The sequence below is a fragment of the Trichosurus vulpecula genome, chromosome 8, assembly GCF_011100635.1.
Source record: "Trichosurus vulpecula isolate mTriVul1 chromosome 8, mTriVul1.pri, whole genome shotgun sequence".
In the NCBI taxonomy this organism is placed as follows: domain Eukaryota; kingdom Metazoa; phylum Chordata; class Mammalia; order Diprotodontia; family Phalangeridae; genus Trichosurus; species Trichosurus vulpecula.
The window spans coordinates 78085081-78334850 of record NC_050580.1 but is presented as its reverse complement, the minus strand read 5'-3'; the positions used below and the strand labels follow the sequence as shown (position 1 = coordinate 78334850).

Here is a 249770-nt window from a genome sequence, read left to right as displayed (position 1 = left end):
AAGAGCCCCAAGTTCTCTTTAGTAACTGTTGTGTAAAATTTTAGACTTTTGAAATATGTCTTTTGTATTTATAAAAGTGTTTGGAGAATTTTCACTAGTGTTACTTAGCTTGAAGTGTTCCATTGGAATAAACCTTTCCTTTGCTAGGCCTGAAACCAAACAGGCAGAGAACCTCCGCTTTTGTATCATTGGTGAAGTGACAATGTTAACTCCTCAGTTATTTGGGGGAGGGGTTTGAAATGAATCTGACCGAAGGTTCCTCAAGTCCTATTACCTTATAACCATCCTCTCTAGAATCTGGTCCTTACCCTCTAGGGATAAGTACTTCTCAAAGTGTAGCTTTTAGGGCACTAGTGAGTGCCTTCCCTAAGGCACTGGCATCAAGAATCGATTGATAGGAAATCGTGGCTTCAGTTCTTCATTTCCATTACAGCTCTAAGATACTCACCCTGGATCAGTACAAAAGCATAGCCAGGTTTCTTCTTTAGTCAGCAGATCATGTCTCTGAGGACAAAGGGGATCCTAGAAATCCACACTGTTTTACCTTTGCCAAAGGAGCTTTTGTAATCTTGGAAGTTGAAGTGGCATTTTGGTTTTTGACACTTTTTAGTTCTTGACCCTGGAAAAATTATTTAGGGAGGTTAAGGGGTCAGAGAACAAGGTATCAACATAAATGTGTACTGCATGGAGCTCCAAAATCAATCCACCATTCCTCTTGAGGTCTTTTCAGGTTCCTCCCAATGTTGTCATTACTGAGGTCAATTCCTTGTGCTTTTTTTTTGTTGTTGTTTTGAAACTATATGTGTGAGTCTTAGTGACGGTTATCCAAGATATCCAAGGATTGTATTTCCAGAGGGTCCTTCCCATTTTCTGGTACTTTGTGCATAATCCTGGCCAATGTGAAAGCTCTCTCCTTTCACCTTTAGCAAAGAGCAGTGCTGAGAAATTTATTGCAAGCTGGTGCTCTTAAGGATTTGGTAATATCTCTTGGGTCTGGATTTCCGTTATGTTAGTGGGGATAGGAAAATACTGTGTCTTTAATGGATGACAATTAAATGTATGCTGTGAATTATTGGTCTGAAACATTGAAAAAAATTCATTAGACAATGTTTACATACCTCACCTGAAGAACCTTTGAAAGTGTAAATAAAAATAAAAATTATATTAAGTTGCTTTAAAACAATATGTATAGCTATAAATTTGGAGTTGGAGTTATTTTGACTTTGAATATGTACCAAGTCTCTTAAATATTGAAATTTTGTGGAATTTTTGTGCTTCTGTGTTTTACTTTCCTGTTAGGCCACATAAGAAATTGTGTTCTTGCTATTGGTAAAAGGGCCTTTGCTGAAATCCAAACTTTGAAGGATTTCCTTTTTTTTTTTTTTTTTTCCATGTTTGATTTTGGGGGAAGGGTGGTATGGGTGATTGGATTGGTGGGAAGAGCTTATCCATCATTGACATCTATCCTATGAGCTTTCTAAAGGCGCTTATTTTATTGAAGTTTATTAAACATCTCTTTGATATTAAAATGTGTTTGTGTAATCACTGAAAGGATAAAGAATTATCAGATCCAGAAAGGTTGTATGTACCTACCTAACTGCAATTCAAAGAAAGCACAGATTGTATATCTGAAGCAGGCAGAAGCTTGAGTTGGTGTCATTAAATTGTATTTGACTTAAACCAAAACATACATATGTGTGTGTGTGTATATACATACACACACACACATACATATGTTATATGTATATATCTTTCCTAGTATAATTTAGTAACTTTTGTCACTTCAGGCCTATCTTAAAAGGAAAAATCCAGTGCAGTTAATGGCTCCTTTTGGATTTATATGGAACATTTATATGGTCAGGTGCTGTTGCCTAATTCTGGGTCACTAGAAGTGACTGAAAGTCTTCTGGCAAGATCCCACTTAAGTAGTTCCCATAGAGTGAACATCCCATTGTCAGCCCTCCAGAGGACAAATGCCAAGATAGCTTTTGTGCATGACAATACTCTTTAGATGCTCTTCTCCTATGTTAACCTCAATCTCCTCCCATTCCATTGGGTATGTCTTGTAATGAAGAATAACTTAAAATCTTAGTCCTAGCAGCCCTTATTTTAAATTGATTCATATTTTCAGGAAAGACCCAGAGCAATAGTTCTTTCTTGCAGAATTAGGGGACAACAATTGTGCGGAGCAAGTGACAGAATCTACCCAAAAGAGGTTTATTTTGGGCTAGATTTCAGCGTATTGATTTCTGGATTGAAACTTCATGAAGTGGTCCAAAGATTTTTGTCCTAGCCCATGATTTAAAGCTTCCCTGATAAATCCAGCACTGAAAGGCAAGATCAGACCCCTTGACCTGACTTTGTGTTGGGGAGTCACCTTGAAAGTAGTGATTAATAAAGTCAACATTTCCCCCACGTTGATCGTTTGTAGTGGCGATCTAGGGAGGCACTGACTCAGATGAGTTGGTACTCTACTGACACAGACTAGAATTGAAAGATAGCACTATCTCTGAGTTGAACTGAGGGTTTTTGTAGATTACCTGAGACATGAAAATCTCTAGGGCCTCCAGAGAGAGATCACAGGATAAAAACCATAATTGTGGAAATCCATATCAGCACGAAGTGTGAGTTTTGGATTAGAGGAACCCAAAGGAGTTTACTATCTAATCTAAAATGTTTACTGCACCCCACCCCCCTCCCCCCAAAAAAACCTGAATCACTCAGAATCCTGCAGATCACTTCTTGCTAACAACCATGGGCCATCATAGCTACTCACTGTGGTATTCATTCCGTTAGATAGTCATTAACTTGTGTAGCATGCTCTTTTAAAGTGGTTTTGGAATCTGCTTGGTGGCCTAAGAATACTAATTCTAAAGTGCCAGTGACTGAAAAGATTTTCACTCAAGGTCTGCTGTAGAAGTGAAATGACTACCATTAAGAAATGTGTCATGTGAGCATTGTCATGAGCTGTAGACTCAAAGTCAACAGTGTACTTTGGGTTCGTAGGTCTTAATTGAGCTCACCCTTAGGTGTATTTTTACTGGTAAAGTCTGGTCCAAGCTAAATAAAGTCTTAGGCATTTAGCAGGCCTAACATTTATATGATTCTGTGTGGAGAGAAAAGACAAATACATTTTTAAGAATTAAGTTCTTTGGCCACCACTGGTCCAAAATATTATTGCATCTTAAAAGTGGTGTCACACAGAGGAATAGAGTGATTATTTTATATTCTAATAAAGAAGTTGTACTAACTGTGGAAAAGACCCTTGGAGCCTGATGACTATTATATGTACACCCACATGGAGAATATGTGAAATTAGAGAAATGAGGAGAGAACTGTTCCAAATCTCCACCTTAAGGCCCATCCTTTACATTCTTCAGAGGGCACAAGTGTGTGTGTTTCCTGGCTGTCTCCCATCTTAGGAGGAATTTTCCTCCCTCCTTGCCAGCTTGGGAAGCCAAATGATCGCTAAAGTCCAGTGCCATGCCTAATTCAAGGTGCATTTAGACAAGGACAGAAATCCAAGGTTGTCCTAGTTGAATGAGGAGCAGCCCAATGTGAGCAGGCAGTGGTGAAAAAGAGACCAGCAATCCATATCTCTGAATGAACAAGTGTCGTGTTCACATGGAAGGCAACATAGACAATGTCAGACATGTTCTAAAACAAAGAACCATGGCTGGCTCCCTCGTTGGCCTATCACCAGCTTTTTCCAAAATCCATACCAAGCCAAAGAAGCCCCCAAATAAATGTTCCTATTGCAGTGTTTCTGAAAACCAAACCACAACACTATTTTTACCCTTAACATATAAAAATACTATAACAAAATGAAATATAAATATATAGTAGGATTTGTAAGTATTCCGTATAAAGCGATTCCTTCAAGCTATAACAGGTCAAAAAAGGCAGAAAGTCCAGCCTTTTTCTATTTTCTACTGCTTTTCATGGCTAATTTTGTGACATTTTCCTCTTTAAATGGCCCTTGAACCTTCTCTTCCCTATTCCATAACAGTTTGGCTAAAAGCAGCTTGTTCATACGGTGGCCAGTGATAAAGCCAAAAGCAGTGAAAGTTCTCCAAGAAGTTGTCGAATGTTGACAGGGCTGACATCTTGAAGGGCTGGGCTCAGTCACTATAAGAAAACCCAAGATGAGGGTGGGATTCAATGTGTTGGCTAGGGAATGGGAGGGCAAGAAAATGGTCAGGAATGCAATGTAGGCCTGTTGACCACTCCCTGCCCTCATATCCAGAAGTTTCCACATCAGGGCCTGTTCTTTTGGAGAGTTCATAGTTGCTCTTAAGGAGTCCTAATGATAGTCTAGGCAGCTGGGTGAGAGGGAAACAATATTCTGGGAGAAACTAGAGAAGGAACAGAAATCATTGCCTTAGTCCTTAACTGTCCTGATGTGATGCCCTGGGTGTCCTACAGCATAGAGCTTACAGCTGATATGTTTTTTTTTTCCACCAGACTGTTTCAAGTGGCATGTGTTGGGGGTTTTTTAGGAAGTGAGGAAGGGGGTTACTTGAAGTTGAGTTTCCTTGGGGTTAATAGACCTAAGGTTTTTTTCCTCCACTTTTCATTCCCTTTTGGTTCAAAGGAGAAGTTTAGTAGGTGTTTGGTGTTGCTGTAATAGAGCACCTTGTTTTCAGTCCACTTCCATCAGCTTCCCAAGATGCTGCAGAATAAGGCAATGCCTTGAAAAGATTTTTTTTAAAATAGGAAACCCAGCTCCTGCTTGCTGGAAGTTAGGTGTGCCTGCCCATGAGGGAAAAGCAGTTTGACAGTGCGAGGCCATTGTCTCAAAAACCGGTTTCTCCTGGCAATGTGAGAATATCTCCTTGTGAGTAAATCTGCATTGTGTAGGGGCTAGAGATCCCCTGAACGCTTTTCTTTCCTAAGAGATAGCTCCAGGACCTTCTATGATAGGCATTGCAGAGCTGAGAGGCAAAGCCAGAGCCAATGGGGGTGGGAGGGGGGAACTTTGAAGTGTGGAAAAGGGAGGGGGAATATTAGCATCTGAGAGTTCAAGATTAGCTTTGGGACAGAACAATTTGCAAGCCACAGAAGCGCTGGGCCTTTCACCAGAAGACAGGTCCCCAGGTTTATATTCCTGCCTTCCCCATCAAGAGCTTCCTCTGAGGTTTTTAACCTTTTTTTATGTCATGGACTCCCCAAAATAATGTTTTCAAATGTGTAAAGTAAAATACATAGTATACAAAGGAAACCAGTTCCACTGAAATGCAGTTATCAAAATATTTTTTTTAAAACAGGTTCATGGGCCCCAAGTTAAGGACCCCTGTTCTAATGACAGACAACTAGACAGGATAGTCTGGCTAAAGGACACTGTGGCCTTTCCCCCCTTTGGCCCCTTTTGCCAGGCTGGTGTTTTAGAATAAAAGAATGAAGTTTCACGTTTATTTTAAATTTCATAATACTTAAATTCATAATTCAGTTCCATTTACAAGTGGAATTTTTATTTGTGGATGGTCAACAATTTGGTGAGTCTTGATTGTGGCCCCTCACACTCTTCACCTTCAGCTGCCTTCCTTTTAATACTCTGATGTCTGGTAATCACAGCCTAGTGGTCTATGATTGGAGCCACTGAGACCGTCTCTGCTGAAGCCTTCTCTGGCTCATTCAGCCCTCACTGAGCACCTCTCTCCTCCCAACCCCAACAGCCTTCAGAATCCATACCACACTGTTTTACAGTCAGACTAAAAGTTTAGTCCTATGTTCCTGAATGTAGGCTATTTAAAGTCAGGGATTATATCTTCTGCATCTCTGTATCCCTCCCATTCACTATGCCTAGCACAGTGCTTAATAAATACTTGCTGGTTAACATTTGGGTTTTTATTTTGGTAAATGTTTTCTAATTCAAGGGATTGTTTTTCCCCAACTTCCATCCTAAACTGTCCCTCATAGCTCATTGATCAAAGTCTCACTGAGTTCATCCTCAAAAGAGTTCATCTCTTGGACCCTCCCAGCCTACTTGGACTAGAGTCCACCAATACCAGCTGTGCCTTAACAGAGTGATCTATCTGTCCATAGGCCCCCTAACCCTAGGAACCTAGAAGGTTGTGACCAAAGCTGAAAAAGTATGATCCAAATACCGGGACCTCGTCAGAGAATTAGAATCTTAGATTTGAAAGGGCCCTTAGATAAACATCTTCAAAAGACTGATTGCACAGATGAGGAAATCTCTCTGAAATGACTTGCCCAAAGTCACGTATCAAGTTACCAAGAGAGCTAAGACTAGAAGCCAGGTCATCTGATTCCGAATCCAGTTTTCTTTCCATTATACTGTACTGGTCAGAATATTTGTAGTGAATGAGCTGCCCGGAATGCATCCCAGGAATGAACTTGGTTTGGCAAGATGAATTAAGCCCATACACAGAGCCTTATTCATACTTGTTACTCTGGTCTGTGACTCAGTGAGACTTTGGCTCCCACTAGCTGGGGAGGACAAGTTGGAGGGACACAAAAGGATGAAGGCAGTCATCTCCAGTCTGACCAAGGTCTTGACTTTTCTCTATGAGCCCATTTCCACAGCCAAAGTTAAGGCTTCTGCCTGCCTCCTCCCCCTTCTGCACAACTCAGAAATCATTTCCCACTCATGGGACTCAGTAAACTCTTGGATATTTACCCTTGCTCAGATAGATTTTCCTAGACCACTTTTTAAAGAGCGACTTGCTATCGCTGGTCTCATAGCTGTGGCCCCAAAGGACTGTCCCCTCCCACTCCAACATATTGCTCTCCCTTAGCATGTTCCCAGGCTCAATCCCCAACCCTATGAAAATAGGCTCCCCTCTAAGAGCTTAAGGAGGTGTCTGTTTTCCCTTCTAAGTGAAGAATACTGGGGAGTGAGCTGGGGGACAACAGGGCTGTTGTGCACACAAAACCTGCTTCATCAAAAGGATGAAGGTGTTGCTTTTACATGGGACACAAGGTAAGGGCAAGAACTAACAGGAAGTTGTTTCTCCCCAACCTCCCCTCCTCTGGCCCCCATCCCTGGACACAAATGGGTCTCCACAAGTTTCTAGGGCTATTCAATGCCATCTGCTTTTGTATTTATATTTTCTGGATGCTGAAGAGATGCTGAATTTTCAGAAGTCCTCTGTGCGGCTGCCTCTGTGCTCCAGTGGAGTTAAGGTTCCTAAGGTGGCCAGATCCCTACATGACCACCGTGCCTTTGCCAACCCCAGACCATGAAGAGAGCACTTTGAAATGCTCTCATGTAGTCAGTTCCCAGGGAGGGAGGCTGGATGAGCTATCCAAATCAGTGCCATTGTATAATTAAGTCTGTGAGCCCCCGAAGACATCCTCTCTGGCACAGGAATGGTGCATGAGCCTGGGGAAAACAGCCAGGAACCATGCTCCCAACTGGCTTTAGTTCTAGGATATGGCAGCCTACAGAGGTGGAGAGCACATCTGGGCTCCAGCGCCATACAGTGGATGCTGGGCCTCTGCCATGCCCAGGCCACAGGCAGAAAGAAAGAAAGAGTTGAGTACAGATGGGTAGGTTCAACCCAGGTTGAGTAGCCTGGGCATCTGGCAGGAGCGGATTTGGGCAAAGGATGTGCCCCTCCTCTAACCTCACTCACTCATTCATTCATTCATTCAACAAATATTTATTGAGCGCCTACTATGTGCAAGGCACTTCAAGCCGGCCCCAGGAAGAGGGCAAGCCAACAACACAGAGCAGCTCAGCTCAGCCCCAAAGCCCACAGCTGCCATTTTGTTCTGAGCTTCAAAAAGGGGGGAAAAATCTATCTACACACAGGCTCTGCCCATGGGCAGTTAACCTTGCCTTTCCTTCCCCCACTTTCCTTCCAATGGCCACGGTTCCTGCCACGTGGCTCTGCCGTCTCCAGACATCAGCACAGTTGCTTGTATTGCCACGGCTAGTCCAGTCCACCGTCCACACCTATCCTTACTGCACTGACCATCCACATCCTGGCATCTCTGTCTTTGCTGTGGTTGTTTCCCACCCCATCACAACCCTCCCTCCCTCCCCCATGTCCCGGCCCCTCCCTCCCCCACCATCAGCCCAGATTTGGGCCTTTCTGGTGCTACATGCAGCGGGCACAGCCACACTTGATGGCCTTTTCCACCTCCTCCACAAATGAGGAACCATCACTGCACTCAAAGGTGAATCTCCTCCGTTTCATCCGCAGCCCCGTGCAGCAGCCCTGCCCCAGGCAGGAGCCTCGACACTCGACCCAGGACAGCGGGCGGGTGGTCTGGCAGATGGCATAGCCCCTCTGGACCTGATGAAAATCCCGAACAGGGTCCCCCTGGCACTCGGACTCTGAGTGAGACACCAAGAGAAAGGCACAGGGTCACATGCCTTCTTTAGAGCCGTTTGTGGAGGTGGGAAGTAGATTAGTTTACAAGATGTCCTTGTAACCAGTTTCCCATGGCTTGTGGATTTTCCTTTCCCTAATTCCTTCCTCCCTCTAAAAGTCTTAGGATTCTTAGGATCATAGATTTTTGAACTGGAAATGACCTTAGAGTCATTTAGTCTAGCCTCCTGGCTTTATGGATGAAGAAACTGAGGTGTAGAGAGCGTAAGTGACCTATCCAGTCACATTCAAGAGGGAAGAGCTAGGAATCAAACCTAGGTCTTCTCTATCCAAATGCAATCCTCTTTCCACTGCACCACAGTGACTAGAAGGGACAGTGGAAGTCAGAGACAAGGGTTCCAATTGGAAGGGCCCTCAGAAGTTATCCAATCCAACCCTTTAATTTTCATACAAGAGGGAGCCAAAGGCCTGTAAGTTAAGTGATTTATCCAAGATCACACAAGCAGAGCTGAGAGATTAAAACCCAGGTCCTTTACTCCAAATCCAGCATTCATCTTATTGCCCTAATGCTATCTAAGCTACCCCCTTCACCTCCATTCCCCATCCCCACCCCACCCCCAATGCCTTATCTCAACAATAGCCGGGGGAAGGAACAGGATCCATGCTTTATAAACCTGGACTTCCCTTTGCTATACCCCACTTCCAGGCACAGGGAAGAGATGGGGGATAGGAAAAGGACTTTTTTTTTTTTTTTACCAGGAAGCTCTAGGCTGGGAGTATTCCCCGGAGAAGAGGAGACACCATGCAGACTTGGAGAGAGGCGCCATTCTTCTGGTTGCACTGAGGGTGAGTGGAGGAGCATTTCATTTCAGAAGGCCACAGCAGGGCTCTCACTCCTCACCAGATATGGGGCAGCCAGGAGGCATAGCCAGGTTGGGGAACCAGTAAAAATGCTGTGAGGCAATTCTCTCTTTGGAGAAATTTAGGGATTGGTCCCCAGAAAGGAGGGAAAAGAGAAGGGACCCTGGGCTTAGGAAAAAGGCAGAGTCTAGGCAATAAAGCAGTGAACTGAGGAGCAAGGGTTTTCAGGGAAAGGGTGCATTAGGATGGGGGCCCCTGACCTTGCTCACACAGCTCCCCAGCAAAGCCGCCATCGCACACACAGTGCGCGGCCCCCTCCGTAGAAATCTGGCAGTGCCCATGGAGACAATGAAGGTTCTCACAGGGATCGGGCGGCTCCCCTGGCTGGTTGCACAGAGCTCCTTTGTACCCATCCTGGCATTGGCAGCTATAAGACAAAGCATCCAGGGGTACGCAGGTCCCATGTCCACACCTAGAGACGACAGAGCAAAAGACCCTGCCCAAACTGGTAGAACGAAACTGAGGTAGAAGTTGTGTCTTCAGGAGGCAATCAATGTAGCTCACTGCCCCAGTTCCATCCACACCACATTCTCAGAGCTTTCCTACCTCACTCCTCATCCCAACAGTGGCTGAGTTTTGACAGCAGCCACTGGAACGAGAAGATCCATGTCTTTCAAAATCTGGACTGCCCTGTGCTATACCCCATTTCCAGGAAAAAGGACCTTTTTACTAGGAAGCTCTAGGCTTCTCTAAAGAAGACCCCATGCAGTTGGTCCCTCTTGCTGGGTCCCAGGGAGCTGAGGCTATGAGGGGCACGGGCACAGGTTCCCTCAGGGCTTGACAAGGATGGAGAAGGGACCTTTTTATCACAAGACTCTAGACTGGGAGTATTACCTGGAGAAGCAGGCCTTTGGGAACGTGTTTTTCTTCAGCATCTTCCCCATCCTGTGCCTGACTTATACCTTCCCTCTCTACCCCTTTTCTATTGCTCTCCTCCTGGGCTAGCCGATCAGCAGGCAGAGGCTGGCCCTCTTACCCAAGGAAGGGGAGAAGGTTCATGGGGACTCACTCACTTGTGCCCCTGGCAGGGGTTGCTGAGTTGCTGATCGCAGTGGGGACCTCCCCAGCCTGGTTCGCAGTGGCAGACAGGCCCTTGGGCAGCATTGGGCTGGCAGATGCCGTGGAGACAGTACAGCTTACGGCATGGCTCACAGCCGGGTACCACGCCCGGCTTCATCTGGGTCTTAGTGAAGTCTTGTAACTCATTGTTGATGTACAGGTTGCGTATGCAGCCATGGAAGCTGGTACCATTGAGGATCTGCCATAGCCGGAAGGCAGCTGAGTTCACATCGACAGGCATCCCTGCAGCCAGGAGCAGAGCTTGCCTGAGCTCTAGGAGAAACCCTGAAGTGGGCACTATCCGGGGCACATCCATTGGAGGGACTTTATCAGAGATAAGGAATCAAGTCTTCATCTCCTCCCATTCCACCAAAAGGTCTTATCTTGGCCACTTTTCTTCTGTTTCCCCATTTCTAACTAGTCCCTTGTCTACGCAGAACTTGTAGGTAGGTCCCCACACCCCTGTTAGGTGGAATGTGTAGGCCTCTCTTCCTAGCCTCCCTCAAGGCCAAGAAAGAGAAAGAAGGCTTAGGAGGATCTGGTCCCAGGGCCTAGCAGTCTTCTCACCCTAGGCTGAGAGATCCCCCTCTTTGATGATGCCAACTTTCACCTTCATAGACTCCCCACATATGCATCAGCAACTAAACACCCTTTCCTCTAGCCCACTCCTTTATGGCTTTTTGTTTATGCCAATATTGGAGTAAACTTGTTCTGGAGCCCCGAGGAAGAGAGAGAATAAGGGTGACATGGAAAGGGACCTTTGTGACCTGAGCCTCTGTCCCAGCCCCACATCGGCTGGTTCTAAACTCAGAACTGCAGTGCTGAGACAGAGTAGGCGGGAGCGAGGAGTACCATGGGCAGGCCTTAGCTAATGCCCAGTCTACAGGAACTTAGAGAGGCTAATCTTGGTCTTAAGTTACTCCACACTAGAAAGGCTTAGGTCATCGGCTTCTATGCAAGACCAGATCCCAACCTCCAAATCATTTTAGAACTGATCCATTCTCCTGGGAACCTCCAGACTAGGGAATGGGTAAGGCCATCATGGAGCCTGGGGACTTCCAGGGACCATAGTAACCACACCAAAGCTTTCTCTGACCCAAAATGAATAGAGGGGTCCTGCCATAGGGCCTGGAGAAGCCCTGCTCCCTTCTTGGGACCTCACCTCCCACATAGAGCGGGGCCTCACTGTTGAGGGTGTAGTGTTTGCCAAAGTTGTCCATGGTCATGGGGCTGCCACCATCAATGGAGAGATTCACCATCTGGTCAAAGGTGACAAGTTCGACTGTGTGGAACTGGCCATCATTGATGGTCTCGGTGCTAGAAGGAGACAAGGTAGCACCCCCCCGCTGTGGGTCAGGGGCTTCAGTCACAGACCATCTTTGCCACAGGAGAACATCAGCATCTGTTTCTCCAGAGATGTGGTGCTACTATGGAAGCAGCATAGATCATCATTCTCCTAAGGATCTCAAAGCACCTTATAGACAAATAGCCTCACAAGAAAAGAATTCAGTGGGGTTTCAAAGTAACTCAGTGACAGACTTCTCATCCACCCTCCTTAGGGCTCTCTTGGGAAGGAATAGCAAGGGTGTCCCTGTCTTGCAGAGGCTTCCTGAGCCTTCCCCTTGCCACACATGCTCTAGCCAGAGCCCTCACCAAGGTGAGGGACCCTCAGAGCCTCCTTTCTGAAGCAGACCCTGAACTGGAAGGTTGGAAACAAGCAGGGGCTCTGGCTCATGGGCCTCCACGGATTTACCTCCTCTACTAAGAATAGCAGTTCTAATTGTGGAGACCAAGTAGCAGATGCCCCACCCCAGCCCCAAAGGGTGAGCAGCTGGGGCAAAGGAGGAGCTACCTGTAGATGGCAGAGCTGGGGTAACTGCCTGGGTCATAGCTGACCCTCACATGCCCTTGGTACAGCTCTACGGCAATGTGGTCATTGTCCCCATTGTACAACAGGATTCCATTGTCTTCCGCTGTGGCGACCTGTGGGGTGGGGGGGAAGAAGCCTGTGCCAACTGCATGTGGGAAATAGGTAGGAGTGGGAACCCTCGGGTCTCTTGCCAAGCAGCACCCTCAGAAATACAAAGTTCTTAAGACCACTCCCTCCTAAGGTAAGGGCTTTCTTCTTCATGCATCACCCCAGCTCTCCTCCCCCATGCCCATGCCCCTCATCTCATTGTACCTGTAGTGTGATGTTGGCCCGGGGCCAGTTCTGCAAGTCAGTGAACTGTAGGTATGTGTCTCTGTCCACAAAGTTGACACTTAGAAGCTTCTCACACTCAGGGCCACCAAAGCCTGGCAGACACTGACATACAGGTCTGTTACCCAGATCCACACAGTTGGCACCATTCTGGCATTCGGCTCCCTCACAGGAGCTCAGTGGTATTAGGGGCTGGGAGGCCATCTCACATAGTTGCCCACTGGGACAAAAGAAGGGAAGAGCAAAACTAGTTCGGAAACAGTGACCCAATGTCTCAGGCACAAGGCCTATCCAGTTTCATCCTGTAGCTCTTCTCCCAGTATACGCTCATTACTAGTCACCTGAGCCCTGTCCCTATTTTCAATTAAATTCAATTAAGTATTTAGTAAATGTCCAGCCCTAGGGACCTACATAGCCCTTGTCCAGCAGAGCTCATTCTATTAACTGCCACATCTCTTGTGTCATTTGGAATTCCTAATTCTGTTGTTTGTTGGGTTTAAAAATTATTGTAAACTTAACAGATATTAACAGAAACAAACAAATATACATACCAACAGAGTTAACGATCTGACATTGAACCTTTAAGGAGTCAGAACTAAAAATTAAGGAACAAGAAAAGAAGAAAACATACTTGTAGACTAGGTTCCCACATCTTAAAAAGAGAAATTTATGAAGAACTTGAGAAGACCTTCCAAATTAAACCAATGGATATTTTAATACTTGGTGAAGTCAGTGCAAAAAACATGTTGGAAAATATGGCCCAGGAGCAAGAAACAAAAGAGGCCAAAGGCTTGTAGATTCTATAAAGGCCTTTTCCCTATATATCATAAATGTCTTTTCCCTAGAATAGAGTTAGGAGGTACATAGTAAGAACCAAATAACATTGCAAAAAGTGAAAATATTTCGATTTTAATAGACAGGAGGTTATTTCATTACCATTGTGAAAGGCATTTCCAAATCAGCGATTGGTGCTCAGTCAAACCAATGACTTGTTAAAGTAAAGATCAAAACCAATACAAATTAGAGGAACAATAAGAAGGTATGGTGTTCAGCTAAGGCAACTTTAACTGTCTAAGTTAACCAGTTTAACTACACTGCAAAGTGGAAAATTGATCAAAAGAACAGACATATAGACTATTACAATTTCCTAAGGAAGTTTAATGCAAATTAATCCCAAAAAGAAACCATCCTGGCCACAGATACGTGAGCAGAGAAAGAGTTATGGCAGCTAAGGGTGCAACGGGTTCAGAATATAAATTTGTTTGTAAAATCCAAAGAAGAAGGGCAGTGGAAGATAATGAGTAATTGTCACCTTATAAAACAGTAAAACAAAACAATTTCACAGAAAGCTTGGTGAGATTAAGTTAAATTATCTCAAGAGTACTTAAGGGGGAGGGCAGGGAGAGACAGAATAATGGAAAAGATTCCGCAAGATTTCTATGACAAATTCTTTACTCCGTCAATGACAGTGAAGCCATCACATTTGGCCTCAACAGCACAGGCCCAGAGTACTGCACAAGGAAGAAGAAATGGCCCTGAAGAAAATGAAGTTGGGAAGAGCAGCCAGACTGTCGAAAGGAGGTGTGTGCTTGAGCTGACGCAGTTTTGAGGGCAGTGAGGGACTGGTTTTCAAACTATCAGAAAGAGGAGAAGATACAAGGTGCTTGGGGAAAATCTGAGATTTTATTACTCTAAAAAGTCAACTGAGAACAAATGACTGACTACTTCTCCATATGTCTATTTTCCCAGCTCCTCAAAATCTAAAAAGGAATAATTTACACATGTAGTGAAGACATCCTCGTGAAAGGCATGAGAAGAGAGCAGGGAGGCTTTTGCAAATCATTCTACAGTAGAAACATCCTTCCCGTCAGAGCATTGACCGAAAGGTGCTGTAGACAAGATAGGATTCCATTGTATTTATCATCTGTTGACTCTTTAAAAAAGCATTTGATTTGGTAAAAAAAATTCCACTTTAAAATTTCTCTTATAGCAGATTGTCACCCATGTATATAATAGAATCATACAAAAGTCCTTAAAAGATGTAACAGAAGAGATAATTTTGTTCAGTTAATAACAAGTGAGGCATGAACAGTGAGACGTAGTTTTTCAAAGGTCATTTACAGCCACCATAAAGGAAAGTCCAAGGTTTTCTATAGTTGGTGAGGTCTTCCAGATGTTCCTGTTTGCAGGTCACATTGTGCTAATTGCCTCAATCCTCAGAACATTTCATATCCTCCTAAATTAGAGATATATACTCAAGAGTTCAGACTAAGTACCTATACAGGAAAAGCCAAGTGGATGAGGACTGCCTATTGTCTAAGAGTACAATACACAGTAGGATAGACAAATCATAGAAACTGTCTTTCAACAGATTTGTTTTGAACATAAATTATAACTAGATAATGAGATAGGCCTGGGCCCAAATGAAAAGGAGGAGGAGAGCCAGCTATATTGCATTTGGTAAAATATACGATGTTTTTAATAAGCAAGCTTCTCCCTGAAACAAAGATCTATCATAAACCTCAATGCCCTTCAGTAAATACTGTCAGACCACAAATCGTGAAATACTACAGTCTCCAAAGTTGCTGGTCACCCAAAAGGCAATGGAGAGGTGTGTGATAGGTGTGGATGGGCTATTACATGTACCAAGTAGTTACACGGGAGGAGTTACTTAAAGGATATCATCAAAGAGAGGCACGACCAAGAAAGAAAATGGGCCAGTCATGGAGTGAAGGAGAGCCATAACTAAAGGGTAGCCTATGTGCCTCCCTAGAGGAAGCATCTAGTATTTTGGGTGGGTCCCTTGTGGAGAATTACGAGAGCTTACAGAAATTAATGGGAGTAAGGCGTAGGGGGTAGTACCCACATTAATGAAATCACAGACACATCCAGGTAGTGTTGTCCAGGAGGCAGCTGAAGAGGCACTCAGAAGCGAGCTGCATATTTTGACTTGGGAGTCATCTGCATAAATGGTAATTGAATCCATGGGAGCAGATAACATTACCAAGGGACACAGTATAAAGAGAGAGGAGAAGATGGTCCAGAGTGGTACCTTGAGGGATACCCACAGTTATGAGACAGGACATAGATGATGCTAAAGCAAAAGAGATTGAAAAAGGAATGATCAGACAGAAGAACCAGAAGAGAGCCATGAAACCAGAACCAAAGGGAGGATAAAGAGGAATTGTCAGTCATGTCACACTTTGTAGAAATTCAAGGAAGATGACTGAGAAGAGGACATGGGAAGCCTAATGGGTACTCATTGATTGGGAGTGGCTGAAAAAAAACTGGCATCTGAATATGTAATGGAATAGCAATTCAGAAAAATGTGAGATTTGTACAAACTGATGCAGAACAAAATAAGTAAAACCAAAGAATGACATATACAGTGATTCCAAGGGTAATTACTGGGACAGACTATTGCACATACTGTCATATTAGATTTCTATCCTGGATATTTCAGCATAATTGTTTTTCTTTGTTGTAAGGATAGATTCACAAAGGGATGAGGAAGGATTTGGTGTAAAGACAAAAGACATCAATTGTTTTGTTGCTTAGTCATGCCCTACACTCCATGACTCCGTTTTGGGTTTTGTTGGCAAAGAAAATGGAGTGGTTTTGCCATTTCGTACACCAGCTTATTGTACAGATAAGGAAACTGAGGCGAATAGGGTTAAGTGACTTGCCAAGGGTCATACAGCTAGTAAGTGTCTGAGGCCTCATCTGAACTCAGGACCTGCTGACTCCATGGCCAGCACTCTACCCACTGTGCCACCTCACTGCCCTAATGACATCAATAAAAATTTCTTAATAAATTTTTTTAAGAAGAGAGTATTGGATTTAGAGGTTTAGAAATCATTGATAACCTTTGAGAAAACAGTTTCATTGGAGTGGTGGAATCAGAAACCAGATGGCAAAGTTGCTGAGGAGTTAGTGGGTATTGAGAAAGTAAAGACAGGAAATAGACAAGTCTTTCTAGGAGCTAGGCCGTGATGGGGAGAAGGAAAAAGACGATTAGCTTGAGGTGTATGACAGGGTCAAATAGAGATGGAGGAGAAATTAAGCATGTTAGTGGATGATGAGAAGGGAGACATTAAATAGGCAGAGATTAAAGATGAAAGTGGAGAGCTGGGGGAGAGGAACAGAATAACCATCAGTGGGATAAGCTCCCAAAAGAGAAGGGATGATAGTTTCCATTTAAAAAACACTTACAATCTTACAAAGCACTTTATAAACATTATCTCATTTGAGCTCACAAAAGCTCTGGCAGGTAAGTATTGTACTGTTCAAGAGACAAGGACAGTGTGCAGTTGAACTTGCTTGCTAAGAAGTCAAGGTGGGGATGGAGAAGAATGAAGCTAGTATAGGTGCGATAGCCTGGGAAAGAACTGAAGGGTAGAAATATGAGGTCATGGTGAGGACCTAGAACAGACTTTGGGGTTGTAAGGCTAGAGGGAGAGGTGGAATGACATTACATTTTGATCAGATAAGGGAATTTTAGAGTTCATATACTTAGAAATGATGTATTTGTAGATCAAGGATGTCACTGTCTTTGTGAATGGTGGAGGTGGGCTGGAGGAAAAAGTCATGTGAAATGAGTAAGCTGAAAAACTATTAGGTTAAAGTGTTTGAGGGAGTGACCATTATGTCTGTTGAAGTCCCCTAGTATGAGGGCAGACATTGAAGAGGAAAGACTAAATTCACTGAGAAAAGAAGGGGGGCAGGTGTCTGGATCTACCAGTTTTGACTGGGAGGTAGATACAGATTAAGTGAACCTCAAAGGAGGAGAGGTTACTGAGTAACAAGGGTAGAGGGAGGGCCTGGAGGTGGCAATGGGAGGCGAGAAGCATTCTTAAATCCTGCACCTTAACCCATGAGTTGGGGAGAATAAGTGAAAGTGTAGCCAGCACTGGAAAGGAAGGCCAAGGAGACTACCATCATGAGGGAGCCAGGTCTCAGTGAGAGACAAATATGTCTGGAAGGAGTAGCCAAGGAAAAGATTGAAGAGGAAAGCAGATGTTCTGGGCAGCACAGTGGGAAGGGTGGGTAGTTTGAGAATAGGACATGGTGCCTGGGATGGGGGTGGGAAGGTTTAAGGAGAATGGGAATAAGGGAGTGGGCAGTGGGGGATGGGGAGCAGAGGTCCTCCTCTGCTGACAGCTGAGGCTTCAGAGCTGAATGACTCCGGTCCTTTCCTCACACTGCTGCCCAACTGATATTCCTACATCCTTAATCTGGCCAGGTCACTGCTCAGTACCCTCCTGGGGCCCTCCGTTGCCCCTCAGATGAAATATGCACTCCTCTTTTTTGTTTACAGCCCTTCACCACCCGAGTCCAACTGATTTTTCTAGCCAGTCTCTTCCATCACTCTGCTTTACACACTCTACTATCCTTACAAACGGACTAACCCTGCTGTTCTTCACACACAATATTCCATCCCATCTCCATACCTTTCCAGAGGCTGTCCTCCATCCCCAGAATGTACTCTTAGCCCAGGTGAAGGTGAGCTCAACTTCTTCAGGTTTTTTTAATGAGTACAAAATGTTTCTTTTCATGCATCAAATACTAACCAAGGCAACAAGATACCCCATACGCACTCTGTCATGAACAAACAGTTGATTTTTCTCCCTTAACAATGAGCATGAGGAGAAGCCCTCACATGCATGGCCTCTCATCGCAGCAGACTGAGAGCCTCCGAGCAGAGAAGGCCTTGGTGCAATCCTTCCTCTGACATAGTGCCTGTGGGATCCTTACTGCTCTAATCCAGGTCCCACTGTGCACTGGGAAGAGATGCTCACTTCCAATTAAGTCACAGGCCAGTGGGGAAGAAAGGAGGGCAGGGTGTGGAACGTTGCTGCCTTGAAGAACGGAGGAATGCCTCTTCAAATTTCTCACAGGACTTTTGCTATTCCCGTCCTTGAACTTATCATCATTTCTTGAGTTTCATGCTACTTGTATACATGCAATTTCCCACTTGAAAATGGAAGTATTGTAAAAAAAAATGGTGAAACAGAACAGAACCTCCACCATTTCTAGAATGGACTATTTTGGAACAGGTCAAATCCCACCTTGGACAAGGAATTTAATCTCTGTGGGCCTCAGTTTCCTCATTTGTAAAGTGTAAAGCAAATTTGTAAAGTTGGACTAGCTCATCTCTAAAGTTCCAGCCAGCTCTCAATTTATAATCCTAAGGTCATCATCAACAGTGCAAATGCTCCATTGGGGATCCAATACCCCAGTACCCAACGTGTCATATGAGGAAGCAGAAAGGGGAAACTGAATCTGGAAGAACAAGAAAGCATAGAGAAGTCTGTGCTGAAGGGGATCATTTTAAAGGTACTCAGGCGTAAGTTTTCAAGATATTTCGAGGCAGAAAAGACTCCCAAAGAATAGAAAAAAAAACACAGACAATACTACTTTAAAAAAAAGCAACTGAGAAGACATTCGCAATTTGTCTATTTTCTCATCTCTATATGTTCTTTTTATAAGGCAGTTTGGGGTTAAGTGACTTGCCGTGGGTCACACAGCTAGTAAGTGTCAAGTATCCGAGGCCAGATTTGAACTCAGGTCCTCCTGACTCCAGGGCTTGGTGTTCTATCCACTGTGCCACCTAGCTGCCCCTTCTATATAGTCTTTTTGAGGTTAGTCTGTGCACACATCAAGGATATTTTTGATGGAAATGTGAGAAGAGCACAGGCAGATTTTAAAAAATAATTTTTTAGAGCATGACACAGCCACACAATCACAAGAAGATAAAAAATTCGAGCTCCTACTGTGTTCATTGCTTGTTGACTAACAAAAAGCATTTGAGACAGAGGAGCAAGACACAGACTAAAAGCTTTCATCAAGATGTCCTCCATAGGTTTGTTAAGGCCATACAAGATTTCTTGATGGATGTAAACAAAGGGAAAATGTTGACAGAAGAAGCATTTATTTAGTATCTACATCATGCCGGGCACTAGGCTAAGCACTTTACCAATATTATCCTATTTGACCCTCATAACAGCCCTGTGAGATTGGTGCTGGTCTGTTATTATCTCCGTCTTACAATTAAGGAAACTGAGGCAAACGGCGTTAAGTGACTTGCCCAGGGTCACACATATAGTAAGTATCTGAGGCTGGATTGGACCTCAAGTCTTCCTGACTTCAGGCCCAGCGTTCTCCTTACCGCACCTAATATCAAACACTATCAAACAATGAGATATGAAACAGGAACATGTATTCTCACCAAAAATTCCACTCATCTCACCCCTGAAATGAGGATGTTCTGTACAGATTCTAAATGGAAGAGAGATGGAAGGGACTGTGCCCCACCCATCCTTATCTCCAGTGCCTAGCACAGTGTCTCAGCCATAGCGAGCACTTACTCAAGTGAAGCGAATTACAGAACTGAAGAATTTCTCTAGTTCTCATGCTGTTGACTGGGAAGAAGCTGGAAACTCCCAGACAAAAAGATGCCAGAAAATCACTAGGCTTAGTGTGGTGCCTACGGTCTGAGTGCAGGTCTGACCTCTAGGTCCCTGAATCTTACCTGAATCCTTCTTCACAAAGGCAAGAGTAACCATTCACTTCATCTACACATCGGGCGCCATTCTGGCACTGATGGTCTGTGCACTCATTGTAGTTTATGCTGCAGTTGTCACCCACGTAGCCTGGAGTGCATTCACATCTAGGCAGAAGGGAAACTCCAGATTTACTCACTGCTCCAAAGCCAAGACCATCACCATCATCATCATCACTGGTGTTTGTATGGCACTTTAAGGTTTGCAAAGTGCTTCACAAATATTCTCTCATTTGATCCTTATGCTGTAAGGTAAGTGCTATCATTATCCCCCTTTTTATAGATGATGAAACTGAGGCTGAACTAGTATTTGAGACAGGATTTCAGCTTCATTTATGATTCAGTTCCATTTGGAGAGAGTTCTAGGATAGGAACTAGATCTGTGATTTCTTTGACACTGGTAAAGTAGGTCGGTACCTTCTCCACAACAGAATCATCTATGAAGCCCTCACTAGGTGTCAGGAAATGAGTTAAGTGCTAGAGATACAAAGAATCCCCCCCTCCCATCCCTCGGTCCCTGCCCTCAAGGAGGCAACATTTTAATGGAATGTTCTTATAGGCTTAGATAATTACCTGGAGCAGAGGTGTCAAAAACTACGGACAGAACCAGATTAAAAATATAATTGGGAAATATTTAATAATATAAATTAAAAGACAATAAAACAGTTAAGATTATATTTAAAGACTAAGTCATTATGCAGCCCATGGGGATCCTTACTTACAGTTTGCTATTTGAGTTTCACACCACTGGCCCAGGGCCCCAGAGGCTCGGTGGGCTTGCCCAGGGTCACACAATCAGTACTTGATGAAGGAACCAGAACTTAGGTCTTCCTGGCTCCAAGCCCATCTCTCTATCCAACATGTCATGCTGCCTCTTGTTAGGAACTTTTTTTTTCCTCAGCTAAAATCCCTAAAATTTCCACTCACTACTCCCAGTTCTTCCTCCTTGGGGCCTCCCCTTTCTACAAAATAACGAAGGCAAAAGTATTACTGAATCTGAATTGAAAGTTACCACAGTGACCATCTACTCCAACACATGCCTAAACAATAATCTCCTCTAAAAAACCCAATTAGTGGTCGTCAAGTTTGTGCTTGAAGAACTCCCTCCCTCCAGAGGCAGCCCAGCTGTTTTTATTTTTCGATGACTTTCACTGTCTAGGTATCATATCTAAATGTGTCTCTTTGTTCCTTCTTCCTTGTCTCTACCCTCTGGGGTCAAGCAGGGAAGGGGAGGGAATAAGCACTCATTAAGCGCCTACTCTGTGCCAAGCCCTATGCCAAATATTTTACAAATATCTCATTTGATCCTCACAACAACCCTGCGAGGTAGGCGGTATTATGATCCCCATTTTACAGTTGAGGAAACTGAGAGAGACAGAGATTAAGTGACTTACCTAGGGTCATGCAGCTACTAAGTGACTTGCAGCTGTATTTGAACTCAGATCTTCCTGACTCCAGGCTCTGTCTACCGAACTACCCAGCTGCCTCAACAGAAAAAGTATTATCTCCCTCTTTTATACAATAAACCTTCAAATAACTGAAGACAGCTATCACGGGCATCCTAACTCTTCTTCAGATTAAACATTCCTAGTTCCTTTGACCAGTCCTCATATTGCATAACTTCAAGGCCCTCTAACATCCTGGGTGCCATCCATCAGATGCTCTCCAGCTCCAAAAATGTGGTTTTATAAGCAAAAGCCATTTGCAGGTATATGGTAGAGGGAATTTTTTTTTCAGGCATGGGTTGGACTAGTTCACTGCTCAGGCCAACTCTAAAATTCTATGATTCTGTTAACTCTTGTCTGTTATCCTGATTAGCAACTGATGTAACATATGGACTTGGCAATAACACCAAGGCAGAACCAAGTAGCCTAGGAGAGGAGGGGGTACATTTAAGGCAAGGGAGGTGACCCATGGATTGGGAAACACTTACTTGGGCCCCTCAGGGGTACCAACACACTTGGCACCATGTTGACATGGGTTTAAGTCCAGAGAACAGAAGTCCACCAGCTGCTCACAGGCCCTTCCTACAGAGAAAGAGACAAGACAGGGTGCCAACTTTACTGTCCCTCTTAATCCAGGGCTTCCCTGGCCCAAGCTAGATCATAGGACTGTAGCTATAGAGCTGGAAAGGACCCCAGAAGTCTTCTAATCCAACCCCTTCATTTTATAGACAAGAGAACTCAGGCACAGAGGGGATATGTGACTTGCTGGAGGTCACAGCTTCAGACCCCATGCAGTCCTTACTACTGTTGGGTGGTAAGGAGAGGCTTTGAGAGCTGGTGAGCCAGGCCTATCCCACCCCCAGGCTAGAGTTAGTCAGTTGCTAAGATTTGATTATTTCCTATATTGTAGGTTAACGAGTGCGGGGGGCGGGGGGGGGGGGCTCAGAAGTTAATGGGGTCTGAACAAGGCCTCCTCTTTTATCTTTCCCCCTTAATGTTCACAGACCCAAACACACAATCTTCCTCTCCCATGAAGGTGGCACCTGTGTATTGAAAGGGGCATAAGCATGTGTAGTTGTTGACGCCATCCACACAGATGCCCCCATTCTCACAGGCGTGATCTCTGCAGTTGTCTGTGTTCACCCCACAGGTTGGCCCCTCAAACCCCACTGGGCAGGAACACCTGCAAGGGACAGGGAAAAGCAGGTCGGTTTCCAGGCAGCAAGAAGTCTCAGTTTCTGACTCACTTCCTGCTTCCTGCTCCTTTGGGCTTGCTGCAGTTCTCCCAGTCAGAGCCGAGAACGCCCTTCTGGATGCTAATTCCAATCCTGCCAGTGATGCACCAGAGCAAGATCTGCACTAGGAGTCAGGAGACCCCAGGCTTAGTCCCACTGGTACCACTAACTAACTGTGGGACTTTGGCCAAGTCATATTCCCTCTCCGGGCCTCATTGTTTTGATTGGACAAGATGATCTCAAGGTCCTCTCCAACTCTTAACAAGTCTATGTCTTTCCCACTTTCAGAGTCAGAGGTGTCCTCCTATGATGGGGGAAGGATCCCGGAATTGCTTCCTAACAGTCTTATCTCCTGTTCTTGGTCTAATGTTTCAGAACCCTGGACAGTACTAAAGCTCAGAAGCTACCAGACCATGCTCTGTGTACCCTGTGACACTGAAGTCAGGTGGCCTGGGGCTGGTTCGGGCTTCTGTCACTTCTGACCTGGGTGATTCTGGACAAGCTCCCTTCCCCTCTCTGGGCCTCAGTTTTCTTATCTATAAAATGAGGTGCCTGGACTAGATGCCCTCTTAAGTTTCCTTGCAGCTTGAAGATCTATGATGCATACTGCTAACAACCACCAAATGGAATTAAATGAGTTTGTGCGTGTGTGTGCGCGTGCGTGCGTGCGTGCGTGCGTGCGCGCGCGCGCGTGTGTGTGTGTGTGTGTGTGTGTGTGTGTATTCTTCCTAATTTCTTAGAGGACAGAGCTATGGTTCTTCTGTCTTTTCTGTCCACCCTCCCCCAGCACCCCTCCCTGCCCCCACACACATACACACTGCCTCTATTTACAGTATGAGTGAAGGAAAGAAGCCGTGGTGGTTTCTACTTCACCAAGAAATGCCACAGTGTCCAGAAGCCTACCAAACTATCTGGTTTCTCCAAGATCTTTCATTCTCCAAGGTCTGTCAACAAATGTTTATTCAGAATGTGTGAGTCTAAGGAAACTTAGAGTTCATCCACTCCAACACCCCTGTTTTGGAGATGAGAACACCAAAGCCCAGAAAAATGAATGACTTGGCCAACTCCACACAAGTCATCAGTGGCAGAGCCAAGAATTTGAACCTGGGTACTTTGACTTTAGGTCTAGTGATCTTTGATTGTACCACATTAAGTCTGATCAAATTCTTGTGGCTCTCACGGAGTTCATGCTTGAGATTAAACTCCGAGTCTGACCCCTGCACCAGGGCTAGTACTGCTCTGAGCCGACCTTGACTTTTTTTTGCATCTCGATCCAAAAACCGCTGTGAGCCTTAGGGAGGGAGCCCTTTTTACTGTGTCTGAGAGATGGGCAGGGGAAATGCGTTGATTGAGCTGCTCTGCCAAACCCCAAAGGAAAATCTATGCCTATTGTAAGGATGCTGGGTTTCCAAGGCGACGGGAAGAGAGGCCGTTTAGCATTTTATTTTTTACATCTGGTAATTTGGGTTTGAAGAGACAGGTTTGGCCATCTCTGCTTCTTGATTCAACATCATTTTCCAGAGAGCCCATTTGTTCTTTGCCTGCTGGGGATTTATTTTCAGAAACTAATTATGTTCCCCCAGAAAGGCCCACGGCCTTGGGACTCAGGGCTGGAGAGGGGGCAAGCACTGAGACGCCCCAGCTGGGCACATGGCATTTGGCTTCTACACACCTCCTGCTCCTGGTGATCAGGGATAACCATGATAGCAAGTTGTGTTCAAATCAAAGAGAAGATAATTTTTGGATTAGGATTTTAGAGTTTAAAGGGATCTTAGAAACCATCTAGTGTGACCTTTTACTTTCTCTGAGAAGGAAACTGAGATCCAGAAAAGGGAAATAATTTGGTCAAGGTCACACAGCTAGTTTATATCGTGGCCAGGATCAGAACTCAAACCTGCTGGGTCCCCAGGTCACTGCTCCTATTGGCTCCCCACCGCCAGCTCCAATGAGGATCTCACATCAGAGGCACGCCAGGCATTCATGGCCTGGACTTGGCCTACTCTCACCTGCTCACGGACAGCTCTTTAGATGCTGGGTTCTCTAGGGAACCTGATGCTCTTAACAAGCTTGGCTAGAGCCATCCTGCTCTGGAATACCACATTTTGGGTGCAGGGGCACCTGCCTCTCTCTCAATCATGCCATTCACTGCCAAGTATAGTGTCACACCAGCATGAGAATACATGTAGTAATAAACATATAAATGTTTGCCCTGAAGATGGTCTGTTCTCTGCTAGAATTCCCCAGCCCTCTCCCTATTTTTCCTCTTTTCCAAGTTTGTCTGCAAGTCCTAGTTAGCACCCCTTTTCAAAAACCCATCATAGGCAGACTAGATGCTCAGCTCCTCCATGGTCTTTTGGATCTAACCAGCTTTTGGATCATCTGTCCTTCCAGGAACCTGGCCTTACTTGGTCCAACCCCCATCAGAGAACTACCTTTCCTCCCCACAAGGCTAACCCGCTGCTATCTGCCTAGGATTGTCCTGGGGAGGAAGTGGATCCTCTGGGCACTCACGTGAACCCGGCTCCCTCTCCTGCTTGGGAGTGGCAGGTCCCGCCATTTTCACAGGGGCCACTGGAGCAACTGTTGAGTGACATTTCACAGTCTCTGCCCTGGGGAAGAGGAGGGGAAGGAGAAAGAGGAGGAGGAGGAGGAAGAGAAGGAGAAAGAAAAGGAGGAGGAGGAGAAGGAGGAGGAGGAGGAGGAGACAGTAAATCCAGGGAGACACAGGATCTGGAAAGACTAAAGAGACAGTTTGAGCGAAAGGTGGGGCCTGAAAAGGCTGCGGACCATGAAAATTTCCCCCACCCAATCCCCAGTCACCCTCCTAGTCCCAGTTCTGCAGTACAAACACTGGGATCACAAGAGATCTCTGCCACAGGCTACCTGGAGTAAGCAGTGACAGCCTGGTGGGGCCCTACGAGAGATAGACCAGATGCCCATCTCTGCCTACCTTGTAGCCACTGGGACAGGAACATCTATAGGAGTCCAGGGGGTCATTCTGGCAGGTTCCCTGGTTCAGACATGGGTTGGACAGACAGGGGTTACATTTGGCTTGCACGGCCAGGGAGGGAGGACCTATGAGAGAGACCAGGAAAGGAATTTGTAAGGTCCCTTGGAGGGTCCCAAGAATGAGAGTCACTTAGAATCATAGCTAATGTCTCAGATGGAGGAAAGAATTTTTGACCTACAGCACATATAAATAGTCTGCAAGCACTTTAGGGAAAAAAGACTTTCCCTTCTGCCATCTCTCTCTCTGGCTCACGCCTACCCAGTGACTTGCAAACTCATTCATCCTGAAAAAAATAATATATTCCAAATACAGATGTGTTCAGTAAGAATAGAGCCCTTCTTTGGTATCTTGACTGAAGCCAGGTGGTGCAGTGACCCTGAGCAAGTCACTTAACTCTGTTTGCTTCAGTTTCCTCACCTGTAAAATGAGCTGGACAAGGAAATGACAAACTATTCCAGTATCTTAGCCAAGAAAGCTCCAAATTAGGTCACAAAGAATCAGACACAACTGAAAACGACTGAACAACAACTGCAAAGACTAACATCTGGAGATGTGTTTCTGCAAGAGTGCCAGTTTTGGAAACAGTTACAACTCCAAAAGGGCATCCATCCCTCATAGAAATCCAGCCACCCAGGAAGGATACAAGCTGGAGGCCAACCTGTCTTTGGAGCAATGAAGGTGGTTGGGGAGGCCGACTGTCCTGAAGCTCTGTTCTGCTGTCCATTGATGAGCAGGCCAGCGGCTAGGAGAGTCATGGGACCACCATGAGCCACCTGAAGCCTCCCCTCCCCTCACACAGACTTTTCTTCTATCAGTAAGCTCCAGGGCTTGGCCTGCTGTCTCCCCGTTTGTTCGGTTTGTTGTTTTGTTTTGTTTTCACAACCATTACCCCTTTTCTGGACTTGGTCCATTACTACTCAAAGTTTCTGACTACAGTAGGAGGCTGTAGGCTACAGTAGCTGCCAGATCTCTGAAATAACATGCAGCCCTTCTTTAGATGTTATTTCTGAGAGATTTTCCTGCTAATATCTACAGGAAAAATATACAAGGGTTTTAAAACAAACCAGAGGGGTGAGAAACAGTTATTTAAGTCTTTGAAGCTAATGTCTGTCTATGTAAGAAGAGCTAGACCTTGCTCCTTATCAGCTCCACCATTACTCTGCCATTCTCTGAACCCCATTTCCCAGATCTTATCCCCAGAGTCAGCCCCACTGAATACTGTATAATTATAACCAAAGTGGGCCTGGAAAAAGAGATCTGAGAAAGCATCCGCCTCTCTTCTCTATGAAGGTGAGGCACATGAACAGAGAACATAGCATACACTGTTGTTATGTATTAGTTTTGCTCAACTGCTTTTCTTTATTTTTAAAAAATTATTGTTATAAGGAATATGCCATCGAGTGGAATTAAGGTAAAATTTGTAAAAATAAATAATACCAATAATTTATCATTCCCTTCTTACTTAGGGCCAGGTTCTAAAGGAACTCTCTCTCTTTGAGATAGAACCATCACCTGAAATCTCTCTCCTCCCTACCTTTTTTCTGATAGATGCAGCCATGGGATCCTCAGGCACTACTGATGGGCCTGGGACCGGAGGGACTATACACGCTAATGGTGAACACTTGGGAGCCATACGTGTTAATGTGCTGTGGGGACCACAGGCACTAATGGTGGGACCAGACTCATAATGGGCGAGCTAACTGAAATGCTTTGGGGATCACAGGGACTAAATGTGGTACCATGGGAACTGTAAGCGCTAACAGTCACAATAACAGCCAAGATTTACAAAGCACTTTACATTTTCTTATTTTACAACCACATAAGGAGACATAGATATTATAATTCTCATTTGGCAGTTGAGGAAACTGAGTCTGAGAGAGGTTTAGTGACTCCACCTGAGTCACACAGCTAGGATATATCTGTGGCAGAATTCCAAACCAATTCTTCCTGATCCAAGCTTAGTGTTCTCTCCACCACTTCTAGGATACTTAATGGTAGAACTGTTGGGACCCCAGAGAGATGATAGCTTCTAATGATGGAAATCTAGGGACCAAAAGGACCAAGAAAAAATGCCTCAAAGAAGTTCAGTTATATCCTAAAGACAACTACTTCAGACTGGCAGTCTCCACATTAAGCATCTCTTGCTTCTAGGTCTTCTTGGCTCATTTTCCACAGTCAGGGGGGTGATTTGCCTTTGTTCAAACCCCATACAAATCCTTCCATCTGTCCCAGGTAGTTCCTTGGACAGGGCAGTTGTCCTCATTATGGAACATGCTTGTGCCCAGCCCCATGCTCTGCTCCCGCCATAATGCCCTTCCCTTTCCTTTCTAACATACCTAGATCCTACCCATCCTTCACAGCCAAGTTTTTCTTACAACATTCTCCAGCCCCTTCCATGGTTCAAACGGCCTTAGACCACTAGGCAGGAGACCTGGGTGTTAGTCTAGCCACTGACTGACCTCGAGCAAATCATTCAACTTCAACACATGCATATTATTCACTACTGTGTGCAAACCACTCTGGCAAGGTGATATGAGGAGATAAAAAATTAAGAACTCCATCTGTGCCAGCTGCATCCAGGATAGGAAAGTCCCCTGAGTCAACCTGGGGGTCGCCTTTGGAGGCAACATGCAGGTACATATAGACAGATTTCCTGGAGACTAGACCGTTGCCCCAGCAATACAGAAAAGGACTAGAGAAACAGGGAAGCCTTGGGAGATCAGAAGTGGGTGCTAAAAGAGGATAAAGGAAAGAAGCTCACCTTGGCATTCAAACTTCTTGGCAGGAGTCGTGAGGAGCAGCTTTCCTTCCATATCAGGGGGTCCAGCACATCGGGCAATGCCAGGTTCCTTGTAACCTGTTTTGACCCAACTGGAGAGCCAGCGAAGGTGGCAGTTACAATAAAGTGGATTGGCTCCAATGGCCCTGGAACCAAGAGGGCAGAGAGATTGGCATTAGAATCCTAGAGCCCTAGAGTATCAGAACTGAGAAGAACACCCAAATCTGGAAGAAGAGGGACTAGAACTTAGGTGGTGTCTAGTCCATTCCCTTTTGTAGTTGGGTAATTATGGCTCCTGAGCAATTAACAGTAATTCATTCATTCAGCAAACTGAGCACCATCCACCTCTGCTACCACCTGACATGGGGCATTGTAAGGCTCGCAAAGAACTTTATAAATATATCTCCTGTCAACATCACAACAATCTCATCAAGTAGGAACTACAGGCATTATTATCACCATTTTATAGATGAAACAGTTAAATGACTTTTCCCATGGAACAAGCTTGCCACTATCTTCAATTTATGCTTGTTACTCTGAGTACCAGCCTCTAGGACTGAATGAAACAATTCTAATCCCTCTTCCCTGTGGCGCACCTTAAGATATTTAAAGATGCTTTTCTTCCCTCCAGAAAGTTAACATTTCTTCAAAGGACTATAAATTCACTCATTTGGGGGTCTTTTTGTTCTTAAGATGCTATGTAGGGAACAGAGGTCATATCTGAAGCCAGGTCTTCTCAACTTCAAGGCCAGCACTCAATGGGTCATATGCTGCTGCTTTTCTACATGCATGGCACTGTGTTCGGCACCATGGAGAAGACAAAGATTTACAAGATACAGCCCTTTCCCTTCATGCATGAGGTTACCACACTAGATACATAGCTACAAAATGGGACAGTAGTGGCCCTGGGAATCAGGAGCTATTTCTAAAGGTGCTTCAAGCTTGAGAGGTTTTTCAACTCCACTGCTAACAGCATCTGTAATCTACTGAGACTGCAGTCAAGGGAGTTAGTCTGTTCCTCTTCCATGAGAGAACCATGAGTCTATCCACCTTAGGAGGATGGGAAAATCCTCCAGTGTGCGATAGGAATGTAGATCTAAGAATCTGGAAGGTTTCAGTGAGTCAAGCCAAGCACCCACCACAGATCCCCTAGCCCTGATCAGCCAGCATAGTGTCAAGCCTTTGGTGTTCTAATCAAGCCGCTCTATGGAGAGAGCCTGCTAACAGTTACTGTCTTGCCCAGGGCACTAGATTGGGAATCAAGAGACCTGGGTTCTAATTCCAACTCCTCCATGAATTTGCTGTGGACTTTGGGCAAGGCGCTTAACATCTCTGGGCCTGAGTTTCCTCATCTGTAAAATGAAGGTAAATGTATGAAATGACATCCGAAGATGCTTCCAGCTCTAATAGTCTGTGTGTCTGTGTTCCCAAGGATATATTCTGTTACCAATCTAACCCTCACCTTGATAACCTGAAGAAACAGGCTTCAGTCAAGTCAGTCACTGGGAAAGGAATACCTTCTTTCAAGCGATCCACCCTAGGAGGGACTATCACTTCAATGTCTGATTTACTGAAGTTTTATTCAAAACTTTACCTCAGTTTATCCATATGCGAGGGGGTAAAAAGCCACCTGAAGGAAATCAGTTCAATTTGACAAGCACTTATTGAGAATTCACTATATGCAACACACATTGTAGGCATTAAAGGGCTTTGAGGGAGGTGAGAGAATACTCCTATCCTGTGAAGACCCCTAATGCCACTTTCTGCACTATAGACAGATGTCTGAGTTGGGAGAGACCTCAGAGATCTTCTAGTTCAACCTTCTTCTTTTATGGATGGATAAAGCTGAGGTCCAGAGACAGGAGGTAATTTTTCTTATGGCACATTTCTAGCAGCTAGCAGAGCTGGATAAGAACACAGTTCTCTTGACCACCAACGTGGTGGTCTCTCCACTCCACCAGATTGCCTCTCTTGAGGATTCTGAAACTAGAAAGATCAGAAGGTTCAAAGATTTTGACCTGAAAGGGTCACCTGCTCCCAAACTCTCATTTTATAGCAGAAGAAACTGAGATCTTCAGGGATTCATCCAAAGTCAGGGCTGGGATTCAAGGCCAGGTCTTCTGAGTCCAAACTCAACATGTTGCACCATGAAAAGATTGGTCCCTGGCCTGATTGTCAGTGGAATAGAAATGACTCAAGAGCTTCAAGAATGAGTTTGGGGGGAACAGTTGCTAAGAGGCCTATGATTCTGCTTTCAGTCCGAGATAAAAGTAAGGTAAGTAATCATAGTGAAGTCAGCTAACAGTATCCTTCTGTTCACCTCCCACCAACAATCGCTGCTGCTTCAAAGGGTCCTTTTGATGCTCCATGGAAACTTATCATTGGGGGTATGAAGGCAGCAGCTTTAGGCACTATGCCTCAGCCTCTCTCTGGGCCAGAAATACCTGAAAGCACCACATAAGATCTGGGAGACAAAAGATGTTTTATGCTGGTGTTTTATGACCTGGCTCATTATATTGTGGTTGTGGAGATAAGTCATCCAGCAAGGAAAAGGTAAATAATGGGGGGGGCAAGTCAGGGGTAAGGAAAGAAGTGGAGAGTGGAATGGGGGGTGGGGGAGGGAAATAGTAAGAGCCAACATTTATATAACTCTCTAAGGGTTGCAGAGCTTCTTTTACATTTGATTCTTTACAGGTGGGGAAACAGGCTGAAAGATTAAAGAGACAGGCCTACACAGCTGACTGGGGATCTGAGGCAGGATGTGAACTCGGGTCTTCCTGACTCCCAAATCTAATACTCTATCTACAGTGCCACCTGGCTGCCTAAAGGAAAGTGAGGAAGGAAGGAAGGAAGGAAGGAAGGAAGGAAGGAAGGAAGGAAGGAAGGAAGGAAGGAGGCAAAGGAAGAAAGGAAGGAAGGAAGGGAGGAAGGAAGGAGGCAAAGGAAGAAAGGAAAGAAGGAAGGAAGGAAGGGAGGGAGGAAGGGAGGAAGGAAGGAGGACAGCCTCCCAAATAAAACCTCCTGGCCACAAAGCAATATGGTTGCAGGGGTTATAGAATCTCCATGTTGGAAGTGACCTAAGAAACTAGCTAGTCCAAGCCATATTTGAACAGAACCCACTTCCACCACATGTCCGACAAGTGTCATCCAGCCTTCACTAGGGGACTTCCAGTGAGGGGGACTCCATTACCTCCTGAAGAGTCCATTTGACTTTTGGATAGCTCTAATTATTAGGAAATGTATCCTTTCTTTGAACCTATTTGCCTTTCTGTAATTTCTATTTCTGGGACCCTGCAGAACACGTTGAATCTCTTCTCCCTGCCATAGGCCTTCTGATACTTTAAGATACATATTATGTCCTCTCTCCTCTCCCCTGAAAAAAATCTCTAAGCTAAACAGTCCATTCTTTCAACCAAACTATCCATGGCATGATTTCCAGTCCTCCCATCATCTTGTTAAAGGCAGCCATGTACTTCTCTTGACATCTCGCTTATCTTGGTTTTAAACACCCAGTTAACCTCTGTTGTTCTTGCCTTCCTAGGCTATGTTCCTGAGTTGTTTTCTCTGTGGGTTTCTGTTCATGTTCCCTTGGAGGGGGTGTGACCCTGGGGAAGTCTGGGATGCTGGGCTATCTCTGAAGTACTGCATCCACACATTGAAGCTGCCCAAAGTGTTGACAAAGGGAGACAGAGAAGTGTTTGGCAATCATAAACCTGGGCCACAAGGTTGGCAGCATCTTTGCAATGGACAGCTGCTACTTTTGCAGGAGCGTGCCTGTGTCAGAGGTCGTGGGAGCTACTAAGCTCCCTGCTTCACTGAGGTGTGGGGAGGAAAGCTCTGAATAAATCTTAAGGTATTTTGTATGTGTAGATGCATGTGTACATGTGTGTATGTATGATGTGTATGGGTGTGCATGTGTGTTGTATGTGCATGTGTGTGCATGTGTTTGTGCATGTATGCATGCATGTGTACGTGTGTGCATGTATGTGTATGTGTGTAAGTTCTCCTTGTCAGTGGGCAATTACTAGGCCAAAATAATATTACAAAATGGAATATTTGTATTTAAGTCAGCACGGTCTGACCAGAACACTGGATCAGGCACAGGGAGTCCTAGACTCTACTTCCATCCAATGGCTGGCTTATGAGACCTTGTCAAAGTCATTTCCACTCAAGTTCTATCTTCCCTTTTGAAAAACCCAAAGGAGATCTAGTGGAAAGAGCTCCAAACTTGGAGTCAGGAAGACCTGAGTTCAGATCCTGCCCTCAGACACTTCCTAGCTGTGTGCCTCTGGGCAAGTCTCTTAACCTCTCTCAGTCTCAGTTTCCTCATCTGTGAAATAAAGATAACTCTTACCTCCAGGGGTTGTTCTGAGGTTCAAATGAGATAATGGAGGCAGCGCACTTTGCAAGCCATAAAGTGCTATATTTATGTCAGCTAGTTATTGTTAGATGTAATTATCTGTTTTCAGATATGACGTTCTTATTGCATGTTTTGTGAATAGCAAGAAGGGAAACAAAACGAAGAAAATAAATTTTATTCAATTCAGCAAGCATTTATTAAGCATCAGCTGTATGCAAGGTCCTTTGCATACATAGGGATCCAAAGACAGAAAACAGGGCAGACTCTTCCTTCAGAGAGATCATATTCTGCTGAGAGGAGAGAACAGTAAACACCATCCTGGGCACCTCACAATGGAACCAAGGTGATTTTAGGAACTCCGTGCAAGAATCTGGGTAGTTGCACACAGTGAGGGTAGTTGCACACAGTGTCCTAAAAGAAGCCTGTGTAGAATCAGGAGCCTGCGACTGCCCCACACCAAGTCCCTTCTCCTGCTGTCACTTCAGGCATTTTATTCTTGGGTCTCTCACTGACGCGCCCTTGTGACCATGCACACACCCACACACATCTTTCTAGGATGGGGCCTGATCAACGTGTATGCCTGACCCACTCCCCTTTCTAGTCACTCCCTCACCCTCCTGGCCTTCCCCACCTTCTATTACTTCCCACGTTCCTCACCCAGAGGAGGACTGAAGCATCTGCCTGCAGCAAATGCATTAGAACTTCCCACCACCAAGCGCTCTGAAAACTGAGCAGAGAGTGGGAAAGGAGCAAAACCGGATCATGCAAAGAGCCCTCGTCCAGAATCAGGGGACCAAGGCTTTGCTCCTCCATCACCAACTTGCTGAGTGGCCTTGAGTAGGGCAGTTTTCTGGTCTCAAGTTTCCTTGTGGAAGGAAATTAGACTAGCAGATCCCCAGGGTCTCTTTGAACTTCAAATAAAATTTCTTTCTACTTCTCTCCCTCTCTCTCTCTCTGTCTCTGCCTCTCTCTCTATCTCTCTGTCTCTGTCTCTGTCTCTCTCTCTCTCTGTCTCTCTCTGTGCATCTCTCCTTTCTCTCTGTCTCTCTCTCCCTCCTGGTCTTTGTCTCTTCTTTCTATCTCTCCTTTCTCTCTGTGTCTCTCTCCTTCCTGTCTCTTTTACACACTCACACACACACCCTCAGCCCACTGCTTTTTGTTATTTGGTTGCTTTTTGTCTTTAGATATAAGGGGCATTGCTTTATTCTCAAAGCTAGCTTAAGTACTGTGGAACATAACTGTTTTCTCTTTGACACATCCTTGTCCCTCCAAGACACAGAAATTTCTGTAAACCATGACCAGGATTGGGCAGAATTAGCCAAGAAGCTGATTGGTTATTCTGGGAACCTGCTCCAGAATGGGGTCTGAACAGATCTGTATGGTTCATATTTATCAATTTGCTCCTCCTAAACTGGCTCTGTCTCTGACCCATCTTCCTAACTCTCCCAAAGAAGGAGTTTGAATTTGCAGACAGAAGCTGTGGCCTCAAAAGGACGTCCTGTTTGTCTTTGTCTCTGTGTTTTTGTTTTTTTTTTTTTACATAATGCAAAATTGAATACTTAGCCTCTGAACTGGAAGCTGAGGACAGAAGCACAATGTCCTCGACTATTGTTTAATTTTTATGTCAGTTCCAAAAGGTCATAAACACAGACCCAATTCAAGAAGGACAGAGCAAGAAGTTCTCATGGCAACTAGAACTCGCCCCCTTTTACTTCCCAGAAGGACAGTGGGGGCGTCCGCGCTGAGCCAAAGAGCCTTTGGGAATCAGCGCCTGAGAGGGCAGGCTCCATTTTGTAGGCGGGAGAGTTAATTGTGGTGGTAAGCAAGTATGTGACCGGCTTGGAATCCCAGCCTGACATCAGGGGAGAATTCCTAATGACTGTGGAACCTGGGAGGCAGGGCACCCACTCAGGATCCAGAGACACCTTTGTCCTTAGAACCAGGAGGCTAGAGCTGCAGAAACTCAAATCCGGAATCTGAAGCTTCTCTCTGAGATGCTGCGGCCTGGCCCAGAAGAGGCAGAATTCTGAAAGACTGCTCAGTTGTATAGCTTCCCTTTGACACTGCCAGACCTGTCTAAATTGTACCTGCCGACCTTACACTTACCCTCTCTGGTCATGGCTTTCTCTATCTGTAAAATAGGGGTATATGTGAATGAATGTATATGTACATGTATGTATGTATACATACAACATACCTTCTCTATTCATGGCTTTATCTGTAAAATAGGTGTATGTGTGTGTGCATGTATGCATATATACACACACAATACACCTCACCCTCTCTAGCCATTGTTTTCTCTGTCTGTAAAATGGGAATTAAAGGGGTATGTGTATGTGTGTACATATATGTGTTTATATGTGTATGTATGTCTATGTTGTTCAGCCGTTTTTCAGTTGTGCCCAATTCTTCGTGACCCCATTCGGGGTTTTCTTGGCAGAGATGCTAAAGTGGTTTGCCGTTTCCTTCTCCAGCTCATTTTACAGATTTGGAAACTGAGGTAAACAGGGTTAAGTGACTTGCCCAGAGTCACACAGCTAGTAAGTGTCTGAGGCCTGATTTGAACTCAGGTAGATAAAATTTCCTGACTCCAGGCCTCTATCCACTGAGCCACCTAGCTGCCCTATATATACATATATATATATACACACACACACACCCATGCATGTGCATACACATGCATACATATGTGAGCATTATGCGTACATATACACATATACACATTATATTCTTATTTTACAGATAGAGCGAGCAATGACCACAGAGCACAAGTGTGGCAGGGGTAGAATGGCGGGATTTCCACTGTCTCTGGCTGTAGAACCAAGAAATTTCTATCTTCCTCGACATCCACTTCTTATTTCTTTCTCCGAACCTCACCTAACACATATCCTGCTCTGCTTTACAACATACTCCCTTGTAAATGCTCCCCGTCTCTCTTGGCCCATTAGATTATAAGCCATAAAAGTGCAGGCACTTTGGCTCCTTCTGCCTTTGGGTCCTATCTCATTCCTTGTACAACTTCGGTGCTTCACAAACGTCTGAATTAAGTTGAATGTATCCCAAACATCCTGGTTTCTCTTCATCACGTTTGTGAATTTATCTGAATTTTATTTGGGGGAAGGCGAGAAGCTATTTCTATTTTCAGCCTGTGACCCGCTGGCTCCTAAGTCCCATAAAGCTTATATGTCATGTGAAATAGGACTTCCTGCCTCATCAGAAAACATTCTCCGCTCAGTGTTCCAAAGGAGCCATTTCAAGCTGCCCGGCAGCACAAGAGGTCTGTGGGAAATTAGAGATGTAAAGGGACGTTGGTAATTAGCAGTGAGCCTGTCTGCCCCAGGTATCTCCACCGCTGACTCCTCACAGAGCACTACACCTTGGAATGAAGAAATGCCAGCTCCTTGAGGGCAGGACCGTTTCTTCCTCGCCTTTGTATCTTCCTCAGTGTTTAATGCACGCAATATGTACCTGCAGAATTGAACTGAATAACGTGGATAAGCAGGTAAGTGGCTGAATGGATAAAATGCTGGCTGTACTTGGAGTCAGCGAGACCAGAGTTCAAATCCTGTCTCAGACACTTACTCTGTGACCCTGGGCAAGCGTGCCTCAGTTTCCTCATCTGTAAAGCAAGGATAATAACAGCCCCTACCTCAGGGAGTTGTTGTGAAGATCAAATGAGACATCTTGAAAAACACCTTGCAAACCTTCAAACAGTGTAAATATGCCTATTATTATCATTTTATTTTTAAATTGTTCTTGCCCTTGTCCCAAAGCTCTGCTTACAAAACAAAAGGGACACCCAGGATAGGAAACATCTGCAGTGAGGTACTTACAGATGAGATAGGGAGGTCACGTCAGTGAAGATGCCCTCACGGAGAGTGGAGATGTCGTTGCCATGGAGAGACCTGAGGAGACAACAATCTACTATTGGTATCATTCCCAAGAAGAAAGGCACCACCCATTTGCAGAAACGCAGAAGCAGGCTGATGGTTACAAGGGGCTGGCTTCAAGTCTTCTGACAAGCGGGGACTTGCCGGTCTGTAGTCACAAGACTATCCTGTCTGGGGCTCTAAGGACCACGTCTGACCAGTTCATGGCTGTCCCGTTGTGGGCCATAGTGTCACGGACCAGGGGGATGGCTTAGAGAAGGGCCTCACTACTACTCATGTAGCTCCAACACTTAATAGCTGTGTGACTTTAGGCAAGTTACTTAGCGCCTCTGAGCCTCATTTTGGTTTTTGGTTTTTTTACCTATAAAACAGAGATGATACCGGCACTACCTGCCTCATAGGGATGTTGTTTTGACCATTTTTGGTTTTGTTTTTTAGGAAAATGCTTTGAAGAAAACTCTTTCTAAAATGTGATGTACTTAGAGTATTATTTTCCCCAGGGAAAGGAGGATATTAGATCCCAAAAGAAGGCATGTATCTGTGCCACTGAGGTTGGGGGGAGGAGGGATGCATAATCGAGTTTTCCTTAATAACCCACATCTGCATCCTATGTGCCTGTCAATGCAGACACCACCTTTCTGACCACATACAACTTGGTTGTTTTTGGCAAAGTGTTCTCATTTATCTCCACTGATTGAGCCTGGCAGCTGTGATTCGGACAGCTGTGCCAGGGCCATGGACAAGTTAAATGACTTGCTCAGAATAATAGAGCTTGTATGAGTTGGAAGCAGAACAATACAGATTTTCCTGACTCCAAGGCCAGTCCTCTAACCATGAACACCATGCTGGGCTGGAGGTCTAGGGGGAAGGGCTCATTTCTTCCCAGGGTATGGGTGGGAGGATCCATGTTTTTTCAGTGGGTGGACCATCCAGAGTAGCTTTTCATAGAGGAGAACAGAAGAGCCAAAAGGACTTACAGCAGCCGGAGAGAACGGAGTCCCTCAAAGGCCAGTGGTGGGATGCACTGGAGGGAATTATAGCTGAGAATCCTGTGAAGAGGGAAAGAAGGCACTTAGATACTAACAGAAGGGTCACACGTGGCACATTTAATCTCTCTGGATTCAAGGGATCAGCTTTTCTCATGTTTTCCTCCTCCTCCTTCTCCCTCCTCCTTCTCAAATAAAGCATCTACCTGTGAGTAGCATTATCTGAAGAGCTAAACACAGTAAAATTTAAATCTAAGGCAGACAGGGGAACAGATGTTATTAGTTAAGGGCATAGAGTTAAATGAATGAGCAAACAGTGGGTAAGTATTAAGCTAGATAGAGTATTTACACTGTATGCAAACAAAGGAGTCAGTGCCCTCTGACAGTTTACACACTGGTCGCTGCCAAGATCACCAGCAGGATGACTGCCAGCTATGGAGACAGCCTCCCAGAAAGTCAACGACTCTTTCCCATCTAAGTAAGTCATGACAACTGAGGAAGTACCAAGTTGCCCAAATACTAGAGATACTTAAAAATGGGGCCCAAGTAACTGAGTAACCCTTCAGGAAGACAAGTGTGGGTACTTTGCAGACCTAGAAGCCCTATGTAAATGCCAGGTGCTTTTTTTTTTTTTAAATCATATCAGTGTAGGTTGTGTGGGTGTGGGCGAGCTAAATGCTATCAGTCATGGGAGAAAACATCCATTTAGTTCTATCTTTGAACTTCAGGAGCATTCTGGGCTTAGGGAAAAAATACAGAGCAGATAGATGGGTTAGACAGGGATCTCCTGAAGGGAGGGGGCCGATGCTTTCCTGTTCAATTCCTCCTGCCTGCTGTCACCACCCTCCCGTTTGTCCCTGGTTTATCTCTCCAATTTCAGACAGATTTAAAGAGAAACAAATTAAGCTCAATCTGTTTTCTGGCTCTTAGCTGTAAGAAGGAGACGATGTGTTGAAGGAAAACTGTTTAATTCTTAACAGCTGAAGTTCTCCCAGCAGATTTTAGGTGCTGGCAACTTTGTTAATGGCTGTGCTCACTAGACTATAAGCTACTTGAGGAGAAGGGATGTATTTTATTCATCTTTCTATGTCTTTCTGCCAGTGCCAGGCATATAACCAGAGAGCCCATTGGCTCCAAAGTACTTACCAAGCCTGACTGCTCTGCTAATGAGCTGGATCATGTTCCTAGACACTATCTCTGAATAGATGGCTCTAGCGTAAAAAGGAAAATCACTTAGACTTTTTAAAAACAGGAAATACAAAGAAAAAGAAGAATGCATGGGTGGTTTGGAAACGGCCAACACAGACATCCCACTTTGGTTTCACTTTCCAGGCTCTGGGCTAGATATAGTCATGGAGAAGAGGACTCACATCTAGGACTGACCTGCCTTTTTGCTAACTGTTTGAAGAGAGACTGAGCCGGGGGAAACAAGTACAGACGACAGACAAGTGAATTGTCTAAAAACCTTCGTCAAATTTGCCCTGCCCAAGGGCTTCCAGCGGTACTCACAGGGTGGTGAGCTGGCTCATGTTGGTAAAGGAGGAATTACTCAAGGAGCCAATCTTATTGTTGCTCAAGTCCCTGGAAAACACAAATGTATTATTTGGAAAAGAGAAAGAAACCAGTTATTGCAAGTAGAGCCTGAAAGGATCCAGTCACACCTGGCCACCATCTTTCCTATCATGTGCCCAATGACACCGTATCACCTAAAGGGCCACCTCTTCCCTTCCCCCATCCTTGTCAGTGGTAAATGGGAGGAGACAAGGGATGGAGTGTTAGGTCATGACCTGGACACTGCTCGATCCAATGCCCCTTCTCTGGGCCTTGGTTTATGCATGAGGAATTGGGACTAGGGCTCAGGGGTGGGAAACCTGCGGCCTCAAGGCCACGTGTGGCCTTCTAGGTCCTTGAGTGTGGCCTTTCAACTGAGTTTTACAGAACAAATCCTTTTATTAAGGAGATTTGTTCTGTGAAGTTTGGATTCAGTCAAAGGGCTGTACTTGCGGACCTAGAGGGCCACATGTGGCCTTGAGGTTGCAGGTTCTCCACCCTTGGACTAGGTAAGCTCTAAGGTCTGTCCTAGTTTTAGAATTCAATGAATCTATGGCTGGTTGAAACACAGCAGAACCACACCGCCTTCAGAAATGCCCCATTAACATCTTAACCTTGGCTGTCAGACATTTCTTTTGTTCCTCAGCATGGAAGATAAATCACTAGAGTCTGGGTTAGGAAGACCTGTGTTCAAATCCCACTTCTGATGCTTTTTAGTTCTGTGACTGTGGATAAATCACCCAGCCTCCCTGAGGCTTGCTTTCCTCAGCTGTGAAACTCACAGAGAGTTCTTGTCAGGCTCCCATGAGATAATGTAGAAAGAGTGCTTTAAAAACTTTAGAGCACTTTATAAATACCAGTGATAATGGTAATAGTTAGCACTAATTATTGCTGTTTTTACTGCTAGCTAATAAAGTCTCTCCTTTCCCATCTTTCTTCATGTCTGTCTCTGTGTCTATCTTGCTCATTTGATTTCGCTCACAGTCTCTTCAGGATCAATTGAAACTGGGAGTGAATGGACAGCCACTAACTTGGACTAAATATTGGGTAAATAAACGTGCTGCTAGTTATTTGCACCATTATCACGTCCAACAAACATTTATTGAATGCTGACTATGTTATGGGCAAGGCACCATGGGATAAACATGAATGTGTGTACATATATACGTACATATGTGTGTACATATATATGCATGTACAATATATGCAGGCATAGCCACTTCTCCTAGTGAGCTTACTGTCTAGTTTTATTTTTTGTAATACATATTTTTTTTTGCTTTAAAGGAAATTTTGTTCTCTTCAAGTTCAATCTATTAATTAAGAGTAGTAACTTAAGGTCCTACATTTAACTTCAGAAACTCAATTGCACAAGTACAGGAAGGGGAAGGTCTGACCTGGTAATCATTCGTGAAGGGGGGAAAATGGGATTTTAGTTGACCACAAGTTCCAGTGAGCCAGTAATGTAATGTGATTGCTTAAAAAAAAAAGCAGCGCATTTCAACCTTAGGCTGCAGCAGTGCTTAAATTATAAGAAGTGATAGCAGACTCGTTCTACTCTGAGCAGGTCAGACGTGTCTGAGGTATATCGCATTCAGTTCTGGGGACATGAAGGAGCCGGGGAATGCACATACAAGGATGGCCAGGACCTGGGAATGATCACCTGAGTCAAAGGAGTTGTGGATATTTAGCCTGAAGAATCAATCCATCATTCAACGAGCATTTATTAAATACCCACAAGGCCTGTCATGAGGCAATATAGACCCGACTTTTTGCTCCCATTTGTTCCTAAAAATTTCTTCATAAGGTGGATCTTTCTAAGACTCATCTTATTTTCCCACAGGAACGATATCAGAATCAACTTTACTTGACATCTTGCGAGCAGCTAGCCGAGCCATTCCCACTTCATTGGAAAGCCATAAAAACAATTCCTGACCAAGGACGTCAAATAAAAGAAATCACAGCTGCGACCAACAATACATCATAAAAGTCACAACAACAATTATAAATCGCTTTAATAACCTCAAGTAGTAGCTCATGGAGCTAGCAGGACCCTCTGTAGGGATTTCCTCTAACTCCCCTCATTTTATAGAAGAGGAAACTAAAGCCCAAATGATTTGTTCAAAGTCACATAATAAGAGGCAGAGTCAGGACTCAACCACTTCAGATTCCTGGAGTCAGAGTTCAGTATTCTTTCCACCTTACCCTGTTACCACCACCTAAGAAAACAGGCAAAAACATTCTGTCCACCAGAGTTATCACACACATGGCCAGTGGGCTGTATGTACCCCATAGCACTCCCAGATGAAGATGCAGTCCCTATCGGATTTTAATGTGTTGACATAATGATTTAAAAAAATATATGTATATGTGTGTGTGGTTTTCCAAGTCAATCTGCAGCCCAGAAGGATCTTTCTGTATGGTTTGGTAGTCCTCATTTCTATCTTAGTTTGGCCCCACTAGGGTGCACATTGATTGTACCAAGGATCCCAGTTTGCTATAACGTGCATATGTAGGACATAAAACGTTTAACTCCCCCATTCATAAATTTGACCTAAAACTAAAATGCTAATTATTGTAACACATTGTAACTTCATGGTCAAACTAATAATAATCTGGGTAGTATTAGAAGTATCTGGGGGGATGACTTGGATAGCCTAGGTCATATAAAAAGGTTATCCAAGACATTTTAGATTTGTGACTTCAATAAATGTCTATTTTGTTGGTAAGAGCAGTGATAACATTCATGGTGTTTCCCCCACTAAGCAGCATCTTTAATAGCAAGGGCTGACCCAACATTGTGCCCTTTCATCTCATTCTACCTCTCAGTTTGGTTCAAAGCTACAAATGCAGCTGTTTAGTATCAGACCAAATAAGGGTCACCAGGAAAAGGGAAGGGCTGTTAAATCACTTTATTTGACATTCTGTTGGCAGCAACCAGAGCTCTTCACACTTCATTGGAAGCCCATAAAAACAATTTGGAAGAGCTCCTTTGAGATTATGCGGATGGTCCAGGTCTCTTTAAAAAAATCTTTCCAAGGAATTTTGAGCCTATCCTTTCTCTTTTCCTTTTGATGGCAAACAAAGGCATCCAAAACCAGTAGCAATAATGTTTTTTCAAGGCTCTTCAAAACATCTCTCACAGAATTACTGTAGTAAGCTTTGCTGTTTAGACAATGGTAACAAAACAACAACAAAAACTCCAAATAAAAGGATGGAGGAAGCAAGAATGGAGGCATAAGTGTTCATTAGGCATCAGGGCACAAAAGAAAGGTGACGTTCTATAAACTTGTTCTTTGTGGGACAGAACTAGGATCAGTGAGGAAACCAAGGTGAGCAGGGCTAAGTGACTTGGCCAGGGTCCAGAGCCAGTAAGTGTCTGAGGATGAATTCGAAGTCAGGTCTTCCTGACTTGAGGCTCATCACTCTATCCACAGTACCACATAGCTGCCCTTGGGAGTGCTAGGATCAGTGATGAAAGTTACAGGGAGGTAGTTTTCAACACAACAAAAGGAAGAACTTTAAAACAACTATAGGCATCCACCAATTAAATGCACAGTGTCCTGATGTGTTGCATTCCCATCCGTAGAAGTGCACCAGAAAAGGTTGGGTGGCCTTCTGTTCGGGATGCTGTGGAAAGGATTCCTATCCCCACTCAGAGGTTGGCCTAGGCAACCTCCAAGGTTCTTTGCAACTCCAAGATTCTATGGATCTATGGGATTATCCAAGCCCTTCTTGGAAAAAACAAATTCCATATATTTACAGAAGTAGCTAGGTGATGCAGTGGACAGAGAAATGGACTCAGGGTCAGGAAGACCTGAATTCACATCCCGCCTCAGTAGAGAGAATACTCACGATGATGAAATCACAAATCCTTAGAGCAAGACTTCTTAACCTTGTATGTGAAGGACCCCTGGACCTCTTCTCAGAATGACCTTTTGTTGCTAACATGTATGATCAAAGGAATGGCTAAATTTCAGATAGAGGTTGGAAGAAATAAAAATGTAGTTTTTCTTCCCCATCCAAGTTCATGGATTCCCTGAAATCTGTCCATTAACCCCTTGGGGGGTCTGTGACCTCAGGCTAAGAACCTCTACCTTAGGATATCTTCACTATGCTTCTGTCTTCATGGCTAATAATTTAGGAGTGTGTCCCCCACATTACCTTGTAAATAGCAGGTACCCAGTAAATTTTTATTGACAAGTAATGAGTAGTCAAGATTCCTGTACCACTGGACAATGCAAAGATCCTGGAGAGTAGGGTTTCCATCTGGTACAGTGCCTGGTCCCTAACACTTCATAAATTGCTTCTTAATTGAATATAAAATTTCATTCTGCTGCTACTGGGTAGTGTTTATGAAGGTAGGTCTCTTATGGTAAATGATCTGAGGTTGTGCCATGTAAATTGTCAAAGGAAAGAAGTAACAACTAGCTATGTGCCCTGGCTTTATCCCAAAGACCTTCTCTGGAGCCTGTCTCAGAGTGCTGGGAAGTAGTTATGGGGCAGTGTGGATCATGAGTCAGCAGTGTGGGTGGGGGGAGCATGAGAGGCAGCATTTGAAGAGTGACTGGGTCAATTTGTAGAGTGAAAGAACAGTAAGTAGTTTGAGAGAGGGTTGGCTCAGCCAGAGAGGGAGTCCCTGTTGTGGGAGGGTATGAGTGGTATGGAGTAGGAGAAGTGAGTCAGTGAGAGGTGCAGAGTGTAAAGGGAGGAACTCTGGGGAACAGAGGAGCCCACTGGGAGAAGGGGATGGAGTCTGGGTCCTATGCCTACCCCTTCCACGTCATCCCCCAATGCTACGGTGACAGACGTCATCAAGAAAAGCAATGGCAAGAGGCTGCTAGTCATACCACTTACCTAAGTCATGCATTTTCTGGACTTCCCCAAGCTATTTTTGGAGAGGAAAAAGTACCTGGGGTGGGCATAGTTTGACCCAAGGCACAGGGACATGTAACACAACCATGACATTAATAACCAAAAAAGAAATATCAAACCTTGACTAGACACAGACAGACCGCTAATAGGGGCTATGTAGAAAGTGTGCCAAGTATGGATTTGGTCAGTAGGCAGGGTCCGCTTTAAGAGAGTCTTGTTAAATTGTATTTAGAGTCCCCAATGCCTAGAACATCCTTCATTCCCTCCTTCATCTGCTGAATTGCCTGACCCAAAAGATGCCTCCTCCAAGAAGCCTTCTGTGATTCCTCAGTCAATGATGCCCTCTGAGCCTCAATTTCATGGCTTAGCACTATAGTACTTCATACGATATACGTAGTAAGGGTTTTTTTTTTTAATTGCCTTGTGTTTCATTTAACTGAATGTACCCCAGCCCTACCATGGGCTCAGGACTCCCTTGGCAGAATCTGGGATCTCCAAATTCCCTTTGGCACCATCCTTGCCTTTCCAGCTTGCTTTCAAGTGTCTCCTCTCCAAATGAGATTGGTGCTACCACTTCATTCATTCTGTTTGGGGACAGCAATGGGTACCAAGGAACCCTCCAGACACGCTCATGCCCTTTGTAACTTCCCTGCCTGCTCCTCAGTTACCTTCACCAGTGTGAAGGTAACTAAAATTTAAATGAACATGAGCAACCTACAGGTAGGCCTTACTAAGCTGAGGAGTGCCCAGGAATATTTATGGGCCAGCAGTTAAGGTTAGTTAGGGAAATGCATTTAGATTGGGGGTGTTGAGGGATGCAGTTCCTAGTATGGCCACAAGGTGGCAGAATGACTGCACTCACAGAGCTACTAAGAGGAAAAATACATGTGCCCAAAGATGGAAATCTGGATGAGGCTCCAGAGGATGCCCAGTGGATCCAAGACCATTGTGGACCCTCCCTTCAGGTTATGAGATCAGCCGTGTCTGTCTCTTGCCTGTGGTACATTAGACCATGTGAACCTTTCCTTTGCAGCATACTCACACAAGCTGCAGATATTTGAAGGTGGAGAGCTGAGCAGGGACCAGGGTAAACTGATTACCATCCAGGTAGCTGTAAGAGAAAACCAGAGGCATCTTACTGATTACTAGGCCTTTCCTCCCAGACCTCATTTCCACCAATGCCTCTGCCAAGAACAACTTCTTTTCAGGATACCCCAAATCATATCGCCCTCTTCATGGAAGGAGAATACCAAATTTCTTCCTCCGCTCCCTCTTAAAGAAAACCACATTTTTATAACATTTTAGAGTTCCAAAACAGCCTGCCTCATTAAATTTTAGTGCATATTACCCCATTTGACTCTTAGAACAACCCTTTGAGAAGACAGAGTAAGTATTATTGTGCCAACTCTGCAGATAAGCACACGAAGAGTCAGAGAAGGCAGATGCCACGCCTAAGATCACACAGGTATAAGTACTGGGATTGGGACTCAAAACCAGAGCTTCCAACTCCAAGTATAGTGCTCTTTCTACCACACCCAATTTCAGGAGGAAATCCTTTTTTGTTTTGTTTGTGATTAGGTAACATGATTACTTTTTTGGCAGCTACTATGCAATAATTTCTCAAAAAGCTTGGTGAGACCAAGGGCAGAGACACGTTCAATGAAAGGGGAAAAAACCTCCCTTTCTTGACCATTCCTCTGTCTCCTCACTAGCTCCTCTTTCTCTTCCTGTTACCTGAGGCATTCTCCAAGGCTCAGCTAAGATCCTCTGTTCAAGATCAGGGTCATAGATCTCAAGCTAGAAAGAACCTTAAGAACTCATCTGGTCCACCATGTTTATTTTACAGATAAGGAAATTCCATCAATATACTTTTTCCTTTGGTGACTTGATCCTGCCCTATGTCTTTAACTGCCATTGCTGATAGCCCCCAATGAAGCTCAATTCTATATCTGTAACTTTACATTTGCACCCCAGTTCCACATCTTCCAATACCCATTGGGCATGTGCACTTGCATGCTCTATCACCTTTAACTCAGCACATTCAAATCCTCCCCCGAATCAATATCTTCCCTAGTTCTGTTAGGGTCACTGCTTTTCTCCCAGACACCGAGGCTCCAAACTTCAGTCACCTTTACGTCTTGCCTCTGTTATTAGTCACCAAGTACTGTTGATTTGCTTTTCCTCATGTGTCCTAAACTTTCCATTCTTACTGATACGAACCTAGAAGGACAATATGGCATGGGGACGTGGAGGCAGTAAGACCCACATTCACATCCCGACTTGGACATGTGTTGGTTTTGTGACCTTGGGCAAATGATTTACTTTCTCAATGCTCTAAGCAACATTCCAGAATTCTCCATGCCAGCAAAACTACAGGCCCGCTCCCTATTCCCTACCTTCGTAGTCTACTGTCTCATCATCTCATACCTCAGAAATGGTAGCCTTCTAAAGGGTCCCCCTGCCTCCAGTTATTATTTAATTCAGCCTCTACTCTGCTGCCAGACTAACCTTTCTAAAACATTGCTTTCATTATATCAGACCACTATTTGAAACCTTTTAGTGTGCCCCACCTCCCATTGTCTATAAGATAAAGAGCTCGGGGTAGCATCCAAGCTCTTCTTCCTATGCTGGCTCCATACCACCTATCCCACATGACCTAAATCCCAACGCAAACTTTCCAATCCAGTGTGGTCATATTTCCTCATTGTCCCTTGAACATACTTTGAAGCTTCAACCCCAATGTTGCTACCTAGAGGGCCTTTTTCAAATTTTCCTCATGTATCCAAATTCTCCCCATCCTTCAAAGACCAGCTCAAGTTTTGCCTCCTTCATCAGTTCTTCCTTTCCCTCACTGGCCAGTCCATTCTCATCTCCCCTTCTCTGCCCCCCAATAACTCACATCCTCTGTAGCATTAATTTTGGCACTGATCATACCAGACTTACATTGTGACACTCTTAGGATCATAGATTGGGAGTCGTATGGAACCACCTCAAATTTCGAAGAGAACTCCAAGGGCATCTAGTGTAACCCAAGCCTAAAAATGGATCCCATCTACAACAAGCTTGCAAAGTGGTCCCCCAGGTCCCCACTGTGATCCAGTGATTATGGCTTTCTTGCTGTTCCTCAAATAAGATACTCCATTTCCCAACTCTGGGCATTTTTCACTGGTTGCCACCCCCCATACCCAGAACTCTCTCCTTCCACATCCCTGCCTCTTGGCTTTCCTGGCTTCCTTGAGTCCCAGCTAAAATCTCACCTCCTACAGGGAGCCTTTCCTCTTTAATCCTAGTGCCTTCCCTCTTGGTTATTTCCAATTTATCATGTATACAGCTTCACTATATGTAGTTCTTTTCATGTTCTCCCTCATTATTCTGTGAGCTCCTAGAGAGCTGGAACTGTCTTTTGGGTTACTTTGTGTCCCCAGCCCTTAGAACACTGTCTGACATGTAGTAGGTGCTTAATAAATGCTCACTGACTGCCTGACTAACTCCAAAGGCAGCCCATTCCATTTCTGGGCAGCTTTCATGGTCAGAAGCTTTTCAAGTCTCAATCTACCTCTTGGCCAATCCTACCCCTCCTACTTCACTCCTCTGGGGCCAGACAGAGCAAGTCTAATCCCTCTTCCATGAGACTGCTCTTAAAATTCCTAAGGCTTTTCTCTTCAAGGCACTAACATTTATATAGTGCTATGTACTGGGTACTTTGCTAAGCATTTCACAATTATTATCTCCTTTGGCAAAACTCCCCCTCATTTTCAAGACTACAAACTTGAGACTCAGATTAAACAGAGCCAGGATTTGAACCCAGTTTTTCCTAACTCTGGGTCCAGCATTCTATCTATTGTGTAATCACCGTGTGATGAAGACAAGTCATTCCTGCCTCTCATTGACCTACATGATTCTCTAATATTCTAAATTACAGCTAAGTTAAAAATCTCCATTGATGTAGGGAGTTCATGCACTGGGAGCTCCTCACACCAGTGAAAGTGATCTGAACAAATAACAACAATATTTGCCCTATCCACCTCACAGGGTTGCTTTAAGGAATGTGCTTTGTAAGAGGTAAGCTGATGTCTATGTCTATGTCTATGTCTGTCTATTTCTATATCTATGTCTATGTCTATGTCTATCTATGTCTATGTCTGTGCCTACATCTATGTCTAGATCTAGATAGATAGACATATACCTATCTGGATAGATATCTATATCTAACTAAATAGACGTAGATAAAGAGATATAGATATGTGAGATTTTTTAATATTAATGATAATAGGAAACCCCTCTTTCCCACTTCCCACCCCCAAAGACTCTGCATGGCCTTAGCTAAGTCAGAAGGAGCTGGAGAAACCCACTGATGGTTTCACTCACAGTTCAGTGACATTCTTGGGGATGCCCTTGGGAAGAGCCCGAAGGTGCTTGTTGCTGCAGCGGACAACAGTGTCAAGGCAGGTGCATTCCTGTGGGCACTGTGGTCGTGGGAGGCAGCCTCCTTCCTCCTGACCTGGGGAGTAAATCAATGAAAGGATGATCACTGAGTGGACCCATCGTTTTTGCCTTCAGCCTCCTGGAGTCAAGGTTCAGCTGAGTTCCTTGGGAACTGAAGTCACTGCATCCAGACGCTAACCTAATCTCCCAAAATTACCAACAGTAGTCCTTCCTTGATAGAACTTCTCGTAAATCAGATGTTTAGGTCTGAGGGTCACGTTTTAGTAAGGATCTTGATCAGATTCACCTAGTCTCTATCTCCCTCACTTGGCATTTACTTGCCTCCATTCACAAACATGACTCAGGCATCTGACACTTTAATGTTTCAACAGCCACTAATAACCCTCCCTTGACTTTCTACCATCTTGACCTGTGAACCCTCACCTGCGGATAACCCACCCACTCCCAGCCAAATTCCTGGGGCTACCAAGGGGTCCTGGAATAACACAAAATCAAACTAATCTCAGGAAATCATTCACTATGAATTTATGATGCATAACTTCAAGTGGACCTTTACTGGCTTACTATTTTTAACTATATCTCTAACTTCCTTAGTTTTTAACCTGGAGCCAATCTATGGATAAATTTAAGGTGGTTCATAAACTTGTATGGCAGAAAATTATATCTTTCTTTCCATATAATTTGTTTCCTTTGTAATCCTATACATTTTATTTTATGCATTTAAAACATTATTCTGGGAAGGGTTCCATAAGTTTTATCAGACTGTGAAAGCGGGCCAGGACACTGAAAGGCTCTAGAATCCCAGGTCTAGAGGCAGCCATGGCACAGTAGATAGAGCTACCCTGAGAGTCAGAAAGACCTGAGTTCTAGTTCTGATTCTGACAAAACTAGCTATGTGACCTGGGGCAAGCCAATTAACCTCTCAGTGCTCTAGGCCAGGGGTTTCAAATTTAAATAATTAGTGGGGCCACTGATCTGCCCATAATTATCCCTGCAGACCACATATTGATTTAGTTTTAAAATGTAATCTTATGTATGTTTGGTTATATTTATTGTTTATTTTAATAGCGAAATATTTTCCAATTACATTTTAATCTGGTTCAGCTGTACTGACTATTGTAGGCCCCTTGCAGGCAGGTTGACACCTCTGTTCTAGGTAACTCTTTAAGTATATAGTTGTTTGTCCTTCTGTTCTCAAAAGAGGACCATGACATCAGGAAGGTGATGCCACGACTTCACTTGGCACTCCATTCTGTACCTCTCTAATTCACTTACTATAATACATTATAGCATATGTTCTTTTTATATGTGTCTCGACCTTCTACAAAACGTTAATCTCCATGCAGATGAGAATACTTTTCTAACAAAACTTTATCATCTCCTCCAGTGTCTAGAATTACGTTCTGCACAGCATAGATACTTGGCAGAACTTAACTGAAGAGGCAGCGTGAGGAGAATGGAAGCTCCTTGAGATTACAGGCTGTTTTAACTTTTCCATTTTATCTCTGCCACTTGGCACAGTGCCTGACACACAGTAAGTGCTTAATAAATTGATGGATTGATTAGGTATGCTCAAAGGGACATGATCAGCAATGATGTTAAAAAAACACCTTGAAAAAAGAATGAGTTGAGGAGGTCTAGCCTATAGAAGAGAAGATTCAGTAAGGGAAAGGGATGGCTCATGATAGCTACCTTTAAATATTCACGGGTGTGGAAAAGGGATTGGTCTTATTATATATAGCCCTGGAGGGAGGAGTTCCTGGAATACAGATTTTTGTTCAGTATAAGGAAGGACTTCCCAACAATCAAAGCTGCAGTCTGCCTTAGGAGGCAATGGACCCCTAAATGTCACAGGATCGTATCATTTAGACCTGGAAGAGACCTTAGAAGGTCATCTAGCCCAACCCCCTGGTTTTACAGATGAGGAAACTGAGATCCAGAAAGATTAAATCACTCTCCCAGATCACACAGTTGGAAAATGGCACAACAAGGATTTTGACGAAGCTCTTCTACCTCTAAATTTGACCCTTTTTCCCTTGCTCCATGTTGCAAGCAGAGATCCGATGAATACGGGGAGCTCCGTTTATTGACATGATGCTTCACGAGGGAGGCTACACTAAATGACCCCCACAATTCCTTCCAGCTCTAGATTCTGCCTGAGTCTCCTTAACCTCCTCAGCCATAACCTCCTCCACCTCGGTGACCAAAGGATAGCCTTGGGTCTGAAGGACACAACAAGAATTTGATAGATTTCTCTGGCCTGGCTGAGCTGGAAGTCAGGTCAGGCACATAGCTGCAAATGGGCTGATTCATATTCCCAACAGGAGACTTAATGCAGCAATGAGAGAAGAAGATGAGGCATTGCATCTGTTATACTCCTGCACAACTCACCCTACATTACAGGGTCCAAACAACACTTGACTTTTGACTAGGGAAGGGCTAGGCAGACAGCAGGTGCTAAATATCAGCATCCACAGTTCAGTGTCCCCCTAAGGAGGCTGAAAGAGAAGGGTTTGCTATACACCCCAAATTAAAGTGATCCCTGAGCTACTAGAGAAGCAGGGAGTGCTCACCACCAGCCCTGAAGTTTCTGTACCATGCAATCAATGACTCTACAAGCATTGATTAAGCCCTTTCTATGTACCATAAGTGCTGGGGATATAAAGGGAAAAGCAATCCCTGCCCTCAAGGAATTTACATTTTAATAGGGGAGACATCAGGTATAAAAATGGCTCCATACAAGATATATAGAGTAGATACAGAGTAACCTTGGAAGGAAAGGCTCTAACACCTGGGATGGGGTGGGGAGGGGGTTGGGAGTGCAGGAAAGGTTTCCTGGTTAGGATTCAAGAGAGAACCAAGATTAGGTACACATGAATAAGTGTGAACATGAACCAGGAACTATCTCCTTCCTGGGAAGACGTCAGAGAAGAGATGTTCTTTCATGGAAAGACTGCCAAGTGAGGAGGGGTGAGGTGAGTACAGGGAAGGGGAGGGTGTGTCTCAGGTCTAGCCCTGCACGTCTGCAGCCTACAGCAGCCCTGTGAGGTACCAGCAGAGCTGGCCTCACCCAGAGCCCTCCGCTATCAGCAAAGTCAAGCTGCGCCTCTACAAGGGGTAAAGGTAAGAACACTCCCTCTTTCCTAGCCAGCTCCCGGGCAGAGCCCCGGCCAGGAGCCGCCTCCCCCAGGATGCCTGTGAGTTACCTTCCTCACACCTGAAGTCGGGGAAGGCCACGTCCTGGAGGGGGATCTGCCGTAAGAAGTCTGGGTTCTGGCACCGGGGGTTCCCTGTCACGATCTTCCTCTTGCGAAGCCAGTCCCCGAGCCAGGCCAGCTGGCAGTTACAGTTAAATGGATTAGACAGGAGATTTCTGAGAGAACAAGGAGATGGGAATGAAAATGGTAACAACGTAACAATAGTTAGCTTTTATGGTACATTTTAAGGTATGGGAAGCTCTTAATTATCTCATTCAATCATTACAACCCCATGAGGTTTTGTTGCTGTTCTGTCATGTCCAACCAGCCCTTCGTGATCCCTCCTTGGCAAAGATACTGGAATGTTTGCCATTTCCTTCTCCGGCTCATTTTACAGGTAAGGAAACTGAGGCAAACAGTTAAGTGACTTGCCCAGGGTCACACAGCTAGTAGTGAAATGATTTGAACCAGGAAGATGAATCTTCCTGACCCCAGGCCTGGTGCTCTGTGCACCATGGTGCCAACCTAGCAGCCCCCTTACGATATAGGTGCTATTTTAATACCGTTTTACAGGTGAGAACAAAGAGGCAGACAGGTGAAAAGTCACACAGCTACTAATTGTTTGAGGCAGAACTTGAACTCTGGTCTTCCTGACTCAGAGTCCAACACTCTAGTCTCTGTCCCATCTAACTTTACTCATGAGCTAAACACCACACAACTGCTACATAGGCCTGGGTATTGGACGCACTACTGTGCAGCCTATGCAAAGATACAGACCCACTAAAGTCTGTCCTTAGAGTAAGATGACCAACAATACCTCCAAACGCTCTGGCTCCCTTTGGACCCTATATACTTATTTCAATACCCCTGGTAAAAAAATCTTTCTTGGAATTCCTCTTTGGGAAATGCCTTTGGAATCAGCTTGTGGGCCACACATGAAAACCTGTCTCAAATGTGCCTTAGGTTCTGTAAATAGTTCCCAGAGAAGGGCTACAAATAGACTCTGGGCAAGGGTGGCTTAAGGGTACAGCCTCTTGAGTATCTGCTCTGAAGGGGACATCGCTCATTTGCAAGTGAAAGAACTAGTTTTAAAAAATAGTCACATCATGGAACAGTCACATCTCGTGTCCTAATCTAGGTACGTCTATAACATGTTTTGATTTATGACACGTGGACAGATCTTAGCAATAGGAATGGGGGTAAAGGGCGCTGGGTCTGCTCCCGGAGCAGCGAGCTCCTGCACCACCAGGACTGCTGCCTCCAAGAGCTCTTAGCTTACAGAGTGGAGAGAGACTGGAGGGTGTCAAAGGCTCCCGGAGAGATGGTGGTGATCTGGTTATCATAGAGTGAGAGGAGCCGGACATTGCGGAGGCCTGTGAAGCTGTCGTTGTGGATGCAGCTGATGCGATTGTTCCTCAGCATCCTGCAGAGACAAGAACGAAAGGGAGAGCAGGGCTCCTCCAGGCTAAGAAACACTTGTCTGCTTAACCTGCTTCCTTAATAAACCCTCCTCCTAGATTCACAGGTGCTAGAGGTAGAAGAGATCTTAGAAATCATTCTGGTCTGGGGGTCCAAAGGTGTTTGGGTCTAACCCTCTGGTGGTCTGGTGAAGCCTAGGGACCCCTTCCCATAATAATGCTTTTAAATATATAAGATAAATACATAAATAAAATACATTAAAAATAAATGAAATACAGAGAATTACAAAAGAAACCGATCATACCAAAAAGCAGTTTGTAGATAAGGAGACTGTAATCACACGTGATCTAGCAATGGGTCTAATAGCTATAGTCATTTTGAAGTCGTAATGAGTGTAAATGATACTTTGAGATAATGTAGGCAAGAGTAATGTGATAGGCAAACATCTGTGATTTCTGTTGGTGACAAGACCTAATGTCACTTCTGTTAAGCATAAGATCTGCAGCATGTTGTCTACATTCATAATTGAAGGCAATTCTTGGTTTCAGCTATAGTCATCTAAGTTTATGGCCCCCTCCTGAAATCTTTCCACAGACCCAGGTTAACAAGTTATGATTTAGTGCAAACTTCTCATTTAACAGAGGAGAAAGCTACAGTCCTGAGAGAAGTAACTTGGTCAAAGTCACAGATCCAGCAAGAGGCAAAGGAAGGTCTAGAATCCAGCTCTGGAACTCTGTTGCTTTTTAAAAATCAAAGTTCCTTTGAAATAAACAGAGGAGTGGGTGGAACAGTAGATAGAGCTCTGGCCCTGGAGTCTGACCTCAGCCACTTACTAGCTGTGTGACCCTGGACAAGTTACTTAACCCCAATTTCAAGAAAGGGAGGAAGGAAGGAAGGAAGGAAGAGGGACCCAGCTACCTTTATCCCCCCATGCCATCTCTCCTGCTTACTACCACAATCAAACAAAACAACTTCTCTATACTTACACATCCATGTTGCATACACACACACATATACATACATACACACATGATATTACTCCCTCTCCTATCTTCCCTTAACCTCTCAGTGCCCCTGGCAATTTTCTAACACTATAGATTACAGAGGAAGTGCTGATTTACAGTATTAGAGGGAGTTTTCCTACTGGGAATTCCCTACACCAGTGAAATCCAGGTCCAGACCAAATACATATCTGTGTATTATATGTGTGACCTACACGTCCTTAGGCATATATATATATGTATTCTGTACACACATGTATCTATATATATCTTAACTATCTACAATGGTTTTTCTGTACTCAAGCAGGTTGGTCCTTCAGTGTGTTGGTGTCCTGCTTACTTACTCTTAGGACATGAGGATGACTTAGATTACTCACGGACACAAGAAAGACCCTCCAAGTCCTCAGCTTGTGACAACAGTGACTTTGTGACCAACAGCCTGTTATAACGTAGGTAGTGATAAATATATCTATATATGTATGTACGTATGTATGTGCGTGTATACATATGTACGTATGTATGTGTGTGTATACATAGGTATATATGTATGTGTGTGTATAGATAGGTAGGCAGGTAGTAACAAGGCAACATTGATGAGAATCCCATTATCTGCTGGCAATCCCATCTTCCTACAAATCACCTGGTCTTCCTCACTCCTGTTCCCTTTTCATTTTAATGCGCATTGTCTAAATGCACAGATCTATTATTTTATGCATCCAGATCCATCAATCCTTCTCTCGCTCGCTGCCTCCTGCCAGGCACTTACAGGGTTCTCAGGCCATCCAGACCCCGGAACATGCCACTCCGGATGGATTCCAACTGGTTGACAGTCAGGTGCAACTCGCTCACTGACGCTGCCCCCTCAAAGGCACCATCTTCTATCTCTGCCACCTTGTTGTTGCTGAGGTTACTGGATCAGCAGGAGAGGAAGAGAAATGGGAACCACATGAGGGCTTTGAATCCAAGATTGTATATTCACGAAGGCTATTCTTTTCCTTCCTTTCTCCTTCAGATGTCTCAGATTTTGTTCCTGGACCCCAGAGAAACTCCCATCTAACCAAAACTTTCATCTAACTGATCTCCTGGTTAGCATCTACTCTCTAACAGAAAATTCTCCTGTCACCATGCTATTCCTGATGCCTGGAATTTCTCTTCAACCCCAAACTCCAAGTCAAACGCCACCTCATCTAGGATACCTTCCCTGATCCCCATAAGAGGAAGATGATCTTCTCCTTCCCTTATGCATTCATCAAGGTTATAATTTTTTGTGTATATATAATGTATTTTCCTACTAGACTATAAACCCCTTGAGGGCAGACTCTGCGTCTTATTCATTCTTGTCTCACCAAGCACAGAGCTCCGCACGTTCTAGGGCTTTGTAGAATATCTGTTGAATCAAGTTGTACTCACATTTTCTTCAGATGTGGAAGTTTTTTAAAAATCCCAGTGGCTTCTAAGATTGAAATCTCATTGTTGTTCAGCCGTCTGTGGTAGGCAAGGAAAAGAGGAACTGAATGGGAGAAGTTACAGTCACTTCCAAATGAAGGACCTATCAGATGACAGCATTATAGGGGCATCTGTGGGGAATTCCAGAAAGATATGTCACCACTTCAAAGAGAGTCCACTCATTAAGTCAGACTGTCTGAGCCTGTTAGAATATGATAGACCTAGACCTAAAACAGTGAAAATATTAAAAATACCTTTCAATACAAATAAATTACATATGTATTGATTTTTGTATATACTGATAAATACACATATGAATAGATTAAGGTCTAACTTTGGCTAATAGTTCTAAAGAGTATCCTGAAAAAGGAGATATTAGCAAATCCATTCACTTAGGTCATGTTTTTACTATTTTCAACTAAAATCTTTTTTTAGCTCAGTGTTTAACGAATATTTGTTATAGTAGGCAAATATTTGTTAATTTGGTTTAAACTGAGGTTTCAATTTACTATAGCAAAATCCATAATATGTTTGGATTTCCCCAAGCACACTCTTGGCAAATCAGAAGCTCCTACTTAAGGCAACAAACGAATATCTTTGAGAACAGAACTATAGACAGAATTTTAATTTTCTAATCACTGTTTCTCATTTGTCTAAGTTCAGTCTTCAGGCTCAAAAGAGCAAGCAGACACGTATCTCACACTACCTCCAAGAAAAATGGGGTAATTGGCATATATGAATATGTATTTACCCTTACAGTATTGCTTAGGTAGGAGGGAGGCATAATTATACGTTAATTGTAGAATGAGAAACTAGGGTATAAATATAGAACGCTGTCCAAAGTTGGTCAGCTAGTTGGCAGCAAAGGAGCATAACTGTCCAGACATCTCATGGAAGAGTAGAACCCAGCATCCCCTCAATGTTTATGGTGGATGGTCATCTGCCAGTTCAACCTTTCAATTGTCCTACTGGTTTTAGAAGCCCTTGGAAGGAGAGGTCCCAGGATAGGAGGAGGTTACCCTAATAGTCATAATACCTATGATATAGCAGCCATTGTGAAGGGGGTAATTAACTGCTTTGCCCATTAACAGCAGTCACTAAGATTGAACAGAACTAGGAAACTCTCTCTATGACAGCTGTAGAGAAATAAAGCTGGGAGGCAACCCCAGAAAGAACAAAAGGGGAGAGCAGAAAGGGGAGGGGGAGAGGCAGAGGGAAAGGGGAAGGAGAGAGGCGAAAGGGAGAGGGAAGGAGGAGACTCAGGTCAAGGTGGCAGAGGAGGTGCCCTCACAGCTCTGCGGTGGACTGTGGTATCCTCTCTGGGATCTTGGTAAGTTTCAGGTTGGAACATTCTACCACGTTGGATTCACAGCGGCATTTGTGAGGACACACGGCATCACTGTTGCACTCACTGTTCAACTGGTAATCCTCTGTGCCTGGCTCGAGGAAAGAGTCATGAGAAATCAGGAAGGGGTGCTCGGTACAGGACTACTGTGTTCATAAAAGAGCCTAAATCTAACCTGTCCCCACTTAGGCATGCAGAGACATCACGACCCTTGCCCAAGCCCTCCACCACACAGACCCTCCCAGGGCACACACAGGAATCTCTTTTCTTGTCCACACTCCTCAGAGGTCCCTTACCTGGAAGGAAGTACTGTTCTTTTGCTGTAGAGAAAAAAACACAACAAAACAAAGGACTGGCTGATTGTCTAGAGAACAGACTGTGAACCTGTACCTGCACCAATCTAACAACTCATATAGATAACCCAGGGACAGAATTTGAAGGTCTAAAGTCATGGCCCAAGAGTCCAGTAGATATCTCTAAGGTAGTTACAGAGAATGCTTCTCTATAAATTATAGAAAAGCTCTGATTTCCAAAGGCAAAAACCCACATTTGCCACCTATTATCTGTGTGACATTGAGCAAGATGCTGAATCTCTTTAGGCCTCAGTTCTCATCTGTAAAATGGGGGAGTTGGACCAGATGGCCTTCGAAGGTTCCCTTCAGTTCGAGATCCTCTGAAAATGAGGGCATCGGACAGGATCTCTAAGGTGCAGCCCCGACGTTCTGTGACTAATGCTGAAAGGTAGCATTGTATTTATATCCTGCATTCAGGCAAAGGAAAGGTCAGGAACTATTCTCACTGTACAGGTGGGAATATGACATAGTAATGAAGTATCTTAGATCCGAAAGGGATTTTGGAGGCCAGCCAATCCAAGTCTCCCATTTTACAGATGACAAAACAGGCCCAGAGAACCCAAGACCTGCCCAATGTCATGCAGTTAGGTGTCAGGAGGGCCAGCACCAGAACCCAGGTCCCTACTCTGTTTGGTTGTTGGCGCTTCCCACATGAGAACCAGGAATAGATTTCAAGTGTTGTGATTCTCAGTCCCAAAACTGAGTCCTACTGCCCCAAATCCACACTATACATATATTGGTTTAAGTTACAGAAAGCATTCCAACCAGTTGAAGGATTAGAGGAACTTTTTTTTTTTTTTTTTTTAGGATTAGAGGAACTTCTGATCTCACTGTCAATGGGTTCCCAGTTCTCAGGTCTCCCAGGAGATCAAAAAGTCATTCGAAGAACTCTGATGGGCAGTCTGGTGACGAGAGCACAGGGCTTGTTTCTATTAACTCTAGAGCCCTAAAACTTCCCGGAGAAAGAAGGAGACAGAAAGACCGTTACCCGAGCACCGGAATTTCTTGCTTTTTATCTGGCCAATGCGCTTGTTGGCCAGACGGCGGGGGCTGGCACAGCGGGCCCCACTAGTCTCGATTGGGTTAGTGCGTAAGAAGTCCGCCAGCCACTTCAGGTTACAGTCACAGATGAACGGATTTTGAGCCAGGTGTCTTTCCAAAGTGAAAACAAATAAAGAATAAAGAAAAAAAGAGAATAAAGAAAAAAAGCCTCCATCTAGGCTAGCCCCCTGCTCCAAATTTTTCCCCCACTCACCCCTTAAAGCCCAGTTAACCGTGAAGGTGAGGGAAGGGATTGGAAGAGAGGCAAAAACCTGGGCAGGGGGTGGTGCTGGCAGGAGGACATTGTTCAACCATAGGTACAGGGCAGGGGAACTGATGGGAGTGAAAGGGTAGTGAGTGGTCAAGAGGGCTGACAAGGCAGGGTTGGGGGTATTATGGGGAGTGGTGGGAAGAGATGAAGAGCTGACAGAGAGGGATGTGGGGATGTGGGTCAAGACCCAGGGGAAGGAGAGGAGTGGTGAGAGCTAATGTGGAAGGGGGTGGGATGTGAACTGGAAAGGAAGGGTAGGGGCATGTTATAAGGAGTGATGGGGAAATGTGAGGAGGATGCTGACTGGAAAGGGTGAGATGATACAGGTTCGGGGTAACGATCAGAAGGAAAGGGGCCACTGGATTGGGTTCCATAGGAAGAAGAGTGTAGGTTCAACCACCTAGAGGTGCCTTCAACCTCAGGACTTGTAGCTGCACCCCAAGGAATGCTGGGAGGTGAAGGGTTGGAGAGGAAGGAGCTAAGGAATGGTATGCTTGGTCAGCCTCTGGCAACACACTCCCTTCTCCCTGGTTTCTGTACATTTAAAATTCCAGGCAATTGCTTCTCTACCACTTGAGTCCCTGGGATCTTCGAGGAGGAGCCCAAAGGAACAGAGGCTTCAGCCCTACAATCAACCAAACTATTGTGATGGCCCTAATGGGAATCTCTGACCTAGAGATGATTTTCACAGAATTGCCAGCTTTTAAAAGGTCATCTTGTCCATCTTCCCAGCCTCAGGCAGGGCTATACCCAAAGCACAGGACAGACATATACAGTATCACTTTCTGTCATCCTCTTGTCTACGAGGCAGATGCTACAGATGCTCAACAGGAAATCCTTATTCTTTATGTTTCCCAGTAGTGGAAATGGGTTTGCCTTTCACCTGGCCTTTCACTTGGCTCTCGAGTGGCCAGTAGAACGTATTTCTAAAACAGCTCCCCGAGACTAAGAATTTGTGGTCAGTGATTAGGGAGCACACAGCTGTCCTCTGTGTAAATCTAACTGATCCTTCTGGGAATTAACCCCATGATAGCCGCAAGAGTTCCCTGCTTTATTAACTGATCGGATCTGAAGAATAATCTCTAATGTCACCTATTAACTTGCTCCAGTGCTAATTGCTCCTGAATGAAAATTCAAAGCAGCACTTTTTCCCCCCTACTGCCTAGTATACAAACTAATAATACAGTGACTCAAATTTACTTTGCAATTAAAGGTTTGCAAAAGCACTGTCCTCACAACAGCCCTGTGAGGTAGGCAGTTTAAGTATTATCATCTCCATTTTATGGATGAAGAAATTCAGCTTTAAAGAGGTTAAATGACTCACCCATGATCACATAGCTCCTAATCGCAGTTAGGCCTGACCCATCAGGGTGCACTCCTCTGGACTTTTCCATCATGCCCCAGAAACTTACCAATGCTGGAAGATCCCTTCAGACCTGGGACTTAGACCTCAGAAGCACCAGCTTCCCCTGGGGTCCTGCCCTCTGATTGGGGGGCTCCTCCCAGAATTCCACTTAACAGGGGTGACCAGGTCAGCCATTTCTTCATTCCCCGGCTGGCTGAGCTCCTCTGGACATCATGCAGAGGCACCTTCTCTCCCCACTTTTTGTTAGCTTTCCTTTATATGTTGTATTCCCTGTGCTTGGCATCTAGTGAATACTTTAATAAATGCTTGTTGACTGACTGACTGATTGACCCAGGGCTTCATACTCAAAGACCAGGGCTTTTGCCCCCATTCCGTGCTGCCTGTCCAACGTCCCAGGTCCTCTCATCAAGTTTATCAGGTCTTATACCACTAAGGCTGAAAGCCAAGTCTCAAGCACCCCAGATTTAGGTGAAGGTCTTTTAATACTGTCTGTGTTACTCAGATCCTCTCTTTATCATAGACTTAGAACTAGAACCAATCAGTCATCAATCATTCAAGAGTTTGCAAATTTAGAACCGGAGGGGGCCTGAAAGGTCTTCTAGTCAACCCCCTTATGTGACATCTAGGGAAACAGACCCAGAGGGGCTGAGTTACTTGTTAATGTGCACACAGTTAGGATGCTCAGAGCTGGATTTGAACCCAGCCCTCCAACAGCAAATCTAACACTCTTCTACTGTACCACAGCACCTCTCATTCAACATGTGAATTTTACAAATGAGGAAATTGAGTTCCTGAACAAAGATTTGACTGATAAAGACTGATTCGTCTTGGAGTTAATTAGGTCTACCCAACCTGGGTTTGCACCCAGGTCCTTGGACTTCCAATCTGGTATTCCTTTCCTTATTCTACATTGCTTCTTTTTAATCCAGTATAAGTTGTGTTTGTTTTTTTTTAATCCATTTTCAGCTGCTGACCTTTGGCAAGAAGATGTGTTTGCTGACTCTCTCCAAGGAAGATTTTATATCTATTTGAAAATCCATCAGATTGTAGGGGCTGCTAAGTGAACTCTCCCTAGCCTCCATTATGATACACCTGCTTATGCTTAAATGCACCCACCCCTGCATAGCCTACTTCCACCAATTTGGGTCTGCCTTAGGAGAAATCATTGCATATTTCTGCTGAAAACTGTTGTACTCTGTATTTTAAAATGTTCTGGGGTCAAAGGGAAGTATGTTCACTTTAAGTTTCTGGGATCTGTGGCAAAAGCAGGCTGTAAAATTTCTACTACTGTAATTAAAAAGAACGGTTAATGGATAACCTTAAATACTGCATGCAAATAACCATTTCATGCAAGACTTAGCTTCAAAGGGCAGAAAGTTCAGTACAAGAAAAGATTATGTGGAGACAACATTTCTTCTCTTGCTTTGAAAACCTTGTCTGATTCTCATGCTTCTTCCTGGATATGAAGTGATTTTGGCTTCTCCAAAGTTATATCTGCAGAGAGTTAGTTCTGACAGGTCCTACCCAGAGGCCTAATGACAGACCATGTATGTCTATTGATCAAGGACTAGCCGAGCTAAATTCAGACTCACTTGGCAGCAAATAGATAACTTTGATGATTTTTTTTGGCTATAGCAATTCTTGAAGGCCAAACACTAAGTTACTGAGGTGTTGGAATATTAATCAGTAGGGGGAGTGTCCATACTGATAAAATTCTGGATCCTTGGAATATTCTTTTCCATTCCTCATTATGGAAGGGAAAGGCAGGAAAGAGCTGATTAGAGTTAATGGAAAGCCAACCTCAGGTTTTGCCTGTATGGGCAGAAAGCTGTCCTAGATAGGAATGTTTCACTGGGGCCATTAAGGTTACCTTAAAAGAGAACTTCAGGCCATCAACAGAACAAAGTTAACTGAGTGTCTTTAAGCTAAGGGAAAGTCCATTTGAGTTGAATTTTCTTGGTCCTGAGAATCCAACAGATTTAAAATAACCAAGGGTTCTTAAAGAGAGCTAATAAAGAAGGTGCATTTGGGTGTTTGTATTTCTTTAAATCTAGTTCTAATCTGCATCTACTTCACATATTCAGTAATGAATAAAAATTAAAATTAATTAATTAATTAAATTAATAAAACAGTCATTAGATATAAGTGACAGCTAGAGAGATTCTTCCACAAAAGTTCTGTTCCAAGATAAAAAGGCTCTAGGTGTGATCCTGGTGAAAGCTTGTATTTGGGGACTGAGGACTAGCACAGCTAGGTATCGAGAAGCAAATCACCAGCAAACTGGCCACTAAGTAATCAATTCTTTTGCCACGATGAGCCATGAAACAAAGATAAAAGGCACAATGCACCCCTGCTTCTGCAGCGACCATGGCCAAGCAGCAAAAAGAGGCAGATGGACACAGAACAGTTTTTAAGGCATCTTCAAAAATTAAACTGCTGAGACTCTAAATGTGAAGTCTTTGTCCAGTGACCAACAACTGAACCATATCCCTACTGACATTCTTGGCATCAATTAAACTAAATACCATAAGGAAGTTACAGCAGAATGGAAAGGTAGCTTAAGGTTCTTCTCATGGTTAGCAACGCTAACCATGAACATAAGCAAACAAACAGATTACCATGAAGAGAACTGTAGCTTATGAACTAACATTTATTGCAAAGAATAAGTTGAAAAATTCCATAAAACACCTGAAAAATCCTCCAAACCAAGTCAACATATGTCTTGATACTCAGTGACCTCCTTGTGAAAATGGGGACCAGGCAAGATGATGAAAAATAATAAACAAAAGTGGGCAAAGGCTTGCAGATTACTCAGAAATCTCATACCTGTATATAATGAATACTTACTTTAAGAAGAGAGTATGAAGGACATGACAAACATAGCAAGAAATTAGTTAGACCTTAGTTGATAGGAAATGAATCATCTGTCTGTGTTAGACCATTAACTGGTTAGTGGAAAGGACAAAATCAACACCAAACTGGAAGAACAAAAATTAAAAAGAAAAAAGAAACTACATGCAATTGTAATACCTCCAATCGATTATTAACAAGTATTTATTAAGTGCCTTTTATGTGCTAGGGATACAAAAACAAAAAAATTAAACAATACCTGTCCTCAAGAAAACCTATAATCGGAGAAGACAGCATGTACATACATAAGTATATATGTTACGTAAAATGAATACGTAACAACAAGATAATTTTGAGGGGAGGGTACTAGTGGCTCAGGGAATCAAGAAAGGCCTCCTGTAGAAGGGAACATTTGAGCTGAGCTTTAAAGGATTCTATGGCGCAAAGGTGGGGAGGAAGTGCATTCCAGGCAGAGGGGACAGCCTCCAATCCAACCTGTTTAAACAAGCTATTGACAAAAACAATGGGAAATAAGAATAACATATATTTGTGTAATGCTTTAACATTTGCAAAGTGTTTTCTTCTGTGAAATGGATAAAAAGTAAAGACGTTGACTCTGATTATGATCATTTCTTAGACAAGTGTGACCAATGTAAGACAGCTGGCACAAAGATAAGGCCAAATGAGCCCAGAAACTGTCTCAGTCGGAAAGCCTTGATCCTCTCGCCACATAGAAAGACATGGCAGCCGAAGGTGACATGGGCTTGGAACACAAGTTCCTTTGTAAAATGTTTCAGAAAAGGATTGTAGATCACAAGCAGTATCAGCTCATAAAACAGCCACAAGCAACAGCAGGGAAAATGAGTTTGCATAAAGCTTAACATGAAACATGGCTGATAGGGAAATACGTTTTGTATGACCTCCAATGTATAATGGGAATTGTATTGTTTGCCTTCTCAATAGGTGGGGGAGGACCTAGAGGTAGGGAGAGAATTTGGAACTGAAAAACTTCAATTAACTCATTAAATTTTAAGTAGAAAATGAATAAATAAGTGAAGCCTTTTAAAAATAATAAAACTTAGCATGTGAACAAAGTCAGAATCATCCTAAAAGCATAATCTTCAATTGTGAGACATGGGAGAAACTAGCACGGGACCACCCAGCATGGTGTGCATCAAAGAAGGTGCTGTGCTCTATGAGTAAAGCAGAACTGCAACAGCTCAAAAGAAACATGAGATGCACAGATTTCGAGACATCTCCACTCCAAATGTTCATCTGAACTATTTTTGCCTGACCAAGCTCATCCTGGTCTGATCAGCCACAGTTGGACACACTGTACCTTGACCCCAACTTAGTGATGTCAATTTGGTCTTCTTTGAGAACAAAGGATAACAACCAGCCAAACAAACAAACAAACAAAAGCATCTAGATGAAACTGGAAGTAGGACCAAAAATTTATAAGAAATCGAACAAGTGCATCAGAATTTCTGTTGGGACCAATCGTCATCACTGATAATGGGAGAATCACCTTATTTGGACTCTGAATAGCCAAGTACCTACTGTGCTACATGAAAGATGAAATTTGACATGAAAACGGCATTTTAAAAGATGAAGTTGGGAAGAGCAGCTGGACCACATCAAACACATACAGAAGAAATCTGTACTGGAGGTGACAATTTTAAAAGCACTCAGAGACTGATTTTCAAAATATTTCAAAAGATGGAAAAGATCACAGACAGTATCATCACCCAAAAAATGACAAAGAAGACATCAGCCCACATGCCAACTTTTTTATCCTTATAAAAATTTTTATGAAAGCAACTAGGCACATATCAAGGATATATCCTTGATGAAAATATAAGAAAAGAAGCAGGATTTCACAGAAAGTTTTCTACAATCAACTACATTTTCATTAGTCACACAATTTACTGACTAGTATAGTGAATGTGAAGTATCACTGAGTTTATTTACCATTTGTTGATATCCTGAAAGCATTTGACTAATATGTGGGGGAGTGACTCCTTATGAGCATATGAAGTGTGCTCTACTTAACACAACCCCCATGGGAACCTGAGCATGTACAAGCAGCCATTTGTTGGCTGCTAAGCCAGAACCAAGAGTTCATTTGTTTAAAAAATGTATTGTTATCTTTTGTTGTTATTGCATTGCGTGAATTTCTCTCAGTATATCTCATCTCCTCCCTATCCCTCCCAAAGAGCTGTCTCATATAACAGAAGCAGGGGTACTGTCCAGTCAAGGGTTTACTCTTTCTTGCCTGGTTGTGTTTGCGTGAGAGAGATGTGCTTTAAACCTCTGGAAAGGGAGAGGTTCCAGGACCTCCCTACCCAGTGCCAACATATGGTGAAGGAAAATAAATCTCGAATTTTTTCCCATCTAAGATTACAGACCCCCTAAAATCTATCTATGGACGCAGGTGTCTATGAACCTCAGAAAAAAATCTCCGCTTTAAGTGGATCTGTTTCACAGAATCACAGAATTTCAGAGCTTCATGGAACTCCAGCGGTCAACTAGTCTAACCTATATCTCAGTAAGAAACCCCTCTACGGCATCCCCAGTAAGTCATCATTCAGCCTTTACTCCAAGACTGTCAGTCACAGCATCTTGTGCAGGTCTGACTCGACAAAGAAAAGATGAATGACGGAAACACAGCCCCAGAAAGACAAGGACTACATCATTTGTCATCTTTGCATTCCCATCAACTAGCAGAATTTCCTGTGCATAGTAGGTGTCTAAAGAAAATTTGCTGAACTGTCTATCACATTTCCCAATTAAGCAAGCCCCATAAAATCTATGCATTGCCCCAACACTAAATAGTATCACAGGAACTAGAAATGGAGGCACAGAATGGCAGGCACTGGGCAAACTCTTACTTAATTCTTCTCCAACTATACACCATCAATAACAAACCAATCAGACAGGTGGGCCATTCCCTCATGAAAAGGCAGAAATTGATCCTGCAACCAGGAAGCCACAAGGGATAGAAACTGAGCCTGAAACCAAGAAGCCACCCCTAATTCCTCCCGTCTCCATGCACTTTTCTGGTTTGGCACCCAATGGGGAAAGTAGGGGCCACTTACAGGGTCTGGATGGCTCGGAGAGAGGTGAAGGTCCCCTTGGCCAGGCTCTGGATCTTGTTGTCATATAGTGAGAGCAGGGATAGGTTCTGGAGATCTTGGAAGGCATCAGCTCGGATGCAGGTGATCTTGTTGGCATTGAGAAGGCTACAGAATGAAGAAGAGAAGTAGCAAGGAAGGCAAGAAATAAAGGCTACAATGTACTTGATTGGGTGTACAACTTGGAATAGTCTGGATTTTCATTGCCTACAAACAGGGTATCACAAACTTATTATCTCCTATGCACTGATTAGCCACTGAAGAACGTGTCTGCCTCTCAATTGTGAAGTATCCTATAATCATACATTGGAGCTTAAATCATAATGTAATTTGCAAGATACATGACCACAATGTATTGGTTCACCAAAACTTATCCTGATCCTATCAGTTGCTAGCGTGTCCTCCGCCTTCCAGAAATTGTTTTGTATTTATTTGTTTGTGTCCATAGTTCTTCTTTCATCCCCTTTTCCTCTCCCCAAGGGGATGCATGCTTCTTTAAGATGGGGTTGTTTCTTTTTTGTCTCTGTCTCCCTATGCTAGTTCCTAGCATAGAACCTGTCACACAGTAGACATTTAATAAATGAAAAAATAGATGGATGGATTGGAAAACACTGAAAATTGCTATACTCAAGCACTTGATGGGACTTCCCCACATTCCCAAAGTTCTATCTGGACAACTTGAACAGTTGAGGTAAGGAAGCTGGGTCAAGGACCTGCCTGAGCCCTGGGGAGCATCCATGACTGCATCCCCACACAGTCACCAGAATTTATCTAAGTCATAAGCTCCAAGGTAACATTATAAGATATGCATGTGTCAGAGCTATATAAAAAAGCCTGATTTCACAGTCTTCATTGCCCTGGCATCCATTGGTTAGCTCTGAGTCTGTTTTTCACCTGTTCCCGGTGATATCCTACCTCCATCTCCTTCTACGTAGAGCACTGAACTGTCTATGGGACTCCATGGTCTTGTCATCCTTTTGGGTTGACGATATGGTATGATAAAGCCTCTCCTAACTTAAATGTGACAAGACATAAAAATGAAACTTCTTTCTCATTGTGACTGAAAATGCTTAGGAGCATGAAGTTAGTCCTGGGAACATTTTCTGAAAGGTCTGCCATGCCCCCAAATAGGCTCACTCCCCTTCCCTCTGGGACAGATCCAAAGGAGTGTTCATAAGTTGATGGTCCTTACAGCAATTGCAGGGTGTAGAGACCTCCAAAAACTCCCCTGGGCAGGTCTGTGATCTTGTTTCCATAAAGAACACTGGGGAGAAAAAGCAAAAATAGTAAGTTGGATGTAGACTCTCCCCCACCTGGCTCTCCCTACTTAGTCCTATGGAATTAGAGGCAGGTTCTGAAAAGGAGTAAGGAAGAGTCATATATCATGCTTTAGCTTAAGCTCTATTCTCACTAAAAACTGTGGCTAGCTGGATAGATAGATAGATAACCCTGGATAGCTCCCAATGACAATCTATGTAGATTAAGGTAAAAACCTCTGCAATGTAGGTCAGGCAAATTCACACTATTCCAAAGCCCTGGAAGCAGCATTCTTAATGCTCCTCCTTCTTCATCACACTCCCAACACTCTCCTGATGGACTCAGTCCTCCAGTGAGCTACATGGGGAACTGGGCTGGGTCTAGAGAAATGCTGCAGAAACTCCATATCACGTTGGGAGAGCCGACTGTAAATCTTCAGCATAAGCATTTACACCTCAAAAATCAGCAAACACTACAAATCAGGAGTTGAAATGCTGGTTTACTGATCCCCAGACTTAAGGCAGTAATGAAGGAAATATTAATGATGCAAATTAAACTTAAAAGTGTGTCACAGTTCTCAGAGATCTGGCTCTTAAATATTTACCAGTACCCCCTGGCTGGGTCCATTGGTGCCAATGGGCTCAGAGCCTCATTCTCATCAGGCCTGGAGGCACTTTCTCCTACTCTGTCCCTGGCAAACCTAGCCCTGCTTTCATCTCCAACCCCTACTTCACCTGTGACCTGGGTTCTAGGTGAGGCACCAGGGGCTGGTCCCATTCAGGAACCCCAATTGGTGCTGGGTGCAGTACCAAGAGCCTCGGACCCCATCTATTACTCACAGAGAGTTCAAGGAACGAAGACCCTGGAATGCATCAGGGGCGATCTCAGAGATCTGGTTGTTGCTCAGGTCTCTAGAAACCAAACGGAAGGGAGAGAATTCATCAACTTCATCGATCACAACCACATTTTCCACTTCCTAGATACTCCCTTTTAAGAAAGTAAAAGTACTTTAGGTTTGGTTTGTCTTTCATCTCATAAATAGTTTATTGGATATAAAATGAGGCAGGTGTGGTCTTCCTTCTTATGTTGATGAGGAAAATGAGGTAAGAGTCACAGAATCGTGGAGTGAGAATCTTGCAGATCGTCCCGTCCAACCACCTCCTTTTACGGAGGAGGACATTGCTGTCTAGAGAGATTGAGTGTCACATAGGCAGTAAATGGCAGAGACGGGATCTGAACCCAGGTCCTGACACTAGATAGAGTGCTCTTTCCACTACGCCACGCTTCTTCCTTAAGTTTAAAGCACTGGCTTGCCAAGAATTATATAATAAGCAAGAGAATCCAGAAATCTCATGGACTGCTAGAACTGAAAGGGCTCTTATAAGTTATTTAACTGAACTCCCTCATTTTTCAGATGTGGAAACTGAGTCACAGGGAGGTTAAGCAACTTCCCTATAGTCCTATAGTGAGCATCTGAACTGGGACCTGAGCCAAGTCTTCTGATTCCAAGCCAAGTCCATTTTCGTTTACACCACACTGGTTCTCACTACAGCAGTCCTCGTTCTTTGCCCATCTTTATCTCAATATTCTATTTGTTTTCTTTAGCCCTAAGTCCTGAGCTGACACTTTTTGGGACCAGAGGGAAGTATCTGTCCATTGAGAGTCAGTGAGACTCAGTTCCAAACCAGTTCAATGAAGGCAGGGATGGGAGTATCTGAGAAGCAGACATTATAAAGCCAGATGCATGGCTCTGTGCTCACTTCCAGATTCTGCAGCCCTTCCTGTCCGTCCCTCCTACCTCCCCAGGTAAATACAGAAGTGACAGTCTGAGTGAGAGGCAGGTCCAGAAGTACATTAGTTGACTGAATGCACTTACATCCTCCTCAGCTTTCTATAGGGAGAGAAGGCTCCAGGGGGTATCGATTTGATGCCATTGAGCTCCAGACGGCTGCAGAGAGAAAAACAAATAGGAAAATTAAGGACTGATTCCAGAGTCTACAGGAAACCCTTGAGCTGAGTACCTATGAGAGCATCAGCTACCAATTAATTCCCTGCCAGAAGGCAGCTTCTTCCAGCAGCCTGGCATCATCGCTACCCACCTGGGGAATCCACCCAGCATGACAAGCCGTTCTCATCCAAAAGGATGAGGCTGATGACTTGCAGTGTATTGCTGGCCCAAAGGCCAAAGTCCCCATCCTAACCCTCTGGGGAAGCAGCGGGGAGCAGGGCTGATATTGCTTCAACTTACAACTAATTAAAGTTGCATATGTTATCAAAAGGAAAACCCTTGCTGGGGCCAGAAGGCATTTCTGGTTGAGCTGAAAAGTTTCTGGATGAGAAAATGTAATAACATTCCCTTTCCTGTCCACCACCTTTCAGCCCTAAGCTGTCGACTCCTCTATTGCCAACGAATGCAAGTGGGGGTCCAGAAACCCAGTCAGGAGGCAGTTCCTGACTTCACAGGATCAGAGGATCCTACATCTAGAGTTAGAAGAGGCCTGAGAAGCCTTCTTTTTACAGTTGAGGAAACTGAGGCCTGCACAGTGACACCACTATTAAATATCTGAGGTAGGATTTAACCCCATTTCTTCCTGATTGGGAGTTCAGAGCTCTATCCACAACCCCTTTCACCTCTGCTGTTTCCTCCTCCCAAGCTAGGGATAGGAATTCTGAAGGGTGAGCTTACAGCAGGTCAGCCTAAATACCCTCCTAGAAAGGACAGAATGGACTGGTTCTAGTAGACTCCAAGAGACGGCCGGGTAGGTCCTGCCTGAAGGAGGAGGGTAGCCCAGACACTACTGATGACAGGTCTTTTCTGGGGTTGGTCTTCGGTGCTCTGCACAATGAAAGCTCCATATGGGGTATCAAGGCTCAAGCTGAGCATACCCCCTGACATTTCTCTCTGATACTTCCCAAGACCCCTTGCTCTGCATCCTCCCCTCCATCTACTTGTTTATCTGCTGGGTTAAAGGAGGTAACAAATTGTGCAAACTACAATTTTCCCTAATTAAACTCTAATCTCCTTTCATTTTGGGGGGCAGGGCCTGTGACTTTTTCAGCGATGGAAGCTCCCAGTGAGAAACTCCCTCTACTACTTCAGATCCACACCTGAAAGTTCAAATCTTAGAGAGCTGCCTAGGACCCTAATAGGCCAAAATGGCAGCCAGTACATGGCAGAGACAAGACTGACCCCAGGTCTTCCTGACTCCAAAGATGCCAGCTCTCTGGCCACCAGGCCAGGTTGCCTCTCTCATCCTTTCTTACATCAGCAACAGCTCCATAGCCTAGAGCCAGCAGTGTTAAGGATGGGAAATGGTATCAGAGGGAGCCACCATTGTTTGGGAGACCAAGTAATGTAGTGGAAAGATCCCCTGGCCAGGGGGCAGATCCAAGTTCTAAGCTCCCACTTAGCCATTAATTAGTTAGGTGACCTTACAATCACTCCCTTCTCTGGGCTTCAGTTCCCTCCTCTGTGAAATGAGGGGTGGGACTGAACAATCCCCAGAGATCCCTACCAGCCTGGAAATTCAGTGTTTTTATGATTAAACATTTATTACTCCAGTTTGAACTGGCAGCACAGGACAACCCCACTCTAAGCTCCCATTTGGAAACCATTTGGGGGCAGACGTGTTCTGAGCCTCTACCACGAGCTCGGTCTTCTCAGGGCTGCTAAGAAAGGCTATTATCCTAGCAGGAACTAATAACAACTGACATTTATTTGGCCCTTTAAAGTTTGCAAAGCTTTTTATATCCTTTATCCCATTTGGACCTCACAACCACCCATAAGGTTGGTTCTCTGTGTGTGTTCAGGTCTATGATTTTTTTTTAAATATAGAGAACTATCAAGGAAATTCAGAAAAATCCCCATACCGATGCAGATCAGCATGTGTTCTGTGACTTAGAGTCTTACAGAATTGCCTGGAACATTGAGAGGTTAAGTGATTTACCCAAGGTCACACTGCCAGGACTTGTGCCAGGGCATCCTGACATTAGACTGCCCTCTTATCTACTATGCCAATTTAGTAAATTGTCCTTTCTAAGGATGTCTCAAAGCTTCCATTTTATTTCCATCTGGATGTATTCATTTCCTAGAGGTAAACAGTGCCCTCCTCATTTACAGATTTCCTATTAACATACTAGAAATGGAACCCAACAGTCCTGATTCTTTGCTAGGTGCTCAGAACTGCCAGAGGAAAAAAACCAAATCATAAGATACTTTCTTAGAGCCTCTCAAAGGATCCAGGCCCTCCTTCAACCCCAATATCCAGTCTGGGAAAGGACCCCAGTGCTGCAGTTTTCCCCAATTTCCCTGAGCAGAGGAGGCAGGTCCATCTGAAAAAGCTTCTTCATTCTAGGGGATTGCTGTCCCAGATGATCTGAAGAGAGGGGACCTGGGTCAAGCCTGGCCATAGCTCACCCCCTCCCCAACAATCCTTCCCCCAGTACTCACATCTCTGTCATGGTCTCAGGCAGGTTGGCTGGGATAGCGGTGAGTCCTTTGCCGCGACAATCCACAATCCCGTTGCTGCAGGCACACATGGGTGGGCAGGAGCCTGAGGACAGGGTACAGACAGGGGCCCGGGTGGCCTCCCCTTGGCCTACAGAGGGCAGCAAAAACAGTGGCTGAGGGACAAAAGGTATGTGACCCCTTAGAGGTAGGAAGCACTCCATGCACAAGTGCTAGATTATTTGATTTACTATTAAAACATCACTTCCCCTATGCAATATGGAGCAAGAAATGGGCAACAGAAGCCCATGCTAACAAGTTACCACTGATTTAGAATAAGTTACCATTGCCGAGTTCAAATCCAGCCTCAGACACTTCCTAGCTATATAACCCTGAGCAAGCCACTTAAACCCTGTCTGCCTCAGTTTCCTCAGCTATAAAAAGGGGATAATAATTGCACCTACCATCCAGGATTGTGGGGATCAAATGAGATAATATTTATAAAAGCACTTAGCAAGCCTGGCACATAGTAGGTTCTTGTTCCCTTCCTTTCTATCCTTGTTTGGGATCCTCCTGAAGCAACATAAGTAACTATGAATGGGGGAAAAAGATAGGAGGTGTTAGTGGGTGGTGCAGAATTTGTATGCATCTGAGAAATTCTAAATTAAGGAGAGGTGATAATAAATAAAACTAAACAGCTGGTGTTAGCTTAGGCTTTACAATTCACAAAGTGCTTGACACACATTATCTCATTTGATTCTCATAGCAGCCTGTGAGATAGGTAATACAAATATGTCTCCTTTTCTATGTGAGATTAGCAGAACTCAGAGCTGGAAGAGACATGGAAGCTGGCAGGGATCAGAAAACCACAGACTAAAAGCATGAAGGGATCGTGGGAGTCACATCATCCAACAATCTCATTTTAAAGATGAGGAAACCACTCTCAGAGAAGTCAAAATAACTTGCTTGTTGAGCAATAGGAAGCAAAGATGAAATCTGAACTCAAGTCCTCTAATCCTCAGATCCTGAATCCCGAAACCCCAAATCCATGATCCCATTCTGGATCATGTAGTCATACCTCCCAAGCTGACAGATGGAAAACTGAGGACTGGAGCGGAGAGAGGAGCTGTCCAAAGGAAAAGATGGGGGCTCAGACCTAGCTCTCTGCCTCCCTCCAGGGCTCTGTGATCCTCTTCCTCTGGCTAAATGTCCAGAAAGCTAAGTAACCCACATAAGGTCATATACCAAGGAAATGGCAGAGCCAAGACTCAAACACAACTGATTCCAAATCGGAGCCTCTTTCCAATTCACGCCATTGCTTTGCCAGCGCGAATGAAGCTATGGGTCTCCAGGGTACTCAGAGAAGCAACAATTCTCTCAGCCCTTCAAAGTGAGATCTCAGCTGCTCTGATTAAAAACACCTTAGCCTATGTGAGATGAGAAGCTAGTATTGATGGTGTCAGCGTGCATTGTTCATAAGGTGACATGGAATCAGTGGGAGAATGTGAGCCATGTTGTGGTATAAGGGAGGAGGTTCTTCAACACTATAAATGAAAAGCCACTACCTAATTTATAGAATCACAGAACAGAATTGCTCTAACTCCCTTGCTAAGACTGGGGCTCTCCAACCACCTCTTAGGTTGCTACGGTAGACTAGCAAACAGGAGTCATACAAAAGTTGCAGCCTTGGCCACCTCACAAAGAACTTATTATCACAAACTCAATTAATACTGGAAAACTCAAGTCACAATACCAAGAGGGCGAGGTCGATCCTCTAAAATCCTTTCCTTTGGAAAGAGATGTACAGTTAAATCTGGACATACCCATCTCCCACCAGCAGGGCAGAGGGAAGAAAGGACACATATAAGCAAAACTTTTGTTTCCTTGTTGCACTGAAACTTTTGGTACAAGCAGATATAGAAACAGATACAGTGATCTACAGAAAATAGATACAGTGATCGATTTAGGAAGAGAACAGTAATATCTATATCACTGGTGGTCATTACATGATGCTTCTAGAAATACACAGAATGGGAAAGATGAGATTAGACTAGAGAAACACATGCTTCTTTTTCCCTCCGTATCCTGTGATAGGAAGAATTGAATGGTGGGGGAGAGTTAGAGGAGGCAGGGTACAGGTCCTCCTCACCTGAGCAGCTGAACTCGCTCTTCTGGACCTCGGCCACATTGAGGCTTCGCAGGGAGGCAGGTCCTGAGCACTGTGTGAAGAGCCCAATGGTAGGACGCTGCCTCAGCCATTGAGAGAGCCAAGCCAGGTGGCAATCACAGAAAAGGTGATTGGAGTGCAAACGGCTACAGGCAAAGGTGGAAAGTGGGAAGTTATGATCCTTGTGGGACCCTCCCATTCATCTCCCTGAAACCATCCCCCTCCCCCAAGTCATCTGGCTGGACTAGCTGACCTTTCAGGGCCCTTCCAGCTTTAAATCTAGGATCCCCAAGCCACTAAGTAGGAGTTGTTCCACTCAGTCAATATAGAGCAATTTCAATTATCTGAGACAAAGTATAACTAGGAAAGAAAATCTGCAGCCTAACATTACCTAGGATCTCTCAAAGGAAAAAGCAATTATAAAGTATTTTTAGATGAGCCATTGTTCCCCCCACCACACCCCCAATTTTACCATTTAATCACCAACTTATACACACAGCCCAGAACTGTGCTAGATGGTGAGGGGAATCTAAGAAATATGGGTAAGACCTATGACCTCTACCCTCAAGAAGCTTTCATTGGCTTTTCTTGCTATCTTACTCAGTATCAGATGAGCGCAAGTTGACTACACTTGCAGTGGTTGGCTGTAATACCTCTATATTGCTGCCAAGGAATACTCACAAAGTCCGGAGCTTGGGCATGTGGTTGAAGCTGGAGACAGGAATGGTGGTGATGTTGTTGTTATTCAGGGTCCTAGACACAAGGAAACCAACATCATTCATTCAGCAGATAGCAAATGGATGGTGATGGATGAGGACCAATCATGGGCAGGAATCTAGTCATCTGCTCTGATGAAGGTGAAAGCCTTAGTACTGGTACTTTGTCCATTCATCCATCCGATCAATCCACCAGTAATTACCTAGTGCTTGCTATATGCCCAGCACTGTGCTGGGCATTGTAGGAGCTTAAGTATGAGGGAAACATCAGGTACTCCTTCAAGGAGTAGGTCCCATGTCCTATGTGAAAAACCCAAATGAGGCAGCCTCAGACACTATGTGACCCTGGGTAAGTCCCTTAATCTCTGTCTGCTCAGTTTCCTCAGCTGCTAAGTGAGGGTATTAATAGTATCTCTTCACAAGGTTGTTGTGAGGATCATATATTTATAATAATTATTAAGTTCCTGGTACATAGTAGGCCTTTAATCACGTTTATTTCCTTCCCAATGGGCAATAAATGCCAAAGGAGTTCATTGACTGACCTTCCTATCCCACTTGGAGTTTTTCAAAGCATTTTATATCTATTATTCTCCTTGACCCTGATAACAACCCTGTACATGCTGCGTTTTATTTTCTCCATTGTACAGATAAAAAAACTGAGCCTCAGAAGTGAAATGACTTTCTTAGGATCACACAGCTAGTACTAAAGTTAAGATTTGAACCAGAGTCTTCCAGGCTCCAAGTCTAGAACTCTTCACTACGGGAAAGAAGCCAACGAGGCCTGAAGAGGCACATGGCAACATGGGACACCACAAGAGGAAGAGGCCATGGTGGGATGGAGGAGGCAGTGGGACCTGAGCCAGGCCTTAAAAGAAGGAGGACATCTGGAGTGAGCAAAGGCACAGAACAAGCACCACCTAGGTGGTGAGGAAGGAATCCATCTGGAGTGAGCATAGGCACAGAATAAGCACCACCTAGGGACTCAGCAGACTAGAGAATTCCTCCTGGGGAGAACAGAAACAGTATAGTAGAATGGATAGAGCACCAGGCTTGGTGTCAGGAACAATTGGCTTCAAACTCCACCTTTGACCTAGCTAGGACCATGGGCAAATCCTTTGACCTCTTGAGGCCTCAGATTCTTCATGTGTCAATATTAATAAATATTTATTAAAGGCCTACTAGGTGCTAAGCACTGTGTCTATGCTGTAGCTGGAGATAGAAAGATATAAGAGAGTCCCTGCCCTCAAGGAGCTCACAATCCAATGGGAGAAGACAACACATAAAAAGGTGAAAAGTGGGTGGGCGAGGGGAAGGTTACCCAACATGGGAATATGGTGAAGTCCTGAAGCCAGTCAGGGTGGAAAATGATCTAAGGATGTGGGAGTTTCAGAGCTGATTCCATCTCATAGAATGATGAGTTTCTGGAGATCGAAAAATCCAGGAGGTCAGCAGGGTGTAAAATGACGAGATGAATTCCTTGGCTGCCATCCTCAAATAGAGGGTCTGAGAGATGCCTCACAGATGTCCACCCCCCTACCCACTCAACCAGAAGGAGGGAGGGACTCCAGAACTAGGGATTGCTGAGAAGATAAGCATTTCAGAGTTGATTTCATCTTGCAAAATAGTGAGTTTCTGGAGATCGTGAAATCCAGGTCACTGGGGGTAGGAAATGCTGAGATAAATTCCCCAAGTGCCCTCCTCAAATAGCAGAGGATTAAGGAGGAGGTCTCCAATATTCAATTTCCACCTTCTCCAATCAGAGGGAGGGAGGGACTCCAGGGGCAGGAGGTATTAAGGAGGTGTGAGTTTCAGAGTTGATTTCATCTTGCAGAATGGAGATCATGAAATTCAAACATCAAGAGGATAGGAAATGATCAAGTGAATTCCTTAAGTTTCCTCCTTAAAAGGCAGAAGATTAGGGAGGAACTCTGATGTCCAACCTCCACCCTCTCCAATCAAAGCAAAGGAGAGATCCCAGGGACAGGGGTTGCTGAGCAGTTGTGAGTTGATTTTATCTTGCAAATGACATGTTTCTGGAGATCATGAAATCCAGGTCAGCAGGATAGGAAATGATGAGATGAGTTCCCTAGTCACCAGCCTCAAACAGAGGAACTCCCACATGTAAAAGGAGGAGTTTGGGTTACATCCTTTCTGGCTCTAAATCTATGAACTTAAGAAACCAGGTTGGGTAGATAAGATGAAACAAAGGAGAACTAGTGAGCTCTAGGATTAGGCTGGTAGAGACGTAGAGTGACCTTACTATCTAGTTTAAGCTATTAAAGCTTAAGGCTGCTCTCGGACCTTTGAGACACTCTGTGTGAGAGACTGTAAGAACTTTCTCTCAGTGAGAACTCAAAGATGAAAGATGCATGAATCAAGAAATCACCTCTGCATATGAAGTTATGACTGAGATAGCCTGAGGAAGAGGGCAAGAAGTAAGGCTCTGATAAGTCTATCTTCCTAGAGGGACATTCATCCCTGGATAGATTTTTGAAGGCTTTATTTCAATTTTATTCAGTTCAACAAATATATGTATATATACATATACATATACATATACATATACATATACATACACACACACACACACACACACACACATATATATATATATATATATATTTATATATATACAAACGATCTACTATGTGTGAGGAATTATTCCAGGTGCTGAGAATCAAAAGACAAAATGACATCGAGTCCCTGCCCTCAAAGAGTTTACATTCTACTCTGGGAACACAAAATGTATACAGATAAATAAATGCAAAAATACAAAATAACACAAAGAAATTTTAAGAGGGGAAGAATGTTAACAGGGTGGGGGGAGCCCTCAGGAAAAGCCTCATGTAGATCTCGAGATGGCACCTGAGCTGTGTCCTGAAGGATTCTTTGAAGCAGAGGTGAGGAGGAGGAGCAGAGGCAATGTCATAGACAAAGAACAGTATCTGTGTTCTCTTCCAGGGTTAGCCTGCTTAATTAACAGGCTTAAGCAACAGAGAGGAAAATTGGAAGTCATAATACCAATGGAATCTTTGCCATGTAATGTCAGACAAGTCGCTAAATGTCTCTGTAAATTGACTGACCCTGAATGCGTTAAAATAGTGGTCAAAGTCCTCAAACACAAAGAACTATGAAAAGACTGAATAATAAGTCTAATCTGCCAGAGGCAGTTAATGAGAAGGTTAAAATGAAGTCTTCCTTCTTCCCTTTATCCTTGCCGGATACTTACAGCACCTCTAGGCCACGTAGAGCTCGGAAGGCTCCATCCTCAATGCAGCTTATCTGGTTCTTATCCAGCTGCCTGTAGAGAAAAGGAAGAAAAGTTTTAGAGAGGAGAACAGAACATAGCTCTTTAGGGGAATCTGGTCACAGAAAGGGGAGGGAGAACATAGCATAGGATAGAATGTTGCAGACAGAGCGGAAAGGTAAGGAATCAATAATGGAATTGTGTAGAGGACTTTGGGGGCAAAAGTAAGGGCAAAAAGGCCAAGAGATATTATCATTCAACACCCCAGCCTGCCAGTGGCTTTCGTTCAATGACGTTCAGTTATGCTCCTCAAAGCCCACTGGTCCTCATTAGTGTGCTAGGCTCTTTCTCTAAAAGAAGAAACTTTTGGCCATGGAAGCCCCACTGCACAGGCACACTTCCTAAAGGCATACTTTGACTCCAGGTTATTCTCTTCAAGAATGACCCAGCCGGGAAGTCTGAATGGTAGTCATTGGGAATCCAGAGGGCTTTGGAAAGAGACACAGGAGGAGAAAACCAGACCTATCATTTTCCAGCTCTTCAAACTGATTTAGGTTGCAACTCACAGGTTTTTTAGGTCAGTGGCTCCACGGAATGCTTTCCTGGGGATGGCCTGGATGGCATTCTCACTCAGATCCCTGTGAAAATGAAAATGAGGAAAGGAGAAAATGGTCAGAAGGGAGATCCTTTCCAGTTATTCTCAAGACAATCAAAAGGGAAGAAGGAAAAGAAGAGAGGATAGAATTGGTGATTCATGGCTGAGCTTGAAAACTGAAAAGCTGAGATTACCACATGCCTGCTCTCGTGGGAAAAGCCCTTCCCTCATTCACTGCTCTTTCTCCTCTGGTAGATTCTTTCAGCTCATAAGAAATCATCAACCTGTCTCTGACTCCCACAGGGACATGGAGGCAGAAGGTCCTCAAATGTACACTGAAGATGCCTGGATCCATCTAATGCCTTACCAGGAACTCCAGTTTGAGGGAGAAAATCCGAGCTCACTCCCTTATTGCTGTGAGTTTGGGAGAAAACATCAACTCAGTTCTACTGATAGAAAATCAGCTTTTCATATTCTTTCTTAGGCATTCAAATAGAGGATGAAGGGAAGGATTATAAACTTACCAAGATGTTAGACTTCTTTATCTGACCAAAATCAAGCTGGGACATTGGTTTTGTAGGACCTTCTACTTTCCCCCTTCTCCCCACTCTGTCACATTTTCCCAAGAATATACACAACTCAGCCAGGGTGGTACCCGCACCAGCTGGTCTAGAATACCCTGGGCCTGGGATGTCATTATCCATCCCTCCTGATTGCTTAATAATTATACTTAGCTGCTGCAAAGTAATTCCCACGAAGCCTGCCCTGTGGTTTGGAGGGCATAGCTAATCAGGGATTTAATTACTTTGCCATTAATTAATGTTACTCTAAAAACCCTAACAGGCCATTTGCACCAGAAGGAACCCAGTGACTCCTGTGACACAAGCCAGATCCCTGGTTCCCCTCTCTAGATCTTGCCTCTGAGAGAATGATCATCACTCATGGAACCACCTCATCTGCTGCTCTCTTCCTCATTCTACCACCTATTAATCTAATTACTGAATTATGAAGTACTGTAGATCTCTGTATGACGAAACATCAAGGATAGCAACCAAAGGAAGCTTCCTCTATTCTTCCTTTTTCTTTTGACTCAATTTTACTTTATTTTCAGTTCTGAATTTTCTCCCTCCCCCTCCTCCTCCCACACTCATTGGGAAGACAAGAAAAAGAAAGCCCACTAGAAAGGCATATGGTCATGTAAAACAAATTCTCAAATTAGCCAGGTCCAAAAAAGAAGGAGGGGGGAGGAGGGTCTACACTCTGAGTCCATTACTTCTCTATCTGGAGGTGGAGAGCTTGTTTCATCATGGAGTCTTAAGGAATTTTAGTTGATAAGTGTTGATAAGAGTCCCTGAGTCTTTCTGAGTTGATTGTCTTTACAATAGTGTTTTTATTGTATAAATTGTTTTCCTGATTCTGCTCCCTTCACTCTGCATCAGTTCGTGCTAATCCTGTGAGGTGGATCCTCACCATAGGTTGTTTTAGCCTCCCTTGATAGATGAGGAAACTAAGTCACAGAGAGATGAATTAACCACAGGTACTCATGACCCACAGAGCAAGCAAGTTTATAGGATGACAGATCTAAGGCTGGAAGGACCCTAATCAGTCATTCAAACCAATCCCTTCATTTTACAGAGGCCTCCAAGAGATAAGGTGCCCTGACCGTGGTCACTGAACTACTGTTAGAGAAGGGATTTGACTCCAAGTCAAGCACCATAGTCACTTCACCCTTCTGCCTGCAAAAGTTCCACTTTTATATCTATCAAGAAACATATTCACTAGTTACTCCATATTAGTACTGTCCACATTAAATATGTCACCTGTGAACTGTTACAGCTCTTCACCAGTGTCTGCTTACTATCTTATTGCTATGGTAGTTATAGTTTAGAATGTAGCAATTAGTAGGCATTCTGTCCTCTAAATCCATTTGTTGTGTTGTGGGTTGGATTTGATTTTCTCTAAGGTCTCTGACATATGAGCTTTTAATTATTTTATGATTCTTTGATCTTTACTGCATATTTTGTTCATGTACGGCATGTCACTGAATCAGCATAACATAATCTAAGTCAAACTAGACATCAATGAATGACAAATTAATGACGGCTACAACCTCTAAGCTTAAATACTGTTAACATAAAAATAATTACAGAAATAGTTTATCAAGTATGGGAAAAGAAAAGAGTAAATACCTTAGCAATAGTAGTAATACTTCACTCTGATATAGATACTGATAGATATCGATATTGAGAAATACACATTATACACTAAAAGTGCCTACTATGTGCTAAGCTTGGTTCTAGGAACACAACAAAAAATGAAGAATCCATATCCCCAAGGATGTTATTCTCTCCTGGACTGGGAGAGAAAGAGAGAGAGAGAGAGAGAGAGAGAGAGAGAGAGAGAGAGAGAGAGAGAGAGAATGAGAATACAAAATATATGCAAAATGGACAGTGTCACTGAGTCAATATCGCATAATTCATGTCAAACTGGCCATCTACAAAGAATAAATCAATGATGGATAAAATGAAGCCCAGTTCTTAACACGACCAAGATTAACCACCAAAGGCACAGTTGGGATGATGAGCTGCCTACCTTATATAACTTGTATTATAACAACTAGGATAGGCCAGTTAATGCTATAAGGTTTGACTGGGGATGTCATTCTAACTTTTTTATTTTCTTGCTTATGACAATGGCAGCCACAGCACCATTGACAGTAAATGCAAGGTTACTAGCAACAAGCTATTACATCCTTAAAGAAATTAATATATAATCAAAGGGTGAGCTGTGATCAGTAGTTGTATTGAAAGATCCAGATCCTGTGCTGACTCCATTAATTTTCTGTGGGGAAAACACATACTACATGTCGAGTTCTGCTTTTCTGTTTAAGTTTCTGTTTCCCAGAAATGAACTAATTTAGTTACTGACAGGGAAAAGTTTTTTTTTTTTAAAGTGACAGGAAAGATAAGCACCACTTCCCCTGAGTTCATGCTTTCCCCCTTTACAAAAATGCCCTATACAAGGTCAAGCTAGCCATGATTTCATCTCTGTTTTTGTTTCATTTATTTTTAACATTCCTTTCTTTTTAAATTTTGATTTCCAAATTCTCTCTCTCCCTCCCACCTCTTCCTCCAACAACTGAAAAGGCAAGCAATATATCAATTATACATGTAAAATAATGCAAAACATTTCTGTATTAGCCATATTTTCCACATAAGCCAGAAAAATAAAGTAAGAAAATTATATTTCAATTTGTACTCAGAGCTCATCGGTTCCCTCTCTGGAGGTGGATAGCATATTTTCATGTCTTGGATCATTGTATTGACTAGAGTTGCCAAGTCTTTCACAATTGATCATTATTACAACATTGCTGTTACTGTGCACAATGATCTCCTGGTTCTTCTCACTTCACTTTGCATCAGTTTGTATAGGTCTTGCCGTGTTTTTCTGAAACCACCCCCTCGTCATTTCCCACAGCACAATAGTACTCCATCACAATCATATGCTACAACTTGTTCAGCCATTCATTAATTGATGGTCATCCCCTTGATTTCCAGTTCTTTGCCACCACAAAGATAACTACTATAAATATTTTTGTACATATAGGTGCTTTTCTTTTCTCCTTGATCTCTTTGGGATACAGACCTAGTAGGAGGCTGTTGCTGGATCAAAAGGTACGCAGAGAGTTTTATAGCCCTTTGGACATAATTCCATATTGTTCTCCAGAAAGGTAGGACCATTTCACAACTCCACCAAGCTGTGATGATTTCATCCTGAAACAGTGATAAAACCTCAAGCCCAAAGTCATAGCTTAAGCTAATTCCTCACTGCATGGGAATTAGTGGGGGGGTGGGGAAGGGGGCCAAAATAACAACCAGTATGTCATCATTTTCCCACGTAGCCCCAAGGTGGTATAAACACCTCTTTTTGAGGGCTGAATATCTGAGTCACCCAGGACTTAATAGTGGCCCAAACTCTTCTGCAACAAAGGCAGGTGTGGTATAGGTAAGAGGAGAATGAGCGAAGAGAAGGGGGAAGAAACTGGAGCCAAAGTAGCCCCAGGGAGGAACAGAGAGAATTTATGGAGAAAGAATAAAAGAAAGAAAGTAATGATTTCTCCTTCTGATCTCCACACCTAGGGAGAAAAGGCGTGGAAATAAGCAAGCAAAAGCTAACAATTGCAGTGAAATAAAGTTTTCAGAAAGACCGAGTAACTGGAAATGTAGACTTAGGTGTAGACTGGCACCCCAAAATGAGATCATAAAACTTAAAATTATGAGGTGATTGCTCGTTAACCTCCACAGGTCTGGCTGACATGGAGAGAGAAATTTTAGCATCAGATTACATGTCATGTAGATTTGTACGAATTTAGACATTTTTACATTGCACATTCCAATGTCTATGAAAAGTTGCTGAATCTTCCTTTCACAAAAATGAAGAGTTTGGCAAGCCATAACAATCAAACTTTTGTTAACTATGGATTGAGTGCAAATTAAAATGGGAAGGAAATTGGGTTTTTAAAAGATTCTTACTAGACCTACCTCTTCATTATTTGGAACTTAAACTTATATCACTGGCTTGTTACATGTACACTGCCTATCAGGTTTTTATACTTGTGGTGGGTTTTTGGATGCATCCACCACGAACTACTGTTAAATTTGGGGCCAGATATTTAATAATTTGGACATTTGCATCCAGACTTCTTTTCTAATCTACCCCTTCTCTCCTCACTTTTTCCCTCTCCAGAAATGGCAAAGCAGAAGGGCAATGGGTATAAATGCTTTTTTCATGCTTTCTCCTTGCAGCTGACACTTCATAACTCTTCATAGATTTTATGTTGTGTTCATTTGGCTGAGTGGTTCTCTCTTTTTGACTTGAAGAAGAGTTTTAACTGCTCTAATCCAATCTCTCTCTCTCTCTCTCTCTCTCTCTCTCTCTCTCTCTCTCTCTCTCTTTCTCTCTCTCTCTCCCTCTCTCTCTCTCTCTCTCTCTCTCTCTCTCTCTCTCTCTCTCTCTCCCCCACCCCCTTCCCTCAGAGGAATTAGGGATTCTTTTGCTCTTCCAAGGGCTCCAAGGCATCTCTCTGCAAATTGGTTAACAGAGCCTGGAAACATTCTCTGTATTGCTCCTTCCAATATTCCAACAAGATGCAGCCTCTGCTTCTCTTTCCAATCTCCCATGTGCTTGTGTCTATTTCTTGCCCCTTTCATGAACTCTAGCCCTTTGTATGAGCTTTATGCTTACTTATTTATGCATTTATGATTTATTATTGTGTGTGGTTTCATGTTAGAAACTGTTACAATGAAGTTCTGTATGATTGAGCTAATTCTTATTTTGACAAACACGGATTCACACGCTTATCTTTGAGCTGATATTCTCCCAAAGAATATTTTAATTCAGTAAGCTTATGGTCTTATTTTCAAAGATAGATCTGTGAAAATGTCAGCAATTGGGTGCAATTTGCTAAGCTATGCTATTGCCAAAGTCAAAGATTCCAAGTTCATGAGACTCTTAAAATATATGTAAAATAAGCATGTGCCCATGTATGCCAATGTGTAGGCAATGCCTTAGCTAGGCTTACCCCTGGTTGCTCTTTCTGTGGGTATACTAAGGATGCATTTGCTTCTATAAATTGGAAAACAAAGTTGAATGCTAGATTATAATCTTGAAACTCGAAAAAAAAGGAACCACTGCTGGAAATGTGTAGTTCTGACGGATAAGCCCCACCATATAAATGTCAGTGAAACAACCAGTTCTGGGATTTAAAAAATCCCTGAGAAACTTGGACTAGGAGAATTTAGAAATTAGCATCTGTGGTCTTGCATGATACCTAAGCTTTTATATTTGGGTCTTGACCCAAAGGTATGGGTGGGTTCCCTCTCTAACTTTCTCCTTGTCCCTGCTCAGACTTTGCAGATTAAGAATCAAAGAATCTCAGAGTTGCAAGGAACTGTGGTAATCTTCTCTACAACATGCCCAGCAAGGGGTCACCCATCCTCTGCTCTGAAACCCACAGTGCCATGGAGCTTACCAGGAGTTTACCCCACCCCCTCAAAGGAGCCTAATAACTTCTTCAGCAATTCTGATTATTTTCTTTATATTGAGGCAAAATCTTGTTTCCCAAGTTTGACAATTTGTCACCCCCAAACACACAGGATTCTCTACTTTATTTGGCCTAAGACCTGAATTCAGGGATTCTGCTTTAGGAAATAGGTGCTTGGGAAGCTTGTACAAACATGAACTTTGTTATTATGTGCAGCACTAAGCAAGCAGGAGCAAAAGCACACACACACACACACACACACACACACACACACACACACGATGGTAAAACAAAGTCTGACCAAAGTCTGGCCCCACAGATGCAAAGAAACTCACCCAGCTCAAGGGGGAAGGAGATGTGCACAGTGGCAAATAGCGGGAGTGCACACACTCATAGAAGAGGTCTAAGCAGGGAAGTTTTATACCTCAAAAATGAACTTGGTTGAGAGGGTGGAATAGATGTCTGATGTGGGAGGGAACATGTCTAATCAGAATTAGATGTGATGGGGAAATCCTCAGGGTCACCAATCGACTCCAGGCTCAGGTGGGGGCAGTTTCCTTATCTGTAGCAAAATTTGAGTAAGGCTTTGAGTTGACTATCTGAGAGAGAAGTAATAGAGAGGCTCAAAGACCACAGCAGTCACCCAGGAGTCTTATTCAATCAGAAACTTAGATCTTTAACAACTTGTCATTGGGTCAGAATGGGTCGAGACAATGGAAAAGTATAAACTGTCTTTGCCTATATGGGCATTAGGACCACTTAGAAGAAGTGACTTCATATTGGAGTCCTATCATTATAACTATAACATCAAACAACGTATATTTCAAAAATCCCAATTATCATAATCTCGGGCCTCCCTTTCTCTCTTGTATCGTACAGAGGAAAGAGCTCTCTATTGATTTAAATAGAATTTCTTTTTGAGACTCAGTATCCCTATATGTCTTCAGCTGGAACAGGGCCTGATCCCAGTGAAGACTGACATGGAAGCTTTGAGCTTCTCCATTTCTGACCTGGGCCAGTTTAACCCTCCCTAGGCAACCTGGTTGCCTCCTGCTCCCAGGAGCTCATCATACTTAAGCTGCAGTGGCCCCATTGCAGCTAAGACCTTCCAACCTCAAGTGATCCATTATCCTCAGCCTCCCTGGTAGCAGGGATTCCAGGTGTGTGCCACAACATCTGGTTAAGCTGATCATTTTTTTAGAGTAGAGACAAAAACTGTAAATACCTGACCCAAGATCTTGAATACTTCAAGGATCTCAAACTCTATGATACTGGCTTCAGTTATAATGACATAATTAAAAAGGGAATAAGTGAGAGTCTTACAGTATTGCAGCATCAAGTTTGATGAAAGATATATATTTTATATATAGGTAACTACATACAGATGCTATGTATATACACACATTTGTATGGATAGGTCTAGCTTTGAAATGTAGATCTAGTCTCAAAAAGATACCTTAACAACAGAACCAAGTTAGTAAAGAGCAGAGAAAATAATCATATTATAAAGATCACAAAAGACTAGGGAATATTAAACCAAAACATACGCTACTCATATTAGAAAGTGAAAAAAACCCAAATGTCCCTGGAAGTTTGGCTGTTTTATGTATGCTGACCTCAAAGGTAATTTCTTTGTGGATTGAGTATAATCAATGTCAGATTTTATTATTGTTGTGGTTGTTTTATTTTTCCCCTTTCCCTTTGTTGACAAAGTATTTCCGTAATTATTATTGTTATTATTATGACTTAAGCCTAGGGACTGACTCTCCAGTGGACTGAGCATAGGTGGTAACAAGCAGCATTAAATTGAAGCATGGTTGTGCCTTCACAAGTACCAAACCAGAGATAATGGACAGGAGACTATGCGGTACCACCTTTGAGAACTACAAAAAAAGAATACAGAACAGGAAATACCCCTCAGAAATAACACAGATCAAAAGAAGTGGGGAATGGAATGAAAATGGTAAAGTGGGAGTAGTGCTTATGTGATGTTTAGGAAAAAGTTACTGGCACCAACATAAAGTGGAACTATGGCAGTAAGATGTTATCTGCAGCAATTTTGCAGTACAGAAAAACCTGCCTGCACTGTGGCTGAAGTGTAAATTAGGACCAACTTTGTGATTTCTTTCCTGGAAACTTGAAAGCTGATCGGGTGGCACCTGGACATTTGAGGAATTGATACATCATGGACTCACTAGAAGAACCACCATGTAGACCAGGTACAGTTTTGTGTTCTTCTCCCTCTCCCATACTTGAATAAGCCTACCATCCTATTGTTTTCATTTTAACTCCTGTTAATGTGTCCTTGACATCTAATTTGTTTGAACAGTTATGTGGATTCAGTGACAATGTACTTGAACAAAATGTGCAGTTGGGAACACGGAATCCTAGAATCATAAAACATGCAAGTGACCTCAGAGGCTATCTGGTCCAGCCTGTACTTTGGATACAGAGGATGGATCACCTACTGACCTATGGATGCAAAAAACATTAGAGCCTAGCTAACATGGATATAGAGATAGAGTAGTGAACCAACCTCCTGATGAATCTTGTGATGATTATAAATAGTGGAACTTAGGGCATTGTGATAGGACAGATACAGAGTCCTGGATTTGGAATGTGAAAGACTTACCCTTACATTCAGTAGTTGTGTGGCCACAGGCAAGTTGTTTTATCTTACTAAGCCTCAGTTTACTCATCTGTAAAATGAGGATGATAAGATCTATAAGCACTTGCCTCACAAATTGTTGTGAAGCTTAAATGAGATCACGCATGTGAAGAGCACTGTAAACAATAAAGTGCTACATACATGTGAGCTATCATAATTGTTATCACTCTATAAAATGACAATAGAGTCCTTCTGATCCTGAGGGACAACAGAGGGCTCTGCAGAGTCCTTCTGGGACCATCAGTTGTTGCTCACAATCTGTTTTGGTTATCCTTTGATCCTAGGATTACACATTAGACTAATGATAAGTGGTGCCTCTAAATTATAGAAGGTCGAATTAGAGCTGGGAACCATAGTCAAGCTGATGAATCATCAAAGGGTGAATATCACGGGTCTGCTTGCTGGAGCAATCATGAAATAATAATAATAGTAGCAGTAATAATGGCTCTGAGCAGCCCATCTGAATAGTCAAATCATGCCAGGTGAGTGTAGGGGAACAATGAGAAGTGGCCCCATGAAGGTGGTGGTTGGACTTTCTGAAGCCCCCATGGCTTTCCTTCCCTTGAAAAGGGCAGCCCCCACCCCAACCTGGTTGATTGTATGACTATTTTTATCTTTTGGTTTTTATGAAAATATACTTCATGAATGAACAATTTGGCAATCAAATCACCCAAGATTGGATCAGGATTAAAAGAAATTAGGCTAAAAAAACCCTACAAGATCATTCTGTAATTCCCAGGAACAACTTTTCAGAATATTTCAAGTGTCACCCCCAAGAGTGCCCCTCTCTCCCTTAATACTAATGGGCAAGGGGAAGGGGGAAAGTATTAAGTGCCTACAGTGTGTCAGGCATTGTGTTAAGCACTTTACCGCTATTATCTCATCTGATAAGTATTTCTCTTCCTTTAAAAGGTGGCTAAAAGTTGTCCACATCCATCTTCTACCTATACTGATATTAAACCTGTGTATGACATAAAAGAAAACAAATAATTGCAGACTGAGTCTAGGACAGATGTTTGTGAACCAAAGAATATGTCTACGATAGCCCCACTTTGGGCATGCAAGGAGTAAAGAATAAAGCATTGGAGGACAAGATGAGCAAACTTTTAAGAATAACTCTGAAATCTATACAAATTTTAGGATTCCACTTATTTTTTCTCTCATTCTGGTGTCTCCATTGCTTATTTGGATGTGTGAATAGCTTTTCTCCTGGGGACCACCACACCAATTTACTCTTAAGTCATGAAGCCCAATTTCCTACCATCTGGATTAGCCCTGAAAGGTATAATTATGGCTATAGGTCACTGTGACCCAGATAACCTGGGCTGTACAAAGCCTAAGTAAGGTCATAGTCTTGACTGAGGTCTCTACTACCCCAACTCACTTTCCCACCTAGCCCTTGAGGGATAGAAAAACCCTTCCTCTAAGCCTTCCTGTTTCTGAATACTTAGTTGCCCTTGGATTCCTGGGATATATTCTGGACAGGTTTCATCAAATGGGGTTCACCAGTGACATCAGTCATCAGGAATTTCAGTTCAGAGAGATGAGCAACTGTTTGGACTGCAGATTCAGGGCCCCCAGTGATATGTGCTCAGTGCTGATGGCACTAAGAGTTGACACCTGTAACTGTCACTTGTTACACTCCATGACTATAATAAGCCTGCTATGTTGTCACTTCCTACATCTCTTGATTCCAATTCAAGTTCTGTTTGGCTCATCCATCAGGCTAACACACATTCCCTTTGGGTGATGTTATCAGCACCCATGGATTCAAAGACCCTCTCTATGTAGATGAGTCCCAAATCTGTTCTCATCATCACCAACTAACTTCCCAATAAACATCTTCACCTGGCTATCCCACAGGTAATTCAAACCCAACATGTCCCAAACTGAACTCATCATCTTCTTCTCTAAAGCCACCACTTCCTAAATTTCCCTATTTCTGCTGAAATGGAACAAAAATAGAACAATAAGGCAAGGATTATTGTCTTTTCCTAGCTGTATCACCATTGCTTGGCACAGAACCTAGTAAACAGTAGGCCCTTTATAAATGCATTTTGATGGACTAATTGACTGGCTGGTTGGTTTGCTGAGAGCACCACCATCATTCCTGTCATCCAAGTTTGTTAAGAATCATCCTTGAGTCGCCCCTCTCCCTCAGCTCCTGCACCTAAATCAGGTGGTTTTGTTAGTTATTTCTCTACAACACCTTGCACCCACATAGCCATCACCCCAGTTCAGACCCTCTTCACCTTCTGCTTACTTTCTCCTAATTGGTCTTTCTGCTTCCATTCTTTCACTTCTCTATAACCTATCTTCCAGCCAGCTGCCAAAATAATCTTCATAAAGACATGTCTGACTATTCTAAAGAATATCTAGTGACTCCTTACTGCCTCTAGGTCAAAATACAGACGTCTCAGCTTGGCAGTTCAAACACTTCACAGAATGGCTCTAGTCTAGCTTTCCTGACTCACTACACATTCATTACTCTCCTTCACATCCTTGGTGTTCCAATCAGGTAGAGCCCATAGCGCTCTATTCCCCAAATCCAGCGTTCCATCTCTTACCACTATCCTGGCTTACCTACAATGCACGCTTTCTTCACCTTTGCTTCTTAGAATACTAGCCTCCTTCAAGGTTCATGTCATGTACCACTTCCAACAGGAAAATCTTTCCTTATTCTTTTTTGTTAGTACTTTCTCCTCAAAATATATTAACTTATCTGTGTAAATATTATAGTCCCCCAATAGAATATAAACTCCTTGAGAGACTTTTCCCACTTTCCTCTCTACCTCCAATGTCTAGCACAGCACATTTAGTAGACTCTTAATACAAGCTTCGTTGAATGGACTGGAATTGAACTGGGCAAACTGGGCAAAATGTTATGATCTGCTGAGATGTTTTGGGATCATGACTTTATTGTTCAATATGTTGACTATCCCTCCCAAGTTTTGCATTATCATCATATTTGATAAGCACTCCATCCATGCTTTTACCCAAGTTATAGGAAAACACATTAGTGAGCAGAGGACCAAGGACAGATCCCTAGAGCAATCCATTAAAGACTTGCCTCCAAATTGACATTGAAACATTAATGACTGCTCTTTGCAAATGTCTCCTGAGAACAGAAGAGGTTAAGTCACTTGCCCAAAGTCATAGAGCTAGTAAGAATCAGAGGCAAAATTTAAACCCAGGTCTTCCTGATCCCATATCTAATAATCCATTCACTCTGCACCAATATGCCTTCTCAAGTCTGGGTTATTCTGACACCTAATCTAGGGCCTTTTCCATTATATTACCCTACTTATACAATACTCCAACATGTCAGGAATCTGTGACTCGGTCAGTGTCAATCCTACCTCCACCAACATGGACCACAACCCGTCTATATCTTAGAAGTCTGCCAATGGGAGCTGATTTGTCTGAAAAATTCTTCAGTCTGCAGTCAATCTAGTGATGAGCCTCTTCAAATTTAGCTAGAGTTTGTGCATGGGAAAGAGACATACATTCCCTCACCAAGTCATACCTAAAGCCTTTCCAACATTGATAGTCAGTCAGTAAGCATTATTAAGTATCTACTATGTGCCAAGCACTGTGCTAGGTGGTAGGGATACAGAAAAAGGCAAACAACAGTCCCTGCACCCAAAGAGTTCACAATCTAATGGGACCTAACAATAGGATCAGCTGCAACTTGGGCTCCACTGACAGAGTCTTCAGGGGCTCCAGGTAACCCCATGCCATGATGGGGCATCAGAGTAAGACTTAAGTGGAGAAAACATTTTAATACACGTAAGAAATACAAGGTGAAGCCAAAAAGTGGCAATCACATGTATCAAGAAGTTTGGTATAATGGAAGGGACGCTGGCCTTGGACTCAGAAAACCTGCGTACAAGTAGCATCTCTTCCACTTATTGGCTATGGGGCAAGTCACTCTTGCACTCCTAGCCCTTGGTTTCCTTCTCTATGAAATGAGTGAATTGGACTGGATGATCTTTGAAGCATATTGCAGCTTGGATTCTGAAACAAAAAAAAGGCTCACATATATCACTCTGTGGTTACAAAGATTGGTAAGCTCCTTACGGGTAAGGATGGTTTCATTTTTTGTATTTATACCCCCAGCACCTAGAACAGTGTCTGAAACACAGTAGACATTTAATTAATGCTTGGTGAATGACTACTTGATTCCCATTTTACACATGTGGAAACTAAATGGCTTACCTGAGATCGTATGGTTGAAAAGTGGCAAAGTCAGGATGGAATCCGGTTCTCAAGTTTCCTAATCCAGAGATCTTTCCACATTACACTTTTCACTCTTACTTCTCAAATGCTAGATTTATTATATCACAATATAAAATATTTGAATCTGTCCAAATTAATAATGAACCACTTTAAAGGTGTACAAAGCTCTTCATATACATTATTTCATTTGATCCTCACAGCAACCTTGTAAAGCAGATACTACAGGTATTATTTCCCTCCTTAGACAGTTAGGGAAACAGAGGTTCAGAAAGCTTAAGTGACTTGTTCAAGGTCACACAACTAGTAAGTATCAGAGGTAGGATTTGAAACCAGGGTCTCTCCTGTGTGCTTTCCATTGTACCACATAAATATTCCAACCTAACTGTTCCTTCCTATCATTCCCCTTATTTATTTCATCTATGTCCCAGTTCCCTTCCTCCTTTCCCAAGGGAAAACACTTTCCCTTCTTCCCTTGATCACCATGATGAAGTGATTTTTCGTGTCAGACTATTCTTCTATTGTTTCTTCTTCACTCCTGACCTACGGTATATCTGTGATGGCCCCTATTGCTTCGATATTCAAAACACTGATCATTGTTAACCCTTTCATCCCTTTCAAATTAGACAATATTTGTAAAGCACTTGGCACAGTACCTAGTGCATAGTAGGTCCTTAATAAATACTTGTTCCCTCTCCTTTCCTTCTCTTTCTCCACTTCTGAATAAAAACTTTTCCTTCTTTGCAAGCCACCTCAACCTCCCAGCCCCACACTCCACAATCTCTCTTCAATGTTCATCAGCACAATCCATTGCTTAGGCATATCAGCTATGTTAATAGCCTGTTTATGGATAATGAGCAAGGGACTGCTTTAATTCTGAATCCCAACACTTCTTCATATGTACCATCAGCCATCCCCTTCCTTCTCTTGGTCCAGATCCACTAGGTAAGTAGCCATCGCTCTCCTTTTGTCCATTTAATTCAGGGGCAATAATTTAAATTCCAGGTTCGGCACTACCCTCACCCTCTGGAGAAAGCTAACAAAGGGATAACCCCACTCACAGGCCCTTCCTGAGATGTCTTGAATGTACAAGAACTGCTTGAGCAGTGGATGCGTTTGAGATTTTGTTTTCTTTTGAGCTGGTTACACAAACTACTAATCAATCAACAAGCACTTATTAAGTGACAACTATATGCCAGGCACTGTACCCAACAATGGGGAAAGGAAGACAAAAATAAAAGTCTCTGCCTTGAAGAAACTTATATTCTATTGGGGAGACAACATAAAGTTATACAAATATGTATGAAATGAAATGAAGGTAATTTTAGGCATTAGTACTGGGAGTTGAGGGCATCAGGAAAAACATAACATGGAGGGAAGCATTTGAGCTGAGCCTTAAAGGAAACAAAGGATTCTAAGAAGTAGAAGTGATAAGGAGAGAGTGCATAGAAGGTGGTACCCTCCACAATCACAGGGAAGGTTGGATGAGGTTTATGTCTTGGGGATAGGATAATAAGTTCTTTTTTGCACATGTTGAGTTTGAGATGACTACAAGACACCCAGTTTGAAATATTCAATAAACAGTTGCAGATGTGTGATCAGAGGTCAGGAGAGACATCAGAGGCCAGGAAACTGGGGCTATGTATATAGATCTGTGAGTCATCTGCATTGAAATGATAATGAAACTCTGGGGAGTTATATAGGTCGCCTCATGAGAGAATAAATAGAGATCCTAGAGTCTTAGGATACACTCACAGTGAGGAGGCATGATATGGATGATGAACCAGCAAAGGAAGTAGAGAAAAAGTGGTCAGACACATAGGAGGGAGAGAGAGAGAGAGAGAGAGAGAGAGAGAGAGAGAGAGAGAGAGAGAGAAGAAGAGAGAGAGAGAGAGAGCGCAATGTCATGAAAACTCAGAAAGGAGAAAACATCCAAGCCAAGAGAATTGTTCACAGTTTTAATTCTGCCAAGAGGCTAAGAAGGAGAATTGAGAAAATATCATCATAAGTCACGATTAAGAAATCATAGATAATTTTGGAGACCAGTTACAGTTGAGTGATGAGATCAGAAGTTAGATTACAAAGGGTAAAAGAAGGGCTCAAAAGGAGGTGATTTGGAGGCAAAGATTATAGAATACTAGGAATATGGCTGAGAAAAGGAAGAGAAATATAGGATGATAGCTTTGGGGGCTAGTGAGGGTTTATTAAGGATGGGGGAGGTCTGTGTGTGTTCCTAGGCATTAGAGAAGGAAATTGTAGACAAGGAAAGACTGGAGAGTAGAGAAGGGGGATGTAAGTGCAATTTGTCATCAGCACCCTTCTGTCTTTGCACAAGATCACAGACTCTGAAAGTTGTAAAGGACCTGAAAAGTTATCTTGTCCAGCTCTCTTTAAAGTATGAATCCTCTCTACAATATCACTAACAAAAAATCCTCCAGCTCCTACTTGAAGACTGTATGGTGACATGGAACTCACTATCTCCCAAGGGATCCCATTCCATTATTGAACAACTTGAATTATTAGGAACTGTTTGCTTAGAATCATGGGTGCAAAAAAGCCTTTGACAAAATGTAGCACCCATTCCTATTAAAAACACTAGAGAACATAAGAATAAATGAAGCTTGCCTTAAAATGATAAGTAATATTTATCTAAAACCATCAGCAAGCATTATCTGTAATGAGGATGAGCTGGAAGCCTTCTCAATACAATCAGGGTTGAAGCAAGGATGCCCATTATCACCTCCATTATTCAATATTATACTAGAAATGTTAGCTATAACAATAAGAGAAGAGAAAGAAATGGAAGGAATTAGAATAGGCAACATGGAAACAAAACTATCACTCTGCAGATGATATGATGTTATACTTAGAAAATCCTAGAGAATCAACTAAAAAACTACCTGAAATAATTAAGAAGTTCAGCAAAGTTGCAGGATACAAAATAAACCCACATAAATCATCAGCATTTCTATATGTTACCAGCAAAGTCCAGTAGCAAGAGAAAGAGAAATTTCATTTAAAATAACTGTAGACAATATAGAATCATGGGATCATAGATGTTCAGCTAGAAGAGATCTGGGAGGTCCTCCAGCCCAGTCTTCTTACTTTGTAGATAACGAAACTGAGACCCCAAATCCTGGAGTAACTCGATATGTCACACAAGTAGTGAGTGGCAGAGCAAGGATTTGACTGCAGGTCCCCTGAATTAAAACCTAGCCATCTTTTCTTTTTTTTTCTTCTATTGAGCTGAAATTTGCCTTCCTTATAACTTCCACTCACTGTTCTTAGGGTTGAGGGCAAAGCTTGTGGGGTCAAGCAGAACTTCTATGGGAGAAGTTAAAAATATTTGAAAACAACCATCATGTTGTTACCCCTCCCCGACCCCAACACACACACACACACACACACACACACACACACACACGTCTTCTTCAGACATCAATCCCTCAATAGAACCACCAAAACCTAAGGCACCATTTTTTCAAATTACTCCCCCAGTCTATAAAATAGAATAATCCTACAAATATTTGGGTCAGAATTTTTGTATAATCATACTAAGGTCCTCTGAACCTTGCCATTCTCCCTCTATGCTTAAATAAAAGGATCAACAGACTTTGCCATTTCCCCATTCACGAAAATTAAACTCAAAACATCTGCTAAAGGCTTACACTTACACAGCAAACTCTTGATAAAATTCAGCGAGGAGCCCATCTGTTCCAGACACACTCTCATTTCTCACCAGTCTTATTGTGCTTTCTATCTCCTGGGCAGTTATTTTGGCTTCCAAATCTTTCATTTTTCTGTCTGTCGATGAAATCCTAAATGCTGCTCCTAAGTTTTTACTCTCATCTTTCATTCTTCCTTCCTTTCTGAATAAATCTAAGAAAACAATCTTCCATCTCTTAACTTTCTTTTTCTTTCTATTTTAATTGGTCTGTCATTATCCTCTAATGCCATATTTTCCCCTTCCATCTTTCTGGTAAGCACCAAGACGTACAGAGGCAGAAGACATCACTGTACCTTTCTTATTCCAAATTTTCCTCATTTCTTCTTTGATGTGTTATCTGTGCAATTCCTCCTTTTCCCTCTGTTTATTGTCAATATTTTCCTATAGACATCACCTACATTCCGTATGCTTATTGCCTTCTTTTGTTGCCTCACATTGTTCCTAGTTCCTACCACATTCTTGGGGGCTATTTCTAGGAATCCCCACTGATCTCATACATCTTGGAAGAATAGGGGCTGTTCATCTTTTATCTGCTTTACTTTGCCTTTAGTCTAAAAAAGTCTTCATACATCATCACATCCTCCTCCCAATTTTCCTACCTTTCCTAAATTAAGTGCTTGCCTTACTATATCCTTTATTTTATGGGGTGACATGGGGATACCTTTCATTTGAAGAACCCGTGATTTTGTCAACATGGGAGACTCTTGCTATAGAAATTTCTTTCACCAATCAAATTGCAATACATATATTATAGTAGATAAATCCTAAAGAATTATCTGAGGCTTGTAGAGGTTGAATGACTTGCCAGAGATCACACAGCTAGTTAAGTGCTGGAGGTGGGATCTGAAGTCACGTCTACCTGCGTCCAAGTCCAGCACTCTCTACATTACTCTTTATGCCTTTTAAATACCATCTCCCCCCTCAACCTCATTGCCTTCTCCTCTCAATCAGTATTGATATTTTCTCCTTTTCAACAGGTTTGTCCTATTTGGCTCGTCCTGTCTTCCCTTTTCCAAAAGAAAGGATCCAGCACTGACACATGTGAACCAGGCTCCCTTCTGTTTGTGTAGCCCTGGGTGACCTTAAATAAATCAGCATAGCTTCTATTTATCTACACACAGTGGAAGCTAAGCCTGCTTTAGTCCTTTAGGAATGCAATTTGTCTACAGTGATTAGGGCTTAGGAGAATGCTATTTGCTAAAGGTCTTGGGTTATTAGCTGCATATAGTGTTTACAGGTGCTCTTTCAGCACTACTCGTGCATCTAGCTGAAGCAGGAATTGTTGATACCTTACGTGGGTCTTTAAAGCATTGGCCCCATACTACCTTCTTCACTCTTCTCAAGATGAAGCAAAGTACCCTCAGACCACTGAGCCCACTTCCAGCCCAGCCATCATTCAGGGGAGCAATCCTGGTGGAAATTCAACCTTTGTTACTGTCTGCTGGTGCTACAATTCTTGCCTGCTCAAGTCACAGCTACTTCAGACCCAGAAATGAAATCCTCACCACCAAAGTCCTTGGCACTGTAAAATGGTTTAATGTCAGAAGCAGATACCACATCTGTCAAGGGAAATGGCATTGCCTTGCCACAGTCACTGCACCCTAAGAACCTAGTCCATCAGACTTGCAGCTGAAACCTCTTATCTGTATTATCTTTCCCCCATTAGAAAATGAGCCCCTTGAAAGCAGGGATTGAATTCACTTTTCTGTTCATATCCCCAGTGTTTAATAAACATGTTTTCATTCATTCAGTCCTTATCTCTAAGTTCCCAGAAAATAACAAGGTATGTCATGGAGAGCACCAGACTAGTATCAGTGAGATATGAATTGAGTGGGCATCAGCCAAAACCTCCTTCAGCCTGCAATAGGCTCTTTCTTCCCTTTGTCCATAACCTTTGTCCGAGTCATCAAACACCTGTCTCAAAGCCACCTGGGAGAGCAGATCTAAGCACTGTTCCATCATACCTGTCTCTCAGTAGCACTTTAGAGCTGATTTATTCTACAAGCTTCTGTCCACCACAAGCTTACTTCTCCAACTTTACGACTAGAAAATCCCAAACGTTCTGCTTGTCTAATCTTGCCTAGGCAGAAATCCTTCTTTATATTCTTATTAAGAATAATAACTCCCAAGTACATAGCTTCTTAAGGGTTACAACAACTCTATGAGGCTAAGTATTTCAAGTATTATTATTCTCATTTTACAGATAAGAAAACTGAGTCACAGAAAGGTTATATGACTTGTCTAAGGTCAAATAACTAATAAGTATTAGAGCTCGAACCTAAGCCTCTTCTGACTCCAAGTTCAGCATTCTTTCCACTATATCACACTGCCTCTCCAATATAGTCTCTAGACTCCTTTACCCCTTCCACTGTCCCCTCCTAGCCCACCTACTCTATGGTCACTCAATTTGCCTTCTTCCTCTTAAATGCCTTCTATCTGCTGGCCCTACCTGAAAGTTGACTTTCCCCCTGAAGAGATCACATCTCTTGCCACCCTCCATAAGGCTGGCTAATTCCTCCCTCTTTCTCCTCTATTTGCTAGGAGAAGTTGCATATCCCTTGCTCTTCCCTTCTATTTCCAGATCCTCACTATCATTACTCAACCAACCTTTTCTCTTTTGAGATAATAACATATGATTATGCCACCCTGTCCAGATTCTTGCTTAGGCTATTCATTGACTTCTAAGTCATTCACCCCTTCCCCCAGAGACTTCAATAGCTGGCTCAGAATCTTCACCTCCACCACAACTCCTGGCTTCATGCTTAGTGACTGAGACCAGCCAGAATCCAGGACTCCATTGACCCTTGCATTGATCATCATTCTGGACAAGGGAGCGGTCATTTGCCATTCTGCCCTTCTTCTCTCTACAGTCTCTCTATAGTCTCATTGCAGGAAATCCACTGTGGTTCATCCATTAACTACATTTTCTGCAGCCACATTTCTCTATCACAGTCATAAAAAAATCTGCACTAGTCCAGGCCAGGCACAAAGATACCTCCTATGATCCCTCCCCCACCTTGGCAGAAGTAATCTCTTCAATAATGAAGCTAACCTTAGGCAAAGCTGACCTGAGTGGTAACTGGATAGTGAGTACCTCAGACATACCTCATCCTGACATAGCCAGGCCCCAAGATTCCACAACTCCTGCCTTGACCACCAGGCATGGCCACAGACTGGTCTTCTGGTCTGATGTCAAGAGTGTACCACTCTACCTTTTCTACAAGAATTGATAATAAATTCTGTGAAAAGGAATGACAATGTCCTGACCAATGGCTCTCCTCAGAGTCTGAGGGATTCTGAGTTGCAGCCTGCCTATTTAGAAGTTCCCTTTCCCAGACACCAAACCCTGTTATACCTATCCTTGTCAGCTCCATAACTCCCAACGTCTTGGTCTCATTCTACCCTAGCTTTCCATCATGCTCTCTGGAATCCCAACTCTATTGTTAACAAATTGTCCTTCATATTATAGACATGTGCCGTGTGTTCCAGAAAGTACTCTGTGTATATTTTGTATTCAAATCCCTATGTACATATTGTTTCCCCACAATAAAAATGTAAGCTCCTGGCAGGGAGGGACTGTTTAGTTTTTATCTTTGCATCCTGAGCCCCTAGCTTAGTGCCTAGAACATGGTAGTCACTTCATAAATAAATGTTTATTGCATTTAATTGAATTCAGCATATGATCCTTACAATACTCTAGCCTCCCAGTTCATTGAACTCTTCAGTTCCTAGCACCTTTATCTCTACCATATGTCAACTACTCACACAGTAGACCTCTTTATCACCCAGAGCCATAATAGACAATTCTGGTGCACAGGTCAAGCCTGGTCACTCTGAAAGAAAAGGTAGAAGCCTCAGACTCATAGCAAGGGATACCATCCCACAGCTGGTAGAAAGAAAGGCAAAAAAAGACCTAGGACACTGTGAGGCCATACCTAGGGATGCCACTTCAGAAGTGAAGTTGGATTCAGTTAAAGGCCACACTTGAGGACCTAGGAGGCCACAGGTTTCCCACCCCTGCATCTGGCTAAAGAAGAGATTTCACAGTTAGTGGCCATGACATTTGTCTTCAAATATCTGAAGGTCTGTCGGGTGGCCAAAGGTTTGGATTTGGTCTATTTGGTCCCAGAGGGCAGGAATAAGGGGTGGAAGTGGGATCAGGACAATTTTAGGCCCGATGTAAGTGAAAACTCTCTAACAATGAGAACTATCTAAAAACAGAATGGACCACCTTGAGAACTAGGAACTCTCCCTCCCTGGAAGTGTTCAGACAAAGGCTGGATGGCCATTTGTCAAGCACTGTCAAGTGAATATTCTTTTTTTCTAGTAGGGGCTCCTATATCTCAACCTCCAATTCTGAAATTCTCTGCTTCTATTACATGTGTCACACTACCCATCATACCAAACAGGGGATTACTGACCACTGCACAACTTGGGCATGAGAGACAATCAACTTGTTTTCTTAGAGGCAGAAGGAGATTGACAAGGCAGGAGCTAGGCGGGAAGTGGTACATGCTTGCCTTGTCTCAGAAGCAGTTAACACTTAGACTGTCCTTTAAGACAGATAGATAATCTCATTTGATCTTCCAAAAAAAATCCTGCAAGACTATTGATTACAGAATTGCAAATTAAAAAGCTCTGAGGTACCCCCCTCACACCTATCAGACAGAAAAGAAAAATGATTAATGTTGGAGAAGATATGAGAAAATTGATATGCTAATAATGCATTGTTGGCGGAATTGTGAACTGATCCAACCATTCTGGAGAATAATTTGGAACTATGCCCAAAGGGCAGTCAAACTGCCAGTACCCTTTGATCCAGCAATATCACTACTAGGTCTGTATTCCAAAGAGAACATAAAAAGGAAAATAGGACCTAAATGTACAAAAAAATTTATAGCAGCTCTTTTTGTGGTGGCAAAGATTTGGAAATTGAGGGGATACCCATCAATTGGGAATGGCTGAACAAGTTGTGGTAAATGAATGTAATGCAATACTATTGTGCTATAAGAAATGGTGAGCAGGTGGATTTCAGAAACAACCTGGAAAGACTTACATGAACTGGTGCTGAATGAAGTGAGCAGAATCAGGAGATCATTGTCACAGTAACGGCAACATTGTGCAATGACCAGCTATGATTGACTTAGCTCTTCTCAGCAATACAATGATCTAAGACAGTTCCAAAAAACTCATGATGAAAAATGCTCTCCACATCCAGAAAAAGATCTGGAGTCTGAATGCAGATCACAGTATACTATTTTCACTTTTGGGGGGTGGTTTTCACTTTTATCCTGTTTCTTCTTTCACAACATGACTAATGTAGAAATGTTTTTTGCAGGATTGTACATGTATAACCTATATCAGATTGCTTGCTGTCTTGGGGAGGAGGGAGGGAAAGGAGGGAAGGAGAAAAATTTGCAACTCAAAATCTCATAAAAAACCAGATGCTGAAAATTGTCTTTACATGTAATTGGAAAAAATAAAATACTATTTACATTAAAAAGAATAATCTTTAAAAATCCTGTGAGGTAGGTGTTATTACTGACCTCATTTTACAGATGAAGAAACTGAGTCTGAGAAAGAGAAAGTGACTTGCCCAGGGTCACAAGCTAATAAATCTCAGAAGTAGGATTCAAATTCAGGCCTTCCTGACTTCAAGTCCAGCATTCTATTCACTATACAACTTAGTAGGCCTACAGCAAAGCTTAAGACATGCAGTCTCTTCTGTCACATCAAAAGTAACTGGGTCTTTTGAGACAGTCCATGGAACAAGAATACAGTTGCTGCTCTCTACAAAAGGTTTGGACCAAAAGACCTCTGAAAGTTTCTTTCAGCTCTGACTTCCTCTAAGTCTTTGGCTCTGTGACATTAGGCAGACACTTCCTCTCTCCGAGACTCAGTTTCTTTACCTGTAAAATGAGCAGATTTCATAAGATGACCTCTGTGGTCCCTTCTCCATTTGTCAGTGTGGGATCCTCTGTAATAAGAGGTCTGTTTATAACCAGACTACAGTAAACAACACGTAGTGTCATGGATCCATATTCAATGACGGAATATACAGAGCAGGGTCTCCAAATGTTATTTTGAGAGAAATAACTTTTCATATTCCTAAAGCCTATACATTCTCGATAAGGGATGGAAAGGAAGGAAGGAGAAGGCTGGTGACAAAGCTCCTGATGGGAGATACGCTCTTTTGGGAAACTCAGCCAATGATAATAGTCACCAGTTTAGGGATTCTCCCAGATGAGACTTCTAGCTTAAATTGTAGGATGAGGATGTCATGTTTTAGAACTTGCCCCATAGGAACACTAATGGCTTAGCAAATGGACCCTTCCTTCGAGATAAATACATAGGCATGAGCAACATGTAAAACCTTTCAAGAGGAAACCTTTTCTCAACTGTGCTTGGCACACCAGGTGACAACATACAACCACCATTCCAAGAGGTACTGGAATTGCCTGAGAAATCTCCTGAATCAGGCACCAAGAAGTATGCCAGATATGGGGTTGACCACAGCATGAAAAAGACACTGTGCTGACTTAGCTTGGTGCCCTGGCTGGGGGTGACAGTGAATGCAGCCATGCCCACTTGGCAAGGCTTTGAGCAGAAAGTTCAATCGCTACCTGTTGAATGAATGAGAGTGAGTGGGTTGAGTTGGGCCAGTCAAGCTTTTAAGCGTTCTGAGAACTAGATGGCTCATAAATCTTTGAGTTTTTTGGAACACTGTAATAGGATGACAGCCAGCCAGAGAAATGTTGTTGAATAGGCTCTTGGATCTAGTTAGAAAACCTAGGTCTGAATCTTGGCTTACTACTTACTACCTGTGTCCTTAGCCAAGTCACTATCCTTCTCTATACAACAAAAGGGTGGGATTAGAAAGTTTCTAAGCTTACTTACTTCCTGATCTAGAATCCCATGATTCCTCAACAGGTTCTTTCTCTAGAATGACTCAGACAGTTGTTTACTCTTTACCCACTGGGTGGTGCTAAAAGGCTTCCCTGCCTAGGGACTCCTGGAAATACTTGGCTAATATCTACAGATTGTTCTTAGTTTTTTTGCATCTAGTTAGTTTCTCCACTTGGTCTGCTGTTGACATCTAATCTTGACTTCACTTCCCTCCTCTATCCTCCCACACTCCTTAGTATGAAGTTTCCTCTCATCCCTCGTACCCACTTGACATGGAAATCCACCAGGCACACCGCCTACTCATCATGTCACTTTTGTTCTCGGGGTGCTAAGCTGCCTCCTTACAGCCTAGCCACTCATTTATAAACACCACACTGCATAAGCAAAATGAAAGGAAGAAAGAAAGGAAGGAAAGAAGAAAGGAAGGAAGGAAGGAAGGAAGGAAGGAAGGAAGGAAGGAAGGAAAGAAAGAAGGAAAGAAGGAAGGAAGGAAGGAAGGAAGGAAAGAAAGAAAGGAAGAAGGAAAGAAAGAAAGAAAGGAAGAAGGAAAGAAAGAAAGAAAGAAAGAAAGAAAGAAAGAAAGAAAAAGAAAAGGAAGGAAGGAAGGAAGGAAGGAAGGAAGGAAGGGAAAAGAAAGAAAGAAAAGAAGAAAAAGTTGAAGATGTCCCAAGATGCATCTCAGGACCAGAAAAGAAAAATATCTATTAACTGCCTACTATCTGCAAGATTCTGTGCTAGGCACTGGGAATACAAAGATGAAAAATGAAACAAGTATTGCCCTCAAGAAGAGTATATCCTACTGGGTGGATATGATATGTACAAAGGCTCTTCCAACTGGAAGAATTTAGTACAAAGTGCATACAAAGTAAATCAAAGTACAAAAGTAAATACAAAGTAGTACATACAAAGTGAATTAAGAGGGGGGAAGAGAATTAGTAACTTGAAATCAGAAAAGGTCTTGTGTAGAAGGTGTGTCTAAGCTGTGCTTTGAAGGAGGCTAGATCCTACCTCTCCACCCAAAAAATGCTGTATTTAAGCACCTACTCTGTGCTCTACATTATGGCAGGTGCTGGGGGTAGAGAGGGGGGCAGAGATAAGAACTATTCTCTTCCCTCAAGGAGCTTACAAACTTGTGATGGCGACAGAAGAGATACAGGAAGCAGAGAATAGTCAAAAGACTACTCAGGTGTGTGGTGCTCTCTGGTGACTGACGTAACCAGAGGAGCATTTTTAGAAAACTTAGTAGACTGTAGGATCGGAAGAAGGGACATGATGTAGGAGCTTGTTTTTGTAACCTATTACGTGCCACAGTGTGAGGATGGCTGCTTCAGTGAACACTGGCAGTGGTTAGAGAGACCTAGTAGAAAGAGCATTGGAATTGGAGTGAGGGAGGCTTGGGTCTCATCAGGATGGAGGCAACTGCTCACCTTAGGCAGATCACCTTTTCTGTTGTCATTCAGTCATTTCAGTCACATTTGACTCTCTGTGACCCCATTTGGGGTTTTCTTAGCAAAGATACTGGAGTGATTTGCTGTTTCCTTCTCCATCCCATTTTATAGATGAGAAAACTGAGGCAAACAGGGTTAAGTGACTTGCCCAGAGTCACACAGCTAGTAAGTGTCTGAGGCCGGATTTGAATTCAGATCTCCCTGACTCCAGGCCCAAAGTTCTATACACTGTGCCACTTTCTCTGGGCCTCCCTTTTCTCTTCTTTAAAACAAAGGGGTCAGACTAGGTTTGCTTGAAGGTCCTTTCCAGCTCTAATATTGTGTAACTCTAGGATGCTTTAAGAGAACATTTTCCATGAAGTGGTAGGAGGGAAAACTAGATTTCAGGCAGTTACAAAAGTAATATGTGGTTAAGAAGTGAAGTGGGTGCCATTTGGAGCAAATGCCCAGCCCACCAGCATCCTCCTGGAAACAGTTCCTTCCCACTAACAGAGCCAGTCTCAAGTGACAGCAGATGCTTCTTCTGCAGTGGCAGATTGGGGACAATTTAGTCCGTCTTATTTGGTACAGCACAGTTCAGAAGCAAATAAGGAAAGCAATCAGAGTTTTCTAAAGGAAGGGGGTTGGGGACAGGAAGGCAATGCCGTAGTGTCTTTGCCAGCCATAAGCAAAGAAAAAAAACTAGGGCTGAACAGAGAGCTTCTGAGAACCTTGGTCAGGGATGAGTTTGGCCATCAGAGAAGCACTGGCACAGACACTTTAGATGGAGGCTCCTCCAACTCAGGTTCACACCCTGAAGAGATCAAATCTGAGTGAAACCTGAATCACATAGAACAGGAAAACCACAGCCCAAATACCAATGTGTTCCTGCCCCATGGCCATTTAGCCTTCTTCTCTCTGGATGACCTCCCCAACCTTGAATCAGGACAGTATAAAATACAGAATGTTAGAGCCAGAAGGAACTACAGAGATCACCTACTTAAATCCCATTTTTTCTTGATGGGGGTAATCAAGGCTCAGAGATGGGAAAGGACATCTAGAAATGGTGGCAGGTAACTGGCTAACTCAAGCCTGCTGGAATTTCTTCATTGTTGAGTAAGCCAACTAGCATCAACAGGTGTATTAACTGATACCAAGCAGTTCAGAAATTGGTAACAAGGAATTTTATCATAATCTAACCATCATAATCCCTTTCTACAGAGTTTGCTGTCTTTAGTGACTTAAAATAATCATACCTCCTTCCCCCACTTTTACCAACACCAAGTCACCTTGGTTACTTCCTTTGGGGGAAGTAGGATGAAAAACAGTTTGGATTTATACTCTCTCCTGGAACATCTTCTCTGAGGATGTTTGATATGAGTCTTATAACATGCTTGAATACAAGGATCCATTCCAAAGGAAAGCCAACTAAGTGTCACTGGGCCACTTCCAGTACCCGTCACTATTTAACTGACAAAAGGTACCCTATCCCAGGACTGGGGCATTCTGACTAAGAATTTCAATAGGCAACCTTTCTCTTTCCTTCAAGTCAACAGAAATTATGTTCCCTGCTTTCCATTTTAGCTTTGTATATATGGCACCCAGTACAGTTCCTTGTACTTAGCAGGTGCATAATAAATGCCTGTTGGGTGGAACTGGATGTCTGTAGCCATTTCATTTCATTTCTCTCTCTCTCTTTTTAATGGTTTATGAATGCCTTCTTTTTCTGTTATATAGCTGTCCCTTCCCAATGACTCCACCACTTTCCTCCCTCCTTTTCCTTTAACAAAGAAGTACTGTTAAGCAAAACACAGCAATGCAGTGGTTATACTTGACAATGTATCTTGTATCTACAGTCGTCCACCTCTCTGCAAGGGAAAGAGAGGTATGTTTTCCCATCAGTCTTCTTAACTCGAGACCAATCACTACAATAGTCAAAGTTCTGATGTTTCCCAATGTTGTTTTCCTTCACATTACTGTGGTCATTATGCAAACTTTCTCTTGCTTCTATTCACTTCACTCTATATCAGTTCACACCAGCCTTCCACAGCTACTCTGAATTCTTCATACAGATAATTTTTTATGGGATAATATTCTATTATATTCATGTACCACAATTTGCCCAGTCATTCCTCAACTTCCAACTTTTAGCTATCATAAGAAGCACTGTTACAAATATTTTTGTATATACAGGACCTTTTGCCCCTGAACTCCTTGTGGGAAGGGGAAGGAGGTCAGGCGATATCAGTCTAGTAGTGGCATCCATGGGTCAAAGGCTTCGGACAATTTCATTACTTACCTAGCAAAGTTCTAAAGTTCTTTCCGAAATGAGAGTCAATTCCATTTCTCAGCTTTGGTTAGCTATTCCCACTTAGCTCTAGGTTCTTCAGATAGAAAGATCTCCAGGGATCACCTCAGAATTCACAATTAAACCATCTAGAAGTTTCCTCTGCCCTTCTGAACCCTGGAAATGATATGATGGTGAATGTGCTTGGGTCCTCAAAAGAACTCACTGACCTAGCACTTCCTCCAGAGTATCCTGCCAACCTTTATAACTGGGCAAATTGTGGTACATGAGTATAATGGAATACTATCCCATACGAAATGACCTATATAAAGAATTCAGAGAAACTCTGGAAGGCTGGCGTGAACTGATGCAGAGTGAAGTGAGCAGAACCAAAAGCTCAACACAGTGCCTTTATAACAGGAACTGAGACAATTAGTCACTCAACAAGCATATTACTGTGTGCCAGGCATTATACTAATGGGGGGGGGCGGTGATACAAAGAAAAGGGAAAACACAGTCCTTGCCCTCAAGGAGCTCATATTCCAGTGAGGGAGACAACATGCAAACAACTATGTACATAGGAGATGTGGACAGTGTAAACATAATCTCAGAGGGAAGGCACCAACTGTGGGAGACACTAGAAGAGGTCTCTCAAAGAAGGTTAGAATCCCACTAGATGGGGCCTCCCATGCTTTACCAAGGACACTGGACAGCACCAAAGGATGAGTGTCCATGTTCATATCCTGAGAACACTACCCTCTTCAGAAACGGCAAAGGGAGAAGCCGCTTTAGAGAACTGCTTCCATAACTGGCTCTCCAGGAGAGAAGAGTAAAGAATGATTTTGTATTTCTCTGCCTGGCACTTGGCTGGAAGCAGGTGGGAGCCAAAACATTCAGCACTGCTAGGACAAAATTTCCCAGTGGGGAGTCTACTAAGGCCAATAAGCCAGCCTTGCTCTTCATCTGTTCACTGGCTCAGCCAACATTCTTTTTCCTGCCCTCTGCCTGGAGGAGAAAGCCAGGCGACAGAGAGGGCAGGAACCCTGGTATTTTCTCCACTAATCCCTACTTCACACTTTAACCAGATTGGGGTTTGCTGGCAAATCCCACTTCGGCCTCACTCTAAGAGTGGATGAGGGTGGGTCTCGAATAATCAGCTGTCAACCGTAGCCTGACCTTTCTTTCCTCTCCTGGAGGCACACCCCAGTTTAAAACTAATGAGTCTTTATGCCACAATCACAGACATCAGCTCACCACTGCTCCCCGCCACAGCAATCCTCTATACCCTTCATTAACCCTCTCTTGTTCCAGGACAGGCTAAAGCAAGAACCTCATCTCCAGGAAAGAATTATTTCTCGAAGAAGGCAGGACTTTAATTAAGACTTGAAAGAAGCAGAGAAACTGGGAGTCAGAGATGAGGAGAGAGAGCTCCTGGAATGGAGGATAACCAACAAGATACCCAGAGTCAGAAGATGGAGGGTCTTGTCTGAGGAACAGCCCACTGCATTGCAGAGTTTGAAGGGAAGAGTGTAAGGGAAGAGTGGGAAAGGTCCGAGGGGGCCAGGTTATGGAAGGCTTTAAAACTCAGAAGGTTTTATATTTGATCCTGGAAGCAACTGGGAGCTACTGGAATGGACTGAATGGGGGTGGGTGGATGATATGGACAGACTTGAACTTTTAGGAAGATCAATTTGACAGCGGAGTGGAGGCAGACTAGAGTGGGAGGAGACTTGAGGCAGGGTCACCAACCAGGAGAAAGAGAACAGCTAGAGAGGGAGAGAGGAGGGAGGGAGGGAGGGAGGGAGGGAGAGAGAGAGAGAGAGAGAAACAGAGAGAGAGAGAGAGAGAGAGAGGGAGAGAGAGAGAGAGAGGAGAGAGAGGAGAGAGGAGAGACACAGAGAGAGACAGAGAGAAACAGACAGAGAGACACAGAGACAGAGAGACACAGAGACAGAGAGACAGAGAAGGGAAGGGGAGGGGAGGGGGTCAGAGACAGAGAGACAGAGACAGACAGAGAGATAGAGAAATAGAGCATTTATTAAGTGCTCACTATGTGCCAGCCAGTGTGATAAGCACTGGGAATTCAGATGTAAACACTTTCGCTGCCCTAAAGGAACTTGCAATATAATTAGGGAAGGTAACACATATGGGGAGCAGAAAAGGTAGGAAAAGAGGTGTCAGGTACCTGCAGCTGGTGAGGAATGTCTGAAGAAATGCAGAGAGTGAGTAAAGAAGGAATGAGTGAAAATGGCTGAGGCTCTTCCTGAAACTGTGGTCTGGCTGGGGAGTCAGGAGAGCAGGGTTTCAGGGCTAGACAGACATCCTGGTGTAGTAGAAAGAGCATTAGACTCTGGAATAAGAAGACCTGGGCTTGAACCCTGCAAGGGCAGCCCAGTACATTGAAAAGAGCATTGCCTCTGGAATCAGAGGATCTGAGTTCAAATATCACCTCTGATGCCTCCTCCCTGAGTGACCTTGGCTAAGTCATTTAACTTTGCTAGGCCTCAGTTTTCTCATCTGCAAAATGGGAGAGGGGGGCTGGATTTGAAAGACTGAAGTTCCTTCTAGCTATAGATGTATGTATCTGAGTCCCAGTTCTGCCTTTTACTAGCTGTGTGACCTTGTACTAATGGCAAAAACTTTGAGATTTAGTTTCCTCACTAGTGAAGTGGGTTGTATAACATCTGCCAGGACTACCCTCAGAAGTGCTGTTGTGAGACTCAAGATAATTTGTGCAATAGTGCTTTGCAATGTCAAGTGTGTTACATAAACATAAGTTACAACTACTAAGATGTTAGTGGTTTCCTCCCCCTTAAAGGGATATTCTGGGGGACAGACATATCAGGGATGAGTTATATCCCTTTAACTGCTTTGGTTTTAAGTGAAGGCTGGTCATGTTAGGAGTCTCTGAAAACCCAAGGCTTATTAAGCCAGAAAGGAACATTAGAGAATACTCATACTTAACTAAGCCTGGGACAAAGGATCCCAGCCCTAGAATAAGCTTTGTGGCTATAATCTACAAGGTGCCACAAGGCTCAGTGCAAACCACAGTGCTTTTATAATTCCTTCATTCAACACACATTGAGTACCTACTGTTTATTAGTAATAACTCTCTCATTTCCACCTCTTAGCATCCCTAGTTTCCTTCAAGATTCATAGCTAGGTCAATCTTCTCTTCCAGAAACCTTTCCTGATTTCCCCCTTTCTGGTGCTTTACCCTTCAAATTACCTTGCATTTATTGTGTATATACCTACACAGGTACACATTTCTCCACCAAAAAAAATTTCTCTGCTATACCAGTGCCTGGTACACAGTTAGTGCTTAATAAATAATATTGTTTGACCAATTGACCTCGAAGCTTCCCTGCAACCTTGCAATCCCAAAATGTTAGAGCCAGAAGAAACAATCTAATGTAACTCCTCTATTTTAAAGGCGAAAAAGAATGAGGCCCAGGGAGTAGAGTCGTTTTCCTAAGCTCATTAAACCAGTGAGAGTCAGAGCCAACACTGTCAAAGCCACAGAATCTCAGAGCTGGAAGGAATCCCAGAGGAAATCTAGGAATTTCAACATCAGCCTGTGTCACCCATTCAAACTTTTGCTTCAAGACTTCCAGTGAGAGCAAACCCCCAAGGTAGCCCATTCCACACTAAGATAGATTGAATTCTTAGAAAGTTCTTCCTTCCATCATTCTAACCCTAACCTTAAATGCCTAAATTTCCCTCTTTACAACTTATACCCATTTCTCCTACTTTTTGCCCTGTTGGGCCAGGCCAGGCAAATATAAACCCTCTTGACAATTATCGTGTCCCCATAAGTCTTCCCTCCTCTTGGCTAACAACCCCACTTCCTTCAGCCTATCATCAGAAGACATGAATTTAAGGTCCTTCAACATCCTGCTTGCCCTATTCTGGACACTATAGTTTATCAATACCCTTCCTAAAAGATGGAATCCAGAACTGAACACAAATCTGTGGTTTGACCAGCGTGGAGGACAGTCTCCCTAGTCCTGGAAACTTTACTTCTCTTAATACAGCCCAAGGTTACATTAATATTCTTGACTGCTTTATCAGTGTTAACTCAAAGTGAGTTTTCAGGCCACTATAACCCCCAGATCTTTTTCAGATGAACTGCTGTCTAGCCACACTGCCTGTATTTGTGAAATTGACAAGGATGAAATATAGAGTCCTTTGTTTGGCATTTAAGGCTCTTCACAAAATCTGCCCCTTCCAACTTTGTCTAGTCATCTTACACTTGACTCCCTGTCTCCCAAAATCAGTTTACTTGCTCTTCCTTGCACATAACATTGTATCTCCCATTTCTGTGCCTCTTCACCGTGGAATGTTCTCCCTTCCTCACCTCTGCCTCTTGAAATCACAGGCATCTCTCTAGTCAAGGTTTAAATGTTACCTTTTGCAAGAGGCTTTCCAGGTCCTCCAGTCACATGAGCCTTCCTAGCTAAGGTTACCTTCCTTCTACTCTCTACTACATACTTATCTATTTACCTACGTGTTGTGCCCCCTCATTAGCAAACTCTTTGAGGACAGAGACTGTTTAAATGTTTTTGTCTTTCTCTGTATCGTCAACACCTAGCACAGCACCAGGCACGTGGAGAATGTTAACGCTTGGCTGGTTAAATTTCATCTTATTAGATTCAGCTCAATGTTCTAGCCTATTGATATCAACCCTAACTCTGTCATCCAATATGTTATCTAGCCCTTCTGGCTTCTGACATGTACGGATTTGATAGGCTTGTCATTTAAGCCTTTCTCCAAGTCATTATTAAAAATATCAACGTAGGACCAGGCAGAGACCCCTGAGTCACTCCTCTGGAGAGCTCCTTCCAAGCTGTCATCAAAGCACCAATGACTCTGCTTTAGCTCCCACCATTTGACCAGATCCAAATCCAGCCCACACCTCTCCCTCTTTTTCATAAGGATAGGACAAGAAATGGTCTTCTGGCTCAGAATCCAAAGCTCTTTCCACACCACCCCATGCCTACAGGCCAGCCTGTCCTATCCTAGACAATGGTTCTATATATCTAAGCAAGAACCATTGGGCCATGTTCTAATAAAAGCAATTCTAACTGCTTATATTTCAGTAGGTTCAAAGACTATTAGAGCTGTATTCTTGTGAAGAGGTCATGCAGTCTGACCTCCTCATTTTGCAGAAAGTGAAATAAGATCCAAACAGTGATCAATTTGAAGTCACACAGCTCTAGTTAGTAACCAAGTCGGGACCACAGCCCAGGTTGCCTTAATTTCATCACAATGAAAAACGATAATTAGTCAACTGGGGATCAAATGAGAACTGAACCGCTCTTAGAACACAGCAAATCACCCTGACAGAAGAGGCCCAGGACAACCCTAAAAAATATTTCCCAGACTTCTGCCAATGGCAACTCTCCAAAGTCACCACCAGGAGCTTAGGATTCCTCATCAACAAGGACATAGTGTCCTTTCTTCTTTTTTTCTCTTAAGTGACCTCTCCTATTCTATCTTCTGTACAGAATACACTTGGTCCATGAGTTAGTATATAAGAAATATCTTACCATCCTGTGAGGAAACGTAAGGAGACAAATTACATCCATAGAGACGAATTACAAATATGCAGCTCAGTTACTCAGTTCAACTTGGTGAAGCCTGACCCAATAATCAGGTTTTCAGAGGCTCCCCCATTCTTCTTCCCAGCTCCATCTTTGTTTTAACCGGAGTTCCGTTCAAATTTTCTCTCTCCACAATCCTGATCCCTGATGAAGTAATGTCTTCTCGATTTGACTTCAACTGGTCATCCTTGATGCTACACACAAATACTATTCCCCAATAATTATTGTTATGTAGCTATTGTATGATTGTAGCATATTTGTATAAAGTGCCTGGCACAGATTAGGAGCTTAATAAACACTTGCTGAATTGGATTGTATCATCTTTCTCTGCTGGACTATAAGCTCCAGAAGTGAAGGAATCGTCAGTCTTCCTTTGTAGAATTGCGGAAGTGATGGGAACCTCAAAGGAAATAGTCCCTCAGTCTTAGAGCTAATGGAAGATAAGGAGAAAGAACCTGAAAAAGGTCCACACTCTGAACTTTGGGTGGCTGGATCTCAAAGAGAACAGTGAAAAGTACAATTTCACACCTTAAAATTCTACAGAAGAAGCCAGCCCAAGAGGAATGGAAATTTCTCAAGAATGAAACTAAAAACACAATCATAAGTGATTCTGATAGGGAAGAAAAGAAGGAAGGTATCCAAAGTTTGAATTCACAGGAAACTCATCAACTAAGTTAGATTTTTGAAAGTTGAGATCCAAGGACAAGTAGAAGAGATTGGAATAGTCCTGTAAAATTAGAGCCAGAAAGAATTACAGTTCAAGAAGAACTGAGTTGTTCAATCAACCCCTCAAAGCCTTTTTTTAAAAGCATTAGTAGGGGAGGGAAAAAGCTCACAGAAGGAGCAAGACCACTGATCAGGGCTGATAACAGACAACGTGAGAGAACTCTTATTTTCCTCCTGTTTCTACAAAGGAGAACAATTTTCAGACTGAGGTTAAGAAAAAAAAAAGTTCACAGGAAGCCCAACCGAAAATAAGTGAGGAGGGTACCCCTTCCTGTCCTCAAGAAGGTCAAAACAACAGACCTAGAAAACTTCACCCCTAGGTACTGAAGGAACTGTCAGGTATGACCACTGAGCTGCTTTTGATGATTTTTTTAAAACCATGGAAAATGGGAGAAATGTTGCATCTTTGGAGATCTTCAAGTAGAGCCTGAAGACGGGGATGTTGTAGAGTAGTCCTCCTCAGGTGAGGGCAATAATCAATTAATAACCATCTATTGAATCCCTATTATGTGCCAGGCACTGTGCTGATTGCTAAGGATACAAAAAGAAGCAAAAGACAGTCCATGCCCCTCAAGAAACTTACAATCTAATGTCGGAGACAGCATCCAAACAAATATATACAAAGCAAGCGATATACAAGATAGATGGGAAATAATTTCCTGACGGAAGGCAACTAAATTAAGAGGGATTGGGGAAAACTCCGAGTAAAAGATGGGATTTTAGTTGGGACTTAAAGGATGCCAGAGAAGTCAGTAGGCAGAAAAGAAGAGGGATTTCAGGAATAGGGAACAGTCAGAGAAAAAAGCCTGGAGCCAAGAGATGGAGTCTCTGTTCAACAGCCAAGAAGCCAGTGTCTTTGCATTGAAGAATGTGAGTACAAGTCTGGGAGAAGTAAGATGTAAGAAGATTGGAAAGGTAGGAAGGGACTATCTGCTCATTGGCCAGGAGTCTAGAAAATACTTTTTTTCAGAGGATACTCAGGAACTCTTTTCTAATATCTAATAAATTTTCCTATCCCATTTCTCTCCTTTCCCTCAATCCCAACACAGGCATAATCTTGTTATCCTCTAAGTTAGAATCCAATGGACTTGGAACTTAAAGACACAGGTTCAAGTCTTTGCTTTTTCATTTACTACATGTGTGTTTGGGAAAGGCTCTCAGAGCTATTTTCCTAGCCCATAAAATGGGTTAACCACATCTGCACTGCCTGTCTTGTTGTAAGGAAAACGCTTCTGTCAAACTGTAAAGGGCCATATAAATATGAGTTTTTACTGTTAAAAATGAAATGCCATTGAGAGAGAGAACATCTTGAGCCTTAGACTTCAGTACAAAAAATAATTTATCAGATCCTTCCCAGAGAGCAGGTTTTGAAAGGAAGAGAGTTTCAGGGCCCTAAGGGCTAGAAGCACAGGGACGCCACTAGGGAAGGGGAGAAGTGCTGACTTCTGACGAACTTTGCTTCTCCTAATGGTTGCCTAGGGCAGGCCCTGCTGGTGAGATTGTCTGAGCAAAAGACGCCATGATAGCTCATGCAACTTTCATTTACGTGCTATGTTAAGATTTATAAGTGACTTCCTCCTGACAATCCTGTGAGGAGAGTACCAGTATTATTTTACAAATGAGGAAACTGAGAGTCAGAGGCACTAAGTGACTGGCCCATGATCGCAAGGCCTAGTGACTTTTAGAGTTGGTCACTTGACTCCCAAGCCCAATAACGTCACAAATAATGGATCTGGTTCTGAAAGGTAAAAAGAGTTTTTAAATCCTTGATTGTGTTTAAGCACCTTGTTCTACTTTCTAACCCTGAATCCCCTTCAGACCCATTTACTCACCTACCATTCCAACCGCCTCTGCCTCCCCTAAGCCTCCATCGTATGCTCTACTGGGCTGATCCCAAGTTAAAGCCTATCCAAGAGCTTCTGATAAAATTGAAGGCCCAGATCAGCCACTACTTTTATTTTTTGGTTTTCTCTTTGTTGGGGTCCCTTGTCTTCTGATTGTCCTACCCTTTCTGACTCTCAGTGTTGCACACCCTATGACAGAGGCACTCCCAAGAGAATACGGAAGGGCACAGAAGGTATTATCAATATTATCACTTTAGTACAATGGCCAATTTATGGGAAAACCAGCCCCCCCTGGTTCTGCTCTCTGAGCCCAAGCTGAGCTAATCTCCTCCCCTTTCAAATACTTAAATTCATCTATTGCATGTGCTTTAAGAAGAATAAAAAAAATCAATGGCCATAGAGAAATATCTTGGTGACAGGGAAGATCAAAACATCTGCTTTAAGTCTAAGTTATCTAAATGAAATAACTTCAGTTCTTTTGACTGGTCCTCACAGGGCATGGTCTACAAAGCCTTCACCATCTTATGTCTCTTTCTCTGGATATGCTTCAGTTTATTATCAGTTCTTCCTAAAATATGGCAGCCCGAATTGATCGTGATACTCCAGATGTGATTTGACCAGGGAAAATCATCTTTGTGTCCCAATCCTTCTTAATTCTGGTGCCTTCCCTTTGTTAATTATTTCATATTTATCCTGTATATAGCTTTCTTTGTATATATTTATTTAGATGCTGTTTCCCCCCATTAGATTTTAAGTTCCTTGAGGCAGGGCCTATCTTTTGCCTTTTTTTTTTAATCTGGCTTAGCACAGTGTCTTGCATATAGCAAGTGTTTAATAAATGCTTGCTAATTGACTGATTATAAACCATTATCTAGCCACACCTCCCCTATCCTGAAATTGAGCAGATGACTGTTTTGATGCCAAATAGACTTTGAAATTTAGTCCCACCAAATTTTATCTTGTCATATTTACTCTTGTAGCCAGGTAGGATCTTTTTGGATCGTGACTTTGCCGCCCCTCCCCCTCCAGCTCTGTGACATCTCAATCTGTACATGGAAGAAGTATTAGGCTTGTTCAGTTTGGTCCAGTGCCTATCCCTAACCCTGTCTGGCCAGAGCAGAGGGACAGAGTCAAGAATCACAGGGGGAAGGAGGTGGTGGAAATGGGCTGCCTTAGGACACAGTAGGTTTCTTAGCCCCAGTGGAAATTCTCAGACAGAAACTCAATGACCATATGTAAAGGATGGATTAGACAGCCTGTGGCGGAGGCTGTCAATAAGCATTTATTAAATGTTTGCTCTGTGCCAGGCACTTTGCTAAGCAATGGGGAAACGAAGAAAGACAGAAACACAGTTCATGCCCTCAAGGAGCTTACATTCTAAGTCCCCTCCAACTCTAAAATTCTGTGAGTTAAATTGAGCAAACGTCATTTGTACTTTTATCCAAATTGCTTACAAAGCCAACAGGACAAGCCAAAGAAAGATCCCAGGGACACCTGAATGGGATGCTTCTGGGGCTTAGGGCCAGCAGCCTAGGAAATGTGAGCTTAGAGAAATGTTCAGGACCTCTGTTATTCAGAAGACCCATCCTCTCAAGCCTTTTCGTTGTCCCAGGGATCAGAGCTCGCCTCATCCCTGGGAAGGGGGTTGTGAATTGTCCTTTGAGGGTCCCAGCACCAGCACTGCCAGAATTAATGTTGCAGAAACTTCATTAGGAATGGAAATCAAGTGACAGTGGATAAGAGTCATAAAATCCTTCTGGGAAACTGTTTTCTCAAGCTGGGGTGGTGTTCAACTCCAAGTAGCTGTAGGAAAATAAACAGGATGGTTGCTAATTCCTACCAAACTGTGGAAGCAGACATCCTTTCAGGGAATGAATTCTCTGCACTTCAAACTTTGCCTCTCCCCAAGGAAGCCCAAGCTGGAACAATATTCAGAGGCAAGCATCTCTGGGACAGATACAATAAGATAAAAGCCTGCTCCAACTATCTGTGTCATCCTGTGTGTGCAATTCTATACCAGGCTGAAACCTGCCAGTCAGTCATTCAACAACATTGAATGACCACACCCAGTGTGCCCCTCAAATAGGAGTTGGGAAGCTTAGGGTACAGACCCAGTTTTTCCCCTCACTGTGACACTGAATTATTGACTCTTTTAAAAGTAAAGGAGACCTCATCAACCATCTAGGGCAAAGGGTTCTCTTCCTACAGATGAAGAAACTGAGTCTCAAAGATAGGTAACTAATTGTTGGCAAATCTAAAGCTGAACTCGGGCCTCTTCAACTCCTAATCCAGTCAGAGGAAGCCAGGAACAGGTGAAAGAGCATTCAATTTGGAATGAGAGGACCTGGGTTCAAATCCACCTATGTCTGTCAATTATTCCTTCTGTGACCTTGGGTAAGTCACCTCCGCTCTCTGAATCCCGATTTCTTCATCCATAAAACGAGAGGATTGGACTCTTAGACACACTTTAAGGTCTCTTCTAGCAGCCACAATCACGATAGCTAACATTTATATTGCACCCACTATGTGCCAGGCACTGTGCCATTTGACCTCTGCAACAACCCTGGGAGAAGGGTGCTGTTACTATCCCCATTTTACAGATAGGGAAACTGAGGCAAATAGAGGTTACCTGAATTGCCCAAGATCACATGGCTAGTGAGTGTCCAAGGTCAGATTTGAACTCGCCTTCCTTTCTCCAAGCTCAACAACTCTATTCGCTGTGCTATGCAGCTGATTCTTGTTGCAACCAAGATTCTCGAGGTATGGGCTGGACCAGGTGGCCTGTCAGATTCCTTCCAAGTCTGAGGTTCTGTGATTACGTGGCCTTCCCAGGGAACCTAACACCACTTTTTACCTTAGAGTCCTTTACTGCTTTTATGTAATTAATGTAAGCAATAATAATAACTAACATTTATGTTACTGCATACTATGTGCCAAGCACTGTGCTTTACAAATATTATATTGTCTCATTTGATCCTCACAACAACTCTGGGAGGTAGGTGCTATTATTATCCTCATTTTACAGATGAGAATATCAAGGCAAATAGGTTACATGACTTGCCCAGGGTCGCACAGCTAGAAATGTCTGCTGCTGGATTTGAACTCGGGTTTTCCTGACTGCAGGCTTGGCACTCTATCTATTGCACCATCTAACTTGTATGTTATGATTATCTAAGTCCTGGTTTTATCTTCCTACTAGAGTATAAGCTCCATGAGGGCCAGAGCTCTGTCTTATATCACCCTTGTACCCACCCACCCACACACTACCTAGAACTATGCTCTGTATACAGCAGATCTTTAATAAATAGCCTTGAATGAAGGGATAGTACAGCTGTTTGACTCCACAGTTATGGAACCAAGGTGGACAACAGGAGGCCAAGACTAGGAAGGGACAGAAAGAAATGAATTCCACAAAGTGAGTGATTCTTTGGAACTCTCCAGGATGGTCTCTGAAGAATTGGAGCTAAGAATCACCCAGAAGGCAATGGAAAGGTGGATGGTGGGCCTGTAATGTGTTACAAATGAGAGAATTTGCTGGAAAAGTGGCCTTAAGGAGGTCAACTGAGAAATGTCACCACAAAAATAAATAGCATATCACATACAGCAAGAGGGAAGGATAACCATTCCACTGATATCTATGTATTAAAGAAAACCAGAGACAGGCCCCTATTGGGTATATGCACTGGGCCACCTGTATTCATGGGAGAACATGAACAAAGGTCCCACAGGATTGGCAGGTATAGAAGGGTGGCAGTCTGTATCAACAGAGGGAATACTCCGGTCAATGAAAACACAGATCCATTAGAGTTAGAGTTAGCAGCACAAATGACCAGATTCTCCTTGGATTGGGCTGATTCCAGCCCCACAAAGTTTGGGAAGCCTGGCTTACCTGCCTTAAGCTAGGTAGGTTGCACATGTCCAGAGGCACCCTATTCACAATTCTCATGCTGAGGTCTTTGGAGCTTACTCAGGGGTCACTTTCAGGGGGAAATCTTTGAACTACCTTTATTTTCTTTTTTCTTTTTTTTAATGTCACCTCTGCACTTTTTTTGTATTACAAATTTATTTGATCTTAAATTCAAGGAACAAAAATGAAAATCAGATATTGACTGGAGATTAGTTCACACACTCCCCCCACATACACACACATAATGAAATTACTCTGTGGCATTTCAGGACACACTAACACAACCCGGCAAAGCATGGAGGATAGGGAATAACGGGTCTGAAACCTAACCAGGGCCCTGCCTCAGACTCATGTCAGTGAAAGTTGACCTCAGCCTAGTTAGCCGGTGACTTGAGTTCCTAGAGAATTCAGAGCCTGAAGTCCTGTGGGAAGCTCCGGTTACCAACCTCAAATTACTTAACTCAAAGTAAAAGACATTAAGTCTTCAAATGGAGGTGGGACTCCAGTGGAGGATGGTCTACAAGGAATTCCAATTCAGGTGCAGGCTCTGACTATGACTCATCTGAGGGACCTTCCGACCCTGAGATTCCATAAAGGTGATGAGTTCCAAAGTAAGGACCCAAAGAGAAACTAACTCCCACAGCCTTTCTGGATCTCCATTAATTCTGGTGCCTCCCTCTGTTAATTATCACCAATTTATCTCTCTGTATAGCTTTTTATTATCTCCTCCTTTAGACTGTGAGCATCTTGAGACATGGACTTTTGGGGGGTTTGCCTTTTTTAACATCCCCAGCTTATCTCTTAGTAGTAGTGTGTACCCAGCACATAGAAGGTCCTTAGCAAATGTTTATAGAAGAAGTTATAGAAGTTTATAGAAGAAGTTTGTAGAAACTGATCTACAAATGGCTATCTAAGCAAGATCAGCAACACTTCACTAAGAAGTAAGCCCAGGGTTCCACCTTCATAGCACCTTAAGTCAAACATTTAAGGGCTTATTAGGTACCAGGCACTTTGCTAAATGCTAGGGATATAATAAAAGACCAAAAAAATCCAAAAACCCCAGCCCCTGCCCATAAGGAATTCACAATCTAATGGAAAAAACAGCATGCAAATCATTACAGATAGTACAAGTAAGATATAGACAGGATAACTTGGAGATAATCTCCAAAGGCACAGGATTAAGAAGGAGGGAAAGGGCATCTTGCAGAAAGTGAGACTTAGCTAAGACTTTAAGGAAGCTAGGGAAACTAGGAGGCAGAGATAGATGGGAGAGAGTCTCCCCCTGGACTGGGTGACGGTTGGTGAAAATGCCTGGAGTTGGGAGATGTTAGAGCCCAAAGGGATCTTAGAAATCATCTCATTTAGGGGTTCTTAGCCCAATGTTCATAGATTGATTTCCAGAGATTCATCAACTTGAAATGGAAAAAATTACATGTTTCCTTTCACTAATCTTTAAATGAAATTCAGTATTTCTTCCCATTGTGAATTTTTAAAAATTTTTTTCTAAGAAGGGGTCTGTAACATTGACCAGACGATTAAAGAGATCTAAACACACAAAAAATTTTAAGAAAACCTGATCTGGTTCAACTCTTTAATTTTACAGATAGAAAATTAAGGCTAACAAAGTGAAAATGAGTTACCTAAGGTCACATAATTTGATTCAACAAGCATTTATTAAGGAATGATTGTGGCCCAGGCACTGGGCTAGGTATAGGAGATCCAAAAGCAAAGACAGCTCCTCCCTCAGAGAAGATAGGGGTTCATCTAGGGACCAGCGAGTGAAAAACAAAGACCAAATTTAAAGGAGCCCACTGACGTGGTAGGGACTGCTGCTAAAAAGGCAGCAGTGGGGAAAACCCGACGACCTAGGTTTAAGGCCGAACAATTGCCTTAACTTCTCTGAACTCATTTCCTCATCAGCATTGGGTAGTGGGAAAAAAACACTGGACCTGGCTTTAAGGGACCTTGATTTGAACCCCAGCTCTACCATTGGCTTGTTATGGAAACACAGACAGACCCTTTAACTTCCTATGAGTCTCAGTTTTCTCATTTGCAAAATGGAGATTCTTGCACTACTTGTGTCACAGGATTATAATAAGAATGTTTTGGGAATACTGAAGTGGCATATAAAAGGTGAGTTATTAATTAAAATGAGGGGATTGAACCAAATTCTCTTTAAGGTCCCCACAGTTCTAACACTCAAAGATTCTACATTGGAGAAATTTCCCCACTATAGCCAAGCTTGAGTGAGTTGTCCCTTGGGTTTCACATGGGTTTAGATGTTTCAGGCTCCTCCCGCTAATCAATTTTTCCAGATCTTCAGTTGTTTGACGGAAAGTAGAGCTGATTTTAGAATAGTAGAGCTGCCATATTAGAAAGGTAGCTTCAAACACGTCACAACTCTGAGGACAGGCGCTGATGGGCCGGACACCACCCGTGCTCTGGTGATGATGGAGAGGAGAGATGGTGGTAGCCGTTAGGCTTCAGAGAGGATGCTGTGGCAGTTGGTGGTGATGCTGGGATGTGTGACCTCAGGGAGACATACTGAGAACGTCCAGCCGTCTAGATGGGGAAGGTTTCCCTCCCCCTTGCCCCGCCCCTTTTTCGTTGCCTAGTTTGTAATAAAGATGGTTAATTCTACAAAACACTTAACACAGATGGGAACACAAGCTCCCTGCTGTTGGGGCTGTCGTTGTTTCCTTTGGGAGGGACTAGGCAGCAGCAGGGAGGGCAGAGTACCAGTGGATATGATGGAGAATCGACCTTCTGGTACTCAGGAGGATTGATCTTAGCCCCCAGCTCAATCCATTTCCTGAGGCTTTCCTGGAGAGCCGTTAACATCAACCAATTTCTAGGAAGCCTGATCAAGGTCTTTGCACTCCCTCCCCCCACTAGACCACTGCCCTCATTCCCTCTCCCCCCACCACATACACAATGAATACAACCAGACTTTTTTAGGACACTGTTTCAGATCTTTGTCTCTCTCTGTCTCTCTCTGTCTCTCTCTGTCTCTCTCTGTCTCTCTCTCTCTCTCTCTCTCTCTCTCTCTCTCTCTCCTATCTCTCCCCTATCTCTCTCTCTTCCTCTGTCTCTCTCCTCTTCTCTCTCTCTTCTCTCTCTCTCCTCTCTCTCTCTCCCTCTCTCTCCCTGACTCTCCCTCTCTCTCTCTGTCTCTCTCCCTCTCTCTCTTTCTCTCTCTCCCCTCCCCTCTCTCTGTCTCTCTTTGTCTCTCTCTCTCTCTATGTGTGTCTTTGTCTCTGTCTCTGCCTCTCCATCTCTCTCTATCTCTCTCTGTCTCTCTCTGTCTCTCTCCCTATATTGCTTCCAGCTTTCAGACTCTGTTTTATGTTTTGTTCCTATATCCCCTTAGCCTAGCAAAGTGACTTACACATACTAAGCATATAATACATGCTTACTGGATTATATTGTAAGGACCAGCTCAGGAGCTCCCTTCTATAGGACTTTAATCCCTAGTTTTGAATGACCTTCCCCTTTTCAATTTATTTTAAATTTTCATACCTATTAAGTGTTATATTGTGCATAGTAGGTACTTAATAAATATTCATTGAATCAAAGTGGAAAGTAGGACTTTGAAAGGTTTCTACTAACAGTTATGCCTATTAAAATTGGAAGCTATATAACCCTTCCCAATTAGGAAGCTATTGCAGAAATTTAAGTGAGAAGTACTTAGAGCCCAAACTAGGGTAATGGCTACATGAGTGAACCAAAGCAGATGGTGTATTTGGGTGACACCACGGCAGGTAGAAACAAGATCTGGCAACTGATTAGATATGGGGACTGAGTACAAGTACAGAGTCCAGGATAGTATTGAGATTGCAAACCTGGGTGGCTGGAAGGATAAACTGTAACAGGGAAGACAGAGAGAGAGGTGGGCTTGGCAGGAGGTGGGGGGGCTAGATAATGACAGTAGGAGGCATTAGTTTGAAATGCTTACAGGATATCCAGTTTAAAATATATGAAAGGCAACTCAGGACACAGGCTTGGGTTTTATAGAGAGAGCTGGGAGTCGTCTACATGGAGATGATAATTGAACTCATAGGAACTGAGGAGATTACCAAGTGAGAGAATATAAGGAGAAAAGAGAAGGGTGTACATATCAGAGCTCTGGAGAATATCCATAGTAAGTAGGCTTTCCATGAGTGATGATCTGGTAAACACATGGTAAACCAAGAAAGGAGAGTGGTCCTTTCACTGGGCCATGAGACCATCCCACTGCCACCATGATGCCCCTTTTCTCTGTACACTGAGGCATCATCCCTGCCCCCAAATGACATGGTCAAAAATAGCTGATGGAGCGTAAAGAGTGGAAATTACTGAAAGGATAGACTGTAAGCTAAATCCTTCTTGCTTCAACAACCTCTAAGGGTTTTCCTGTATTTGGGTCCTGAAGCCCTAGCTCACTACTTCTTCTACCAAGCCACACTCTTTGTCCTCCTGGTGGCATCTTCTCCAGCAGTCGACAAGGGCCACCTGGGCTCAGAATTGCACTTATCTGGACAGCTGAATTGTAAGGGGGCAGTCACAGCTACAAAAAAATCCCGTAATATAAAGTAACAGAAAAGATGCAACCACCCCCGCTAGTTCTGTTACAGCTATATAGAATATATAGTTCTACAGCATACAGAATATAGAATAGAATAGTTCTGTTTAGATATGCTTATATCTCTATCTCCTGGTGCCTCCACTGCCTCTCCTTAGCCAACTGAGTCACACTGTTCCAGCAGGTATATATATGTGTCCAGGCCAGGAAGAAGAGTCACCTGCTACTGCTGCTCCCACGTGGCTCCTCAATCACTGTATACCATGATAGGGAGTACAAAGTGCTGGCTGATGGGTGGTGGGTAGGGCAGGGGGCTGGATGGATTGAAGGGCAAGAGACAAATGGAGAACTGAGCTTAGTTTGGCAATACAAGGAGTGGTAACTTTAGGAGGAATAGCAGAACCATGAAGCAAAAAAAAAATGGACCACAGGAATCAGAGGGACTCATAAAGAGAACAGTGGCTGCTCTGAAGAAATCTTAAAGGCTAAGGCTATGCTGCTATTTGACCCAGATAAGTTTGCTTCCCACCGTCCTTTTTGTGCCCCTCCCCCACATCTAGTACTCCTTTCCCTGACCCAGGTGCCCAGTGTCCTCTGGTTACCTAAAGCTCACTACTTCAGTACCACCCAGGCCAGCCCTCCAACCTGGTCCCAGGGCACCATGCTCTAAAGTCACCACTACCTCGACCTCAAATGCTCAGTCCCTCCAAATGAGAAATCTCGGCAAAGTATTGGCAAGAAAACAGTGTGATTAAGATAATAGTAACAACAAGAATGACCTCCATTTATAGAGAAGGTTTTGTTATATTGGGTTTCCTTTCAAACACATTACTTCATTTAATTTTCACAAGGGCCCCACGATGTTGGTCGGAGAGGAGACTATTATACCCATTTTACAGAGGAGAAAAATAAAGACATTAATTAAATAACTCATCCAAAGCCAAACAGCAGCTAGTAAGTGAAAAGGCAGTATAGTACAGTGAAGCAGGTATGGAATTCTGGCATTAGAAGACTCAGGTTTGAAACCTGACAATGACACCTACTACCTGGTATGATCTAGTACACATCACTTAACCTTTTTCAGCCTCAGTTTACCCATCTGTAAAATGAGGGTGTCGGGTACTCTCTAGGATTCTCTTCTAGTTTGGAAATCCCATAATCTTATAAAATCATCGAGGCAGATTTTGAACTCCTGGTACCCTCTCTAGTGCTCATTTGTATACGAGTTGTGAACTACCCCCAGAGTTCTCTTAACGCTCTTGGGAGATATTTGTAGTTATTAAAGAGGAGGCCTGTTAAGATCTAACTGGGAGGATTCTAGAAAGAGTGAGAAGTGAAAAAATTCAGTTTGCCAGGAGAGCTTTTAGTCAAGATGTAAGCCTTTTCTATAAACCAGCCTATTCCCGCAGGGGCCAAAGAGCGTAATTCATCAGCAAATGCAAAAATCTGCCTTGTACCTCTCAATAAAGAATAGTTCTGTCTAGGTATGCTTATATACCTAGTACCTATTAATATTACTATCATTTTTTTCCACTATAGGCCAGGCCTAATGTTTGTAAGAAAGAGAAATAGGAAAGAAAGATAGGATCAGGATTTTGGAGCTGAAGGCTAACAATAATAACCAGAACAATGGTGTCATCATTTCTATAGTACTTTAAGGTGTGCAAAGCACTTTACAAATATTATCTCATTTGATCCCCATAACAACCTTGGGAGGAAAGTGAGACAGACATTAAATGACTTGCCCAGGGTCACTCAGCTAGTAAATATCTGTGACCAAATTTGAACTCAGGTCTTCCTGACTCCAGGCTGACTCCTAATTTTAGCACTCTTCCTATGAAGACAACGCCATCCATGTGCACCCCTGCTCTATACATCTCAAAGCCCATAAACATCCGTAATCTCATTGGCTCCTAAACATGAAACATGCTAGCCAAGAACAATTATCCCCAATTTATAAGTGAAAAAACTGAGTCTCAGAGTTCATAGGATCACAGGATTCTGGAGATCACTTAGTCCTTCCTCGTGTTTTATAGATGAGAAAACAGAATCTCACAGTTTCTGGGTGACTTGCCCGATGCATGAGCAGAGGTGGGATATGGAACCAGTTTTCTGGTTAAAAATACATCACAGAGGAAGAGGTCAGGGATACTTTCCCAGAAATTTCCAGCTAGGAAGAGAGCTTCAAAGAAAAAAATCTCACCATCAGAACTTTTTTACTATCTACTTCGGTTTGGGTGTTTCAGGACAAATGGCCATTCACTAAGTTTCACTGGGTCTGTTTAGGATTTCCTATTTCTTGGAGAGAGCTAGCCTCTAATAGTTCCCTAATCCATAAAGCAAAAGTGATTATCCTTCCCTTAATTCTCATTTTCCTACACCAGTCTCATTCTCTTCTTCCTTTCTTTCTACCCCTTCACCATTCCTGCTGTAGATCAAATGAAGTATGGGAGTGTATGGGAAAGAAATCAGCCACTCAGTGATCTGGGCCCTCTTCATTAGCTTTCTGGCCTACTTTCAATGGAAGACAGAGTACAGAGAGGTAAAATAAGAGGCTGGGCCATGTGCAGAAACAAAATGCAGCTCCCTTGACTTGCCCAGGGTCACACAGTTAGTAACTGTCTGTCATAGGATTTAGACTCTGGTATTCCTGGCCCGAGTCCTAAAGACTGGCCATGGGTTTTCCATCATTGGCGATCTTCAAGCAATGGCTGAAGGACCATTTGTGAGGTCCCCAGGTTTGGGGCCAGATAAAGGTCAGAGATCATTTACTCACTAACTGGAGGGCTGTAAAGATCAGGTATTTACCTGCCCCATCTGATTTTCTTTCATGAGAATGGAGATCTAACTGCTCAGGAAACTATCCCAGAGAAAGTCTTGGTTCAACTACCTTAGTTTGAGAAAGAATCTTGTTTTATCAGGAAGTGATTCTCAGTCCTGGCTAAAGATGAGTCAGGAAAGCTGATTGAGAAAGCTCTGACTGCCCAGCTCACTGACAAAAATGAGTAGTTAGTTGTCTATTGCTTAGAATCTAGCTATTCGGATACATTAAACACTCTAGCCTCAGATACTTACTAGCTGTGTGACCCTGGGTAAGTCACTTAACCCTGTTTGCCTCAGTTTCCTCATCTGTAAAATGAACTACAGAAGGAAATGGCAAAGCACTTCAGTATCTTTACCAAGAAAACCCCAAATGGGGTCATGAAGAGTCAGATACAACTGACATGACTGAACAACAACAGCAAACACCCCGGCACCATGGTAAGAAATGATCCACATTGAGGAAAGAGAGAGAGACAGAGAGAGAAAGAGAGAGAGAGAGACAGAGAGAGAGAGACAGAGAGAGATTATAGAGATCATAACCTAGAGGCCATCTGGTCTAATCTCCTCATTGTACAAATGAGGAAACTGAGGCCCCCCAAAGTAAACTGCTTTGCCCAAGGTCACATAGCTAGTAGGTGTCAGATGTGAGATTTGAACCTAAGACTCCAGAGCCAGTGATCCTTCCTTTGTATCCTAGTGCCTACCATGATGGGACAGGAACAAGAGAGACAGGATAGGAATCACGAGAAATTAACAAAAGAAGAGAAGAGTTCCTCCCAGGCCTCCATTTGGGAGAAGGGCCCAAGCCCGCCATGCTTCATTCCCTCCCCAGCTCTGCTCTTGACTTTCTTGCCCCCACCCTTTTTGGTTCCTTTTGTGTGTTGTCTTCTCTTATTAAAATGCAAGCTCCTCCAGGCCTTCTTGTTTGTCTCTGTATCCCTAGCACTTAGCACAGTGCCTGGTATACAGTAAGTGCTTAATAAATGCTGATTGCCCGTCTAATTACATAGAAGGAAACTGCTCAGGGAAAGCAAAGTTCTCCTTCACTGTCCCACATTAAGCCAATGGCACTGCTAGAGAGGAGGTCCTATGGGGACATTTGCTTTCATTTTAAGTAACTAAATAGGAAGACTGGACTTAATATATTTTTTTTCCCCTGAAGCTGGACTCTTATTGGTTGGGAGAGGAAAGATTTTGGTAAATTTGCAGCCAGGTAACAGACATGGCTCTGGTTCTAGCTCAATTCCTTAACGACTGTGTGACTGCTAGGCCTCAGTTTCCCCATTTGTAAACTAGAGATCAGAATGTTTGTGCCACACAGCCACAAGGCTATTGGAAGGACAAAATGTGACAGTATTTCTGAAAGCACTTTGAATCCAGTCAAGTACCACCCAAATACAAAGCAAGAGGCCAAGCAACACAGGACTGTGGGAAAGACGTTGGATTAGGACTCTCAGGTCATGAGTTCAAATGCTGACTCTGCCACCTACTTGGGTAGGTTTTCCTCATGTGTAGAGTAAGGGGGATGGACCAGATGGCCCCTAATATCCCCCTTCCCGCTCTAATTCCATCATCCTAATAGCATCAAATGTGTCTCCTAACACAATTATATATAGACTTCACTTTTAGAAGTGGCACCCCCTTTTCTCTCCCAGATTAACTTTACAGTCACATCAGGAAATCAAATCATCATCTGACATGTTCAGACCTGCTCTGTTCATCTTTCCCCAAGTACCCTCCTGCCGAGAAGGTGCATTTTTCAAGCTGAGCCTCCCTTGGAGTGACTGGGCTTCGTCCCTCCCCTGCCTGCTGACTTACCCGTGGGGACAGGAACTTCATTAAAATGTGCTCCCACAAGGTCTCCTTTAGGGTCTGCTGCCAAGATAGGTTTTCTCACTCTTGTACCATTCTCTCGAAAGGTCTCAACTGAATAGAAGCTGTGCTGAGAAACTTTCCCCGAGGCTATTGGGATATTGTGCTCAGAAAAATTTTCATTGCTGGTGCCCCTGCCTCCTTGCATTTATGTCCTTCCCCAGTTCTAGGCCCCTCATAGTCAGGGAGTAGGCCTCTAGCCGAATAATATAATTTAAGGAGCATCACCCCCAAAATACCACCTCCTTGTTTCTTATTAGCATGCCTTGGTTCCTGAAGCATGCCCAGAATTAAAGTCATTCCTTGGGTTTTAAGTGTCTCTAGAAGGCCCCTGTTAAAATGCAAATATGCTTGTCAAGAAATGTATTATATTAACTCATTAGCCCTCATTAAAGAAGTTGCATAGATTAGCAAGCTATCTCCTAATGGGAAGTCAATATGACTATAAAAATAATACCAGCTAGCAGTGATACAGTGCTTTAAGGTGTACGAAGCATTTTACATGTTGTCTCCCTCACTTGATCCTGACAACAACCAACCCTCTGAGGCTTTATCTCCATTCTACAGATGAAGAAACCAAGGATGAGAGAGGTTAAGGATAAGAAGGAAAGTAGAGTCATATCACTCTACAATACAACTCTCTATACTTCTGCCCTTAAAAAGCACCATCGTGCCCCAATAATGACATGCCAATCAGTATAATTTAGCAATCTGAGATCATTTAATGAAAGGGCAAGCTAAGTCTCACTTAATTCAATAGTGTCTGGGGCTATCATGTTTAGGTTGTGGTGCCCTGCTGCAGACACACCAACCAGCATGGTTTAGTGATCTTTAAGAGGATGTCATCAATCATAAGTCACTCAACCTCTCTAAGCCTCAGTCTCTTTATCTGTAAAACGAGAGGGCTGGCCTAGATGAAGGATAAAGTTTAAACCCAACAAATTTATGGACACTGAGGTACTGTAGCCTTTAGAGTAGTATATACAATGCCATGGATTCCAAGCTTCCTCTAATGAAAAGGCTACATGATAAAACTTTCTCTGGTCCGAGCTAATTGAAAAAGGCAAATGCAGCTGACTAAGCTGTGTGTGTTTTCTGAAGGGTGGCTTTGGCATTTCAGAGTTAGATGAAGCATTATAAAAAAAGAACCATCCACCAGTCAGCCGAAGAACAATTAAGTGGCCTCTTCAGAGAGCTCGTTTCTGAGCACACCCGTACTCTGAACGGTTTTACACCGTGCACCAAATTGTCCTATCCTGGCAAAGCTTGATAAATCCTACCATACAAGGGTCCTGAAATATAAGGACAGAATGTCTGTGCTTCCATGTGCTAAAGCTACAGCATCCCACAGAGTAAAACCTTTGATGAATGAAAAATTTCATCTTTCTCTAGCTTTCAAAAGCACTACATATTTTCCCGGCTACTTACAGAACTCAAGCTTAAACAACAATGGTCTTTTTTTCCTGAATCATCCTTTGATCTTTTCCTACCCCCAGTGAAAGATCATTTCATGATCTTAGGTCTACCAGAGAATAGCAAAGCCAATCTATTGCTAGACAATTATAGGCTAAACTTGGAGAAACATAGTCACAGTAGTATCCAGGAATATTTTTATCTTTCAGCCATTTCAAGATAATTCAAAATATAGACTAGGGTGTTTTTCAGAATATGAAATGTTACCCATAAGAAATTTCAAGAGATTGCCGATACATCATTCACAGAACACAGTAAAGACCCAATTTTTAATATTCCTTATCCTTAGAATTGTGTTCAAAATCAAACATTTAGAAGGAGAAAACTGAAAGTTGGTTTCAAGTCAACAGAAGTATTCTCTTCCAATGCTGATGAAGCATCTGTAGTTTTTGGAGTAAGACCTATCCAATAGATAGTAGTACAAATTCTTGAGACACTAAAGAGTATTACTCTGTCTTCATCCTACAGTGCAAATGAGATAGGATGGTAGGCTGAAACTGACAAAGAGGTGGCATGTTGTAATAGCGATACAATAATATTATGAATGTAGTCAACATGTCAAAAGACACTGATACTGATTTTCTGCACAGTGAAAAAAATCACTTGAGAAAAGGCTACTTTGTGATTTGCCAATTAGCGTTGCAGAATAGTGGCCAATACTACCTAGCCTGAGAGGTCTTGTAGCTATCCATCCTTCTCTTCATCTTCATGAGAAAGAGGCAAAGGACCAGCAAAGCAAACAGCCATCTGGAGCCTTTTCGAGAAAACAAGTGCATAAGAGGTTTCTAGAGTCACTGCCGTCCCACATAATCTTTAGTGAGGGTATTAGAGTCAATGATCTCTAAGGACTCTTCCTGTTCTCAAACTATGATCTTAAGGTCTACACCTGCACCTCCTCCAGCATATTACACTAAGTGACTGTCATGGTAAACACCTAGCATTCTCAAAAATATAAATATATATACTTATATTTATATGTCTAAATTTAGTGTGCTCAGCATAAGAAGGCAAGGAGTGTGTTCAAGGCATTTTGAAAAGATTTCTGTTTGAAAATTTAAAAGTTTGGAAGCATGGAAAATTGTTAGGCAGAACAGCTGCATAACTCATGATGCTCGTTAAAAAAAAGGCCTCAGTGTAATTATAAGTTATGATCCGCATTCCATGATGAGATCTTTGAGTATTCGTGTATCTTAAAACTATTTTTATAGAGGTTTATTGGTTTTTCTCTCTCACAAACAAAAAGCAAGTTTACAACAAAAGACAATTAGATAAATAATTCTCCTTTTCCACCCTGGATCCTTTCCAGGTTTGACAACGCCTAACTCCCCCACCTATTGCCGTATGATCATTTCTTAGGGAAGAATACTAAGATTCTTCTGAAGGTTTCCCATGACTTCCATTAGGACACCCAAGGCCCACATCCCTGACCTGGATTCACTTTTGGCATCGAGGTGCTAGCTACAGAGAAGGGAAACTCACATATGTCAGATGAAGGAAATGGAGAAATTTAAGCAGGTGTTAACGGATTCAGAGTGGGAAGAAGAAGGGAATCATTTCATAGTTCCAATGCCCTAAACGAATTCCTGAGACATCTACTATGGGGGAAGCTGCATGGGGCGGGGGGCGGGGGAAGTGTAGTACTGTACTAGATGTGTTGGTATGGATGGCCAAGACTTAGTGAGAGGCTATAAGTGATGAGCACAGGACTTGGAAGTACTGGTAGCAATGGACAGAACCCTTGATCTAAGAATCAGAAGACTGGGACCCTGAGTTAAGCACTTCTGAGAACCAGCTATGTAACACCCTAGGACAGTGGCTCTCAAAGTGTGATATGGTGACCTCCGGGAGGCCCTGAGGGCCTTTCATTGGGTCCATGAGACCAAATCTACTTTCATCATAATACTAAGATTTTAAAATTTCTCATATGGTAAGTATCAACAGATATAACCCATATACAAAAGCTCTTTGGGAGGGGGGTGTTCAGTACATTTTAAGCATGAAAAGGGGTTCTTAGACTGAAAAGTTTTAAGAGCTGGTACCCTATACAAATAATTAAGTCTCTTGTTCTCCATCTTTAAAACAAAGGGATTAGGCAAGATCTCTAAAGTCCTTTCCAACTCTGGGAAAATGCTGACTCTGGGGCTATTTCTCTCCTGGCTCTCCCCTGCTCCAGCAATCAAGATGAGGAAGAGACCTCAGTCCTGAGTTAGGAAGGCAGCTGGCTCTCTTCTCCTAGTCTGGTCCAATACAACAGGCAGTTTTGTTTCTGGCAGCCTCCAAGGGGCCAGATGGCACAGGACCACCCAGCATCCCAGTCCCGAGGGATAAGAGGCCTGAAGGAGTACAAAATGGTCAGCTGTAGCCAGAGCCCAGAAGTTGTAACAGCTTCATTTCTGTTTTCCCTTTCACAGCAAAATTTGAGGTAATTTCCACCTTTTTTTTTTAAATTTGAGCCACACAAAAGCTTGTGAAAGAGTGAGTATCTCCACACACATCCATCCAACCTTCTTCCTCCCCAGAAAATTAGCCAAGATCTATTACTGTCATCTCAATACTGAGGGAGGCCCCCAGTTTTTCCAGACTGTCAGTCCTGGGTATCTCTCCCCTGGCCCCTACATGGTTTATGGAGTCAGCTCACCTCTAACAGAGTAGGCCTGCCAGGCTTATTTTTAACAGCTCTGATTGAAGCCGGTTTCCTGCTGACATTTACACTCCCTCATCATTATCAGCTTGAAGCTTCCAGCAGCCAAGATAAAAGGCTGGAGTGGGGGAGGGGGAAGGGAGGGAAAGAGGTAAGTAATGAAATGTCAGAACATTTGTGTGAGTTCCATCCTGTAGGAGAAAGGCACCAAGAGGCATCCGGAGACAGAGAGAGATTGAACAGACCAAGAGGAGCACAGCTGGATGGAGGAGCCTTTCATGTGGCAGAATTCCACTCACTCAGATCACCTGCAGGAAACATTTCAATGGTTTTCACCCGCACACCTAAAGTGAAGGATTTTTAGTGCTTTTCCATCCAGCCAGGCCTGGCAGCAGCTGAAAGCCATTTGCACTATCATCTAGCCCACTAAGGTTGCAGAGAACAGCTCCCTTACTCCCCAACAATTAAACGAACATTTAAGTGCCTACTGTGTGCAGACCACTTGTGCAAAGCACCCAGAGAGACCCAACATTTAGAGAAGATGTCAGTCCCTCCCCTCTAGAGGGTATAGTCCAGCAGATATAATTTTGTATCTTATAGGTTAATCCCCTTCAGTAGGAAGATAAAGGCTCTGACTCAGAGGTTAATGTCATCAGGTACCCATTCCTTAAGATTTTTTCATTTTTATTTATTAGCTTAAATCTAAACTCTTCAGCTTGGCATTCAAGGCCCTCCATCAGACACCTATCCCTGACACCATCATTTCATTTGCTCCTCCCCAGGAGAACTTTTCTGTTCTATCTTGCCTCCTTATTGCTTCCTGTACAAACTGGAACTCGGTCATTCTTGACTCTGCTCTTGGTATTCTAACCCCTCTGGAATGCTCTCCCACCTTCCTTTTGCTATATATTAATACACAATCACTTCATCCAAAACCTATTCAGTTTCAAGAACCATCCATTAAAGCTTTCTTGCAGGAACTTTTATAGGAAACTAATATTAAGGAAGCCCTAGAAAGAGTTGTGGGGTTTATCCATCTAACTGGCTGGTTGGACTGTCAATCAGCATCAGGATGGCCAGGGACAGTTTTAATTCATTGTTATAATGCAGCTGTCTGGCTAGATGCTGTGACAATGCAGTTAGCCAATGACAGGAAAGATAGGCATGATAGAGGATGGTCCTAGCTATTCAATATAAGAGAAAGGTCCCAGGCAGCAGCGGGAGAATACAAAACATGTACGAAGGCTCTGTAAATGACCAAACAACAGGAGACATTTCCAAATCCCTAGACTAGTGTCTTCATTACATCAAAAATGAAATCAGAGCTCTAACTCAGAATTCCACTGCCTGGGGCCAATTTGCTGGGAGAGGGCATCAAAGGTATGACCGCTCTTAGGTGGGACTGAGACAAACTAGAAACAGAAGTCATAGGAGTTGAGGGGTTTGCAGGGCTGGGAGGCTGGGTATTCAAGAAGGTAAAGGTTCAGGGGGAGAAGAAGATAGTGGGACAGAGACTGAACTTATTGAGGAGGGAAAGTGATCTGGAGGTCCACCAGTAACAGCACCAGAGATCTGGACAGTATAGAGTCAAAAAAGTAAGTGTTTAATAAATGCTTCCTGAATGGATAAACAGTAAAGGAGAAGCGGTGGTGGTTGAATGATGGTGGCAAAGGGAGAGTTTGGAAGTGGCCATGGAGCACTCTGACCATTTTCCCATCATGCCTCTCCCTCTGTCCAGGCCCTCCAGCTCTTGCCCTAGAGTCCTGCACTCCTGACTTGTGAAAGCTCACTACTTCTAAGCATCCTAGACCCACCCACCATGATGCTATCTGGACATCTTTCTGCCATGATGCACTTATACACCACCTCCATCCCCTAAACCCACACAACACACGCTTTTCTACTTCTCGCTCTTGGAAAAGGAATAGAATCATCCCTACCATTCCTAGAAAGGACGTATCAATCAATTGTGCTGTCACTCCACTTACAATCCCTGCAGCTTACTAGACTCAAACACTGCTGCCTGACTACCATCCCTCTTTATATGTTGTCTTTCCTTATTAGAATATAAGGTATTTGAAAGCTGGGGATGCCTCCCTTGTTCTATTTATATCCTCAGTGCTGGGTACATAGTAAGCACTTAATAAATGATTCTTCATTCATTTATAGGGGAACCAAGAATATGCCAATTCATCCTCCTGGCCCTTTATATTAGGGAGGGTCATAGGTGAAAGAAGGAGCAAAGAACCAGTAGCCACAGGCCGAGGTCTGAGTTTGGTGGTAACAGAAAGACCTTCCAAAGGAAACTGAAGCCCGAAAAGTTAAAGGACTGACTTGCCTGAGGTCACATGGTTAGGAAATGGGAAGGCCAGGATTCCTTAGAGGACCTTTGATTTCAAATCTAGCACTCTGCCCACCATATGACATCACCTGCTCCTTAGTTACCAGATGAGTGGTAGAGACAATCAGTACTACGGGAATTCAGAGGAAAGATTGCTGTGCACTGGAACAGTCCAGAAAGCTACTCAGAGGCAAAGAGATTTAAGTTGTGTCCTGAAGTGTGGATAGCATTTGGAAAGAAGAGGAGAGAGGATAGGAGATGGGAAGATTGGGCAGCTAAGTGGCATAGTCGATAGAGTGTCTCCAGGCCTGGAGATAGGAAGACTCCTCTTCATGAGTTCAAATCCAGCCTCAGACACTTACTAGCTATGTGACCCTGAGCAAGTCACTTCACCTTGTTTGCCTCAGTTTCTTATCTTGTAAAATAAGGTATAGAAGGAAATGGCAAACCACTCTAGTACCCTTGCCAAGAAAACCCCAAATGGGGTCATTTGGAAATTTGGGGAAGTTAGAAAGAAGAGGAAAGGGAATGGGAGATGGGAAGATTCTAAACAAAGGGACCAGAGATGAGATCCAAAAATACTAAATAGGACATTGTGGCTGTAGTTTTGGGATACTGTTGGGGAATAATGGCTAGAAAGGTAGTTTGGGGCCAGACTGTACACTAGGGTCTTCAATGTCAAGTCAGTAAGTTTAAATTTTATCTTACAGGAATAAGAAACCACTGAAGGACCCAATTATCTCTAAAATCCCCTTTCTATCTCTAAACCCTAGAAACCTGTCTAAGTCTAAAACCTACAAGGTTTTCAAACATGGGAGAGTCATGACCAAAGCAATTCTTAGAAAAATTAAGCCGGCGGTGATCAGTATGATGGATGGGAGAGAAGCTAGAGGCAGGGTCACCAGTTATAAGGATGCTACTTCAATGGTCCAGATTTGAGGTATTAAGGGATTCAATAAGAGATTCAATATGGGAAGGAATAGATATAGAAGAGAAAGTGGAAGGAAGGATTTGGCGGGATTCAGAGACTAAATGGATGAAAAGTACAAGGAAGAAAGAAAAAAGTCCAATATTTACTAGTAGCCTAAGCCACTGGTAAAATGACCATGAACAAAATTAAGCAAATCAGAGGGGAAGACAGATGGGATGAGAGAGCAAGGAAACTAAGGAGTGTGGTTTCTGACACACTGAGTCTGAAGTATTAAGAGACCTCCAAGTGGAAACATCCAACGGGCAGCTGAAGATGCAGTACAAAAGGTTTGGGAGTATATGGAACTTGTCTGTACCTACTTAGTCACAGTTACCTCCTCCAGGAGAATGGAAGCTCCCTGAAGGGAGAGATAGGCTTTGTGTCTTTGTACTCTCAGAACATAGTACGGTTCCTGGGTAAGTGATTTATAAATGCTCCTTGACTAACAGACTGACTAATTTAGAGGTAAGGGTTAAAACTACTGAGAATGCATGGGACAGCCAAGGGTACAGAATATAGAGACAGAAGGGCAGAGGGCTAAAGGCTGAGCCTTGGGGAGTGATGCAGGTAGTAGCAAGTATTATTTCTCCCCAGCTGGCCCAACTGTCCAGAGCTAAAGAAAAGTGGCAGATTTTTACAACAGCTGAATGGGGCTGGTGCCATCTGGGATTTTCCCAAACAGAAAAACAACACAAAAGGAATTACTTTCCCAATCTGCAAAGGCTGACAAAGTTTACCATATAAATAGAGAGCCAGAGATAGAGTTCTATCTACCTGCATAAATGTGTGTATGTATGTATGTATGTATGTATGCATGTACATATGAATATGTAAAAATACCAAGTTGAGGAAATAATACATTTTCTGTCTTTTCATTCATTCTGGCTTTTAAAGAGAGCCTTGGTCATGTTTCAGCAGCAATATGACCGCCTAAGAATAGTAATAGGGGGCAATCTCACCAGGAGATTGAAGAGCCCAGCGCTCTAGAGGTAACAGTCACCCTCAGAGCTGTCCTGCTGGGCTCCTTCTTGTTGTTATGAAATGGAATTTATACATGAAAATCAGGAAAGAGGCCAGCCCTGGGCACCCGAGCCATGGGCCTGACATAACTGACAGCTAATTAGAAAGCTCCATTTGTGCCTAACATTGAAAAGCCATTTAATAATTAAATGTCTTATCTGTATTTAAATGTCTCTGACAATATATACTTAAACCGTGGCCAGGGAACCAATTTTCTCACTTCCATCACCCCAAAAGACACAATATTTGAAGCCTTGCAGCTCCCCTCTTGACAATAAATTGCATTATGTCAAAGTAATTTGAATCAGAAAATGTTCCAGGGTTTCATTTGGATCTCTTTACTGGCCTTTTGGATTGATGAAACACAAAGAGAATGACACAGAAACATCCCTGACATGAATATGTCCCCTCACCAATCACCAAGCTGCAATTTCTATGGCAAGGATTTGGGGTTTTTGTATGGGGCTTTTTCAGGGGCAGGGAGGGGGAAGAAGAGGGTACTAGTACATGAGGCTCTCCTCTGTCAGGTGAACATTAATGCAAATTGCTTGGAAGCTTGTAGGATCACTAGCTCTCTCAATGAGGGTGGAAGAGGAGGGTAGGTCATCATGGAATCAGCAAATCCAGGAGCCAAGAAAAAAAGCCACTGAGACAGGGAGCAGGAAAACTTTTTTTTTAAACTTTTCAATAATCCATGTGCAAATAAGGAAAGAGTCTTTGGTGCCAGAACTGGAACTGGGCAGGGCTGTGACCTCAAAGAATGAATTGGCCTTGGCATTTTCCAAGGAAGCCCCAGCCTTCTCCTCCCTGTTTCACTTCAGTCTCATGAAATACTGAACATCCGGGGGGTGGGGGGGTGTGGCAGAGGGGGAAGGAAGGACCAAGCAGATCCCCAGAAAGGCAGGCACTAAGCCATCTGCTCATGGAGCCCAAATATGGGTACCACAAGGGACTCTAGGTCATTCCTACTGTTGGGTAGGTTCTGAGTAACACTGAGACCAAGCAAGACTCCGTAAGTCTAGGAGAGATGCTAACGCCATCCCTCTGAGGTCACCTTCCATTTACACTGCATAGATCTTATATGTACAGAGTTGATTGTGTGTTGTCTCCCCTTACTGGAATACAGGCTGTCTAAGGGCAGGAACCCTGTTCTTGTTTTTCTTTGTATCCCTAGCACAGCGCTTTGTACCTTTTTGTCATTTCAGTCCTGTCACACTCTTTGTAACTCCATTTGGAGGTCTCCTTGGCAAAGATATAAGATACTGGAGTGGTTTTGTCATTTCCTTCTACAGTTTATTTTACAGATGAGGAAACTGAGGCAAACAAGGTTAAGTGACTTGCCTAGGATCACACAGCTACTAAATGTCTAAATCTGGATTTGAACTCAGATCTTCCTGACTCCAGACCTGGCACTCTATCCACTGAACCACCTAGCTGCCTGCCATAACAGATGTTCAATTAATGCTTGTTGACTGACTTCTGATCTAGATTGGTAACAAGACAAATACATCTGACAAAAAGACCCTCAATGGGGAATCACAGGATCACAGATAGAAGCTTAGAGACCATCTGATCCAACTCTCTCATTTTCCAGATGGGAAAACTAAATCCTAGAGAGATTGAGCCTAAGGTTACAGAGGTGATAAGTGGCACAAACAGGATTTGAACTCAGGTCTTCTGACCCCAAACCCAGCATTCTTTCCATTGTACCCTCCTGCTTCCAAGTCACAGAATCGGAATATTATAGTGAGAAGGCACTTAAAAGATAACCTAATCTAACCCTCTCATTTAAAGGAGAGGAAACTGAGACCCAGAGAGACTGAGTAATGTGCCCAGGGTCACACAGGTAGTAAGTGGCAGAAGCCAGATCTCCTGCTTTATAGACTCCTGTAGCTTTAGGGATGAAAGAGTTCTGAGACTGCCAGAGGGTCTTTGTTTAAATCCTGGCTCTGCCATCACTACCTGTCTACCCTTGGGGGCACTTGCAACTTTTTAGGATCTCAGTTTCCCTCTCCTATGAAATGGAGATAGTAGTGCCTTCCCTCACTAGGTTGTGGTAAGGCTCGAGTGAGACAGCATATATGAAACTGACTAAAAATATAAATTACTACACAAAGGATAAATTATAAAATAAAAATTACAAAATATAAATTTCTACTACTATCATAGCTATTATCATTGATAATTAGAATAAAACTACAAGCAGTTAGGTAGGTATTTTCTCACTAACATCTTATTGTTTACATGTCATATTCTCTTCCGCTGTTGTTGTTCAGTCCCATTCGGCCCTTCCTGACCCCATCTGGGGTTTTCTTGGCAGAGATACCAGAGTGGTTCGCCATTTCCTTGTCCAGCTCATTTTACAGATGAGGAAACTGTGGCAAACAGGGTTAAATAACTTGCCCAGGGTCACACAGCTGGTACCTGAGGCTGCATTTGAATTCACAAAGGTGAGTCCTCCCTGCCCGTGCCCTTTAGTATCTTTAAAGCTACTCGAAGTCAAAGACTATGTTGTTCTCATTTTTGAATCCCAAGTCAAGGCTTTGTACATAATAGCTACTTAACAAATATTTGTTGAATTAAATAGAATAGCATTGAATTTAATTCTCCACCACTGCTTAGTTCATCCTGCTTTTCTCTAGGTTTGAGTACAACTAACATTCTAAATAGCTACTTAATTCCTTTTATAACTGGACATACATTCTAGCTCTTGAGGTCACCTTGGCTTTGAGGAAATAGGCAACAGAGAACCGTTCCAGGTTCCTGGCTGGAGAAGTGACATGATTATAGGTTTTCTGTGCGTGTCTCAATCTGTCTGTAAGCTCCTTCCCCTGCCTGTGCTGTATTTCGATGCTTTGGGTGAGTAGGCATTCAATCAACACTTATCAAGTGTCTGTCTGCTCTTAGCACCTCCAGTATTTTAACACAACCTGAAGTTCATCGGATCATAGATTTAGACCTAGATGCCATCTAGTTCACATCTCGCCTCATTTTACAAATGAGGAAATTGAGACCCAAAATGACTTGCCTAGCCTGAAAGGGTCTAGTACATGTCAGAGGCAGGATCTGAACCCAGACCCTTTCACTGCAGAACCAGTGGTCTTTCCACTGTACCACCCCAACTGGCTGGAAGCAATATCAGTCTCTGCAGTGCCACAGTCTCCCAGCTAGCTAGCAGCCCTAAATGGCTTGAGATCTCAGCTCCAGCAGCCTTGGCAGCTTTCTAGCAGAGACACTTGAAGAAACAAAGCCCCAAAGGAAGAGGAAGGTGTCTCTGACAGCTGCAGGGAAGAGTTCCCTTCAAAATCTCTCGGCTTTGAAAGCCAACACTCCGCTCAGTGCCTACATCAGAAGAAGGCATTATAATCATCTTCGCAGGGAACTTTTCCCAGAGAGAAGCTGGGAGTTCACGCCACTCTCTCTGCCTTGAGCACAGGCTTTTTCTCTTCTGTTACATCCCCCTCCCCATTCTCCCTGTCAAACAGAGCAAGGGGGATAAAAAGGACTGAGGTTCAAAATTAACATTTCAAAGTAAATATGAGAATAGTTTGGGCTCCTGCCCGCCTCTTGACTAGCTTAAGAGTGAGTCAGAACACAGAGGTGAGTTGAGAAAAGGGATTTGCAGATCCCAGATGCTTTTATGCCTGGATCAATCATCTCTTATTTTCCTGATGCCAACCATGAAAGAGACGCAGCTCTCAGCAATGGCGTTCACTTCCTGAGCGAGGCCGACGTCTTTTACTAACACCAGGCCACTCACAGGCTTAACGTCAGGGCAGTGACGAGACATCCACAGCCTCAGTCCACCAAGGCGCCCATTTCAAATCCCTTCTCTCTACCTTCCAACCCTAGGGTAGGCTGGCGTGCCTTAGATTGGGAGAAGAAAGACCATTTTATTCACCTCAGTTTGCCTCCAATCTCACACTCTGCACAGATAAAAGCTAACAGGAAAAAGGGCACCCTTGTGTTACTAATGGTCATCTCTTCACTCCCTGAGTAGCCTGGAAGAGAGCAGGGAGTCCCCCTGGAAACTCTAGCCTGAGCCTGGCTACTGAAATGGAGAGCTAGGGGCCCAAGAAGCTGTTTGCTCTCTTACTGAGTTTTTTCAGAACTTTCTAATGGCTGTGATTGTCCAACACTGGAGTAGGCAGAGCTGCCTGACAGACAGAAGGTTGGAGCAGGCCTAAAGGATCGCCTGGTCCAGGAGTTCTTTACCCTTTCTGTATCGTGGGCCTCTATGGCAAACTGATAAACCCAAATGAGAGCACAGGAGGATATCTATAAAGTGCTTAGCATCATTTTGCCTACTACATGGTGAGTGCTTAATAAATATGCAGGTTCTCTTCTTCTTCTCATACCTCCACGGGCTCCTCCTCAGAATCATGCTTTCAAAATGTACACACATATGTGTGTATATGTATATGTTTATATGTATGTGTATATGTTTGTATATGTATTTGCCTACATGTTTATATATGTATGTGTGTATATAAAACCAGAGGCTCAAAGTCTACTTACACAAAGTATCTTCATAAATTAAATATGTAAGATTACAAAGGATGCCGATCATATAGAAACACAGTCATCAAAACTTTTTTTTAAAGTTCACAGACCCCCAGCTTAAAAATCCCTGGTCAAATCCACCCCCCCTCTACCTTTAATGGTGAGGAAACTGGGAATTTCAGGACGGGCCCATGATCCCAGATTCAAAGCCGAGTCATTAGACCCCAGGCTCCCCTCTCTTCCTCTGTACCACCCTCCCTTGACAATAACAAGGGGTTATCCAAACGGAGGCTGGGTGACTCTCTGCAACAGGTACTGGTTAGGAGGTCAGACTACAAAGAGCTCTTGGTTTCTTTAATTCTCAAAAATGTGCCAGGATTCTGAGATTCTTTAATTTTCTAAGATTTTTTTTTTGATTCTATGACAACCACAGGGACAGATATTTATAGACGCAAATGTTAAATGTACCCAAAGTTTTGCTCGGCTTGATAAGACCCTATTCTCTAAACTGTCTATCATGAATCAAATAGTGCTTTCTATGGAAAATAAGCAGTTGAGCACATAGACAATGGATCAGTACTCTGTTCATTTATATGAATACATCCTTGCTTCTATGTTCACATATACACACAAAACATGAACTTCATAGGATCAGAAATTTAAAGCCAGAAAACAGCTCAGAGGACAATGAGACTAGTTCTATTATTTTAATAGATAAGGAAACAGGGCTGATAAAAGTCAAATGATTTTCATAGGATCAAACAGTAACAGTCTGAGGCGGGTTTTGAACTCAAGTCTTCCTAATGCCAATCCAAGTACTATAGGCATTTCACTACCCAGCTACCTCACAAACCCACAGAGAGCTGGAAGGGCCCTTGGGGTCATCTAATCCAACTCTGTCCTGTTAAGGATGATGACAGCTTAGCCAAGGTCACAGCAGACCCAGGATTCACACCTGAGTCCTCTGACCCCAAATCCAGCACTCTTGGGTGCTGGGTGAAAGGTCTCCTCAGTTATACATCACCATCTGTCAACACATCATGGTGGCAAGGCCTGGTCACACACAAGAGACTACAAAGCACAGCCTGGAAGGACGGAAAGAAAGGCAGACTTGGAGCCAGAGGTCTCAGGTTAGACCTTGGCCCTGCTACTAACCAGCTATGAAAACTAAGACACTTCACTTATCCTGTGATATCTTTGCATCCTCAAGGTTGTAGCAACACTTTTTGAGGGCCTAGTCACTTTTCCTGGGAAATCATTTCCCTTCAGATAAACATAGGGGCAGCTGGATGGCTAGTGGAGAGAGCACAGGGCCTGGAGTCAGGAAGCCCGGCCTCAAACACTTAATTAGCTGGGTGACCCTAAGCAAGTCACTTAGCCCTGTTTGCCTCAGTTTCCTCATCTGTAAAATGAGCTGGAGAAGGAAATAGCAAACCGCTCCAGTATCTTTGACAAGAAAACCCCAAATGGGGCCACAAAGAGTTGGACACAACTGAAATGACTGAAGAGCAGAAACAACAAAAACAGACAATCATCAGTCATGCCCCAGCATGGAAGGAGACAAGAAACAACAATTTACAGGGAAGGAAGACATCTTTTACCTTTTGAGTTTGTTTGATGAACTTCTCCTAGGTCTAAATCAGGAGTTCTTAACCTTTTTTGTATCATAGATGCCTTTGGCATTTTGAGGAAACCTATGGACTCCTTTCAATTGCATGAAATAAAATATGGAGGGTTACAAAAGAAATCAGTAATATTGATATGTCAATATAATTGAGTTAACGGATCAAAAATCGACATATCGAGTTATCTAAATATGTTTTCAAGGTTTGCAGACCCCAGGATCAGAAGCCCTGGTCTAAATGGAGGTGGTTGAGATGTCAAAAGCTAATGGCTCAGAAGAGCACTCAGCTACCATCATTGCTTTGGCAATGAAGCCTAGAGAGCTCACATTCCAGTCACTGGCTACAAGCAAGCCCCTCCCCCCTGCCAGGGCATCTGAGCAATAGGGCCCTTCTGGGCCCCCCCTCTATTCCTCCTCTCCCTACCCCCTTCCTAAAGAACCAAGAATCAGAGAAACCAAGGAGGCAGCAGCCTCAACAAGAAGACAAGAGCCTCTTCACTTCTGCAAGGATGAAGGGGAATGCTATCTAAAGCAGAGGGTGTCACACTCATTGGCTTTCTCAGAAATAGGAGTGAGCAGCTGGCTATTTATGAGGGAACATTTCTCATGACACAATAGCAGAGGTGTGATCTGAGTGGTGAAGCCTAGAACAGTCAGGACGTTGCACCAAGCAGAACTCCCCTGAAATCAAAAGACTTTGGTTTACTCATGAGCTGTGTGACCATGCGTCCATCTCTTCCATTTCTCCATCTGTAAGATGGTGGCCACAACGCTTACACGACCTACTTCACAGAGTTTAAAGCACTAATAAAATGTAAGCCAAGTATTATATACATGGGGACTATTATTATTGAGGGTGACTTCTCAGGAAGTCTGGTCTTCTTGATTCAAGGTCCAGCACTGAACCACCAAGGTTTTATATTTATTGGGAACTGACTGATGTGTCAAAACAAAATGTGGCAATAGAAGATTTTTTTAAGAGAAAAAAATTAAAAAGCAAGGGAGAGATACTAGTAGTAATAGCAGCATTTACATATTTCTTTATGGTAGATAGAGCACTTTATGTATATTCTCATTTGGTAGAAACTGACCAAGCATATCGACTTCATAATTTCAGTGGCCCTGGTGCACATACCAGACACAGCTTTGCCCAAAGGTAGAAACCAGTAGGCACCAAACTTGGGATACAGAAGTCATTCCTGCATGACAATATGGAATTAAACTTAAAAGATCTTTCCAATGAGCAAAATATAAATGAAAAATAAGCATGGGGAATAATACCTTTGGTTAGTGCTATACTGCCAACTTAGATAATAATCTCTCTTGAATTGAAGTGCCCAGAACCTAATATGATATTGTAGCAAAGAGTACGGTGGTGTCCTTTTTAAAATACACCATAAGATGTAACATTAACATTATTTTTTTAGCAGTTCTATTACAGTGTTGGTTCATATTGGCCAAAGGTAAGTTAAAAGTCCTATATGTGTTTCAAACAAACTACTAGCCCAGAAACATGTGTTCTCAGAGTTGGAAGAAACCTCAGGGGCCATTTAATCCAACCCAATCTGACCAAGAATGTCCTCTATGAAATCCCAGCAAGTGGTCATTGAGCTTTAGCGTGAAGACCTTTACCGAGGAAGAATTTACCACCTTCCAAGGCAGCCCATCGTACTTTCCAATTCAAATCAATGGGCACTTTAGAAAGCACCTACTATATGCTGAATACTGTGATAGGTGCTGGGAACCCAAAGATATTTTTGGATAGGAAATTTTTCTTCTATCCAGCTAAAATCTGCCTCAACCACCTGATTCTTGGCCAAGCAGAATGAGTCTAACTGTTTTTCCACATAAAAAATCCTTGAAGATATCTATCAAACATATGCTTCTCTGGGATTAGCATTCCCAGCTCCTTCAAACATTTCTCACGTGACATGTTCTCAAGACCTTTCATCATCCTGGTCACCCTCCTCAGATTACCCATGTCCTTCCTAAAATAAGACATTCCAAACCGAATACAAATCTCCAAATGAAGTTTGGCCCACCTAGAAAAGAGCGGGACTACCATATTTCTCATTCTGGACACCATGCCTTTCTCACTACAATTGCAGATCACAGCTTTGGAGACTGCCACATCACACTATTTACTTATACTGAGCTTTTTCAGTTAAACTGTCCTCTAGCCAAGTCTCCCGCACCTTGGACTTGTGAAGCTGACTTTTTTTTTAACACAAATGTAAGATTTTACATCTATCCCTATTAAATTTCATCTTATTAGAAAGTAGTCTAATGTTCTAGCTTGGCAAGATCTTCATGAATCCTATAAGTCTGACACAAAATGTGTTAGCTTTCTGTCTAGCTCTGTGCCATCAACAAATCTGGTAAACATGTCATCTATGCCTTTATTCAAGTTACTAATAAAAATGTTAAATGGCACAAGACCCAGCATAGATCCTGAAAGCACTCTTCTAGAGCCCTCCCTCAAGCCACTGTCTTTACTCTTTACTCATTTTAGATGCACCTAGCTATAATAGCACCAGTCCATACCTCTGCATCTTGTCCACTAGGATATCACAAGAGGCTTTGTCAAAGACAGTCAAGCCATTCTTTGTCCATCCTGCACCTATATGATGGCTTTCTTTCTCTGACTGCAGGTGCAGGGCTTTACATTCATCCCCCATGACATTTCAATCTTGTTCATTTCTGCCAGTCTTGTCAATATCTTGATCCTGTAACGCTACTAACAATAACTCACTGGTGGAGCCCTTTCAAGGTTGGCAAAGGGCTCCAGCATCTCCCAATTTGATAATGTTCTTAATGTCCTCATCCAGGACATTGGGGGGGGGGTGTTAAACATAAAAGGACCAAGGACAGAGCCCCAAAGCACTCCCACAACCCCAAGCTTTTCTCAGATCACAAGACCATCGACCTCCATGTACCTCATAACCTTTCCACTGAAATTATGAAATCAATATGTTTGGTCAGTTTCTACCAAATGAGAATATATGTAAATTACTCTATCCACCATAAAGCAATATATAAACTCCACTATTCTTATTGTTATTATAGCGCCTCCCTTGCTTTTAAATTTTTTTCTTTTTTAAAAAAATCTTCTATTGCTACATTTTGTTTTGACACATCAGTCAGTTCCCAATAAACATAAATAAACATAAAACCTTGGTAGTGCAGTGCTGGACCTCAAATCAAGACCGGAGTTCATATTTTGCCTCAGATATTTACCAACTGTGTGACCCTGGGCAAGTTACTTAACCTCTGTTTGTTTCAGTTTTCGTAGAATGGGGTTAATAATAACACCTGCCTCTCAGGGTTGTTGCACAAGGCACTTTGCAAACCATGAAGTGCTGCATAAATGCCACCTATTACTATTATAAAGAGCTAAGGAAAAACATAATATAATGACTGCAACAAATCGCGCATGTATCTCTCCATTCCGTGCTCTTCTTACAATGAACTTGTGAGGGAGATATATGGTTATTATCCCCATTTCCCAGGTGAGGAAACTGAGCCTTACACAGCTAGAGCTTTTCCCAAGGCCCTGAGAAGCCAAAGCATGACAAGGATTTTCCCCCTAAAGAAATGTTTGTTTACTTTTGCAAGGTCAAGAAAGAAAACCAGCTCTTCTTTTTTACGACAGGAGCACACAGCTGTCCATGAGGCTCCTTCTTGAAACTCCTCCAGCTAATGGTTAGAGGAGTAGATACTGACACCAAGAAGGCCCGATTTGTTTTCCTAATGAGCTAACGTCAGGCAGTTGACTAGATTGCTCCTTTCTCCCTACCTGAAGATTACGGGGAGCGCCACTACAGCAGTGGCATGAGCTGTCACTTCCCAGCTGGTCGCTGAAGAGGGGGAGCCCTGCAGCTTCTCCAGCTCAGTCAGCCTCACCTCCCACCAGATTCCCCTCTCTGATGACAGCGCCCTCCCCGACTGTGACGAGGAATCTCTCCTGTCACGCTGCAGCTCTTGGCAGGCAATACGGCTTGTCTCCGTGGCCTGGAGTGTTTATTGATACAGTCAGCCCCCACTACCCCCCCATCTAATTAACACTCTCAAGAATTCCGGGGATGCAGCTGCGCTCCATGGCTGTTGCGGTAGTCAGGGAGCATCCCTGGGGATGAGAGGGGCCCAGGTGCTCATTCCTCTTCTCTGGCATCAGGCTGGGGGAAGGGACAGAAGGGCTGGAGTCAGGAAGGTTATGAGATTCAGAAAGGGGTCTCTGGGGACTAGACATAGAGGAGTTTCAGATTCATGCCAGCCAGGCCTGGCACACACAGGGCCAACTTTCCAGCCAGGATGGGGAGGGCAAAATGATATCTTTCCAGACTGGCCAGAGACCCTTATAGCTGCACCTACCTGTAGCTAATCCATAAAGATCACATACATTTTACAAAGATGTATGCAAATAATTGTTTTCAATCAGATTATGCATTTGATACAGATTAAAAGAAAAAGCTTTGTGGGGTTTATACAAGATTCTAGAAGCAATTTGAGCTTCTATGCCCCTGGGTGCCCAGGCCCTCCTTCTCCCCCATTTCCTCCACCCAACATAGATACTGAACCTATAGTTCACCATCTCCTTTCCCCCAACAGCTTATCTTTCTCTTTCCCTGAATCTCCTGAGTTTTCCCCATGCCTGATGCTACTATTCCCCTTTCCATCCTTCTTCCACTCTACAAACACTGGAAATGATTCCCTAGAATCTCTAGTCCCAAGACCATTCCCAAAATTAAAGATTGCTAACAAGGAATATAAATGAAGACAGAAAATTCACTGTCACAGGATGGATGATGCAGTTGTGATATTTTAAAAATGCAAATCGTAGACGCAAATAGAGATGTAAAGTGTGTAGTCAAAGACTAAATGTCAAATGGAAATAAAGAGAAATCTTAGCCATGTGGAAATCCTAGCTCTGGGGAGGAGACTAGTCCATTCTTCATTGGTCTAGTGGTTTCCAATTATTAGAATGGGTTTCTGTTCCTAAATTCACTAGGCATTTAACAAGTGCAATGAAATCACTTTAATTTCCTTTTTAGATTATGTCAAAATGTCCTGTGAAGGATCTGGTTTCGACATTTTCCAAGGTAGTTTGTAAATGATGCCAATTGCTAACTGTTCCTAGGAGCAACTTTAACTCACTAACTCCAGTCACTGTCTACGGTTCCAGCTATGCCTTGTTACTATTCCCCTACTTTCTTAGACAGTAAAAAGACAAGGAAACCTTTTGTGACTTAAAGAGTTTTCCTCTCCCCAAGTAAAAGCCTAAACTCGTTTTCTTCCAGAGAGACAGACAGACAGATAAAAAGAAAGATAGACAGACCCCGATGGAAACAGCCTTTGCCTAGGATAAAAGCTAAAAGGAGCTTTGATGCCAAGGGAGGCCACAACTACAAAGATAAAAAACCATGAGGGATTGAAAGGAGTCTCAATTCTCTTTGGAGCTAAGTGTGGAGAGAAAATGTGTAAGAGACTTGGTAAGTTAATATCTAAGTTTGGAGAACTGGGGGGGTCCAGGTTTCACGGGTGTAGGGAATTCCACATGAGGAAACTCCTTCCAGTGTAGATCATTTACAAAAAATAAAATAATCCTTACTCTTAAGGAGTTCACCTTCTAATGGGTAGAGAAGTATGTATTTGTATTATACATATATGCAAATACAGAGAATAAGTATAAAAAGTCATGTCAACAAGCATTTATTAAATGTCCACTATGTGCCAGGCACTGTGATAAGCTATGGGGATACAAAGAAAGGTAAAACATAGTAGTCCCTGCCCCAACCTAATGGGGGAGATAACATGCAAACAACTATGAACAAACAAGATATAGCTGGACCACAGAGTATGTGAAAAGGGAGTAATGTGTAAGAAGGCTAGAAAGGTGGAACAGGACCATATATTTTGGAGAGCTTAAATGCACAGCAAAGCAGAGCAGCTCACATCCAATTCAAAGTTTTTTTTTTTATGCAGTGCATATATACAGTTGAAAGAGTACTGGTTTTAGAGGAGCTGGGTTCAAATCCTACCTGAGCTGCTTCCTACTTACTTGACATCAGGCAAATCCCTGATCCTCACTGGGTGGACTAGATCACCTCTGGATTTCTTCCTAGATCTATGATCTTTGGATGTACCACACCCGGGCAGCTCCCAAACCCCTCTCTAGCATCCCCGACAAAGTCATTCCTGTGTCCGCGTTGAGGTTTTTAATGATAGTCACAGCTGCTGTTTGCGGACAGCTTTAAGGTTTACGGACCTAGTTTTTTAAGGACCTAATCTGAGGCTCACAACAGCTCTAGGAGGGGTTACTATCCTTATTTTACAGCTAAGGAAACGGAGATTCAGAGAAGTCAAGGAACTAATTCACAGGCACGCAGCTCTTAAGTGTTGCAGGTAGGATGTGAACCCAGTCTGTGTTCGTGTGTGAGTGAGTGTGGCTAAAAGGATACACAATCCCTTCTGGACTTAGAACGTGAGAAGCCCCGTCTTTGGCAGTGATCTTGACTGAGTCACTTCCTTCTCTGTGCCTAAGGTTCTACATTTGTAAAACGAGCAGGATAGGTGCGTGTAGTGAAAAGAGTGCCAGTTTAGGAGACTAGAGGAATGAGAATAACAGTTTACATTTACAGAATGCTTACTATGTGCCACACACTTTACAATTATTCTGTCATTTGATCCTCACAATAACCCTGGGAGGGAGATGCTTAGATATTCCCATTTTACAGATGAGGAAAAGAGGTGACTTGCCCAAGGTCACACAGCTAGTAAACGTCTGAGGGCTGATTTGAACTCAGATCTTCCCGACTCCAGGCCCAGGGCTCCATCCACTGCAACACCAAGCTGCCTTATAGGATTGATTTTTAGCCCAGGTTCTGCCACTAAATTGATACCTGACCATGGCCAAGTCAATGAACGCCACTGGGCCTCTGTTTCTTCATCTTCACAGGGACTGGGATGGACCAGACAAGCCTCTAAATTCCCTTTCACTTTCACCATATTACAAGTCTACGACTGCCTGTTGCCATTGGCAGCTCTTCCTGGTAGACTCACAGCTGCCCGAAGTCTTTGCTCTCAGGAAGAAATCCCTGTTTTCTCCACTGCAGGAACTCATGGCTTCCCACAAGTTACTTACAAGACTTAGTTTCCTTGTTTCAGTCAATCCACAGATCCCCAGCTCTAACGCTTTTTTCTGTCTATGTGGCCTTGGGTTAGTCATTTATCACCTCTTTGGGTCTCAGGCCATTCATCTGTAAAATGAGGGTCTTAGCCTACATGACCTCCAAGGTCCCTTCTGGCTCTAAATCCTACGACCCCATGGCCAAGTATTTATCAATACTTTCCTTGGCAAAGACACTATATCTGGTGCCACGAAGGAAACAGAGAAGGATAAGATTGGTCATCACTCTCAAGGGGTTTAAATCTTAACTTCATCTACCTTCCCTCTTACCAAGCCACATTGTGCTTCCTTATACACTTGCTGTTTAGAAATCCAACTGATAACTTTTCTTTGTATCTTCCTAGTTTAGCATTAGTCTGGCTTGGATCTATAATTTCAATAATGTGGGGAGGGTACCCCCAGTATGGAAATTCTCTCCACCAATGCCTTGTCTATAGCTTGTAGTCTCAGAAAATTGACTGGGAAGGTTCTTAAGGGTAAGTGGCATGCCCATGCTAGCATGTATCAGGGGAAGACTTAAAACCTATGGACTCCATGTCTGACCCTCTATACGCTACAGCACATTGATTCTCTCCAGCTTGGCTTCGTGTAATGTGCACTGTTTCTATGCTGGATAGTCTGGCTGTTTTGGGACTGCTGCTGGTGATCTGATCCCATAATTTATCATTCAGCAGGGCCGTTAGGTAGCACTGATGAAAGTGTACCATATATCCCAGAAACTGGATATTAACATCTGTAATGGGTCTGTGCCTCCTTGTCAAAGAGGAAGCTAAAGAACACCATCTCTTTCTAGGAAGACTTTTATTTTGGTTTCTAGACAAGGAATGCTTAACCTTTTTTATCCCATGGACCCCTTTGGTAGTCTGGAGAAGCTTATGGACCCCTTCTTAGAGTGATGTTCTTAAAGGCATAAAATAAAATACATGGGGTTACAAAGAAAACCAATTATATTAAAATAACGATGGATTTTTTTCAATCCAAATTCTTTAAATCTATCCACAGACCCCTTTGGGGCCAGTGGGCTCCAAGTTATGTCTGCGTTGTCATTATATGGTCTGTCATCCCCCTAAAGGTCAGACTGGTCTTACTAATTCTGGATTCTACTTACAGTTGGAGCTGAAGGGAACCTCAGAGATCATCTTGGCCAACCCCTTCATTTGAGAGTTGAGGAGACTGAGGCCCAGAAAAGAAAATTGACTTGAACGAGGTCTCATAGTCAGTTGGTGATGGGGATAGGACTAGAATTCCATGCCTCAGGACCCCTAACCTGGTATTCTTTCTACTATATCACATTGGAGTGGAGGAAGGGGGAGACATGTTGGTTAGGAGACTCTGGATCAACTGAATTTCCCCAGCCTACCCGTGAAATTAGAGAATGTAAGAGGCAGATATCAGAGACAATGAGGTATTAAGGTCTTATCGGAACTGTAGCAAAATATTCATACGATGTCACTCCTTTAGGGAGAGTGAATAAGCTCTTCAAATAACTTTTTAATGGAACTAACTAGAGCATGACTAGCCTTCAGCTGACTGAAGATACAGCCACACTCTTGGGTAGCTTTTATAAAAGCAATACATAACCCCTAAGACAGGGATTCTTAACCTGGGAACCACCAAAAGGTCCATAGAAAAATTTTGGGAGTGTCCATGAAATTGTTATTTTTAAAATTTTTTGATATTTATTTCAATATAATTGCTTTCCTTTTAAATTCTATGTACTTGAGTTAATGCATTTGAAAACCTTTTGATAAGCGATCCATGGGTTTCACCAGGTTGCCAAAGGGGTCAACGACACAAAAATGGTTACAAACTCCTGCTCTAAGGAGTGAGTTGAGATTGCCAACTCTTAGGAGAGCTTCCAGCAAAGAGTGCAAAGGGGGAGGGTGGATTTCTTTTCTCTCTTTCCCTCCTGGCACTACCCCCTGGCATAGAGTCCAGCCATGATATGAGAATTATCTCTAGGAGGTGAGAGAGGAGTAGTTCAGTCGGATGAAGAGAGTTAGCCTTGGAAGTCAGAAGTTGAACTGTGTGGATGAGCAGTCCCAGGAAACCCAGAAATATACGGAAACTCAGGAAGCACTGGAGGCATGAGTTGTCTCTTTACTAGTATGCTCTCCATATGTGCCCACTCTTCTCACTGATGCTGTGAGTATTTCTGGATAACTGCACCCTAGGCTTAAGGGGGAGATTGTGATGTTTTCTTACTACTGTTTGTGCTATATATCATTTTAGTAAAGACTCTGTTTTGAGGTAATGTATTCCCTGGCAGACTATAGTAAAGGTAGATACATTGGTGGGGGCTCAAAAGCTATAGATTTAGTAGTATGGAGCCAGGATACCTTGAATCTGGGGTAATCATCCCTTAAGTAACCTATCCTGCAAGTGGGATTCGGGGCATAGACCACGGTGGGGTGCTATAAGCCCTACCCTTTCCTACTTTACAGATGGAGAAACTGAGGGTCACAGAAGTGAAGTGACTTTCCCAAGGTCAGATGCCTAATTAGTGATGGAGCTGGGACTAGAAGGTTTCCCAGTTCTCCATTCTAGGCTATTTCCACTACACCAAATTGTCTCTTTTCACGGTGATTCGCTCAGCAAACATGTACTGAGCATTTTCCACATGCAAAGGTCAAGTGCATCCCTGGGCTGTCCTCTATTGAAGAAGCAAGATTCAGGGGCAGCTCTGTATTTTTTATGAAAATCCTAGCTGACCTGGAAGGCTATCCTGCTGTAGAAACCGACTATCTGAGATAGAAATGAACCTTCACAATACGGCACCAGGTACACAATGACTGACAGACAGTCTCCCCCTTGCCCTCTGTAACTTTAAGAAAGAAATCTTTCTTCCCCTTGGTTCTTGTGTGTGTAGATGCAGTGTGTGGGTTTCAACTAAAAAAGATGTTCTGCTCATCTCTTTTGAATTATTACCCCTCTCCCCCCCAAACACACACACTCAGCCCCTCAAGCTCAATGTCTTCCCCACCCTTACTCCCAACCTATCCCTCTCTGACCTCTCATTTGCCATCAACGATGCCATCATTCTCTAAGTCACCAAGAATGAAAATCTCAGAGTCATCTTTCAAGGTGCCTTCTTCCTTTCTCTCCCTCCCTCTCCATATCCAGTCAGTTGCCAAGTCTTGTCAATTCCACCCCCTCTGCCATCACTTCCCTCTTTTCTACTCTCACCGCTTTTCTCTCTCTCCCACAGGTCTTAGAATAGTGCCACACACATAATACAATAGGCATTCATTAAGTGCAGGAGAGGTATAATGGAAGGAAGTCAGAAGACTTGTGCAACCTTGGGCAAATCTCTTCATCTCTCAGTTTCTTCATCTGTGCATTGAGGCAGTTGGACCAATTTCTTTCAACTCTAAATCTATAATCCTTATGCATTCCCTCATTATCTCTTACTGAGACTATTGTAATATTCCTTTAACTGTATCTCTCTATATCTACTATGTTTCTACTCCAATCTATCTTAAATCCAAATACCAAATTTATTTTTCTAATCCACTCTGCTGTCTATCCTTGGTATTTCTGCTTCTTCTCTACTCTCTAAAACCCTCTGTAATCTGGCTTCCAACTGAAAATGCTCTCTCCTAAAATGCCAGTGACCTCCTACTTAGTGAATCCAGTGACTTTTTCTTAATCCTCATCCTACTTGACCTCCCTGTAGCATCTGAAATTATTAATCACCTTCTCCTCCTGGATATACATATTTGTATTCGTTTCTCAGGTTCTCCAGTCTGTGTGACCACTCCTTTCTTTTGCTGGATCTTCATCTCTGTCATGTCTACTAACTGTGACTGTGACCACAAGGCTCTGTCTTGGGCCCTCTTCTCTTTTCTTTCATTTGATGATCTCATCAGCTCCCATGGATTCCGTTATCATCTCCATTCAGATAGCTCACAGATCTTTATATCCAGCCCTAGTCTCTCTTCTGAGCTCCAGTTGTCATGAACAACTGCCCTTTGGACACCTCTAAATGGATGACCCATAAATATCTTAAACTCAACCAGCCCAAAACAGAGCCTTTTATCGTTTCCCCAAAACCCTTTCCTCTTCCAAACTTTCCTATTACTTCTGGTGCCTGGTACCATATTATGAGGGCACCATCATCCTCCTAGTCACCCAGATTTACAATCTCAGTGTCATCTGTGACTCACTCTCTCACTCACCCTCCATATCTAATCATTTTCAGGCCTTATTTCTACTTTTCCAACATCTTTCCTGTATGTCTCCCATCCTAGTTCACATAATTATCACGTCTTGCCTGGACCAGTGCATTAACCTTCTAATTGAACTCCCTGACTCAGGTATCTTCCCATATAGCTGACAAAATGAATTTTTTTAAAGCATAGGTCTGACCATATCACCCCATATTTGACAAACTCCAGTGGGTCCTTATTACCTCCAGAATAAAATATAAAGAGTTTTTGTGGGGGGTGGCATTTAAAGTTCTTTCACACCTCGCCCCTTCCTACCTTTCCAGTCCTCTTACCTTTTACTCCCCTCTACAGAAGACTCGGTCATCCAGCTATGTTGGCCTACTCTACTTCGCTCTTCTTTGAACAAAAAATTCCGTCTACTTTTTCATCCTTTTCATTAGCTGTCCTCCATGCCTGGAATGCTCCTCTGCCCTCACCTCTGCCTCTTAGAATCTCTGGCTGTCTATCAGACTCAAATCAAACATCTCCTTCTGTAGAAGGCAAGAAGCTGAGCCTTTCCTCAAAGATTACCTTCCTTCTATTCCATGTCTCTTGTGTGTACCTATTTATTTACATGTTGGCTCCTCTACTAGAATGTAAACTCCCCGAGGGCAAGGACTGTTTTTGTCTTCTTTTGAACACTAGCACAGTGTCTGGCACATGGCATTCATTTAATAAATGCTTGTTGGCTGATGGAGTATCTCATCCGATTCTTGTAACACCTAGGGGTGTGGAGAGACAGATACTATTGTTTGCCCCATCTCCTGAGCAGGAGAGAGGTCCAGTGTTACCTAGGGTTACCTAGTGATGGAAGTGTCTGAGCAAGGATTCACACTCAGATCTTAACTCTAAGAGCAGCCCTTTGGTCATGATATCAAGACTTTCCATCACAGCCTCTTGGAGTAAGAATAGTCGATGATTTATTCTGTTTGTTTAGTTTTACTTTAATTGCTTTGAAATTACAAAGTGTTTTACAAATAACCTTATCTTATGTGGTCCTCAAAACAGCCCTGTGAGGTAGGCAAGGCAGGTGATATCATATCCATTTTCCAGGTCAGGAAACTGAGGTTCAAATGATCCCTTTGTGCCAAAGACCACACAGCTAGTAAGTGGCAGTGCCAGGACTGGATCCTACTTCTCTATGTCTGGTGTTCTTTCTACCACTGTATGCCAAGGTCAGAGAATCAAGTTCATTATAATTTGTTTGTCATAATCATTATTATTCACGGCACTAAGCAAATCACCTTTCAACAAAGGAGGAAGGCTTCATTTAAAAAAAATAAGGAAAGGAAAGGAAACCATCACAGACCCAGCTAACTGGTGCTTCTGTGTTCTTCAATTACTATTACAAAATGAGTTGATGAAGGGAACACAGCAGACATCTGGGTTTCAGTTAAGCATCTGACATGGGGCCTCACTAATTAATCTGGAAACATGAATTCACAATGGCTTAAATCTGAGTGCAGCCAGGGTGAAAGCTGGCTGATGGACCATGAACAGACGGTTGTGAGAGGTGGCGGCAGCATGGAGTTCATCGGGAGTTTCCTGGAGGGAGTGCTCAAAAGGATCAGCGTTGGGTTCAGTGATCCCTCTTTGCTTTGTAATTCAATCCCCAGAGGACGTTTGGGGACGTTACCCCGAGGCAGCTGGAGGGGGATGGCGACTTCTCCCTGTTTTTATAGGGATCTGTATAGACAAAGGGACCAGAATGCTTCCATCCCCGGTCAGCCAAGGCTGCTACTTCTTAAGCCACCATCCTGACACTGATGTACATTTCTGAACCTACCCCCATGCTTTGCTTTCTGCCTTCTGCAGTCTTCAGAGTGGGATATTTGCCCTAATCAGCACCTTGGCTGTTCCCACACTTTACCGGCACCTCTGCCATTCCCTGAAATCCGTTGATTATGACTGTTTGGGGGATGTTATAGAATCCAAGGGCACAGAATGTCAGAATTAGCATGGTATAATGGAGACTCCTGGCTCTAGAGTTGAAGGATCGGAGTTCAAATCTTGCCTCTTACTACATGATGGATGCTTACTACTACTACTACTATATAATGCTTTAAGGTTTGCAATCTGTATATTCACTATCTCATTTGATCCTCACAACAACTTTGTGAGGGAGGTGCTATCAGCATCCGCATTTTACAGATGAGGAAACAGTCCCCAATAGGTTAAGTGAATCCCCCAAGGTCACACAGCTAGTAAGTGTGCATGGCAGGATTTGAACTCGAGTGTTTCTCATCCCAAGTCCAGCACTCTTACCCACGGCACCACCTTACTACCTGTGTGACTTTGGGTTCGTCGCTTAATTTCCAGACTCGAGGTTCTTCATCTGTAAAATGAGGCAGGGTACACTAGGTGACCTTAGAGATCCCTTTCAGACTTAGACTGATTGTTCTACAAAACAAAAGGGGCCTCCGAGCTCATCTAATCCAATCCCATTTAACGGAGGAGAGAAAACCACAACACCTTGTTCAAAGTCTCATTGCTAGTTTCTTCATGGTCAAGATGAAAAAAAAAAATAACCAGGTCTGTTGATTCCCAGTCCGCTGGTTTTTCTAACAGGATGTACTGAGGGTACAGTAGAACCCACAGACTGCTAGAGAACAGAGATCACCTCGACCGAGCCAAGCCCAGTTTTATAGATGAGCTACACGACTTCCTTACAGTCTCATACATACACACACACACACACACACACACACACACACACACACACACACACACACACAAACTGACCCTCTGCCTAACAAGTCTGGTCAAATTGCTCTGGAGAAGATTCAAATGGCCCTGCCCTTCACACTAGGCAGGTGTAGGGTGGTAGAAAACCCTCTGAAATCACCATACTTGGCTCCAAATTCCAAGTCTTCTGTCTACCACCCACGTGACTTCTGTCAGCCACGGCTTCTTCATCTTCGTGGAGGAAGACCAAGGTTTTTGTTTCTGCTGGCTAAAAAAACAAAACAACAAAAACCACAGCACCGAATGAAGAGACTGGACCCAAATGATCGCTAAGGTCCCTCCCTATTTTATAATATTATATCCCTGAAGAAGAGGCTTGATCTGAGACTCAGTTTCTTCATCTGTAAAATGGGATAGTAATCCTTACACTCCCTGTGCAAAAGGCTGAGAGCCTTTATATGGTGCTGTTATTGGCGTGTTTTCTGTAAAGTGAGGATGATAAATCTTGTACTACTTAATGTATTTTCCCATGTATAAAACACACCCTTTTCCCGAAAAATTTGAGGTCTAAAAACTGGGTGTATCTCCTACAGTGGTTGTAGATTTTTTTACTTGCATTTCCCACTTTTTCATGCTCGTTGTCTTTGCGCTCATCATTTCGCATTTGTTACCAGTATATCAGGTTACGTTTTGCCACATTCTGCCCAGAAATGGCTCAGAAAAGATTTTCGTACAGTGCTGAATTCAAGTTAAAAGCGATCCAGTTTGCAAAAGCGAATGGAAATTGTGCTGCTGAATGTAAGTTTGGTCCTCCTCCAACTGGGAAAACAATCAGAGACTGGCTAGGGAAGAAGAAACCCTACTGAAAGCGCCACCGCAGAAGAAGGTCATGAGAGGCAAGTCAGCAAAACGGCCTGATTTAGATCGGGAATTGAAGATATGGATTGAAGAGCAAAGGGCAATTGGAATTCCTATGTCCACAAAGATGGACATAGGTTCAGCATGAGGCAAGAATTGCTGATGAAAAAGAAGTTACTGATTTCAAAGGACACAATTGGTGCTTCAGGTTCATGAAACAGAATGGACTAAGCATGTGTACATGCACCAGACTTGCCCAAAAGATGCCTGAAAGCTATGGACAGATGACTAAAACTTGAGTTCAATAACTTTATGTAATACATTTTTTTTTTCAAATTTTGGGCCCCAAAATTAGGGTGCATCTCCTACATGGGAAAATACAGTACCTAAGAGGACTGTTGCAAAAGAGGATAGGAGATAACATTATGTGAAACAGGTTTTAACCTGTAGTGTGATAGCTTTACAGGACACAATGCTGGGCTTAGTTAGGGGGTGCCATAGTGTACAGAGCACTGGGCCAGAAGTCAGAAAGACTCATCCCCCAGAGCTCAAATCTGACCTCAGACACTTATACCAGCTGTGTGACCCTGGGCAAGTCACTTAACCCTGTTTGCCTCCGTTTTCTCATCTGTAAAATGAGCTGCAGAAGGAAATGCAAACCACTACGGTATCTCTGCCAAGAAAACCCCAAATGGGGTCAACAAAGTTTGAGATGAAACCCCCACCCCAGACATTTGCTAAAATCTGTAACCCTGTCTAAGCCACTTAGCAACTCTCTCAGCCTCGGTTTCCTCATCTCAAAGATGGGAAGAATAATACCATTCACTTACCCAATTTTTGTTTGTTTGTTTGTCCAGGGTCTCTGAATAACTTTTAAAAGAGTTTTATCCTGTCTGTGTGCAAGGTTTTGATGGAAAACAACATAGTACAACAGGCAAATCCTTTTTGGGGGTGAGGGAGGAGGAGGAAAAGGGACACGGAGAAAAGTACTTTAAAATGGATAACGAAATATTGAACATAGCTTGTGTCATTTATGAAATACGTGTAAAAGGGCAAAGTACTTTCTGGAACAATAAATATCTATTCGGTTTTGGGGGGCCAAAAGGGGGGGTAGTTGTTGTAAGGATCAGATGGAATAATGTATTTAAAGTCAAAACACTAACATGTGAAATCAATATTAACTACACTCATTAAAGCATTGGGAGGGGTGTATACGGTCAAGGCAGGCTATGCTAGCACCCCCGAGGGCACCTTCCCTTTGGCCCTCACCAGCACACCTATAACATATTTAAAAGTCAGGCAGATAGGGTACAGTGTGGCACTGAGTGCTGAACTCGGAGTCAGGAAGAGCCGAGTTCAAATCATATCTTGGACGCTTTGGCCGTGTGTTCCTGGGCACATCTCTTAACCTCTCTGAGCCTCAGTTTCTTCTTCCATAAAATAAATAATAATAGAATAAATAGATAAATAAATAAAAATAATAAGAGAGCCTCCTTCACAGGACCATTGTGAGGATTAAATGAGATAACATTCAGCCAGCTCTCTGGATACCTTAAAGCACTGTATAAATGCTAACTGTCATTATATCATTACTATCACTCTCCTCAAAGGCTTTTGCTCAATTGCTTCCAGATAAACAAATAAACAGATCCGTTCCATTGACTCACTGTTCCTCCACTCTGAGAAGCTGGTTGTTTCCAACCTTTACAGAACTACCTACCTAGAATCCCTCTATCCATTCTTCTCCTCCTTGTCCTCCTCTTCCCCTTTCCCTCCCTCCCTCTATTCCTATGAAATAATATGGCCTGACCCACTGGCCTGAACATGCCATCATCTCATGCCTCTCGCTGAGCTCAAGGTTGGCACTACTGGTAACTTTTCCTTCTGTAGATCTATTCATCTCTCCTTCCCCCCCCCCCAGTTTTCTTGGCTTCTGAAAATTAATTATCAGTGATTTGTTAAGTTCATTAGTTGTGTCTCTCAGCAGTATGGAATGCCTGCCATCTGGCCTCTGATTTTCATCTTGACGCTCATCATTTCCTAATTACACAATGAACTGTGCTGGATAGCAAAGGGATGCTGAGTGAGCACCCCAGTTACTGGGGGAGCCAGGAAGCCCTCTTCTTCAGCGAGGGCATTTTTCAAAATGAATTTTCCATCAAAGTATTATACCAACTGGATCTCCAAAATATTCACATGCTTTTCCCAAGGTCTTTGCATGACTTTGTTGACTACTTTGCATATTATCCTAAATCTTCCCTTCCTTCCATTGAGTGGGAAAAGGGCTAGATGTGGGCTCAGAGGACCTGTGTTGGAGTCCTAGCTCTCCCACTTACTACCTAAGTGATCTTGGATCAGTCATATAATTTCTTTGAACCTTAGTTTCTTATCAATAAAATGGGGATGAATATATTTATACTAACTATCCCCATGGAGTATGAGAAAGTATCATATATAAAGTATGATAGAAATGAGAGCTTTTATATGTCTCAGCCAAGAGGCCTCCGAGGGTCTGCAGAAGAACAACATTGCATACACTATCCAGTTTTTATGCTTAACTGTTCTTTGTTACAAAAAAGCATACATTTCTGGGGTAGAGGCGGGGTAGATCTAGAAACGACTGTTTTTAAAATAAAAGACAGGAAGAATTGAAAAAATAAAACAATTTTAAAAATATGTTTAAATATACATATTTAAAAAGAAACATGAGCTATTCTTTTATTGCCAGATGTCTCAGGCAGGTGGGCTATCCTTACAACCTCTACTTTTTTTTTTTTACCAGCCATTCCTTAACACTTTCCAGTTTTGATTCTGTTACCACCATTTTACTGATTGTTTTCTTGAAAGTCACCAGCCAAGCAATCAACCAACAAATATTTATCAAATACATACTATATGTTGAGTGCTATAAGGGAGAAAGGGAAGGCATAGGATAGAGAGAAAGAGGGAGAGAAGGAGAAGAGAGAAATATAGCAAATGGTTCCTGCCCTCAAAGTGCTTACAGTCCATTGGGGGAGAGGGCAGGGCTAAGTGTAGTCGGGGAAAAGGGAAGCAGGATTTGTTTTCCTCTCTTATTTTCTGTAATGAGAGAGCAGGAAACCAAATCCCTCATTACAAAAGATCTGTCACGGAAATTTAACACTAATAATATTAGAGCGAAATTATAAAGGGCTGTAGGAATTCAGAGAAGGGAGAGATGACTGTGGATAAGGGGGATTAGAAAAAACTCCCTAAAGGAAAGAGAACCTGACTTGGGCCTCAGGTATTCTGAGTCGGCAGAGAAAAAGGAGGGCGGGGTATTTCTGACAGAATGAAAAGGCTGAACAAATGCTAGGATCTGTTCATCTGTGTGATATACGTGGGAAAGAGCAATGGCTGAAGTCTGAAAGGTCAAATTGGGAGGCTTTGACTGTCAGGTTGAGGGGCCGGCCTTTATCCTGGAGAGAGTGAAACTCCACTGAACGTTTTTTAGCAGGGGGATTACATGACTTCCGCCATATTTTAGGAAGCCTCATTTAGCTGGTGGTGTGCAGGATGGATGATGGTGGGGCGAGATTGGAGGCAGAGAGGTTAGTTAGGAGGCTAGCTGGAAGAATCAAAGGCATGCACAAATCCAAGGGACACCAGAAAGAAAGAATCAACAGAACTGGGTAACTGATTAGCTATAGAGAAAAAGGGGGAAGAATTCACAATGATCCAAAATGTCTGGGAAAAATGGTGGTGGGAATCTTGGGAAGGTCAGAGCTTCTAAGCCCAAGTCCCACATTTTACAGATGAGGAAGCTAAGAGGCTGAGGGATTTACTGAAGATCATGCAGCTAGTTGTTAAAGAATGAAGATCTGAACTCAGATCTCTGCCTGCAGGCTCAGTGATCCTGTCACTGGACCATGCTGCCTATCGTTAACAGAGGTTTAAGGTAATCATGTCCAGGTGTCCCCATCTTTGGAAAAACCTTCACTGGACTCCAGGACCTCATATTCCTACTGTCCTTCATCTCTCCTTCCTTTCACTGCTGAATTTCTAAAATGAATGAATGTAGTCCATGTCCGTACAATGTGGTTTCTGACATTCCGGAGCCCTCACTCTACTGAAAATGCTCTCCTAAAGATAACTAATGACATCATTCTCAGCAAATCCAGTTATGATTTCTCAGGTCTGAATCTCCTTGACCTCTCTGAAACATCGGACAATGGCAGCCAATCCCTCTTTCTTGGGGATTCTGTCCTCTTTTCGCTTCCATTGGCACTGAACCCATCTGATTCTTTTCCTACCTCTCTGACCGCTCTTTTGTCTCCTTCATCAGTTCCTCTCCCTCCTTCTTCCCCCAAAATGTGCCTCCCAAGGATCAATCATTGATTCCCTACTCCCTTCTCTGCACTCTCTCTCCTGGAGTGCTCACAAGCACAGATGGGGGTCACAGATGGTGAGAGACGAAGCAACTTTAGGGAAACATGAATCAGAAAGGGGATGATTTATCGAAGCTTAGAGACAGGATCAATAAGTGTCAAGGATAACCACTGACTGCCTAGAGGGAAGCCAGTTAAGAGTAGGATGAGAGCAGGGAGCCACTCCTGAGGAAATTTCCCAAGCGGAAAAGGTCTAAGAAAGACACTAAAAAGGTGCTGGTAGAATCTGGGGGGAACTGCCATATTGGGATTAAGGTTGCTAGAAAGAGAGCACGAACTTAAAATTCAACTGAAAATTATGGGACCGGGTCTGCAGCCCAATAAGAGACTAACTTTCTCTGGAGACCAGAATTTTCAGGAAGCTATACGGCCTAGGGAAGAAAGTGTTATGAATGGTTAAGAACTAAATAGTGTTAAGCCAGGTCAAGACAGATTCCATCGTTAAAGGGCACAGCTTTAATACATATGCTACGTGAGTTGCAGAGGAGGTGCTGACCTGCACTGGGCGTACAAGCCTCCTCATCTGAGAACACTCTGAAACAGATTCAGTCTATCCCTATTCCCTATCCGTATCTCTAGATAGTTATAGATGCAGATTGTTGTTGTTGTTCAGTTGTTTATAGTCGTGTCCAACTCCTCGTGACCCCTTTTGGGGTTTTCTTGGCAAAGATATTGGATTGGTTTGCCATTTCCTTCTCCAGCTCATTTTTACAGATGAGGAACTGAGGCAAACAGGGTTAAGTGACTTGCCCAGGGTCACATAACTAGTGTCTGAAGCCGGATTTGAACTCAGTTCTTCCTGACTCCAGGCCCAATACTCTATCTACGGTACCACTTAGCTAGCTGCTCCACAGATCTAGATATACATACGTAAATGCATGTATATGTATATATTTACATCTACATATAAGTGTGTGTATATGCATATATATTGTCTCCCATCAACATCTCCTCATATGATAATAGTTTTGCATTATAAACCATTAATTCTGAAGTCAGTCAGTCAAAAAGCATTTAAGTACTTACTCTGAAGCAAAAATTATACCTGAAAGAGTGAATGGGGAAGATAATATATAAATAACAGGATACATACACAATCTATACAGAGCACATGGAAGGCACTAGCGGCTGGAGGGGACCAGAGAAGGTGGCATCTGAACTGAGTCTTGAAGGAAGCCACGAAAAGCAAGAGAGAGAGGCTGAGAGCAGAGCATTCTAGGCATGAGGGACAGCCAGTGCAAAGGCATGGAGGCTGGAGATTGTGTCATGTTCAAGGAACTACAAGTAAGGTATAAGAAGAAAGGCAAGGCAGGAAGGGGCCAGGTTGTTAAATGCTTTAAATACCAAACAGAGGAACTTACTATTTAATCCTAGAGGTAACGGCAGCCTCTGGAATTTACTGAGCAGGGGGCGGGGTGGGGGTCAAGATGACACAGTCAGAACTGCACATGAGAAAAATCAGCTTGGCAGCTGAGAGGAAGATGGCTCAGAGTAGGGAGACCAGGGAGGAGGCTATTACAATAGCCTGGTGATGACAGCTTGTGGCTATATGAATAGAGAGATATCATGACAGATATCATGAAAGTGGAACCAAGACTTGGCAATGCATGGGCTACATGGGATGGGTAAGGTCGAGGGTGATTCTAAGGTTGTGAGCTTGAGTGACTGGCAGGATGCTGTAGTCACAGAGAAGATTCCTCTGCTATTTATTGGGTCATTATTTCCCAGCCTAGGCTTCAATCTCTGGGTTCTAGAGATATCGTAGGGTGACAGACTCAAAGCTAGAAGGGGCCTCAGAGGCCGTTTTACAGATAAAGAACTGAGACCCAAAGGGAACGTGACTTTTTCAAAGTCACACAGATGGAAAGCAGCAGAACCATGATTTGGACCCAGGTTGCCTGTCTCCAAGTTGAGCCTTCTTCCCATTGGACCACTCTGTCCTTCTTCATCTGGTTCTAAACCCTTTCTTCTTTTTATTGTTCAACTTAGCTCAACTACCAGCCAGTCTGATCATTCCAGTCCAGCTCCAAGGGATCTGTGATAGGGGCATTGCACCTCTGATGGTGCTTCCTCTAATCCAACCATACCTAGCCAAATTGTCCAACTTCTATCCCGTTCCCCTGTAAATCCGGTCACCCAAGAAGCTAAAGGACTTCCTCTCTTTCTTTTGATGTTGGGTGGATACCAGTGGAGCACAAGCTCTATCTATTGGTTCTCTCTTGCTTTTGCTATGCCCAGCCTACCATTTTTTCCAGTTATGCATTTTTCAGATGACACCCTTCACAGTTTCTTCTGTGTAATTCCTCATTTGTGATATATGTGTGTGAGTGTGTGTGTGTGTGTGTGTGTGTGTGCATGTGTGTGTGGTAGCCCAATCATATCTATTTCCATTGCCTTTGGGTGATCGCCGACATTAGTTCTCTAAAGACTTCAATATTCCATGAATCACCAGAAGAAGATGTGTTAAAAGAAGATGGACCCTGTAGAGATAGCATGACACAGTGGGTAGAGAGCTGTCCTTGGAGTCAGGAAGGTATGGGTTCAAGTCTTGCTTCTGACATATCTGGACTAGGTGACCCTGGGTGACCACTCAATGCCCCTAGACAACTCACTAGAAGATGCAGAGCGGCTGCTGATCTGAATTGGTAGAGGGAGCTACTTGGCCAGGAAACTCCCTACATTGATAAACAAACGAATGAATGAATGAATGAATGAATGAAAGATGGACCTTTGTTTGAGGAAGAAGTTTGGGCCCATTAAAAGTAGTGAGGGATTTCCCAAAGGCAAGCAAGTATTCTCCTCTTCCTGTTCTATTTTGAGCTCAGCTCCATTGGCTCTTTGCAGGGTGTATCCAAGATGGATGCCCTGATGGACCAACTCTTAGGGCTATCCACCTAGATGTACAGTGTTATCTCCACAATGGACAGTCTTTAACTATTTGTTTTGTTTTTCCACTTAGATCAAATTTTTTGAGTGATTATGGATCTAATTTATTTTTTGGTTTTTTGGAGGGGGGAAGGCAAGGCAATTGGGATTAAGTGACTTGCCCAAGGTCATACAGCTAGTAAGGTTTGTCAAGTATCTGAGGCCAGATCTGAACTCAGGACCTCCTCACTCCAGGGCTAGTGCTTTACCCACTATGGATCTAATTTAGAAGTCTTTTCCATGTCCCAGGGTTTAAAGCAATCAGTTTGACATTAATTGAAAAATCATTTACTAAAACAGTTGTGTGCCATATTACCTCATATAGTGTTTTGCAAACCCTAAAGAGCTAAAAAAAATAGGGAGAGAGACTGAATTTCATTTGTTTGGGGGTCTCCTGGTGAGAAAATCCATCCATCACTTTGCAACTTTCAGTACTAGAGAAAGTTGCCTAGAGCCCTGATCTGTTTCCTTATCTATAAAATGATAATGATAATACTTACCCCACCTGCCCTCATAAACATTATATAAACAGGAGGAGGAATAATCGCTCTTGAGACCAACAGAAAATCAAACATGAAAGGCCTGAGTGGAGCCTGTCTGGAAGAACTCTTAAACTATTGATTAAACACCCCTCTGGAGCTGTAACTTTGGATAAATCCATCAATTAATCAACCAAGAAATATTTGCTGAACATCTGCTATGTTCCTGGCACTAGGCTACAGCCAGAGAAGTATAAGACGTGGCATCTGTCCTCAAGGAACTTAAAATCTAATTGGAGGGGGAAAATACAAAACATACCAAACTGTTAAATAACCATACAAAGCAGGGTAGGAATTGCCAGGATAAATGAAAGTAGGTTTGAGGTGTCCCCTTAACCACTCTGTGTCCCTGAGGCATTACTGTTTTCAGTGCTGAGGTCATTTTATAGTTTATCAATAATTCACGGGTACAAAGGATGCAAAGGAGAATGTCAGCTGTCATGGTCTGGAGACCAAGGCCTGGAAGGGATAAATCTTTAACAACCATCTCCATGCGAATATCCATGACTAGGACTGAACAGAGGCACTCTCTCCTCTGCAATCTGCTTTTGAGAAGCTCATTAGCATGTTAAAAGTTCCCCCACCCCCAGTCTCCAGCTAAGCTATAGCCTGAAATGTTCTCTTGGAGAAAATGTCCTGGAGGGGACCCCTGTGAAGAGACTCGGTTGATCTGTGGTCCCTCGTCTTCGGATCCTGAGGGACAGAGCAGCCCCAGGCCCACTGTCCTTTTCTCAAAACATCAAACGCACATGGCCTCAGCCAGGGTCGTGTATATGTATATGTGGGGTGTGCATGTGTGTGCATGTGCGAGCATGCATGTTGGAGAGAGGGGAAAAAACAGAATCTGGGGGGAAGGAGTTCTTAGCCTTTCTCTGTCCTGGAAACCTTTGGCAATCTGGTGAAGTTTACAGATCCCTTCTTAAAGTAATGTTTTTGAATGCGTAAAATAAAATATACGGGATTAGAGAGAAAAATTATGTTAAAATACAGTTGTTGAAAAAAATTTGTTTAAACCACACAAGTTCACAGATCCCAGGTTAAGCTCTAGGTTCTTCTTTGAACCCATGACAGCTGAATTGCTGACCAGTTGTAAAGGCAGGGCCTCAGGAGCTAATCCTCAAAAGCATTCCATTTGCTGTCAAACAGGAAAATGATCTGGGTCAGAAATGAAGCTAACTCTGGAGACAGTGAGGCTTTTCCTTTTGCAGAGAATGGTACTCTTGGAGCTGCTACGGGAACAGATACCTAGATAACTCTGTGTGGAAGACTGTGAAAAATCTGATTAACCAACAATAAAACCTGAGACCGCCAAATCTCAAGGGACGAGGACTTTTCATCTGCTTTTCTTCTGATAAAGATTTGAACATGCCCCATTTCTATAACCAGTGACCCAGCAGGTCATAAAAATGACCTTTTCCCTAGTCTAAGAAGTCAACTCAAAGAGTGCTTCTATCACATTAAAAAAAAAGGTTAATTGACCCAGGGTTTTTTTGCATGAGTTTCACAGATAAAGAAATTGGTAGTGGGCTTTGAGACTCCCTAAATCTTAAATGTACGTCTAAGATCAATGGTGCCAGATTCAAATAGGAATGCGGGCCACTAAACCTATAAGGATTCCTCTGGGTGGCATATTGCCTTAGAAAATCATATATTAACATTATCTATGTTCTATTATATTTTTATTTATTTTTGTTAAATATCTCCCAATGTAGGGGAGGGGGAGTTTCCAACCACTCCATGACTACGGGAATAGTCTGACACCTCTACCTTACATGATCTGAGGAAACTTCTAAATAGGAATTATGGCGTCTTTTTCAGGTTTACATCCCTAGGACCTATAGCTTATAGCATATTGTACCGCACATTTTTGTTTTTGTTTTTGTTTTTTCATTTTCGACTGGATCTGTGGTGTCATTGGTATAGGAAACCCCTGATGAGAAATGCCCTCTAACACCTGTCCTACAACTTCTGATCTTCAAGACTTGCCTGGGCTCTTTTGCAACACAGTTAATATGGAAGCATGTTTTGCATGACAGCACATGTATAATCTATATCAAATTGTTTGCCTTCTCAAGGAGGGGGAGGGGAGGGAGAGAGGGAAAGAATATGGAATTCAAAATGTTTTTTAAAATGAATGTTAAAAATTTTTGTGTACATGTGATTGAGAAAAAATAAAAATTAAATGTAAAAAAAGAGAGAGATAAAACCATATATTGATATTTTTAGAAAAGGCTCCTAGGGCACTGAGAGTTCAGGTAACTTGCCCGGTGTCACACAGTCAGAACCAATCAGAGGCAAGACTCTAATCCAGGTCTTCCAGACTTCTGGGCTTGTTCTCTATTAATTATGACACACTGCCTCTCCCCACATACAGTAAGCACTTAATAAATGCTTGTTGAGTTGAATTGAATGACTCAGCAGACAGACCCAAGTTGGGCAAACCTGTTAGCTTCTTTGTTCCTGCCCCTGCCCCCACATAGCTGACCTAAGGCTCTGAGCTTCCCCTTGGGAGAATTGAGCTCCTCCTCACTTCCATCCCTAAGAATACCTAGTTCCCTTCTAATTCCATGAAGCCCAAGATCCACCCCCAACATGAAAGTTATCCTGACTCCCTTGGGTCCTGCCATTGTCCTCTTCCCCCACGGTTATTTTTTATTTATTCCATAATTATTTTGCATTTTGTATATACATGAGAGTTTTGAGCCTATAAATATGGCCAGGACAAAGACCATACAATTTGGTATTATGTAATTTATTTCATAATTATTTGTATATCATTTGAGTATATTGTTTCCTTCAATAGAATGTAAGCTCCTTGAGGACAGAACCTATTTCATTGGTTTTTTCCTTTGTACCCCCGGGCTTAGCACAGTACTTGGAATATAGTAAGCACTTAATAAATACATTAATTCATTGATATTGACTGAATGAATGAACGACTTGAAATGGGAAATGATTTTTTAAAACTCACCCTATTGCTTTATGAATCTGTAGTCTGTAACATCCTTTTGCGAAGCTTCCTTTAAGTCACATAACTGCCATTAAAGACACAGCCAGAAGTGGTCTTGTTCCATCCCTCCCTCACTGCATAAACATCTTCCATGTTGTGTCTCAAACCATGGGAGCCCATAAAGGCCCTTTAAGATTTTCTCCCAGGAGTCACGTCTGGAAGATCCTCATCCAGGTGGGAAGGGCAAAGTGGCGACATGGTCTCTTGAGCATTTTGATTTAGTTTGGGGCCTTTAGGTAGGTACAATTAAGCACTTCTGGTAAGGTAATTGGCATGGAGTTTGACATTTTGGGGACTTTTTCAATGTCCCAGAGAGTGGCCATAATGAATTAATGTCATTTTGGAGGAAGGTCTCTAGTCATATGCCTTCAATGATCTGATCCATGATATGGACAAAGGTTGATATGTTAGGCTTACCAAATTTGAAGAGAATTCAAAACTGGAAAGGATTAACAGCACTTTGGGTTATAGAATTGAGATCCAAAGAGATCTCAATGGACTGGAAAAATACGCCAAATCTAATCAAAAGAATTTTAATAAGAAGATACGTAGAGGTAACCATGGTGTTCAGGTCCTAGGTTCAAGTCCTACATCTGACATATGCTGACTGTGTGACTCTGTACAAAGTCACTAAATCCCTTAGGGCTCTGGGCAAGTCTCTAAGATTTTTACTTGCAGGAAAAAAGAAGTAGAAGGAGCTTCCTCACCAGGAAGCTCTTTATGTCAATGAAATCACAGGTCTAGTTCATGTTCCATATGTAGAGGGTTCAAAAATGAAACTGAACAAATTAGAAGATGCAAAAGACAGCAATTAGACAGCATTCACGTGAAGAAGATTTAGTGGATCCTAAAAAAATTCAAGGGTAAGCTTGATATGAATCAGCTGTATGCTATGATGTCTCAGAGAAGCCAAAAAGTCAGTCTTATGTTGCATTAGCAGGAGCATAGTGCCCTGACTTTGGGTTGCTAATCTCCCTGATCAAACCATACCTAAAGTGTTGAATTCAGTTCTGTGGCCACATGTTTAGAAGGATATCAAAAAGCTGGAAAAAATGTTCCAGAGAAACAAAGTCAAAACCATGCCACAAAGTATTGTTTGTAAGGACTAAGGAGAAGAGGTGGTAGTGATGGGCATGTTAACTATCTTTGGTTTCTGTTTTTTAAATTAATTTTTTATCTCTTCCTCCTACCTCCACCAATGAAAAGAAAAAGAAAACTCTTATAACAAATATGCATAATCAAGCAAAATAAATCCCTGCAAGAGCTGTGTCCAAAAAAAAATGTCTTATTTTACACTCTGAGTGCACACACTAGCTATCTTTAGAGGCACTGCAGTTAGCCCTGGACTTAGAATTAAAAGAGCCAGGTCCAAGTTCCAGTTCCAACAGTTAAGGTCTCTCTCAGCCTAGAGAAGTTGCTTAACTACTCTGAGCCTCAGTTTCTATATCTATAAAACAGGAATAATCGTATTTGCACTACAGATCTCATGGGAATCCCTTTGTAAAGTGGGAAGCACTAAATCAATGTGACTTGTTATTTATTCAAGTATTTGAAGGTCTGCCATGTGGAAGAAGAATTAAATTTGTTTTGTTTGGCCCCAGAAGACAGAATTAAGAGCAAAGGGTTGAAGTGAAAGGGAGGCGAGTGTTGGCTTAATATAAAGAAAAACGTCCTAAGAGAGCTATCCAAAAATGTCTTGGCTGCCTTGACAGGCAGTAGGTTTCCCATTCCAGGAGGTCTGCGAGCAAAGCTAGATGGACACTTGTTTGGTGAGGTTGTAAGGGAGATGTTCTGTTTAGATAGTTAGACTCTCAGGTATCTTCAAACTCTGAGACTGTAATTTTTTGAAGGTACTTGGGGTGTGGTGTGGATGGAATCCCTGGAATCAGTCGGACTACTTGGCATCCTTGCTATACATGGGACTGATTGTGCAGGCTTGGTCCAGTCAGAACCCATGGTTCCCCACCCCTACTCTATAACTCCAGGGGTTATAGAAACTATGAAATTGCCCAAGAGTCTTAGATTCCATTCAATTCAACAAGCATTTGCTATGAGTCAGCCACCTTGGGGATACAAAGCAACCTGGGATGTGTGCCCCCAGGGCACAAATCACAGATTTGTTTTCGTTGGTGTAACAGGCACAATGTTCCTGAACAATGCTGGACAAAAATCTCTCTTCCACGCACAGAAATTGCTATGGGTTAATGGGGGACTTCAGACCTTTAAGGTGAGGTGTGATCAAATATATACACGAGAGTTTTAAGCCTGTAAATATGACCAGGACAAAGACCATACTAGAGAATTGTGTGGGACAAACGAAGATGTGGTATGCTGATGTGCCAAGTGACACAGGCTAGCAGGGCTGAGAAGCAGACTAGGCAGAAGCTGGGGAGCACTTAGAGTTCCATCTGTGGGTTCAAGGGAAAATAAGTCTGGGATGGTACAGCCTTCAAGATCAATATACACCCACAGTGTGGATACCAAAAGTGAGCACAGAAGATGGGAATATATTAAATATAATGGGATAAGACTCGTGGCTAGAAAACAGAGGTGGAATGACATGCCTTATTCAAGAGAAACAAATCTAACAAAAGCAGAGGGAAAGTAGCACCACATGCATATAAAGAGGGTATGCATTTGCATGGAAGTCAGTAAGAGTAGAAACATAATAGGAACCATTCAGGGAACCATTCAGCTAAAAAGAGAAAATGGATGGCCTCAAAGTCAGGGAGAACCTAGGTTCAAGTCCTGTCCCTGACACATACTACCTATGTGGCCATGGATGAATTACAGCCTCTCACACCTTCCTCAGGCAACTCCCTGATACTGTAAGTTACAAAAGAGTTGGCAATCTATGTTGTCAACTAGGTGGTGCAGTAGATAAAGCACAGGGCCTGGAGTCAGAAAGACTCTTCTTCCAGAGTTCAAATCTGGCCTCAGTTTCCTCATCTGTAAAATGAACTAGATAAGGAAATGGCAAACCACTCCAGTATCTTTGCCAAGAAATGGGATCATGAAGAGTCAGACACAATTGAAATAACTGAACAACAAACAGAAGAGCTGGCAATATATTGCTGGACCCAGTTTCCACATAGAAATAATAAATCACTATCATGACTCGTATATGTCTTGTTTGCATTCAGTCATTTGTATGTTGTTGCCCCCACTACACTGGGAGCTCCTCTAAGTCAGGGACTACTTTTGCCTTTCTTTGTATCCCCAGTGCAAAGCATAGTGCTTGGCATATAGTAGGTACTTAATAAATACTTGTGGACTTGTTGACTTGACACTTGGTCCTCCCTCCTAGCCTCCACCCAAACAGGAGAAACAGATATGATATTGCTATGAGGAATGCTGTTTTTTTTTACCATATTTGTGATTTCACTGGTGTAAGACACTCCTGATGAGGAGCTATTCCAATGTAGAATTGTACCTTCACCAAAACAGTCTTAGAGAGTCAGTCCCCCGGGGCACCAAGGCAGGATTTCAATTTTGGTCTTCTTCACACCACGGACAATTCCCTATCCACTGTACCACACTATCTTATGGGGATGGGGAAAGGGAATGCCCAGTTCAATCAAGGGTATGAATGATGCTTTCTAATACAGATGACAAAATAGGCACGGGGACAAACTAAAGGAAGAATAGGGGCCTTCAATCATCCCTCCATCCATTAGGATTCTCAGATGAAATTTTAACCTGCCTTGCTAAAAATTGAATTGCTCAAAAGATGAAGGAAACAACAAGAAAAATGATATATAGGAGAAGCAAAGAAGCCACAACTTGGAATGACATAGCATCACGAGGAACAACAAATAAACTACCCAACGGTACCTCTGTTGTCCTTCACCAAATACCTCTTTATCCTCATAGTTCCTTCAGGGTCCCATTCTTTCCTCCTTCCCTTTCACAAATTACAAGCAGTCTCTGTCTCTTCCCTATACAGCATCCCCTTTCTATTACTGTTACTGTTATTTCCAGCTATTCTTTTCTCCTTTCATCTCCCACCTGATCTTTTCTCCCATCACTCCCCTCTGCATGGTATTATTTGGAGGCTGAAGAGACAAGAAAAGCCTCAGGATTCCCCTAATCATATTCCAGAAAGTATACACTCTAGGAAAAATATCTCTAACTGCAAAGGTGGGCCCAGCATGACTATCCATACTATTCACCTCTTATCTGGCATGGTGCCCATCGATAGTCACAATATGCCTGCTGTGGCTTATTATATATTACACATGATAGACCAAGTCCCTCTTCCCTTGTTCAAAGAGCTAGTAGTAAGAAAGCTCCTGTACCCCATTTCTCAAGCCACCAAGACCTTCTTTTATGAGCACCAGAACTAGCCTTCTCCCCCAAACCCCTCTATTTATCCAGGGAGCTAGGGGTTAACATTCCCCACGTCTTACCCTCTGGTACTAACAATCTGCATTGTGTGTGTGTGTGTGTGTGTGTGTGTGTGTATGCGCGCGCGTGCGCCTGTATGATGTACAGAAAGTAATGCACCAAAAAAGGCAAGCCGTGAGCCTCCAGCTGGAGGCGGTTGCTAAGAGACAGAGGATGCCCAGCTGGAATTGTGACTAAGGTTTCTTGTCTGTGCAAGAGTCGGAAAGGAAGAGAAAGAACGGGCTGGCTGTGATGAATCTCAGCTTCAGTCAGATTCTGCCAGAGGGAGAAGAGATTTCACTTGGGATTAGAGCCAAAGAGTGGTCGATCTACCAGCTCTGTGTAGTGGTGGGCTCCAGCTAGAAGAAGCAGTCCAACCCATGTAGCCACTGCCTCCTCCGGTCCTTAAAATATCCTGCCCCCACCCCCACTGAAAGCAAAGAAGAATACTGCTTAGGAGGGGACTAAAGTTATATTAAAGCAAGCCATTCTGGTGTTTCATTTGTTAGAGTTAGATGCAGCTGGAATCTGAAACTTCATCCTTGTTTGGCCCTTGAATTTATTTCCTAGGTGCAAACCAATCAACAAGCATTTATTAGGCACTTACTATGTGCCAGGCACTGGGTGATTTGGTGATCACATCTCAAATTTCCTCATCTGTAAAACGAGGGAGCTGGATAAAATGACCTCTAAGGTCTTTCCAGGTCTAAAACAAAGATCTTATGATCTTATGAGCCATGATAAAGAAGCAGAGCAAAAGAAAACCTTTCCCTCTGCCGTAATCTTCTGTTGAAGTGCCCACTTCTAGCACCTAGGGTAAGTAAACAAGGAAGGGGATTGCACCCTATATGGGGACACTGAAAACTTTAAACAAGAGATCTTGCAACAAAGTATGAATTACTCACAGAATCTCGTTAGCCCTAAAAACAAGGAAGGTGGTACCCCCTAAGCAAGGAAGGTGGTAGGAAGGTGGCACCCCACTAAGCAAGGAAGGTGTTGCCTCCCCCAAGCAAGGAAGGTGGTAAGAAGGTGGTACCTCCCCTCCCAAGCAAGAAAGGTGGTAGGAAGGTGGTGCCTCCCTAAGTAACGCAACTTCCTTTCTGCAGAGGGGTAAAAGGAAACAATAAAGGAGTAATTTATCCTTCATTTTACACATGAAGACAAATGCAAATTCCCCAAAACTCCCCATGCTGATGCCCAGAGAGATGGTTTGACTTTCTAAAAGCCACATAGATAAGTAAGTAGCAGAGTCAGATTTAGCAATCAAGTCTTTTGAGACAAAGAATGATACAGTAGAAAGCATAATGGATTCAGAGCCAGAACACCTGGGTTCAAATCCAGACTCTGTCACTTACTACCTATATGACAGCTGAACAATTAATTCACTTCAGGTTTCTGGAACCCAGAGAGATGGGTTCCATGGGTTCCAAGTGTCATGGGATACTTCATCTGTAACATGGAAGGGTGGACTAGATCAGAGGCATAGCAGAACTGGATTAAAATAGAATCAGGACACGTTTAACAAAATAAATAGAACCATAATAGATAATGTTAATATACAATTTTCTAAGTCAATAGACAGCCCTCTGGGATCCTTATGTATGTATTAGTGGCCTCTGTTTCTACTTGAGTTTGACACCACTGGACTAGGTGGTCTCTGTGATCTCTTCCAGCTCTAATTAGATCTTTGGTCCTCATCCAATAATGTTCTTCCCCCTTCCCTACACTGACTCTATTAGTACAATTTGTTCTCCTTATATATCTCTATACACATCTGCTCTATTTTGTGATGTCCTGACTCACTTTCCAAAGGTCTACAAAGAGAAAGGACATGGGAGCACCCTGATCTAGCTTCCAAGTCAAAGCCAAAGATACCACGAAAGCTCTCCCTTCCTCTCTTGGAGCAGGAACCTCTGCACAACTCTAAAAATAAGAAGTATGAGAGGAAAGGCCTGGCTCTTGAGGGCTGACCAGCCCCTTTGCAGAAGCGTCAGTGGCCAGAGCACTGCATGGAGGATAGTTACTGACCTCTCCTATGGCCAAGAGGTGCAGCTTTCAATGTCCCCATAGACAGGATGCATAGGAGAGTCTGCCACCATCTGACTGAGCTACAGTCCCATGCCTCTACTTGGAATTTCCTTGCTCAAACCATCTGCTAAGGCATTCTTGCCCTATTAAATACCTATCTTGAGGTAGAACTCATGGAAGAGTTTACCCGGTCTTAGATTTTTAAACATCACCCTTGCCCTAGAATTTTTTTTCACATAACAGAAGGGCAATTTGTTCTTATGACAAGAAACCCTTTTTACCTGTCAATAGTTCTAAAGAAGTACAATTAAAGCTAATCTGATCAGCTCTGGGTTGATGGGTTATGTGATAATCATTCTAGACCAAGGATTTTAGGTCCCAAGGGAGTCCAAGTCAGCATCCTAGCTTGAGGTTGAAGTATCTGTGGTTAGCACAGCATCACAGAATGTATCCAAAGCCTAAGTCACATGAGTTTGAGTCACATGGTTGTGATACCCTCTGACCCTGAAGAAGTGTATAGATAGATAGATATGTAGATAGATATGGATATAGATATAGATACACATATATATACACATACATACATACATATATATACATACATATATACGTACATATATACATATATACATATGTGTGTGTATGTGTGTGTGTGTATATATATACACTCTAAGGTTAGCATTTTGCTTTGAGGCTCACTCATTGGAAGAGTGTTCGTGTGATTTGGCCAGACGAGACTCTGAGTAGCCATTAAGGAGCCCCCCAGCTTTGAAAACCCAGATATTGGTGCCTCTCTCTCTGGTAACTATGTATGTATTACTATGGATAGACAGTTAGAAGCCCTGTATGCTGATTTGTTTTATTTGCTCTGTTTATATAATTTCTGTTTTTGTTTTCTTTAAATTTCAGGGTGCTGACTTTTTCCCTTGAACTAAGTGAATGATATATGTATGTTTAATTAAAGTGAGAGTGTAAACCCCTTTAAGATGCTTTCCTTCAGAAATGCAGATCCAAAAACCTGTACTAGCAGCCCTCCTGTGCGCTGCTGTTGTTGGTCTTACACCTCCACAGCAGCTGCTAGTAACATTGGTGTTACAGTGGCCCACTCTATAACTTGTTAGGATTTGATTCTCTGGACCATGTGAGCTGAGAGTCCCATAGCTGTAGCTAAGTTCCTGATCAAGCGCCAGCCCTGTAGTATTCCAATGTAACAATAAGAAGTATCTCCTTCACAATGGCAAGGCAGCCAGGTGGCATAGTGGTTAGAGCACTGGGCCTGGAGGCAGGAAGACTCATCTTCCTGTGTTCAAATCTGATCTCAGACTCTTATTAACTATGTGACCCTGGGCAAGTCACTTAACTCTGTTTACCTCAGCTTTCTCATCTGTAAAATGAACTGCAGAAGGAAATGGCAAACCACTCTAGTATCTCTGCCAAGAAAAACCACAAATGGGGTCACAAAGAGTTGGACGCAAGTGAAATGATAGAACGACAACGACAAACCACAATGGCAAAGCCATGAATGTTTGGGAGTATATGACACTTTTCAAGATTAGGATGCCAAAAACATACTTTCCCACAAAAACATTCTTTGGAGTCTTTGTCAAAGATTGCAGGATTGTAGGATCATTAATTTAGAATGTAGAGAAACCTCAGAGGTCATCTGGTCCTGTTTACAGATGAGGAAACTGAGGCCTAGGAGGTTTAAGTGGACAGTTAATAAATGTAAGAGATGAGATCTGAACCCAAGTCTTGTAAATCCAAAGACTGTCCACAAACCTTCCAACACCTTCCCAACATAGCAGTGGATTGAAATGGTTAGACCACAGGTCTCAAACAATATGATGGTTCTGTGTGATAAAAGTCGCATCCTCACGTCTTCAGAAAATAACCCATGTGATCTGCATCAGTGTCAGCTGAGATTCATAAGCAGATCAGGTAGAACAGACTTGGAACTTGACGTGAACTTGAGCTAAGGTGGTGGCTGTGCAAGCGGAGAGAAGGGAACATATACAAGAGGCATCATAGGGATAGAAACGTTTTGGCCGTTGGATATGTGAGATGAGTGAGAGAAAGAAGTTAAGGATGGTGTTCATTGCTTGCCTTCTCGATAGGAAGAGGCAGGGCTGGAAGGAGGAAGAGAATTTGGAACAAAATAAAAAATGAATATTTTTAAAAAGTGGATGGCATCTAGGTTGCTAACCTGAGTGATTGAGAGGATGGTGGTGCTTTTGACAGTGATGGGGACATTCAGAAGAAGTTTGGTGAAAAAGAAAATAAGTTCTGTTTTAGACAAGCTGGGATTCAGATGCCTGCTCTGTATCCAGTTGAAGACATCCAAAAGACAGCTGGTGATGCTGCACTGGAGTTGGATATAATGATCTGCATATGGATGAAAACTGAACCCTGGCAGCTAATAAAATCACCAGGTGAGAGTCTGGAGAGAAGAAGAGGACAGAGTTTTGAGAGAGATGGGCATGACTTGAATGTTAATCCAAGAAAGGAGACCAGATCATGAAAACTCAGAGAGGAGAGAGAATCCTGGAGGTGGTCAATGGTGTCAAATGCCACATCACAGTGAGGCTAAGAAGGATGAGGATCAAGAAAAGGTCACTGGATTTCATAAGAGATTATTGGTAACTTTGAGAGAGTACTTGTAGTTGAATGATGAGGTCAAGAGCCAGAATGAAGAGGATTTAGAAGAGAGTGAGAAGAGAGAAAAAGGAACCATTGAGTAGAGATAACTTTTTCCAGGAATTCAGCTAAGGGGAGGAGAGAGAGAGAAAGGCAGCTGGAAAACCTATATTAACATCTATTTCTGAACACCTTGATATATCTATTACAGAGGTACCACAGCTTTAACCAAAAGTGAATTTAGCCATCATTGGGCAATCAAGTCAAAAGTGAATATGTACAAAAGCACTTTTCAAGGTAGTTTGTCCAATTAATGGACAAATATCAAAAACCACTGTAGTTTCCCATTGCTACTGCATTTTACTTGCAAAGTATTTTTAATAAACTCTGTATGTATACATACGTGTGTGTATGTGTATACATATATCTGGATATATATGTGTGTGTACATACACATATTGTACATATGGGTAAAGACCTATTGTGTACATGAATATCCATATGTGTACATTTATGCATATGCATGTATTGTGCACATGTATACACCTGTGTGTATTAAGGCCTCACTATTATCCCATTCATTGCTATGTGACAATGCTTAAAACGTACTGAAACAAAACACTAATTGAGATGGGGGGGCATTTCCTCATAAAAATACTATACATATGTATATATAATATACACACATACATACACACATATATGTACGTACGTATTTGTGTGTGCGTATAGTAGGGGGGTGTCGCAGGTTCACATAACTACAGCATTGATTAGCCCCAGTCATTTCAACTTACTCAGGTTTCCAAACAGAAGGAAGAATCCTTAAGAAGCAGGAGTTTACTTCACCACGCCCTATATGTCTTCATTCCCTTTAAATTGTACACTCTTACTCTCTGGTTCTAGACCTACCTAACTTCAAGTTGGCCCAGTAACAGGTGTCGTATGGAACGAGGGAGAACAGTTCCGGCTCTGATCTAGGTTCTTCCCTCTGGCTGCAGAACATTTTGCAATTATATCCATCATTTCCTCAAGGTTCCCCCAGATTCCTGACCCTGAGGAAAAAGGTTACTTCTACTTAAGCCCCAGGTCCAGCTTAGGTAGAAACTGTATTGATGTTACAGAGATCTCCCCCTCGACAGCCAGTATCTCCCTGGGCCCACTGTTCTCAGGAACCCTGTGTTCCATCCTGTCTCCTGTCTCCTTGCCTAGGAGTGTGGGCTCTGCATTCTGTCACCTTCCAGCCTAGGAATCATTCTAAACAAACTGTAAATAATGGAAATTTAGGGGACTTGTAGTGCTAGTTAGCACTTTATTTGAATGTCTATGTTTCTCGAAGGACTCTAAACTTATAATAAATAATTTTTTAGAACACACCTCTAATGTCATTAATGTAGCGAGTCCAATGCAGTCCAGTACTTTCTGCACAACTTATAATCTTCAAAGGTTGCCTGGGAACTGGGAAGTGACTGGTACAGGGTCATACAGCCAACACATGTCAGAGATGGGATCTGAACCCAAGTCTTCCTAACTCTGAGGCTGGCTTTCTATCCACTATATCATGAACACATAAAAACATTTTTAATATCCTACCAGTTCCATTCTGCCTTCTCCCTTCTTCCAGGGGGTCCTGGCCTCAGGCACTGAGCTCCATTCCCTTCATGCTGTGGTTTTATCACCTGGCTCCAAGTCTATGTCATCCACTTTTCCCTTTCTTCCTCCTTCTTTCTGCTTCACAAGCCTCATGTGCTCTGTTCCTGCTCCTCATAGAAGGACCCTTCCTCCTTTGTAGGCTCAGAGGTCCTAGGTCTATCCAGCTATCTCCCTGAGTACAGGGACCGTTCCCAGATCTGCTTACCCATGCCCAGGTGCATCACCACAGAGATCAAGATCTCATTGTTATCCCATTCATTGCTACATGACAATGCTTTAAAATATACAGTCCACACTGAAGCAGAACACCAGTTGAGACAGAGGCGGGGGGAGGGGGGGAAGGGGGCAGGCATTTCTAGGGCACTTCCTCATACTATTAAAAGGATAAAGTTCTTAATCCTTTGCCTTAGCACTTTCTATTTTAACCCCCCTCATATCATAAATGAGAAAACTGAGGTTCACAGAACCTGGCATATAGTAGGTGCTTAATAAATGCTTGTTGAATGAAGAATGAATGAATGAAAGTACAAGATGTACAATTCACTATGCATGGGGTGGTATAGTAAAAAGAATGCTGGGATCGGAATCAGAATACTTGGATTCAAATCCAGGGTCTGCTGTTTATTGAGTTAATGAAAAAGTATCTATTTAAGCTCTCATTGTGTGCCAGACACCATGCTAAGTGATGGCTATACAAATACAAAAAGCAAGACAAAAAGCCCTCAAGAAGCTTACATTCTAATAGAGAAAGATGGTATCATATGTGTATGTGTGTGTGTGTGAGTATATATATATATATATAATATACACACACACACATATATCCTATGTATATAGGGACACATATATAAGTGTATATGTATGTGTGTGTGTGTGTATACATATATATGTCCTACGTACTGGTCTGAGAAGTCACAAAGATAAAAGGGAAGAAGGATAAAGAAGGAGAAAAGGGGGTTGGGAATCTATGTGCCATGAAAATGGCTGAAGAGTAGGAGTCTGGTAAGTCCCGGTTCAGGGAAGTTGTGTGTGTGTGTGTGTGTGTGTGTGTGTGTGTGTGTGTGTGTGTGTACTAAATAGAAGAGGATGATCCTAGGGTGCTTCTGTTTCTTCATCTGTAAAATGAAGGGGTTAAGCTATGGGCTCTGGGGTTCCCTTTCAGTTCAAGAGAATGATTCCTAAGACCTGGAGTCCCAACCACTTTTTCCCAGAAAAGATATCACTCTAATAAGGAATAGCTGACATGGGTAGGAAAAGGATAGAGAGGAGAGCCAGTCACTGTCACAGCCAAGAAAGACAGCGAGAAATGGTGCCTCTTTGATAGTTGTGTCTCCAGGAGACTTGAAGACTTTAGGTCAAAGTGAAGCCCTGGTTACAGTCACAGTCCATTCCCACCCACCCCTGGGCCCCCTTTATGCCACATTGTTTTTTCTGATAATATTTACTTTTTCTTGGGTTCCACCTTTGAGGGCTTAGACTGTCAAAGGTCAGCATCTGCTACCCTTTTTGACTGAAGTGGAGGGAGGGAAGAAAAAATGTGAGGACAAGGGGAACAGATTCCCTCATGAAAGGCTCCATTTGCTTGCTTTCAGGGTTTGTAAGAAGTGTTTGTAGAGACAGAGTAGAACAGTGGGAACAGTGCTGGATTTGAAGTTAGAACACCCACATATCAATCACCCAGCATTTATTAAATACCTACTACGTGCCAGGCACTGTACCAAGCACTTAGGGATACAAAGAAGAAGCAAAAACAATCCCAGCCTTCAAGGTGTTCACATTCCAATGGGGGAAACAACATAAATAAATCAGCATGTGCAAGATAAATACAGAATACAGAATAGATGGAAGGTCACTTTTGAAGACATGGCACTAGAAGCTGGAGGGACTGAGAAATGCCTCCCTAACTCTTTTCTCCTCTCCTCTCTTCCCCTCTCCTCCCCTCTCCTCCCCTTTCCTCTCTTCTTTCTTCTCAAAAAGAAAAAGAAAAATCCTTTCCCTTCCAACACAGAAAATAGCACTTGAGCTGAGTTGTAAAGGAAGCCAAGGATTTTAAGCGCCAGTGTTTGGGAAAGAAAGCATTCCAAGACTTGGATCCTCTCTCTCATTCACTACTAGTGTGACCTTGGACAAATCACTTTTCTTTTCTGGGCCTCAGTTTCCTCATCTGTAAAATGAGAGGCATTGGACTAGGTGACCTCTAAGGTCTAACTCTAGGATAAGATGTTATGGATCCTATGATAAAAGTCGAGGCTTGGCTTGGGAGAACAAGCATCCCTAGGCTAGACCTTGAAAGATGTCATTTGGGTATTTGGGGCAAAGCCAAGGAATCAGAAGGCCATAACATCCAAATGGGACAAACATACCTTGCTAGGAATCTTGGGCTGATCACCAGCCATGCTTTATTTGAATCCTTCCCACGAATGATGCATTCAAGGGTAGGACTCATATGGACCATATAACAGTACTATTGACCAGGGCTATCTATAACCTGACTTAGCTGTAGTTACATATAGCAAATGAAAGCTCTCTCACTCCTGAACTTAAACAATTGGTTCAATTCAACAAATATGTATTAAGCTACGTGCAAGGGACTATTTGTGCCAAAGAGGCATAAACTACACCAATTCTGGTTATTTAGTCATCCACGGTCAAAGGTTTGAATCAAATTTCTTGGCTTGAGAGGGTCCTAGGGCAAGGAAGGTCCCATACCCCTAATCTGCCCAATAGAGCAACATGCTGAGTAAGGGCATCAAGGACTTAGGAGTTTCTTGCCCTCATATTTCCTTCTCTTCTCTCTCCCACCAGGAACCTAGAGAGGGGATCTTCCTTTTGCCCCCCAAAAAGAGGATCAGGCTTATAACAGCCTTTCATTTTCTGTGGAGCTGTCCATCTCAAGCCCATTAGGCAGCTCCTAATCCCCTTTTAAAATTCTGCAGCCATCTCCACTCCCCTCCCCACCCCTGCCCCATTCCCAGCACACACATATACACACACAGAGCCATTCAAGCAACTAATTCAAACAAATTCAGCCAGTGCTCTGAAAGCCACGGGTGGATGTGAAAATGCAAACAGGGCCTTCTTCCAGCACTGAGGCCTCCCAGCCCTGGATTGATAGGGGGAGAGGGTAAACAGGCAGAACTAAATTGGCACACCATAACACAGGCCCTCTGCCAAACACTGTCACGGCTCTCCTTGGGGGGAGATGATGTTGCCAAACGCCCAAGGGGAAGAGGTTTCAAATGGAGATGCTGCCCTCACAGTTCAGTCCCTTCTCCATGGGGTACTGGGGTGAGCAGTTCAAAGGAGGGCATAGTAGCCTTGAAACTGGAAAAGCAGTTTGGACAAAGACTATATGGTCCATGGCTAGTTAGAAAATTAAACATATATGATCAGGCTTCTGGGCAAGTTTGAGTTTGGGAGCAAAGTCACAAAATGCTATAGAGTTAGAAAGGACCTTAGAGATTACCCAGTCTAAATAATTACTTCTCCTTGGGCCTGGGTCTTTAAAATAAACAAAAACCCAGCACACACAAACACACACACACACACACACACACACACACACACACACACACACACAGATAAAAGATTTAAAAGAAACTAAAACTGAGGCTTTTTCCCACAGCTGAACTTAATATATTCTGTCACCTTTCTACAAATCTCACCTTCTGGTTAGATTTAAAGGAGTTTGTGCTAGGGAGGGGCATGGTTAAATATATTTCAAGGACTCATTACCTGAACTGGTGAATAACCCCTGGTTTATTTCTTGGAAGGATCCAAAATTGATTAACTTATGAGATACCAGAAGACCCTGGGGAGAAGTAGACACCCTCAAATCTATCCACAAGTTGAGGACATCACCAGTGATCACTTTCCCTTCCAACACTGAAGACTTTGGCCTCAACAGCAAGTGATCTTTCTTAGCCATGGTCTCGAGGGTGACTTCACCTAAAGCAGGAAGGGCCAACCTCTTAAATGTCTGAGGTCTCAACAGATAGGATCGGCCTCAGAGACAGCTAGAGAAACTGTTGGCAGTTCCCAGCTCCACCTGGGCCTTCTAAAGACAGGCAAACAATAAACCAACAAGTATTCATTAAGCACCTGTGAGTATAGTCCTATACTAAGTACTGTAACTGATTTTTTTTAAGTACAAGATAAAGATCCCTGCCTTCAAGGAATTTGCAGCCTAGTTGGGAAGATAAAATGCTTACATCACAAGCTCACTAACAAGCAAAGGCTGAATGACCACTTATTGGGAGTGTTGTAAAGGGAATTCTTTTCTGTGTATACGTTGGAATGGATGGATGCTGAGGTCTCTTTCAACTTTGAAATTCTGTGATTCTGTTAATAAAAATAGGCATAAATGAATAAGAACCAAATGAGCAGTACAATCAGAGGGTGCTATTGAGTGTTTGAAAAAAGGGAAGATTAGCGTGGGTGGGAGTAGTCAAGAAAAGCTTTGCAGAAGAGGCATGGCTTGAGTTTGACTTTTAATGATGGATGGGATTTACACAGATAGAAAGGAATGGGGCTAGAATGTGCAAGCAGAAATGCATTTCTAATTCATTCAATACCCCAGCCTTTTTTCCCAGTAGTGGGAAACCAGGCTGGAAAAGTAGGTTAGGCCAAATAATGAAGGCCATGAATGCCATAGTAAGGAGCTCAGACATTTTCCAGTGGGTCACTAGAAACCCCTAAACTAGTATCCTATAAGAAACAATACTTACTTACTGCTCCACTTCGAGAAGAAACAAGTAATGTGAACTAGCAATGCCTATATCCTTTGCCTGCCTTTTCCCCCCTTCCCCATAACCCTCAAATCTCTGTACCCTAGTACCATCTATATAGACTTTTCAGTCCTGAGAACAAGCCATATTTTGTACTAGCCCCACGTTTGTAGCAGAGGGTAAACAAAGGCAGCTTTGTGTAGTGGAAAGAGCATTGGAATTTGAATCTGAAGACCTGGATTCATGATCCAGGGTAAATCACTTAAGCCTCACTTTCCTCACCTGTTAAATACCCAATCCATTTCAACAACCATTTAGTAGAATTTACTAGTGTGCAAGGTACTGTTCTTGGTGAGAGTGCTAGCACCTGGGGGTTAGGGACCATCCTACTAGCAAAGGGTGAAGAAGGAGAGATCTGAAAATGTTCTAAGCAGCAGTAATGATGAAGAAATATATCCAAGGCATGGAGGATGAACGATTGAAATATGTGGAGGTGGGAAATGGAGAGTCAAGGTCAGCCCAGTTTGGCTGTAATGTTGAGAGCGTGAAAGTAGAGATAACAGAGCCTACCTTCCCTTAAAAGGTCCTTGGTGATCAAACAAGATTATAGATATAAGACATTTTGTACCTATAAACTGTGGCATAAACATGGGCCATCATAGAAAAGAGGAGAAAGAGGTGAATGTGGATGGAGCCACTGAGAGTGTTAATAGTTGTGTAGATTTGTTTAGAAGTTGCATTGTTTAACATGTTCAGGAAGCTTTCACAAGTTTGCCTGCGTGACACTCGGCACCCCCGGTCAATGATTCTCAAGCTCTTTCAGTCCAGGCACCATGTGGGCTAGGCAAAAAGATCCCGTGAACTATGGATCCTACTTGTCTCCTACTTGCCACCACACAAAGAAACTCACCAGAATTCACAGAAAAACATATGCCACCTTCCTGAACACTAATGGTGGCCCTATCCTAGCTCCCCAAACTGTGCCAGAAATTAAGGCAGAAGGCTTGTTATTTTAGAAAGAAGAATACCACAAGACACCAGCCTGCTAACCATCTGAAGTACTTCCACTCTAAAGGCCATTCTTTGGGGACTCTGAGGAAGTGGAGAGAAGCAGGATGTACTAAGAGGAAGAGAATCAGCTGTTCTTGTCCAAGCAAAGACATTTATCTAACACTGTTTCATCTGACCCTCTCAACAACCCTGTGAGGTAGCTAGTAAAAGTATTACTATTTCTCTTGTATGGATGAATAAATTGGGAATCAGGGAAGTTAAGGTCTTTCTCAGTATCACACAGCTAGTAAGTCATGAAGTCAGAACTTGACCTTCTGATGACTCCAAGTCATCAGAATACAAATTCTTTCTCTGAGATTGAAAAAAAAAACCTTTGAGAATGAGATGCCAAGACAAATTCTCTTAGTGCCCAACTTAGGTCCTGAGCTCATAGATATAGGACTAGAAGGCACCTCAAAGGTCATCTAGCCCAACCCCTTAGTAGTAGAAGTAAATTCTTAGAAAGCCACACAAGCTCTTTCTGACCATTATGGGATAAATTAGATCATTATTTCTGTAATTCAGCCCTGGAGAACCTGGCTCTACACATGCAAACAAATCTGAAATTCTTCAAAAGAAACTATTAAATCCAACGTTTTAGCATTGTTATTGATAGCATCTAGTTTTCCAAAGGCATTAATTCTCCTGCCCTACCAAAATATCAGACCTGTCTTCTCTTGTGCTCCTTTTTCTCCTTTGCCTTCAATTCAACAAACATTTTATTAAACACCTACTACGTACAAGGCACAAGGCCTCTTGTGGCATAGTGGATACAGAACTGCCCTTAGAGTCAAGAAGATCTTGGTGCAAGTCCAAGCCTGGCATATACTGGATGAGTGACCTTGGGATGTTTGATTTCTCAGTGTCCCCAGCAACCTTTCAGCCTGCATGGGGAGAAGGAATTTCACCATCGGGAGTTCACTATCCCATTGAAATCACTGATATTTACTTCTTACATTAGATTTTATTTTATTTTACTTAAACTGTGCCCCCATGCTATTTGGCCACAAGGCACACTGACCATTAAGTTGTTTGATAGTCTACGGAGTTGTATCAAGGATGAGACTTGGAAAGGGACCAACATGACCTTGGCAGGCCAAGGAAGACAGTTCTTTTGACGGACGGAGTCTCTGGGCCTGGTCCCACACTGTGCCTTTTGAAGTGCCCCAGCCTCTGAAAAGCGAGGGGCCTGCCTCACTTCCTTTCTCCAAAGAGGTGTGTTTGCTCGGTTCCAGGGGGCAGCTATTAGCTAACCCCATCATCAGTTCCCCCTCACCCCACTCCCACCCCCGCCTGCTTCCTCCCACACCGAGCTATGTTCCTTCACAGACACCGAGGACCGCAATTGCCTGACAAATGGCTGAGGAGGTCCTGGGGACGCCCAGTTCATTCTATAGCCTTTATTGTGCCTGCCCTAAAACCAAATACCCAGGCCCCTGTCTCCCTGGTGACACCTGAAGGCCTCCGTTACCTAGCAACCAGGAATAATGGCCCCTGGGAAAAACACATACAGTTTTGGGGAAGGGCAGACTTTTCTCTGAGCTCCTGGGTATCACCGGGAGCTCTTAGCTTTCGCAGGCAATGTCTGGAGGGAAACTCAAGCTGCTCGGTGTATTTGGTCTTTGGTCCCCACCACCCCACTGTAACTTTTGAGCTGCATTAACTCTCCCAAGCAAAGAGGCAGTTAACCCACCTGTGGAGTTATTAGCTGGCTCTTAATGGGGACAAAAGCCTCTTTCAGATTTTCTCCCCTCTCTCCTTCTCCCTTGGCCCCTTTCAAACTCTCCTTCCTTTCCCTCCTGTGGCTACCTCAAAACACTTGATCTCCTCTCCCTCACATTCACCTTACGCCTGCAAAAAGAGACTTATTCGTTCATACTCAACGGTCTGAAGAGTCACTTCTTAGTACAAAGGCATTGAATCATGCCTCTTTTCAATTAAGTGGCTCCCTATTGCCTGCCAGATAAAGCAAAAATTCCTCTACCTAACATTTAAAGCCTTCCACAATCTTGACTTAAGGAATATTTCTTAAATGGAACTGTGACAACTGCTAAATATATAAAGACAAAAAGCCCACGTTCCCAAATACCAAGACCTTATGATCTATTAGCAGCCTCTGACATGTCTACAGATAATACAAGGCAGTGAAAGATGAGGACTAAAAGAAAGATCCAGCCAAAGTATTCTATGAATCTGGCTCCTCTCCATCACTCCAACTTCATCCCAAAATATTCATATCATTCCCCTCTATATATTTTATGCTCCAACCAAATTAGATTATGCTCTACTCCCCAAACACACTTCAAAGTATTCCAATTCCTTTTCTCAGGCTATCCCTAAATCTGTTCCATCTGACCTACTGTTGAATTCCTTCCCATTTCGAGCATAATTCCAGTGCTACCCTCTTCCTGAAGCTTTTCTTAAAGTCCTTAGCCAATAATAATCTTTTCCCCTCAGATTCCACATAGCACTGTTTTGCAACTCAAATGCATTTAACTAATGATAGTGTATTACAGATAACTTAATGTATTTTCCCCCTTCTAGGCTGTATCTTTCATGAGTGTGGGAGAAGGTGTCATCTAATTTTTGTAACACCTCCAGCACCTGGCCCCATGTCCTACAGGTAGCAGACATATGGTAAAATTCTGTCGTTGCTCCCAGGTTAGTCACAGAGATCTATTAAACCTGGTATCCAGTCCATCAGATCTTGACATCACAAATAAGGGGCCAGGTGTAGGGGTCCTATTACCAACCCCTTTTGACTATAGGAAACTAGGTCTCCTCTCCCCCATCCAATGAAGGCTGAGACTCTGAAATAATGACTGAAAAATCGCTGGGAACCTTCCCAGAACTGTGTATTTCATCTATCCCTAACAGAAATCTCTGTCTTCTAGCCCTAAGTTCTAAAATTCTACAAAATCTACATTTATGCCACAGCAACTAGCCCCCATTTTGAATAAAGCTGTTTTTCTCCAACACCTTTTACCTGTGATGTTTAGCACTATATAGACTGCCCTGGTCATGACCGTGGAACCCTCTCTTACTACTACTAAGATAACAGGAAGAAAGGAAACCTTATTGTACCCCTTTCACAGCTGTGAAACATCGCTATCTACGAGGAAAAGTGTTTGCTTGAAGTCAGACAGTAGGTAAATGTCAGAATTAGCAACAAAAAGACGTTCTGTACATGCTAACCACAGACAATTCTGTAGGTAGATGGATCCCAGAGAGGAGTAAAAATCCAAGCTAGAGGAGAGAATGGGCAAAATCCAGAAAAAAGAGGGGTCCTGGGACAGAAAGGAGAAGAATAAATGAAAACAGACACATAAAGAGAAAGATACAGGTTATCCTGCTAGCAACCAAAGAGGGCAGACTAGGAATTGAGGAGGGCTGCATCTAGGTAGGACGTCACAGGGTTAGTCAGGCTAGGTGTCCTAAAACAGTGGGACTTAAGAGCTGGAATGGGTAATTCTGGATTAACATTTTAAACCATAAAACAAGGCCAGGTCATGTTTCCTACCTAACTTACTGGAATCAGAGCCCATGGGATCAAACCTTGCCTCTGATACCTACCACCCACATAACCCAGGGCCAGTCATTCAACCTTCCTATTAGGCCTTGGTTCCTCATCCGTAAAACGAGGGATTGGGACTGGAAGCCTTTCGGCTCTAGACCCATTCCCTCCTGTCTTCTCCGGTAGACTGCTCCCTCTATAGTCATATTCTTTAATCTTTAATGTCACCCTTTCTACTAGCTCCTTTACTTTGCCTTCAGACATAACCATGTCTCTCTTTAAAAAAATTTTTTTAAACTTAGTTGAGTCTATAATCCCTGCTAGCTCTCATACTATAACTCTCCTGGGTTAAAATCTTTTGAGAAAACTGTCCATATTACATGCTTCCACTTCCTTTTCTCTTCTAAATCCAGGGCCATCTGGCCTCTGACCTCATAGGTTAATTGAAATGGCTCTCTCTAAAATTACCAATGATCTTAGTTGCCAGACTTAGTGGTCTTTTCTCAGTCTGCATCCTCCTAGACCCATCTGAAGCCTCTGCTCCCATCGATCACCCTCTCCTCCTGGCTATTCATTCTTCAGTTTTTATAACACTGTTTTCTCTTGGTTCTCCTCCTTCATATCTGACTGCTCTGTCTTAGTCTCCTTTGCTCAGAATTTTCATCGAGGTAATACCTGGACTCCTTTTTCTCCTCTCTCTATAATCTCTCAACTGCTGATCCTAGTAGTTCTCATGGGTTCAATAATCATATGTATGCAGATGATTCAGATATATATGTTGGTATACACATACACACATGTGTGTGCATGTATATGTGTATGTATGTGTATATGTGTATGTATGTGTATACATGTGTACATGTGTATACATCCAGTCTAGCATCACCAACTGTCTTTTAGATGTCACACATTGGATTTCCCATGGGCATCTGAAACTCAACATGTCTAAGACAGAACTCATTTTCTCTACTCCAAAATTCTTCCAAACTTCCCTATTCCTATCATGGGCATGACCATCTTCCCAGTTACCCTGGTTCATAATCTCAGTGTCATTCTTTATTCCTCAAATCAAACACCTCCTTCTATAGAAGGCAAGAAGCTGGTGCCCTCAACTGCTAGAGTTTTCCCTCAAAGATTACCTTTCTTCTACTCTGTGTGTATCTAGTATGTGCTTATTTATTTGCATGTTGTCACCCTCATTAGACTGTAAGCTCCCAGGGACCATTTTGCCTTTCTTCGCATACCAAAGCCTCAGTGCCTGACAGATAGTAATCATTTCATAAAAGCTGACTGACTATGATCATGAAGATTTAATTTAATCCCCTCATTCTACAAACAAAGTAACTGAGGATCAGAGGAAATGAAGTGACTTGCTTAAAATAGAGCACGTCAAAAATAATAAAACAGTTTAAGTTTTACAAAGTGCTTTCCATATATTAGTTCACCTGATCCTCAAACCTACAACTCTCTTTACTCCAAGCTTGGTCCTCTTTCCACTCCACCAAAAGCCTCTTAGAATAACAGTGCCTTACATATATGTATAGCACCTTTCTTTGGCTTCTTACAAGTGGGCTTGCACAAATATTATTATCCCCATTTGGCAGAGAAGTTAAGAGGCTTGTCCAACTGATGAGAGTAATAAATGGCAGGGCCAGGCCACAAACTCCAAATCTATTGCTCCTTTCACTGCCCTACTGTAATGTGTTAATGAGTAGCCATGCCTGTGGTCAGAGAGTGGCCAGTTGGTTAAAACATAGTGCCCATGAGGATATCTTCTGTTTATTTACCACATAGCCTGATTTGTTACGCTCAGATCCGTGGCCACAGATGGTATCCCTAGCCCCAGCCAGCATTCCCATAAATCTATGCCATCAGTTACTAGGGGGATTAAGTGACAGGGCATAAAAGATCCGCAAAAAACCATTACCATTCCTGGGAAGGAGAGGAAACAATGATATCATGCAAAGTCATATTATTTTAACATTAAAAGGACAGCACACCTTTCCTCATTTCTTTGTCTCTAGGCATACGTCCTCCACTGAAGTCCTACTTAGATGCCTTATTACAGTGTGGCAACAACCCTCTCTAGGGTTGTCGAGTGCTGTAAATGCATGAACATGGTGCCAGGGGAGTCCAAGCCCTGGTAGATCTTACCGAGTTGGAAAGGTTTCAAATATGAGCTCAGTAATAGCCATTCTGCCCGCTGTCTGAAGGCCAACCTAGCCTAGGTTCAGAAAGACTCATTGTCAAAGAGCTGGCCACTAGGTACTGAATTGTTTTGGTCGCCGCAACTCAAGATAATGCTTTGCTAAGGTACAGCGGGGTTGAAATCTTCATTGGCAAAAGAAGTGCCTGTACCAATGAAACTGGGCATCTTTGAGTATGTATACACAGATATTGCATACATATTTTGCTTTGTCTTTATGTGAATCTGTATCTGCCAGTCAGTTAACTGTCAATAAGCATTTGTTAAGTGTCTGCTATGAATGTTTATATATTATAACAGTTAGAGCCAAAAGGGGCCTCAGTTTGTTTTAAACAGTTGAGGAAAGTAAAGCCCAGAGAAATAAGTGTTGGTTAAAGTCATCTAGCTAGTCATTGGCAGAGACAAGACTAGAACCCAGGTCTTTCGAATCAAATTCCAGTATTCTTTTGATTGCATAGTACTGCCTCTTTATGTATTTCTCAGTGTATAATTTCTCACTCTACCTGTCTCTGACCCAAGGAGAACAGGCAATACGAAGGATTCCCATTGGGGGAGGTAAGGGGAGGGATGGAGAAGAACAAGACCCCCACAATGCAGTGTCAGTAAGTTCACTGCCCATAGCATCACTGAAGAGTAACGGAGGAATGAGAAAGCAGGCAGAAATAGAGCAGAGATACAGGCACAGGGCATGATAGTTTGCCATAGGGTGGCAAAGGCAGAGAATAAATAGAGAAATAACTTGAACTGGTACCCAGTGGTTGGTTAGGAGGCTTGAAGCAATTTCTTACTGGTAAAATAGTGATTGGCCGGGAAAAGAGAAATAATTTCCTACTTGGCTGCACTGATTGTTTGGGAGACTCCAAGAAATTTCCTATTCAGCACCAGTGACTGATTGGGATAATAGAAACAATTTCATACTGGCCGGCAGTAATTGGTCAGGAGACTAGAAGCAATTTCTTACTAGGTACAGACGATTGGCTGGAATGATAAAAAACAATTTCTTACTGGCCAGCAGTGATTGGTTGGAAGACTAGAAGCAATTTTTTATCAGGCCCCAGTGACCAGGATAATAGAATCAATTTCTTACTAGGTGGCAGTAACAAGATGGGATACTAGAAGAATTTCTTAACTGGGTGGACGTCAGTGATTGGTTGGGAAGTTGGGAATCAGTTTAGAGCAAATCTCCCTACCAATCACTGTGAATCAGTCAGACATCTAGGAGTCAGACATCTAGGGGAAAAAAAAAACCAACAACAGATATTGTTGAAAGGCCAAAACCTCCTCTGGGAAAGAACAAGGCAGAACCAGTCCTAATGTAGAAACCAGACATGCATGGTTCAACAGTTCAGTCTAAGCCTGGTAATATCCTATCAGCCTCGCAAGGGACATGAGCTCTGAATTCCCCTAGCACTTCCCATGGACCTCCCTCTCTTATTATTAGACTTTCACAATCCGGCCTGAATTATATGTACCTATGCATATTTCTTATCCTTCATACTAGAAAACAATTGCCTTAAAGACAAAAGAGGGCTTGTCTTCTTCCTTGTTTTCTGCGATACCACCTACCCCAATGCAAGGCACATAGTAGGTATTCGCTAAATATTTGGTGAATGACTCTTAAAGAGAAGACACGTTTCTTGTTGCTGACTAATGGGCTAAGGCTCAGGCTCCTACTGTATTCCCCAAAAGGGACTGTTCAGTGAGCAGGAGGGAAATCTGAAGAAACGCATTTAAATAGCCATGACTACTTCCTGCCTCCCATTTCTAGAAAAATGAGAAAGGGCCATCTTTGGTTACAAATGTTTCCCTTAGGCATAGTAAAAATTAATCCAGCTTTTCCTGTGTTTAAGAAACACACACACACACACACACACACACACACACACACATACACACTGAATAGGAAGCAAGACCTCAGGGAGGGATGGTGAGGAGGCCACCAGCACACTCTAATCCACAGGGCAGGCTGTTTAACTGCCTAGATCCTTTGGTTAATGATGGTGGGGCTTAATTTAAAGATGGAGTCATTGGACAGGCTGCAGATATATATACATATATATGTGACCATCTGTGTCTGGCAATGAGGAGAAACAAAGAACTCATTAATGAAGCAGAATTCTGGAGAGCTGATCCCTCCCCTTCTTAAACTAAAAATCCCTTCTCTCTCTGACAAGCATAAATAGATCACTTCTACCTACTCCCAAAATATTCTTAAAGATGAACAATGAGTTTTAAATGAGTGAGCCTGCTCTGTTTAATAAAAGGTTTAATTCCAAAGTCTATAAGGTCTATAGTCACATTCTTCTTGCACACAAAGTCAAACTGTATTCTAGGGTGCATTGATGAAGATGACCAGGCAGAGACAACTAGAATCAGGGTTCTTACAACCATACTTGGTCCTATGTGCTCATGAATACAAGCTGGTATCAAAAAAGCAGGGGAAGGAAAGGGACCTATATGTACAAAAATATTTATAGCTGCTCTTGGTGGAGGGGTGGAGGCAGACAAAGAACTGGAAACCAAAGGGATACCTATCAATTAGGGAATGGACGAACAATTACGGTATATGAATGTAATGTATTAATATTGTGCTATAAGAAATTATGAAAGGGATGTTTTCAGAAAAACCTGGGCAGACTTGTATGAACTGATGCGGAGTGCAGTGAGTAGAACTAGAACAGTTTCTATAATAATAACATTGTAAAGACAAACAACTTTGAAAGGCTTAACTCTGACTCCAGAGGGCTGATGACAAACCATGCTACCCACCCACCTCTCACCAGATTGATGATGGACTTAAGATGCAGAGTGAGACATATATTTTGGGAACACGGTCAATATGGGAATTTATTTTGCCTGACTATGCATATTTGTTACAAGAGTTGTTTTTTTTTTCAGGGACAGAGGAAGGAAGAGAAAATAGATTTTTTAGTTTATTGAAAAGATACAAAAAAGTAGGGAAACATAATAAACTGGAACTCAAAAAATCATTTCTCCTTTCAGTGAGTTAACTGGGTAACTGTTAAAGTCAAAGACTCCGCCAAAATCTGTACTTAGAATAGTTAACTGAATAGTGAAGACTCGTCTCTTAACAATCCATACAACAAACAAAAGCAGCACTATAATGAGACTACCACAAGAGGTATAAGGTCCATTGGCTGATTTAACTAGAGTTCCCTTTCAGCACAAAATCAACAGACTGCTCCGACTGCCGGATTTTTTCCCTCTTTTCATTAATGTATGTATATATATATATATATATATATATATATATATATATATATATATATATTTAATATGTATATTCCTCTTAATCAGTTATATGTTATATATCATATAACATATATGAGGGACCCCAATTGTCATGAGATGTTATGATTAAGAATTCAAATAAAAAAAACAAGCCTTGACATTGTTCAGGTTCTCCAATACAGCAGGGTAGCAGCAATGATGAACAAGGTGATGCTGACTTTATGAAACCACTCTCCAAAAGAGTAAAAGAACTCTACTGTAATGGCAACCACACCAGCATACCCAGGATGGCTGCTAGTGTAGGTTCATAGATTGGCTTTACTAAGGAAAGCAACTTAAAAGGGGTCAATGATCTTTTTTAATTACATAGAAAAAATATGAAGAGAAATAAAGACCAACAGACAGGACTCTACTGCCTGAATCAAAGCTTTATATCCACCACTGAATCTATAGAGCCTTTACATCTGAGGAGTTGGGGAGCTCTGAACATATAGCCACTCAGAGTCTCAACCAGGGAATCACAACATCTTTCTTATAAGCAAGCCCTCACAATATATACTCTTTAGGCTCAGTGCCTAATTAGAAATTAACAAAAAGTGTGTAGACCTTCCTACAAGCAAGCAAGCTTCTCTTAAGGGGCTCTACATGAGGCCTATTGATGGGCAGGGAAGATCTTATTCCCTGTTGACCTTACATTTACATATTGGTATACAAATAAAACACCACTTCTACATAATGGATCACACCTATGAAAAGAGCAATTTGTAAATTATCCATTCAATAAATATTTATCAGGTGTCCTACTATGTAATGTCTCTCTCCTCAAATAATCATTCATATATTATCTGTTTATATGTCACATCTCCCCAGTAGAACGTAAGCTCCCTGAGAGAAGGGATTTTTTTTTAGTTTTGTCCTGGTAGCCCTATTCAGCATGTAACAAAGGGTCTTGCACATAGAAGACAGTTGGTAAATGTCAGTTGGGTGGAATTGGGCTGTGTATGTGTAAAGCACCAGAGGGCACACAAAAACTAAACAAGATGTGGTCCTTGAACTCAAGGAATTTTCATCTCTCCCTGCCAACCCCCCATTAAAAAAAAGCCTACCACTGCCCAATCAGAAGACTATCTCTTCAGTAATCAGCTCTACAAATACTCCAGGGAAACTGAACCTAGTGAACTAGCTTCTGATCATGGGTAGCTGCCATTTTGTTTGTGGAACTCCATACCATCAATGGGACTTGGGTGTTCACAGGAACTATCAGTGCAACAGATATCACTTCTTGACTTCGCTCCTGTCCCAAATGAGAGCCTATCAGTAAGAACACTGGATTTGAAATCAGAACTGGGTTTGAGCTCCAGCTGTGATACATGCATAATACACTCAACTTCTCAGACCCCCACACTACCTTTTGCCTTATGTGCAAAATGGAGATGGTGATTGCACAGCCTACCTCTTCCTGGGGATTTGTATCTCAAACAAGATAATTCAGCCTTAGACAAGAGAATCTCTCATTCCCAGTTTCCTCATGTATAAAAGTCAGACAAATGCACTCTTACTACCTACCTACCTTATAATGTTGCTCTGATGAAAGCATTTCCCTAGAGGTAATAATAACTCATCTTGATAGCACCGCAGGGTTGACAATGAGCCTTCTTCACAACAGTACTATGACTGCAAGAATCATTGTGTCTTTTTACAAATGAGCCCCAGGGGAGTCGGGAACAGGGTCACAAATTTGAGCGTCTGAATTGGGATCTGACTTCCAGATCTCTGGACTCCAAGGCCAGTGCTCATTCCACATAACATGAGAGTTGTTATTATTAGGATTGAAGTCCCACTCAGACACTTCATCATGCTAAGTTCTGTTAGATTGCAATCTCCTTGAGAGTAGGCTCTGTGTCTTGCCTCTCCAGTGCTTAGCACAATGCCTGGCACATAGTAGGCACTTAATAAATGTTTGATATTGATAATGTAGTCTTCTCAAAGATGCCACCAATGGGGAAAATCCTCTGGTAGTTCTCACTGAATTCTCTGTATTTGGGCCCAGTGACTGGACCATAAATCTTTTTCCGAGAACTGACCTAGATAAGTTCAGAGAAGCTCACTTCCAGGTTGGTTACATCAGTTGATTAAGCAATCAACAAATATTTATTGAACATTTACTATATTCCAGGTACCTGAGCAGCTGTGTGGCAGAGTATATAGAGTGCTAGGCCTGGAGTCAGGAAAACTCATTTTCCTGAGTTCAAATCTAGCCTCAAGCATCTACTAACTGTGTGACCCTGGACAAGTCACTTAACCCTCTGTGACTCAGTTTCCTCATCTGTAAAATGAGCTAGAGAGTAAAATGGCAAATCACTCTAATATCTCCACTAAAAAAACCCACAAGGGGGAATCACAAAGAGTCAGACAAAACTGAAACAGCTAAACAACAGTCTATTTCAGACACTGTACTAAAAGGTAGGGATACAAAGAAAAATGAAAAGCAATCTTGCCCTGAAGGAGCTTATATTCTAATGAGGGAGATAATACCTAAATAATATAGGCCAACAAAATATATACAGAGTGGTTGGAAGGTAACTTTAGACAAGAAGGTTCTAGCAGCTGGGGGGAGGGGTGGGGAAGAGATGGAGACACGACTAGGAAAGACCTTGGTCCCAAAAATTGGTCTTAAAGACCAACTATTAAATCATAGAAGGCCTGAAATCTACATCAATGGAGGGAGAACCCTTGCCTATGAACTTAGAGATCCTTGAAATACTGAAGCATTATTATTATTATTATTATCATAATCATCTTCAATAACTATGTTTTCCAGGCTTCCTATTGGTTTAGGCCATCCATGTTTATCTTGCCCCTAATAAGCAAAGAAAAAATCATTTATCACTGACCCAGTACCAAGAACTTGGGCCTCTGTATTACTCCTCATGGAAGAGCTACCATGTCAGAGAAGAGCAGAAACAAATCTGCACCTAAAGAAGGGTACAGATGGTACTTGCAGGCCAGTTTCACCATTGACAGGAGCACTTAACGGAAAGCCAAAGGGAATGAGCCACAGTAGCCAGTTGGGTGAATGACCTTGCCACAGGCACTGAGTCCTCTAATTCCATATCCAATTGACTGTGAAAGATGCTGTTAAAAATAATCAATAAGTGACTAATTCAGCCGCATGCCTGCTTACACAGTTTATTATAAGCTCCTGCTTTTAATGATTTCCTTGTTTCCCATAAATTGAACTGAAATAGGGAAAAAGGTTTCTCCCCCCAGAGTGCATCATCTCACAGCTATGGATTTTTACTCTACTAATTGGACTTTTTGAGAAGCAGCATGGTGTTAATGGATAGAAGCACAGGAAAAACTTGGGTTCAAATTCTCTCTCTGACACATATTAGCTATAAGGCCACAGATGAGCCATTTAACCGCTCCTCGCCAGATGCCTGAGGCAACTCTCTCTAAGATTGATTTATAAATAAGTCTACACTGGCAGGTGGAGTTTTAACACCAGGAATTTTCCATAAAAAAATTAAATCCCAGGGCTAGATAAAAAAAAAGTTTAGAAAACAGATGTATTTCTTCCAATATACCTTCCAGAAATGTGATATATCACTACATAGAATGTTAGAACTGGGGGGAGGGGAACAAATCTTAGAAACCATATATTCCAACTTCTTCTCCTTCTTCCATTTTAGAGATGAGGAAAATGAGTCCCAGAGAGGAAATAGCTTTGTCCCAAGTCATGAAGCTAAGAAAGATTCAAACCCAGGTCTTTGGATTTCCTTTCCGGGATGCCATGCCATGCATCAGCCAGTTTCTTAGATTCACACCACCAAGCTCAAAGAGAGAACAGGGTACACCTCATCCCACTGTAGAGACAGTAAAGTTAAATGGCATGGCATGTTTGAAAAGCAGATCCCATGTCAAAGTCAGGGCAGGACCTCAACATCCTGCTTTCTGCCTGCAGGCCCGCTCTCCTTGGGAAACAGCCTGTGTTAATGAGCCAGAGAACAAGCAGTCGCTGTCCAGGCTACACAGCCAAGGGGAACTTAACAATCCATTAAGACTTTGCCAGCTCAGTGTGGAGTGAGAGGCTTTAAAAAGGCTGCTGTTGGATTTATCTTCATGAAGACACAAAGTCCATTTAGATTATATGTCAGAAGAATCTCCTAACAGCAGAGACACTCTCTTCTTTCTTAAGGGCTAGAACATAGTCCAAGCAGTACACAAATAAGTGGCTCACTTGGTGGAGACAGAGCACATGATGAGAAAAAAATGGAGGGGAGGCAGTCTTTTATTAGAGCAAAGGATAGAATCCATTGGAGGTCACACTCTCTGAGACTTAACTGTAAAATGAAAGGAACCATAGGATGATAAATCTAGAACTAGAATAGGGACCTTAGAGGCTGTCAAGCCCAATTCTGTCCTCCCATTTTGCTGATGAGGTCACCAAGGCCCAGAGAACTTGTTCAGGGTCAAGTCACATGATTAGTTAACTAGTCACTTAACTAGACGACACTTAGGAGCCTAGTCGAGGCTTGAACCCAGTCTTCCTGGCTCCAAGTTCTGCACCTCTTTCACATCTAAACTTTGGCAAATCTGTGCTTCTGGAATGAATGGTCTGGGAAGGACAGACAGAAGTTTGGGAGAAAAACATGACTGTCTGGGATTCTACTCTCTATGCGCCATGGAAGGGAAAGAAGACAAAATATTCTGCAGGAGGAAGCTGTTCTATGGTTTCTGCCAAGACAGCTCTTGGGAAACACTGAGGTGACTGCCCCGCACGTGTGCACCTGGGACAGTGAACGTGCCTGCTTAAAACTCCCGAAGAATCACAGAATGATCGATGCAGGGCTGGAAGGAACCTTAGGAGGTCTTCTATTCCAACCTTTTTGCTTTAGAGAGGAAGAAACTAGGGCCAAGAGAGGATGAACACATAGAGTTCACAGGCCACAGACTACGGAAAATGTCGGTCTCTTCGGCAGTTCTGTGAGCCAGTAACATGAGGAGAACGTCTAAGTTGTCTATGTCCGTGTTCACAAAGAGAATGTGGCCCTCTCTTTTTTCATAAACCTGGGCAGAAGATGTTCTGAATTCCTTCTTCTGCCATCCTCCAGACACTTCTAGGAAGTCAGAAGACCCTGGGACAGGGATGAGTTCTCTGAGGATAGGGGAGAAGGAAGGATCCTCCCTCCCCACTGAGGATCTGGGCAAGCTGCCAGCATAACTGGGATGTCGGGTTTCACCGATTTCGAACTTTTTGTATTTGCTTCTGGCACTCGGCCCAAGGCTTTGACTTCTACAGGGCCTTCTCTCTCTCTCTCCTCTGCCCCTCCCTTCCCCCCAAATCCTGCTGGGTTCTAAAGGGCCAGTGTGGCTCTCCTTCTTTAGCTGCCCCTCATCCTGGCCACATCCCTGGAAGCCAGAGAATTTCTTGTCTTTTGGCCACGAAGTCTCCATTGGTGGGTAAGAGAACAAGGGTGAGAGCGTCCCCCCTGTCCCCTTGCCAAAGTGGGGAGGAGGGAGGAGAGGGAGGAGGTGTCACATCAGGATAATTTATCTGCCAGCTTCCCTTAGACTGTGTTTTCCTAGGTAACTTCCCTGCTTATTACTGCCTCGTTAGTTTCCATGGGTTTTCCTCAAGCTGTCAAAGGGCCACACTGGCTCTTTGTTATACTGCAGAGGCTCTAGTCTCCACAGGGCCAACCCCTCCCCATCTAGGGGCTTGGAGCTGACCTCCAAAAGTAAAATTGAAATTCTCATTTGTGAAATGCTTCCTCCCTCTCTCCAGCATCCGCCTTCCCTTCTCCATGTCCCAGGGCTTTTAGGAAAACAAATCAACCAAAGGGAATTCTCATCTCTGTTTGCACAGCACAAGTGGGGCCCCTGGGAGGCCTTAGAGCCCCCTCACCCTCAGTAAACAAACTTTTCCTCCTTATTGGTATTCAGTGAATACTTTCCTTCTCTGACTCCCTCCATGTTTAGCCTTGAAGCTCTGCTGAGAAGGTCTTTGTCAGGGAGCTAGGAGGTGCGAACCCTGCAGACACAAGCAACTTCAAAGAAGAAATCAGGTCATTTCTGGGAAGGGGCTACACATCATAGTGGCTCTCTTTTAAGAGCATCAAGAACCAAGAGAACTTTGCTCAAGGAACAAAATTTTGGGTCTGGCCCAGTGTGCTTTCTGGTACACTACAATGACCATGGTCTCCAAAAGGGGAAAGGAACACCAAAGCCTTGTCTAAGTAATCTTGATGTGGTAGAATTTGATTGAATTTAAAATCACTTTTAAAAAAAAAGTTCAGCCACTATTGAGGCCCAGGGGATAGGACTGGACTTGGAGTCAGAAAAATATGAATTCAGATGCTGCCTCAGACACTTACCAGCTAAGGGACTCTGGGCAAGGCATTAACTACTCTGAGCCTCAATATCCTCATCTGTAAAACAGATAGTAATAGCACACATCTCTCAGGATTGCTGTAAAGATCAGATGAGATAATGTATATAAAGTGCTTTGCAGAACTTAAAGCACTCTGTAAGTACTAGCTACTGTTATCATCATCACAATCATTATTATTATTAAACAGTTATATTGTCACAAAGTTCTTCACTATGCTTCCTTCCCATCCATCCCTCCTAGTTCTGTTCTCTAGTGCAAAACAGAGTAAATCTATTCCCTTTTCTACATATCTGAAGTCATTGAAATACTTTGGCCACATAGTGAGAAGGCAGAATTCACTGGAAAAGACACTGATGTTAGGAAAAAATGAAGGCAAAAGGAGAAGGGGGCAGTAGAGGACGAGATGGATAGATAGTGTCATGGAAGCAAGGAACATGACTTGGACAGACTGAGAAATAGTGGAAGACAGAAGGGCCTGGTATGCTATGGTCCTTGGGGTCATGAAGAGTCAGACACAACTGAACAACTGAATAAAAAATCCTGTTCTTTCTTCTTCAGGCCAACTATTCCCTGTTCCCTTAATTATTTCTTACATGAGCTAGTTTCCAGGACCTTCATCAGCCCCTGGACATACTGTAGATTGTCAATATCCCTCTTAAAACAAATTGCCCCGAATTCAGCACAGTATTTATTCTACCTGCAGTTTGATGAGGGCTGAGTATAATGGGACCATTATTGAATTAGCTTTGTTAGCAATAGCATAACATTGGTTCTTATTGAGCTTAGACTCATCTACAACTCCCAGGTCTTTTTCACATGAACACTATTAATCTAGGTCTCCCCCAACCTGGGGTTTGTATAGTTGCTTTATTTTCTGGACCTCAATGCAAGACTTACATTTCTCCTTATTAAATGTAATCTCATTGGTTTCCATTCAAGTCGGTCAAATTATTCCTGAATCTTAATTCTGTCCCTCCCAGCTTTGCATAATCTGCAAATCTGGCAAGCATGTCTTACTTATGTCTTTAACTAAGCCTTTGATAAAATGTTGACCAAGACAGGGTCAATGTCAGAGTCTTATGGCAGTCTACCAGAGGCTCCTTTCCATGTTTGAATCAATCCATTAGCCAACATTCTTTAGGTAGAATCATTCAACTATTTACAAGCCCACCTACCTGTGCTGTCATATCAACTCCAGGTCAATTTTGTTTTCTTCTGTCCCATGGTCTCTTTCTATAGCCTTCTCTTCTCTCTCACTTTCTACTAATTTCCACTATTTTCATGTTTTTTTCAACCAGCCCTCTATCAAAACTTACTCTATGGAAAGTGATAAAGTTATTCATCCTGAAGCAAAAGTTACTGGTAAGGCTAATGTGTAGCCCTCCTAGATTTGCTTACATTTTAAGAGGAAAACGAACCATAAATCACAGATTTGAGACTCTAATGGAGGAATTTTAAATAGGAGAGATTGGGAGGGGGAACGGGGGCAGAGGCTGATCAGAAGGGAAAAGAATTTTCCTGGTGTACCTGAAATCATATCTCCTAAACCATTCATGGAACAGCCATCTCACTGGCAGCCCCCAATCCCAGGCCATCATAGCACTTCTGCCCCTGAAGACCACTTTTCCCACCTAGGCTGCTGCTGTCAGCTGTAGGGAGATTAGCCCCAGGCTGAGAGGACAGTGGCAGTTAGAGTGAAATACACATTTATCCTGAAGTGGACCAAGAAGAGGCCCTAGGAAACATCTTCTAGGCCCTTCCTGTCTCCCACTTAGTTCCTACCTCCTAGGCAGCAAGAGAGTAGAACTTTGTCAAGAGACATGTACAGTCTTCCCTGGCTACCTAGTCCTCTTGGTTGCGTTCCTGACAGTCAAAAATAGTTAAACAGGGGGTAGATGGGACCTTAAATAGACCAGTCAAATAAAGAAGGCTGATCACTGTCCTAGGGTAAGCGGAGGCTGGTCTACCTTGCTCTGGTCTATAATGAGGTTCTCTTCCTAACTCCCCTATTACTATCAGGAATAACACCATCCTTCCATCACCAAGGCACAAACCAAGCTTCATCCTTGACTTCTCTGTCTCTCTCTGTCTCTCTGTCTCTCTCTCTCTCTCTCTCTCTCTCTCTCTCTCTTCCTCTCCATCTCTCTGTCTCTCTGTGTATCTCTCTGTCTCTGTCTCTATGTCTCTGACTCTCTCTCCCTCCCTCTCTCTCTCTTTCGCTTCCTCTCCTCTCTTTCTCTCTTTCTCCCTCTCTCTTCCCCCCTCTCTCCATCTCTCTCTCTGTCTCTTTCTCTCCCTCTCTCTCTCCCTCCCTCCTCACACCCAATCAGTTGCCAAGTCCTGTTGATATCACTTTCATAACATCTCTCAGATACACCCCTCTTCCCTCCTCTCGCACTGAGCCCAGGCTAGTTCCAGTCCTCATCATCTCATGCCTGGACTACTACAACAGCCTGCTGGAGAGTCTGCCTGCCTCAAGTCTCTTCCTACTCCAGTCTCTCCTCCACTCAGCTATCAAACAGGTCTTCCTAAAGTACAGGTCTGACTATGTCACAATGTACCTTCCACCCCCATTCAATAAACTCCATTGTTTCTCTAACTCTAGGATCAAATATAAAACACTGGCATTCAAAGGCCTTCAGATCCTTTCTGGTCTTCTTACACCCTATTCCCCTCCATCCACTCTGTGATTCAGTGACACTGGACTCCTCACTGTTGCTGCCAGACATTCCTGAACTGGGTCATTTTCACAGACTCTCCCATAAGTATGTTATTCTCTCCCTTCTCATGTCTATCTTCTGGCTTCCTTCACTTCCTTCGGGTCCCTGCTAAAGTCTCACCTTCTACATGAAGCCTTTTCTGCTTTTCCTTAATCTCAGTGCCTTCCCTCTAAGATTATCTCCAATTTATCCTGAATATATATTGTTTGTACATAGTTGTTTCTAATGTTTCCTCCATTAGACTGTGAACACCTGGTTTATGTGCAATTTGGGTTTGGGTGTTTTTTGGCCTTCGTATCCCCAGCACTTCTCACAGCGCCTGGCACAAGGCAGATTTTTTAAAAATGCTTGTTGACTTCACCATCCAAGCTGTGTTCCTAGAACATTTGGGTGGGTTAAAGCCCACCCTCGATCCCTTGAGAAAACCTCTAACTTACATTTATGTAGTGTTCAAATGTTTACAAAGCACAGTCATCACAACTCTATGAGACAGGCAGACCAAATATTAGAGGAGTGGGAACTGTAACTTACTCATAGCACAAAAGCGAGGAAGGGTCACAGCTAGAATCTGAATACAGATTTCCTAATGCCAAGGTCAGGCTGCTTTCCAGTATACCACACTGCCCATGGCCAGGAACAAAGGGAAAGAGGTAAGGATGGCTTCAGTCCCTTAAACATTTGCTACTGTTTATAGGATTTTTTTTAATGATTTGGTCTCACCATCTCAACCAGGCTGGAGTTGCAAGAGTTATTCCCTAGCCTGATGCTACTCTGATCAGCAGACCATAGCCAGACATGTTGTCTCCCCTTTTAAAATGTGAGTTCCCTGAGAAGAGAGACTACCTTACTTTTCTAACTGTATCTCCAGCACTTAGCAAGGTGTTTAGCATATAGTAGGTGCTTAATAAATGCCTTTTCATTCATTCATTCATTCAGCTAAGTGAGGAGAGCACTGAGCTCTGGAAGGTCCTATGAATCTGGAAAGTCTTTGAACAGAGTCCTAGATGTGACCTGTCTGTCTGTCACTGAAGAACCAACCTAGCTAAATTCAGGGAGGTTTATCAATGGAAGTCTAGCCATCAGATAATGCTTTCCTTTTGGTCATAGCAACTTATTAATCTATCTGTTAAGGCATGAGGAGGTGACAATCTGCATGGGTATTTGGATGAAATCACAGATCTTTGAAGTCATGAACCTAATCCTCTCATTCATATGATCCTCTCTGCGCCCATCCCCCTCCCAAAATCTATATTCTGGTATAAATTTGGGGGGTGGAGAGTTTTTGTTGCTTGGGGGATGGGGGCGGGGAGGTAACTACAAGCTCTGCAACTGAAACAGTTTGACTCTGAATCAAGTTTGTGCATTGCAGCCACAAGAAGCGGCTAGTGAATAAATTTAATCATTGTATTTAAATTCATCAAGCAACACCTGGCAGCTGGTGATCCCTGATGGGAGGGGAAGCTTGGAATCAGTTAGTCTAGCAGTTAAGGATGCTCGTTCTGCTTAGGGAAGGGAGGCATGTGCCTTCAGACTGCTGTCAAAAGAGGCCTGCTATGGGACTATAATCCATCTCTAGTTCTACTGTAAAGAAAAAGGGAGGAAGCCCCAAGGCTCTGTGAGTTGATCAGAGATGCTGGAAAGGCCTAGAATGCAACAAAAAACAAGGCTCTCTGCTGCTTTAGGACAGCCTGAATCCATGGAGGGCACTACTAGGTGGGACTAACTGAGAATAACAGAATAACAGAATTATTTAGGGCTTAACTGCACCTTAGAGTTCTCCTACCACAGCTGAGCCACACATGACACTGAAAATTATTTTGATAAATCAAGTCATTTAAGTGAAAGCTGAGGAACCAGAGGGAAGGATATGGCCAACCCCTGATTTAGATGTAATGGCTTCAACTCCCTGAAAATGATTTTTGCCAAGCTGCCTCTGTATCATTAAAATTACTCATCCTTCGCCCCAGAAGGAATTTTTTATATTCAGTGTATTTTTATTTTTGGTATTGAGATTTTTTAGATATTCAGTGTTAATTCTACTCAAAGGTAATAAGGAAACCAACATTAGATTAAATGATGATTATTAACAGTAAATTAAGTAAGAAAGGTAACAAATTCCACTTGGGTGTTTATTTCCATAGTTCTTGTTCCAGCTGCATGTCTTTTAAGAGACCATGTACCAATATTGGTTAATATTTATGCTTAGGTGCCTTATTTGATTTTTTTAAAGGAAAACTGATGGCTGAGTGTGATAATTAGGCACATCTATGAGACTTCTGGCTGTTCTGATTACAAGGCCATAACCAAGGGACCACCATTCACCTGGTGAGTATGTATATTCACTGCAGACAAAGCACGTAAAAGGACATAATTAACCTCCAAGGGGTCAAGTTAGCAAGAATGACAAATGCCATAGACCCAAACAACAATCAGAAAAATCCAAAACTCTCACTCTAAAACCCTCTCCCTGGGAGCTATGTCTTAAGGGTCAGGTGAACCAATTTGGTTTTCCTAATGGTCTCTGGATTTAAATACATAGATGCTGGTGCATACACACATACACATACACAAAGGAATAGTCAATTTTTGTAGCTCTCCTTATTCACGCCCCAATCAACAAGCTCCATCTCAAGGTACCTAGAACTTTAAATCTATCTAACAAAAACTGAAGAGATTCAGCTCTTGGTTCAAAATCGGGGCATGAGGATGATCCCAATCCTTGGAGGATCTACTTTACATGATTACCTTCTCCACAAGTAAACCCAATATTAATGGTCCTCTTGTCCCTTCCAACCACGTGAAGCTACATGGATAAAATCCAGGACTTAGAGTCAGGAAGACCTGAGTTCAAATCCTGCCTTGGATACTTACTTAGCTATGTGAACCAGGGAAAAGTCACTTACCCTTTCTGTACTTTAGTTTTTTTATCTGTAAAATAGGGATAATAAAAGCACCCACCACACAGGGCTGTTGTGAGGATCAAATGAACTGAAAGAGCTTTATAAACCTTAAAATGCTAAATAAATGCTAGGTGTTATTCTTACTATACTTCATCCTAGTCATATAGTCCAGGGGCTCATTTATTTGTCGTAAGAGATTTTAAATGGTTTCATTAACATCGTGGCAAGTATATTCAGGAAACAATTAGATGAGGTAGTTAAAAATGTCTGAACCCAGCACTGAACACATAGATTATCCTCTAAATCTATTTCCTGGAGCACAAATATCAGTAATACTAAGATGGATCAGTGAAAAACAAAAGTCTGTTGTCGAAGATACATTGCAGACACGAAGGACACTAGAGGAAAGGCTCTGGCCAATTATTAATGTCTATTTTAGAGAAAATGGTTTAAACATAAACAATTATAGCAAGGAGTCATGTGATAATAGATGAACTATGAAAGGAAAATACTATGGGTGTTTGGTCTTGAATTTCAAACCTTGATAATCAGAGTTTATGTACACCTCCCACAGAACATAATTTTCACTTTTGGCCAATCAAATCTCACAGTGCTAACATATATTTCATGGGATTATCAAATCACATTTACCCTTCATAGTAGAACTTCTGGAAAGAAATTTGTTGAAAATTACCCTAAAATCGCTTTGCAGCCTTTCATTGAAAATACTAGTTAATATGGTCAAAAGTTGTAGTTTTCCAAAGATTCTCAGAATGCGTGATGCTTTAGAAAAACTGATGAAAGCAAATAATGATTTAGTTAACATATCAGCAGGATGGTTTTCACATAAAATATTCTACAGAAGAAAAAGCTGCCAGTTCCCAGTAAAATACCATCTGGCAACACTGCCAGCTGTGGTTGGGACCCTTTGTCTTACTGATTCTCCTAAGCACTACTACATATAAGGCACTCTGCTAGGTGCTAGGCATACAAGGATTAAAATGAAGGTCTCTGCCCTCAAGGAGCTTATGTTCTACCAGGGAGTGGAATTCTTACCATGTCTTTAGAGAAAGAAGGGATCAAGCGGTGATGAATGGAGTCCAGCTAAGCTCCCCAACAGAAGGCTCCTCACTATTCCACCTCTACTTGCCGTCTCTCCATGGAGACTGTGCAGGCACCAGGAGTTTTGTTTTAAAGGTTATTTATTATACAAGCCTAGGCTCCATTCACTTTGTTGAGGCACAGGTTCTTACACAATGGGTAGTTAGGTGACACAACCGGCCAGAGCGCTGGGCCTGGAATCAGGAAGACCTGAGTTCCAATGTGGCTTCTGAAACTTACTAGCTGTGTGACCCTGGGCAAGTCACTTCACCCTGTTTGCTGCAGTTTCCTCATCTATAAAATGAACTGGAGAAGGAAATGACAAACCACTCCAGTATCTTTGTCCAAAAAACCCCAAATGGGGTCACAAAGAGTCAGACATGAGTGAAACAACTGAACAATTAGCAACTATGTGCAAGGCACTGTTGCAGGCTGTGAAAATACAACGACAACAAAAAACAGTGAGTCTCTGCCTTTGAGGAGATAACATTCTACTGTGTAGGGTAGAGACACCATATACAAACAGGTAAGTATGTACATGACGATTTAATGAGGAAGAAAGCTCCCCTACCTGCTTCGGAGTATTATCTTTTCCAAAAATGTGCCCAATTAAATTTTGATGATTCTATTTTGATTATTTGAATTTTGATTATTCAATCTTTTGCGGGGGATGGGAAGGAGATAGGGAAGCAGAAGGGTTCTCAACACACATGATTTTTGAAAGGGGAAGTTTTTGCTGTGCACAGTCGCGCAGAGTTTTACACCTGACCATCTAGAAATCAGCAGCAAGTTCAGTTTGCTCCGTACAGACTCTCATGTGTTGGTCCGTTAATCTGTAAAGACGTAGCATTGTATAGAATGAGAGCAGACCTTGGAGTCAGAAGGCCGTGGGTTCTAATTCAAACACTGATTGGCTATGTGACCACAGACAGGTTACTTAGAACCACAATCTCAGAAGCAGAAAGGACCCTAGAGATCCCTTTGTCCAAACCCTACCCAAGGAACGAGTCCCCTCTGCAATATCCACTTAATGACTTCCTCATCTATAAAATGAGAGTGGGGCTATGTGCACTGTCTACCCACCCCACAGGGCTGTCAAAAGGAAAACACTTTGTGAACAATAACAAGGAATACTTACATCCTGGCTTATCATTCCAAAGCAGAGAGTTAACATACATTCTCTCATTTGAAAGCACCATATAAACATGAACCACTGTTATTACAAAACTGGCCTTCAGCTTTTTCATGTGTATGTCTTCTGTTCTCCCCCCACCCCCATTGGATCAGGACCTGTGTGTGCTAATTATTTTGTGTCCTACGGACACTAATATAGCACACTACCCCCCCACACACACACATGCTTGCTCACACACACACATGTGTGCACACACACACACACAAATCTGCATTTGGATATTGACTGACTTCTTCCTGCTGTTCCTTTTTATGGACCCCCTTTATTCTACCATCTACATTTGTCAAGTCCTATAGCTTACAAACCCAATCAGTGGCCAAGCGAGGATCAGAAATCAAAATTTCTGGCTCACAGTCCAGCACTCTGACCATTAATCCATGCTGTGCTTACGCTTCCAGGTCCAGTTTTGCATGCTAAGACTCCAGGCACGGCCAGTACGGAGGCATCATTAGCTACCACTCTGTCTTCTCAGCACAGACCTCCCGTGTCTATCGCAGTGTGACATTCTCGTTCTTCACTATAGGCCTGACGGCAGGCTCAGATTTAATGATTGTAAAGCACTTTGAGAATGCAGAGTGCTACATAATTGCTAAATCATAATTCCCAAATTGTTCTCTGCATGGCTGCTATGTGATTAACAGTCTCCTCTTCGGCTATTTCTTTTTCTTTCTTTTAATGTTTTTTTTTTGGCTAGCACTGTTATTACACAAAAATCTAGCCCTAAAATCATGATAAAGATTAGGGCCCCACAAAAGCTAATTGGAGTTTTGCCTGAAGGACAGCAGTCAAAAGCCCCATAGCACACTACACAAATACATCAATCGAACAGCATTAAGGAGACTTCATGTCCCTGTCACTGAACTCTCAAGAATGGCCTCTATCTTCTGTAAATGCTTCTAGTAGTAAGACTGACCAGCGTCTTGACCCCATACTGCTGACTTCATCCTTTACATCAGCTATTATTCCCACTGGTACATGAGGGGAAGCGTCAGTCCAAGGGAATACTTAATGATTAAGGCTGGTGAGAGTGGACCAGAGGTCAATTTTACCAACTGTTGAACAGGGAATGGGGAATGAACAAGGGGATAGGGAATAACCAGCTTTTCACATGTATCTGCTCCCCCAAAATACCTCAAGCACTAAAGACTTTGTGTCATCATCAAAGTGTGACGTTGAGCTCATTGAGAATGGGATGAAGCCGTAGGATACAGTGTAAAGAGTGGAAACACTTAGAGTCTCAGGATCTGAGTTTAAATCCCAAGTTGGCCACTTATTACCTGTGGGACCTTGGATGGTAATTTAACCTCTCTGGCCCTCAGTTTCCTCATCTGTAAATGAAAGGGTAGGACTAGCTGACATATAAGGTCACCTGAAGCTCTAAATATAGGATCCTGTGACTGAAATTCGGGGGATAGAAGCAAAGGTGATGCTTAGAAGAAAGGATAGAAGTCTTAGGTAATTATAAGAAGTTATATAGTTATAAAGAAGGGTTATGGGCAATGACCAGAAAAAGAAATCTAAGACCAGGTAGGGTGAGCTGAATAAGAATTTTCTAACTCCCCTCTATACCTTTTTGAAGTTTATACCCTCATAAATCATTACCTTATAGCAAACTAGCCTCTGTTGTATTCCAGTCTACCTCTGATGCCTCTCTTTTGAGGAGAAAGTCCAGGAAATAAGAGAGTGGCTGTCTTCCCGATACCATGCTCTCAGAAGAGAACACTTCATTATCATGTAGGGGAGCAGGAGGAAAAGCAAAGACAGGGAACCTTGTTTGGCTTTTTTTTTTGTTTATCATGAGGTTTTAAGTGACAAGCATGGGAAATAGCTCCCTTATGAGAGAAGAAACACCTGGAGAAGAAGGAAGGAGAGAGCAGATGGTTATCCTGGGTTCTTTTGGAGTATCCTCTCCTTACCCACACCTCCAAGTTTAACAGTTTTTTCATGTCTGCTTTCCTGGACCAAGGATCATTCCTCAAAGCTGCATAAATGGACAAGGTCAAAGTCCTATGGAGCTAACTCATTCCCAGTCTTCTCCTACCAACGGACTTCTAAAACATGATTGGATCCATCTGCTATTGACGGCTGGCTGCCTAAACAGCAGGTCTGTGTGTGGCTGGGTTAGCTATGTGGTATCCTGGTGCCATGATGGTGGACGTCACCTTCCTGCCTGCCACTGGTGATTTTCATCGAAGAGAAGAAAGATCCATTTTTAACAGCTCTTCTTTTCACCAAAGACAATGTCCTCCGGCCCATGTTGGGGGCTGGGAAAAGGGAAGGGGGGGTAGGAAAAAAAAAACCTTTGTTCCTCTGTCCAGTCCTGACAGTTTAATTAAACAGAGCTTGAGACAGGGTCGATAGGGTCAGGCATTCTTCAACAGTGCTTCTGCAAAATATCCGATCAGCACCATTTTAACCACTGGGGCCTAGTTAATGAGTTATGCTACTCCTTGCCGTGCAGAGAAATAAATAAGGGGAAACAAATACCCTGGATCGCTCCCCCCCCACCCTGGCTCTTTAATCACTGGTCCCTCGTCCCTTTCAGGCCCTGGCAGAGACAAAAGGTCCATCTGGTCAGGACATACATTGGTTTTATGCTAAAAAAGAAACCCACAGGAATTCAGCCTCCAGAAAAGAAGTCTGTTACCTGTGATCTTCTGGGTGGGGAGGGAGATGTGATTACAAAGAAGAAAAGGAGCAAAAAAGCTGGAAAAGGAGATTGGAAGGCAAGAAAAGGCAGAGAATATTAAAGCTGGAAACCGAAGGGAGAAAAATGTACTCGAGGCATTTCTTCTCCCTGCCCCCCTACTCCCTGGCAGATAAATGGGGGTTAGGTTTCAATTAAGTTCTCTACAGTTTAAAGACTTCCAACTTGTCCATCTAAACCTAACCTTAACTCCTATCTAGATAAATAAAAATGATCTGAACATATTGGCAGACCCAACAGCACAGCCACAGCACAAGAGTAGAATGTACAATTACATGGGGCTGATATCCTCTGGATCCAGGCAATCTGTTATGTGGTTGATGACTCCACCTCCCCTACATCTTCCTGCTGAAGAAAAAGTTTCTGCACTAGAGGTCAAACAGAAGAGTTCTACCTTCTCTCTCTCAAACTCAAAGCCAAGGCTAGATGACCATTCTATGAATGAGGAGAAGCAGAAGCAGAAGCAGAAGCAGAAGAAGAAGAAGAAGAAGAAGAAGAAGAAGAAGAAGGAAGGAAGGAAGGAAGGAAGGAAGGAAGGAAGGAAGGAAGGAGGAAGGAGGAGAAAGAGGAGGAAAAGGGGAAGAAAAGAAAGAAATGGAGGAGGAGGAGGAGGAGGAGAAGAAGAAGAAGAGAATTGAGATATTGACCTGCCATGAGAAATTCAGGCAGCTGGAAAAAAATGAGGGATAGGTTCCCTTCAAGGAATGGAGGGAGGGAAGGAGGGAGGAAGAAAAGAAGGAAGGGGAAGAGGGAGGATGGAAAGAAGGAAGGAAGGAAAAGAAGGAAGGAAATTTATTCAGTATCTACTATATGCAGTTATTTTTCTAGAATGCTAGAGATAAAAAAAAACAAAAGTGAGACAGTCCCTCTTCTTAAGGATTTTACATTCTACTAGGAAAAGTCAAAATACTTAGGGGAATGGTGACCAGAAAAGTAAGATTTTGTCTACAAAGTAGCAGAAATTGTGAGAGGAAGCACAGGGCATCAGATCTGCCATGCCCTTTCCAGAAGCAATGGTAGTTAGTATCGATTTGATTTGATTACTGTTCCCAAAGCAAGAGGTAGAAGGTGGGGAAATTGGGTGGAAGGGAGTGGAAGGAGCAATGGTACTTTATGACAAGGAAGATGACAAGATATCCAAAGGTGTCCCAGGTGGATGGATGTGAGGCATGGTCTAGGGTCACCTTACATACAGTTCTTAAGATCAATTTATACTCACTCACTCACACACTGTCGATCAAGCTTAGCCCCAGGACAGAGGTCCAAACTGAGTGGATTAACTCCCCTACAGAAGGAAGCATGGTTTCTGGTCCAGATGGGGAGTGAGGCAGCAAAAAGGCAAGAGAAGTGGTTAAGATGCCCCAAGATGTCCAGGGTGAATGGAATTCTACACGATTCCCTCCTACTTTGGTGAAGTAAATTTTCCAATTAGTTCACCTCACGGACTCACCAGAAACACACTAGATGCTTCATTTCCCTCTGGAGAGGGAAATATTTCATGCGGAAATTCCAAGATCACTTCCAGGGGTGTGCTGGAGCCAGCTCTAACCCATTTGAGAAACCATCGTTAAGTTTTCAGTTTGTGTATTCATACCTCAGAAATTCAAAATCAGTACAAATCAAGGCTTAGTTTACCGTTTTGTTGATTGTCTGGACTTAAGAAAGTGCAAACAATGCAAATGAAATTTAAAAGTATGTGTGTGTGTGTAGACATCCCTTTGTTAAACATTTGCAGTCTGTCCTCTTCCTCCTCTCCCTCTGTCCACACAGGGAGTCATACCCTCACCTGTGGGTGTTCTGCCCAAAGGAATATAAATTATGATTGCTGAAACCTAGCAAGATATCTTGGGGTTTACAAGCTAGATTTCTTCTCACGGACCATGCCTTAAACCCAAATCACTCTGACTGTCATTGATTGGACAACAATAGGTCCCAGTCCAAGCCTTACTTGGTCATTGTTTAGATTCTGATGGCTCAGAGTGAGTGTAAATAGCAATCATTTCTATTTTGACCAGAAACTCTGAGGTTCTTCCCCTCCCAGATTGATTTTAATTTTTTTGAATAGGTACAAGAGGCCAGTCTTTGGCTCGATTTTATCTAGCCTTAATCACTGAAAGGGCATTGCCTCAGACAAATTGAGACCTAGAAACAAGGCCAAGGCCTCCCCCTGCATTAGAACCATCTCCAGTCATCCTAATCTATATCTTGCCACTGGACCCATATGGCTCCTGAAGAGGAAAGTGAGGCTGGTGACTGCCCGGCCCTCCCTCACTTAAATATAATTTACTTGCAAGCAATGGCATCACCTTCATGATGTCATGGTCTTCTTTGAGAACAAAGGACAAGCAACAACAGTCATAACCCTGGTCACCTCCTTGGAATCAAGAATGAACTACTTCCACAGAAGAAAAGCTGGGAATATTATAGTCCAACCACTAAGCAGAATTTCCACAGAGACAAGTACCCTTCTTTCCTACAACTTCACCCCATCCCTCCTTAGAAGAATACTTTTATAATATAAGTTACCATATGGACCACTGGAGAAATGCCTGCATATTCTCTGGGGCAACCCAACACTTCCTGACATGTTTTCTGAGCTTTACAGTGATCTGACCTTATCTGTTGGCCACGCCCCATGAAGAAATGCTATATTCATGGATCTACAGAGTTATATGACACAATCAAATACTCACTCCTATGGTTCTATGATCTCATTTACATAAATGGACCCTCCAACAATGCAACCCATCCACCCAGGGCCTGTCCTGTGCAACTCTCTTCCATGTTTTGCCATTAATTCACCAAAGCAGGTCCATCCAAAGTGGTGGCGCAGCGGATAGAGCGCCAGGTCCGGAGTCAAGAAGACTCCTCTTCTTGAGTTCAAATCCTTCCTTAGTCCCTTACTAGCTGTGTGACCCTGGGCAAGTCACTTATCCCAGTTTGCCTCATTTTCCTCATCTGTAAAATGAGCTGGAGAAGGAAATGGTGAGCCATTCTAATATCTGTGCCAAGAAAACTCCAAATGGGGTCATGAAGAGTTGGACAGGACTGAAAAACAACCTGAGAACAACAGCAATCTGTTTTGGCAGAGGGAAGGTCCTCACTGAGCAATAAAATCAAAGGTGGGATAAAAAAATAGTGACAATTTTATATGTATATAGTGCTTTCAGGTTTGCAGAATGCTGCCTTCACAAATACCCTGTGAGGCAGGTAATATTATCCCCATTTTACAGATGGTGAAAACTGAGTCTCAGAGAAGCTAAGTGGCTTGGCAGATGTTGACACAGCCCACCTGCTTCTGAGCCCAGGACTTCTGACCAAAGCTCAGCGCTCTTTCAATTAAGCCACACAAGCCTCTCAAAATAAATGTAAAACCCACTACTTTGGCGAAGAGCTAAAATCCAAGGTAGATCTGGCCAAATACAATGAAACCCTTTAGACACTGATACACCTCCGTAGGCAACGTAAGTGTGTTTCAGCCTCACTAAGGGAAGCAGCCTGGCGCTATTCCAAGGCAGCTGCGGACCCCAAGGGAGATCCCCCGCCCCAGTCAATGCCTCACACTAGTGAGACCTAGCAGAGCAGAGGAGTGAGCTCAGCAATGCCCTGGGGCTTGGAGAGCCTTCCACTCTAACCTCCAACCTGCCACATTAACTTGTTTCATGATGCTGGGCAAATTATTTCCTTCATAGAAATTACAAGCCACAATTTCCCTGTCTAAAAAAAAATAAAGGGATAAAATAACCCACTTTGTAAGAGCTAGCCAAAAACAAAGGAGTCACATTGATAAAGTACAATCAGAATCCAGGGTTATTATTCCTAAGAATACTGACAGCAGGACCCCCAAACTCAGATTTTTCTGGCACTGCCCTCTATCTCCCAAGTCCACTTTCATCCTGATTCAGTGAAATTGCTCAGGTACCAAGGTACCTCTTTCACAGCAGAGAAGGAATGAAGGAGCATTAGAGTCACTTCAAAGCGGGAGAAAAGTCAACAAGGGGCCCCTCAGCAGATGGACCAAATGTCCAGGAAACAAATCTTGGCAGACAAATGCCCAAGGAAAAGTTAACCAGGCCATCCTGGGATGCTTCAGATTCACTGGATTGAAAAAAGTTATACTGTACGAACACAAGTCCCCACCATGGGTCTACTGGCCTTTCTAAGGAAAACACCCACAACTTCCAGGTAAAGTGATTACATGGATCTCAGGCTCACTGAGGCAGCTACAGCAGATGGAGCACTGGGCCCGGCGTCGGGAAGACCTGAATTTAAATCCATCCTCAGACATTTACTAGCTGGGTGACCCTGGGCAAGTCACTTCACCTCGTTTGCCTGAGTTCCTCATCTGTAAAATGAGCCAAAGAAGGAAATGGCAAACCGCTCCAGGATCTCTGCCAAGAAAACCCCAAATAGAGTCACAAAGAGTTGGACATGACTGAAACAAATGAACGTCAACAAAATTTCATGCTTTACAGGAGGCATGGCATAGAAGGAGAGGCCAAAAAACAATCCGGACTCCATCTAACAACGCAAAGATACAGGGCACACGATCAAAAGCAAAACTTGAGCCATACAACTTGGTGAGTTTGGAAACCATGCCCTACATGCTGAGGAAACTGTGTTTAGGCTGGTCTACTCACTTGACACTTATCACGTGATGCCTTATGTCACCAATTATCCTTTTACGTATCTTTCCAATTATGTCATCTCAGTAAGGACAGAAACAAGGGTATCCCCAGCAAATAGAATAGGGTATTTATAGAGTAGGCATTCAAGAAATATCTTTGTGTTGTTGATAATGAAGACAATACGGCGATAACAATAATTAAGGGCATGGCATAATCTGCCTTTGAATGTTTATCTCAGGATTCGAGCTGGAAGAAACACATCTCATCCAATCACCTCATTTTACAGATGAGGAAACTGAGGCCCAGACTGGTTAGATCACTCACCAAAGGTCACACCAAGTAGTAAGCTGGCAGAGCTATGACACAAACCCATATTCCCTGATTCCAAATATAGTGCCCTTTCCATTACATCGGGCTACATTGCTGTGTGAAGTGCCTTCATGGTCAACACTGCTTTAGGAAGCAAAAATAGAATGAAGTAGAGTGGGTAGAGATGCCAGTGAGGAAGACAGCGATGGTTAATAGTCGTTGGACCTACTCTGAAGAATGGCAGATGACTGAGAATCTCACTTATAGGATTTGTGGAGGCCATAGGGAATTCTGCAGTAACCTTCCTAGAGTGCATAATGTTTGTCTTTCTGTTATTGCCAAGTAACTACAGGCTGGTCTTGCTCCTAGAAGAGAAGGTAAGGGGACCAGAGGAATGTCTTTCTATTCTCCAGATCATCAGACAAAACAAATTAATTATTCTTCGAAAAGAATGACAGATTTACAGACAAAGGAGGAATAAAACATACAAAGGGGAAGAAGGAAATTCTAACCTGGGTCAGGAAGTTATAAGATCAAGACTATGACACCAAAGATAATGGGGGGAAAAGATGGCTCCATTTTAGAATTTGTGAGAGAGGACAGAAAAGACAGGAACAATCCAATCTACACTACAGATTTTGACACAGTAGGTTTCAAAGGGTTGATTCCTACAGCCCAAAATTCTCCATGAATAAGTTACCCCAAGAGGAATGGGAAGCTCTCCAAAATGAAGCTGAGGCTACAAACAGAAACAACTGCAATGAAGAAGAAAAGGGGAGAGCCTGCCTAAAGAAACGGATACAGATGGACAAAGAACTCATCAGCCAACTTAAACTTTCAAGACATGCATAAAAGATGAAGGCAGGGGCAGGTAATAGAGGATGACTACAAAGGAAGGCACAGACCTCCATGAGTCAAGAGCACCAAGGCTCAATTTGCAGAGACTGGTGAGGAATATTAAGGACAACAAAAAGCTTTTTCTTTAGCTACATTAGATAAAGGGTAACAAAAAGGGGACAAAGCAGGATAGAACCACTGCTTGGGGTGATTAGATGGTGATAACAGATGATGACAAAAGCTGAAACTATTCGACTCTTATATTGTGAATTCTTCTGTGTTCTTTGAGAGTAATATCGATAGCTAGCATTTGCGTAGAGCTTTAAGGTTTGCAAAGCACTTTACAAATATCTCATGAGTGATCTCTGAACTGGAAAGGATAGAACAAATAACTTTGAAAGCCATAAAAACTCTGATAACGCAATAACCAGCTGTGATTCCCGAAAATGGATAGTAAAGCACTCCCCCAACCCCTCCTCACGAAATGGTGATGGACTCTGACCATCAGAGAACGAGACCTGGATTTTTTAAGACACAGTCAAGGGGGATTAGCTTTGCTTAATACTGCATATTTGTTACAAGGGTTTTGTTTTTATTTCTTTTTTTTTTCAATGAATGGGAAGTGGGAAGGAGATTTTTGTCAACTAAGAAAAAATTAACTAAAAAATTCTTTTTTAAAATAAAGGTTAAGAAAGTTGAGACACAGCAAATGTGATTATCTCTTAAAGATCTTGAAGAACAGGAGAAGGGCTGCAGATGTGAAATTCAAACACTGACTAGATTTTTTTTAAAGGGACAAAAATGTGAAGTCTATAGACCATAGGCAGGTGAGCTCAACTTCAATTACTGGCAACATGCTAGGACACATTAATAAAAGAGATAGTTTGGGACCAATCAGAAAAGGAAGTGGTGAGCCAGCACGAATTCATCAAGAGGTCATAACTGACTAACCTCGCTCCCTCTTTTAACAGGGTTACTACTCAGAGAGCTCAAGGGAACATTGTAGACAGTTTACCTAGATACCAGCAAAATATCCAACAAAATCTACCATGCGGTTCTTGTGCACAAAATGGAGAGGTGTGGGCTAAACTATCGTACAATTAGTGGAATCATTTGGTGTTTTTTTTGTTTTGGGGGTTTTTTTTAGATTTTTTTATTTTTAGTTTACAACACTCAGTTCCACAGGTTTTTGAGTTCCAAATTTTCTTCCCCTCTCTACTCTCCCCTCTCCCCCCAAGACGGTATGGAATTCGATATATGTTCTACATATTCTTTCACACTAAACATATTTACACAACAGTCAAGTCGTAAAGAAGAACCATGATCAATGGAGTGAATCATGAGAAAGAAGAAACAAAACCAAAAACAAAGATATAGAAAAAAGAGAGCGGATAGTTTCCTTCCATCCACATTCAGTCTCCATAGTCCTTTCTCTGGATATAGATAGCTCTTTCCATCATGAGACCTTTGGGGCTGTCTTTGAACCTGTATTGCTGAGAAGAGCCAAGTCTATCAAAGTTAAGTTGTCACAGAATCAATATGTCTGTGGTTGTGTACAATGTTCTCCTGGTTCTGCTCCACTCACTCAGCATTATGTCATGTAGGTTTTTCCAGGTTATTATGAAGTCTGTATCATCCCCATTTCTTATAGCACAATAGTATTCCATTACATTCATATACCACAACTTGTTCAGCCATTCCCCAATTGATGGGCATCCCCTCAATTTCCAATTCTTCGCCACCACAAAAAGAGCTGCTATAAATATTTTTGTACATATGGGTCCATTTCCCACTTGTGTGATCTCTTTGGGATGCAGCCCTAGAAGTGGTCTTGCTGGGTCAAAGGGTATGCACATTTTTATAGCCCTTTGGGCATAGTTCCAAATTGTTCTCCAGAATGGCTGATCAGTTCACAATTCCACCAACAATGTAACAGTGTTCTAATTTTCCCACATCCCCTCCAGCATTTATCATTTTCCTGTTTTGTCATGTTAGCTGTGGAATCATTTATAAAATGAGAATAATAACTGTGCCTTCCTCGTAGGGTTGTCGTGAAGAACAAATGAGATGACATAGGTAAAGCTCATCCTGTAAACCTCAAAGCACTATATGTAAGTGCTAACTACTGCTGTTGCTGTGTTATTCAGGAACTGGTGAATGGCCAAACCCCAAATGTAGTTAATCAGTGAACAAGCTAACTACCCTGTGACAGGTACTGAACTAAGTGCTGAGTATGCCAAAAAAAAAAAAAAACAAGGTAAAAGCCAGTCTCCATTTTCAAGAAGCTCAGTCTAATGGGGAGACAAGACTGATATCAATTTAGAGGGCTCCAGGAATCCGTTGGTCCTGTGCTATTTGACGTTTTAATCAGTGTCTTAGATGAAGGCAGAGATGGCATGCTTGTCAAATTTACAAGTGGCGCAAAGCTGCAGGAGGGTAGTTGGCACTCTGAATGACAGGACCGGAGAAGATCTTGACAAGCTAGGCTGGCGGGCTGATCCTAATAAGATGGAATCATAGATCTAGAATTGGTAGCAACTTTAAAGGGCATTCAGTCCAACTCTCTGGACTAGATCTTACAGATGAGAAAACTGAGGCACAGAAAAGTGAAGTGGCTTCCCAAGGTCACGCAGGTAGCAAATATCAGGGCTTGGATTTGAACTCAGGTCCTATGACTCCCTCAGCAACACATTCTCTTGACATTCTAGCTACATGGCACAGTGGATAGGATGCTAGACCTGGAGGATGCTGGAGGGTCTCAGTTCAAATCCTGCCTCAAATACTCACTAGCTGTGTGACCCTGGGTATATCATTTAGCTTCTCTGTACCTCAGTTAACTCATCTGTAAAATGGAGATAATATAGCACCTACCTCCCAAGAGGATTCAGCGAAATATTGGTCAAGCACTTTGCAAACCTTGAGGTGCTAGACAAATGCCAGCTTTTGTTATGATCATTATCCATCCTTCCGGACTTAGTTCAGCTGCCACATCTTCCATGAACTTTTTCCTAATCTTAGCTCATTTCACTTCCTACTCTTCTTCTAACACAAATTAGAACATCAACCAATAATCTGTGTTGATCACCCCTTTTATATTTTAGTTTCCTTAAGGGGGGAAATATTATCTGATTTCTTCCCTTATATTTATATTTTTCCCCTGTATTTCCTCTCACATTTCCCCAGAGCTAACACAATGTGTTACACATAGCAAATGCTTACAAATGCCTCGTGGGAAAGGATTAAAACATAAATAGGTCAAAGAGGGGCTTAGATAAAGCTACAGATGATAGAGTCTATGCAAAAACACTAAGGATCTATGATACTGTCTGGGCCAGATCAGAGCCCAGCTGTAAGTCCCAGGGAGTTGCTCAAGACACAGAGAAGTTAAGTGACTTGCCCAGAGTCACACAGATACTATCGGAGGCAGAATTTGGAACTGGATCTTCTTAACTTGAAGACCCAGATTCATAGCAAGATTTTATAAAGGGAAGCTAAGGCTGTTTGGCTATTAGAAGTCCAACATGTTAAAGCTGATATCATTGAGGACAATCACACACTCTCATAATGCTTCCCTTATTTCTTCTGTCATAGCCAGGAGGACTATGATAGAAGACCATGATCTCTCCTAAACAGGAAGGATCATGACCTAACCCAACACTGTAATTGGGTTCTTATGATAAAGTAATATTTGAGTATACTGTTCTTATGAAAAACCTGACCCTTGGATTCCATGTGTGTTTCTGACAGGGTGAAAGGCAAGCTAATGGCAGGCAGTTCTAAGAAGAGCCTCTACAGATGCGATCCTCACTGACTCCACAACGCTCCCCACTTATCCTGCCAAGAATGGCGAGAACAGAAGAATGTTCTAAGGATGAAAAAAGGTTACTCACAGTCTTGAAAGCGCCTGGTTATTCTGGAACAGTAGTTCTGGTAACAAGTGCAGATGGTTCCGGTTCAGTCGTCTACAGAAAAGAAAAGAAAAAATTAAAATAACTTAGCTTTTCAGAGGAAAAGAAGAAATTTGCTCCACAGTAGAAAGAATATTGAGTTATCTCAACTCTTCCTAATAATGGGCTTATGTATATGTCCATGTACACACACACACACACACTCACACACACACCCACACACACACACACACACACACACACACACACACACATACACACACACATTCCACTGCTGATGTTTTTCATTTTAGCATCTAGTGCCTTGTAGTGATTGTCATGAGGTACTAAAACAAAAAAAAACAACCACTCAACTGGCATCAGTCTAGTAAAAGAAAAGGCCGTTACTTCTGGCAGTTACCTCTGGCTATCAGCTTGAAAAATGTGAGTGATGGAATCAGGATCCAAGTGAGAGCAGAATTGGTCACACCATCTTCTAGACCTCATAACCACTTTAGGGAGAATAGTATAATGGAGGTGGATTGGGAATTCCCCAGTAACCACACAGACCTCAGGACTCTGCTGACCCCTGCCTTGACCTAATTGGCAGGACCAAGAATTCAACATCTGCCTTGCTATCAGGTACAATCTCCAACTCCAACCCACCCCAACACATACACTTTTTCACCTCTTGCTCAGGGATTCATGATAAAATCAGTGTTACCATTACTACTGTGAAAGATGTGACAATCTATTTCTCTGTGGCTCCACAGAGAATTACCATGAATCGCTTCTAGGCTTAAGTCCCTTTCCCTGGCCATAACTCCAAATTCCTTCCTACCCATATCACCTATGCCCTAACCACCACTCTACCCAAATTTAGCTTTATGCCTTCTGTAACTCCCAACCTACTGTTAACAAACTGCCCTTCATATTAGATATATTTTATATAAATGCCAACTCCTATTATTAACTGAAACCCCAAAATCCTAAGCCCTAAACCCTCTATCAATTCAGATAACCAAGCTGCCAAAAACAACCTACACACACTCACTTAAATTTGGGCAATTAGTTGGAAACAAGAGGGAAGGAAGGGAATTTAGGGCATATGTTCAAAAACTTACACGTCTACTTTTAGCAGTCCATTTAAATGACACTCATTTGTCATAGCATTTTTAAATGGGTCATCTTATATAAAGTTTTAATTTATCTGGAAAAATTACCAATATAGTTACAGTTTTCCCGTAGGGCAAGGAAGAAACCCTGAGTTCTATAAATATAACCTGACTAGGAAAGATGATCCAGGGGAAGAAAGCACTATATTGTGAGAGAAAGAATATGAGACTGGAGCGTGGAGGCCTGGGTTCTACGTATGGCCTTGGGTCAAACAAGGAAGCAAGCAAGCATTTATTAAGCATTTACTATGTGCCAGACACTCAGATAAGATTGGTGATACAAAAATAAGAGTGAAACAGTCTCTTTCCTTAAGAAGCTTACATACTAAAAGAGGAGATAACATGTATGTGTGTATACATCTATATGTTTGCATATGTATATATACACATATGCACACATATATACATATATATGAATATGCAGAATATATAAAAAATTAGTACAAGGTAATTTTAAGAGGCAGGGCTCTATCAGCTGAGTGGGATCACCAGGAAAGTCTTCATGGAGGAGGAGGCGTAAGCTGGATCTGGATCAAGTCACATTCCTTTTCCTCACCTGTAAAATGAAGGGGGCTAGATTATGTCTAAGGTCCCCTTCTGGTCTAATATCCCGTGATTCTATCAGCAATTCTGGATTAGACCTTGAGATCTGGATTCCTCCTTCCCTTTCTGAATTAGTTAATTACATGAAAACTTATCTGCCCACATTTCAGCTTGAAATGTGGTTCCATGTACAGGGACATCCCCCTCTATTAATTTGTATCATGACCATGTCTTGTGTTGGCAGACAATCTTTATGAATTCTATGGCCCAAAATAGTCATTAATTATCCTGGGGCCAAACTTCTGGTAAAAACCCCTCAGAACCTAGCCGGACAGGTCCCCGGAAGATGGACATGTAGTCTGTCACTCGGTCCTGCTCAACATTTTTCCAGCTTGGAAAGGCCTACCAGAGCTTGTATTGTGCCAACACAGCCTTTAATTATCCTGGATCACCACCATCCCACGATGAGGTATCAGAACCGGGTTTTTAGCGGAGGGCCGATTCTCCATGACTGAGGTTTTTTTTAAAAAATTCTTCGCATTATGCTTACAAAAGGAGGATAATACAAAGAATAACCCAGCAGAACTGAAATTGTTCCAAGGGAGGCAACTAAAATGATAGAGAGGAATAAATAACGTGCCCTCTGAGAATCATCTTCAAGAAAGGAATAATTTCCTGTTTGGAAAAACAAAGATGAGAGCGTTCGTGACTGAAGTTTATAAAATCATGATTATAGATTGGGGGAATACAGGCTTCTTCACGACCCCACAATATACTAAAACTGCGGGCATCCGCTGAACCTTAAATGTAGTTTAAAGGCAAATAAATACCAATAAAGGGATTTCAGAAAGCCCCACTTTATGCCGTGAACAATAAATTTCTAGGGTTTGTTTTCTCAAGAATTAAAAGAGGCTAATGATTTCAAGAGATTCAAAACAAGCCGGGATGATGAGAGTGGAAGTTAGTCTCCCAGCTTACGACCTTGAAGAAGTGCCCTCTCTCGGCTTGAACCAGACACACTCTAACTTCTGTGATTCTATGACTCTACTATTCTAGAGTCATGAACAATAAATCCATAACGGACTAATAAAGTCTGGGATATATGAGGTGCATTCCTAACTTTTTCAGGTTGATTTCATTGAAGTCAACCACCGTCTCTGAAAAAAAAAAAATGCCTCTTGGTATCATTATCAAAAACAGAATACTGAACTTGACCCAACGTAGTATTTATATTCTTTTGATTAAAAAAAACTAAGCATTCCTGATGCCTTTTGTCTTTATGTCACAGCTATTTCCAGATATCGCCCCCAACACCATCAAGTGAACTCTCTCGTAAGAGAGAGAAACAATTTAACGATACCAATAACCCAGTAACCATATCTGATGGCACATGCAACATTCCTCACCTGTAGTCCACCACCTCTCTCTTGAAAGGAGACGGATATTTCCGCATCTCTTTGCTTTGACACCAAGATTGATCATTATTATCATTCAGCTTTTACTTTCATTTTAATGTCCTCTTTATTTTCATCATCATGATTATTATATACTTTGTCCCCTAGGACCTATTTATTTCATTCTGCATCAATTCAAACAACTCTTCCCATGTTTCTCTTAATTGAGAACTTCTATTCACAAAACTGCATAGGCTGACGGAGCCTGATATCTCCAGAAATGAGGATCAAGTGTTTTATAATTCAAGGAATCATTCAATCGCATGTAAGTGTTCATTAAGTCCTATTAAAAATTCAATACCAGGTTAGGTGCCATAGAGTATATTAAAATGTAAAACATGGCCCCTGGTCTCAATTCAATTAAGCATTTATTAAATTCCTACTATGTGCCAAGTACAACTTGGCTCAAAGAATTTTTCATATAGTTTGAGCTACAGAACTCCAAAAGAGCATTAGAATATGTGAACAATTAAGAAATTTCAAAGACATTTTTCTTAATTCCTTCCAGCAAACACAAAATCATATGGCCCTTGGCAACTGGCAGACCTTCAGGCTGTAATCAGCCCATCATCAACTCCAGGAAAATAACCTGTAATCAGCTACACAAGGCAGGTCAGAACCTTTACGCTAAGGATCACAAAGGCCCAGTCTGGCACAGATGTTATGTTCATGGCTAGCCCTTCCTACCTGACTCCTTAAAAGGGTTAATAAAAAATAGATCTTTGTAAATCCCAAAACAATAAGAGACAGTCTCAAGCCCTTTAACCATTATATAGTAACTGATAACGCATTATTTCAATTTCTAGTAGCTTCTTCCTCCGAACATAATGCTTTTTTTTAACTCACACAATCCCTAGTAAATAGAGACCAGACTATGATTCTTATTTTCAAATAGGAGAACTATGGCCCAGAGTTGTGAAATGATTTGTCTGGTGCCACACAACTAACTCAGAAGGAATTAAATTATCTCCTCTTCCTCACTTCACACACACATACACACACGTAAACACATGTACACAAACACATATATACACACACATACACACACACAATAGTTTCTTCCTCCAGATTTTTCTTTCATGTCACTTTCTCTTAAAAATGGTGAATTTAGCCACAATCCTAAGTATTCCTGGATCCGATCAGTGAAGAGAAAAGCTGGAAAAGGAAATAAAGAATAGTCCTCAGTGTGCCCACTGGCAGTCCATCACATACCATGTTAGGAGGTGACTGAAAACAAAACCCATCTCTTTCCTGTCAGTCTGGTCTATTGGGCTCTCAGCTGTTTTGAAAGATATTTGTTGAGGGTTCTTTTCTTCTAACCATTCTCCTCCTCAAGTCCAACCAAAGCCATAACCATACTGGTGAACTCCAACGATCTGAAGTCATTGTCCCATTTGATGATACAGAGGACCCACCCGGAAGGTCACCTCCCCACTGCCATAGTTGCTTAAGAGATAGTTAAGGGAACCACTCGACAACCATTTGAAGATGCTTCAACGACCCCTCTGCTGCCTCTGCTTTTCAGAGAAGCAAAGCACATGTTACCTCCAGGCTACTGATGCCAAAGATCTCTGTGTTGAACCAGTGAAAAGGTGGGTAGAGGAAGATACATACAGGGTCAGTCAATGTTCTCACGTTCCCATCACTGCCTGGCTGAGCTGTCTGTCAATCAGCATCATGGCAAACAGCAAGGATATAATAGCCAATTAAAACCATTGCTGGATGACTCAACGCTAACTTTCAGCTAAGCCATTATCAATTGTGAGGAGAGAAATGTATTTGGAAATGACAGCAATGTATTTTAAAGTGCATCAATAAAACATTAAACAAAACTGGTGGGAAGAAGGAAAAGGAATGGTCTGCTCTTGCTAAATTTTTTTACAAGCTGCAGATATACAACTGGGACACCATGAGTAAAAAATTAATGCATGGAGTCCTGTGGACATCCAACTTCTCCCCCATCCCTGTGCCCTGTGAATACTCACAGTCTCTCCAGCTCCCTCATGTCATCAAAAGCTCCTCGCTCCACTGCTCCAATCTGATTTTCCATCAGTTGTCTGGTGAGGCAAAGAGACAAAAGCTGCTCTAGGTCAAGGACTCCAAGAAACAGGAGGCAAATTCAGACCAAGATACTTAGTGAAGGAATGATAAGGAAAGTACACAACCCAGGGGCATCCTATTAAGACCCTTCTTGAGTGGATGAGATTTCCTTGAAGTCTGGTGAATTCAACAAAGAAGGCTTCTTCCCAGGACCAGACCCTGCTACATAAATGCCTCCTCCCCTCCCCAGGCCTGCTTCATAGGAAAACGGGCACTCCTATGGCATAGGCCCATGCATCCACCACGACACCAGATTATCTTTCCAAAAACACAGCAAAGGAAAACCCTAGCTTAGTCAGCAGTGAGCATGGGGCATGGGTCTATCAGGCTCTGGCATGAATGTCCATCCCCGCAAAGCCTCCAGCACCAACCCAGAGGGCACATGTCCAGGCAGCAGAACAGCAAGTACAGCATGCTGCAAGTGGGCAAAGGACCATGCCAACTGGGCAGAGCTTACAAGGGCAGAAAATGCACTGGCAGCTGGCAAACATCACACAACCCTCCCACTGCCTCCGTCTGCTTTGGATGAAAATGAGACACCTCTGCCAAATCATCACTACCCATACACAAGCTCTTGGTTTTGTTCTTTATTTTCCCCATGCCCTCCCTGACTCAATCTTGTGTCTCACTATATCCCAAATGAAAAGGTGCAAGATTTCAAGACAATGATGAACCTACAACAGCATCTTTGCATTTGGTACAAAGTTTAACAGGCCTCCTGCCATTCTATGTCCTACCTCCTACCGCCATGTTTATAAAGAAGTAGGAGAAATGGACGATGGGCCCATGCTCTCCTACAACTTAGCTTCTCCTTTCCTTGCCCTCCCCCTTGCTCCCATGATTTAATCTGAAGCAGTTAGGTGGCTCGGTGGAAAGAATACTGGTCTTGGAATCAGGAAAACTTAAATTCAAATCCCAGCTCAGACATTTACTAGCGGTGTGACCCTGGTCAAGTGAATTTAATCTCTGCCTGCCTCGGTCTTCTCATCTGTAAAATGAAGGAGGTTAGACTTGAAGATCCCTTAAAGCTATAAATCCACAATCCGGTGATCCGGCGATGTTCAGCTTGGCTCCACGTGCTCCCAAACATATTTGTGTCCGGCTATAATTGTCCCCATTTAGAACTGTCTAACTGTATCAGACATCTGTCGCTATGGTGATTCAAAAATACATCGCACCTGGTCTCTATCATTCCTGAATTAGAAATAGAAGGGTCAACCTTATAGGGCTCACAGAGTCAAAGAATGTCAGAGCCAGAAGGAACCTTCACTACTATCTAACATCATAGCTCTCAACCTGGAAGGAACTCCACAAGCCATCTGTTCCAACCCCTCCATCTTACAGATAAGGAGATGGAGGAACAAAGAAGTTGCATGATTTGCCCAAGGTCAAAGTAGTAGACATCAGAGGTGAGATTTGAACCTAGGTCTTCCGAATCTTGACCGCTCTATCACCATGACTCCTAGGATCATCGGATCATAGGACTTTAGATGTTTATTATCTCACAGGTCCCTAGACCCAGAGCCAGAGGGGTCTCTGAAGCCATCTAGCCCAATCTCTTCATTTTACGTAGAGAATCTAAGGGAAAGTAGCTTTCCCAAGATCACACACACAGTGAGTCAGCAGTAAATTAGGACTAGAAGCTGGGTGTCCTGACTCCCAGGTTAGGATTCTTTCAAAGGGCACTGAATGAAGTTCCCGTAACACATAATTTCTAGTCCCTGATGTAGGATAAGAGTCAAGAAAATATGTACTGGGGCTTGGAGGCATCAGAGGCACAAAAATATATACACATATGTATATACATATATGTATATACATATGTGTATATATTTTTGTGCCCATATATATATATATATATACGTGTGTGTGTGTGTGTCTGTGTATGTGTGTGTCCATACATATATATATATACATATATGTGTGTGTGTGTGTCCATATATATATATATATATATATATTCTCCATTTCCCCATCTCATTGCCTTGACAGTCAGCCCTTTGGAGAGGCCCACCTTGTAAGTCACATTAGAACAGCCCAAGTTTCCTTAGTTCTCTGCTGATCTGTGCCAGGACCCAGCCCCTAACGGGACATTCTCCGATCTTACTTCTGTGACCAGAATTGACCCCGGTAGTCCTGCAGCAAAAGTGCTGAGAACATGTTGGGAGATAGAGAAAGAGGCTGGGAACTCAGGAGGAAGACAGAGAAAGGAAAACACTCACAACACACGAAGCTGCTTCAGGCCCGCAAAGTCATTCTTGTGGATCCGAGAGATGTTGTTCCCGTTGAGTTCCCTGGGGGAGCAAAGAAGAAACAGTGAGGACAGACTATGTGGGCTTTCCTCCAGATCCACACTGCCTAGCTCATGCCAGCCATCTGTTAAATAGGACTCTGTGTTTTCCAACTAATATACCTGACGACACAAGTGTATCACACAGCCTTAAGTGCTGTTTCCTGAGTTTTATTTGCGTCTCCCTGTCTCTATTCATTCCCTTCTCCAAATCTTCCTTCACATAGTGGCCAAAATAATCATTCTAAGGCTGAGTTCTCCCCGGCTCAAAAACTTTCAGTGGCTCCCTATTGCCCATAAAATAAAACTCAATATCCAGATATTTAAGGTCTTCCACAACCTGCCTTTGGCTGATTCTCCAGCCCTGTTTCATCTTCCTCATTTTCATGTACTCTGTGTCTAGTCGAATTGGACTACTAGCTGTTCCTGAACTTGACATGCCGTCCCCTGCCTGTGTGCATTTGGCAAGTGTCCCTTATACCTAGAATGGGGGAAGTCTTCCTCTCCTCCCTCTTTGAGAGCTCCACCTCTACAAGTCACTGCCCCACTTATCCATGTTCATTTGGTCACAGTGGCCTGTAAATAATGGAACTGGTACATCCTTCCTGCCATGTTTTTCCATTGGCTCTGATCCTGATGTATAATAAGCGTCTGCTAAGTGGATGGCTACATTACAATGAAAAGAATTCTTGACGGAGTCAGTGTGTGACCTTGGGCAGATTATATCACTTTTCCGAACTCTAGCCTCCTCATCTGTGAAATGGGGGTGCTGATGGCTGTAGCATTTATCCCCAAAAGTTGTTATAAGGACTAAGTGACATAATGTATGTGAAGTGCTTTGTAAATTTTAGAGAGCTATAAAATATCAGTAATTTTTATTATTACTATCTGTCCTTTCTTTCAGACCAATTTAGGTCTGGGGCAGCTAGGTAGCCCAGTGGATAGGGCACCGGGCTTGGAGTTAGGAACACTTATCTCCATGAGTTCAAATCCAGCCTCAAGCACTTATTAGCCGTGTGACCCTGGGCAAATCACTTGACCCTGTTTGCCTCAGTTTCCTCATCTGTAAAATGAGCCGGAAAAGGAAATGGCAAACCACTCTAGTATCTTTGCCAAGAAAACCTCAAATGAACTGTCGAAGAGTCAGACACAACTGAACAACAGCCACCACAAGATAACCTGCCTCACCCTGATGTTGTGATGTTCAAACAATGTTGTGATGCTCAAATAACGTATGTAAACTGCTTTGCAAAATTTAAAATGTCAGTGATTATTGTTAGATATGATAGCTAGGATTTGAACTTTAATTTGAACATTAATGACTTATTTGACTTCTCATCAAGATTGGTCTGTTAAGGTTATCTATTTCCATAAGTTGTGTCAGATTGGGTGCTTGCTATTTTTTGCAGATATTCATCTATTTCTTAAGTCCTAAAATGAATTAGCATAAATCTTTTCTTATGTTTATTGCATACATTATCGTGTCCCCTTTATGTTTCTAATTCTGGTAACTGGGTTCTCTCTTTTTAAATTAAAGTTTTAGGTTTTTTTAATCAACTTTCTTGATTATACAAATAAGTTATTAGTCTTATTTCAATTGTTCTTTTGTTTTCCATTTTATTCATTTCTGTTCTAATTTTAATACTCCTCTTTTTCTACTTTCCTTTTAGTGTATTACTGTGAATGTTTTCTATGTTCTTTAAACGCAGACCTAATTTGTTAATTCATTCCTTGTCTCTCTTGCCAATCTAGGGATTCAAAGCTATAAATTTGCCTCTAAGCACTGAACTGGCCGACTACATTGAGAAACACGGTATTTCTGTTGTCATTATCTTTGAAGGTAATCTGCTATTATTAAATCCTTTTTAACCAAAGCATTAATAAATTGCTTTTTAAAATCTCACGAAGAGCTAGGCATTGATCATCTATCACTGTTTGCTCCTAGTTTTAATATATTAGGGTCCATTAATGTATTTTAGATTTATACCTTTCCAAATTTGCTTATGACTTCACTCTGGCCAAGATCCATTTGTGTGAATGTTCCACGAATGCTTAAAAAGACATGGATAGGCCTTACTTTGTCCATTGAACTCTCTCCCCATGTGTCTATTAAATCCTCATTTCTTAATCATTTAAAATGTCTCCAATTAAATGTATAAATCTTTTTATATTAGACATGTATCTTGTAGCCAACATGAATGAATGGCATTATGTGCCAACAACTGTGCCAAGCACTGAAAACACATTTTTTGAAAAGTACAGTTCCAGCCCTTGAGGAGTTAACAAACTAATAGCAGAAGACAATATATATATGTATGTGTATATATAGGGAAATAGAGACCAGGAGTAGGGTTTTGTTCTAGTGAGGAAAGGAAGGTGAGGGGAGAACGGTCCAGTAGAAAGCAGGCAATGAAAAGCTCAGAATGGATGGGATGCTGAAGTACTGTCTGGTACCTAGGCCAGCCAGTAGATAAAGTGGGCTAAGTGGGTCAGTTTGTACTCATTCAGCATTCAATTGCGTTTGGCCTTAGGGCAGAAGCTCCAACTGTGAAGAGACTCACTTCTCCTGAGATTGAGGCCCAGATTCTGGAAGACCTAGATATGAAGGCTGAGTTCTCAGGTCCAAAGTAGAGGGTTCTAGTCCAGGCGGGGGAAAGCATATCAGCCCTTGCACTGTTTTTGCATCCATTCTATGCCCCTTGTTCTTGTTAATGGGGGAGCTCAATTCATTTAAATGTAGTCCTGCAACTGTCAAATTTAACATCTACTATGGGGGGGCGGGGTTGTCGTAGAAATGTAACAGGATATTAGATAAAAAAATAAAACTACATTTTGCCATTTCTATTACTAAAGCAATCTCAATGAAAAAATATTTTTAAAATTCCTGTATTTTGTGCTTTGAACTCTAAATATCTTTAAAATGGGCAGCGAGGTGGCACAGTAGATAGAGTGCCAGGCCTGGAATCAGGAACACCTGAGTTCAAATCCAACCTCAGACACTCACTAGCTGTATGACCTTGGGCAAGTCACTTAACCCTGTTTGCCTCAGCTTCCTCATCTGTAAATTGAGCTGGAGAAGGAAATGGCAAACTACTCCAGTATCTTTGCCAAGAAAACCCCAGATGGGGTCATGAAGAGTCTGACATGACTGAATAACAATCTCTGAAAGAGGGGTTCTCACCCTGGGGTGCATGAAATTTCAAGGGGTCCTTGAACTAGGATACAAAAAAAATCTTTGTTTTCACTAACATCTAACTGAAATTTAGCATTTCTTCCAGTTGTTTAAAAACATTACTCTGAGAAGAGGTCCATAGGTTTCACAAGATAGCTGAAGAGTCCAGGAAACAAAAGTAGGTTAAACACTCTAGAGCTACCCTTGCCTTCTTAACAAAGATAGGAGCTTCACCTGGGGACCACCACCAACCCCAGCTCTTCTCATCATTTACCTGGCTTTACTTTGTTCCCTTTGTTTATCTGTAAATTCCTCTTAAGTATATGCCTTTATTTCTGTTCATTTGTTTTACCTTTCTATTGTCTTCTCCGCTCCAAGGTCAGCTGTATCATTTCACAAATTTAATCAATAATGTAGTTATTTTTATGTACCCTGTGGAGGTTCTTTCATTAAGATAACAATTCCATCATAATTGAAAAATAGCCACTGCTCCAAGTACTTAGCTTTCCTGGTACTTCTACAGCTCAGTTCCAAAAAGCTCTTTTAAAACATGGTTTTCCTCTATAAATTCTTTGCGGATCTTCTGGTTTTTAAATGTCCATCCTTTGTTTTCCAGTGGAATTTAGATAGCTAGGAATTTATTTCTGAAATTAAGGCCCATGTTTAAAAATGTCATATGTCATATTCTAACTTCTTTAGTCATTTCTGGATTTTTAGACAACTGAGACCCTGGCAATAGTTTTGATAGGTTTTCTGTTTCTTCCTCTTGAAGAGATTTTTCTTTTGTCATTGTGGTTTTGTTTTGATAATGCGCCTAAGTGAGTTGAATGTTAAATTTCTCTTTATTGGCTTCCTGTGAATTCTATTTACAGGGTGTCATTTGGTTTTGAAGCTGTAAAATGCCAAAATAATAATGATGAAAGCAACTCAAAATAATATAGTGTTTTAAGGCTTGCTCACAATAAAAACCCTATGAAATTGAGAGTACAGGTATTATTTCCTCTATTTTTACAGATGGAGAAACTGAGACGCTGAGAGTGAAATGGCCTGCCCAGGCTCACAAAGCTAATTAAGTGTTTGAGATAGGATTCAAGTCAATTCTCCCAACACCAACTCCAACACTCTTTATTGTCCAATTTCCTGAAATCAGTCTTAATGATCATCCTTTCTTTCAATATTTTCCAGAATCTCACTAATTGTGCAGTTTTTTCTTGTTTGGCCTTCTAAACCCATTGCTTTCATCTGCATCTTTTTTCCAGATGTTTTCCTAGTTATTTTCTAAGCTTGTTTCTCCAGTTTAACCAAATTATCTGACATTCTGCTCTCATTAGTCGCCTCCACGGATGTTTTCAAACTCTCTATGCCATTTTGCAGGAGTTTTGTTACTATTTCCTCCTGAGATTTTTCCAGCTACATATGCCTTTTGTGATTTGGGGGTTGATTTTGCTTCTTCCTTTAATTCCTTAAATATGTTAAAGTAGAGCGACCTAAAGGAAGGCCCCAAGAAAATAGATGGACCACCTATTTCAGATCTAAGATACATCAGCCTAATTCTGATTAGTAGGTTCCCTTAGATATCTCTAGAGGAAATATGGTACAATCAGTTGTCACTTGATACAGCCGTTTGCCAGCACCCTAGGAGGCCCTCCTCTTTGTACTCTAAGATATATATCACCCGCAGCCTCTTCACCTTTGCACCCCAAAGCACCCTATTCATCCTACGATATTAAAAAAAAAAGTAGTCCAGGCAACAAACAATGAAAACCCCTGGCAATATCCCGGGATTCTACCCGGCAGATTGATTTCTGATTGGGTGTGAAAAGCCACGGATGGCCCCACATCTAGGCCACTGCCCCCACATCAAATGCTCAGAGCACCAGGAACAGCTGCCTCCAGCCACACTCCTCTGACCCTGGAAACTAAGTGCTGTCAGCCTCGGGGGAGAGCCATTAAAGCTGCAGTTCCCCCACAAGAAAGAGACATCTTTAAAGGGCTAATAAAGTTCCTAAGTTTGCAGTTTAAGGGGAAATTATTACCACTTAGGGTGAGAAAATTGCCTCCAATGGGCAATCCCACCTGCCCCTCTCAGCATGACTGCCCATCAAGATTGGGTTTCCAACCTGGAGCCAATCACTTTCACTTGAAATCTCAACAAAATTTGTCTGAATGAAGCAAAGGGAAAAAAAAAGGTCATTTTTATCAAGCTTCTATTTTTCCAACAGGTGGTCCTTCTGATCATAGAGCCCCAGAGTTACCATGGCGATCTTCCAACAGCTGCCTGGGGAGCCTAGAAGCCATGGACAGGCCTTCAGGGGATTCCAGGGAGGGTGAAGGGCCTGGGGGAGGGTCAGAAATCTAAATGAGATTGGATTCCCTAGGGTAAAATCCTGATCTAAATTTTCCATTGGGAACCTAGAACTGAACTAGTTCCCTTTAGGTCTTCAGGACCATGCTTAATGAAGGGTCTGACCCAATTTAGACCTAAACCCACAGGACCAAGCCAATTTCACCCATGTAAAAAGGCCTATGAGCATATGAGTCCGATCTTGTGCGGATACTAAGTTCAAGACCAGAACAACTCATGCCAAACCCTGGGGACTCAGGTCCAAAATGGCCCTGACTGCTGCAGGCTCTGCATTCCTGCCAACTTATATAAGATGCCTGGCCATAAGTGGTTTATGATAAGTGGGACTGAAGTGAGAAAAGATCTCTTACTAGTCTAGGCTAGAGTTAAAATTTAAAAAAAATCTCTCTCCTCCAAGGCATACCTTCACTACACCCTAAAGAACAAAAATATTCCAGGGCAAAACAAATCCTGATTCAGTTACCCAAGGACCATGGTATGTACAAGGGATTTCAGAGATAATCTAGTTCAAACCCTTCATTTTACAAGTGAAGAATCCGAAAGGAGTGACTTGGTCAAATTCACACAACTAGCAAATGTCACCTAGATCTTAAAGCCCCAAATTCAGGGCTCTAAACCAACAAAATACTGAAAAGCCAGAGAGGAAAATCCGAACCCAAGTGAAATTGGTTGGGAAGAGTTAAGAACACACAGTGATTTCTCAAATGTGATCTGAGCTTTTGTGATAAATCCCAATGACTCCCTAAGATTTCCTCAGTGGTGGGGGAATTTAAAAAAAAACATTCTGAGCCTTTAACCCCAGCACTCTTGGGTCTTCAAGCCCTGCACACCCATATTTTACTGTGGAATTCGCCAATATCAATCGCTAAAGCACATCAGGTTGTTATGCCCTGTTTTGGTTATGCCAGGACTTGAACATTCAAAGGGAAATCTACTCCTCTGACTGACTCCATTTGGGAGGAGAGAGATCAAGCGGAGTTAAAGAAGCCTTCACAATTCTTCTACTACCAGATAGCAGCAATAAGTAAATATTCCTACTCCCCTAATGCAGGGACTTGCACATGGTGAGCATTTAATACACATTTGCTGAATGAATGAAGTGAATAAATGGATAAGGGAGGGGACAGGTCTCATATGCTTGACTTTCCCTTTGAGATATTGGTCCAGCTGGATGAGGGCAGCTGTTTTTCAGTGGAGTGATACAGGAAAGAACCAAAGGAAAAGTCTCGTCCAAGAGGAACAGTCAGTTGAAGCACATCCCCCTGGAAATCTCATTCACTCAAATCTCTATCAAAAGGGAGAGAGAAGACAAAAGAGAGAGGCTCACTAGACCAATCTATTCTAAAACCAATTTGGTTACAAATGGTGCTAGAACAATGGCAGAATTGGGCACATCATAGTCTTTGTTTGTTTCCTCCCCCCCCCAAGAGCAAGGAATACTCTCCCCAAATGGACACCAGCCAACAAAAGCTTCGTTAGCAGCTGCTGCTGCCATGGTTACTGGCAACCTTACTACTCGCCATCATTTCCAGGATCACCCATGATTCTCACACACAACCTCCATGCAAAAGGACTTAAACATTGGATGTGATGGCAGGATTACTGAGAAAGAGAAATGAGTCACTGCAGGTGTCCTAAGCACACCAAGTTAAGAAAGCCAACCTCTTACAACTGAGGAAATTTTCTGGAATCAGGAGAATCAAGGGGAAAGAGGAGGAGCTGGCGATGGCAGGAAAGCTACTCTTTAACAAGTTTTCTTAAGCTAGTCCCCAGATTTCAGAAAGAGGCTTTCATGGGCCTCCTGACCCCAAGAGTCAACCTGGGAACAAGAAGGATCTAAATCACAGACTGTCTCTTAAGTAAAAGGGCCTATTGCCATATGGTCCCACTGCGGCTGTTAGAGGCATTCACAGCACTTGGGTGCAGAAATGTCGGACGACATCGATGGGAACGGGATGAGGAATAATGCTTATTGAATTGTTGAAGAAACCGCTTAGGAACCTAGAAGGGAAGAAGAAGCTTTCCTTCAAGCATCTCTCATTACCTCCCAGCTTAAGTCAGTTTCAAGGCAATTCTGGAAGCCACCAAGGATAAACTGCCACCATCTTTCTAGGGTTTAGAATGGAGGGAAAAGGAGAATCCCTAAGGCAGGACTTCACAAATGTCTCTCTCCTCTGAGCTGCACAACTTCCTTCCAAGATGTGGGTTTGAAGGAAGCATTGACAGTCACATGAGGAGAAGCGGGTCTGTCCTGAGACTCGGGCATCATAAAGCCATTTACATCCCTGAAGGCTCCAGAATGATGTTCCCTGTTCATCCCTGCTCTGGAAAACAGGAAGGGAAAACAATCTGAGTGTCACAGAGAGAGGACATAACGTTCCCCGGAAGCTACACAAACTACAGCAGGCACTAAGCTGTCTGGAATACCTTGTAACAGCAACCACACTGGCAGGCTCGGGATGGCTGCTAGTGGAGGCTCCTTTGTCTGCTGTTTCAGCGGATGACAATCTTCTTTAATTAAACAGAAAAAATACAGAGAAGAGGAATAAAGACCAACAGACAGGGCTCTACTGCCTGAATCAAAGCTTTACATCCACCACTGAATAGAGACAGTCTTTACCTCTGAGGTAAACATGTAGCCGCATGGAGTCTCAACCAGGGAATCACAACATCTTTCTCATAAGCGAGCCCCCAAGCAAAAGCTCACCTCTCACAATATATACTCTTTCAGCTAATAGGCTCAGTGCCTAATTAGAAATTAGCAAAAGGTATATAAGCCTTCCGACAAGCAAGCAAGCTTCCCTTAATGGGCTCCCCATGAAGCCTATTGATGGGCGGGGAGGATCTTATTCCCCATTGACCTTACAGACCTTTCTAGTGGAAAATGAAATCCAGGGGGATACCCTTTGATACCAATAAAAATTCTTCTCTCATTACTTGGCGGTACAATGGGGAAAGGATTGGATTTGGAGTCAAAGGCCTTGGGTTCAAATCTCACTTTCTCCTTTACTACTTGGAGCAGTAGAGTCTAGGAGATTTATTTTCCTGAGTTTAAATCCAGCCTCAGACACTTACTAGCTATGTGACCCTGGGCAAGTCACTTAACCCTGTTTGCCTCAGTTTCCTCATCTGTAAAATGAGCTGCAGAAGGAAATGGCAAACCACTCTAGTGTCTTTGCCAAGAAAACCCCAAATGGGGCCACAAAGAATCAGACACTCCTGAGAGGAAAAAAAAAACTTTGGGAAAGCCACTTTGCCTCCATATACCTCAGTTTCCTCATCTGTAAACTGAGAGGGCTAAACTAGATGGCCTCTGAGGTCCTGTGTGGCTTTAGATCTGTAATCCTATGTTCCACTGTATCTCACTATCAGGAATCATAGAATAGCCTAAGAAATTGGCTACTAGTGCAACCAGATAGATGAATCAAGGCCCAGGAATGAGGGAAAATATTCCAAAGCCACAACACAGGGACCTGGCTCTGTGTGTGACATTAGACCCATCACTCATTCTCTCCAGACTTCAGTGCCCTCATCTATAAAATGAGATGGCTGGTATCCTATTAATGATCTTCCACGTTCAATTCTGGATCTCCCCCTAATTTCCTAATTGATCTCCCTGTCTCCTTTCCCAACCCCTTTGATAGCACACAGCTATCAATTTATACATAAATATGTCAAGACTTTGATTTCATTAATATAGGAATTCCCTCTACCAACAGACGGAAGGAAGGAAACAAGTATCTGTTAAGTGCCTATTACATACCAGGCACTGTGCTAAACACTTCACAGATTTTATCTTACTTGGTCCTCACAATACTCTGGAAGGTAGGTACTATTATTCTCCCATTTATATACATATATGTGTGTGTGTGTATATTCACACATATATATGTATGTATGTATATACACCTATATATATATACATATTCACACATACATATTTGCCTTTGTCCACGTTGTATTGCCCTAACAGATCCTTGAAAACAGGGATTTTGTTTCTGGGTTCATATCCCTAGTTTGGGATTCAATGTTTGGTAAACATAGTTTAATAAATGTTTGTTGATTGAATAAATGATCGTCCCAATTGCAACCACCAGAAAGGCCCTCTCTCGCTCTCTCTCCCTCATTCCCTCTCTCTCTCTCTCTCTCTCTCTCTCTCTCTCTCTCTCTCTCGGGTTCATGCTATGACATGCACTTGGTGGCTGCCATACAAGGTCTGGTCATCATCTGCTCTGGGTAATAAGTATTTGTATGGTGATAATTACTGCACTTGAGAAGAAAATCCCATTAAGAAAGAGTCCTGCTGAGCTGCTAATGCCAGTGCTGAACTGAACTGAACTGAACTGGAGGTGGCTGCTCAGCAAATACTCCAGCTGATCCCAGTAACAGGAGCAGACCCTGCCCTCTCCCTCCCTCCCCCTCCCCCAAATCTCAAAGTGTAATCACAGAATGTCTCCATCAGACGGGACCTCACAGACCATCCGGTCCAAGCCGTACCCTAACAAGGACCCCTACCTACAGCATCCCCTGTGAGCGGTCATCCAGAAGGTGGCATAGGACTGTTAGAGATCCCCCCCTCCTCAGCAAGCACACAAGTCCACCCACAAGAATGTAAAGGAAAATGACAAGAGGGCCAACTTGACTTCAGAGAACACCCCATAAGGCATGCTTCCCAGTTCTCAGAAGAGGGTAAACCACAGGGGTGGCAGGAGGCCTACACTGACCGGTGTGCTGACTTGCTTGGTTTAACTCTACCTCTTTTACAAGAGAGGGCTGGAGAGGTGGGGGGAAGTGCTGGGATTAAGAAGTAACAGCCATGTAAAAAAAATCAGTAAAATATTCATTTTTAAACAATTAGGGTGGGGGAGCAGGATGAGAATAAAGAATATGGGTCAATCCCCAAAAGCCGCTTCAGGGCAAGCTGGTATCCTGCCAAGCATTCCTTACTTCATTTAAGGGGACACAGAAATTTACAGTCACCAGGAACTTGGGAATTGTCAGCGTAGTCAGAGCTTCCTGTTGCTTTCCGGTGACAACCAAGATTAAGGGAAGAAGCAGAGGGTGGTGGTGTGGAGGATGGGGGGAGGATGAAGGTGGGGGAAGTAGTAAGAGGAGTCTTCCTTCAATTTTTTAGCATTAAAAGATTCCTAGTGCCTTCGCTGCAATTTTCCATCCCCCAAAAAATGACAATTGTCTCTATAGAATACAAATGCAATAATAGTTTGTGTTGAATAAGGTTCTTTCATATCCTTGGAAGAAAGTACATAGGATGTTTGTTAGCATCTTGTGAGCTGAAATTCAAATCCTCTTTCCAATTCCCTGATTCTTGGGTCCTGCTGTCCAAACTCCACCCTGTCTAGCCTTGACTCTGAGCTGGGAGAAGGGGTTCTACTGCATAGTAATGAGAATTGCTGAGGGAAGATAGATCTGCTGCAAAAAATGTCCTTCCAGTGTCAGCAAAGTCCTGGGAAACTAGGGCCTACCTGGAAAGGTAGGTTGAAACTTAAAAGAAAAGGCTTACATGGGAGCTTTGACCAAAAGGGCCTAGAAACATCTGAGTAACAACAAAAAAACCTGAAAGTGTTTATTGTGTAATCAAATGGGCTTATGGGCAGGGGGGATAGCAACCAGTCCATAGCAGACAGAGCACCAGTGCCTAACACATGGGAGATGCTTAATAAATGTTTATTTATTTATGATTATCTCCTCATCTGTGGAAAAAGGGGAGGAATATATGGTCCCCAGACTTCCCTTCCATCAATGAAACCTGTGCCAAGCTAAGAACGTCATATTTTCTCGGATGGGTAATAGAGAGCCCTTGAAGGCTTGTGAGCAGAGGGATGATGTGGTCAGATTGTGCATGAAGAAAGATTGTTTAGACAGCTGTGTGAAGGATGGATTGGGTAGGAAGGCCAAGCATGGATGGGGCTATCACAGTAGTCTAGGTGAGAGGAAATGAGCACCTGGACTATTGTAGGCTATAACTGAAGGGGAAGGGACAGAGAGAAATAAGATAAATAGGACTAGGAAACTAATAGGCTATATTGCAGTGGGGGGAATGAGATGATGGAAGGTTTTTTACAAGTTTCAAGCTTCAGTGTCAGAAAGCTCATAATGCCGTCAACAGAAACAAAAAAAGTTAGGAAGAGGGGCCAGTGCGAGGGGAAGATACATCGAAGAATTCCGTCTTAGACATGTAGTGTTTGAGATAGCAGATAGACATATACTTGCAAATGTAAGGCAGACAGAGGAGCATAGGACTGGATCTAGGGGGGTCAGAGAGAGGGGAACCAGAGCTGTTTAAACAGACCTTTGCACCAAGGTGCAGAGTGCAGAGAACAAACTTTGGAGTTTAGAAAGGCAGTGTAGTGGATAGAGGGCTGGACCTGGAATCAGAACAACCTGAGTTCAAATGTGGCCTCGGACACGTACTAGCTGTGTGGCCCTGGGAAGGTCACTTAACCTCTGTCTGCCTCAGTTTCCTATAAAATGGAGATGATAAAAGCTCCTACCTCCCGGTGTTCTTGTGAGGATTAAATGAGACTATTTGTAATGCATTTAGCACTGTTTGTTCCTTTCCTCCTTCAAAGAAGACTTCTTTCTCCATGTTCGTTAACATCCCCACCAAGCCAAAACTTATGGAGGAAAGTGTTGGAAAACATGGGCTTGAGGAAACTTAAGTAAAAGTTTCTATAACTAAACTGACAACAAAACATTTGAGTCACAGTCGAGTGAAATGGAAAAAGCATTGGAGAAAGTCAAGACAATAAGCATTTATTAAGCGCCTATTATGTACCAGACGTGTGCTAAGTGCTAGAGACACAAAGAAAGGTTAAAAATAGTCCCTGCCCTCAAGGAGCTCATAGTCTAATGAGGGAGGCAACATGCAAACTACTCTGTACACAAAAGGAGATAATCAAGAGAGGGGAGACACGACAATGAAGGACTGGGAAAGGCTTCTGTAGAAGGTGGGGTTTGAGTTGGAACATAAAAGAAGCCAGGGAAGCCCGGAGCCAAAAAGAAAGGCAAAAACAGAGTCTGACCACAAGGCGTTCTCATTCCAGAACGAAAAAGATAACAGGCTAATAACTATGTACAGACAAAAAATAGACAGGGTGAATTGGAGGTAATCTTGGGGAAAGGCTCTAACACTGGAAGGAGGGGAATAGAGGATGGACTGGAAAAAGACTCTTGTAGATGACAGGGTACAAGCTGAGCCTTGAAGGAAGCCAGTTCATGAACTATGCACTCTGGATACTCCAATCCAAAATGTCTATGAAAATACATCACTCTTCAGTGCTTTGAAAGATCCATAACCTCCAAGAAGCAGTCTCTTCCTTTCTCAGTGCAGATAACAACCTGGTCTGGGGAGTTACCAGAGGATTTTCCAGAAACAAGGGAAGAGAAGGAAGTCCGTAAACAAGAGACCAGTAAGTTCACTGAGACTTTCTTGCTTTTCTTTTTTATCTTATGTCACCTAAATCAGTGATATTGTTCTCTGGGAGTCTGTAGGGGCAATGATTCCTGGCTAAATTCTAGAATATACAGGGTATCCCAAAAGTTTTACAGCAGTTTTAAGCTTTAACTACACTAAGACTTTTGTATTTTAAAAGGGCTAGTTGGTGAAAACTAAACATGCCAACAAAGCTTCATTAAGAATAGATCTTGCAAGATTAGTCTCACTTTTTTTTTTCATTAAAAACCCCTTTATATTCATGTCATGTTGTTTTGAAGTCATGAAAATTAGGTGAGGGGAAAAAACCAAAGGGGACAAATACAACTGAAGAGCACAGCATCTCCCAAAAGTTCATTTTTTAATAGAGTTAAGCAACTATTAGATCAAGGGAACCCTGTGAATGTATTCTACCTACATTGTATCGGAGCTTCTAGTAAAGCATCTCTCTGCCTTCTTGCAGAGAAGGCAAAGAGATGGACTAGATTGGAAGATAATAAAGTTCGATGATTCATAACTGGACTCAAAGAGCAGTTAGCTATTAACGGTTCGATGTCAATGTGGCAAGTCATCCCCGACAGAATACCCGAGGGATCTGTGGTTGGCCCTGTGCAAAACATTTTTTATAAAGGACTTGGATAAAGGCATAAATAGCAGTCTCATCAGATTTGTAGACGACACGAATCTGAGAGGCACAGCTAACGATGGATGAGAGAGCCAGGATCCAAAAAGATTTTCACAGGCTACAACATTGGGCTGAATTTAAGAAGATGAAATTCACTAGGGATAAATATAAAGTTTTACACTTGGGTATAAAAAAAATCAACTTCACAAGCACAATATGGAAGAAAGAAGTTTGTCTAAAAAAGACATCGGGGGTTTAGTGGATTTGGGCTTAATGTAAGAAAAAACATCCCTAACAATGAGAATTACCCAAAAGTGAAATGGACGATCTGAGGAGGTGATAGGTTTCCCTTCCCTAGAGGTCTCTAAGCAAAGGTCAGATGACTATTTGTTAGGTTATTTGGTGGAAGGCATTCTTTTTCAGATTTGGGGTGGACTAGGGAACCTCTAAGTCTCCTTCTAGCTCTGAGTTTCTATGATTCTGTAATATCATGCACAAACAGAATCACCTAAAGGACTCCATTCTATGTAATCCTTTCTTCATTCTTGCCTCTCACAAGACATCCTCCATTACGCTAGCAAGCACCATAGGCAAGCACATATCTGACTCTTTTATTCCTTGTTTGCCATTAATAATCAGAGGGCCATTGAACAGTTGTCTCTTGGGAAACACATGCTCAGTTCTGAAGGAATTTAGAGTGACACAGCCATGCTTTGGTCTTCACGATGACAGCAGCTAGCTAGCTATGATTGATAGAGGGCTCTTTACATACGGTCCCTCACTTGACTCTCACGACAACCTTGGGAGCTAAGGGTTATTATTGTCATCGTTTTAAAGATGAAGAAACTGAAGCATAGATTAAATTTATTGCCCCAGTATCACACAACTAGTAAGTGGCTGAGGCAGTTTTTGAACTCAGGTCTTAATTATACCAACCAGCTTCCAAATAATTTGTTGTCGCTAAGTTGTTTCCATCAGGTCCAATTCTTCATGACTCCATTTGGGGTTTTCTCGGCATAGATAATGGAGTGGTTTATCATTTCCTTCTGTAGCTCATTTTACAGATGAGGAAACTGAGGCAAAAAGTCACTTGCATAAGGTCCTACAGAGCTAGTAAATATTTGAGGTCAAATTTGAACTCAGGTCTTCCTGAGGTCAGGCCTGGAGTTCAATCCACCAGCTTCCCTCAAATAAGAATAGCTAGCATTGATATAGCACTTTAAGGTTTTTCTATATAAAAATACAAGAGAAGGCTGGCCAAGAAGCCAAGAAGAGCTGCTCACTGAGTACACTTTGAAGGGAAAAACAACTTCTGTTCTCGCTCTCTCCTTCCTCTCTCCTGAACATGTGGCATGGAACTCTTACAGGGACCTCCTGTAACAGGGGGAGAGACATGGAAGAGTCACTCTCCCCACCCCCACCAACCCCCTAGCAGTTATGGCATCGGTTCCCACACGGCTGCACTTACACGTGCTGTCAAGGTAAATCTGATCCTGGGTCTCAAGATCCTACTGCCTCTTCTGCCTGAATGAAGGAAAGTAAACATTGATCCTGAGGTGGATGTCTCCAAGAAGTCAGGAGTTCCTGGTTCCTCAGTTAGAGCAGGTAAGCTGCTCAGTTAGAGAAGCTTGAAGAGTTTTCTGCCACTATGCCCTTCTTGGAGAAAAGAACTACCAGCAGGAGGCTGAGCCCATGCCTTGTTCTGGCTGGCCAACCTTGAAGGAGTTGCTCAAAAAGTACAGAGCCAAATGTGAAGGTGAAATGCCAACTCGATAGTCCCACTAAATGTTCCATGTTGTAATGTTTTAAGTATCTTGTCTCCTTATAGATATGATTATATCTATATATATAGATATAGATATGTATTGTTATATCATGTTTTAAGTCCTTGTTAATGTGTGCTTATGTGGGTTTTGTGCTTTAAGCCCTTCTTCTATGTGGAGGAAATAAATGGCTGTCCTATACCTGACCCACATTGTACATTGGGTACCTTTATGATTCTCCCAAAGGGACTAGGGTCCAAAATTGGTAGTTCATCCGTCACTGATGATGAAAATAAGTAGTCACAAAAACACCAACAAATTTGTTCCATTTTACATCAATTTGCTATCCTCCTGCTACTTTCGTGATCCATGAGCGCTCTTGGGATAACATGGCTCATTTGGATCTCATGCCAATCTTTCAAACACACATTTTTGCTACCACTGCTTTTTGCTGTGATAGAAGGCAGTACTGCTGGATAATCTGCCATCCTTCTTGGAAATATTTTACAAATGATTTTATATCCTAAACCATTATTTGCCCTGCCTATCACCTTTATCTACCTGTCAGGGAGAGTCAGTGTTTGCTGATTAAGGAGGATTCTAAGTTCTTTTACCCTTCCTGTTGTGGCAACTGTTTTACATCAGTTAAGATTTGCAGGAGATGGTGGTAATCAAGGTCGGGAATTTTTGCCTTTTTTTCCATTTTCCACTATGAAGCATCACTGATTCATCCGAATAGGTCAGGTTGAAACTGTTGCCGCTGTTTAAAGTGTCACCTATTCATCTTTAGCCTTTTTTCTAAGTTGATGTTCATTTTGACCTTTGCTCTAACCAGCCATTGGACTAACACCACACAGATAGCTGATTCTGATGACCTCCATATCAATAACTATATCTTAAGATATAGTTGTTTCATGTTTGATAAAATTTCACATTTTCAAAAAATAGATTTTATAATAAATATCTACATATTTAATCAAAGTAGAATGGTTCTTTTTTTTTTTAAGCTAGGCCAAAGTAGTTTCCTCTGAATCCTGGCCCAACAAATAAGAAGATGCTTTCTGGGACGCATGACCCCTGCTCCTTAGCTCTTTATTTTAATTGTTCCATTACAGTAAATTATTTAGCATCCCCTCTCCCCCTCCCAGCTCACCCCCTATAGCTGCTCTAGCGGAACTGCATTTCCTTAGCAGCTGTGGGGGTCTCTGGTGAGCTTTCTATAGAAGCCTCTGCTGGAATCCAGGGACGATTCCACATCATTTGAGGGAGACGAGACTAACCAGTGCTATGGAATATGGGATCATAAAGTTGCTTGGCCACACAGGCTGCCATAGAAACTACCCAGAGGACAAAAGAGAAATGCACAGCTGCAGACTATAAAAATTTCACAGCCTCAGAAGAAGCTGCTGTTTCAGTCACTGATAGTGCTTGACACCCATATTGATTAGAGAGATGAATTTACCACTGTTATTTTAAGTCCACGTGTGCATTCTTTCCCGGCTCTCTCAAATTTCTTGCGTTTTTTTATTTTATTTTCTTTACCAAGTAGCTCATTCTTGGTCTATTTAAAAGAAACATGTTTCTTTCCACTGTTTCTCTCAACCCCAAACCAGCAGATAATAATAATAATAATTCACATTTCCATCATCTCTTAAGGTTTGCAAAGAACTTTCCAGACAATAATCCTGTGAAATAGATACTGTAAGAAATCTCATTCTCATTTTACAGATAGGGAAACTGAGGCTCAGAGAACTCAAATGACTTGCCCAAGATCATGCAACTAGTATCAGAACCACGATTAAAACCTAGTTCTCTGCTGACCCCTCAGAGTAAAAATTAGACCTCTCCTCTTTCCTCCAGAATAACTTAGTCCTGAGGCAAAGCCCAAAATCCTCCCCTTTGTCACTCAGCCTACCCTAATTCCACTAGCCTAACACTTATATGGACTCCATCTCACTTCATTCTATAAAGTTAAATGGCTTAAAAGAGTTAAAATAGAAATTACCCTCAGGGGAAAAAAGGAAAGCGACCAAGACCAAAAATGAATAATCAAGTCTTTTCAACCAAAAAAGAAATTTTTTTAAAGGAGAAGGAGGTTATTTGGGATGGGAGGCACTGTAGAATGTGTGTACACATATCAGGGAATGCAAGCTAGCCACTGTTTCAAATGAGCCAACAGAGATGGAAATAGAGAGAAGGAAAGCTTGGGAAGGGAACCTACAAACACAGGAATTCAAAGAGGCACTGTACAAATGTCTGTTCATAGAGCTCCTTCTTCAAGAGAAACAGCTCTGGTTAGAGCAACTATTTGGTTCTGTTCTAAACCCTGGCTCTATCCTGATAGACCTGAAGAAGGGATAAATTGAATAGATGAATGTCAGCAACGATTCCAACCCTTCCCTATGATTCAGAAGCAGAATTTCAATCCCCACCTAACCTCCCTGTCCCCTATTTGATCACAAATGGCTAATACACTTCAGAGGACAAAAAACTGGGGAAACTTATAGAATTGGACAGTAGGAGGTTCTAGGGGAAATCGTCTGCTTCCTAATTGTTGACCTTAGTACATGAAGTTTCATGGAGAAAAATGATCCCCTTAGGGTCAGATTTCTGTCTCTGACCTGCTGGGAGCGACGAAAATGTGTGAAAAAGTTATCAAAATATGGTCTCTTTGATTGAGAGCCACTGGATTTGCACAGGAGTGTGGGAAGAAAGGGCAGACTGGCTTCAAAGGGGGGCACAGCCCCCTACAAATTCCCGTTCCAAAATCTATTGGTGCAATAACCTCTCTGCTGCTACAAAGGCTCTGTGTGTGTCCAAAAATCCATCACACACATGCATGTATCCTGTAGATGTAAAATGAGATGTACTATTGCTCTGGAGCAATAGACGCTACAAATTTGCATATACAGAGCCTGGATAAGGCTCTAAGCATATTACTAAGCTTTGTAAATACACACATGCTACCCATGCACTCTGTCCCCCAGCAGTGTTCTCCAGGAGAATTATAAACTACATATAGTCTCTTCAAGAATTCAAGGAAGGGGGTAGGGTGAGGGCACTGAATGGAAATGATGATTTTTATTACTTACAATGGCTAATCTCTCTTTAACCTTGTTGGAGAGAGTTCCCTACCCCACAGCAGGAAGAGGGGGACAAGAGCATTGTCACCAGCTCTGTTTCCCTCCCCCAGCCCTCTGCCAGGCTTATCCACAAACCCTCTGATGAACCAGATCAGTCACAACCCAAGCTCCCAATATCAAAGATGTCCCAAGGCTATGCTGTGACATGTTTCATTCCATTGTTTATCTGGACTGGAGATGAAGAGGGGTAACCAGGAAAACTAATGGGTGATACCTGCCAAGGAAGGGATACTGCACCAGGACAAACAATAGGGAAAGAGACAGGAGAAGCCTCAACTAAGCACCCAAGACACCCCAGCAGCAGCCTTCATGCCTGCAAAAGCCAAATGCATACACACCATGGTACATATACACCCCTATTCCAAGCCCACATTTCCCCAAAATGAGGCTTCACGCCTGGTAAAGTAGATGACTACCTCCATTCCAAGGGGGTGCCATAAGAATTACCTCATAAGAGATTATGAAGCACCCTGAAAACAGAGTTACTATGTCATTTGAAAATAGCATAATGAGGGGGGAAGGAGGGCTGTGGTGCAGGTGTGAGTGAGGATAGGGGAGCCAGGGAGCTTACAACCCTAGGGAGGGCTATTTGAATCATCAAAAAGAGGCAAGCAGCTGGGTTTCTGGCTCAGGAAATAACCTCAGCTCCACTGACCAATCCAGTGGCTGTCTACCCAGGGCCCCAAACAGTGCCCTCCAGACTAGGGAATTAAATCTAGGCTGGGAGCAAATATGGGGCTAATGGGGGGGGGGGGTCTGCTGCCTGCTCCCTGCTGAGAATAAACGTAAACAAAAAGGTATCCATACTCACAGTCTCTCAGTGTTACGCGGAATGTTTTTGGGAACGGCTCTGAGCCCCATGCCATGGCAATCCACAGTCGTCCCTGTGCAGGTGCAGAGAGCAGGGCAGCCACGGGCACACAGCTGGCACAGGGCATTCCACACCAAGAGCCAGACCTCTGGCCGTAGCCAAGCAGAGTGGCCACCCCTGTGCTTCAGAGCCATGGTACCCACAGACAGTCCTGTTTCAGTGCCAGAAGACTGAATCCTTTGACCATTACAGTCCTAGGCTTGGCTCCAGGCACCACACAGGTTTGTGTGTAATCCCAGGTAAAAACAAGATGGGGGGGGCGAGTAGGAAATGGGGGGAAGAGAAGGAGAAAAAGCTTCTTTCTTCTGATGCTTCAGAAGTGTCTTTCTGGATGCAAAGCACCTTCCTCTTCCAGTAGCTATTCCACTGCTTCTCTGGATGGATGGAGTTCTCCTCTAGAGTGAGCTTATCTCCCTCTCCTATTTCTCTCCCTCTCTTTCCCTCCCTTCCTCCCTCCCTCCCTCTCTCTGTCTCCCTCCCTCCCTGATTGCTGCGAAGAGGAAAATGGGAAAGCCGAGAGCGCACACACACACACACACACACACACACACACACACTCACACTCACACCCTCTCGCGCGCGCATACACACACTCACATCCAACAGTCATCCATCAATCTAAAGGCACAAATATCAGCCCTGACTCCTCCTACCCCGTCCCTCCCGGCTCTCCCCAGCCCCAGCCTCCACAGTCTTCAAACGGCCACTCAGCTCCAGTGGAGCCGCGTACAGTTTGCAAGGTGTAACCCCAGAGCACCGCAAAGGAAGGGGGCCGGGGGTGCTGGGGGGGGGGGTTGGGCGGGGGCGCTGCGGCTCAAAGGGGAGGAAGGGAAGGCTCAGCTGGAAGTAGGGACGAAAGCCGAGTCTGGGCGCTGGAAGAAGCGCGCGCACTAGCAAACACACATAACCCACAAACACACGCACGAAAAGCCCCTCACACAATCACGCCAGGCACACAATCACGGGCACACGTTATCAGTCACACTAACAGGCGTGCCCAAGAGCGTACTCCCCGATCCGCCACACACACACACACACACACACACACACACACACACACACTTCGGAGCCACTTGAGGCCGTGGCTCTGCTCCTGCCTTCGGCTCTGACACCCGGCTTTGTGGAGTAGAATGACCCCTTTGGCCCCTCCTGCCTGTCTAGAACAGGGTGCGATGACCGCGTGCCCCGAGGGTCTGTGGGACCCTCTGCAGGAGACCCATGGGGCCGGGGCTGCGGGGGGCGGGGCGGCGGGAGCACGTTGATGCCCAGCTCCTAAAGGTGAGGCTGGGGCATCTCCGCCCAGCTCTGAGCCCTGAGCTCATCGCAAAGGTGCGGGGTCAGGGGCGCAGGGGCAGAGGGGGAGGGCTGCTTGGGCCCCAGCGCCCCGGCCCAGGGGCAGACTACTAGGGCTCCAAGCGCCAAAAGGAACCACCTTGCCCCACGACGCCCCCCTTCCCGCACCAGCTTCCTGACCTCAAGAGTCTGAAAACTGGGGCAGTGTCTAAAGGGCAAGGCGGAGGAAGCCTCGGGGGCTCCCCCAAACCACCTGCCTCTCCAGAGGCCCAAGGGCTGCACTGGCCAGAAGTTTGTACACCACGAACTCGAAAGTTTCACTCCTCGTCTTTCCCCCGCCCAAACCCTTCACTCCCTTCCCCGCCACCACACACACCCCCTACCATCCTCGAGGACCCATACTCAATTTCACTGTGAGGAACACTAGGAGCCGAGTTAGGCTGCTATGTAAGCTCCAGCTGGGTTACTTCATTGTACGAGGAAGGGAGCGTCGTTTACTGGTGGCTACAGCTGACCCCCTTACTGAGGGGGAGCCAGGCCCTTAGGGATTCGGGAAGGAGGAGGAGATCCCCACCCGGACTTGCATGCCAAAAGAATCAGGTTAAAATACATTTCAAGGGCATCCCTGAAGGAGAAAAGGAGTCATAGATCGTGGACCTGGAGCTGGAAAGGACCTCCGAGGCCATCCAGTCCAACTGCCATGTTTTACAGATGAGAAAACTAGCCGGGGAGTTTAAGTGCCTTGCCCGAGGTCACACAAGTAATATTAGCAGCAGAGCTCGACTGAAACCCAGGTCCTCCAATTCAAAGCAGGCTTGGTTTGTAAGTGGGAAGAACACTGGACTTGGAGTTCAGAAATCTATATGTCACTTGCCAGGTCCATGACCTGGAGTAAGTCTGGAATAAGAGACTTTTGCAAGCCTCAGTTTCCTTCTCAGATCTCTAAGGTCCCTTCCAGCCCTAACATTTGTTTTACATGACCGTGAAAATACAGTTCATTTTAACAAAGGACAACTTGAAGGATGCATCCATCCTAATAAAGAGCCCTAGTAAGGCAAATCCTACCGTTTTTTCTTTGTGGATGGGGGTAGAGGAGAAAGAAGGGAGGAACCCTCTTCTTTTATATAAGAAAGCCAGGGTTTTTTGTTTGTTTTCCATTGGTTTTTAATTTTAGCAAGTAAGTTACCTCCTCATCCACTTTGAAGAGGTTGTCCTTCCGAGTCAGCTTCCAGTTCCCAGCCCCAACACAGCATAGGTTGTGGCAGATTGGCATTCTGATGCCCACCCCTTTACATATTTAAGGCCTGCTTTTTAAAAATCCTTTTTTTCAATTAGCAGCAGGCTTGTCATAGAATTGACCTTTGGAAGGTCACTATTCAGACAGCATCTTGCAGTACAGTCTTTATCACTCCTTAAGGACATTTTCCATCAGTCTCTTGCACACAACACAAAACACTATTGGAATTTCTGTCATGGTGGCACATGGTACATCTGTTATAAGGAGACATGCAATAACACAGTCAGAGGCAAAGCTGAATGAAATAAAAAGATCTTCCCAGTTACCTCTCTACTTTTCCTTGACTAAATCATCTCATCAGATTTCCCTTTGGGACAAATGGATAAAAAGATTGCTGCTTCCAAGAAATAGCACTGATTGTTACTCCAAAAAAATGGCCACTGGTGTCTGAAAAGAGCACAGGGAGGAGGTTTGGGTGAGTACTATTTTTGTACTACATGGGTTATGATTTTCGAAGAGATTTGGGGGAATAAGAATTACGGAATCACAGAATTTCAGAATTGAAAGAGATCTTGGGAGCCATCAAATCCAACCTGAAAAAGAATCCTCTCTTCAGCAAATGGACAAAAAGTCATTAGGGCTTTGGGAGAGGGGGATGACCACCATCTCCTGGGG

At 42.9% G+C, this 249770-nt stretch overlaps 1 protein-coding gene across 1 annotated transcript; it reads right to left on the bottom strand.

The window, feature by feature from the left end:
- Positions 1-12553: 12553 nt before the first annotated feature.
- SLIT1 (slit guidance ligand 1) lies at positions 12554-246830 on the bottom strand. The gene is made up of 33 exons (XM_036736533.1): positions 246506-246830; positions 227106-227177; positions 224769-224840; positions 219615-219686; positions 78439-78510; positions 77855-77926; positions 74591-74662; positions 73892-74055; positions 71746-71893; positions 69172-69243; positions 68135-68206; positions 67231-67302; positions 66003-66146; positions 58365-58528; positions 57320-57343; positions 56970-57114; positions 55643-55717; positions 54999-55142; positions 53092-53235; positions 51822-51988; positions 48538-48670; positions 45212-45280; positions 39256-39327; positions 37738-37809; positions 36704-36775; positions 28493-28656; positions 25672-25796; positions 25233-25330; positions 22530-22669; positions 21975-22068; positions 20012-20149; positions 12606-12700; positions 12554-12558 (listed from the first exon to the last, which is right to left on the bottom strand). The coding sequence occupies exons 1-33, from the start codon at positions 246697-246699 to the stop codon at positions 12554-12556; spliced, it is 3438 nt and encodes a 1145-aa protein (XP_036592428.1). The 5' UTR covers positions 246700-246830.
- Between the last annotated feature and the right edge of the window lie 2940 nt (positions 246831-249770).

Excerpts from the sequence above, each read along its gene's own strand:
- SLIT1 (XM_036736533.1), bottom strand. The coding sequence starts at position 246,699 with ATGGCTCTGAAGCACAGGGGTGGCCACTCTGCTTGGCTACGGCCAGAG. Across the intron at positions 219,687-224,768 it reads ATGAGGGAGCTGGAGAGACT|ACGACTGAACCGGAACCATC; the intron begins GTGAGTATTCAC and ends TCTTTTCTGTAG. Across the intron at positions 39,328-45,211 it reads TTCAAATATCTGCAGCTTGT|GGACTTGAGCAACAATAAGA; the intron begins GTGAGTATGCTG and ends TGTGTTTTCCAG.